At 41.4% G+C, this 250,978-nt stretch overlaps 11 protein-coding genes across 19 annotated transcripts; 1 reads left to right on the top strand and 10 right to left on the bottom strand.

Moving 5' to 3' along the window:
- Window positions 1–31,236: 31,236 nt before the first annotated feature.
- On the bottom strand, window positions 31,237–112,917 carry MYLK4 (myosin light chain kinase family member 4). 2 transcript variants are annotated; one of them, XM_058807627.1, is made up of 15 exons: window positions 112,628–112,917; window positions 98,614–98,872; window positions 52,421–52,487; window positions 51,501–51,972; window positions 50,631–50,650; window positions 47,773–47,878; window positions 46,834–46,927; window positions 45,680–45,789; window positions 44,445–44,586; window positions 42,238–42,308; window positions 41,368–41,496; window positions 40,690–40,842; window positions 40,274–40,346; window positions 38,674–38,749; window positions 31,237–36,390 (listed from the first exon to the last, which is right to left on the bottom strand). In XM_058807627.1, exons 1-14 carry the CDS (start codon window positions 112,681–112,683, stop codon window positions 38,702–38,704), a joined length of 1,800 nt encoding a protein of 599 aa, XP_058663610.1. In that variant the 5' UTR covers window positions 112,684–112,917; the 3' UTR covers window positions 31,237–36,390; window positions 38,674–38,701. The 2 variants fall into 2 exon arrangements, with proteins under 2 accessions (XP_058663610.1, XP_058663602.1); XM_058807619.1 differs by lacking the exons at window positions 98,614–98,872; window positions 112,628–112,917 and adding an exon at window positions 63,374–63,958.
- WRNIP1 (WRN helicase interacting protein 1) lies at window positions 101,929–127,113 on the top strand. Its single transcript, XM_058807634.1, has 7 exons — window positions 101,929–102,639; window positions 111,487–111,678; window positions 112,690–112,934; window positions 119,353–119,585; window positions 124,636–124,791; window positions 125,641–125,720; window positions 126,180–127,113. Exons 1-7 carry the CDS (start codon window positions 101,929–101,931, stop codon window positions 126,453–126,455), a joined length of 1,893 nt encoding a protein of 630 aa, XP_058663617.1. The 3' UTR covers window positions 126,456–127,113.
- A 4,431-nt stretch (window positions 127,114–131,544) lies between these two features.
- On the bottom strand, window positions 131,545–140,106 carry SERPINB1 (serpin family B member 1). Its single transcript, XM_058821186.1, has 7 exons — window positions 139,844–140,106; window positions 138,336–138,511; window positions 136,238–136,375; window positions 135,328–135,445; window positions 134,576–134,718; window positions 133,727–133,894; window positions 131,545–133,012 (listed from the first exon to the last, which is right to left on the bottom strand). The coding sequence occupies exons 2-7, from the start codon at window positions 138,501–138,503 to the stop codon at window positions 132,611–132,613; spliced, it is 1,137 nt and encodes a 378-aa protein (XP_058677169.1). The 5' UTR covers window positions 138,504–138,511; window positions 139,844–140,106; the 3' UTR covers window positions 131,545–132,610.
- Window positions 140,107–141,509: 1,403 nt separating this feature from the next.
- Window positions 141,510–154,283, bottom strand: LOC131556824 (serpin B6-like). 6 transcript variants are annotated; one of them, XM_058803728.1, is made up of 9 exons: window positions 153,865–153,887; window positions 153,713–153,746; window positions 153,417–153,526; window positions 152,863–153,040; window positions 151,851–151,988; window positions 151,118–151,235; window positions 150,745–150,887; window positions 149,549–149,716; window positions 147,594–148,872 (listed from the first exon to the last, which is right to left on the bottom strand). In XM_058803728.1, exons 4-9 carry the CDS (start codon window positions 153,028–153,030, stop codon window positions 148,462–148,464), a joined length of 1,146 nt encoding a protein of 381 aa, XP_058659711.1. In that variant the 5' UTR covers window positions 153,031–153,040; window positions 153,417–153,526; window positions 153,713–153,746; window positions 153,865–153,887; the 3' UTR covers window positions 147,594–148,461. The 6 variants fall into 6 exon arrangements, with proteins under 6 accessions (XP_058659736.1, XP_058659729.1, XP_058659720.1 ...); XM_058803753.1 differs by lacking the exons at window positions 147,594–148,872; window positions 149,549–149,716; window positions 150,745–150,887; ... (1 more) ...; window positions 151,851–151,988; window positions 153,713–153,746 and adding exons at window positions 141,510–141,959; window positions 142,630–142,797; window positions 143,824–143,966; window positions 144,197–144,314; window positions 144,927–145,064 and having other exon boundaries at window positions 153,865–154,082; XM_058803746.1 differs by lacking the exons at window positions 147,594–148,872; window positions 149,549–149,716; window positions 150,745–150,887; ... (4 more) ...; window positions 153,713–153,746; window positions 153,865–153,887 and adding exons at window positions 141,510–141,959; window positions 142,630–142,797; window positions 143,824–143,966; ... (3 more) ...; window positions 146,469–146,578; window positions 147,248–147,327.
- Window positions 154,284–154,545: 262 nt separating this feature from the next.
- Window positions 154,546–161,224, bottom strand: LOC131556809 (serpin B6-like). Of its 3 annotated transcripts, none has more exons than XM_058803700.1 (8): window positions 161,136–161,224; window positions 160,357–160,466; window positions 159,826–160,003; window positions 158,815–158,952; window positions 158,085–158,202; window positions 157,712–157,854; window positions 156,515–156,682; window positions 154,546–155,839 (listed from the first exon to the last, which is right to left on the bottom strand). In XM_058803700.1, exons 3-8 carry the CDS (start codon window positions 159,991–159,993, stop codon window positions 155,417–155,419), a joined length of 1,158 nt encoding a protein of 385 aa, XP_058659683.1. In that variant the 5' UTR covers window positions 159,994–160,003; window positions 160,357–160,466; window positions 161,136–161,224; the 3' UTR covers window positions 154,546–155,416. The 3 variants fall into 3 exon arrangements, with proteins under 3 accessions (XP_058659683.1, XP_058659666.1, XP_058659676.1); XM_058803683.1 differs by lacking the exon at window positions 161,136–161,224 and adding an exon at window positions 160,865–161,078; XM_058803693.1 differs by lacking the exon at window positions 161,136–161,224 and adding an exon at window positions 160,801–160,834.
- A 257-nt stretch (window positions 161,225–161,481) lies between these two features.
- On the bottom strand, window positions 161,482–168,098 carry LOC131568785 (serpin B6-like). Its single transcript, XM_058820862.1, has 7 exons — window positions 168,087–168,098; window positions 167,521–167,698; window positions 166,499–166,636; window positions 165,816–165,933; window positions 165,444–165,586; window positions 163,696–163,863; window positions 161,482–162,756 (listed from the first exon to the last, which is right to left on the bottom strand). The coding sequence occupies exons 2-7, from the start codon at window positions 167,686–167,688 to the stop codon at window positions 162,352–162,354; spliced, it is 1,140 nt and encodes a 379-aa protein (XP_058676845.1). The 5' UTR covers window positions 167,689–167,698; window positions 168,087–168,098; the 3' UTR covers window positions 161,482–162,351.
- A 2,751-nt stretch (window positions 168,099–170,849) lies between these two features.
- Window positions 170,850–182,813, bottom strand: LOC131561447 (heterochromatin-associated protein MENT-like). Its single transcript, XM_058810748.1, has 8 exons — window positions 182,768–182,813; window positions 181,062–181,237; window positions 179,922–180,008; window positions 178,164–178,301; window positions 176,114–176,231; window positions 175,206–175,348; window positions 172,714–172,881; window positions 170,850–171,855 (listed from the first exon to the last, which is right to left on the bottom strand). Exons 2-8 carry the CDS (start codon window positions 181,227–181,229, stop codon window positions 171,454–171,456), a joined length of 1,224 nt encoding a protein of 407 aa, XP_058666731.1. The 5' UTR covers window positions 181,230–181,237; window positions 182,768–182,813; the 3' UTR covers window positions 170,850–171,453.
- Window positions 182,814–191,088: 8,275 nt separating this feature from the next.
- On the bottom strand, window positions 191,089–198,724 carry LOC131561436 (heterochromatin-associated protein MENT-like). The gene is made up of 8 exons (XM_058810736.1): window positions 198,664–198,724; window positions 197,238–197,414; window positions 196,808–196,894; window positions 196,285–196,422; window positions 195,632–195,749; window positions 194,801–194,943; window positions 193,556–193,723; window positions 191,089–192,567 (listed from the first exon to the last, which is right to left on the bottom strand). The coding sequence occupies exons 2-8, from the start codon at window positions 197,403–197,405 to the stop codon at window positions 192,154–192,156; spliced, it is 1,236 nt and encodes a 411-aa protein (XP_058666719.1). The 5' UTR covers window positions 197,406–197,414; window positions 198,664–198,724; the 3' UTR covers window positions 191,089–192,153.
- A 2,359-nt stretch (window positions 198,725–201,083) lies between these two features.
- LOC131561455 (serpin B10-like) lies at window positions 201,084–208,797 on the bottom strand. Its single transcript, XM_058810761.1, has 8 exons — window positions 208,642–208,797; window positions 207,356–207,533; window positions 206,259–206,372; window positions 204,519–204,653; window positions 204,026–204,143; window positions 203,547–203,689; window positions 202,830–202,985; window positions 201,084–201,992 (listed from the first exon to the last, which is right to left on the bottom strand). The coding sequence occupies exons 2-8, from the start codon at window positions 207,521–207,523 to the stop codon at window positions 201,588–201,590; spliced, it is 1,239 nt and encodes a 412-aa protein (XP_058666744.1). The 5' UTR covers window positions 207,524–207,533; window positions 208,642–208,797; the 3' UTR covers window positions 201,084–201,587.
- A 9,261-nt stretch (window positions 208,798–218,058) lies between these two features.
- Window positions 218,059–225,215, bottom strand: LOC131559410 (ovalbumin-like). The gene is made up of 8 exons (XM_058807762.1): window positions 225,185–225,215; window positions 223,576–223,759; window positions 222,912–222,962; window positions 222,242–222,370; window positions 221,470–221,587; window positions 220,613–220,755; window positions 220,280–220,435; window positions 218,059–219,194 (listed from the first exon to the last, which is right to left on the bottom strand). Exons 2-8 carry the CDS (start codon window positions 223,741–223,743, stop codon window positions 218,799–218,801), a joined length of 1,161 nt encoding a protein of 386 aa, XP_058663745.1. The 5' UTR covers window positions 223,744–223,759; window positions 225,185–225,215; the 3' UTR covers window positions 218,059–218,798.
- A 12,677-nt stretch (window positions 225,216–237,892) lies between these two features.
- LOC131559447 (ovalbumin-related protein Y-like) lies at window positions 237,893–242,088 on the bottom strand. The gene is made up of 7 exons (XM_058807806.1): window positions 241,921–242,088; window positions 241,216–241,266; window positions 240,473–240,601; window positions 239,602–239,719; window positions 239,228–239,370; window positions 238,737–238,892; window positions 237,893–238,294 (listed from the first exon to the last, which is right to left on the bottom strand). Exons 1-7 carry the CDS (start codon window positions 242,086–242,088, stop codon window positions 237,893–237,895), a joined length of 1,167 nt encoding a protein of 388 aa, XP_058663789.1.
- Window positions 242,089–250,978: the final 8,890 nt, after the last annotated feature.

Raw genomic sequence — 250,978 nt, forward strand, 5'->3', positions numbered from 1 at the left:
TTTTCCCATTTTTGTTGTACTTCGCTTTGCCAATCATTCTTCCTTGCAGCGGCATCTCTTATGTCTCATTTTATAAGAAGTTTCATCTGCAATGAAGATTAACAAATTACATTTGTGACTCATATTTGTCATTCCATCTAAATGTAGATAGCCTTACCTTAACAAAATTAACCAATTGTCTTTGGATAAAATAATAATCCTCACAGAAATATCTTTAAATTGCATCAAAGCAACTCCCTAACCTAGATCTGAAAAAATGAATAAAAGAATGATACTGTTGGCATTTCTCATAAGTATTTCTACATATTTTCCAAAACTATAATGATATAAAAATATAAAACATCTGTATATTTTCTTGCAAAAAGGGTGTCTTACCTGAGGAAAAAAAATACTGAATTTCCCTTAGAATGTTTAATATTTTAGCATGTAGAAAAAAAAAGCTGAATGTTCCCTCTCCTAAACCTATAATACAAGGGAACTGTCTGCTTTCTGATATGAAAGGTCAAGAAAATGCTAATAGCTATGACCACCCATTTCCTCCAATATTCAATAGCTAATTTTTAACACACTAAGTCATGTGCTCTTTGGGGTTCTCAAAAGAGACACCCTATTTGCAGGCCCCATCTGTGTACTCCTGAGAGGAATTCACTTTTGAAGTGCTGTGCAATGTAGATATCACACCTTACCATTCTGACTGCTCCTGTGGAGCGAGCATTTCCCACTGTTCCCGGCTGCATGAGAGACCTCCTGACAAAGGATGCTGGCATGAACACTGGCCATAAATCAGAGCAGCTCAATGCTAAAGCCAAAGTCTTTCTGTCCATCCAAACCAATTATTTTGGGAGCTATTTCTGTGAGTGTCACATTCTCAGGCCAGGCAAGGGAGATGGAAAGCCATGGAGTATTTGTGTTTCTCCTTCAGTCACTTCTAGGGCCCTTGGGTGCTTTAGAGCATCTGAAGAACCTCTTGTCAGGGTCTGCACAGATTTATGGGGTTTCCTCTGTTTGACAAATGGAGTCTCTGACGTCTTTGTGGGATCCTCAGCCTCCTAAATGCAATTTCCTGTGGATGAGAGTAAGGCATGGGCTCCCATATGCAGGATGGCAAGAATCATGACAGCATTCTTTGTGACTGATAGTACAAAACTGATTGCTGATCTCTACACTTGCTGCTCTGAACGCCTCCTCCCAGTTGTTCCTCAGACTTCCAGTCCAACTTTCCCAAAGTCTAAGCAAATGCAGCTTCTTATCTTTCACCCACTTCTGACATCCTGCCTTGCCTTTGCACCCGACCTATCGAGATTCTCCTCATTCTTGCGGTGTTTCTCTAGGCTGCGAATCACAGAAAAGAATGGGAAAAATCAAAAAAGAAAACAGTCCTAAGTCCTACTGGTGGGATGCTCCCCTCCACCCACACTGGGCCTGTTTAGGTGGCTGTGCACACAGCAAGGCCCTTTCTAAGCTGACGAAGTTCGCACAGGGTAGCAAAGCCAGCTCACCACAAGGTCACCGTCAAATTCGCATCACCAGTGTTCCTTGGCCCCTCTGCATGATCTTTAGGGAATAGTCAGAGCAAAGAGAAAATCATCCAGTTTGGTGATTTTTGCCTTCCAAGTCATGGGTACAAGTGGCTGAAGAGCAGCAGGGGGAAGATCAGAGCATTGGTCACCATTGGCAGGCTGTGGACACAAGGAAAGGATAAAGCCCTGCAAGCAAGTCCGTGCCCCTATACTGTGGGATCTGGGGATCATGGCAGCAGAGTAACATGGAGTGGTTCATTCAGCCTTTGTGCTGCAGCTGACACAACTCCACCATCCACAGTTTGTCACCTGCCTTCTCTCATTCTAATGCTCACATTGGTTCAGAACTATTTTTCCTAACTCCCTTCTGTTTTCTCAGCTAACTTATAAGAAGGCAGAACTCATTTAAAAACCAAAATCTCAGTACTTCGCTGTTTTTTCAGTAAGCTGTTTTACAGTGATGTATGCTTTTCCTCTTTACCTTTCTCATCTTTCTTTCCACCAAATATTTTCCAACAGCCACAGTCTAAAAACAAAGGCAAAATATTTAAAGTACCAAGGAAAAATCCCCAGCTCAACTTATTTAAACTGGTTGAAATAGATCACATCCACAGGTAGGACCTGTAAGCAGTAAGAACATAAAAACTTCAGTAGAAACACACTTTAAAAACTAAAGAATTGAACAAACCAGGTTGGAATAAAGTCTTTTTTAGAGGTTCTGTTTTCTAGGGCTTCTCTCTACAAAATAGTGTGCTGTTATCTTTTGCTCTTTATATATCACACAAGTTTTTGTGTGTAATTCTGTCAATTTTGAATATATATATTATATATATATATTACTTTTTATTTTGTACACATTTTTTGTTCAATAAAATCAAAACAGGAAAAGAAAAAAAATCTGGTTTAATACATCAGAAAGATAATGGAAACGGCAGGATACATGATAAGTGCAGAAAGAGTGAAAAATATATTTGCTTATTCTATGGAGGAATCCATGTCAGTAGTATTACACAGATGTTTTTTGAGTAGTTTTAATTCCACAAAGTGGAAAAAACCTCCTTTCTTTAGAAAAATTCCTTCTCTCCCCCGCCCCCCCAAAATCCACAGAATTTAAACCTCTACAGTGATTTTACTCCATTTTTAAAACAGAACTTTAGGGTAAACACAAACATAATTACTTTTTGAAATAGGATTGGTGTTCAAGGGATTTATAATATTTAAAAGGTATGAAGTAAATCAGAAGTGAGTTTTGGGAAGAAATTACCTATTTGTACAACACTAGATTGCTAGAAAGTCAGAATATGATTGTTTGTTTACCATACATCTCTTTCTGTAGAAAAATGGCAATGAATAATTTCATATTTTTAAGTTAGACAACACTGCTACAACAAACAGCACTTATTCAAAAGGCAGAAAATTTTAAGGTATAACAGAGAAGAAAAACCTGGAAGGAAATGGATTTTAGAATGCATTTTGTTTGGTTTTTTCAAGAATGGTGCAGTCTTGTGGTCTGAGGAATTTCACGATCGGTCAGCTGATTTAATTTTCTATTTCCTTTTCTTAAACCTCAAATAACCACAGACTGTGATTCAGTATGTATTTTGTTTATGGATTATGGTAGAAAATATCATCCTATCACTTCTAGAGACTTTTGTTAGTATAGATCCCTTTTTTGTCCAAACCAGGTGATCTTCACAAAAGTTTGATTTTTGCCATTGACCTGGATAAGATGCACAGCCAATTAGCAACCTTGGTGCCCTAGTTTTGTGCTCAGAAACAGCTACCATTGCTGGAGAGCTCTATGAAAAAATTGTTAAGACTGTTCAGGTATTTGACTGATCCATATGAATACACTAAATCAGAAATGTTTGTGTGAGATACTGAGCTATTTATCACCACTTCTCATAAAGGGGAGCAGCCTTATCAACCTGAGAAGCATAGGTGAGAGTGAAACCAGGGTATCCCAATCTCTCCTATGTTCTTTGTGAAAGGCACAGAAAAGATGCACTGCAGATACACAAATGTTATCCAGTTCCTAACACTGACCCCTGCTTTAGTCCTTTCTTGCTGTTGCTTTGACTTAAAAGATATATATGTGTGTATTTTTCTCCCTACTCTGTCTTTTGCATGCCCTCTATTCTATCTGTGCTGAAGTATTCCATGAAAGCCCCAACCAAAACCAGGCTTCCTCTCTGAGGACTCACAGATTACCTGGAGTAAGCTCCTGGGTATTGGTGTGAGATTTTTTTTCCACACTTGGGAATGTGCATCATTCAGAGAAACCATCAAGGAACATCTGCATATTTACCCTGTAAGCTACATCTGAAGGTTTCACTGGTCAGCCTTGGGACTCTAATTCACGTAGGGCTGGCATGCCTGTTGCAAATGAGAAGAAAATAATCTCAGAATGTTTTTGTCATCCTATGTGCTGGGTGGGGTTTGTCTTTGCATAAGCAAACTTCCTAGAGGAGCACTGAAAGGCAAAGTGGGATTGGTGAGGGTTTACCTTAAAATACCATGCTGTAAAGTGTTCAGCATCTCCTCCATCTGCCAGGCAGAGGGTGAATGGAGGATTCAGCCTCTCCCAGTCTGAAAGCCCCATCTCCACTTTGTGAATCAGGACACAGGAAAATTTATAAATCCCAGATTTAAAGCCAGACAGAACATCGCTGCCGTTATAGCCTGACCTTATATTTATGTCACAGGACAACCTGACTCAGCAGAGTTACTACAATGAACAATTACTCTTTTTCATTATATCTAGGACGCTCCTCCCTCCCCTCCAGAAGAAAGTTAAGCACATTGAAATGGTTGGTGCTCTCACAAGTCCTTACACTGAGCGCACAGAGTAAAGTGCAGTACAGGCTGGAGAGAGTTATAGATAGAGAAGTTTCTTACCATTCATGTGTTCAAACAAAAAATATCTGCTGATGCTTTTTTTGTGGCACTCAGCTCTTTACACTGTCATTTTTGCAATCACAAAGTGCTACAAAAATCAAGCATAGAGAGACCAATAGTGAAAATAGTCAGTGACATACATACTTTGAAGCAATAAAGAGCCCCTTGAAGTTAGTGACTTGAGTAAGCCCAGAGATATAGCAACTGAAGGTTTAAAGTTGAAAACTTAGTCCTAAGAAAGTTTGGTAGATTTTAAATCCAAACCAGTTCCAACCAGATTCCAACCAACCAGTCTACAAAAACCTGACTGTCATCTGGGGGCAGCCAGAAGAGGAGTAGTGGAATAGTTTAATTTGTGCCCTATAAACCTGTCTGGGTATTTCTGGCACTATTGATAAATTAAATTTATATTAAAATGAAACACTTCACCATTTAGCTTTCTGTCTGCCTGGCAGGTTTTGCACAATAAACCCAGTTGGAGAAAATTGGCCCGTTTAAATTGGTCATTGGATATGGCATTTCTGCACCATCAAGAAAATGGCTGTACATTTTTTTAATTGTTTCCCTTGCATATAATTTTTAAGCAGTCTTGTAAAAATGTTTTCCTTGTTTCACTCTCCACTGAATTAAGAATGCAGATGAATCGCTGCCAGTTGGCCTATGTGATAGTCATTCCAGCAGGCCGCAGTGAGAAAGTATGAAGTGGTTTTTGGAAGAACTACCTTTTTTTGCAAAATGCACTAGACTGCATAGCTTGAAAGAGATGCCTCTTATTCCCTGCAGACGACTTCCTCCAGCTTGGGAAGAAGAATTTCCTAGCTGATGAGCATAAAGGACAAACAATGCGACATCTTGCATGTACTCTTGTGATCTGCTCTGCAAGTAAAAAAATTTTGCTATTTTGTTGGAATTTAAGTGACTTAAGTTCTCCAAAACCCTTAGATGTGCAGTAAGACAGAAGTCTCTTGTTGCTGCAGGCATGTATGGTATTTAATCCTCTCCCCATCCCCTCCAAATTCTGCCTGCCTCACCAGCACACACTTGCTCACACAAATACATTAAGATAATGATGATTGCCATGTCACTGCTTGGTTGTAGTATTTTCTTAGGGGACTGAGGGGAGTCACAGCTTCCTGGAAGACTTCATCATGCTGACACACACAAAAAGGTATGAGATGTATGGAAAGTAAGAACAGCAACCAAAACACTTTGTGCTGCCAGTTTATCAGATAAAATCTGCACGAAAAGGTACCAGTGCTTCTGTTCTGTCGCTGGAAGAGAAAGAAGGGAATTACATTTCCACTGGAACTGCACTCCCTGCTGATGTCTCTAGAGCTGTAGAAAGTGAACAGATAAGGAGACAGCTATTTTATTGTTTTATTAAAACTAAATAGTTTTCAAAATGCAAAGTTAAAAAAAAAAAAGTTTTGTCAGATGAAACCGAGAATTTTTAAAAAAAGGATGACCAGAAGTGAGTGGAAGCAGGACAGTGACACAGTGTGACTGAAGGCAGTGCCTTTAGAAGGGGGGATACAGGAGCCCCTGCCCTGCTCCACCCACCCCCTGCCTGTGGGGCACAGAGGCTCCCTGGGGCCCCCAGGGCCCCCAAACAATTGCTGGCTTGTTGCAGGGAATGGCTGCTCAGGCTGCCAGGCCCAGCTGGATCAACACTCCCCGCTCCCAGACTGGCCTGGGGAGCTCCTCCGCTGGGTAACACCAGGCAAACCTACAGGAAACATGAATAAATGAAGGGTTTAGCAAAAAAAAAAAAAAAAAAAAAAAAGCCTCACAACTAGCTTTCCACTGTGGTGCTCACTCAATGCTTTCAGCTCTCAGCCAGCCCAAAAGTCGCACACCTGGGAACCAAATCTCAATCCTGACCCCAGCAGAAAAGCAGGGACCTCAAACTGAGTTTTAGGAGACACTACCACATAGGAATGTCTCCCTGCTCTGCCCAGCTCCTTCCCCAGTGAAGTGGATGGATTGGTGGGCAGCACACCGGGGTGAGCACAGAGGACACCTCTGTCCCAGGGCTCTGGCTGGGCTTTGCTCAGGAACTCCCAGCCTGTGGAATAGGCACTCTCAATTTGATCCACATTTCATGAACTCTCACATTGCAGTTGCAAGAGGTTCCGCAGAAACACCAGGGAAACCTGGAAAAGACACCTTTTTATAACAAGCTTCTCTTGCTTCTGCTTTTGAGGATTAGGTTTCTTTTAGTGTGCTCTGGACTATGTCATCTGGCAAAAGCTGGCTTTATCTAGATCTAATTGTTTTCTCAATCAAGCCCAGAGAGAGAGACTTTGCCTCTTGGATTACCAGGCTCATTTTAAGAAGATAATTTAGTGGCTTAATTTGGTGACATTAAAATTAAATTTTAACTTCAGTTTTTGCCCCCATGCTGAGTCGTGTAATGAGTAAGTTGCCTCCTGGGAGGAGTAAATTTCTCTCCTGCTTTTCCTTAGTGGAAAAGACTCTAGGGAGAAGGGAAGTAAGAGGTGAGTTGAAAAAAATTAATCTTTTTATCTTTGGACTCTAATTTATAGAATTAAGACTAGGCTAAGAAAAATACAGGGTAGTCTTGACTCCCCAGCATGTAAACAAGTGCAAGATCTTCCTGCTACCACCAGGCTTCTAGTGCCCAAAGAGTGCTGTGAGGAATAAAACAAGTGGTGAAGGTATCTCTTACCAGTTTGGGAAACACAGCAGCCTGGAACCCTTCTAGGGTTAAATTAGGTAGACTGAGGCATGGGCAGCACATTCCCCTTCCCTGGCTTCACCTTTGAAGGTCCAAGAGGAGAGGCAGGTCTGCTTGCTCCCTGTCACACCAATGGCCTCCAAACACAGAATAACATCAGTTAGCTGCCTTGGGCTATTCAGCTTTACCTCATTCTTCTTTATGTCCTGTCACCTGCTCTCCTTGCAGGCTCTCCTCCCTCCCTTTCAGTGTTCTCAGAATTGCCAGCTTCCCAGCAAGCCTCCACACAGCAGAAAACAGAGAAGTCCTGCCCCCAGCATCCCTAGCACTACAGAGAAATCCCATGGGCAACTGGGCAGCCTTGCACAAATTCTGCTCCTCCAGACAGGCCTGGTCAGTGGTCATTTGAAGTTAATAATTCCACTTTGCACAATGTCCTGGAAGTTTCCAGTCTCAAGATGCTGGTAAGCATCCAAATCTTATGTTAATCTCTGCTGTGGTGGATGGGTTTTAACCTTTCTGAAGATCAGGGTCTGGGTGAGGCAGGCAGAGGTCTGGGGGAGCAAGCCAAGAGAGCAGCAGACCCATCTGCTTTTCACAGAGTGTTTTAAGGGGACTTATCCTCTTATAAGTCACTTTTCTGGATCTAATTTAGAGCCCATTCCTTGTGCTTTTCACAGAAACGTCTGTTGACAGCAGCTGAAGTCAATAATGAAATTTGTTTCACAAGAATGTTAGGAATATTGAATAGGGCCTTTTTTTCTCATATTAATTTTTATTTTTCAAGACATACAGTGATATTTTATAAACAAATGACAATTTATCTTTAGAAAAAGCTGGTGAAGGATTAAAGTGCCAAAAAAATTTGTTGAAACCTCTTAAAGAATGGCAATTACCTCAATAAAACTAACACCTGAAATTAAGTAATGTGTTTCTATTAGCACTGCTATCAAAGGATTAGTAAACATGCAAGAGATAATTACTCTATGAAGCACACATTGTTCTCCAAGTTTGTAAATAGAAGATTGGAGTAATGGTAGATTGGGGAGTGATAATTTTTTTAAAAGCAATTCAGAAAGTTTAAATTATTCACTTCTTTCCTATTCCTAGCTGAATATTTACATATATTTTTAAAATAATAAGACTACTCTCGATGCCTGCCTTACAGAACTACTAGCAATTTTGTCTTCCTAAAAAGCTTTGCCTTTAAAATATGTACCTTATCACATACTCATTTATTCCTCACTCTCAGTCATACACAAATGTTCCTTTTCACACCTCATGTCTCCTACAAGCAACCCCTCACTTGTAACTCAGACATTGATACAGAGAACAACAGAGCAATGACAAAGCAGGTTTTTCTTGATGTCAAGAGCAAAAAGCATTTTAAAAATTCCATGTGATGAATATAATAAATTTGGTCATTTATATGTTCTAATATTTTAGAAATAAAGACATATTTCTAATATTTTAGAAATATGTTTAAATGTGAATATCTGAATACTAACTGAGATTTTTAGTATTTTCTAGTTGAATAATTCAAAAATGAAATCTTTCAGGACAAAATCTATTTTTTTTACTAAGATGAAAAGGTAACTCCCTCAAGAATAATCTTTAAGACTTTCCTTCATATTTCTGCATCTCATCCTTGTCCTACTTAGGACCAATTGTACTTTTTCCCTAGGCATGCTTCTAGAAATTATACCAATAAACACAAAAGTTACCCTTTAAAACTGAGAGTCTGATGCTCTTTGCTAATTTAAGGCTTCACTGTGTAGGCTGAGCCCTTTTCATGTTGAGTGCTGCACAGAAAAAAAGCAGGCAAAAATTTCATCTCGGGTGTGAGTCTTCAAAGGAGCCCCAAAATGATTCTGTCCCCTAAGTGCGGCTGTCGAATCAGTGTTGGTGGTTGAGAGGTGCAGTGAGGCCTCTGAAATGCTTTTCAAATATTTTTACAAGAAATGGAGAGATTATGTCCTTGAGAATTCCATGTGCCTTGCGGAGGGCTCATAAATAAACAGCTTTCAGGATAATGTTTCACACTTCAGCAAACTCAAGAAAGGAGAATATGTTACTCCAATGATTTCTATGGAAAAGTGTTCCTCACAGAGTCCTTTAAAATACAGCAGTGCTTTCTGTCAAATTTTGCCTCCATATGGCTGTGTTTCCTTTGGTGTGGATTAATTATCTGTATTTTTCTGTCTCTTCGGCCACTCTAGACACATATGTACCCATGATTTTATTACTGAGTTTTCAGTGCTTGCTGGTTTCACCCTCAATCTTCTCCCAAAGTGTTTCTCAAAACTCGCAACACTTCTTTTCTGGTTTTTGCTTGGTTTGGGGATTTTTTGGCTTTTTGGATTTGTGTTTTTTAAAAACATTTACTGTTTCTCTCAAGTTTGAATTTGCAGCTCCTTCAGAGGCAAAATGTGCACCATAGACTTGCAGATATCTGTTCCCACTGGGTATGAACAGGAATATTCCAATGAAATTGGTACCTTCTCATTAACCTAGTTTAAGCAGCATTTACAGCGAACACCACAGAATCTGCCGATTGTCTGCTTAGGTTTTGTCCCAGCTATTTGATTTATCCAGTAACAAGATAAAAAGGGTTTAAGTCTCACCTTACTGTATAATTTGAGAAATTTCTGTGCTGGGCATGATGATCTCTTTCAGTGCAGTGGGGGCTCTTCTTAGGGCTCTCAGCTATGACTTCTGAGTGACTTCTATCAACTTTATCAGACTCTAAATCAGGTTGAAGTTATGAGTCCTGCTTTTCTTCACTGCATACTGCTGCTCCTAAGTGGGATTTCCTGACAGCTTCTCAGCTCCTCATTCAGGCTACCTGTGAAACACATGAAAGCATGCAGTAGGGATCAGCTGGCCTCTCTTTCCCCTTAAGATGAAAATTAGCAAAAAATATGAACATTTCCGACTGAAACCAAATGCTTCATCTATAAAGAGGAAAGTCCACAGCAAATAAATGTGACAACATGTGACAATATGCTGTTTTGTCTTAGTCTCTCTCTTCTGCGCTTCCAGTTTTACCTCCTAGAATTTCAAATCTAGTCAAACTATGCTGTCCCATTCCTGTGCCTGTGTCATAGGATGATAAATGCATATTACAAGCATCTGCTTACTTCTTTACATTAAGGTACAAATTTTTGATTCATACTTATGGTAGTGCAGATATAACAATCCTAATTAACAAGGAATGATAAAGCTATTTGGTTTTTCAGATCATTGGTAAAAATACAATACTTCTTTCATCATTTTCACTGTATCCTGAAAACAATTTTTTTCACCCTATCAAGATAAAAATTAATTGTGAAACAAATTTTTTATTCAAGACATTTTTTTCCTGGATTGCCTTGTGCCCATTGAAATTCAATTTCAGTAAAATGTATCTTGAAATAGTTTTATTTTTAAAAGAAAAACTGAGCTGTTTTAGTTCAAGAGTGCCAACTCAGTGTTGTAAAGTTCATTTATATTCTACAGAGGATTTTGGATTTTTCCCAGTCAAGATCCTTCACCAATATCAGGAAACAGACCGAACACCAAGGATGTGGAACTTGAACACAGAAGTACTTTTAAGTTGTGGTTAAACTATCCTGCAAGATTTTTTGCAGTACTCCTGCCTCTATAATTCTTAGTGCTTGTGAGTTGAAAGAAGAATATTAGAAGAAAGAAAAAATTGTTTGAAGAACAAAATTACAAAACCACTGGCATCTCAGAGGGATGGAGTGGGGCATTGCAGGGATGACAGCAATGGCAGTGAATATTAAAATTGAAATGGTGATTTTAGTAACCTGTCAGATTGCCTGGCTGTTTTCTAAACGACAGCTATATCCATAGGTCATTTTGCAGGCGTGATAAGATTGCTTGCAAGCACCAAGCCTGCAGCAGAATTTGGAAAACCTTCCTGAAGCTCTGTTTCTCCCTTAACCTGCAGGCGCAGCACTTGGGAAGGAGCTGGGGACACTGGGGACTGCGCGGTGGCAGATGTGGCCGTCGCTTGTCCCAAGGCATGGAGAAGGCCTGCTGGAGCTGCGGTGGCCTCGGCTGGCTGGCTGACCTCCCCCTGACTCGGGGCAGGCAGAAACAGAAAGATTTTGTGCTCCGGCGGAGCTGGGCCTTCCCGTGACCCGGGCGAAACCCTCCAGCCGCTTTCCCACAACACCGCGCCGAAGCCTGGCTGCAGCTCTCTGTTTATTTTTTCAGGTGAGTAGAGGCTGTATCAAGTACTGGTTTCTCAGTTGCTTTTAATTAGGCTTCTGGAAGCTGCTCTTTCATCTCAGGCGAAGCCTGCGTCACTTCGCTCCAGCTATTTTCAGTCCTAAAGCCGCGGGTTCGCTTTCATGCGGCTAATTGAAGGCACACGGGAAAGCAGAAAAGGGCTAATCCCAATGATTGGAGATATTTTATGGTTAGGGTGAAACCACACGTTTTTTAGCTGCAGAGAACCACTCTCTAAATTTTAACCTCCCAACTGCTTCCCTGAGGGCAAGGAGGTGGTTCCCAGGAGACACCGGCTGTAATGACACAAGATCCCCACCGGGTCCCCCACACTGTGACGGGAGGTTCAGCAGGTGATGGAGACCTGATGTGCCATAATAGACTGTCTTTGATTTTAGACTCCTGCCCCTCTGGTCTTCTCCTCATCTCCCAGGTACGCTGTTGAAGTCCAACAAATTGCCAACCAAACTTCCAAGGCACAGAGGAGTTCAAGGCATGTGACTGCCATTAACATTGGCTGAATTCCTACAATGGGAGTGAGTTTGAAAATGAAGCAATTAAAGGCATTTCATGGTCTCACGGGGGAAATTCATAATTACTGTCTAGGATTGTCCACTACAATGGCTGTGCCTGGGCATGCATCAGTCTGTCCTGCTCAAATCTGCTGCATGACAACATCACCTTAAGGTGGCAGAAGGACATCAGGACTCCATAGCTGCTCTGTGTCGTGGTGTGTTGCTGCATGTGTTGCTGTCTATGTTGTGTGCTGCTGGTATTCCCCCACTCCTGCCTGCCTGCTCCCTCAGGCAGACACCTGCATCCCTGCTGCAGCTGCCAGCGACTGCTCTGCTGCTGAAGTGCTGCACGCAGCCCACCTTATGGACAGCTATCAGAACAAGGTGTCTTACAATCTCTGTGTTTCTCAACACATGAAGAAATCACTGTAATGACAGCTTTGGAGCCATGCTTATAGACACATACACTTTAGAGGCAACTGGGTGAGAGCTGGTGCAAATTCAATGGAAATGACTGTACTGGTAAGTGATTTTATCTGCTGTGAACCCAGCCCACGGTGTGATATACCTGAAATACTTTCTCAACCAAAACACTGTTTGCAATAAAGGTCTTTGACCCCATGATAAAGTCACTCCTTTTCTCAGTAGTGCCACTGAAGTGTGAGAGAGTCAGGTATTTCTCATGTAATATCAGTGTCTGACACTTAACACCTTATTGAATTTTTAGGTAGATAGCCCAGAGCAATCCTCTTGTATTGATTTTTGAACACATACACCCTGTATATATATGTGTGTGTATATATATACATTTATATACATTTATACACACACACCAGTTTGCAATCATCTATTTTCCTGAATGTGTAGCAGTGTGTTTGTGCATCAGTTGAATGAATAGCACAATCAGAGTTAGGAGCAGAAATCCTTTCACCCCAAAATATGGCACTGCAATTGTCAGGCCCACAAAAGGTTGAAGAAACAACCCTTTTCTGCCCTGGCTGTTCCATGGGCCTTTGATAGCTTTTTTGTCTTTCATATTCTTGAATTTTCTTTTCCTGACTACTCAGTTCAGTGCTCAACACATCAAGCATGTGAGCAGCAGTGAAGAAACGTGATGAACCAGAGAGATCAAGAACACCACTGGTGTGCTGGGCTGTCCTAAGGACTCCAGGTCTGGCCACCTTTCCCTCTTCTGGCAGTTCAGAAACCTGTAGGGATTAATTTAAAAAGGAAAAAAGTTTTTGGTCCTTGCACCTTGATTAAGTTATCCAGGTGAATGGACAAAGCCTTGCTGCTTGTTTAATTTATCTGTGCACTCCCCACATATCATAGGACAGCTTTTCCTCCCCAGAACATGGGTGTAGCCTCTTGATTCATGGTGCTGTGTGCCAGTATCTGGTGGAAATACAGTTGTGTGCTCAGACATTGGTGCTGGGAATACCCATGGAGTGATGGTTGTGCTCTGGGCTGACATAACCAGCACAACCCCAAAGGGTGCAAATGGGTGGATGGTGCAGGGCAGAAAGACAGCAAGGAGGCAGAGGGGTCAGAGTAATAGATGGCAGCAAACACAGTGCTCTACTTTTGGTCTTTTCTTTCTTCTTCTGAAATAGAGTTTGGGGGAAAAAATGCATTTCTGGGGGAAAAAAAATAATGTGCTTATGGGAAGATTTTAAATTCATGAAGAAGTTTGCCCTGATAATGTTATAAAGCAATAAGTTTGGGAAGCCAAACTTCTCTGTTTGAAGGCTGAAGTGACACCGTGACTTTTCACTCTGAAATGATGTTTTTCATTTCACAGGCAATCTACAGCTTCTAAAGCATTTTAAAGGGATTAAGTAATTTGAAACAGAAAATAAATAATTCCTGTCTTACATTTCAAGAAAATCTGAAAAATTCTGCTTTGGTTTTAACCAAATGTTTTTCCTCTGATAATTCTGTTCAGCAACTGAACTGAAAACCCACTATTCATTCAGTCCCTACACAGGTAATTGCAGTTTGAAAATGTGAAAGGTTACATAAATTATGCTCAGCAGTCCTTCTACTTAATTATTTGCTGGCTATTTTCTCATAGCTTCAAAGCATAAGTGGTTCTCTAAGCAAGATTTGAACGATGTGAAGGTAGAGAGCTAGCTTACAGTGGTTATGGCTTCATATTTTGCATATGGAGCCATTATTCCAACTAATAGATCACCACCGAGAGAAGCCATTTAAAATATCTTTATGGCCTATATCCTGACAGGGAAGGAGTTGTAAAAAGGTCATAAACTGTGCCAAGAACCATAAAAAGAAGTTGGTGTTCTGCATTACAAGAAATGCAAGATAAGGTACTTGCACGTTCCAGGCATGGTGGGTGGGTGGGCACGGGGCCTAACAATATCCAGATGGAGCAGGGACTGCAGGAAGGCTCTGCAGGGCCGACCCTTCTCATCTGCCATTTCTTACCCACGTCACTACTGGGTTTCAGCCTTTGCCTTGTGTAGCCTGCAGGCTCTTAGCCCTGCTGGGCTCTCTGCCTCGTGTCCCTCGAGCTCCTCCTCGGGTGCCCGTGCCTCTCCTCTCCATGCCCACCTAGCCAGAAGGTTGCACCCTCCAGGGCCCTGCTCCTCTGGCTGTGCTGTGCTGAAAAAAGCATCACAATCTCAGTCAGCCTTGTCAGAGGAGGCTCCTGCTGTTCAGGGATTCCTTCAGGGGTGGGATAGGGGCGCAGGAAGATAAATGGATCGTCTGGTTCTGCTGGAGTTTCCAGTGTCCAGTCTTGTCCCCTGACAGCAGTGGGGTCAGGGATTCAGTAACTCTGTCTAAATCTTTTGCCCACATCCTCTCCCACTTTCCCCAGGGAGCCTTTTGTGAAGAATGTGGTGGCTGGGGGCTGGATGGGGCTTGTCTGCTGTCCACAGATTTCCAGTCAGGACACACTTAGGTCCCTGCAGGATTTAGCTCTTATGCATGCTGTCTTGTGCATTCCTGCTTTGAATCTTGCCCTCTCTCCTTCAAACAGAATCTCAGTTTTGAGATTCTGAGCTGACTAATATTTGGATGTTTTGAGAAAGCTTCAGTGCCCTTAAAATTATTTTTTATTTCCCTGAAGGAATATTCTTTTTCCTGTCTTCTTAACTAAATCTATGAAAAAAAAATAAACCTGCAAAGGAACAGATCCTCATTTATGCTATGCCTGTTTTATCTTATGCTGTTATATATATATATGTGTGTGTGTGTGTGTGTGTGTGTGTGTGTGTGTGTGTGTGTGAATGATATCTGTAGATCTACCATATGCAGAGTAAGTTGGGTCCCAGCTTCTTCTGAGGTATCACAACTATGGAAAAGACTATTAGTGCAAATATAAGGAACAGGCTGTAACAACCAAACGGCTGGGTACTAATTCAGTCTTTGGCAAAAGTCTCCCATTGCCTTCACTGGGAATTTCCATACATGAGAACAGAGTGGATGCTATATTCCAGTTTTCATAACCTTTGTATATGCTCATGGTCACTTATGAAGATGCTTAGTCACACTGGGATGAGTGTGATGAGGGACTGCCAACCTATCTTGCTGTTGGTGGCACAGTCCGCTGCTGAGGAAAACCCACAAAGACCTTTAACTCAGAAATAACATTTCCATGACTGGGGACACTCAGGGCTTCCCTGAGAAATTTGGTCTCCTATAGATAGCTACAGCAGACCTCTGATTATAGCTGTGTTTACATAACTTCTGCAACTAAAATTCACTGAATCCAAAGTTGTCAGCATTATGCTGGCACATCACATGTTAACCCTCTGCTGCAAACAGACTCACAAACACACTGGTGCTAAATAATCACTCCCTTTCAGTCTCTTCCCTTGCAGCACTCCTTGCCAGACTCAGAAGAGATGCCTTAGCCAGCCCTGAACTCTGCCGGAGAGCAGGAGCCTCAATACCAACATTTATGTCTGACAGACCTCAGCCAATGCACCTCTCTTTTTCCATCAGGAGGGAAAAACATACTTTACTGCTTCTGGTTCTGTTCCCTGCTATGCTGCCTTATGAGCTCTTTGTCTAGCCTGTATATTATGTAGCTATCATCCTTAGGTAATGGCTCTAATGAAACCAGGGTCAGACTAAGCTAATCCAGGGATTTAGGTTCGTTATGGTACGGGATCTCCTGGAGCCTCTCCTTTCACTTGCAGCAGAGATGGCCAGAAAATTCCCTCACTCCAGAAAAGGTGGGCATCATAGCCAGAACAACAGCCTTTCTCCAAATGCACACCAAACATTGCTAACTTCACTTGTGAAGCGGATCTTGGCCAACCCAACTGGATAGGTGCATACAGAAAACACAGCCAGGGAAGGTGATGCCCCTTCACCAACTTCCCCCAGGGGCTGAAAGGTTAAAGCACTCACGAGGAGACCTGGGAGACCCTGGTTCAGATCTTTCCTCTGTCTGCAGTAATTTGAACCTGCATAAATAGCCAGTGTGCCCGAAGGAGTGTGAGTGATAGTGTCACAGGCCACACACAAAGCCTCCCCTTGGGATGAATGATGCAGATCTCCGTATTCCCACAAAAATGCTCTGACCTCAAGATTTCACCTTCTCCAGTCTGGTGAAGAGTTATTACCAACAAAGCAAAACAACCTCACTGGTGAGAAAGTCTGGGCCTGGGACACCGTGTACAGCCTGCTCATATACACCTTCATGGGAGGTACACTCAGATCCCCTCAAACAGAAGCTGAGATTTGACATACCCCAGAGTGCTCCTCAGTGATGATATCTGTACCTCCAGACCATGGCTGGGACACTCATCACAACTTTTTTTGTCAAGGATGCCCATAGAAGCCATGTAACAAATGCCCTGGCTCACCAGCCATTGACTGCCCAACAAGCAGGCAGGTACAGCCACCCTCACAGCTGTAAGGAAATCCTGGCTTAGGTAGCTGTGGTCACACCTGCAAATCTCAAACAGGAGGAACATGCTTTTCTAGACTGCATGAAATGTAAATTTTACTGTCCTGAATGCTATGGCAAGGAAATCTTTTGGAGGATCCTTTGGATGTACCAAGAACACAAAAGGAAACACAGTTTCTGGAAGGTCCTCTTATAGAAAAGGAAGAAGTAAAAAGGTGGAGCCATTTACATTTCTGATCCTCTTCAAATTTTCCTCTTTTGTGTGTGTGATCCTAGAAATACTGTTATCCCAGTCTGAGTCTTCTGTGCATGCCTATGCCCAGCTATATCCATTTTGTGTGAGCATCCAGCACCTCCTGATGAGGGGCAGATCTCAATAAAGCCATAGACCTTCCTGATTATGAGGAAAACCCTGTAGTTCAAGAGTGTTTGTCCATAATTTTATGGATGAATACAAAATAACAAACAAATTCCCACATGAAAACAGGTAACCTGAGTGAACTTCAACAAACTGAAATCCAAAGGCTTGAGTTTTACTTCGAATTTTTCTCCTAAAAATTTTTGTTCCTTTTGTGTTTGCTGTTCCTGGTAAGCAAGGTAGCTCTCAGCAAACAGAAAAGGTTAATGGTTTCCCTGAGCTAATTACCAGCTGTGAGTTCCAACCTCAGAATCCTTAACTTTCATCCAATTTAGCTACAATACCTTCAGAGCAAGAAGACCGCACTAGCAAGTGCAGCCATTCTTTACCCTTCATCTCCTTAGGCACCCTCTAAAGAACCAAACTTAGGCCAAACTCCAAGGAGCATAGTCTCAGAGACTGCAGTCAGTGAAAAAAAGGATCAAACAAACACTGAGAACAACCTCCAGGACCAATCCATCAAGTCAGACATCACAGTTGTATCAGGGACTACATTTGTGCTCTCCAGATGGAAGCACATTCCTGTATAGCAAGATGTAGGAGCAAGCAAAGGGTCTCATTTCTGGCTTCATACCAGCACATGTTCCTTGAAGAGAGTGCCTATGGCAAATATATGGGTAAAACAGCACCCTGATGTTGCTGAGGCAGTTCAGAGCCCTGGAAATTAGATTGTGGATGAGCAGTAACAGGGTGTTAAACTTCGTGGTCATGGAGACTTAATCTAATGTCTCTTCAATAATCTGTAACTACTTTCTATTCCTGACAATATTCCTGAGACTTCATGCACCTCCAGAAGAATGACCTATGGTTGTGACCTACGGAACATCATCTGGTTCTTACATCACCAACAGAATTTCCACGTTCAGTCAAAAAGACCAAACTGCTCCTTCAGTTATCTTTGGAATTGGAGGATGTAACAGAAAACAGAGTGCAGAAGTTGATTTTCAGAATCTGTTTTATTAATAGTGTCTTAGAAACCAGCAAGAGCTTACTTTGATTTTTTTTAGATCTAAAGGTGAAGCTAAAGCAAATTAACTTCCTGTTTGTTCATCAATACACTTAATTCCACATTTATTTCAGCTTTCAGTGTGCAAAGCCACATTTTACTTTTCAGGGTATAATTGTGCTGTCCAAATCCTTTGAAACATGCCTTTTCTTTTACTGCCACCCCAGTGCATTAAGTAACAGTTTTCAGGCAGAGAACATGCCATAAAATATAGCATTCTGTTCTGCTAAATATTTTGGTGATTATCTCAGATCTAAAAGCAGCTTTGGCTTCAAGCTTTAGTTATAGACTGCTCTCTATTGCCTGTGTTGTAGAAACAACATTTGCACTGTTCCCTAGACAAATAGCAGTTTCTGTAGTTTTGTCCCACTGCATTTTAACCATTTGCAGGTTATAGAGTTAGCAGAAATGACTGAGAAAGGAACATTTCTTAAGAGCTTCTTATATGACAGACTTGGAAAATAACTCTTCACATGTTGCCAAGATTGGAAGGTAAAGAGAGAAAGGGCATGTTTTGGGCAAGCTCCTTCAGCAGGATGGGAATATTTTGTGGTAAACTGTCATTTTAATCTGAGGTATTTTAGGCCAGACAGTTACAGCTGCTGTCAAAGAGAACAGCTTCTCATTTCTGCTGGTCTTGCAACTTTGGAAAACATGCATTTTCTTCTGCCAGTAAAGCCAAGGGTTCTTCCAGAGGGCACTGCTGATCCAGAGGGCAAAGCTATATATAATGTTTTTTGGTATGTCATGATATGTTGGTCCTAAGGGAACCCAAGCATCCAGGAAAGACTGAAGTTAGAAACGTGGGTGGAAGCTTTGCAGCCCACAGATATTTGTAAGTCCAAACGACATCCTGAGGAAGTGAGTCTGGAAAGGGGTTTTCTCATGCTGTTCTCTTTCTCAGCTATTAACAGCATTATGTACTTTGCAGTACCATTCATGCACCAGAAATGCAATCACTTATCAGAGATGAAGGCTATTTAATCTACTAAGGAATGCAGCCTTTGGATTAATGCACAGCACGCTGCTGATACTCCCTCTCCAAACATAATGTATTGCTGCCATAAATGGTGAAATTGGACAAGACAGATTGAGACGTGCAGCGTAACTCCTGCCAGACAGGTTTGGGGTTTGTGTAGCCACCCACACTGAAAAGAGCATCCTTGGCCCCTCAGATGTTTTAGGTACAGTTGGAGCAGTCAAAACTTGAAAGAAATAATCTGTTTGCAAGAGGTACTGATGAAATTGGGCACTTAGAATGAGATATGCAAATGTATAAGGAATATGCTTTTGTGGTGTCCTGTGCGTGCTGTTTGTGCACTTCTCATCACAGTTTTGACCCAAGCCTACGCTACTAGAAATTGGGCTGCCCAAAATACATGTTAATAAGCTGGCTGGAGCAGCAGTCATTTGGCTGTTTGGTGGAAATTTCTTTGGGACTCTCTTTCTTTAGTCAACACCAGTCTGTCCAAACGACAACATCTCTGTCATTGTTCCAGATATCCTAGAAGTGGGACCATTTACAGTTTTTGTATGTTATTGTCTCATGTCTCTGCCCACCAGGGAGATGAATGAACAGTTGAAAGCAACAAAATGAGGGAAAAGGCAAAAATAGCATCGGCAGCAGAATGAGTGGTGAAACATACTCCTACCCTTTTTAAAGTCACTGTGTTGAGAGGGGTCTGCAGCTATGCAGTTCCAGTCTGCAGAGGAGTGGACCTGTGAGACTACGAGAAAAACATGGCTAGCACACATTCTACCTGAAAGACTTATAATTATTTCAGATTAAAAGATTCAGAGCCAGTGACCCTGGTGAACTGGGGGCAGGTTAGCATAAAAGGGCTGGGTCTGAACACCTCACCAACAACTGTGGTGAGGTACTCAGACATCTACAAAGCTGAGTCTTTTTGCAGCCCAGATAACACCTGTCCTAATTCACTGCTGACAGCTTCATTAGAAAGGGTAAGGACTTAAGAAAACTGGAAAATAAACTATCCCTTCTCCATTTTATAGACCTCCAAAACTGAGATGAAACCTCTTGGAAGGGCAGATGTATATGATGTTACATGAGTTTTATTAAGATTTTTTCAGTGCTTACATTTTTCTCAGCAGGGTTGTATCTTCAAAGAAAGGATCATCTGCAAATGACTGTAAAAAATTAGCACTTCAGAAACTCTTGTAGGAAAAGGGCAGATTTGCTGATATCACAAAGAGAAACTCTGTATCAGAACAGCATCTTGTCATTACAGATGCTTTGTGACAAGTAGCTCACTGGCTGCTGCAGATTTCAAAATGTTCTGACCATAAATTGTGTATCTTTTAAAAGGTTATCCAGCTGGTGCATTAACCCTTTACATTCCTTTAGGTGCACTATTCTCCTACCTATTGTGGTCATTCTCCATCCTCCTGTTATCCTATGGTAGCATCTGCTGGTGGGAAATTCTCTACTACAGCAAATGATTTTCAAATACCAAGCAACCACTGAGCAACATCTAGAGTCAAGTTTAGCAAGCTACTTTAAAAAATAGTTCTACTAAATGCTTTTAGGTAGTGTAGATTTCAAACAAAAAATTAGTTCAGATCATACAAATAAACAACAGGGTAGGAAGGTCAGTATGTTCCAGCAGAGGGACAGAATTTATTTCCCCAGCCTCAGAGTTACAATAATATTCAGGGTTCAAAAGATTTTTCTTATCAAATATTCAAACTCTCCTCTTTACAAAGCAAGAGGAGCATTATTTTTTTCTTTAAATAATGTACAGGAGCAAGGCTAGAGACCTGGGAAGAAAGGAGAGTGGCATGTTAGTGCTGGAGCTGGGTGGCCAGGAAATTTCTTTTGGGACACACGATTTTCTATTTCTTACAAATGTGCCGTTCTAGAAGGTGATGCTCACAGAAACAACTTTGTGGATGTAAGTGTGTCAGTATGAAATCCAGATTTCTTGCATCTGAAATTCAGACATATGTATGACTTAAGACATGAAGGGCTGTGTTCAGGTCAGGTACCTTTGCAATCATGAAAACACCAAACTGTGTAAAAACAGAGGGTCCATGAATTTCCCTTCAGCAGACCTCATGCCAAGGAGTACACTAAGGAACAAACCTGTAAGGAGGAGAAGTGATTTCTGGACATTATGCAGACCTCTCCATCAGGCAAGGTGTGGCTCGGCTGCAGACCAGTTTCTCCAGCTTGTCTTTGCTCAGGCTTTTCTGGCAGCCAAACTGAGGTGGCATCAAAGGGCTCTTTCACACATCAGCACCTGCAGCTCTGAATGCAGTGGGGATTATTTCTTTTCTTCCCCCATGCATCAGACCCTCAGTGCCTCTGGTGCATCCCAAAGTCCCCGGGGGATTATTTCCCATGCCTCCTACAAGTAGCTTTAAACGAGGTGGAAAAAGAAGGAAAGCATTTTTCTGTGTTGCAGAAATGACAAAGGGAGCAGCTCTCACACGTGCCCAAGGGCTCCTACAGTAAAAACTGATTTGGTGCTATCTCCCAGCCACAGGTGTGGGTGGGTCTTTAGCAGAGAGGTGAGGCAGGGGGAACTCAACAAACTCATCTGACTTCCTTTAGTTCAAACATTTCTCGTCAGGACTTACTGAGGGAAAAATAAGTATTAAAAGAGCAAAAGCAGGAAAGGGCCATTTGGCTTATCTTGTTCACTTCCTGAAATCCAAACAAACTTTCAAAAAAATCCATATCACACCCTATCCATTCACCCTGTTTCCCTCCACTGAGGATGGGAGAGTCTAGACAAATCTGGGCTTTGGAAAACCTTTGGAACTCTTTGGAAAATAGGTTCCAAATGTTTTGTTAAAGGCTGCGAACATGTTGGAAAACACTTGCTGGGGGGTTGAGGGAGGTTTTTTTGGATTGTTTGTTTGTTTTCACTCCGAGCACCATTGCCAAGAGCACAGGAGAGAGAGCCTGGGAGGTCTGAGCTGACAAGTGATTACTCACACGAGGCAGTCTCAGTGACCTCCCTGGGACACCATTTGTCAGCAGTGACTCAGACAGTGTCACCAAAAGCCAGGAGCCAGCCCCAGTTGTTTGTGGTAGCTCTGCTGGCTCTTCCATGTCAGGTGCTTTGCAGGAGCTCCTGCCCTTGTAACTCTCACTCCAAGGTCAGGAGCGTGGTGTTCCAGTGTTTACCCACCTGGCTGTGCCCCGTGGCTTCTTGTTTACTGTGAAGTTCATCTGTGTGGCTTCACTTTTTGGCAGGAGATGTCTGGTCCCTGGGTGAGGAGCAGCAGCTCCCATGTCTGCTTGCACTGCCTGGAAGCCAGGTCTGCAGGCACACACAGGTACTTAATTTTAAAAGAGATGCCTCAAAGCCTGTGTGAACCTGGGATTTACTCTCTGGTGACCCAGGGTGCATTTAATTAGTGGATGGCAGTTTCTAAACCAGTGAGCGTCCAATTCTTCTTTACAATTCAGATTAAACAACAACAACAACAGCAAAAACATTTTTAAAAAAAAAGGAAATAAAAAAAAGAATCCATGTCAGAGTTATCCACAGCAATACTGGAGAGGTGAATTTCCTCAGAGTGTATGCCAAGCTCCTCTCCCTGCTCACTCCTCTGGCCTTCTGCTGTGGTTGCCAGCTAATAAATATATTTTCCTCTTCTTGAATCCCGCCCTTCACAAATATTCTGTTCTTTCTCATGTCCTGAGGGAAGAAATGCTCCAGAATGAGCCTGCCTTGTTGGGTCTCCTGGAACACTTGTGGCTGCTAACTTTATGCCATAAAGTAGAAGCAATCAGGGGAGTCCCTTCAGTGCATGGAGATTTAATTGACAGTTCATGTAGGTAAGTGATGAAAGCTGGGAGCCTTCGTCACAGCTCTGACTTGTTAATGTCTTAAGCCCTTCTTGCAAGAACCAGGCAATGACCATGTTCAATCCTAGCTGGTTTAGATGCTTTATCTAATCAGTCTTTTTTGGTTAAACACAACAAAAATGAATAGGAGGATTTCAGAACACTATTACTCCTTGTAAAACTTGCAAATCCTGATGCTGTAAGTCATTTTTTGACCAGCTCCATAAATAATTCACAACTTGAGAAAAACTATCAGAAAAAACTCATGAAGCAGTATATCTGGGAGGCTGCCAGGATTTAAGGGAAAGTGTCACCAAAAGGCAACATGAAGGAAGTTTTGAGCATTTTCCAGTTAATATGAAAATCAACAATCAAAACACCACATTGTGAGACCCTGAAGAAGCCCAACTCCTTCTTCTACATTGTTTAGCCAAGGCTAGATGGTTTTGTGGAAAAGTTAGCTTACGTGTTCCCCTGGAATACAGGCTGGGCTCTGGGAAAGTGTGGGAAATGCATGTAAATGTTTTTCACACACCAGCATCTTTTACATTTAGAAGTGGAAGAAGAGAGAGTGAAACCACAGTGGGTGAATAGATTTTGCTGGATCTGTGCTTCTCAGAGATCCAAAACCAAAGCATCCTGACGAACTTGCAAGGAATCTCTTTCTCCAAAGAAACAAGGCCTAATATCTAGTTTGGCCGTACAAAGTAACAAGTTTGGCCAATTGCCCAAAAGTTTTGATTAAACTGTTAATAAATTAAGCCTAAAGAGCAGCCAAAAATCACATCTTGCTGCTGAAATTCATATTTGATTGAAAAATCCTGTGGTTTGAAAGAGAAAGGAATGCTGTGCCAATTTAACGTTGTTCTTTGGAGTGACACTTAATTGTCTCTTCAGGTGAGCGTTTTCTGTCACCTGCCCCTCACTAGGGCAGAGTGGAAGGGGACACAGAGCTCCCTGTCCTCCCCCAGCCCCTCACCTGTCTTGTGCCCTGCCACTTTTTTCATTAGCAAGCCACAACCCCGAGTAGACCATGCCTCATTTCAGACAGAGGAGGACAAATCCAAGGCTCTCAGCCAGTTTCTAGGGATTAACAGGCATAAATAGCCCTGGAAATGCCTGAAGCTCAACTGACTCCTAAAAAGGAATGAAAAAATGCAATCAAAGCCCCAACCCACCCTGTAAATTGCAGCACTAGCACAGAACTTACTTCAAGTTTCAAATTTGTGGTCCTCATGTTTAAAAAGAGGTCTTCCACTGAGCAAAAAATATAGGAGAAGTTTTTCACATCTTGTAATATATTCTTGACAGGAACAGAGATAGGATTATAAAACAGAGCAGTCCAATACAAACTGTGGTCTCCAAAAAAGCAAATCCCCAAACCTTGCACTGTGGGCCTTTCCTCTTTCCTGGCCAAAAATCCCTTTAGATGGATTAGCTTCTGAATGCCCTTCATCTGGTAACAGAGATTTGGTCAGGTAGAGCTCACGGAACACCACAGAGACAGAGGTGCCTTTTGACAGTTTAAGAAAGAGAGAGCTGGGGGAAAAGGGAAAAACCCAGTTTTTGCAAGCTGGCAGAGGCAACCTGCCCCCTTCTGTACACCACCACTTTTCACCTCTGAGCCAATCCTCTTGCATAAATATGACCATCCAAAAAAAGGTCAGGCTGGCAGAGCTTTAACAGTGGGACAAAGTGACACACTGGCGTTATGTTTTGCTGTTTTCTTTGGTTTCTTTGTTGAGAGGGTGGGTTATTTTGTTCCTCCTAGTCTGAGCTCCAGTGATTCATCCATCTCCAAATGTTGACATTTTAACCTGATACAAATCCCCCTGCCTAGCTTTCTGTCTTTTCCATTTTCAGTTCAGATTTCCCTTGTGGACTTGCAGTTCACTCTCAGATCATTAATATCCTCTGCTGGCAAATCCCTCTCTATGTACAGAGCAGGAGCATTTGCTGCCAACTGATCTTCCTTCACCTTTTACTTCCAGTAAGGAATGTAACCTCAGCTGCCTTTCAACATTTCCGGCTTCTATTTTTCTACCTATCATTCCTAGTTGCATAATGGCCACTTTACCTCAGTTATCAAGGTTCTTTATTGCTGTTCACTCATTGCTGATGCTTGTCTGTAACCTCACTTTTCTAGAGGGTTTGCAGACAGGAGGCAAGACAGACTCAGGCCGCTGAGCACAGGCTTTTCTGAGGATCCAGGATGTGGCATAAGCCAAGAAAGCTCCCCCTCCTTCTGAAGAAATACGGACGGGGGGAAAAAGGAAAAAAAATGAAGCAGCAAGCAACTCTCAAGACCAATTTAAGCAGAATGAATAGGTCTTTGTTCTCTAGGGCAGGGTTTGCATTTATATTTGCTGTGTTAGCCACGGTTGTGATTTAATTGCACATCTTAATGACTTTTGGTGTTTCCCTTAAAGACCCAGAAGCTGGAATCAAGGGACTCCATAAGGCCCTTTGCATTCATTCAGAGCAGAAGGTAAACCTTACTTTTACAACAAAGAGGAAGAAAATTCTCCCCAAAAGGCTCCAAAACCCAAAGGAAAATAAAAGGAAATTGACATTTGTTGTTTTTAAGAAGTCTCAGGATCTTTAGGCCACTCTGAGGATTTTGGAAGGCATGATGCTTTGATGCTCAAGATTGACAATGCTGCCTTTATATTGAGTGTGCCACCATGCACAAATTTGCTCAAGAAATTAGGAGTAAAGGCTCATTCCATATGCTACACCAGCCCTTTCAACTTGTTCCTTGTTCTCTTGATGCAAGTGGCAGCAAGGAGAAAAAAACACTGCCCATCTCACCTTTGCTGCCTTTGGCAACTCTTCTAGTCAGACCTGCATGACCTCTCACCACATACAAAAGAGCTGGTGTAAGCACACGCTGTGAGATGTTTTAGCATTTAAATAGGAAGACACAACACAGGGCTGGGGTTCACAGGAGAATGAGGCCAATGTCCCTGGGCGAGATCCTTCCCTGCAAACCAGTGCAGCCAAAGGCCCTGACCCTGTTGAGGCGAATCACCAGAAATGCTGCTGTAATTTCAGTGGTGATCACTGGGGCAGGAAGCAGAGTGTAAGTGGATCACCTGTGTCCCCCACCTTCTGCATCTAGTTTGGCACATTTGTAACTATCTTCATCCTTTTGCTGTCCTTTTCCCAATAATCTTCAACCAGATTCACCCCTGACCCACTGGGTTGCTGGAAAAAAGGCTCACATTCACCTTTTTCCAGGGAACTGGTCTCATTCGCTGTCCATGCCACAGATTTATGGTGGTCTCTGCCAGGATGAGCTGGGTTGGCAGTGACCTACTCCCCAAGATCAGGTTCTGCTTGGAAAAGGATGGGAAATACAGTGGTGGTGAAGCAGCACATCTGGATGGCAGGGGTGTGTGACAGTGTGGATGTTTTGTGGTCAGCATCAGGGAATGTAGCTTGTTGAGACAGGACTGGAGAGGAGATGTGTGACCAAATCTGCAAGAGGAGTGGACTCAGGTCAAGAACTTTGCGCGTCTGCTCTCCTGCTGCCTTTGGCTTGTTTGGAAGACCAGAATGAATGACAGCAGATGAATTTGATCTCAGTTCTTTTATGATCTTACTTCTAAAAATTCTGCTAAATCCTCAGGGCAAATATGATACTGGTGGGAGTCTCTGCTCATACCTCCATCAGCATTATGTGCCAAAGTCAGATGACTTTAGCTGACACTGAAGTGACAGTCCTGGTTGGCTATATTGCATTAGTGCCTGCAGAATATAAATGGTTTTGGAAAACCAGCATACACATAACATAGAGACTTATGAGAACATATTTTATGTTCTGTGATGAAGGACACAAAGAGGCAGCCCTATGTTTTGTAAAGAGAAGGTGGAGTGAGGGCTTGGACAGTCAGTCTAGAAGTACAAAGGTGAGGAGGCATTTGCTAGCAGGGATTTGTTCAGTCTGGCAAATGTAAAGCAAGAACCAATGGCTAGAAGGTGAACAAAATCAGACAAGAAGTAAGTTTTTTTTTTTTTTTAATGTGCCATAGTGCAAGAAGAAATTGATTGGGGGGGGGGGTCTTATGTCACTGAAGATCAGATGAATCCATCACAAAGATCTCTGACCATGTAATTTCTGGTTCTAATTAATGAATAATCATTCTGCTTCCATATGAATAAAAAAATGGTAACATTATGGAATTTGGGACCGCCATTCTTGCTTTTTCAAGACAGAAACAGGACTTCTGTGCACAGGCCAAAGAAGAAATGAGTATTTTAGTACACAGAGAACTAACCCTAGTAGTTGCCTAATTCTCTCACACCCCATTCAAGGCAGCAGAGAAGTATCCATGGTCTCACTTGATGTGTTCAGCTTCTTAGGAAGGATCTCTTTCAGGATCTCTTTCTCAAACAGAAATAAAATCCTATGTAAATTTCTATTTATAGCAGAAGTGTGCAAGTTTCTTCATGTTTCTCTTCTCCTGTCTGCTGATTTACAGGCAAATCCTGAACCACACCAATTTTCTGTTTGTCTTCTGGAGGCGACCTGAAGCAGTGCTATTGCCAGAGGGAGAATGATGTGAAATGGCAGCAAGGAAGGAGCACTCCCAGCTGCCCCGTGCATTTGCCCACAGTCCCCACGGCCAGCCTCACATGGTGCAAGCTCTCCAACCTTTTCCTGATACCCTACCTCAGGCACTTCCCTGTGTCCTTCTGCTTGGTGTGCTAAGGGCAGGCTGAGGATGGGGAGAGGTTAAAAGCTATGTTTAGTGCAGTTTTCCCCTGCAAATAAATAGCGGTTTATTAGTCAGAGGTGTTTTAAAGGTCACCCGCCCCCGCACGCGTTGGTTGGCACGGTGGTCCCTGAGTGGGATTTGGGAGTGCCACTGCGCTGCATGACGCAGCCGGCAGTTCGGCGTGTAACTCTCCTTCCCAAAGCATCCCCTCCCGAGACGGGGCAGGGGCCGCTGTCGCAGCTCCCGAACGGCAATGCTGGCCTCTGGTGGCCGTGCCCGCCCTGCGCAGCGCCGTGTCACCAGCCCGGCACAGCCACCGCCAGCCCCCAGCTCCCGGCCCTGGGCACGGCTGCCTGCAACAGGCGCCAGAGCCACACAGCATCCCTGCAAATGCTCCCCGTGACGGGGACATCGCCCTCCCACTGGTACCGGCTCCCCTCGGTGGTACTGGGGGCTCACTGACTGACTGACTGACTGACTGACTGACTGACGGACTGACAGCTGTGACCCCAGCTCAGGAAGGCGTCCACAATCAGGACACAACTCGCTGCTGTTGCAGCAGTCGCTATTGCTTTTTGCTCTGATCACAAATGTTAGACTAAGTCTAACATTTCAGGCCTGAATAGCTCTGGGACAGCACTTTCACTGGGGCAAAAAAGAAAAAAATCAACAAACTCCTACTATTAGAAAGCTTTTTCCAGTCCATGGAACATGGGCATCAGCAGGGATTAAGAGCAGAGTAGATGAAAGCTCCTTGCAATGGATATTTCTTAAGTCTGCACAAGTGAACCATAACAAAAAAATAAAGCTAAAAGCAAAATGAAGAAACTTAGCAAATGTCAGGGCCAGTTAAATATCTCCTTTCAGCAACCTGGTAGTTTGGCTTCCCCAGTGTTATCCATGACATGAGCTTTGTCAATGAGGGATTAAAAACCCATTATGGACTGCCTGACAAAGCAGAGGGGTACAAGCAGCAGGTGACACAGCAATACAGCAGGAATGCTCAGTTGACATAATGGGGCCACCGCATTTTTACGAGGCAAGACCCTGCCACCTGTCTCTAAATTATCCCCGACCCCTGAGACCACACAGACTGAAATGGGGTGAAGACATTCAAGGTTCAGAGCAGGGGTGTCTCAGTACCCTCTCCATGAAAGTATTCTTGGGATTCCTCTTATTATGGGAGGACTGAGGTCATCCTGAAAGTTGTTTGCCCTGATCTGTTTACAGCGGTCAGATGTCACACCTACATAAGTCACAGAGATGGGCAAGGATCAGAGCTCATGGAACAGTGACTGGGCACCTAAAACAAAGAGAGGAGAGATCAGCTGGTGAGGAATGGACAGCTCTGGAAAAGAATAACTTTCACCCTCCCTTCCTCATCTCTGCCACAGTCACAGCTCTGTGTCCCCAAGAGCTGTATGCTGAGCCCCGGGGACAGCCTGACATCTGTGCTGGCAGCGCAGGTGTTCACTGTGCAGCCACTGAAGATGGGCACAAGCTGGAAGCCTGGGGTGGACACAGCCCACCCAGCACAGGAGAGGTGCTGGCACAGGCTGGAAGCCTGGGGAAGGACACAGCCCACCCAGCACAGGAGAGGTGCTGCTGGGGCTGGTGGCCCTGCTGTTGCACCAGGAAGAGCCTGCACTCCAAATACAAGATGGCTCTGGTCCTGGATGAATTCCCACTTGCATGCAAGAGATGTGAGTCACCAGATGAAGTGATTTTCCCCCGCCCACTTCTTTTTGGATGAGGAGGCTTCAAGAGAGGAATTTTGAAATATCCAGTCCCTTTTCCAAAAGCTTTCATTAAAACAGCCCATAAAGTTTCTCTGGAAAGTTTAGGAGGCCTTTAAAGAAAAAAAAAAAATTAAAATTAAAATTCAGTTTTATGGAATGAACGGGCAGCACTGAAAATATTCAGAAAATTAAAATTAATTTGAAAATAATTAAAAATAAGAGAAGCTTAGTGTATGTTTCCAAGTTCTGGGTAATATTAAAATAGCATTAAAAAACTGCAAAGGAAATTTACTGTGAGCAGGTGTTTGAAATAATTGGGGGAGAAAAAGGGTTGACTATTAATTAATGAAGAATTATGAATGTCCCTTGTTGGATTTTTTTCCTATAGTCAACATATTTTTAACCACATGAACTTAGGGAACACATTTTTAAAGTGTGGAGCTGCTTTGCAGACACATATAGGGAGCTGAGCCCCATTTATTTTATTTTTGCCAGCGGCATGCATTTAGCAGGAGCTGTTGAGAGGACCAAGGTACAACAGCAAAGTCTTCCTCATCAGTTTTAAGGCACAGATGTTAATATTTTCTGAAGAAAAACTCCTATATCAGGGTCAAAGGCACTGAAAACTAAAACACAGCAACAGGTTTCAAGAAAGGCACATGAAGAGCAAAGGTGTAAGGCCTGGTCATGCACAGAAGCTCACCCTGGGTTGTCACCCTGAAAGACTTTCAGACACCTACTGAATTCCCCAGGGTCCTTTGTGGACAGATGCCACAGCACAGGTTGTGCCTGGGCTCACCAGCCAGCCTGAGCTCCTGTTGAAATGGCTGGGGCTCTTGGGCAGCTGTAAAGGGGCAGCAGCTTCACGTCCTGTGCTTGGCTACTGTAAAATTGTTCTCTTGTTGAGTCCTTCAGCCCCCAACGCTGCCAGCCGGATGGTGATGGCTTTGTTCCACATCACCCAGCTCTCTGGGGAACAAATGCAACCCTTTGGTTGATTTAACGCACAGCTTCATCAGGACGGTGTACACTTAAATCTTATATCTGAAAACCTCAGGTTTATCAAATACAGGCTGGTGTTAAATGAGAACCTTCCAGTGTAAGAAGCCAAAGTTGTTTCTCAAGTATGGTGCATGTCTCAAGTGCTGCAACCAGAGCTGTGGGTGAACCAGCCAGAAACATTTCTATTTACTGAATACAGGCCAGTGTTCACCAGAGGTTGCTTTCTGATTTCTTACCCTGTAACCTTTTTCTCAGTTTTTACTCTCGCTCTTTATTTTTTCATTAGCTAGCCCACTTGAAGTTTGATTTAACTCTGCAGGAAACAATAATTCTGATTCCAGACTGTTTTGGTAGTCGATGAACTCCTAGATGGAGTAAGGTTAAAGTGCAGCTCCCAGACGGCAACACTGAATAGGCCAGTGGTGCAAGTGTGACAAATTAGGGAGAAAAGTACACCAGGTCTCTGGAGTGACCAAACACAAGAAATTTCAGTAATTTCTAATTTCCTCCTTAGTAACCTGGTCTTAAGGACTTCCAGCAAGACTGCAGTCAAAGCACCTCAAGTCCCAGTTACTTCCAGAGAGCACTGAGCTTTTCTTACAAGGAGTGAGTACAAACTGTGAGCCTGAGTCAACCTTTGACGTAGGCACATTCGTTTCAATGGAAATTACTTTTCTCTTCATGTATCTAGAGGCAGCAGTTGGGAAAAAGGCCGTACTTCTTTCTGTCACTAATATAAATGACAGGCACATTAAATACAGCAAACAAAAACCCTGGAGTAAACAAAATCAGCATTTATTCCTTATTCATCTTTTTACAAGATTGCTTCATGGTTTTCACAAAAGAACACATACCAGAGATACATGAGTTAATCTACAAAACCAGATAGGCAAACCAAAGTGATAAGGTACATGAAAATCCGCATGCTTCATGATTTAGTTGCCACATGCCTGTCCTCTAAATTCAAGGAAAGTTGCTGTGGGGTACACAAACATTAGTTCTGCCACACCAAAATGAGATCGCCAACTCTACAGACGCAGCTACACAACATATTTACAAAGCACCATCTCTACCAGTCTTCATCTAAGTTTGAAACAGGTAGTTAGTTGTTCAGCTACCAACCCTTCATGGAAGGTGAAACAGTCTAGCATTCCTAAACAGATCCATGCAGTGTTTAGTTTTATTCACAGGAGACACAAGAACAAGTATGTGTCAGTGATAAAAGTAGCATGTGAAGATGCATCATCCTCCTGGAAGGAGTTTGGAGCAACAGTGCTCATTCATCCATTCATCACTACTCTGGGTGCAGAACTGCATCCATTACCACGTAGCAGAAGTCCAAATGCTAAGAATTGCCCTGCTCACTGGATCCAGAGGAATGGAATCCAATGTTTCCAGGTTTCCATTAGTGTAGGAGAGCTGACAAACACCTTTATTTCTCACAGCTCCTGGTGGGGGCCATTTTGCTGAAAGAGGCTGTCAGTGATTTATAGTGTCAGCACTAAACTGAAAATGCTAAAATAACCTGACTTTTACTGCAGCAATTTAACAACTGCAGAAAACCTGTTTCTTGATTGAGATTCCTTCACTGTTAAAAAGATTAAGATTCCTTTCATTTTTACTGATCAGGACTGGTGCAAAGTAGACACTTTTGGCAGGAAGGCGGAGTGGTTAAAACTAGGCTCTTCTACTACTCACATCACAAAAGGTGGATCTAGCACTTCCCTCATTTATTTCTGTGACCTACCCTGTCATTCCTGGTTAGAATCAAGAATTTAGCTTGGCTTTAACTTTATTCATCTCCTGATATTAGAGGTAATATAAAATATAATATAAAAACAAAATTAAAAATCAGCTGCTCTTGTAATCTCCAGAGTGGATTGTCCAGGTTTCCAACTGCTTATGCTGTGAGGATACCCAGAGGAGTGACTAGCTGCAGGTGTATACAAACATGGACATGATAGCATGGAGATCTTTCTGCATAACTTTTTACCCATTTCATAATCTTCAAGATGTACAACATATAAAAGAAGTTGGAAAACTACTGATGTCTCATCTTGTGCCAAGTATATTTGCTTCTAATCTTGATGTCAGACTACTCCAGTATATCTGGCATCCAGTTTACCTGCTGCATCTATAGGAGTGGGAATGACAGTGTCCTGATTCTTATGAGTGTCAGGTGATACCTGTCATGTTCCCAGGATTTCATTTTTTAATTTTTACATTGTCAGGAAAAATGCACAAGACAAGCACTGCATCTGGGCACTTCATCCCTCCCACTGCAACTGATGTTTCTATACCACTGAGGTACCTGCAGTCACCCCTGTCTGTCCATGAAAATACAGTGAAATGGAATAAAAGCAGCTAGAACAGTGCCTTTCACACCCAAACCTGCTCATAAGCACAGCAATTCACAGTTTCCAAATGCAGTCACATAAGCCAATATGGAGCAAAAATTATAAGCAGACTCACACAGATATAGGTGACTTATTAGACCCTAGTAGCCTTAGTATTATTATGACCTAGTAGAAAATAAATGATTGATGTGTCAAAACAATGATTTAACACAGCAGGACTTAGCTATTAGTCATTACAGAGCATACTTAAATCATAAAATCATAGAATCATAGTATAGTTTGAGTTGGACTGAACCTTTAAAGGTCACCTAGTCCAACCTTCCAGCAATGAGGTCTCCCACTTGACCAGGTTGATTACAAGCCTGTCCAACTCTCCCTAGAATGTTTCCAGAGGTAGGGCAAAGTAAAACAGAATGCAAATCAAACTTGCATATGTGAGCACACACACAAAACAGCATGCTGTTAAACATGAAATGAGACACAATTAGGAAGCCACTGAAAAGAATCTGTCTCAAGCTATTATTTACTAAAATTACAACAGCCAGGAAAGATCCCAGAATCACACAATTACATAATTTTTAGGGTTGAAAGGGACCTCTGGAGATCATCCAGTCCAACCCCCTTGCCAAGGCAGGGTCACCTAAAGCAGATGACACAGGAACACATCAAGGGGGGTTTGGAACATCTCCAGAGAGGGAGACCCCATGATCTCCCTGGGCAGCCTGTTCCAGTGCTCTGCCACCCTCAGTGTAAAGAAGCTCTTTCTCATGTTGAGGTGGATACAAGACACAAAGGAACACCTCTGAGACATTTTTCTCAGGCACATTGCTATACACAGCAGTGATGATTACACAGCAGTATAATTTTTTACCCTTGGTGACAGTGAGGCCCTAGGTAAGGCACCTCCCTTTTGACTCGGTGCTGCAGATCCAGCACCACTGGAGCAAAAAGCAGAAGTGCACTTGGGATTCTTTCCTCCTCCACTGAACACCTGCACGCCCACTTGGGGTTAACCCTGGGCACCAAATGGCACCGTCAGTCACTGCAGAGACTTGTTCAGTCCAACCTCCTCTGACTGGCCCTCCCTCAAATTCAGCCCCTACTGCAGGAGCTGTTCTAAGAATGAAACAGTGGGACAATTTACAGACAGGACTCCAGCGTGGGTCCACAACTATCAAGAAGAATGGAAGATAAATGCCTTGTGTTAGCACACTGCCCAGTAGCACAAGCCAAAGACTGCTGAGGTGTCCCCTCCTCAACTCGTGCCTAAATTCTAAAAGGAGGGGAAATATGTCCAGCTCTTCTATCCTCCCATGCGTTCCTATTTCAGACAGAGCAGTGTACAAATGAACTTGGGGGATGTGCTCAACAGAGGCCACATTTTCCTACAGCTCCTGGAGGATTTGTGGTTCATTCAGTGCAACACACTCTAACACTGGGCTAATCTTCGTGGCACTAGGCTCTTCATTAATACTCAGATGGATATATCAACAAATAATAAATCCTCTTAATTCAACTGAGCAACAAAGCAGAAAAGACTGTAGTCACACTATTATTTTAGAATAGTTAATAAGATTCTAAATTACATGCAATTTATCCATGTAAAATCTACCTACGGAAAAACAAAACCCTGATCCAATTCTACAGTGGCACTAAAGTGCATAATGAGATCCTGTCATTCCAAACGGAATTGCATTTTATTCTGATCATTGAGTTGTGTGCTGTACAAGAAGCTACAATATCTTGAAGACAGTCAGAACAGGAGTGGGAACTCCAACCCTAACAGAAAGGAAACTTTTCTATTCATTTTGACCAGACAAATATAAATGGTGACTGAAAACAAGCCCAGCTTCTACCTAGAAGTCATATGCTCATTTTCCTACTTTGAGACCACTCAGTCTTTCCCAAAGAAACTTCCATTTCTGCTTGACAAAGTTTACTTTAGTAAAGACTACAAATGAGGATTTGAAGGTGGCAGTGCTCTATATCATATAAAAGCTACATGGTGTGTCAGTGTGTGATAGCAGTATTTGCAACCTCTGGTGCAACACATCAGTATTCCTAAGATGTCCCAGTTTTAAGAAGCCCAGTTCATTTACAGGAGCAGTCTTAAGGGATGTCCTACAATAATTTTAAAACATTGGATCAAACTGGCTGCAGAGAGTGTGATTGCCATGATGTCCCATTAATGGGCCCCTTCTCATTTCAAAATTAATGCCATCCAGAAAGGACAAAGGTGTGAGAAGCAATTCATTGCGTGGTGGTGATAATATTGTTTTGTCTTTATGTTGATCCCTTTTTTAAAAAGACAGAACTTAAATATATGAACATATGAAATGCATAGATAAATATATACCTATGTTAATATGTGGTTTGATCAGAACTGGATTAAGCAAAGACAATGTAAAGACACCACAACAGCATGATTAAATAAAATACTCATTACAATTTGCATTTCTGTAGTTCTGAAACAAAGCAGTAAGAAAGCCATATACAGCAGAAAGTCTCATTATTTTAAGTTCAGAGCCTTGGCAACTTAGATTCACTCAATGCTGAGCCATAATAAAAAAAATTTAGGTGAAGAATTCAACTATTCTGAATCCTTTTTTTTTTTTTTTACCTAGTTAAGAATCAGAAAGGTTTGGGAGCAAGATAAGAAAACTAGAAATACAGAGGATTTTTACTTGAGCCTGTACTCAGAGGTTATAATGAGCAAAGCACTGACTCCCCTCTTTGCCAGTGGTCCTAATCTGTTAAATTAGCATTAAACAGATTAGCTGATATAAAATCACTCTCTGTTAAAATAACTCTGAATTATATTTGCATTTTGGAGAACAGGGTCTGCACGGGTACAAGTGAATAGTGCCTTGTTCTCTTTCTTGTTTAATTAATCCAAGTGTATTTACAGCAAGCAGTAATTCATCAGGCCAAAAAATCCTGAAATGTACTGTACCACAGTCACAGCAAATTCACCTGTACACAAGGAAAGCCTCATTTCTCCCTTCCACTGGTGTTACATTAACATGGCTTTAACATGGGCTGAGCTAATCTTTAACTCATTTTAGTGTGACAGGAAAAACAAACTTCAAATCTTCTACCAAAGGCAGTTTTCAATTTGCTGCAATTTTTTGGGGTTGGTTTTTTTTTTTTTAATTATTTGACTCTAGTGTCAAATGAACCTTGGCTAGAGATGTAACATAGTGACAGATTGCCTTCTGGGCTCAAATGAGAAACAGTTAATTTTTCATGATATTTTAAACTTCAAGGAGCCTTTCATAAGTAAATGAGGACATAAGACTAGATAGAGAAAAGTTCATTATGAAACCAAGCTAATGTAGCACTTGCAGGCATGGAGAACATGCTGATTCAGAAGAAACACGTTCCTGCAACACGGAGAAATACTTTCCTTCTTTTAACAGCTGAATAGAGAAGAAGCAGCTCCACAATGCTGGGACTTGTCCTGCAACTAAAGTGCTGTTGGTCCATTTAGTAGAAGTCTCAGTCAGGGCAGGGGGTTAAAGCACCGAGACCACTGATATTTTCAAATCTCTTAGCAGCAGTAACCACACAGCAGCTTTTCTGCAAAATAAACAAAACAAGAATCCAGTTAATTCAGCAATATATTTTTTTCATTTGGTTAAGTGTTCTGGGATGACCACAGGGTGGTTTCTTTGTGCAAAAAAGCCGCACTGAAGCCTCTTGCTTACAAAGGATTCTTGCAGTCACCTTTTCTGTTAAATGTTTTATACAATATTAAAAAGACAAGGCTTCTTTGTTAAGTGGAGAATTGATCCTGGAGGTATCTGTTTAAATGCAGCTACTCTGCTTTTTTTACCTCTCTTGTCATACAGATCATGGTATGCAAAGGCATGCTGCAAACCTCTCCATTTATTTGTGTTACCACTGCAAGCATTTATAATCCCAGGTTTAAATCAACTGGCACTTGAGTGCATTATTTTGGGTTAAATGTGGTAACCATACCACTTGCCTGATAAAAATAGCTAAAGAGATTCTTTAAAAATAAAGCACAGCTATGACTTTAGATCCACTCATTAAGTAAACTCAAATAAACTCCAAAAAGAAAAACACACTCAGAGGAAATAACACTGCAAAAGCCAAAACCAGATTTTCCTGCAAGTTAGATCATGGGTAGGTTACTATGTTACAAAGCTATTAAAAGTTTATTTAAAAATAATTTTGACTGCTGTTGGATAGTCAATTTATCTTAAAGTTGACTTTGGTTGTAACAGAGAATTGTGTAATGCAGCTCTTCCTGCATTACAGAGGGAGAATTTTCACCATTTTGTTGTTGTGTTTGTTGCTGCAAGTTAGTGGCTTGAAATGGGAAACCCAGATACAAGCACTAATCTTGCAACAGGGCTGGAAAACCTGTTTAGAAATGTACTGTGTAGAAGCACACAGGTGAGTGGACCAAAGCTCCATGAAATCTGTCTCAGCACCAGTAAAGTGAGGGTGCATACTGAGGATCACAAAAAGGTATAAATTCCCACTGGATTTCTTCTCCAGAAGCTGATGTTCAGATATTACCATATCAGGAAGCTGCATGGCTTCAGAGAGCAAGTGGGATGTGATAATGGTACCTTAGTCCTTATTGGCTTCCACTGTATGCACTGAAAGGCATCTTCATGTTTTTGAAATAGCTCATGTAAAGATCATTACCTTCTGTGTTATTCCACTACGCTGTATAAAATCCGCTCTAATCTTACTTAGAACAAAAATTTCAACCTCTCACAATACTCTGTTTTCAACATGTTCCTGGAAAAAACTTGTTGCAAAAAAAGCCAGTATATCACTTGTCCTACCAAGCAGATGATGGATGATGGCACCATTAAAAACTCGCCTTTTGGCAAGTGGTGAAATGTGGACTACTTTTATTTTGGCATCCTGTTGTTACTTATGACGCACTACTAAAAGGAAGTGGTTTTACAGTGTATGTGTGTGTTCTCAGCCTAATTCACATCTTGAACCTCCACTGAGTTTTGCCCAGAGATGGCCTCCAGAACCTTTGAGCAGTTCCCCTGGTCCCTGAACAGAAGCACCAATTTTTGTGGTAATTGGTGAAAGTGGCGGTGGGAATTGGAGTACTGGTTTATGGAGACACTGCAGCGCCTGAGGCAGCGCGATTTCAAAGCGGCCAAGTGAGTCAAAGACCAGGGACAGAAAAAGAGAGCAGACTTGAGTCTACCTCATCCCCCAGGGAGGCAACCAAGCCAGCCTGAGAACCACTAATGAACTGTTTGTTAATGAAAGGGCAAAGACAAGGATCCAGGGAGAAAGGACAGAGAGATGCTCTGTCAGACTCGTTTGGGTTGCTAAAAGGGGAGGTAAGTGCCCTGTCAGAACTGTGTCCTCAGACATGTGGAGCAGCTTCTTTTAGGGGTCACCTTGCTTTGATTTCACTGCAGTTAGTCAAGCTGCCCTGAGGGTCTGGCCCGTGCCTCTGCTAAAAAGTTATTATTTTTCATATTTCTACCCTTTTTTAAATTGTACTTATAACCACAGCATGAAAACCCGAAAGCTTTCAGCACTGAAAAATTATTGGGTGAAATCCCTGCCCCATGAGAGCCAGTGGGAGCATAACCATTCCCTCTAAAATGGCCAGGGTTTGCAACACATATGGCTCCATACCCATTAATTATTTTGCACATTGCTGTTACTTGGTATAAGTAATAGAAACAGTTTACATTTTGAATGCTTTCCAGACAGCAGCAGGGATGGTGGTGGTGAATACAGTTTGGACCACGCACTTTGTACTACCCAAGGTTTTCAGCTCTCCACTGATCCCTTCCACAGGGGCTACAGCTTTTACATTTGAGGGAACATTTGGGACCTGAAACAAACCTTCTGTTTGGCAGCTCTTTCCGAGAGGTTATTTAGCCAGGGGTGCTTGAGACATGCAGTCACCTTTAGCCTTTCTCTAAGGGGAAAAAAAAGAAAAGACACCGTTATTGGAGCACTAATTGAAGATCAATCACATCTTACTTCTACTTAAGGTAATGGCAGAAGAACACTGCAACATCAGCATGTTTAGTGAAGCTATTTTGCAAAGCACACGTATGAATAAAAAATATTGGGGAAGAAGATGCAAAGGACAACATAAGCTGTAAAGTTTGCATTAGGGTAGGGTTTCCTGAGGAAAAAAAAATGGTGATAGGAAGGACAGCAGTTTGTGTTCTTGCAGCATTTGGAAAAGACTGTCTGTTCTCCAGATTGCAGAAATCAGAGCCTCACTGGAGCCCAACTAAAGGAGTCAAATTATATCCTAAAAAACCTCTGAAGATAACCATGACAAACTCCTATTTTTACTGTGCACACTAACTTACAAATCTTCTAATAATCTCATGGGCATTGCTGTTCTGGGAAATTACAACAAAAACTAAATTTAAGTGAAAATTAGAATAATTTATTTGATTTTTTTGTATCCTATTTTATATTAATTCTGGTAATCCTTAGTCTATAATGGGAACATCTTGCAAGGACAGAGCTGACAAGATGCTGTTCAGTCCATCCCACTGCCTTACGAGTAGGGCTACCTCTGCTTGATTAGCATAATATTTTTTTATTTTAATAACATTATTTTGTTAATAACTAATATCATCTATTAATTCTTAATGATGGCTGTATATGAAAATGCATCTTGACATCCTAGGCAATACTGCAGTCATTTTATTTAACACAGAAGTGCTTTGCCTGCAAAGGAAGAAGTGAATATTGCACTTTAAATGCTGTAAAAATTCTGAAAACTGCTTAAAATTATCCCCTTGTGAACCACTGAACCACGGAGTGGAGTCACTTAGAAACAGCCAACAGAGGTGTCACCAACAGCATGAATCTCCAAAAATTACTGACACGGGAAAACCAAAATGATTTTAAATCTTGTTGCTCTTCCAACTCAGCCCAACTGAATTGTTTGCTTGAGCAAACAACTTATTTTGTGTTGGCCACTAAACTGGCTACCACTGAAGGGCAAAAAGGTGTTTAAGTACCAAGGTATGCACCAGGTGAAGTTCCAAGCTCTGTTGGGAAAGGTATCTCTTTGGAAGAGGTAGGATGAAACAGCACTCAGGGGATCTTCAGGAGAGCCTGAAAGGGTTTTCAAAGCAGGAACAAGAATCATCCCTAGCTGGAAAATTCTTTTCATATGGTGATTCAGTGCTCATTTTGTAAATACTTTCCTTTTGATGAGAAATTGATCCACCCAGAAACACACAGCATTGCAGGATCTTTTATTTCTTCCCAGACATGCAAGAACTGATGACCAAATGTGAGCATGCAAATTCTAACAGCTAAAAAAAAAGCAAAGGGACACACATGGCTCACAGTGGCAAGAAATGAATCAGCAGCAAAGACTCAAATGAAGTTAAGAAAAATGTCAAAGCAAAGTAATGTGGCAGCACAAGAGGGCAACAGTAGATGCACAAGGATATTTAAATGTAGGGACCTGGAGTCTGCAGTGGAGCCTGTGGTCTGTTAACCATGGGTGTTTTAAAGCAGCAGTTGCACTTAATCTCCAGCTAGAGGAAAACCAGAATGCTATTAAGAGTTTTTCCCAGAATCTTACAATTCAGCAATTATCTGCTACAGGTCATGTGTTCTGCCATCTTGCAACACTGTCATTTCAGAACAGTATGACAGACAGCAGACTAATTAAGTTTTGTTTCACAGCAAAAATGTATTCAGGTAATTTCAGAGCATTTGATGGATACAATGAACAACATCAACGAAGTGTCATTATAATACTGTATGTGGGTATAAAAATCTTATAAGTCATATTAGTTCTGCAGTGGAGCAGCACAAGTGACACAGATGTGTCATGATGGCATGAAATACACATTTCAAAGATACAGGATTATATACCATTTTTCCTTGATGAGAAGCTTTGATATGAAATCTTTGGCTTCATCAGAGACATCTCGAAATTCCTCATCTTCAAAATCCCAGTTACAGGCCAGGATGTTGTTGAGGGTCTCATTGTCATCATCACCCAAAAAAGGAGACAATCCAGTGAGGCTGAAATAAAAAGGAATATGTTCTGTCCTCCTGTCTTTCCCTCTTCCTGTACATGGTTCTCCAATATGCCAGCTAAGATTGTTCTGTCACTCTGGCCTAACTTACAAAATATTACTCTCTAAGAAGGTCTCCAGACCATTCCCATTTCCTCATCTATTTATGTGTTTAATCACCCCTCTTCTCTAACACACCAAGCATTATTGTCTTTCATGGCAATACTGTCTTTCATATTTTCTAGACCTCTGACCAGTCTTGTACTAACCACTGGGAATTTACCAAGCAGCTTACATTATTCTGGAAGTGTGATGCCCAAACACTCCTGAGATATGTGCAAAAAAACAAAGACAAAAAGTTCATGGCAATTGGAAAAGAGGAGAGATTTCTCAATATGGAACTTGGAAAGAAGTCTAAATTTCCTATTTTGGGTACACAGTTTTTCACTCTTCCAGTATAACACCAAACTTGGATGACTGACACAGTTCAACCCAGAAACAGCTTCCAAAGCAGACACTGAATCCTACTTACAGCATATAAGCAATGACTCCTAAACTCCACATGTCTGTAGGAAAAGAGACAAACTCATAATTCACAACTTCAGGAGCAAGAAATTCTGGAGTCCCAAAGTTAACTCGAAGTTTTTCCCTGGGTTTATATCTAGGAAATGGAAACATTTAACAAAGGACATCAATTCTAGTTCTTATTAAAGTTGCATCATCAATTGTCTAGCACTTAGAGGAATTCCAGAAGCATACAGAAAATTCAGTAGGAAAATAAGGACAGACAGAGGCACAAACTAAAAAAAAATATATACCCACATATAGAACAAAAAGTATTTTCAAGCTTTGTATCCTACTAGGACAAAATGCAATTGCTACAAAAAGGAAGAAATTTGTAATTCAAGGACTTCTCAGAGCCTGTCTTACCATCCTTTTGGGACTTCTCCATATCATAGGCATGAAATTTTTAACCAGTAAATCCTTCACTGAGGTTATAGCACCTAATTAAACTAGAAAGGGGTATAGCATTGGATATACTGTAAGAGCCCTCAATGGTATCTTACACTCTCTTTTGAAGAATCTCATAATACTGGAGACAAGAGACTAGAAAAGATGCTCCACTGGTTTTGTCCATTTTAGCTGTTCCAAGATACTTAAAAGCATTCTTAGTGAAAATCAGCCCCCTTTCAACCATCCACCTGAAAAGAAGGTTTCAGAACAAATCTTTTTCATTCAGCTCCAAACATTCCATATTATAAGATATCCCTGGTTAAAAGAAACAAATTTGTCCTAAGAACAGTAGAAGACCATTACGTATCAAATACATCATTGCAGGGATGCAACACTCTTTTCATTGTTTCCTAATTCATTTATGGTTAGTGAGAACACATGCTTGTACCTTCTTGCCAATCCAAAATCAATAATTTTTATTTGATTTGCCTCTCGATTCACACACAGGATATTCTCAGGCTGCCAAGAGAAACAAAAAAAGGAAAAAAAAAACTTGAATGAAAAACAAATATGAAAAACTGGGCTTTCAGTAACTATAGGGAGAAAAAACACTAATAACAGTGCAAATATCTCATAACCACCTTCTGCTTTTCACTTTGACATAAGGCAGCAGTTCAGACAAAGAACTCACTAGGGGGAGGGAGACAGGGAACGCAGACTTCCAAGAAGGGGTTTCAGGATGCTTTCACTGTGACTTTACAGACCTTAATAAGCTCACACTGATTTTTTTTAAAAATTAAATTTCTTGGGCTATGAAATTTATCTTGCAGCTTTACATTTCTGAGTGCTCAAATGTTCTGTCAGATTGAACATTAATATAGTAAGCCAGTCACATCAACTTTATGTTTTTTTTCAGATGTTTTAGCAAAAAATAGGATTCACAGGTTAAATCTCTCTGGATTTTCATAGGGCCAAATGTTACTCTCCACTTTCCTGGCAGGAATACATTAACTTCCAAGAATTACTCCAAATTCTTACAGAAGGAACTGAGAGAAGGATTTGGCCAATTGTCTTTGAAATGTAAATACCTAAAGCACAGTCCTATATTCACTGCCAGCACTTTTATAGCTACTCTGTCTTGTTGCTCAGTGAGTCTTCTTTGAAACAAAACAGCCCTCAACACTTAAAACATTAGTTAACCTTTGTCACCATTACTAATTCATTTTACATGTAGGACTTTTAAACACCATCTGTCCATAGTTTCTGAGGTCCTGGATGATTATGGTCAAGATGATTTTCTTTCAATTTCAAGCTTTCTTTCCCAAACTCATTTGTTACTGACAGCAATCTATGAACAAGCAAAACAGAAGGGAGAAGCCATAGCTGGCGAGCACATGAAAAGAGGTCTTTGGGATTAATTTCTTGGATTGTATATGTATCATTTTGTCAGCAGTTTGACCTCATATTAAAACTGTGCCATCTCAAGATCATAATTAATGTGTCCCAAAGAACTGTGTGAACTTCTGTTTGACAGGTTTCTAGGTAACTGGATGTTTATAGAGAAAAGTAAGTCTGGTCATTGATCGGCTACAGAAGCAGGTCCCAACAAGCATCTGCTCATTTCCTTAACCACTGCAATAATATGCATGCTAACAACATTAAAGATGTACTATATTAACTCAGTCATTACAAGCCAAAACCAGCAGCTGTTATAAAAATCTCACCGAAGAGAAAACCATCTTGTGCACTCCCTGCTTCTTTTTATTGTATTGTAAAGCTCAGGGATCACTAGGAAGATTTCTAAAACTAAAGACATCATCCCATTTTATTCCTGACCTAATTAGAGGTAAGAAACAAGTCCATTATTTAATAAAAAAATTGGGCTGAGGGAAAAGGATCCAGGTCAAGTGTACACTTTAATGAAAAACAATAACAAATGTTTTCTAAGGGGTAGCAGTTGACCATTTGCAGTTGACCAGAGTGAGAATGTGCAAGTCCATGGTAGAGAATCTGCCACCTTTCTCTGGGCTTTCAGCTACACTAGCCATATTTTTTGCATTAATCACTGATTGTTTTTATTCCTTTCATTTCAGAAAGTACTTTTTAATGTACTTTCCCTTAATCTGGCTACCTATTGATGCCTTTTCATGACAACAGCAGTTGAGTGTAGTCCTCAGAATATTGTGTGGGCTTACATTGATCTTGAATGACTCTTGAATTTAGTTCTACTCACTCATGCCTTTCTGCATAGTGAAAAACAGGGACAATTGCTACCCCTCAGCTGATGTGTAAAACATGCATCTTGTGCAGATGAATTAAATAATATTTGCACAATACCTTGGGATCTAAGTATTGAAATTAAAAATAGCAACATATTTGTAGTCAACTGCTGGCTTTCTATGAAATCACTCTGTGGAAAATTTAAGCACTATGAAGCTTGATGACATATGACCACAATTTTCATCTAATTTACTTAGTCCTGTAGTAATTTAACTGATCTCAGTGTGGTTAAAGTAAATATGCATTGAAATAAGGAAAGCAGAATAAGGCTCTTTATTGTTTCTGCCACGGGAATCTGCTAAGCTTTATGTCCTACCATTAAGAATGGAATTTCCACATCTGTCATTGCACAAAACATATATCTCAAAACTCTACCTTGAGATCCAAATGAAGAATGTACATTTGGTGCATGTACTGAATTCCCTTGCAGATCTGTTTTATGAACGAGATTGTATCCATCTCTGTCAAATTGTAGTTCTCATCAATAATTCGGTCAAATAACTCTCCTCCTTCCACGCTGAGGAGAAAAAGACAATAAAGCAGTGACAAAGTTCAAATCCCATCCCATACAGTAAGACTAATGCAGAAAATACACTATTGACTATTTTTATCATTCACAGTCAAGTTCAGTAAGATGAGCTTGTACTTTAATCTGAACTTTCTGAAATCTGAGTTCTGATGCATACTGGCCTGAACCTCTTCAAGGTCTAAGAGTCCAGTGTCTCATCCACTGAAAACCATGAACATCTTGAAATTTAATATTATGCTGTCTTGAGTTCTCATCTTGGACCAGTGAAATTAATGATGTTCCATGGAAAACCAAGACAACACGATGGAGAATCTGCATTTAAATCTGCGGTCTCTCCCCTCTGAGTTTAAGAGGGACAGGATCCAAAAGGTCTATCTCAAACAATCTAAAATCAACAAAATTTACTTAATTTCTCTTCACATTTCAGTATGCCTCTAGCTTATCTGTTCATAGGTGCACAGATACTTTTCTGATATGTTAATCATATAGACCAAATTCAGAGTACTATCTGAGAATGTCCAGAATAGTCAAATTCACCTAACATTGAACCCTTCTCCCACACATTTCAATGTTTTAGTTTTGGCCTTTTTGGCTTCCTTAAGACAACATCTGTTTAACCTGAGCTTAAGGCAGGTATTTTGTGCCTAATTAGCCTGATAACCCAGCATAAAAAGCAGGTTTATCCTTTCAGGCACCCAATAGAAGGACTAGGGACACATCTGGCTCCTCTTTGGTGCAAGATGTCTTCTTGTTTGCCTCCCAGAATAGGAGATATTCTAAGAGGTTTGTTTCTTGGCTGACACAAATTAAAGTATTAAATTAAAGATATGTAACACAGCTCTATCTTCAATTGGAGCAGCTGCTTTACAGAACCAGGAGTGTGGCAGACTACTGGAAAAAAATGCAAAAATGGCTGCATGGGAAAACTTTTCTCTTAAAATCCCTTTTTTTCTTGTTGTTCATGAGAACATATATATGCTTTCTATCTGTAAGAAGCTCTATTTCTCATTTCAGGAGAAAGCAAGGAAATTGACAATTCTAGCAAAAGTAGTAAACACAGAAAAGAAAAGAACACACTTACTATTCCATGACAAGTACAATATCATTTTTAGATTCAAAGGCATCATATAGCTGGATGAGGTTGACGTGATTCAGCTGGTTCATGACATTGATTTCATTTTTTACTTCATCCTGTAAAGAGCCATGAATATTGCTTCAGATACTTTTTTTCTGAGAACGCTACATTTGAAGCAAATCTACATTATCTTCACGTTTTCTCTTGTGGCAACCAAACTCAGGGCTCCTGCAGCAGTAGATGTCAAAGCTATAGGAACTAACAGACTGAACTCAGAGCTTGATTGGGGTGTTTCCTAAGGTATTTAGGTATCCTAAGGTATTTACTGGAAAAGGAAGAGGAGAGCCCACATGGACAAGAGGCAGGCTCCCAGAGATATAAAGGAAAAAAGAAGCAGAAGACGATTTTGTTCCAACAGCTGTAGGTGTACAAAATCAAGCTGAGAAAAGTCCAGGACAGCTCTCAAAACCTAACTTTACAGTCAGAGGACAGAGACTGGTACTTCCATTCAGCCCAACTATTTTAGACATGCTGAATGATGATGTCAGTCTCTCTCCATTCACCATAAAGGGACTCTTAGAGATCAGCTTGACCACAGCGATGCCTTAGCAACCCCAGTTACCTGAGACAAATCCCACTCTTGAATGCCCTTGATGACACCCATGTCACACAAAGGATGTCATGCATGTCTTTCCAGTGAAATCCAGTCCCAGATGGCCAAGAGGTTTGCAAAACAGCCCAGACTAATTCCTCTCATCTGTATTTGTGTTGATGTCACGTGCCCAGATCATGTCTGCTATCAGCATCGCCCCCACTGACATCAAGTCATTGCAGCAAAGGCCTCATTGTGCTTGGGAGGGAGCACACTATGTCACAGGCCTGACAAATGTTTTTACCATTAAAGAAAACACTAATAGAATTAGCAACAGAAAGGAAAAAAATAATATCATATTTAAAAGAAGCAGAAAACACTCCCAAAATAGTACTTTCATGAGCCATTGGAAGTTTTGGAGGAGAAGGGAAATAGAACTGGAATTAATGGTATTGAAGCAGGTCCTATGAGTGTGATGGCTTGTGAGATACTTGGTCATGGCCTGATGTGTAGCTGAAGAACAGTGTGTGATCCACTGGGGAACAAAAGACTATCATTCTCCACCAACCTTCTGTTTTGGACCTTGTGCTTTTATAATTTTGGCCGCCAGCTTGAGACCTGTTGCTTTCTCTTCACATTTGTGCACTTGCCCAAAACGCCCTCTAGAAAAAAAGGAGAAACAAACATCATTTAGTGGTACAGGTATCAACTCCGAGTGTAAACTTCACTATAAACAACCATAAATCATCCTCTCCCTACTGGCTTTCATTTCAATCACTCTGTTGTTGCTATTTTGTTGTGTAGATTGTACTTACTACTACTCGTTTAGGCACATCAGCATCACACAGTGTTCTATCTGGTACCACCCCACTTGTATATGATTCACTATACTCACATCATAACCTGCAATGACTAATCCCAGGAAAGTCAAGGATATACTGTAAGGATAATGGCTCACTTCTATGCACCATCTGCCCCTCTCCATCACATCATTCTCCTCCTCCATGGGAGGGTTGTGTTTTCTTGATGATACAAAGCCTTATCCAAGAATATGCTGCCATGAAAATTACAATATCCCACTCTCCTAAAAAATGACAGCACAAGAGATAAGTAACTCCTGCTAATCTATGTGAAAATAAGAATGCGTTTTCAAAGATGAGACTCACTGAGAGGAAGAAGACTACAATATGTGTCTACATACTGCTGGCTGTAATTTGAGGTAAAGTATTTCAGCATCCTGGGAGCCCTGTCATAGAGCCTGAGGGCATCTGGCTGGCCTAGAACAATGCCAAATGCAGGCCAAGACTGCTGGTGCCAAATAGCAAGCCAAAATTCACTCTCACTATAAAACCAGCCTCCTCTTTTCATCCCTCTATAAAGCACTTTAAGAGCTTAGACTTTCATGACTTCAGCTCTAGTGGGGCATGTTGACTCCATTCACCTCCCAGGGTTCTTGGCTGTAAATTTGTGCCTTGCTTTCCAAGCTGATTTACTACACCTGACTTACCCTCCCAGAATTTCATTCTCGTTGACATTATAATAATTGCTGATCCCCACCCTTTTGGCTGAGACAATCCGGTGATCAAATGGTGCTGGTGGAGTAGGAATATCATCTAAAAAACACAAAACCGACAGAGAGCATATGAGCGGTCACAGGCAGTCCTTGTCTATCCCATATTTTAGTTCCTCTTTTCCCCAGATAAGTTCATTTAAGAACTGAATACACTTACTGTAAGCTTTATAGAGAGGTCTTTCTCTGTTATTGAACAAGGGTTTTATTCCATAAGCTCTGGCTCAGAAATGAGGTGGTTGTTGGGGAGCTACATCACCGAGACAGGGACTCTTTTTTTAAGTTATCATGTTTCATACAACAGTTGGGAGAGGCAAAGTGAAGACCACTAGACTATACCAACATAGTTTCATACCCACAAGGGGCCTCTGCAATTCAGCCTAATCTCTGATTTTTAAAATATTTCCTCCTCAGGGGCTGTTAATAGATGAGTATGCACTGTAACTCTCTGGTGGAGTAGGAAGAGAAGCAATTGTCCTGCAGGCCCAGGTAAGAGAGGCTATTTCCTGGCTTTTGGTGTTGACAGTGATTCCCCTTCTCAACTGACTGACAAAACTTGTCCTTCTCCACAGTGTGGTCATCACCTTTAAAGATTACATTTAGAGCTTGTGCACATGAGGGAGTTTCACCCTGGTGGACACTTGGGGTTTCCAGTATGCCTCAGGACACAAGGAAACTCTCATATGCTGCTCTGAAGAATTTCTGCCCTTAAAAAAAGATGGCAGATAAAAGGTAAAGAGGAGCACAGAGGAGGGATGGTTCCCAACATTGCACTGCAGCAGCTATGGAGTTTTGGCAGGTCTCGGGTGTAACTTTCTGGACCTCCACATGCTGGACCTTTCTACCATCCTGATGTCAAAATCCCTGCTGGACACCGGCCCTCCATGCCTAATTTGGACTTTTTGCAGGCAGTTGTGACTTCAGTTTCATACCCAAGTTGTTTTTCATTTGATTGATACTCCTGAGAGTGACCTTTGGCTGACCAAGGTGACAAATACTTCTTCAACCATTTGGGAGGGCTACAGCCCCAGTGTTTCAATATGAGCTCTCTGGTTTGGAATGCCAGCTCCTTTTTGTGTGAGGCTTGTTGAGCAATTTTGAAACCATTCATTACTCGAGTGAAAATGATCAAAAACACAAACAAGAAACCCCATGACAGCATGTAGCTGGCAGGAACACTTTGGTCATTAATATGGCAGTAGATTGTCCTTATTCACAGTGAATGTCCATTTTTCCAGGACACCAGCTGTGTACCTAGATTTTTTCTTGACAGTGTTAATAACTTACATGGTCAGGAAGTTAGTTCATGGTCAAGGAATTGTGAAAAGCTGGGGCTTCTGGAAGTTTGCCACCTACTTGGGATTCTGCAGAGTTTGACTTGCACTACTGTAAGTATCGGTCTTTGCACATTACTGAGACCCAAAAAATGCCAAGAAAACCTCTAACTTAAGGCAAAATTTGACTCTAACAACACAAACTCCATCAGCACCAGTGTGTAAGTGACAGAAGAAAATGTAGTTCTGAAAGCTCAGCTAAAAACATTACCAAACTTTGGGCAAGGAAATATTCTTTTAAAGACTCTAGACTGCTTTTCCAAACTATGTTTGAGTTTTTGCCTTCAAGATGTTCCCTATGTCAGACCCTCTATTATTCTTTTCCTGCAAACCAAAGATGTTTCCTTGTTCAAGAACAATTTCCTATTGCAGATCAAAGATGCTCCAACAGAGATACTATAACCTTAACATAATCCATAAAAATCTCCCAGAGTTCACAACAGTTTATGGATTTTAAAGTTTTAGTGTGTTATGTCCTGTTTTCTGCTACAAAAACCTAGCACAAACCTGTAATAAATGTTTCCCTCCCACACTCTCCCCGCTTTCCCAAAGCAGATAAATTCATCTTGAGTCCTGTGTATGCACATGGACACTCATATATTTCCAAGTCTTTCAGGCCACCTCCTCACATGCCAAAATTTTATTTACAGGAATAGCCACTGAAATTCTCAAGATGGAGGTCTAATATTAGAAATCTCTGCCTCACCATGGTGAGCACTGCTTCAAAGATTGGTGCGTGAGCACCATTTATCTGACTGTTTAACTGCATAATTCAGGCTCACACACAAAAGTCTACATTTCTTTACTTTGTAGCCTGCAGTTGTTCTCACTTCACATTACAATGGTATGAAAATGAGCAAGCTGGTTTTTCAGGCTATGTCCATAGCATTGCAGATTCCCTGTTAACACACATTCTCAACACTTCCTCAGGCTGACCAAGTTTGCCACACCTGATATAATTTCTCCCTCCACTCTACACTTAGGGATTTTAGCTCTTTTGTTAGAAGAAGAGGGAGAGACAATAGTGTTAGTGGAGTAGTTGTGGCAGAAGCAAATTAATTTTGAATAATTTCTGACAGAGCAGAAGCCTCTAATATGAAAGCAAGCAGAATCGTGTTACTTCTCATCAGCTTAAGATGCAGCCCATGAAAAACTGTTTCCCATCAGAGCTATCACACACATCTTTTTCTCCTACTAATTAGAATCACAAAATCCTTCTCTTCTACAGATCTCTGTCTCTGTTCATTGCTGTAATACCAGGGGAATCAAATGCTTTGCCTTTAAGATACTTCCTTTAAGAGCTTTTTTTAGTTTTACATATGCCATCAGCGCTTTCTGCAACTACTCTGCTCTTTTTGTTGTCATCCTTGACAAGACTTTCATCATGCACTTGATGCTCACTTCTACTACTATGCTCAAACTAGCAGGTCTGCCCAGGGATTGAACTAGAATTTCCTGTACCTTTTTCGCAGCGTTTACACCTGCAAGGACAAAACATGGTATTAGTGCAGAGTACACTTAAAGCAGAGCAACTTTAGAAACATAGGTGAAAAATGCCTACACAGATATTGCATTCAAATAACATTAAGCTATTTTGTTTCATGGTGTAAAATTAACTGGTTTAATATTCATGTTGAGAAATAAAAATGGCCCTTAAATTAATCATGACAGCAAAATGTTTCTCAGCTACTGAAAACCTCACCTGAGGTCTTCTAAACTTGACATTAGGCTATCAATCTTGCCTTTAAAGGAAAGGGAGAGCACTGAAATTCCCCTTTGTTCATACAGGTTCCTGAGGGCTTAAACCTGTTTTTCCATGAAAGGCTATATATTAAACCCAGCAAAGATAGAATTGCAGTACACAAATTTATCAAGTCAATTGCCTGGGCAAATTTTAATTTTTTTGTTTTATTTAAACATTTTTATGTTGTCTTTTAAATTACTACGTATGCAGTAAGTTAATTCCCAGTTGGCACATGGCCTGATCTATTTTGCTGATGTTACATGACATTGCAGTACATAAACATAACCATGGGAGAATTCTCCTCAGAGAAAAAGAATAGCATAATGTAATTCCAGTGTTCCTAACATATTCCCCAAGCAAACAACCACAGCACAATGCTAATACCATGTGTGGTGGATTGTTTGCCTGGCTTTTTTAAGAGTATAATTTCACTTAGATCAGAGACATAAACAAATTTTTCACTTTTGTATTAGGCTAAATTTTCACCAATATTTGTATTAATTAGCCACTTTGACTTGAAACTTGAACTGCTCATTTTTCTGAAGCAAAAGTCTCTTAGAATGTGTAGTTTCAGTTTCAGGCCTTACCTTCCCTCTGATACCTCTTCATCATAAATTTGTTCTGCCTCATCTTCCTTTTGGGAAGGAGCTGGTGGTTCCTCAGCACCTTTTTCACTCTTATCAGCATTTTCCTTCCCTTCACTCTCTTTCTCCTCTTGTTGTTCCTCAAGTGCATCTTCAGGCACCTGAAGTTCCTTCTTCTCCTCAGCTGCTGGGGACTCACTCTCTATCTCCTGCACAGTTATTTTTTGACCAGCATCATCAACAGCATCTTCTTCCTGCTGCTTTTCTGGAGTGAAGGATTCCTGAAAAGAGTTTCTCCTATATTCATAATGGCTTTCTAAAGACAAACTTTCTTGTTTCTCCTCTGACTCTTCAGGATAAAATTTGGGAGGATCCACTTCAAGCAGAAGGGAACTTTCCCTCTTGGCATTTTCTTTGTTGAGTTTATCAACTTCTTCTTCCTGAGGGCAGGATTGACTCTGCTGGATGTCCCCATCTATAAGAGATTGCAAAGTAATATGTCAGTGGTTTTCTGATAGTCAGTAACAGTATTAAAGTAGGGCTGTACACTTAGCATAAAATCTGTTGAATTTTGAACTAGGTATTTGTTTTCCTCTCTGACTTTCAAGGTCAGTACAAGTGTCTCCTAAGCAAGAGAAGACTACTTATTTAAAACTGGGATTTCATGTGTCCCAAATGCTTTCTTTGAGACACAGCATTAGAAAATGTTTCTCTCACTCGAAGTTATTGTCAGCCAAGTCAAGGTTAATGAACTCCTCATGCAAAGCACCTTATTGAGCAGTTGGATACCCTGTGCTCACTCATGCTGATGAACACATGCATAACCCAAGCAACTTCACTGCAGTTGCTCAGGAAAAGTCATGGCTATTTCTGTGTTATTTCTTAGGAACTAGAAGCTGATCAGAGAAAAAAAATAGTCTAACCTGTTGAATCTGGCGGCTTCTTTTCTTTTGTTTCTGTTTCAGTGAAATGTGACTTTTCTTTGATGACCTGTGAAAAAGGCAATTGACACATTAGTCAATTTATACAGTGCACATGTTGTATTAGTCCTCATAAAATCGCAGCCTGATTTTTTTTTTTATCAAATGCAAATACTCTGTGTTCTAACTCACACATTTCCTATAAATGATTGTCCTTATTTTAATCACTACAAGCTAATTGAATTGATACCAGTGCAAAGCAAGAGAAATTATCTTGGTTGTAATCAGCATCAGTGTTGCCATAAAATAGCCTAGAAAGGATTAGGACTGAACCTCAGAGACTAAACCAAAGAAGCACCCCGGAATCAGCTGGATGCTTCAGGCATCACCCGCCCTAGCTTTTGTTGTTAAAAAACTAGGTTAAACCAAATCTCAGAAAATATAATATTCTAGGAAAATGCTCAGTAACAATCTTACTGGCACTTATCAAAAAGTTCCTTGCTGTTTAATCAACATCTGGTAATGACATCTTTAATGATGCAACGATTTATTAAGGGATGACTGAGACTAACCAGGAATATAAAAGCCGTTAACTTCAGCTTTGTGGCCTTCATTTACTTACATTTTACAATGTTGCAGTGACATCTAGAGGTGCTTCATACCAATCCAGGTCCTCATAAAACCTCTGCAATTCCTGTTACCTTTGTGGATATTAACTCCTGTTTCTGTGCTATGTGCTCCATGTGTTTTTGTCCTGGCCACTCCTAGCCTTGCCAGAAGGTGACCACAGTACAACATGGTAGCTGCTGTTGCTCGGTGCTCCTTTTTTCACCTTCTTCCTCTCACACTGCTATGAAACTGCCATCGTTATTACTATGATTAGATCCACATGGTGTGAAAAATGCTTTCACCTCAAAATATTTTCCAGAGGGGCTACCAACTAAAGCAGTATTGTGTATATTCCAACAAAATATACAAGTTCAGGCATTTAATTTTGAGTGTCAACCATGTGATCAGTCCCACAGCCCTGGGCACCAACCAGTCATATTACTAAACATTTGTTCTGGTAGGTCCTCCACATTTTTAATGCTTTATTTTTTTATTTTAATTTCATCAGGCTATATAGAAAATAGGCATGAAATCAAAGCAATGTGTAACCTCTATAAACAGAGTTAAAGGGAAAGGAAATTCCACGAGAAGCCAAAAGAGTTGAGACAAACTGTATGTAACTGCATGGAGGGATTTCAACAGGGATTGTTCAGAAAATCTTGATCCACAAGGGACAAGGAAAATGTAATATGAGCAGAAGACCTGAGACTGACAAGTATTTTGGATGCAGTTTGTCCCAGGAAGTTGCAGGCCATAAAATGAGTAAGGCCACAATACAACAAGGTAAATACCTTTGAAATATAAATCAGAGCCTTGTTCCCACAGAACTTAAATATAATGTAATGTTGCCAGATGGCACACAGGGAATCAACCAATGCTCTAAAAAGCACTAAAAAAAATAAAATAGGGAAAAGCTGCAGACTTATTTATTCTGCACTGTGTTGGCAATTAGCAATGCACTCGCATTCCTGTAAGTATGTCAGCCTCTCTGTGCCACTGAGAACATCAGCTCTGATCAAACACAGTCAGCTGAGCAAATAACCAGAGAAATGGCCTCCAAGCTCTTTGATGCATGAGGCCAGATTTCACTTCTGCATTCAGAATTAATTGCAGACACACAGCACTTCCAACTAAATATTGCTGTAGTTTGCAGGTGTGAAATACAGAAGCCAGCTTTTGAAAATCCATCTAGTGGAAGGAACACTGGACAGTGCTGAATACCTGAGACTGCCAGGGCATTACATAAATTACTGCTGTGTTTATTCAAGCACCATTTTTGATCTCCAACATTTCAAAAGCAGATGGGGACTTCATACTAATTTAAATTTTAAAAAAATAATAGAAATTAAATATTTACTGATATCCGTCAGAATCAATTTGCAATAAATATGGGGGCAAGAGTGCTCTAGAGTAAGAAATACAGATATAAGGACTAGACATTGAAATAACTGTAAATACATGAGCAGACTATACATGAACAACCCAGTTTTCTCCACATTTTGCCCTTTGTAGAAACATGTGACTTCAACTTGTCAAATCTTGACCTGGCAATAAAAACAAGACCTTTTGCCCATTATTTCTTCCCTCTAAACGGTGGGGGCTCACCAAGTTCTCTGGAGCTGCCAGAAGTCAATGTATCCTTCCTATCCCAGCCACAGGCTGTACAAAGACCTCCTTGTGGTTTGTCAGGGGCGTGTGTGACGTCCAGCCCCAGGCAGCTGAGCAGCTGCTCCGAGAGCCCACAATTCCCAAAAGCCATCACACTCTTTGAAAATCTCATCTGAAAGGTGTGGTGGCTTGTTAAAGACATCTATCCCACCTAGTTACTCTTCATACCATGCCTCTTCCCTCAGTCTGTTAGAACTTTCTTAAGGGTCTTTATAACTTCATCCCTAATAATATTGTATTTATTTATGCATTATTCTTTGCAAACTTATGTTAGATGACTGTTTTTCAGTCTGTAATTTCTAAAATTACAGTAATCAATATTTCTTAGTAGAAAACATTTTTCCCTTTCTTTAATGACTTGAATATGCAAAATCAGGTAAATGGCACTACAGTAATTTTTCCAAGTCATACAAGCCAAAAGCTTCAAGAAAAGATTTGTGAAGTACACTTTTTTTTTTTTTTGTAGGGGGGAGGAATAAGCTTTTATTTCACAAAAGCTTAAACATCAAAGTTAGTGTTGTGACCCTGTAAAGTATACCACAGCAAAAATGTGTCTGTATCTACATAATTTTGTATTGTATCTTCAAAAATATGTTTTCTAGACTTAAACATATTATTTCATAGAGTATTGCCAGACCCTTAGTAAGAGAGACAGAATAAAAGCCCAGGTGAAGATACAGAACATTGTGAGATAGTCCAGAGGCTGAAATTTCAGTACAGACCATTGGGAAAAACAAAAAAAAAGCATTTGGAAATTATTTAAATTGACTTTAGAAACCTGCAGAAATCAAGAAAAAGCAGTAATATATATAAATATAATATATTCTAATTGAAATTTCAAATGCAGCAAGAAATTAATGTCTTTTATAGACATCTGACTCCTTTTTAATGAGCCCTACATGGTTAAATTCCTTCTTTATACTGCAGCAGTCCCACCTTTGGAATGTTTTTTTAGCTAACTTTCAGATTTTTTTATTCACCTAATAAAACTCTTTGATTCTTTTTTTCCTACTGCAAAAATTTTTGTAATGAATGGCCTCATAAAGCAACCCCAGCCATTCAGTTAGAGGTCCTTTATCACCCCAAAACATTTCATTTTATACCAAGACATTATCCTCAGCTTCCATCTCCCAATACCAAGACACAAACCTTTGCATGAGCCTAAACCACATTTTAACTGTGTCACTTTCTCATATTTTGGATAGTTTGCAGAGCTGTATTATGGCTAGATAACCTGGTTTGGTGTAAGATCTGATCACCATTCATTTATCAAATGAACTTGAGGTTTGCAATTAATCAGTTTCCTTAACAGCCAGAACGCAGCCATGGGTTTTGCCTCTAAAGGTGCTCCCAGTATCTCTGAGGGTGCTCCCAGTATCTCCTCACCAGTTCCCAGGAGAGTGTAGAACACAACACAGAGACCTCGGGACAACCACGAGCGTGGTGATGCCTCCTGTGCCATCCATCAAAGCTGGAATCCATCCCCACCTGCCCTTTCATGTTCCTCTTCAATACACAGAATCTCCTCCCCCCAGCAGTGTAAAATGTTCAGTGAGAGCATTTTTGAAACAAACTTATAAATGCTAAAAACCACACACATGGGAATTCTGCTTGTATTGGCAGGTGGTGCATCTGCTTCCATGTCACTATATTTTTGGTACACAATAACAACTGCTGGCACCTGCAGGCAAAGATTTTGACTCTTACATGATTTTTATAGAGCTCCTTGAACTAGATAAAGAAATCAGTCTTCTGTAAAATCTAAACTCACTCTACAAGCATCTTCTAATCACACACACAAAAAAAAATACTCTGAACCATGAGAATCATGATTCCTTCAATATGAAATACAAGAGAAGTTTTATGTGACCTGCTGCTTTGAAAATACAAAGGTAATGAGGCAACAACCTCTGCATGGAAAAATCCCTCAGAATAACATAATCCTAGAGAGGGAAGAAACTGAAAATCAGTGAAGACAACGTGTTGCCCATTTCCCACTAAAGTTTGCTGACTTCCCACCCACTGTGCTGGAGAAGCTGTGGCTATCCTGTTTCAAATGGATACTTACTCCTGCCAGGCCATTCTTCTCAAAACGGGGGATCTTACACTGAGGAGGAGAAAAGGTTTTCATGCAACCAGGCTCCCAACAGAGCCTGCAGCCTCAGTGAAGATGCAACAGGTTGCACTAACAGTGACAGGTTGATTTCAAACTTCACTTTTGTCTTGAGGTCCAGCCACAGTCACTTAACAGAGTCATTTTCAGGCCTAAGAAGGCCCTTGGAGGTAGATTGTTTAACTCAAATTGACTGGTTTACTTTTAAAGTCTCTGGAATGCACAGAAGCCTGTAATAATCACCAACAAATCTGAGGCTACCAAGACACCCATTAGGACCAGAGCACGCAGCATTACCTGGCTATCAACCAGTCACTGCTGGTTTTGAGTTTTTCATCTGAAAATAAAAGGGGCAACATCAGGCAAGCACAAACACTGGAGAATTCAGTTGCTTTCCTCACCTGTGTGATGATTGAAAGGGTGCACATGTGCCTCATATGCACCTGTGCCATAACCCTAAAAGGCTTCCACACGCTACGCTTCACATTTTTACCGTTACCATGAAATAGGACACCCTCCTAAGTGGGTTCCACTATTGTCACAGTGTGACACAGGAGAAAAAATATCCATTTTGAAAGCCAAATCACTGGCAGATCTTTTTAACTGTGGGGATAAATCACCCACTTGTCAAACTACTCAGGCAATTTTTTAAAATTACAGTATCAGTTAAGTAGCTTCATTGTAAAAGGAGTATTTCTCAACTAACCCAGCTGATCTAAGCAGGCCTTGTATGGATGGCAAACACTTTCAGACTCCATGAACTGCCCTTCCTAAGCTTTTCTCCAAAATCACACAGCTGGGAGATTTCCATCCAAAGGGTTATAAACTTAAGAAATCATCTCCTACAGCTTTGATGACTCACTTTGGACTCAAGAAATGCAGGTTTCCTAAAAATTCATTTAACAAGAAAGGAGTTTGGGTTGTGGAGAAAGACCTGGGTGGGGCTTTTTTTCATTTTCCCTTTATAGACAGACCATGGTTCTGTGGCACCTCACCATGCAGAACCCCACTATTGGGATGTGGTGGGGCTCATTCCAGGCTCTGCTGGGGCTGCTGTCCAGCCACCCATCTCTGCTCCTTCTCACTGCTGCATGTGTATGCAAAACCCAGGGTGCTGCCAGGATGGCACCAAATTAGTTGTGTTTCAGAGCAGTCACCCTTGTAATTAACACTCAGTGTGGTGCAGACCCCACATGTATTTGCAATGGCACTCTCCTGCCAGAGGAAACAGTCAGGTGTGGTACCCCTATACCTTCTGATAGGGGCTGAGAGGAGTCATTACCAGAAAACTGCTTAAATGTCTGGGACATCTGATGACAAAAGGTGAATTTTAGATGGCTGCAGTGGACAAAGAATTCCTCCCTGAGCAACCCCTCCTACCACAGTCTCACCTCTTTGAGGAACTTTCTGCTTTTCCAGGACTGCTCTCTGATGAGATACCTTGCTTTGCTTCCCTGCACTTATCAGCTATCTCTTTATCTTCATCTGAGGTCTCTCTAGTTTTGCAAAGGAATTGTAATGGATTCCTACAATGGTCACTCTAACACTTAGGCATTCATGTCATGCCCCAAAAGCTATCCAATGTGGCATGTAGTTATCTAGAAATTAGCTGTGTCTACTTGGATTTCACACATTTTCAGGGTTGTAGAGCAAAATCCCAGCAGTGTTCAGGGAGGGATCCTACACAGGGAACATTGTACAGCAGATAGCAAGTTCTGAGGGTAAATGGAAACAAAGTTAAACAGCATTATGAATTGAAAATGCATGAAACAGCTCCTGCGGTTGTCAGCAAGGGAGAGGACAAAACAAGATGAAAACATTGTTCTAAGAAAACATGCCAGTTTTATGATGGGTACACAGACAGAGAATTTTAACTCTGATATACTGCAGTTCACTCAGAAGCTGAAAATCTTCTACCAAGAACATATTTAAGTAAAGGCATCAGTCCTGAGGGAAAGAAGAGCATTCCCAACTATAATGGCACCTGTGGGTGCTGACCAGCTGCATTGCCCAAGCGACAGACAACCCATCTGTTGAGATTCTGCAGAAATCTCTACCCTTGAAACCACCAGCCCAGCAGAAACTCTTTCAAATAGAGAAAAGAAAAGAAAAGAAAAGAAAAGAAAAGAAAAGAAAAGAAAAGAAAAGAAAAGAAAAGAAAAGAAAAGAAAAGAAAAGAAAAGAAAAGAAAAGAAAAGAAAAGAAAAACAAGAAAAGAAACATTTCCCACCTATTTGGCTGAAAGATGAAAAATACACAGAACATGGCCATTTTGGAGAGAATTTAAATAATACATAAGGGACTTGTTAGCATTTGTAGGCAAAATGAAGGAATCAGAACAGTTATAGACTGAGGCTGAATAGATCTTAAAACACATGTGGCAAACAGCAGTTTCATTGTGGGCTAAAGCAGCCAGTGACTTCAATTGCAGTGTGATACCTGTACAGGAGTTACAGAGGGTTCAAGCAGAAAACACAGCTCCCACCACTGGCATGTCTTTAGTGTGGGAAACAGCCCAAACTGCTGAAAGTTGTTATTCCTACAGCAAAGCCTGTAGAAATGTCAGGAAATCAAAGCTACAGTCACCTGCAGGCAACTGCAGGAAGTTCAACACTACTTTACAATGGCAACAAAATGGACTTTCTGACTCTCCAGATAAGTATTTACAGGTTAATAGCATAGAATCTCTAAAGTCTTTAATTTGGAGGAAATAAGTGAAGTATTATTTTACCCTCTTTCTTTATAAGTGGAAGAAGTAGGACTGAAAATGGAGTTATAGACAGGAACATTTTGCAACAGGATTATCACAGGCGATAAATGGTGAATTTGAGGAAAACCTCAAGGCCTTTAAAGGCGCTTACTGTAGAACTGCTGATTTCCCTGAGCTGCAATAGCGACAAAATAACTTGTAATTACTTGTGACAAGTAATACACACTACTCCTCTCAGCCATGTGGTGATAAGGTCACGCTGCCCTCGGTGGAAAACGGCTGGGAGACTTTTGGCAGCATTGACAAAGCATGAAGTGTCTCCAAGCTAGGCCGTATTACAACTTCAACCCAAACCAGAAATAAACTAAGCTCCTGTATGAGGCAGTGGAGGTATTTCAGGATGGCAATAAAAGGCAGGAAAGCAGAAATTTGCTTCAGAAGAGAGCAATCCCTACATTTTGCAAGAGCACAAAATGTGCCTGTGGAGCCTGTGATTAGCAAACTGTTACATCTGCTGCTGATGCTGGGAGAGCAATTACACACCCCAGCTGCTCATATCCCTTCTTTATCTCTCTCTCATTCCCCCTCTTCCCTCTCTGTTCTGCCTCTCTCACAGCTCTCTACATAATATGGTTCTGTAAAAAGAGGCAGTTAGGAAAATTTAAAAAAAAATACTACATTAGGCAAAGAGCAGCACCTCTCTAGAGAAGGAAGGATGGAAAGGCAGGTAAGCAGCACATCAACACCATTCCCTGCCTTATCCAGTTGTACCCACGGCCACCTACTGCAGCACCTCCTAGTAATTAATTCATAAGTTGTGGCTGGATTATTTTGGAGAACCAGGCTGGGGACAGACAAACATTTTGCAGACTGCTCAGCTATTAGAATCAAGAGATGGCATCTACTCATAGCTGCAGTAGGGTGGAAGACAAATAGGAACATCTTTCAAAATATCTGATCACCTCCAGCAGTGCATAGAAGTGGGTTCTGTCCTTCTGAGCTAACTGCAGTGAATGGATTGCCTTGTTCATGGCTGTACAAAAACAGAATAGGATTGTGCATGTCTAATGGGATTGAAGGGTTGCTCAGTGTTGCCACAAAAATTCCATCTATGATACAAGAGATGATGTTCTTGCTGCCTGGCAGCTTGCACTTCTACAGGGTCAGCACTGTTTAAAACTATCATCGTGTGGGACTAGAGATGGGAAAAAAGATTCTGTTGAGAGAAGCAAGGATTGGTATCTTCACATTTGAATAAATGTGTTCATTGCTATATCACCAGATATTAGTGGTGCATTTCAGGTGTAAAACTCTGCAAGGGTGAAATCCCCTCTTTTTTTATTACTTTGCTTTTCTTTTATCTTTAATCACAACTATAGAAAACAGATAGATAAATATGTAGATCTAATTCAAATATGGAGGCATAAGCAACCAATGTCACAGTGTCTCATGCACCAGTATTTTGATGAACCTGCTCAGAGATTCTGTTCCTTCCCTCTCACCCAGAGGAGAGTCTGTTTGCCCTAAATGCTGGTACACACTGTCTCCTACTAAGCTGATAGCTAAGCTCAGCAGTCTCTGCTGAATGGTATCATTCCATGTTCTGTTACTCCTAATGCAGGGCTGACTTCAAGTCTGTTTTTACTTAAACCTAAGATGACTAAGTGTTTACCATAGCCATCTGTTGTTCATAGGATAGCTTGGTAATTTTATGATGGCCCTTTTCTAATAAATCACAGAGAGAGGAGGTAATGACAAGCTAACATATGTATGCTATCTCATAAAACAAACAAAAATATAAACAACATAATAGTATCATCAGCACGATTCCAGACATGCTCATGCTGCCTTTCCTAAGCCCACATGCTAGGCAAGTTCCTACCAAGTCCACTCAACATTGCCAAGTGTCTGCCTAAATGAAAATGAATCAGTGAGGGAATTACAAATGTAGCTGCTGTTGGAAAAAAGACAGAGACTCCACTTGCTCCTCTCTTTATTGGATCCTTGTCAGTAGGCTACCTGTGTTTCCATGTTCAAGGCCCCTTGTCTCTAATTCCTGGTATTTTATAGCCCTGAACTCTCCATGGGGGGCACCTGCATCTCTGCCATCCTGTCTCCCCTCTGACCTGTCATGAGAACAAGCTCCTCCTGTTCTGCTACACCTGTTGGTTCCCAAAAACTCACTAGCAAAGCCTGCAAGGTCCTCTCCCTTCTCCAGCCCTGTGTTTCTACTGCAGAGGGCCTTGCACCTACTCCAGTCTCCAGGAGGTGCCAGTTCATTAACGTGCCAGGGCTGATTCAGTTTACATTTATAAATAGTTTAGATGAGTTTGTACTTTCACTGAGATAAGTAGGTCTCTACCACAAACTGCAGTGACAGCAGCATTCCAGAGATGACCTGTGGGTCTCCCTCCAATGGGGCTTTTACAACAGATGTTTACATTGATGTTTTGAAAAGTAAAAGAAGCCCTTAACTCAGATGCTCATAATAACTAATCTTTTCTTGTCAAAGTAATCATATAAAACAAGAAAACTTCTCTCCTGTTGAAACTCCTTTTTTTAAACCAGTCCAGCCTGATGTATAAGAAGGGCCTGTAATGACAATTTTTGTTATCAGTCTTGTCTAGCAAGGAAGGTATTTTTCTCTTCAGTTAATGATGCTCTGGAAACAAGGTTGCACAATTTATATCCTTACATAGCAACAGATCAGTCAGTTCAGCTGACTGAGCTTTACAAGATGCTCTTCTGCTGCTACTCAGCACAGACTGATATTTTTATAGTTTCCTTTGAAGGCTCAAATGCTTCTTGTCTATCTATGAAGTGGGGTTGCCTTAGGGTAACCAAGCTGAAAAGCACATGGTTTGCTGACCAGGCCATTATGAGTAATATTGGCCACAGTGCTTTTTTTCTTCAAGATATGCTGTTTTCAGTAACACCTTCACACGATGTTTTTCCTGGTCAAAACCTTTAGAAAAACAAACTCAAGAACTAGTCTTTAAGTGATCAAAGGGTAAAGCCTGCATGTGACTTTTTGGGAGAAAAAAAATCAAGCAAAATGGAACAAAATATGAAAAGCAGCCTTTTTGGTTCACTGTGGTGAATTAAACACCAACATACTTTGTCAGAAGAAATTCCTTAATTTCCTTCCCCAAAAAAGAATATTCAAACTACCTTACAAAAACTTATTAGAGTCAAGAGAGTCCTTCATGAGATTTTGGCGTCTTTTCATCTGAACTTTAAAGAACATGATGAAACTCTCATTATGGTAACAGAGGCATTTTTTACCCAGGGAAGTTTACACAAGACACAGCTCCAGTTACAGTAACCCTACCTCAGATCCCAGTTTAGAAGTCCCCTAGTCCTCACCAATGGAGAGAAATACCAGATAGGAAGAGCACACTTAAGATGTTCCTTGAAATAAAGAACAAACATATGTACATGCCCTGACCCAAGGAGGCTTTTTACCAGTTCCACTAATCTCTAGACCCTGGTGCTCATATCATGACTGATGCAACTTGATTCCCCCAGATAATTATAAATCCAGAAAAGATCATTGTAAAATTCATGGCCAGGACCCAAGACTCCTAAAGTCTGTCAATCTTTTTTATGTTCTTTGTTGTTATGTTTTACAGCTGCGAAGTAAAAATTAGGGAAAAAATGAATGTCTGTATAACAAGTAGATTTTTCTATATTTTTTCCACATAATTTGCTCAGCTTGTTCTTATACTTTTCTCTTTTAGAGCACATTGGCTCTTCTTTCTTAAATGTCAACAAAACAAAAAAGCTGAGCATGTAGCAGAACGTATCCGTAGCTTGCAATGATTCCTGCCAAGATGAAACACAAACCTGGGCTCACCTTTTCATTTTTCTTCTTAAGCAGATCACCAGCTGTTGTCTCCGAGAAAATGTGCATCCTAAAGGGATGTCCAGCTCCTGCCTTGCAAACTTTACGTTTTTTAACATGATGTTTTACACTTGAATTATGAATTATTAATGTTTTCACCCTTTCTACCAGAGGTCCTACAAGTTTCTGTAGTCCAAAAACACTTTGTTCAAGTCCATCTAGCCTTTTAACCTGCTGCTCAGCTTTCTTGTTTATATCAGAAAGAGATTTTTTCATTTTAAGGCAAAGTCTCTTCATTTCATTATTTCTCATTTTTTTGTTTCTTTCCGTCTTTGATCCAGGTTCAGATGTTTCCGCCTTTACCATCTCCATGTCTTTTTCAATGAAACAGATTTCTTGGGAAAAACTGTTAAGCTTCTTAAGGACACTGTCTTGCAGAGTCAACAGTTTATCAATTTTCTCTTCAAGGGAGGCAAACTTCACATCCATGATGTTGAAACTTTCAGATGTGCTGACATCACTTCTCTCAACGTGAAGAATTTGAGGAGGTTCCATTCCATTACCTGGCCCTTGGTTTTGCAAAGTGTTTGGATCAAATCTTTTGGCCAAGTTGTTGACCATAGACGTAGAAGAGCTCTGCCTGCTGGATGTGGTCATTTTGCTGGCTTGGGTATGGGAAGGAAATGCTCTGATGATCAGCTGCTTGAGGACAATATCAGTTGCAAAGGCTTTCCATCCAGTCTGCTCAGATATACAGCCAAGTTTGGCAACTCCAGCTCAACTAATTTATAAACTACTCTCATGTATTTGACTAAAACAGAGAGAAGAGACACCCAAATTATTTAGCAGAAAAAAGCCTTTCATCCATTCTTTTCTTTACATATATATTTAACTATCTATTTCCAAATGAAGTGAATATATAGATACATATCCTAAATGCACTCAGTTCAGTGACATCAGCCCTAGCAAGGACCAAACTATTTGCACTCCAATGGCATTTGACAGCAAAAAGGCTACACGACACATGAGAAGTCATTAAGGGTAGTGAGACTTTGGCAGTGGTGTTGCTGCTTTTCAAAAGCCTAGTATGTAATGTGATCCCTGCTCTGAAGAGAATAAGGGTTCTTACAGGGAACTTAAATGTGGCTGCTTGAAATTACTGTTTTAAGATAAACTTTTGAGATGAAAATTTCTATTCCTTGAAAAGCCTGTTATGCCAGGCAGGAAGTCAATAGAGTGGTTAAAAAACAAATACATTAAAGAAAATAAGAAGGAGATGCTGGAATGCAAATATTTTGAAAAAAAAACAGAGCCCTATCCTATGTCTCAGCTGCCACATAGCCACTATATGCACAATTAGTTCCATAGCTAATATCTTCATTTTGTTCTGTATTTAGTTCTGTACTTATCAAGACTGTTCTAATTTGTCACAAATTAAGAGGCTTATGTTTTACTATGATCTGGTATAGAACATTTGATAGAGACTCAGCTCTTTTCTTTGTTTGCCTGACAGTAAAAGTCTCATGATCAGTGATTAATATTCCTAGCTCAAATAGTACATTTAAGTTTTGCTTTTGCAAAAAAACTTTGTTTCTTTCAGAAAGACAACATTGAACAAAAAAGAAAGCTCATTACTGGGAACAGGTTTCTCCTAAGGGTAGGTCAGAATTGTTGTACATCTTTCATGCTGGTTAGAAAAATAAAAACAGAATTTAAAAGACAGTGTAAAACCAGAATTTCTCAAGTCATCTATACTCCACAGGAGCAAGAAGTAAACCAGTATGGATCAGCTTGATGGAGACAGGCTGCCTGTGAAACAAAGAAATAGCACCTTGGACAAATGACTATCATAGATTGACAACACATAGGTCAGTCTGCACTGCTGCCACATCTTTTATAGAAATAAATGTATGAAGTTGGCCAGCTGGTTGAAAAACAGCCAGACTGTTGCTCTGCTCAAAGGATCAAGAGCTTCTTTTGTGATCCCTGTGAACTATTTATTTTGCCAACCTCAGTTTCTTCATCCTTTAAACAAGGAGCATGAGGGATAATTAGGTAAGGGACATAGTGAGTTCTGAATACCTAACACACTAGATAGTCTTTCAAAATTGCATGGTCTTCTCTTCAGTTTTAGGTGGTAAACATGTCTTTTAGAGTCAGTCACAGCTGCAATTTCCAAAAGCTTCCAAAGGCATTCTCCCATAACCATTTGTGACTCAACATTTAGTCAGTGTTGATAAGGATAAGCTAATTCAGGAGCTTCTTCTCTGGTTACTGCAGGTTCATAAGCACATTTGTCACCTTCTGGGATCAGCATGTTATTGCAAGTGAAAGTGAACTGTGTTCATGCATGACCCTAAAATATGGACTGAAATCCCTTCTTTAAATAACAGACATTACCAAGAGGTGGCCATCATGTGTTGCTGTGCACAGCATATTCACTGAGAAGGTTAACTATTTTTAAAATAGGAAACAGGATTTAAAAAAAAAACCAAAAGAGTTTAAAGATCTCTATTTCATGAAAAGAATAATAATACAGGATAGTGGTTAAAAAAAGAGGAAGTAATAACAAAACAAAGAACATCACATCAGTACCAGGAAAGTAGTTATGTTTGAAGCCCTTTTTCTTACTCTGTTCATCTCTGCTAAAAACATGAACTAAACTCTCCTGACAGTTTCATATCTGCAGAAGCCCCTGCTAGACACAAACTTCCAGAGGAAGCACTTGCATGTTGGTTAACTAGCCAGGTTTGAAAAGCCATTTATCTTGGATGAAACATCCTGCAGGAGTTCATGATCAGCTTCCCCCTGTCCCCTGCCCTCCCTGCACACACAAAAAAAAATGGTTAAAGGTTTATTAGACCTTGCCACCCATTCAGCTAGGACTGCTGGTCTGGGGAATTTCATAGGCAAAGACAGGCACAAGGATCCTATTCAAATGGAACATTTTGTTAAAGCAAGAAATTATTAAAAGAAAAAAAGAAAAGGACATAGAGATAACAATGGTAAAATCATGTGTTACATTACTGTGCACAGCCACATATGTTAAACATTAAAATCTCTCCTAACAGTTGCCCAGGGAAATATTATGTGAAATACCTCAAACCAGTACTATAAACACTAATAAAAATTTTAAGCTCTGTGAGGTAAGATCCTATTATCAAGTATCATCTATAAAGTCCTACTGATTTAATCTTTTACCATGATATACACTGAAAGGGTAGAAAGCAAACTATAAAAAAATGCTTCATTAAAATCTCATCAGTATGTTAGCACTACTGTCTGAAGCTGAAGTGGAAGAGAGAACTCCTATGTAGAGGTTTGAAAATAGGAATAAATGAAAGAAAACTAACATCAGCTTGCTTTCTAGGCTCTGAAAACTCTTGCTTAGAAAGCTTCTTCACAGCTGGGAATCGGTGATACCTGCCTCTAGGACTGTAAACTGCAAATAACCTGACACATCCAGATGCTTTTCAAGAGTCCAGTAAGAATTAATTACTTAAGGGAAATTGTTCTGTAAAAAATAGTGTGATTTAAAGTATTTGAATATTTCCTTCTTAGTGCTGTGAATTATTACTGCTAGATTATGAAATTCAATAATACTATATGCAAATAATTTGAGGCATTTATAATAAATACCTGAATTTAGTTTTCCTAGTAACTAAGATAATCTCTTAGAACCTGTACCTATCATTAATGCACAAAATAAGCCCATATAAGAGCATTCTTATTTTTATCTCACAAGTTTTAGTGATGACTGATTACTGGATTTGTACAGCACCAAAGATGCTTAAAAGTCTGTTCAAAATTAAGAGTGTGAGCTGCAGGAATATTTACTTTTCTGTAATTGAAAAATTTTCTGTGAATTGAAAACAAAGAAACACAACTGATTGAAAAACATTAGAAAGAAAGCAATTCCACTAGTTTTAAAGATGACATGATTCCCCATGCCCCCAATATTGCATAATGCTACAATTCAGAATTCAGACTTAATACTAAGTCGCTTTACCATGGCAGTGACAATGTCAGCTCAAAGGCTGACACTGAACCCTGGGAATTTTTGCATACAGGTGTAACAAACACCTGCAAATCAAATGAGAAAATGTATGGTTTTATTTTACTAAATCTGCCATACAGATTAATTTCTTCTATAGAATTGCTGCCCTGTTGATGATGAATTCTTTTGAGTGGCTTTTACATAAAAGAAAATTAACCTGCAGCTCTCTTTTACTTCAAGGTCAGTTGGAAAAGGCCTTAAAGCAGCATATACAATTTTCCAAGTGTCATGGCACTGAAAATTTGAAAGAAATATCAATGAAGTACCAATGGATACATTGCTGCTACTGTGACTTTCACTTTTTTAACATGTCTGTGGACATGATACAATGAGCCTGTAAGAGATGCCATAAAACTCTGTACCTTACATAGACATAGTTAAACAGGCTATAGGTGAAGATTCGACAGACCAGAGAAGTAAATTTTTCCTTCTGATTTCTCTCTTGAACTCAAATTTCAGCCAGGGTTTTTTTCTCTGCACACACATATATGGAAAGCTGGCTACCATTAGGAGATTATCGCAGCATCAAAGCTCTATTAGCTGTCTGCTTCTGAACGGTGATCCTCTAATTCAGAGATGCCCAGACCAAGCTTTTAGCACGTTCTGCCCCAGAGCCTGTAAAAGGCAGGAGTGTAGCCACATTTCTCTTCACAGAGAAAATCAAGGCACAATTCGTCCCAAGAATATTTCTTGGTTTCACATTCTCTGAACCTCAGAGAAAGAAAAAACAATTCTTATCTTATTTACTGTGCCTTTGTGCCAAAATAGAATGCAATATGGAGATTGTTTACCCAAAGTGATGGTGTTTTGTTTCCTTGGCCTGTCAGGGCCAAGTGTGTGTGTCTGTGTCAGGACTGTCGGCTGACAGTCACGAGATGCTGTGCAGTTGTGTGCAGTTAAGTGCTTAGCAGATTCAGTTTAGATGTAATGTAATATAGTGTAATATAGTATAAAATAATACAGTATAATAAAGTAGTTAATTAGCCTTGTAACAAGATGGAGTCAGATACATCATTCCTCCTCTGTCAGGGGCAAAAATATCCACTATACAGGAGGACCTCAGTTCCACAGTGTTTGGCTCTCAGACTCATAGGCATTGGAGAATAAAACATTTGAAAAAAAATCATAGCCACAAAAAATGTAATATTTGTGGTTCTTTTAACTTCACATGACAACTTATCAGTCCAAAGAAAGCCTGCTTTCTGCCTAACAAAGTTGTTCACTAAGTTTTGATCAATTCTTGGTCCTCTGATCATACAGCCAAGCTGCTATCTACCCTGTCTTATCTTATCTTGTTCTGCTGGACCCAAGTTACCAGGAGTTACCCTCTCCCTCCATGCCTTTTTAGACTGAGTCTTCTCAATTTAGTTCAGTTCTTCATTTTTCCTAACAATTAGAGGTCCAGACAGTGCACCTCATAAATTTATGTCTGCTGGCATCAAACATTATAAACAAAAACACAAGTGGAAATGTTTTACTTGTAGACTCTGATTCCAACTTTTTTGGGCTGTAAGCCATGTATCAGGGTATGGCATATTTTGTGGAAGACTGCTACAACTGAACTTCATCTGGAGAACACGGTACACCTTCAAAAATATTGACTTGTTCTAAACAAGGTATCTCCAAAACTCCTATGTCCAGTTTAATATCTTATTGCAATGGAGGATTGGGGTGTTCTTCCCTCAGAAATAACATGGGGCCACCTGCCATGCATGAGTTTGCAGCCCGTGTGTGATGCATGCTCCACGTTCCAGCCATTCCTCACTCATGTTCTCCTCACATTTCTGTGTCTGTAGACTGGCAAGGATTGGGTTTACACAGGGAATATATTAAGGGGAGTGGGCTGCAGGTATGTGAACAATTAGCTCTGACTGACTTTTTGAGTTTTCAAAAAATATGATCTAAATTTCCCTTGGTGCAACTGAAGTTGATTTCTTCCTGTGCCTAGAATATTCTGTTCTCTTCTCTTTTACAAATACATTTAATGCATTTGAAGTTTATTATTACACCTCCTTCCCAGTGTTCTCTCAAATATATAGTTAAATTGAACACAAAAACGTATTGCCATTTCCTAGAAGTGATCTGTATTGAGAAAAAATGGGGGGATTTTTTTCTTGAGTATTTTTCTGGAGAAGTTGCCTTCCTAGATGAAAAGAAATCAAAGATATTCTGTGTTTGTGGATTTTTAATAAATTCATTTGTGAAATTTGTACAAGTTAACATTTTATGCTGTATCTCCCAGAAAACAATGTAAGATTTTGCTTTCCTTAGAAGATATGAACCTTCTTCTCTATTAAAAAAAAAAAAAAGCTTAAATCTTTAAAATAAAACCTCAAGACAGAGAAGAGAAAAACTTCATAAACATACAGCTGGATGCTCTTCAGGACCCTACATAAAAAAATTATTATCCATTGTTTTACATTTCAATGAGTTAAAATAAGATACTTGTAAGATTATCTACAATTATCTTACTTTTCTGCTGATTCCTCATTTATTTCTATTCTTTTAAACGTCTAGTTCATGCCTTATATATCCCTGCCCTACATATCTGGAATTTCCATATTCTTTTTCCCTCCTTAAAATTAATTATCTTCTGCCATCCTGAACACTGTTTCGTCTTCAGCATTTATCCTATGGTTGATCTGAATTCACATTATGAAAACCCATTCATAAATTAATCAAAGTCAGGGAATATTTGTTATCCTACTTTTATAAAGTTCTAGTTCAAATTAACTATTCTAATGATCTATCTTCTACAAATTTTAAAAACAAATACCAAACACAACCAATTAACCACTCCTTTTTCTGAAACTCTGATCAAGAGAAATGCAGACCTTGTTCTTGGATTTTCACCAGCAATGCAGCTTGTGGCTGGACTGTCTACAGCACATACCAGAGGCATTCCAATAGTATCTTTTATACCTGAATCACCAATTTTGTTTTAGAGATAAATCATATCTTTGTATTTTTCCCTATTGTGATAGTGGACATAAATTGTAGACATCCCTAGCAAAAAAGTCTGTCTCCTTTAATCATTTGTAAATAAGGTGTCTTGAACAAGACCCTTATATCATGCACAGAATATTTGTGTAGAAGTCTCAGTAAGATCCATATCTCCGTAAGTCTCAAAGAAGGAACAGCTTGAGACTTTGGGGAACAGGAAAGCCACTGTCCCAAATACTCAAAGATTTCTATGCGCTAGTGACAAAGCTGAGAATGCCTGTACACAGTAATGCACGTGAGAGCCAAAGCATGTCTGCTCTTTCTCTAGTGCACAAAAACATCTCCCTGAGAAACAGTATAAACTTACAGCTGCCCAGCTCTGAAACAGATTAGAAAGCAAGCATGAAAGCTATGAACCAGATTCAGAAAGTCATGCTGTTTACTGAAAGTTCACAGATGCCCCTGATGGTAGAACAGAAAAACCATTCTCTTCCCTCTGCCCCCATTTCTCCCACCCTTCCCAATCAAAAAAGATCCATCAAGATAGATGAGGAAATTTATCCAAGAGGATGCATTTCTACAATCAGCAGTCATGTTGGACTCCTTCACCATGGGGGCTGAAATAACTGCATGTCTAAGATAAGGTGACATACTGTATCATAAGTGATATACCTTTGTGGCTCCTCTGGGGCCTGCCCAAAACACTTGTCTGCAGCTCTGCTCAGGGTCAGAAAAGGAAACAGCTTCATACAGTGCAGGAGCATACAGCAGGAAAAGTCTGGCACTGAACTTCATGAGGTAGGACTAGGGAATTTACTGCTCCACAGGGCTCTCTGCATGCAACTGCTCTACGACCTGTTAATTAATTATGAATTCTGACTTCCTGTACTGTAATGACTCTGGTAACTAAGTACCCTGGAATATCGTAGGGATAAATGATGAGAGCAAGCCTCTGAAACAAACTACAGAGATCCCAACACAGTTCAGTGATCAATCTGCAGATGTCTGGTACTGGTCTTTCAGATACACTACCACCTTCAAATTTTGAGCTTCTCTGTAAGCATTTATGTGACCTACTTTTTCAGAAAAATAAATGTTAATTGACCACCTTCAAATTTTGAGCCTCTCTGTAAGCATTTATGTGACCTACTTTTGCAGAAAAATAAGTGTTAATTGACCTGTATATCGTTCTGTAGAAAATATCTCTGAAGATTAAAATGATAGCAGAAGGCACAATGCATGTTCTTGGGGTGAAATCTCTTGTACTCTGTAACTCTGAAGATCTCCTTCATGTGGAAAAGCATTTTCACAGGAAATATAGTGCAACTGCAAGTTGCATGGTGCAGTATGCAACATTTATCCAGGTGAAGAACAACTAACTCATACATGGCATCCCAGTGTAATGGGTTTCTTCGGATGAATAAGAACTGCACAGCAGATAAAAAAATGCCACCAAAATCAGCATCTGTCTGCTTAGCAGCAAAAGTTCAAACCACTTCACCATCAAAGTGCACAGTGTTCTTTCACTGAGGCTTGGTCTCCACTATCATCTCCTGCTGTCAAGATATCACATCAAGAGTCTCACCTTTGCTTAGCTGTCCCCAATTAACTACACTAAAAACAAAACAAACCTCAAAACCCAGAGTTTCTTAAGGCTGAAAAATACTGTGTGATAAATTACCCATTAATAGCCTAAAACTCTATTTCCAGGAAGCCTGTTTAAAGGAAAATTCCTGACTTTCTGAGGCTAAAGCAGAGGTGTCATAACTCTGAAACAGAGCAATGAAAGAAGTACTGTCTCCAGGTGCAGCAGGAGCTATACCTCATTTCATCTGCTGGGTAGACTGGTTAAAATCTTTGGTTTCAGTCCAAAACTTTCTGGCAGCTAGCATCCTGTATTAAAATTTATAAACTACAAAGGCCTTTTCTTACAAAAATTTAATTCAGGATGGATAGGCTGAAAAGACTTGAAAGGGACAGTCATCAGAAGTGGTTATATGGAAAATTGGATGTAAGTAACACCTTCTGCTTCATCAGAACATACTAAAAATACAGTGAATGCAATTTCAGTGAGAAAGGGAAAGTGTACTGATTAAAAGATCTTTAAAAGAGCTGCAGAGAAGAGTCCCATGAGTGCCTTGGGCTGTCACTCTGTGGTCAGCTGGCTTCACAAGCTAACCCTTACAATGCAGAGGCAATCATCTTCTGATTCCCTCAGAGTTAACCCATGTTCTCTGCTATAAGAACACTCCAAAAGATAACACCAGCAGCCTAGTGGAGATCCCAGTGTGGCAAAGAGGGGAACATAGTGCTCTTCTGGTGAATGACTACTGATACATTTTCACTCGTGGTGGTTTGTTCCCTGCTGCCTTCTCCTGTGAGACCTGCTATGGCAGTGCAGAAGTGGGAAGGAAATTTTATGGATTTTTGCTTGTTTGTATCTTTAACATAACACTAAACACTACCCACAACTACTATTAGCCCAAGTCTGTATCATGCACTTACTGCACCAAAAATTTTATGGATTTTTGCTTGTTTGTATCTTTAACATAACACTAAACACTACCCACAACTACTATTAGCCCAAGTCTGTATCATACACTTACTGCACCAAAAACCAGGAATTCACTCACTCTGTAAGCAAGCCAGGGCACTCATTATTTATCCAAGCAGACTCTGCTGAAGTAAACATTTTTTTACCAGTATGACTGCAGCCAGATTTTGAATTAAACTTTAGACTTTAACTAGGTAAATTAGCATAAAAAGCTGCATGCAGAAAATGCCTTGAATCATCTCCTGAAAATCTAGCATCAGAAAAGGTGAAATAAATGACACATTCATATTAGGCATGGATTTCAGAATCCAGGACTGTGTAGAAGCAAAAAGAAAAAGCACCATAAGATGCATATAGTGGTGACCAGTGTTTTCAGGAAAAGGGCAATTTGAGCTTATTTTATCTCTAGAGTTGGCTAATTCTGGTCAATGTTGATATTTTAACAGATTGTAACCTGATCCTGGCAAGTTTCCATAGCATTACTTTATGCTTTAGGGATGAAGAATTCAAAGGAAGGGTGTTACCTAAAATTTAACTTCTGATCTATATTAAAAAGCTCTAAAATCCAGGAAGCTAAGTATTAAAGTATTTCTCCCCTTTGATCTATTTATATCAATACAAATTACCCATTCTGCTCAATTTCAGGACAGACTGAATGGACATGAGGTAAATAAAGGTCACAGAAATCTTTTGCCTTGTCTCTCTGTCCTGCCCAGGGTGCACATGCTAATACCATTTTTCACAAGTGGATATTTTCAGCAACAGAAATGCCTTTTAGCAACGTCTTCTTTTTTAGCTATTTTCACCTCTAAATTGTTGATTCCAAAATGAAACATGGCAAGTTCCCAGCCTTACAGCTGAACTTTGAAAGCCATCAAAATCATCACCTATTTTTGTCTCCTTTAAACCCCACATATTTTGACTAAATGATCATTCCAGATGCCTGGCCACCTGGCTGCAAAGATTAGCCACATTCAGTGCCCAACCAAAGACATTCAGCAAATTAAGAATATCAACAGCTGTTAGAGAGACCCTGTGTGTCAATTCTTCAATTTTGCATTACTTGGTGAGTTCTAAAACGTTCTCTGGTAGCTGGTAGGACACTGATATATAAAGCAAGCTGAGATTCACCAAATATCTTATATAATAAAGCTTTTTGATTTTAATTAGTCAGGTTTTGTTCAGCTTGAGAACTTCCAAATAAGAATATCAGTCTTGGCCTTATTGTTCTGAGAAACTTCAAATTAAATTATATCCAAGGATAAAAATTTAAAAGATGTTTTGTGTGTACTAAATATACACTTATGATCATTTACACAAAATCCTAGGAGAGGACTCTCGCTGCCAAGTGTTTGCCTTTGCTAACAGAGGAGGACTTTCCTGGCAGATGCATGGAGTTTGAGTAGGATTTACCTTGCAGATGCTTCTTTCACATTCAAAACCCACAGTGGCCCTGGCAAATGCATCCCTGAGCACTGCCATTTTTTTCTTCCCATGCTTTCACTTCTGTCTGTGACACCTTTCAGGCATTCTAGGGTAAGTAAAGAACCTGTTTAAATGGAGAAAAGTGAGTATCACAGGGAAGGATGCACTAAATAAGAAGAAACAAAAGTTCTGAAAGTCAAGTTGTTGTAAACAGGTTTCTGTTTACCATCCAGAAGGTCTCCAGAAAAATAGTATGCTTCCAGATGTTAAGACAGTCCCTAAGAATTGGGGGAGAAACTCTGAGGCTTCACATTTGCCATTTTTCAACTTCAAGTGCTTTTCTTGGGAAGCAGTGTTCCCTAAGGCAGGCCAGAAATAAAGTAACAGCTGTGTCATTCAGGAAAGAAGAGCTAAGGTTTTAATTTGTGGTGATGCTGCAGGAAAACTGCTTTCAAAGGTCAGTTTGGACATCTGATGAGCACAGTGACCCAAAGCAAACAGAGCTGGATCACAGTGCCCACAACTGAAATGCTATTTCCCCACCTTTAATGTACAGGTTAAGTAAAATCATGTCATAATTAAAGTGCTTGGCCTTTGGGCCAACTACCTAAGCAAAAACAGCACTTCCTTTGGCCAGCTGTAGCTTTTCCCAGACAGAAGTTTCTTTTCACAGAAGTTTTATCATCGTGTAACACTGGATAAGTCTGCTGTTTGAGTAAATAATAAAGTACACCAGTGCTACAGAAGCTGGCTAATTAAACAGAGGGTGCTATTACTAATTTATTAATGTTCCTGAATATTAATGTGTTTCAGCCTGTAAATACTGAGGAAATACTGGTTTTTTTCTTTTTAGGAAAAAATATTTTATTAGTTCTACGCTGCCTGGTGAGAAGCCTCATCTTCGTACCACATTGTATCACTTCCACACTTGCAGTCCTACCTCTTAAATCCCTGATCTCATGCAACTATCAGAGTTTAGTCTTTTTTCTTCCAGAAAGCCCGATGCAGTCTTTCATTAACCTTTCAAGAGCTCAGTAGTCAGATTATTAAGCTAGAGTCCAAAACGAAAGCCTTGTGTTAACAGAATGGCTTAAGTTAGAGCACAAGTGCTGAGGGCCAGATATTTTCTCTCAGTGAATTCAGAAGAACCAAACCAATGAACTCACCCTGTCTACCGAAGCTCAGCGGTTGTATTGCTTCTTTGCCAAAATGCACACATTGTGCTTTCCTGTTGACACCTGCTCCAAATTAAAACTCTCTCACAGTGCACACCTGCAGGCCACCAAAGTGGAGGCTTTAAGCCATTGCTTGGTCCTTGCTGTGGGATTTACAATTAGTTTTATGAGGACAATTTTAAGCTACAGACACCAGAACTGAAGAATGAACCATTTAGGAGGGCCCATGTATGCAGGTGGTCAGAACAGGTGCAAGGTAACCTTTGCTGACAGAAGCCATGTTTCAGTGTTTCACCATCTGATGTCATCAGGTGCATCCAGAAGCATTTCTGACTGCTCTTTGAAAAGCCTTTGGGGAGAAGCTCTGCTTACTCTTCATACTTACTTGTATGAACTTCTGAATTCTAAAGCCTTCTGGAGTGTTCAGGTGGAAACAACTGTACTGCTGTGTGATAGGAGTGGGAACCCTTCAGAAGAAGAAAGGAGCATTCTGAACAATTCATGCAGGACACCAGCCACATGTACTGGTAAACAGGCCTGGCTTCTTAGTGAAGCAGATGGTCAGAGCAGTGCTCTCCTAGAAACTTGACCAGCAAAAGGAAAGCCAGGTGTGGACTTTGTACCCTTATTTTTCCCCACTTACTCCATGTAGTTGCCCAATTATTATGTGGATTTCTTATGCTATCTGAGAACATAAAAGGGGTGATGATGTTTCAACAGCAGAGTTTTCTTGCACCTGTAACTTCCCCACTTCTGCATAAGAGGGGCTATAGGCTCTCTAAATTTGAATTATTAAAATGCAAAGAAACACCAGCCAGAAAAGTTTGGGCTTTTGCTGCATTGCACAATTGACCATGGTGAACATCCTATATTATGTAGGAGTATAATAGTTAATAAACCTCACAAATAGGAAACTCTGACTTGAAAATTAGCAGGAGTAAGAAACATCATACCTATGCACTACAAGAAAACTAACTCCTAGGAGCCAGACCTATTGCATTTACTGAAGTGTTTTCAGGCTAATTTGTTACGGATTTTTGTATTGAAAAAAAGGAAACATAATATTACTTAGAATAGGTTTGTTGTATTTATGTTAATGAAAGATCAGATCTGGATTCCTGAGTGTCTAGTGACTGCTTCTGGGACAGAGAAACACGAGAAGAGCAGTCATGTTATGAAACAAACTCTCCTCTTACCTCAAAGTCACTTTCCTCTCTTCTCCTGACCTATCCTCATCTGTTCTCTGCTTCTATTTACAGAACTCCATTAATGTTACACACTCTAATTTGATCACAAGTTTTTGGGTTCGATACAGAAACCCCCTGGCCAATTTCCATGGCCTCTACACCATGGAAGAGCAGACTGAAAGATAAAAATGGTCCTTTCTAATTTCATGCAACTGATGAAAGCCTATGTTATGGGCCTTTTTACCTGTTAAACTCTGTGATATTTTTGGGATCACAGATACAAGTAGCATCCTCTTTCTCTCTCCTATTTGAAGGGAAAGCAGAGATAGATAAAGCCCTACTGATACCCTATGTGGCTTTCCTCTTCTCCTCAGCAGGATAGCCAGCTATTACACGGGTTAAAGCTGAGTATAAACACAAGGACAATGAAGTTACAGAACCTCTAAACCCTATAACTCTAGTCATTTAAAAGATGTTTAGACTATGTTTAGCATTTTGTACAGTCAAGGCAGAGAAAAAGTGAGCAATGTCTAAGGACGTAACCCCAGATTACGATGGAGGACAAATGGAAAATGTCCTAGGTGGTATTACTCTCCTTCCTGACTTAAGGGGGAGACCTGCTACTGTTTCAAGGACTAGAGGCAGAGAAAACTAATCTCTTTTGTCCTCACTTCCACAAAGCTCAGAAAAATGTCTGTCATCACAGGAACTTGAATCATGGCTTTCAGCATTGTTTAAGTTTTGTCTCTCCCTATCCTGGGCAAGAGCCAGCCTTGTAACCTTCCTTCTACTGCACTGTTGTGTTAGGCTCTAATGAGAGAGCACAAAGAAACAGAACAGTCATTCTGAGTTCTCATCTCAGAACACCAAATAGTGGGGGTTTGATTTGGTGAGAAGATGGGGCAGATGGTATTTTTATCGTGACTTCTATCATGTAACTCATGAATGTTGCTTGGAAAAATGTCATTGGCGGGAATCATGGATTAACTCTTTTCCTAAGGGTAGGAAATACATGAGAACTGATCAGAAACCAAACATTAATTCATCACTCTGCCCACACAATAAAGAGCAGCACTGCAAAAAGGACTGTTCTTCTCAAAATACCAGATTTTCACTCTTTGGAAAGGCAATTTTTACAAGCAGGAAAAAAACCCACAGTCTTTGGAAAGGTGGGGCAATTTCACAGAGCAATCTCACTTCACGGTTAGGTTATATTGTTCGGTTTTTTATTAATCTGCTTAGCTGGTTTAATAGCTTCATAAAATAGTTTGTTTTTCTCTCAGTTGCTCTTTCTTCCCCCCTTTTTATTAATAAATACATGGTTTCTAACTAATCCTTATGCCTTCACTTCAGTACTCACTGAAGAGTCATACATCCACCTGTAAGAAGTACCATAGCTCTAGAAAATCATGATTGTAGTGACAAGATGAATAGGGAATGACTGACTGCCATTTCTCCCAGTGCAAGAGGACAAAGACACTCAAAACAAGTACTGCACATCAGTTTCAAATCAGAAACAGATTCTCACACTAATTAATTGTGGAGGAGCTTACTGATGCAGGATATTAATGGGGTGGTGGAATAAGGGCAGGTAAAAAGGAATTGAACAAAATTATGGAGGACAGTTGCATTAGGGGCAATATTAAAGATTAACTTCTGGCCATGGTCTGATGTCTGACTGAAGCTCAGAAGGTCTCCCCAGGTAAGAATTTCATCTCATGTTCCCCAGTTTAGACACTGCTGCTAGTCACCAGCAGCTGGGACGCTAGCCAACCTCTAACTCAAAAATACTCACATGAAAACCCCTGCTTTATTGCTTGTAAGCCTTTCTTTCTGCCTCTAGAACATAGTGCTTGCACCTGGAAACATTTGGAAGCCTTGCCATGACCTCACTCACCTTTCTGCCTCTGGGATTCAATTTCGTGACTGCTGCATTTGTTTTTACCTAAATTTTTCATCTGACACTATGGAAAATGAACTGTGATTACCCAGAGCACAAGTCTCTATTCCCTGACCAATTCATATGATCCAACATGAGAATTAAAAATAGTTGTCACTGGAGCTAAGCAAAGAGTTTTGAAACAAAACACTGGAATGTGTTGGAAAATGATGGCTCATGAAAACAGAAGACTGATCAACACATGATGTGCTAAGTAAAATTAACTAGGGAAGAAGGCAGAGCAATACTTGGAACCCTGCTGGAATGAAGCATGTCCATTTTTCATTTCAGTGCAGTTTTTCTTTTGCAGCCTTCTCTTCAAGGGTGTGAAATTATTACAATGAAATTCAAAACCTTATGAAATGAGCCAGATTATAAATTTCTTTGCAAATTAATTTCAGTCAGCTTGCTTAGTCAAAGGCTTTTTCTATCTTCTGGAGACCCACTGAATGAACTGAAATGTACTTACTGTGAAATAGAATCAACTAGGCTTGACATAAAAAGACAATTTTACACAAACCTGAAGGAAGCTAATTTTGGTTTTAGATACTGCTAGTCTGAACACAGCATACAAAGACAGAGCATGAAGCCCTGACAACAGGTAGAAGTGCTGAGATCAGCACTGATTTTTTAATATTTCCTCTCCATTTTCTCCTTTTAACATGCATCACTATTTCCTGCTATTTTCCTTAAAAGATGGCATTTCTTGAAATCAAGTTTCATCCATAGTATCTGCAGAGCACAGCAAAATTCTTCAATTCTTTGGTTCTGCTGTACTTGCTGGTTTGAGTTTACTTTCAGTGGTAAACATGCCACAATGGGGAACATCACCATATATCAAGTAGCTGTAATTGGGCAGATCAGGTACCAGTAATTTTCCTAATAGAGACCCAGTGTCAGAGATCAAGCACGAAGGCTCAGATGTCTGCATTGCCACCATCCAGAATCAAGTGTCAGGGATCAGGACTGTAACTGCCAGGAATGAAGAGTCACGTGTGGCAGAGCAGAGAGCAGATCCCACCCCAGACCTCAGTGGGAAGGCTGTGTCTCCAAAGCTTCACCACTGGGAGTTGAGGACTAATGCAGCAAAGGCAATGGAGATTAAATGTTTGTCCTCCGAGGGGAACCCAGTGCTTCTTTGCCAAGCACTGATTCGTTCATGCAGGTGTCTCTCTGGGCATGCAGCACCTGCAATTCTGTGTGTGCAGTTAATCTTTCCAGGCACTGCTCTTTCTGTGTTCAATACTTGTATGCTTTCTTAAGGAATACACCCTGAATGCATGTACTGTCAGGGGAACATCCCAAACTAGCACAGCACTGCCCCTGAAGGGAGCTGAAGAGGCATGATTTCTTGAAAAGGTCCATTTTCAATCTCAAGGACCTGTCAGTGCCCTCTACTCCTCTTGAACATATTATCAGTATGCCCAGTGCTGTAGGACTTAGCCAAAACTGTAGTAGAACATGAAATAAATAAGAAAAATAGGAAGGAAAAAAACCTAGGATTTTTTTAAAATAAAATATTTCCTCTCATTTTTATTATGTTTCAGGTTCAGATTTTTGAGATAAAGAGAAAATAACAGGGAACTAAAATTAGTCATTACTTACTTGCTTGCATCTCCTGAAGAAAGTTGTGTAATACCTTTCTGACTCAGTTTCTCCTTTTTTTTCAAACAGAAACAATAATACAGAAATGTCATTCAGAGGACTATAACATATTGAGAGCTTTGAGATTGGAAGGAGCATCCAGCCACTAAAATGCACAGACTGTTACTCTGAAAGTTCTCCACAGGAGCAACTTCAACTGTCATAGACATAATTAGAGCTGGAGTGGAGTGGATAAGCATCACACCAACAGAAAGAATAATTATGCCTCTTTTGAGTAATAATAGTTAAAGTAAGCAACCTCTTTTAGCCTTTCCATTTTGTGAAGATGTGCTCAAATGTTTGCCTACTACTGTGGACACGAAGAAATAAGTAACAGACAAAGAGACACGATTCTTTGAAATTTCAAGACATTATTCTAACTTGAATATCAAGGACCAGTCAGCCATCTGCCCCTCTCAAACACATGATCACTGTGTTCATGTTGCTGTTTAAAAGTATTTTGTGTAAACGTGTTGACTCCTGTAACCTGGGTGTTTGGACATGACGGAACATCCACCAGCAGCATGCTCCCTGCCTCTCACTAACTCCATACACAGCAACACTTAGGTTCTCAAAGTATGCAGAAACATTCAAAGAATCATTGCCTTAATCCATGTCTTAATACTAAATATGTGAAGATTAAGTAGGGAGATCCTAGTAGGTTCTAAATCCACATCATTTCAGTGCACTAACACATGTTCATCTGCTTGAACACACTAATTCAAATCAAGGAAAAATTTCACCGTGCAGGGGCACTGAGGGAGCATGCAAGAAGCAATTTACATGAACCTTGAATACCCTACTCCACTGTGAGGTACAATAATTTATATGTCCCAAACAGAGACTTAGAGGTCTGTTTTAATATGAATAAACAATGCAATTTGTTCCTTGGGGTTTCAGAATTCATTAGAAATTGGAGAGACAGAGTTAAACCTGGTAGCAAAGTAAAAGTTTCAGATGTTTAATTAGTTCTGCAGTCCCTCCCACGGCACTGTAAGTTGGTCTGCCTAAGTTCAGGACAGACTATTTGAGTACAATTGTTTTAAAATTTAGTTTGGTTTTTTAAATACTTAGCAAAAGAATCTGAGGCAACAATGTACAAAGAAGAAAGATGGGTAGAATGAAAATTTAAATTTGAAAAAATTCCCTCTTTCATCTCTCCCCACCTCACCTCCCCCAACTAAGGGTAAATATAATTGTCATTTGAAACATGAAACCCTGCAAATGCCTTCACATTGCAAACAGCTTCAGTGGCTTGCATCCCAGCTTTCCTTTATCCAAGGTGGGATAGATACAAGTTTCTAAGGAAGACATCAGAAATTCTGTTTAGAGTGATATCGTTCATTTCTTATCTAGAAGCACAAATCTTATTTCTGCCCTGCTTCATCTTGAGCTGGGAAGTAACATTGGTGCATGCAAGCAGCTTTATCTTTTTTTTTCCTTAAGCTAATACACAAAGCCACAGATCTGTAGATTTTAAGATAGGATGGGCAGCTTATAATTGTGTATTCTAATTAGTTTGCATTAGTTCTTAAAGATTATCTTGTGATTCTCAAGAATCACTCTGAAAACAATTCATTGTCAAGATGCCTACCACTGCTGAACCAAAAGAGGAAACACCATTGTCCTCAGGAAGCACTTCTGGAAAGTACTGGCACAAGTAGGTTCATGGAGAATATCCAAAAATATGGTTTGAAGCTATGACACATTTTCATAGTGCTCGGTATTAAGTCCTGGGCATATGAGCCATCTGTAAATCCCATCTATTATTAGCAGGGATAAAGAAATATGACTGGAACCATTTAAGGAACAGAAACAATTGAGGAGAGGTGGACTCGTTATAGTTAACATTCATAGCACTGAACACCACAATTAGAAAGGCCACGGGATTCATCACCATCTGCAGTACTTCAGTTCCCAATTTGTTTGATGTAAATGACTTATAAGCCAGAAGAGCAGAGCCAGCTACAGCCATTGCAACACCACATTTCATGGCATAGGTCTGAACCTTTGTCACTACAACACCTGCTGTTCTGCTGACAACTACAGTCCTCTAACTTTTCAAGCCACTGTGACACCATCAGCATCTCTTCAGCAGTCCATGTTCTCTCAGAAAGGCATGAAACCTGATGTCTGTGTTCCACTGCCCAGAAATTACCAGTGAAACCTTACAGGGAGAGCAGCACATGCCTGCCACAGCAGAACTGTCCATTATTATGTCTATCACCAATTCTTCATCTCAACTCCAATCTGAGCCTTGCTTTTTTGCTGGCCTGGACAATAAGATGAATGGACTATTTTTATACATGTTTACTCCATAGCTATGAGAAATGTGCACTCCAATTCTAGGCATTTACAGGGCACATGAGGAGGAGGCTACAGGGAGATTCCCAGGAAGCTAGGAAGCACCTTGCCAGCATGACTACCAACCTCCTGCCCTACAGGATTTAAATATTCCCATGTACACATGGGAATATTTAAACAACATGTGCATAGTTGCCCCCTTGCAGCCCAGAGTAAGGAGTGCAGAAATGTGGTCAACACACCCTTTTCTTTTAAAATAACAACAGGATCTTTCACTGTCAGTCACTGGGGTTGTGGCAAAGGTACAGCAAACCTCTGTAAAGGAAATACAACAGCACCCAACTGATCTGTTTGGAAAGGATTTAGAAAAGACTTAGCTCAAGCACAGTTTGTAGTAGAATATTTTGTGCTCTATCTTTCAGTGACCTGCTCTGCTGTTTTATTGTTCAGTTTGTTTTCCAAATTCTATCCTATCCAGAGAAAGACAAGGAACTCCAACAACATCTCAAATACCATCTCAGAGTTCCAAAGAAAGTCCATGAGAATAAAAGATCCATAATAATCAGCAAAACTTGGTCCAGAAAATTAGCAAACAAGACTGCAAATTCTGAAACCTGATCTTCATGCCTGTTTGGGTTTTATTCTGTTTATATAGAAATTCCCAGGAAAAAGCAACTCCCAGTATAACCATATTGGCAACTCAGAATATGTCCACTCAAGTAATGCACATGTGGATTTACATTCACTGCAGCTGTCTTAGGCCAGCTGCAGTGATGCTGATTTCTGATCCCTTGCATGTCTGGTACGGAGCACATTTACTTGGCACACAAAGTGCAAAAGAATGGAAATCATCTGGGAAAGGCAAGTGATTCCTGTGTCATATTAACTCTAAAAATTTCTTCCCCACCCCTGTAAAACCACAAATTACCTGACATCTTGACTGCTCTTTGTAGAATCCAGCTCAATTTTCATTCCTGAATATAGCTGTCTATTTTCTACAGGGAAAGGTCAGTAATGCTGAGAAGCAGAAGTAAAGAATTCAGGTTATTCTGTGCTGCCCATAGTACAGAAGCCGGTGTAGGCAAAGACAAATATTCCTCTATTAAAATTGCTATGAGGGACTCTAAAGCAAAAAGGTATATTCTGCCTTGAAAAATACGGAAATATTTTCCCTTCACTCTCAATGGCACATTCCAGCATCATCAATTCCAAAAATTTATTCCTTCATACTATTTGTGGGGTCTAGGCTATCCAGATGACTAAACCTTTGCAGAATCAACTCATAACAGACCACTGAAGAAACCACCTTACGCAAAATGGAAAAAGTCCTCCATGAATAACATATGTAAATACATGGAAAAGACAGAAAGAAAGATGTAGAAGAAGCTTTAAAGAAATTAAGTGCATTGAGAAGACTATTTTAAAAATCAAGATTTCTGAAGGAAAAAAGAACACAACTGATCTCATGCCATTATACCAGGAGATACCTAATCAAGCAAAGCTTCATAGCTCATATACAATATGGCTCCAGTAGGACCATTGTCAACTATTGTCAACCCAAAAAGTAAAAAGATTCTGAAACAAGAAAGAGAAGAAGGAAGAAAATTCCAAGGTTATTTTTTTTAAAAAGCAACAACAGAAACACAGCATAAAACATGATAAATCAGAATGTATTATGCTATATAGAAGTTGCATCACCTAAAACCTCTGAAGAATGACTTTGTGACAAAATTGGGTATTAGCTCTGTTCTCCTTCCAGAAGAGGGTTTTCACCACTGGAGGTCACTGTGAACTGTAGTTGCTCTTTTTCAGCCTCTCAAAAGAAAAAAATACTGCAGGCAAGTTATCTAGAATGCAGGACCTGGGGAGAGACAGAAATGGAAGATCACTTGTAGAGTATTTTAAAAACACCCATAGCTAATTGGTGAGGAGGACTTGTCCTTGCTGGAGACAAATTAGTCTTGTTTCAGCTCATTCCAAGCAGAGCAACTGGCAGGCTGCTGAGAGTTTAGACATGAGCCTGCCTACACACAAGAGCCTCATTTTGCATGTCAGCTTTCCTCTCTTACTGGTCTTGCCGACACTCCCTGAGCACTGGCAAGCTAATAAAAGCTATGGTGATAAGCACATAATGGGAGACCTATCATTGCAACTCATGAAAATCCCAGGATTTTTTAGAAAACAAGGGTAGGATTACCTGCATTAGTATTAGGACCTGTTAAAATAGACAGAGGTTTGGCAAGGGTTCCTAATAAAAACAAAAGCCTCTAGGTCTGAAGGCTCACATCCTATGTAACCCATTAATCACATCTCATCTGAATGTAATTTTCTTCTCTCACTTCATTGCATTCAGAGAACCATTACTGGGAAAAATCTTTCAAACATTTTCTAGCCCACCACATTCAATCAGATAGCAGGGCATATATACTGTATTCATTGCTGATTTTAAACTGATGCTCAGACAGTGGAGGGATGTTTGTCTGAGTTCCTGTCTCCCATACTGTAGGAGTCCTACTGATATGAATATCAGAAGGACCAGCCAATGCTCACAAAACAGTGGTGGTGGGCCACTTTTGGGGGAAACAAGTATGAAAGCACTGGAAAAGAATAAAGATAAATGAGCTCAGCTAATTCCCAATGTATTACAAAAAAATTTACCAGCTTCATAAACTAAAGAATTTACATTTCAAGTACACATCTGAAACTCCCACTTGACCACAATTTTGACAAAGAATCAGTGACAGCTGGGCAAGTTTTATCTGAAATACACCATTTTATACACTGAAGTCATGTTTTTTTGATATGGAAGGGGAATCATCCCAGTGGAGGTTTCTGTATTTTCTGGTCAGTGAAACACAGCAGACCAATTCTTGGCTTGTGTCAACCAGAATAACACCAAAGGAGTTTGGCCTTGTTTGACTCAAATTGAGAACTGCTGCAAAAGACAAGTAATATAAGTGTCTGAGAAATTGAAAATAAATTGAAAAGGGACCAGCTTTTCTCCACTTCTCTGATTTATCTTTTACTTTTCCCTTCATTCTCATGCACTTTAACCTATTTCAAGGAATCAGCAATTGAAGGCTTATCAACACAATCCACGGTACAGCAAAATCCTAACAAAGACCAAACCCTGCAGAATGAAGATTGAAAAAATCCTCTGATATGATTAAAGCATCACCTTTGTCAAGCACAGGCCAGCTACAAAAACAAGTTCACTGAACAATAATGTACTGCTGTGTTGTGCCATTCTTTCATTTGCCTTTACACATAGAATATGAGCTCCTTGAAAATGCAACTTTTCTCTGGGTATATGCTCAGACAACCTCAATGTACATGAATACATGGTGCTGATTTAACAAATCATTTCAGCACATGCTTAACTTCAAGTATGTGAGGAGACTCACTGAAAATAATGTGTAATCTGAGACCACCCACTTAGTGAAGCATCTCTGGCTTTATCCTTCAGCATGTCATTTTAGCTTACTGGAAGGTAGAAAATCCCATCTTTCCTCTGGAACAAACAGTACTTGCTTATTTGCAATTATGATTGGCAAACATAGAACAGGACATTAAATGTCTTACATAGTTCAGAAATCTATGCTTTAATTTCAGTTAGTTCTTTCTAATACTGGAAGAATCTTCTAAGATACATGGAGTACCACAAATACCAAACAAAGCATTATTTTAAAAGTTGAGGGAAAAAGAAAACAAGGACAGATACTAAATAATGGATAAACAAATGCTCCAAGCAATGATTTTTTTAGGGTTTTTTTTGCAGAAAACATTTTTTGGCATAAACTTCAGTGCTTCCTTTGACAAATTAATTCTCATTCTAAATTTATGCTGATAAAAGTTGTAACACTATAGAATCCCATTTCTCTTCTTCTTCACTTCTCTGGCATTGACGGGTCTTTATAAATTATTATGATTTTCAAGGTAAAGGATAAAATGCAGTTTCTAAAGTCAAATGTTATCAAAAGATAATGCCAAGGGGTGGTTAATTTTGAGAGTCTATTTTTTTCTTTGGTGTCCGCTAAACATTTTGGAAAATTCATAGCTCCAGACACGGCATACATTAAAAGTATGATTCCAGATGCAGGATGATTCTGGGAACTATAGGAGGATTGGCAGACATGGAAATAGAACTTAAATCATTATTACCAACCCATATTCCTTCAATTACGCATTCCACTGATTCTGGAAGTCAGAGACAGCTAAGAAGCCAATACTCTCTACCGCAGTCACATGATGCTGAAATGGAGATGACTGGATAATTCCTGAGGAAAAAAGAATCTCCCACATACTTGGCAAATGCTAGCTGACAACAGGAAGGCTTTCATACAATGCGTCTCAAAGAATACAGCTCCAAATATAAGAAACAGGTGTGATAAACAAGACATTTCTTTTATTGCAAGGGGGTCCTGCTGCAGTAGCAGCATGACTTGGGCCGCAGTCTGGAAGTCAGAAAGTCTGACTTTTAGCCCTGCCTGTGTAACAGATCTGTTGGGTGACCTTGGATGCTTATTTCCATCCTTCTAAGCCCCTGCTTCTCCAGTCAGTTTCATAACAGCCTGTCTGCTTAGACTGTTGTGCTTCTGATGTGACAACTGTCACTCACAGTGTCCATAAATAATCTCTGATACATTTAAACTTTGTGTTGTCTGGGGACATAAGGAGCAAATTCTCATCCTGAGCTGGCTTCTGAAATATCTAACCATCCATGAAGTTACTGCTAACAAAGCAGGGGGACCTTGTAAAGCACAGTGTGAGCCAGGAACAGTGCATGGTGCAAGCTTTCCTTACAAGTCCCATGCTGGCCCTCACACACTTTGAATCAATCTGTTGGCAGTCAGTGGCAGATAGAATTCCAGGCTAAAGATTTTCATGCCAATTCTCTGGAGTAGCTGCCTGATGAAAAAATCGTAGTGCAATTTTCATACAGCCTTTAGTATACAAGGTGTTCTCCTTAACTAAGAAAAGTGGTGCAAATACTGTGTTTAACAAGCCAAATAACTAAAAACGGCAGGAGAGGCAGTAGTTGTATGTGGAATCAGTAAAAGGAAGAGAAAATGCTTTCAAAACCTTCTCAGTTTAAGCTTTTGGATAAATTCATGCCTTTCCATGTTTCTCTATTTTAACAGACAGTGAATTATTCTACAACTCAAAATAAGTGCACACACAAGGGAGATTAAAGATACAGATCTTGGATATAGTGCTGGAAAGATGCATTTTAGGGGCTAGAATATTGTCTTGAAAAAAGGGACAGCTTAAAGGATTAGAAGTGACTAAAACAGAAAATAAACTAATCATTTTAGTCAATTTTTCCTATTCATTTGTCCTAATCTTCTGAATTTTGTTCATTCTTCTGTTTTAGTAGTACCATATGAAATTATGTTTAGATCCCCAAGCCCTTTAAAAACTCTCATCATCGAGTTATATTTCTATTCTTATAGAACAGGTGTCTTATGAAAGCATTATAAAATCCTGCTAAGATATGAGTTGGAAGAAATACATAGGGTAGGTATAAATAGGAGAATATAGGATTCCTCTATTATGGTCTAAAACATGCAGGATCAAGATGCTTTAGGCAATTGCTCCAGATTTAGAATTACCAAACATGGGTCTACTACGAGTTTCAGAAAGACAGCAGAATATGTTTGAGTTGATAAAAGCAGTAATTCCTTAAGTGAACATGTCCTTTAAAATGTAGTTATGATAATGACAGCTATGGCAGCATCAAAGGTCAAGACAAAATCACCCCACAACTTGTTGTCTCCCTGCAAAATAGTTAACTTTAAAGGCTGAGATTTTCTCTATCATCTTCAACTCCAGTCCCTATTTAAGATGTGAGGTAAACTAGACAGAGTCATAACTGGGTGGGATCATAACTGAAATTAAACCTATCTGCCCTCATATCTGCTCTATCACTGTTTAGTCCAGGCATGGTGTAGGGAGATCTCATGTACCAGAATGTCTGCTTAGTTAGCCTTGAAGACAGGGAATGATGGAAAAATACTCTTTTTTTATCGTCAATAACAAAATAAATTACGTGTATTATAGCCACATCCCATGCATTTTCTTTAGCATGAAGCCATATTTTAAAGCCTCATTTTCATTTCTCTAAAGAATTTAATTTGCAAATGGCAAATAAGCACTTAAAAGTACCTGCCTACATAGCACTTGAAAAAATCCTCCCTTACATACTGTACAATGCATGTTTTCAATATAAGTAGTTCAGCAAATTCTTTAACTCGGGAGAGTTAAAAAAAACATTTTCAGCAAACACAGAAGGATCAAACAGCAGGAATTACATCTGGTTGTCCATATAAGTGGAAAAATAAAGATACTGAACCCCTTAAAATGCTCCTTACATGTGAGGTTTCCGTTCAAGGTAATAGAAATGTGCCTCTCCCACGCAAGGGCCCTTGTTTGGAATTCTCACTCCACATTCAGTGCTGGAAAGTCACTTCTACTGCACCGTGACTTCTGCTACATGTGTCCACAAGACATTGCACAAGGATGCCAGAAGAGAAAGGTCACAGGGACAGGCTGAATGCCTCTCCCCGGACCTTCGTGTATATTACAAATTGGTTGGGTGGGTAATCTGTAACATGACACCTCTGAACAATCATGGCCAAAAGAATTCTTTGCTAAGCTGTGCACCCAGAGTCAAAAAGAAGTTTTCAAGGGAAGATAGACAAGATGCAACACCTTTTACACAGAAGTAAATATGTATGCCTTTGCTGTACTGAAACTGATCTTTCAGATGTTTTAACAGTCATGTATTCCAAAGGTTCAAATAAGACTTTAACCATGATATTCATAGGATCTAAATAAAAATCAAGCAGAATTAACAGGGAAAGGACAAAGTAAATTGTACGTAAATGAACACCAGAAAAATAAAGATATCTAGAAGATGCCATAGATTTTTGAAATGTTAGATCCTGGACCAAATGATGTATAGGAGCTTTGCAAAGTAATCAGCACTCATGAAATGGCTGGGATCCAGGAGGCTGAGGGTTCAGAGGCATGCCTCCCCTCAGATCTCAGCATATAGCCACGTAAAGAGGACACCGGACACTAGACAGAGAGTCAGCAATTTCATTTCCACATTGCAGATGTCTCTGCACAGATGTCACTAACTGAGAGCATGACCTTAGCACAGTCTTCATCCATGTCTGTACCTGTTTCTCATTTCACTTCTCCCTTATCCAGCTGTTCAGACAATAAATTCTGTGGAGTAGATCCAACCTGTGCTAAGCCTCGCACAGTCCCAGTTAGGGACTCTGCTTGCTCATAATAACACACTTTGGCAATTATTACCAAAGGCCCTTCACAACCTGCTGAACAAACACAGGGTCACCAACAGTCCAGCTACCTCCCACTGGCAGTAGTGTTCTACTTTAGTATCACACACAGAAACAAAATGGATTTGCTGCTAGTTATTTGCTATAATTCTAAAATTATTTCTCAATTAGCACTTCTTTGGGGAAGGAGTATCATGATCAAAGGGTAGAACTGTTCCCTTAAAGTCTCTTAGGAAGCCAAACTCATATTTTCACCAGAACTGCAGAAAAATGAGCAAGACCCATAGAGTTCTCTTGGTCCAATTCCCATTTTTCCTCATTTTGGGAGTTCCCTCTCCACAGGTCTGAGAGCCACGGGACACATATCAGCATGCACAGGGACAAGGGAGCTCGAGGAACTGCTTTCTTGCAGTTGACAACAATGCTTATCCAGAAAGGAAGAGGGAAGGAATGGACAACACAACAGTCTTGGTTTCAGGCAGCTGTTGCCTCATTTGCTCCCAAAGCTAAGGATTCCAATTACCCAGGAATCTCTACATGAGCACAGCCCTACTGCCAGTTCCTGGAGAGGACACTCGCCCTGCCCTTGAAATACTTGTGAGTCCATGCCACCTTTCTATGTACGAGGACTTAGGAGACAGCCTGGGAAACTTGCACTTTATGAAGGACCTTTCGACTCAAAAGAACAAATGCAACATACACAGAGCAATAAAAAAAAGGGGGGGGAAGTCTGACAGATATTACCACTCTGAATTTCAAAAGTGAGTTAATTATGTGCAAGAAAACTGGCAAAGAGCTCTGACTTATGCAAAATTCAGGAAAAAACACTTTAATGCTAATAAGGACTAGAAAACAATCTCTGGTAGTCTTAATACAGGTTATTTTAAAATCTGTTTTCTTCACAGTGCAATGGATACAATTCTCTTGCTACCAAATACCATGTATTTTGTTGGCCTTAAGTCTTAAAAACTGAAAAATAGATCGACAGTAGCAAAACAGTAGAAGTGTAATACAAATGGAATGAAATTAAAAAGAACGACATTGGAATGAAACTAATTTCTTTTTAATTTCAAATTACAATTCACTCAAGAGAAAATGCAAAATTTTAATGAGCTAGGCATAAAGAAAAGAGTGGATCCTTTTCAAGCCCAGGTGCGAGTGCAGGAACAGTTTCAGACAAAATGCAAACTATGAACAACAGATTTGATTTTTTTATTTGCCAGGTGATTTCTTTGTGAATCGTATTAATCTTGCGTGCTGATATATGTAGCAATATTTCAATTGTTCTCCTTATCACTATTGTGTGAGGTCCTTATACTATGTGTGAAAAATTCTGCTATAAATTCACACAATAGGTCATGACTCTTTTGGCTGATAACACTAGAAGAACATACAAGTGTAAGGTTGCAGACTTTTCAGACCTCAAACCTTTGTCATGAAAACACTTTTGAGATTCTGGAAGTGGCTGTATTCAAGGAAAGAAAAAAAAAATTCATTTGTAGCAAACTAATCAAAATCCTGAGCATTTTGGCAACCTACATCCTTGGGAATACTTTAGGAAAAAAAGTGTCTTCCTTTTAGCCTTCCTAAACTCATCTATTTCTTTTAAGTAATGTTTTCTGTTAGGAATTCTGAAAACTCTCGAGTTACCACATGATGGGTAATCCTTGCATTACTTTCTGGGAAACCACAGGAAACACGCACATTATCTTCGCCACGTGATGTAATAACAAGTGATGCCAATTCTTTGGGGAGATAACGCCACATTCACTTGACCACAAATAAGGGGCTTACTAGGGATCTCTGAGTCCCTCAGGAAGAAGGGCTGGCAACCTTGCTCCCACCGTGGCCACAGAAAGTAACCTTGAGGCTCTCCCTTGTGCTGCACCCAGTAGAGGTCACTAGAGGATGTTTTAATGGCAAGACAAAGCTCTCCGAACGCAAGGGAAGAAGAGATGCACCTTCCTGAAAAGCACATCATCTGCCTAGGATTTACTGCCGTCCAGACCTAGACACTGCCAGTATGAAAGAGAGAAATAAACGCTGCTCCAGGAAAAAAAACAAAGAGGTTTAACCGGTTACATCCGAACACAAGCAGCATTCATCCAGTTAAACAATACTGAGACTGAGCAGTGAAATGTATCTAATTTATTAAAAGTATATCTACTACCTGTGCATTTCCAGGTGCAGGGATCCCTTTCTTTCTTCCACAGCTTAACACAGTCCACAAGGTGTGCCAGAGATATGAAGCCAAAAGGCAGAAATTATCTACAATCCAGGCAGCATTTCTTTGCAGGATTAGATCCATCCCTTTAATTTTAATCATCTGATTAACTTGGTTCTCCTACTCTAGCAGATGCAATTTGGCAGGCACCCTCAAAACCCTCCCCAGCTCTCTAAGTACCACCTAGCTAGACAAAGTTCCGACACGCTGCAGGATCCCATCTCACACTTCAACGCATTCCCTGAACCTATAAGGAAAAGAAGTGATGGATCACTGACAAGCATGAAACAGGTGCAGGCATCTACATGGGATGTGTATTGCACGCACTTGAAGGCAATTACTGTGACATTCCAAAACTACTCCAATGAAAGCAAACTCTTAGCACAATCCATTTGCAGTTAACATTTCAGGCAATTGAGAATCTTTTTTTTCCCCTTTTAATAGGCAAGAAATGGGGAAAAAATTCAAAGCAATAACCTAACACGTGTCACGGTGCGTGTGCATAGAAAGGTCAGTTTGAAATGCCATAGTTTTACTGTCTTCAGTGCCTTCTGTTCCTGTCCTTGCAGTGTATTTCCATTGCTCCTATATCCAAACCAACACTGTGCAGAAAGGGAGTCCTAGCTGTCTGCTCTTTCATATCCAGCATCTGCTCACCTGCCGACCATCAATTCCTTGATCCAAAGGATGGAAGGTGCCAAATTATTTCAGTGACATGGATGTGAAACACTCAATATTATCATAAAAGTATCTTCTTTCCCCTAAAATTCCCAGAAGCTGATAGATTGTTTGAGTTAAATTTTCCCAAGCAATTCAAGGTGATGAAAAGTCTGCATGAAAAATGTTTTCTTGAGCAGAATAAACCTAGGAAATTTCTAAACAACCAAAAAGAAGGTATTAAAACTGGAAATGGTAAGTAACTTTAACAACAACAAAAAAAAGTCCTGCTACTAGGCCCATTGTAAGCCCTGAGAGATTTATTTCTAGAGATTAAAAAATGAAAATCTGAGCAACAAAGCATGTTTTAGCTTATTGTCTAATAAATAAACATTCAAGGATATATGTAAGGATTGTGGAGAACCATTACATAAGGTCTCAGGTCTATATTTATGGAAGGAATCCTTATATATAAGGATCATACTTATTCCGTGCAATTCCTGCCCATAATGACAGTGCACTAAGAGTCATTGAAGAAGTAAGAAGAAACGGTGTAATTTCTTCTCTGCTTGGGTATTTACCTGATCAGAGGTGAATAAGCAAAAAATATTAACACCGTAAATCTCAACTGCTCAAAATTCACAAATCAACTTACAAATATCATGACATCATTTGGGAATAAAAGTCATGAGATTTAAAAAATTTAATGACTGTTGCCCTGTCCTTAGTCAGCTTCTGACTTCTGTGACTCCAGAGCGCTCTCAAGCCACTTTTGAGTTTGTACGTAGCTGTTTATGCTGGGAAGGGTCAGTGTAATGATAGAGGCTTTTTCAGTCAGGAAATGTTAATATTCCCTTCTTTCTTTCTAAGAAAGACAGGAAAATACTCTAACAAGCATGGGAGCCAGGAGCATTAGGTAAAACGAAGCTGCCTGAAGTCACAGAATCACACACACATTGCCACATGACAGGAGCGCGCCATGAACTTGGGACGTGAAGAGGGCACCACAAAAAGGATATTCCATAAAGCTGCGCCAGGCTGAGCTTGGCAGCGCAGTATCTCATGACAGCATTCCAAGCAAGCTGAAAAGGTGCTTGGTAAAACAAAATGGACCCAAACTTGGCTGAAGGCCACTTCCAATTTCCTGACCATACCAAGGCAAGCTTTAGATGTGGTGCTTCAATTTCAAGGCTAAAGAAAGCCTTGAGAGTTTAAGAAGTTTTACTCCAAATGTACTGAGTCCCTTACAGGGTTTTGTTAAAAAGCCATTCTTCACTAAAACTGTAAGATCAGAAACAGGTTTCTGTCAAAATATATAGCTCGGTATGTTGAAGAGTGTTAGGTGCCAGAGGAGAGCTATTTGGAGTTCATTATGTGACAGTGATCATTTTTTCTCTGTACAAAATATTGCCATGACTCTGGTCTCCCCTGGAAAAAGGAACTTGTAAAAGTATCGTTACCACCACAGTCATTTCCAGCACAGAACCTGCAAGGAAAGTAACTGCTAGATAAATGGTGATGGTGGTGAAGAAGGAGGTGACAGAAGGCTCAAAGGATATAGGGAATTAGAGGACAATTAGTTATCCCCAGGCCTAGTTTAACTGAACATCAAACACCAAGGGCATCCAACAGCTCTAGCTGAACTAAATACTTATAAATGAGTCCTTACACTGTTTACAGAATATCAGCAAAAGGACAGCTTTGTATAGAAAATGCTGTAAAAATATCTTCTTCAGGGTCAGTGACTTGTGTTAAACCCCAGCTCCATGATTCACGAGTGCAACTTGGTTGTTTCACAATAGCGATGTTCAGAACTATAGAAACTCCCAGGCTCTTCTTTACCCAATTAACTCACCCACACTTGATAATAATTTCATGGCCACTTTTTACAGATAACTCAAATCAATTTGAATTGCATTCTGACACCAAATATTACCCAAGTAAGAGCAGAGGGAAGAGACAGCAGGTTTGTGACCAACAGCACAAAGCTTTGGCTGGGCCATCATAGCAGTCCAGGTGTAAAACATGGAGCTCATTGGGATCTAATACAGCTGGGTCAATTGTGTGGCAGTTTCACAATCAATTTACATTTGCATAAGCTGGTGCTGTTGTCAAAAGGAATCATTTCACCTTCTCACACCTGCTTGCTGGTACCCTGCACCTTGGACCAGCACCTTCAGATATTTCCATGTGTGTTCAGTGTAATGGGTCAAGGACAGGTCTGCATTTTCAGTCTTTTTTTTAATTTGGTCCTCACACATGAAAACAAAATGTCTCTTACTTGGCAATGTTTAACCTGAAGCAAAACTTCACAAAGTTCACTGAAGACAGAACCTAGCCAAGATACAAAGACATGTGCTGCCAACAGTACAAATGGGGGACAGGAGGGCATTCTGAACAAAGCACAAGTAAAACACTGAGGGAGCAGTTTTTTCACGAACTGTTTTGCCATCCTGTCCAAGAGAAGTGGTCAATGGAGAGCTGGAGTGGCAAAGGGTGCCATCTAGGGGGCACCGACAGCAGAACTGCTCGGCAGCACCAACCGCTCATCATTGAAGGTCAACGACTGAGGGGTTCGCTTTCCATTGAAGTCTTCTAATAGCTATTATATTATTATTATTACTACTACTACTACTACTACTACTATTACTACATTGTGTTTGGGATTGAGCTTTTTTTACAAAAACATACTGTACCAAAAGACAAAAATTGTGTTTGCTTCTTTTATTAAAAAATAAAACCCAAAAGTAGAGAAATAGTTGTTTTGAGGAAGTAGATAATTTTCTTCTTTAGTTACAATTCAGTAGTTTCAGACAGAATTCTTTACTCCAGCAAGTACAGGCTTGACCACTGTCCTCTATTCAGTCTCTTGAGTTCCAACACACTCCCATTTAAGTGAATGGATGTGTTGTCATTGCTTTCACCTTCACCCACAGAAATTACATTACAAGGAAATACATCTGGGCAAGGTTTACCATGTGTCCTGCCAACACACTCTTCTTTCCATCCTTTCCTGATCAATATAATAAAACTGTTAATCAGGCCAGCAGACTACACTAAGACCTTTTATGGGAAGGTCTTGGTTTTCCTTTTATCAGTATTAACAGACAGTTAGGGCCCAGTTTTTTATCCCACTGAGAAATTAAAAAAAAAAAAAAAAAAAAAAAAACCCAAAACAAACAAACCAAAAAGCTGTGTGACAGGGAAGTTTTAAAAGCCTAGGAGAAATATAACTAATGTTTATGTATCTGGAAGGTTCATTCGGGTGAGGTATATTACCAGAGTTCATTTAGATTGTCTTTCACCTTTGAAGTCTTGTTCCCAGGAGACTGACAAGCTAAAATGGGAATACAGAGCTATTTCTCCAGCTTGCAACTAGCCACCAGCTGTTCATCTTCTAAATGTATTCCTTTCTCCTCTACTGCACCACCAAAACCTCCCCACCCTTTCTTACAGCACTCTTAGCAAAGGGCCAGTTCCAACCATCAGACTAAAGAAGCAAACACCAAGACAATGAATTAAGAGACTCTGCAGCACAAACTAGCAAAAAAATCCCACTACCTTCAGTTACTATCTGCAACTCAGCATCAAACTAAGATACATTAATACAGGGAAAGCAGCACTCAGTCCTTTTGCTGATCTTTTGGATCGCTGGAGAGTTACAGGGTAGAAACAGCAGTTTTTGCTGTCTCACTCATGCAACTTATTTTCACACTGGAAGTATACTCTCTTAAAAGAGCCAATAACATCTTCCAAACCCCAAACACCCAATTGTAGAGGATTTTTTTAGTTCTCATTTTCACTGTAAGGCTAAATGAAACTCTCTAAAATAAACACATCCTACTTATATATGATTTGTTTGTTTCAATATAAAGTCCTCTTTCTATGTCTACAAAGTAAAAAATTGCAGTACCTTCCTCAAGACTGGAATAATTTTGAACAAAAGTGACTCAACAGATTAAGGAGTTTCAAAAATTCAGTTTCTTGATTTGAAAATACAAATGGAAACTTTAATGGAAAAATACAAATGGAATTACTTTACACCAATGCTCCAGGGTATCATCTGAATACAAAAATATTCAGAACCCTTAAAAAACTGCTCTGCCATATCAGCACAATCAGCATACAAACAACCACAGCACAAATTTTTCAAGTATTTTCACAAACTGGTATGTAAAATTAATCTCTCATTCTTCTACTGCAAGTGGATTTTCTCAGTTCTTATGTAAATGATGTATGAGTAAAAATACTGCTTCCTTTAGATTCTTGCATAGGAAAAACCCATAACACAAGGAAATGTGATGTTATTTTTAAACATATTTTGGCTGATCACTGAGCCATTTTCCTACCAGAGACCCCATACCATGATGCCTAACACCATTTTTACTGGAGACAGGGGGAGAAAAGTGCCACACTGATAACACTCAGCCCTGCGAGTGTGGCACACAGCAGGTAACCACACTCTGCTCGCCAGGTAGTGGGGAGCAAAGCACAAAGCTGCCTCCGTTCCTCTGGAGAATCTGCTCTTTCCATGGGATTCATTCAGTCCCCACTAATTCCAGAGCTGTTAGACAGGACAGATGCTTCCAAAACATGAATCCAACAAAATCCATGTTTACCTTCTGATTTCGAAGGGTGTAAGAGCCACACAACCCTTTTACAATTTCTGAATATTAAGTCCAGTAGTAATTAAACCCCAGAATAACAACACATGCTTGCTTCTGTGAACACAAAAGATTAAAAGATGCTAACCTGTCTGTAAGAACCCAAAGATCACAGCTGCCTGTCCCAAATCTGTTAGGGCCACAGAAGGACTTTGCCACAAGACAAGCACAGAACGGAGCAACAGTGTGGCGCTAACTCCAGACCTAGTGGAGGCGAGATCTGGTTAGCACACACTTGGTAATTCATCCAGACAAAAACTCCCAGTGTGGCAAATTCTGTAAAGAAGCAACTGCTTGTACGTATATCACCCCAAGTCAAAGATCGCCCCAAGTTATGGGACAGATGGCATCTGCTACCACCATAGCCCTCCCCCAAATAGTTAAGCCACTGTGACAAGAACTTAAAATAAGATAACGATGTTACTCTTGTCAAGGTGTTATCTCAGACTGAGGAGGAGGTTAACAAAGCCGGAGGAGAAGAATGTATCACTGAAAATGGACACAAAGAATGCAGAATTTATGGGCCATGAGGAAAGCTTACTCAGCAACTGTGCTGAAATCAGCTCCAACTGGGTAAAAATTCGTTCCAGCAGGGGGAGATTGAAACCACCCACCACTCAAGAAACCCACGGATCCATAAGAAAAGACTCAGCATGTGCACTAATTAGTATTAAAAGTGAGCCAATCATTTAACCAGTAGAATAAGAGAACTGTGTAGCCAATGAACATTAATTCCTTTTTCTGCTAAGAAATATAAATAGTGAAAAGTCTTGAATGACCTCAGGACCTCCACCACTGAGAAGCCATGGGTGAAAAAGGACCAGCGGGACATTATTTGATCCACAGGTAGTGACTAGCTTCTTCTTAGCCTCTCTCTCCCCCTCCTCTTTTCCATTTCTATCTCTCTACCTCAAATTCATTGTTAACCAAAATCCATACTTATTGACTTTGGCATGTGGTCTCATTTGCACCTTAATTTGGGCAGAGGAATCTCTCAATAATCAGATCTTAACACAGTCAGTCTCTCACAGCTGCAATACATTTTTGCAGATGATAATGAAAAATTCGAGTTTACTGAGAAATAACACAAAGTAAACTCCTCAACTAGCTGAAAAAAAGAAAGAGGCAGTGCTTTTGGGAAAACAAAATTAATTATGCAGTTAGTTAGTTACCTTCTTCTCTTCTGTTCCAGGATCTGATTCACTGAATTTTTCTTCCTGAAAGCTTCTAGTCATCTTCATTTTCTCCACACTCTGAAAAAAGGCTGTTTTTTCTAGTCTGCTTGTGCTGAATTGTGTATTTATTTCTTCCAGCCTGTTAATCTTAAGTAGTTTCATACTATGTCCAGTTAATTTACTGTCTGTTCTCCTCTCCACCTTAGATTCATAAACCAGGGAACACTCGTAACTTCTGATTTCTCCTCTTTCTTGGCTGTACAAAAGAAAGACAAATAAGAAGTCTTAGTGTTATTCATGCATTTTAGCTTAGAAAATTACCATGTTGCAACACTTTATATTTCAACTCTCTCTCCTTATACTTGCTGAACCAAACTCAGAGTATACAGCACTGCCTGTTCAAAGAGACCGTTCTACACTGAACACCAGAGACAGTTCAAGAAGACTACAAGACCAATTATTGAATTTGTTCATAGAAACTATTTAGCTCAATGAAATCAACACCTGCTGCTGTTGCTGCACACCTTGCTTATGGAGCACTCCTCACTATTTAGGCATCTCAGTGGTTCCCTGCTGCTCAACATGTTCTCCTTTCTGTTGCAGTTCCGGCAAATTGATATGCAAGGACCCTGATATTAAGTCCAGAAAGATTTTAGATACTAAAAAAGTAGTACAGGCCTGAACACAGGCCTTTTCTCTCTCTTACCACCATCCTGTACCACAAAAATAGGTAGTTGCCAAAATGGTGGCAATTTCTGGCCCTCTGTTGAAGGCTGCAGAAGAGCATAGTCCTCAGCTGGGCTCTTCTCCTCTGCAGGCGCTTGTGATGTGCCTGGCAAGTACAGGATGTATGATCACCGAGGCTTGTTTAACAGTAGGATTGGTTGGAAGGCCACTGCAAGCCAAGCCTTCTCTCTAGAAGGCTTTTATTCCACAGCAAGGTCGTGGGTTCCCACTTCAAGTAAGCACTTGGCTACACTCAGAATATATGTCCTTCTGAACAACTAATTTTTTTTAAGAGTACTCTAAAATTTCTGTTTTTGCAACCCTTCCTTCACTGTACTGGAAACCCAGCTACAAAAGAACAATGCTAATGCCTTAGCTCTAGAAAGCTGAATCTGTTAAATCTCATTACACAGCTCATAGTTCAACTTAACTTGCATAAGCACCATAAATTATACAGTGTAATTAAGAACTTATATACAACCTTACAGTCACTGGCAGCACGGAGAAACAGCTTTCAGAGTACAATCAAAGACCCAATTAAATCAGTTATTTTTTACCCAAACACCTTCCAGCAGAAAATGTTCCTCAGTGTTTTGATCCCACATCTGTGCACATGCAGCAGATCAAATGTGTACCTATACCAAGTAACTGCTCTGCCCACAGTTAGCCCTCCAAGCTTCCCACATGGGAAAGATGCCACATGCTATCCCATGTGACACAAGAGATGGTTGGATAATGGTGACATTTAAGGATGATGGACAGCAAAGAACCATGTAAGCTTGTCGTTTTGAAAAGAGCCTTCCAAAGAGATTCCTGCTACCATGTTGTTGTAGATTATGCTGTTAATATGGGAGATGCAGGCACACCACTGTGGCCCTGCAAGGCATTTGTCATCTGAAGAAGTCATGCATCCAGTATGTAAAAATGTCCAGTCTGCTGCATCTAGCATCTCTCAACAACTTTCACAGCTCTGACATCCCTCCCTTTCCATTGCCATCAGCTGAAAGAACACTTTATGAGATTTTTTTCCTCCATTTCTCAAAAGCAGGTTTGTGGGTTTTCTGAAAGGCTCTGACAATGGTAGGTGAAATACCCAACAGCTCAGTCTGAACTTTGAGCCATTATTCCATGGATCGTCTGATCTACTCCACAGCAAGGGATGATAAGATGTAATTGAAAGCTGTCAGGAAAAAACAGGACATGTTTCCAGATGCCCTTCTGCTACCTCCATGTCTACAGCTACTCAAATTCTACAGTGATTTAGAGTGGCCTGGCTGTGAAGACCTTGTGGCCTGACAGGACTTCAACCAAGGAAAGCTGATTCAGGCTCTCCATAGAGCACATCATCCTCGAAGCTTTAATCACCAAATGTGGCCATCTATCTTATGAAAATGACATGTCCTAATTAAAGGACATGTTTCTTCAAGCTAACCAGTGAGTTAGTTATCTGGGAAAATATTAATGGGATGGCAAGCTCAAATGTCTTACTGGGCTCTGTTACCAAGCAGAGACTAGGATTGAGTCCAAACGTGATTGTGCTCTCCACCATTATTATCTTAATACATCCCTGAAATAAAAAGCTGAATAATAGAATGTGAAATTTGTTTGCAAGTGCCTCCACCAAAGTCCTAGAGAAGAAATCTCACCCTGGTCATGTGTCACTGAGCAATGGGAAACTGTGACCTTCACATGGTGTGAAGTTCCATTTTCCCCCAGAGGAGGGTGAAAACCTTCCCCCAGACATCTACATTCCCCAGCTCTGGCCTGGGAGATACTTTCTTCTACTTTCTGGGTCATCTTTGGCAAGCCAATCAGTCACTCCAAGCAAAATACCTTGCTTCATGAACCACAGCTTCACTTGCACACTCGGAGACCACACATGCCATAAAAGCACTGCTTAGCGGTAAGCACAGGCGGTGCACACCTATGGTCCTGCTGCTTTTTCTACCCTACAGTAGCAAATCAATATATTTGCATTATAAAAATATAAACAATATAGTAATTGTTTCTAATTCTGATTGGAAAAGAAATGGGCAGGCAAATAGGTATTAGCCAAAAAGTGGAACCCACAAACACCTCATTTTACTTTCAACATATGGGTTTAGATTGTAATCCCTTTAGTAAAAACTAGGTTTACATGATAGGCTGTAAAGTACTTTGCTTCAAACGCAGTCCTTTGGTTTTGCATCATCAGTTCAAATAAAAAATTTTATTTCTGACCTGCTGGCCACTTTCTAACTAGCCACTTTCAAATTTTAAGCCTGGGGGTACTGTTAGCCAGTAGCCAGACTTGTTTACCTCCTAATACAGCTGACATTAGACTGACCTGAATTTTACAAGCTGGGAACTATTATGTCACAGTGTATAATTACAACTAAACATATACTTTAAGAAAGAAAACAAGATGTAATATGGAAAGAATTACCAGTGGGTCAAGTTCGGGTCGTAATTTAGGATGCGAATGGTACCGCTTACTGTGCCCATCTTTGAAATACAACCTGCCCTACATTCTGCACAATACAAGAGTTCGTTTTTGAACCTTATTTTTTAAAAATTAGTAATTTATTGATGTTTTTTCCACAGAGAATGACGTTTTCTCATATTTCAATGAGAAACCAGGTGGATCCCAAATCCAGAGCGCTCGGCGATGTTGCTCAGCAGCCGAGGGGCAGCAAAGCCCGGCTGCTGGGGCGGGGAGCGGGCCCTGGCGGACTACAGCTCCCGAAGGGCTGCGGGCGGCTCCGCTTCCTGCCCGGGCCACGGGAACCCATGGAGCCGACGGAGGGCGCCGAGGGGGAGCGGGTGGTGCAGTGCCCGGTGTGCCTGCGGGAGCTGCCGGGCGCCGACATCAACACGCACCTGGACCGCTGTCTGCAGGCCGGCGGCGCCGAGGCCGAGCCCCCCAGCAAGCGGCCGCGCCTCGCCGCCGCCCCGCCGGGCGGCCAGGCCGAGGGGCAGCCGGAGGAGGCCCGCCCGCCCGCCGGGTCCCCCGTCTTCTCCCTCTTCCACAAGGGCCGCGGCGGCGGGCAGAGCCCGGCAGCCGCCGATGAGAGGAGCGGCGCGGGGCGGGACGAGGCCGCCGTGCCGGGGGGCCATGGATGCGCGGCCGTGCTGTGCGGGGAGAGCCTGGCGCAGAAGCTGGAGGGGAAGCCCCTGGCCGAGCGGCTGCGGCCGGACACGCTGGGGAACTACGTGGGGCAGGAGCGGGTGCTGGGGGCGCAGACCCTGCTGCGGTCCCTGCTGGAGTCCCACGAAATCCCCTCGCTCATCCTCTGGGGGCCGCCGGGCTGCGGGAAGGTGAGTGCGGGCGGCCCCCTCGCAGCCGGCGGGGTCGGGCCGCCGCTGCTTCACGTGGCTTTTGAGGCCGCTGTACCTAAAACCTGCTAGTTTTCGGACTCTCTCTTTTCTTCGCCCTTCTGTCTTCTTGGTTTCTTTTGTAGCTTCCTTACGTTGGCTGATGTCCATTAGTTTTCACTTAAGATTACAAAAAAACACAACCTGCCTCGTGAATAAAATAGAATTGGTCCATCCCCATCAGCCCTGCTCCATGCAATTTGCTCTTTGGTTACACAAGGCCTCTCTTGCTTTCAGATAATTCAGATCTCATCATTCCAAAGTCTGTACCTAAAACATAAGCTGTGGTTTAGTTAATGGCTGAGAAGCTGAAAAACAGCCACAACACAGAATCTCTAAATATGTCTAGGAAACCAGCAGGTTAATACAGCACAGTTTGCGAGTACTAGGTTTGTTTTAGCCAATGAATTCTTGCCCATTAGAGAAGGCAGCACTGGTTTGGAAGCCAGGTAGCTTATGGCTAAGCACTCATCCACCTTCAACCACTTTTAGGCTGGTGGGTCTTTGTGGGATCTGACCACTGCATCCTCATGTCCTGCCTCCTTTAGCATACCAGGGGCCATCATGAATCCCCAGAGACCGTCTAGCACAGCAGTGAAGGGATTCACAGTTGTTGTGAGGGAAGGACCAAAGGAATGCCTCAGGTGTGGTTGAGCAGTGTTTAAGATCTCGCCTGAATTTTGTCCTGTTGTTCCACGTATTTCAGATTTGTGGTGTGGCAGGGCAAACAAAATACAGTTTTCTCTGTCAGTCTAATGTGTTCACAACATTTAGTTTCATCTATTATATATTTATATAATTTGGTGTGTTGGCTGTGTGAGAGTATGTTTGAGAAATCTGGGATAGGGGAAGCAATTGATGCTTAGCAGAGAAGTTAAGGACAGAGCAGCAGCTTGCTCTTATCAGCATACTTAATTGAAAATAAAAGAGACTTGCTGTGTGGTGTTTGAATAATAATGCTAATCAATCACAGTAAATAAGGAGCAGGTGTTAGAATGAGATGAACACCATTAGCAGTGATGCAGCACGTTTCTTAGGCTAGATAACATACACCTCAAGAGAACCATCTACTGAACTTCAATAATTGCCACTTCCTTTAAAATAACAAAGTAATAGCAGAAAGTAAGAGCTCAGAATAGATGGGATGAAGAAGGGCTGTCTCTGAAAACTGATTAAAGGGGAGGTGGATTGACTGAAGTAAGATGGCCAGAGAGAGAAGTGGAATTCAGTTCTTTAATAAATAGGAATTCTTTCTGAATAACACATTCAGGGGCTTGCTTCTATATTTTTTGTGGTCTCCTGCCTTTTGTTTCTTGTTATCTCTGTCATCAGCATGTGCTTGCTTTTTCATGAAGCCCTCTTTGCTCAGGAAAAAAATGCTGTACAAGTGCAGTGGTAGCAAAGCAAAGGCTGCAGAACAGTCTCTGCAAACTGGCACTGCTTCAGTGGCCTTTGAGTTGGGATCTGATGAATGCACCTGGCTTTGACCATGGAAGTGCTTTTTCATGAGCTTGTGAGAGCCTAACAGTTGTGTTCCAGGTCTCCTTTAGGAACCTTCTGTGGTAAGTGTCTTTGAGTAAAGGGTGATCTGTTTTATGCCTGTAATGTCACAGCTTTCGTTCTCCTTTCATACGGCACATCGTCCTCACCCATATGCTTTATGCATAATTGTATTTAGTAAGCTTGCTTTTCACAGAGTTTAAATTCTGTTGTTCGTCAATTGTCTAACAGTTCCACTACTCATCTGTTACATTTTTACTCACTGAGCAAAAATACTATTGGGTAACTCTTCTGCTTTCTAGGTTATTCCTTCTCAGCAGAGTTTTGAGTCTATCTGCTTTCAGCTGGCTCCTGATGAAACACCCATTATTGGCTGAACCAGAAATTCCTTCTGCAAAAAGTTGAACTTTGCCCCTTCACCCATGTTTATCAATATTTCTAGGATGGTGCTAGAGTAGAGTTTTATCTCAGGCCTTCTTCCCCATAAATCATAATGTCTGTCTGAGTTAAATAGCTAAAAGTTCTGTTCTTTTCTTGGATATGTCCTTATAAAATTCCTCTCCTGACAGATTTAACATGCAAGCAAAGTAGTCGACCTGAAGATGAAAAAGGAGATCTGTTCTTGCCTGCCTATCCCTCTCACTGTTGGAGTTGTGTGTATATAATATGTCTAAGAAGACATTCCATGAGAAAGCAATATTTGGCTTGAAAGATCCTGTAGAGGAGAAGTAAGCTCACTGCCTCAGGACCTGGTTGGACTGATCAGGAAAAACTGCTTCCATTAAGTACAGTGCTTTTCAGCAGTAACAAGGCCATAGGCTAAGCTCTGCCCATCAAAGAGCTAAAATAGCAGCATAATTAGATATGTTGGTCTAAATTCAGAAGTGCTGTGTAAGGTGGTCATACATTTCTTAAACCTCTACAGGCTCTTGCTACCCATGGAATCTGGTTGTTGCAGCCCATCTATGCCTTCTTCCATTTCTACAGCCAAATGCCATGGTAACTGATACTTTAGAAAGGGTAGAGCAGGACTAAGTAAAAAAAACCAAACTGAACATGGAATAAATCATTAGGGCCAAATTTCAAATCAATTTACATATTTTTCAATCTGGATGTTTATGAAAAATTGTAGTTCAAGAGCCTTTTTCTAAGCAAGAAGAAAATAATCTTGCTTGTTAAAGTGCTATAAATGTAATATTTCTTATTGTAGGTCAAGAGTATTTTTGGAGAATTTTTATCATGAGACAATAAAGCTAGGTACTAGAATAAAAATATGTGTGCTATGTAACTGCTCTGCCCAAGTTGATTTTGGCCTCAGCTGCACTTGAATATTGAAGGAAACATCCTCAAAATTGAAAAGACAAAATTGGGGTATTTCCGTTGCAATCCTTTTTTCTTTTGAGTTTCCATCTGTACTGAGTCCTCTTACTTTAAGGGAACATGATCTTTGTACCTTGAATCTGTCATCCTAATTACATAGGAAGCCAAGGTTTTCTGATGAAGACTTTGACTTTTTGTTTGCACTTTTGTCACTCTGAAGTGTTGAACACAAGAGCCAGTTTTCTTCTTTTAAGAAGCTGACCAGACTCAGGCCAGAAGAAACAGTGCTTGAAAGAGATGCCGTGGTTATTAACTTAGGAACAGTTAGCTTGTTCATACTGACTATGCAAATTTTTAAAGGCCTGTATAAATCCGAGTGTAATGTGAGTAAGCTGTGCTGTGATTTATGGCATCTTAATACAGGGATTTAGATTTTTGCATGTCTGCCATTGGGGCACCAATTTTAGTAAAGAGTTAGCGGGGGGACACAGCGTAACTTGAGCACCGAATAATTTTGCTGCCACAGATGAAGTTTAAGCCTTATAAACCTGAACATTCCGTATTTAAGTACAGTAAACATTCCCTCTTATGGCTGCTGTGTAACAAGAAAAAAATAGGTGGCAAGTGGCATGAACCCACTCCTTACAGAAGATAAGACAAAGAGCGTTCATGGATGATTATTTGAGGTTCATGTGTGCACTCCTGTAATAAGATAAAATATGCAATGTTGGTATGAGTGCAAAACATTAAAAACCCCAGTAAATGGTCTTCGAAGTTTCTATCAAATCTTCTCTGACATTATATTTTATTTCTAGGACTGCCTGTGTTTCTTTTCTTTCTTTGCATTCAATAAATGACCTATTGAAACACAGACAGAAAGTCCAGCACCTGTTTTGGTGCCCACATATTTATCATCACTTCTCAGTGCTTCCTATTTTGCTGATTCAAGTGGTTACCTAATGGGCTGTTTGATTGCTTGAGTATATTTTGTCTTCTCTTATTCATGCAGCTTGGGACGTGATTTGAACCATTTGAACTAATGAGTTCCTTCGATTGATTACCATGAAATTTTAAACGGAAAATGCATCATGTTTTTTACTGTAGTGTAAACTCAAAGTCCAGGACAGCTCTGAAAAATGGGTTAGCCATTGCAGTTACCTGTGTTTGCAACACTTCCTTTGCAGGGACCAGTGTTGTAATGCAGTGTGCTTGGTTTTGCTTATGCCAATCTAAATCAGGAATAACTTGGGGTGGCTCTCTAGGAAGAGAACGCTGGAAGAGAAAATACCATTGTATCCATAAAGCAGTTGGAATTTAAGTACACGATTCAGAATACAGCAAATGGAGATACAGCTCCATTTCAGCAAACATTATGCAATGACCTTGCATCTGTTTATGCTTGGTTGGGCTTGGATTCTGGAAGTGCTGTAAAGCACATACTGTGTCTCTTGTTCAGTGACACTTACTCCTCCAGTAGTATCTCAGTGGGCTATTTGGGGTTTGAGGAACCAAACAAGATGGGTAAGAATAGCATCTGCCCTTATATAAACACCAACTGCTGCTACTTTTGATTGTGTTTATCTCTATAGACAGTGTCCCCGGGCCATGTTCACCTGCTGTGCTGCCAATTTCCTTTAGACACGGCCTGGCTTATCTCCTGTGACGCAGTGTGGCACAGAGAACATCCACAGAGCTACATCCCAGAGAGCTGCTGCCCTGTGTGGCATCCAAGGATGCTGTTGGTGTCTCCCTCAAGGCAGTGAAACAGAGCACGGCCTTTCATGATTGCTTGGCAGCCACAGTGTGGCCCTGCTGCCAGCAGAGGGAGGGTTGAAGGTGAGGGGAGACCATTGATGGCAACACCTTGTAAACAAAGATTTGGAAATCCTAGCCAGAATAAAAGAAGAGCAAAAAATAGCTGCAAAGTCATGGTCAAACAGCTGCAAAGAAAATCAGGGTGCTAGTTCAGCACTCTGATAACATGGCTTAGACCCTACAGGTCTGTAGGTGTAACTAGCCTGTTGTGTTTTGCACTGGGCTTATCAGTCTCTTTTCATCCCTGCTACAAACATAATATACATTGTGGTTTGCTCTGGAACAAACCAGCAAAGTCACTTGTTGGGGAAACCTACATGCCAACTGGATTATCCGTGCTCAGGAATAATCCATGCTGTGCTGCACTTGTGCCAGTCTGTGCCAGATCTTCTTTGGTCACCTAAACATGGCCTGGCAGAGCCTACAGCCTTCCAGACTTCCTGGGAGAACTGTGTAGGACGTTGGGTTGCACAGTATTCTTGATATGGTCTAATCCTGTGTTCTAAGCCCTTCCCAGGTTTTTCCAATTCCACTTCCTGAAGTGAGCTAGGCAGTACCACTCTTCATTCTTGTAGGGAACTTTGGTGAGCTGATGTGGTGAGCATAGTTTAATGGCCTGGTACAGGGCTGCAAAAATCAATAAGACCATCTTACTTCTGAGCAGGTAGCACTTGAACATCAGCATCAATAAGACTGGCTTAGCTTGTATGAGCTTTTAACCCTTTCTTCCAGCCGTGGATGTGAGGGAGCTTTGACTACTGGCAGTGCAGAGAGGAGAGAAATACTTCATACTTAGGAGTGTTGCCCAGTCAGGGAGACTTCTGAGTATACAGAAAATTGTTGTCTCCTAGTACAAACACCCAGCTTACCAAACAGCAAATCTGATTGACTTTTCTGCTCTGACAGTGGGAGGTGTGTGGAGCCAAGCATGCTTTGTGGGTTGCTTTTGTTTCATCCATAACTTGTATCAAAGCCTTGAAAAATGAGTAGCATAGTTGCTGTGAGTGAGCTTGCTTGTTTGGGTTGGTTTTTTTTTGGTTGGTTGGTTGCTGGCTATTTGTAAATCTGAGATAGTTTCAGCTGCTGGGAAAGGATATTCTCATTTGGGCTGACACAAAGCAATAGGTACAGGATGGTGAAGGAGAGTTTCAGTAGTTGAGTGTTTTTTCTGTGTGCAGTGAGTCTGGAAATAAATGGGTTGAAGTTAAGTGTTATTCATTGGTGAATAGCGGTTCGGAAGTTTCTTGGTAAATCTCTTTCTGTTTCAGAACAGCTTTTGATGATGTCACTGCTTTAGCTTGTCTAAACAGGTAGGTCAGTAAAGTCTCACAATATTCAGCATAAAAGTTGAGGTAATAGGTATGAGTTTGAATAGTTTGGCGTCATAGTAGAAGAGAACTAAGAATGGTTTCTAGAAGGGGCAAGGAGCTGTGAGCTCCTTGTAAGGTGTTATTTTTAGTGAAGTTAGCAAAAGATTAGTTTGCAGGATCACTGGATCACTCCTATTCTTAATTTGTGGGAAACAATATTCCTGCTCCTGCCCATAAAGAAAGAAACATGAACTAAATAAGAAACACCTGTATAATAAAAGGAGTATTACCAATTTTTTTAAATTTTCCTTTTGTGCCTGTTATGCAGGTTCTGATTCAGGGGTACTCACAGTAAATTGCAACATCAGTGTCACTATTTAAAAAGATTTGTTTTCCAGTGTAAGAATCAAACATCAAAATTTATTTTAGATTATGAAGGATAATCAGTGTATTTTCTACTGCCTTATTCCATATCAGATTTCTAATTTTCTTCTTGTTCCTTAAATACATTGCCCATGGGGGAAAACTAGGAAATTAGCATGTGAGTTATAGGTGTTTTGTGCTACTGCCTTCATACTTAAGCTACTTTGCTTACATGAATTCTCTACTAGGTTTTGTGTTCCTTTAGGTAGCTTGTTACTGACTTTTGCTTGAGATGGTGGGAAAAAAGCAGCATAAAAATCCTGAACTCGTGGGAAGTCTTTCAGAGGACCAGGGAAAGTTTTGCATCTGTGTGATAGGCAGTTTGACTTGCTGAATGATTGATTGTGCAGAACAGAAGGAAGAGGCTGTGAACATGCCTGTCCTAGTCAAGCATTGCATTTGAAAGGCAATGTATGTTATTCTTATTGCAACCTTTGGTGACCCACAAGTTGGCAGAGGGAGAGAGGTATCTGCTGGCTGGGATCCGTGCAGCAGATTTCAAGTAGATTCTTGGTCTAACAGTAACTTTCAAACAAATCTCTTTGATTTTTTTCCCTAAATTAGAGTTAAAAATATGGACTCCTGTGCATGTGTATAAAACAAAGTCTTTACTGCTTTTTTTATAAATAACAAAACTCTCTGAGTTACAGCCAGGGTACAATGTGAGCTACCAGCCCAGTTGAAGCTACAAGAAGAATAGCTGCTTTATTTTTTTTTCTTTGTTGTCTCACCACTGCCACTTTTAGAGAAGGAAAAGGTACATTTTCCTTTTTCATCCTCAAATTTGATGTATTGGATGTTTGTGTGCTTTCAGAGATTTTTAAGGCATGGATATATCCTCTGAAGTCACATTCTGATTCAAGGCCCTTTTGAAAGGAAACATGAATTTTGGTTTTAACTTGATAACTCAGTTTCAAAGATATTTTTCTTTTGGTTTTGATGGGGTGGGGGTGGAATTAGCTTGTTATTTTCTCAGATCTTGCTAATATCTGTAGGCTTTGCTGCAAACACTTTCCAAGTGTTTTTCCAGTCTTGTCCTCTGCAATGATACAGCTTGAGGATGGGCTGGTGGATTGAGCTCCAGGAAACGAGGAAGGATCTGACATGGGGTGTGAGTCTTATGGCAGGACCTGAAATGACACTGCTTCTGAAGGCAATCAGGAAGCCCTTACTAAAACTGAAGCAAGAATAAATAACAATATATCCTTCTCCTTAGCCTCCCATTTTCTAACTTGGGCTGGTTGCGGTTTCAGGGACAAGGAAATCCGTTAAATGGACAGAGCAGGGTACTGCAACACCGTTGGTAGCCAAGTGGTAGGTGCTTGTTTCTGCAGCCTCCCTGCAAGAGGATCAGGTTGACACCACCTGCTGCTTTAACCTCAGCACTTAGAATATCTTCTGAGGTGGTTTTGTTGGCACCTGTCCCTGTCCTCATCTGCTGAGGCTCTCCTGTCTTCGGTCTGCTTTGGATCCTTCTCTACTAGAACCGTGAGCTTGATGGAAGAATCACATGTTTTCTCTAGCAGTACTTTCAAATAGAGATACACACTCTTTGGGGCATACACCTGTGTTAACTAAGGATTGTGAAGGAAAGTCTCAAAACCATGTCTGTGATATGTTCTGGTGTAGTAAATCTACCCAAGTTGGTGGAGGTTGTGTCTGTGCTTAGGTAGGCTAAGTGAAATTCTAAATAAATTTAGATTTGAAGGGGTTGTTCATAAGGACAGAAAAACAACATAACTGCTTACTAAAAACAGCCAGTTTGTTCAGTCAGCTACCTTTTGCTTCTCTGGGTCAGCATTTGATTACTGTTAACTATTTAGATTTAAGAGTTATATTTTTTGAAGTACACATGTCAATTTCTAATGCTAATGTTCTCATGCTTTTGTAGAAACTGCAGTCTGATTAATTTCATTTTTATGTGTATTTGAAATATAAAAGGGTTTAGTTAAAAACATTGTAGCTTTTTATTTCTCACATGCAGTTGCACTGTAAGCTCTTAGGCAGGTGTCTTGGGGTAGTCCAGCATCTTTATCCACATGCTCCACAAAATAACTGCACAGGGAATTGCAGTCAGCCCGTCTTCTGTGACAGAAATGTATTTGGCAGAGAGTTCTTCCGTGACAAAGGAGACAGCTGTCAATGCTGTCCTTTTCAGTACTGAGGCTCACAGGGTCTGGTATGGAAAAGTGCAGGCATTGGAAGTGCAGCAGAGGAATTGGCAGCTACCTCTAGCAGGAAGTTTTTAAGTCTTCTGTGCCCTAGAATAACGTGAGCTAAAAGCTAAATATTAACTCTGTAAACTGTCAACACTGCCCCTATGTCCAAAATCTATAGCTTTGTTCTTGACATATTTCCTTTAAATTGGTACTTTCTGTGTCTGAAATGATTTTTACAAAGCTTTCTCCTATTGCTGTTTCAGACTACACTGGCACACATCATAGCCAACAGCAGCAAAAAGAATGGCATGAGGTTTGTGACACTGTCAGCCACAAGTGCCAAGACAAATGATGTTCGAGATGTCATCAGCCAAGCCCAGAATGAAAAAAGACTCTTCAAGAGAAAAACTATCCTCTTTATTGATGAGATCCATCGTTTCAATAAATCTCAGCAGGTATTGTACTACACTGATGTTTTAAAAGAGCTTTTGTCAGCGCTTCTGTAAAATCTCCCACTTTGCCTTAAGGTGATACCTTCCTCTGGGCTTTTGATTTCAGTGTTAATACTTGTAGTAGATGAATTTGGCAGAAACATAAAAGTTAAATTCCTTAGCTGACTTCCAACCAACATTTAATTATTGTGATTCAGGGATTTAAATAAAAGACTGAGTTATATATAAATATGCCAGTCTTTATATGATACTTTTATGAAATTTTATTTTTTGCAAAGTCATGTTAGTAGTGTTTGCTGCACAAATCTTCATTTTAGCCTCCATTTGGGGGGGTAGCATTCTATATTACCTTTACAAAGGTCTGGAATGTGAATGTGCCAAAGGTGGGTATTTTAATGTTGTCCTCTCTTCTGTGTAAGAAAAAAAATAAGTCGTGGCATGGTACTTCAGGATAACACTGCAGCCATCACTTGGGCTTTTTTTCTTTTTTCTTTCCTAGGTATAAGGTTTTTTCAGTTGTGCCATGGAAAGCTTGAATTCTGTATGCTTGAATACTACAGGTTGCAGTTATTAAATTGAACTGTTCTGTAATCTTCCTGTAGTTTGCTGCATACAGAATTAAGCAGGGAATTGTAGCCCTAAAGGTTGATTCAAAGTATTTAGGAGTAGCGTCACTATTTGTTATCCTTGATAAGGCAATTTCTTGATTTCTTGTGTTGCCATGCAATAAACCAAAGTCATGCAAACCCAAAATTTGCAGATTTCTTTACCCTATTTCTTTTCACCTGGTAGGGTCATTCTCAGTGCAGTCATTTATTATTAAGGTGTTGTGTGCATGAAATTAAATAATTTCAATATCTGCAGATTAACTGCCTTGCCAGTGTGGTTATTTGTTTTATCAACAGGGAACCCAAAGTCTCACAAGACGCAAAAAAAAAGGTAGCCTACTCACATGGGATGTTTCAGGTTGTCATTGATCGAGATCAGCTTTTTCTGCTTCCCTCCCATGCTCAGGACACTTTCCTTCCGCACGTCGAGTGTGGGACGGTGACCCTGATAGGAGCGACCACAGAAAACCCTTCCTTCCAAGTGAACGCCGCTCTCCTGAGCCGGTGCCGAGTGATCGTCCTGGAGAAGCTCTCGGCTGAAGCGATGGAGGCAATTCTGATGAGGGCTGTCAGGTTCTTAGGGCTCCAGGTTGTGGGCCAGAGCGACCAGCACGGCACCCCTGCCACTGGCAGCAGCAGCAAGAGCTCGGAGTGAGTACTTTATGGGCTGCGGGGTGTTAACGTGCACAGCCCGAGGAGCTGACTGCCTGCCAGGGAGAGAATGAAGCAGTTGGGGGTGGGAAGAGAAACCCTAGCCACTTCTGATAGTAAAGAAAAGAAGTGGCAGCATATGGCAGGGGCGGGGGTGACAGGAGAGAGAGAATTCAGAGCATTGGCTCTCTCCATCCAAAACATAATCTCACCGTCTGGATTAGGACAGAATTTTATACTTGGATCCATAACTCCTGACTCACCCTCTCAGGATATTTAAATCTATTCTGCTGCTGAGGATTTGCTGAGGATTTGTCCAGACAGATAAATTCATATTAAACACTTTCTAAAGTTTTGGAAAAAACAACATCCAGATTTGTCTACAAGAGATGTTATCTGCCTTCTGAAACAGGAGGCTGGCAAATAAGAGTAATGCATGGTACTGTGGTACTCACATGCAAGCTATTACACTTCCTTCGTGTTGGTTCTTGGCTGCACTCCTTGTGATTTACAGTGCATTGGTGTGGTGGTGATTGACAGACTGTATGAAATAAATTTGAGGGAACCCACTTGAACTTTGTCACAGAATGTAAGCACAAAGAATTACCAACCTGAATGCTGAGGTCAGGACAGGTAAGGAAAGGTATTCTTTTTTTATTTTTAGGTTACCCGCCTCATGGTTTATTCATTTGTAGCTTTTATGTCTTGTAGTAATGTGAATTTTAGAAGAGAAGGCAGTACTGCATGTCAGCATTAATGTAGTGGCACAGCTGTGGTTGTGGCTACACCCTGACTGGGGTTCAGAGGCTTTCCTTTCTGTACAGGATTAAAGTACAAGGCATAGTTTCAGCTGCAGTTGTTTGGGTTTGGATTTCGCTGGACTCTCCATGTCTGTAACCTTCCAATAGCTATGGATGATTTAAACAGCGCGGTGCTTCATCAAACTGAAAGAAGTCTGGCAGGCAGACTGTCAGACTAACACAGTTTCAGAAATCTCTCCCTGGGGAGAGAGGGCCACACTCCAAAGGCAGTCGTGGGAGCCAAGCCTTTAAAAATAAAAATGGGGGTTTGAATGGAGGAGGTTTTGTTGCAGTTGTGTCTTTCTTATCTTTCATTATGCAGTCTGGTGCTGAGCTACAATTCCTACACTCTGTTGCTTATAAGTTCAGATTTTTATAAGCCATCCACCCTCCCGTGGTTCTGGTTTGGATTTCTCATTGATTCCTGCTTCTTGCTTCAGTGTCCATACCATTTCCGCTTCTTCATTTCCTCTCCACTGCTCTGCAGGAGCAGCTGTCTCAGCTTTTTATGCCCTTGCCTCTATGGAACAGAACTGTCATTAGATGCAGGCAGATAACTGTTCATGCTGTCCTGAAGAATAAATGGAAATCACCAATTACAATTTATTTGATTGTTAATGGTGCTCACCTTTATACCAGAGTGAGAAAGGGAGCTGTAAGGCAGCATGTCCCCAAACTATGGGGTGTACCCACTTTGAAAATGCTGCAGGGGTCTAGCAGGAAGGCACAAGAGATGTGTACATTGAATTTTTGGTTTCATTTCCCATGTTAGTCTCGCTTTCCAAGCCACAGCAGTGTAGTATGAAGTACTACACTGCTGTGTAGTACTTGGCCACAGTTAATCAGATGGTTTTGTATCACATCAGTTGTCTGACAGGATGGCTTACCTAGGAGATTTTGAAGGAGAGGATGATTCTTTGTGGTCTCTCTTGTTACCTTGAGGAATATGGTGAGGGTGAATCTTCCTTAGCCTTTACAAGCATCTTATGTGCTTGGCAAGGATGCAGCCATCCCCTAGTGATTCAATAGATTTCATCATCTGCACTCCACAAGGAAAGTGTGCTCTATCCAAAACTGTTCCCTTAGATTTTCTTTGTGGATTTTTCTTATCTTACTTCCACCATTGGTGCAGATTTCTGATAAGGTTAGATCACCTGGATTCTCTTTCACTCCCCTGTGGCCTTTTCTTGCTCTAACGCTGGAGCAACTAGCAGTGAGTTTTACTTCTTGGATATCTTTCTGTTTGTTGTGTCATCATGGCTCACAAAGGTTCTTTGACAGTTTTTATGTTTATTACTGGATTTCTTTAGGATAATATGTGCTTTTTGTTATATTTGCATCAGCATTACTGCCATCAAACTGTGCCTCTGAAGTCTTGAGTAAATCTGAAGACTGTACTTTACTGAAGTCTTTACAATCTGAAGACTGTACTGAAGTATAGTCTTCAGTATACTGAAGATGGAGAAACGAGAAAGGAAGAAACATACTCATGATGAAGAAAAGTAAAAAGTCAATGTTAAAGATGTTTTTTATTGCTGCAACTGCTTGTGCTTTCTGCAGTTTATGCTGTGTCAGTAGTAGCACCAGCTGTTCCAGGTGTGCACTGATACATTACACTTGTACTGTGTCAGTGGTGGAAGAAACCAAATTCTTCTCTTGGCTTTTTATTTTTGCCATTCAAGTGCTGCCCTCAGAATGGTATCTCTCATTGAAGTCAGACAGTAAACTGGATGGTTGATTAATGTGTCTGAAGCTAGATAGCACAGAAGGCACACAGCTGAGGGAAATGGAAGGAACCCCAGGTTCCTGTTGGCAAGCCCAGACATCATGCAGTTCAGCTTGCTACTGGCTGTATTACAAAGTTCTGGCGTGTTTCGAATTCACTGGTTCGTAAATCACAACACTGAAGGTGGAATTCCTTTGGATCTTCAATGTTCAATACTTTCTTGAAAATTTTTCCTTAGTTGAAATATCCATTCAATTGCCTTTTAGGAAATGAGTTGCTGAGGTGAGACAATGCTGTAAGGTAGTGAGAAGTGCATAACACACTGCAGTAGTTCAGTTGAAGAACTGTATTTGCCTGTAAAAGTGTTGCAGTCTGCCAAGGAGCGAACATAGTTTGAATAATTGCACTGAGAAAGTAAGAAAGTACTGATTTATGTGGGAAAGAAGCAATGAGTGCTTTATCTCGTTTTGCTCAGTAATTTTTTAAATCTTTGATCACACAGGTTCTCCTTGCTTGGGCTTCCTTATATTTACTCTGTGATACTGCTTATTCTCTCTTGTCATTGGCTCAAGTGCCGTGGTGCTGTGTAGGTTTAATGGGTTGTTCATCAGACATTTCATGTTGGTTCTTGGCACAAACTGTCTCAAGGGAATAGTGATAAAGTGGACCTGGAAGAAGGATTTATTATCCTGTAGTGGTAGTTTTCCATTCCTTGAGCTAGTATATCACCTTCAGCCCAGTGAGTGATGGATCCCAGCACGTCCCTTTTGGCTTGTTTATGTTTTGGTCTCCGTATCATTGGTTACAAGGTACCAACATTGACCATTGGCATCCAGTGGGTGTTCGGTGTTAATTTTGGAAGTTGAATAAAATATGGGATTGCCCATCTGCAAGCATATCAGGAGCTTGGAAAGAAGTCAGAAAGCATGGCAGTTATTCTGCCTTGTGGTTCTGATGGGTGCAGAAGTTGGATAAACTGGAGGGAGTAGGGCACTTGAGCTTCTGAAGACAGGATGGGCTTAAAAATGTAAAACACAACAGTGGGTTTTGGAAGCCAAGGTATTGAAATAATTGCCATCCTGATTTTGAAATTAGACTCCTGCCTAGTGAAGTTAAATAATCGGAAAATGGAATTTAATTGCTCAGAAAAAAAAATCTCAATTCAGTTGTTCTGAGTATAATATTTTATTATTTTGAAATACCAAATGTGTATGGAGCTGAGATTATGCAACAGGAAAGCATTGTGTTATTTCCAATCAGTGATTCTCATCAATGTGCTGTGCAAGCAGCTTGTATGTGGAAGTTTTCTCCATTTATTGTTGTTCTTTATCACATCCTGCATGTCGTGCTATTGTAGGCATGGACTGCATCAGCCAATACATAATGCATTATTTAAATTGGAATTGCCATTACCCTTAGGTTACAACTGAATTTCACCATGGAAATGGACAAGGCCACTGCTTGTAACCAGCTTTTTCATACTTTCTTGTGAATATTTGTTTCACTTCCTGTAATATAAATTGCTTACATTGAGTCAACAGGGCAGTTAGAGTCCTATAGTGAAACAAGAGACATGAATTCAACTCAGCTTTAAATTAGCAGGCAAATGGCAAAAGTGCTCTTGAGGCCTCAGCTTTTTTTGGGAAAGACTGTACTTAACTTCTTCCAAGGTAGTACCTGCCTTTTACTGCTCTCAATGCTTCCCCTTTACTGGCATCACTGTCTGCAGTTGTGGTATCTGTGCGAGGAGGCCTCAAGCACAGGATGTGTTTCTCTGTAACCAGCAGGCAAAGAGCTTCGTCCTTGAAGGTGAAATCTTCTCTCAAGTATGCCCTGCTGGTGTGTGAGAAGTGTTTGCTCATCATGTTGTATATTTGGGGTTGTTTCTGCTGAAGGAGGCCTTAGCAGTAGGATGTCTGTGTGTAGTGCCTGCTGGTTTTTTAAAAAGAGCATTTGCTTTCCTTGCTGGCTTTTTTAATTTAATGCTTATGAGAGATCTGGTACGGTACCCATCTGTAGTGCTGAGGGATGAATGTTGCTTCCTGATTTTCAAGGAATTTGATGCTTGAGATAATTGACTAAGTCTCTGTGCACTTGCATTGTTCTGCTTCCTTGTTCAAAGATGGTGTTTGAAACACCCTGGCAAAAGTGCCACTCTGTGTGTGTTAATATTTTTTACTAGATTCATCAAATGCATGGGAAATAAGGAGGTGGAAAAAAGTCATGACGAGATGCATGTGATGCATCTGTTTTTGCCAGGATGTCATTCCTACTGTCTACTCTCTGCAGCATGGGGTTTGCCCCTAGAAGACATTTGTCAGCTTTCACTTGCAGTGGTTGATTAGGATTGCAGCTCTACTAGTTCTTCCTTTTTATGTGTGGCCATGAGAGGACTCAAATATGAACTGCTAAATTTTTTCCAGAACCTACAGTCTCTTTCTTTTGTGTGACAAGTGCAGAGTGGGTTTCCAAGGAGGAGGAGATGGCAAGTAAAGAAAATCAATGGACACATCTGTCTGGGAATCCTGATGCTGCCTTTTTCTACACCACTGGTAGTAATAGTAACACATCTTTTGGTAAATGAAGATGCAGGGCTGTTGTGAATCCTTAATTATTTGACACACAAGAGCTTCATAAGAAACAGCCTCTCACACCAAGCCCTATGTGCTAATCCTTACTGATACCTGTCACTCTTGATTTACAGTGCAGCTACTACAAGTGGCTCAGTTCGGGCCATTAATGTCATGTTTTAATTCCATTAGCTGCTGTCTCAAAATCAGATCAGTTACACCTTCTGCCTTAGTTGTTACCTTTTCTACATAACTGACGTTTGAGGGTTAGATCCCCAACAGGGTGCCTATGAAACATGCAGAGGTGAGCTGGTTTGGATGTGTCCCAACAGTGAGGACTGCAGCCTAGCGGGTGAAGACCTAGAGACAAAACTTGAGGACTTCATTGTTCTCACAGATTTTTCATGGACTCACTAGAAGATCTCAAGAGATCCTGCTGCTGCATTTCTCAGGTCTTCTCATCTTCATAGAATCACTGAATATTCTGAGCTGGAAGGGACCCACAAGGATCATCAAGTCCAACTCTTAACTGAATGGCCCATACAGGGATCAAACCTTTGATGTTATCAACACCGTGCTCCAATCAACTGAGCTAGTCTCAGTGATTTGTTAATTTAGAACATGATTTCACTAGAATTTGGCCTTTTTAACATTTGTGAAACACTTGGAGCAGTAGATGGCAAGAAGAGTGATGGACATGTATTGGGATGCAGCTTCTTTCTAATAAGATTTTTTTTTTTACCCCAGTGACTAAGTTGTAATATGAAAAGAGTAGGATGCACTGTGTTTTACATTGTAAACAGCCTTTCCAGTTGTTGTTTTCTAAAGAACAACTGATAGCACCTCTTGCTGTTGTTAGTAGTTAGTTCAAAACATCATGCTAATGACTTTATAACTCACTATATTCTCTTACCTGCATTTGGATAGCTTGCTGCCTTTTCACTGTTCTTCCACTAAGGAATTTGAACTGCCACCAGTGAAATGCTGATGGAGTAAAACCTTGTAAAGTTCAGCTAGCTGTATCAGAACTAGGCTGTGGTGAAAACCTAAACCTAGTTTTTGTTGAATTTATTGACGTGAGGAAAAATAAAGGGGTTAAATAGATGAGAGCTCCTGCCCTACATTTTTTGTGTGCAATTGTATTTAGCAGGCACTGGAGCAGGAGGAAGAGGATGGGCCCCTGGTTCTGCAGGACAAGTTAAGGCAGCTCTTAAACCCAGCTGTGCATCAAGAATCTTTGTAAAGAAACATCATCTCCCCAGCACAACAGGCAGGGAGAGGAGTGCCATGGGGGCTAAGGGTGTGTGGTTATTCTGTTGCAGATTCCCGGTGTACATAGAGGAGAAAGCTCTGAACACGCTTGCCTATCTTTGTGATGGGGATGCCAGGACTGGGCTGAACGGACTCCAGCTGGCAGTTCAGGCCAGAGTAGCAGCGGGAAGGAACGCTCCTTTGAACACCTCTGCCAAAGGTGGTGCTGCACATAGCATTCTGGTAACAGAAGAGCATGTAAAGGAGGGGCTCCAGCGGTCTCACATCCTGTATGACCGAGCAGGTGAGTCACAGATGCAGTTTCTGAGATGCAATGTTCTCCAAATGTGATAGCTTCTCTAATTCCTCTTTCTTCTCCCTTTTTTGTTCCAGCTGCTCTACTGAAACAGTGGTTGTACTGAAGTTTGTCCCAAAAGTTACTTTTCCTCTACAGTGCCGTTCAGCTTGAAATTACTTCTCAACCAGGAAGTGTAGATTAGCTGAAAGACCCATTTGCTGTCCTGAGAACAGTTAGTTGCACGGTGAAATTATTTGTTATTTAAGGTCTATGAGGGTTTCAGTGAAAGGGGCAGAAGAATTTCATGAGGACATTTTTCTTGAAGGGCTGGATATCTTCCATTGCACTTTTACTCCTTTGAAAGTCTTGGGAGTGCTCAGATCCACAGCAATATGTTATGTCAAAACCTGAGCAGTTTGCTTTATTTTTAGAGTTGCTTTTTAAGGTAATGAATTCTGTAGCTTGCTTAGGGCAGGCCACATAAATCGCATTGCACTTAATGCTTCCTAGAGTGATAACCACTCTTGCGAAATTTGTGACTTGGCAATCTTAGGCATCACAGTAGCTGGCCACTAAACCATTTTATGTTAGAGGGTTAAAAATCAGTGAGTGTCAGAATTAGGTGAATCCCCTTGAATGAATATGCTGGTTCTTCAGCAACACTTGAATGACTGTGCAGAATAGTATGAAATGATTATGCCAAGCAGTATTTGAAGAACTCATTTATTTTCTTTTTTTTTTTTTAGGCCATTGTTTCTGATATGCTGCATTAACTGCCACTATTCAAAATCTGTGATGAGAGCTTTCTTGAGGCTGGTTATAACATATGCCCGCCTGCAGCCTTCTTGCTACAAAGAAATAATGATGACTCACTCTCAGGGGAAAGGCAGCTGGGCAGATACTGATCTAATGGCAGCTGAGAAGTCAAGGGCAGGCAGGGGGAGGGAGAAGAAACATTTTATGGGGTCTGTGGCAGGAAGAGGTCATGACTAGAAGGAAGTGGAAAATCTGACTGGTTCGCTGGTACAAGTCTCTTGCACAGCATAGGTCCCTTGTGTGTTTGCTGTCGCCTTGTGGCCACTGTCACACAGAACTCTTGGCTATGTCACCTTCTTGCTCTGGTAGAGATGGCATCTTCCTGAGGCTTGCATCAAGTCTGGGTAGAGTGTGTCAGGCCCTTCTTTGTTTCAGTAATCTTTGTTGTGGTTTATTGCGGGGTTTTTGGTTAGAGATTTTCAGAATGGTGAAAGCAGTGAAAACTGTTTTTCTGGGTTGTATAAGTGCCAGAAAGCCTGACACCGATATTGTCACAGTAGCAGGTTGCCCAAGTACATGTCTTTTCAGAATTTCTTCTGTAGAATGGTCTGTGTTGTCCACTGACTGTTGGCTGCAGGTTGACCACTTTTGTCCATAGTAGAGGTAGCCATTTGTCCTAAATACTAAGGACTTTCAGATGGCGGCTACTGCATATATTTTATATTTTTTTTGGTAGCATGTTTTAGCTAACACCTTTTGAATCACAGCTGTGGTGGTGGGATCTACAGTCCTCTAAAATAAAATGCTTCAGTCTTTTAAAGTGGAGGGTCTAATCATGATAGAAACAACACACATGTGTTGCATGTTCATGTAGAAAACACAAAATAATTTATTAGTGTTCAAAGAGTAAATATGGACTTTTTATTTTACATTCTTTTTTGTTAACCTTCTGCAAAATTTGCCAAATACATGTAATTCGGCATTCTCTTCTGTATTTTCATCAAGTAATCTAGGAAAGAAATCATTCATAATGCAGTTGTTATGCTGTTGTTCTAATCTATGTGCAGACATGTAAAGAAAAGGTTTTTGTGCAGATAGTTTTTGCATTTTAGCTGGAAGGACAAAGAAACAACTTTAATCAAATTTCACTGCGAGCAGCTGCCTGAAACCCTTGCAGTTGGAGAGGAGACAAAAACTGTTAGTAATATTTTAGCTTTTAATTGCAGTTGGTAAAATTTTGATCCTTTTAGTAAAATGATATAGCAGCCAAATTCATTGAAGTTTACCAGCAGATGGGCAGTGACTAGATCTTTAAAATAGAGTTGTACTGTTGCCCCTTCCTTTTACAGATTGTATCACTCTGCTAGCACTGATTTAATAAGATAAATCAGTAATTTCACTGCCTCTGTGGTGACATAACTTCATGTATGGTAAACACTGGGAATGTGTTACGCTGAAGTTAATTTATTCTGCAGTCTGGAACACAGTTTTTCATTTACCTTCTCAGGAGGAGAAAAGAGAAGGTATCTCACTCTCCTGGGTTTGCTGTCAGGGCAGAGCTTAGAGCCATGTGGATGGGAATAAGTTGCTATTCCATACCATGCACATCATTGCTGGGGTAGGGGAGTGGCTTTTTTGGAGTTGGATTCCTAACTGGTGTTAAATCACCTCACTTGCACCATAATGGTTTTTTCCAGCTCATTTTTCTGCTGGATCAGAATGAGAAGTCTTCTCATCCATGCTCTTGGTCTACTCTTACTTCCAAGGCTTTATTCTTTCCTTTATCAGTGAGCAGTTTGATGTTTACCTTTGCCTAAGATAAGAAATAATTTGAGATGGGGACTGATTTTAGTTTTGCCCACTGCTTTGTGAATAGAAATGGTTTAAGAAGCTCCAATATTAATTATGGTCAGTGAACAAGACCTTTTCCCATATCTTCTACCAATATGACTTGAGTTAAATCAGCGCTTTAAACTAGCCTGAAAACTCCTCATGAGCACATAAAGCAATCTGTGGGCATATGTCAACAAGATTTATATATCGGTATATGTCAGACACTAGAAAAGCTCTCTCTTCCACAAAGCCTCTTGTGCCGTGTCTTATTTCAGAGAGGTATTTGCCTTTGTGGGAACTGCATAGAGAAAATTTATTTTGATTCCAAAAATTCTTCATAGTTTTGATTTCAAGAGGCATCTGAGATACAGCAGAGATAGATAAACTGGTATGTGAATGTCTCTCAACTGAATTGATAAGGCCCAAACCTATATGTTAGCTAACCAGCATGAGAAGGCTAATAAATAAAGGTCTACTAAAAGTTCTCGGTTTTTTTAAGCTGCTTTTGGTATCTCAGGCTATCTATAAACTGTATTTTTAGAAAGTTTAGAAATGTATTTTTAGACATTTTAGAAATGAAAAATCTCTCTCCAATGCACATCACTGTATTTTGTCTTTACTTGATAGTGCAACGTGACTATACTGAAGTATTGTCATTGTAGCTCTGTCACCAACACGAATTTTGTAAGGAAGGAAATAAGAAGCAAAAACTAATTCCCTTCTCAGCCTGAAGTCTGAAATTCCCTGCAGGTTTATATATCTAAACCAAACCTATCTGCTGGATTCCTTCTGCCTCTCCAGCTGAAATCCTCACATATGGCATTTTACAGTAGCCCAAACAGCACATAAAAGCCTCCAGCAGAAAACTCTGGATGAGTGCAACCTCTGGAGATATTTAAAGGCCATCTTCCTTACTTTTAAGAGACCAAGAGACGCCTCTTGCAAGAGGATGATGCGAGTTCAGCTGCTCGGGGTTACTGCTCCTGACTCAAGTGTTTTGGTGGAGCAGGGACGTGCTGTTTGTGTTGGCTCCAGTGAGGGCTGCATACCAGGGCTCTTTGTGTGGAATCCTGGCAAAAATAGCTGTCTGACTGCCTGTGCTCACCAGCAACCTCTTGAATTCCCCACAGAATCACACTCTAGCAGGAGCAGAGATGAGGGCAGTGGACCTGGGAGGTGGAGGTCTTGCTGACTACAAAAGGAACAACTACAGCAGCATGGTGGTGTTGGTTCCCAAACTCACTCAGGCAGCCCTTTTATTTTTCAGGGCCTACAAGTCACTGCTGTGTTCTGATTTGGCCCTCAGGCTGTAAATCCTTTTAGCCTTAGGAAGAAGAGGAATATTAACAGATGGCTCTGCATGCAGCCAGTTGCCTTTACAACACATATTTAGCTGTGAGCCAAGGAATGCTAGGCACTTGAAAAATAAAAAAAGCAGATAACATGGAAATATTGCAGCAAAATACTCTTACAAGTTTGATTAAAAGACATGCATAAGAATCAAAACCAGTTGAACAGAGGAAAATTGTAAGCAGGAAGGGTCTCATTCAGTGTTTGTAATACTGACTCCCTATTTTTAATTGTAGCCCTAGAAGATCTGTGGGATAGCTCTGTTTCTCCTTAGAGTCCAAATCTAATAATATATTAAGCTTAAATATTAAAAAAAAAAAAATCCTTGTAATTCTTTCAGTCTTCCCACTTTTTACTTAGAAACCTGGCATTTCAAGTGTTGTTGCAGTAGGGCAAGTGTCCACACTTGAACTCAGCATTTCTTAGGGGTTTCCCAGGGTTGTGCACTGCAATTCTGTTTTTTCTAAATTGTATGGTGTTCCATCATTGTATATCCATGGCATTTCCTTTTTTCTCACCCCTATAGAGCACATCAAACTCGTGTTTTACTGCGCATTTCATTTTCAAGTTTTAGATTATATGAAATGTCGCTTTTCTAAAATATCACTACTGTATTACTGTATCCAGTGCTGTCTTGTATCACTGGATTTCTCTTGATTCGTGTGTTGTCTTCTCAGATCTCTGTGTGTGTCCAAAAGCAATGATCATCTATTTCTTTGTGCTTGTACTTTTTGGCAATTACAAACTATTTATGTAGAGTTTTCTTCCTAACTGCTTAAGATATCTGGGGTTATCTTTTTTTTTTTCTTTTGAAGGGAAGGCACTTAGTTTACAAAACCCAAATTGTTTGCCTAGCAATGTTTACAAAAAAACAACTTCCTTTTCATCAGCAGTTGCTCTGATTTGCTTATGTAGTTAGGGAATGATTCACATGGGAAACCATGAAGGCACTGCAAACAGTAATGAACACTGTAACCACATATCCCTAAAAAGAGCTTGAAAAAGCACCTTATGTTTACTGATGTAATCGAGTAAAATATATTCTGTTCCCTTAAAGGCATTTCACTTAATTTCCTCCTAACAGCTTTGTGTATTGCTTCTCCCCCATCCTGAACAGGAGAAGAACATTACAACTGCATCTCTGCCCTGCACAAGTCTATGAGAGGCTCTGATGAAAACGCCTCCCTTTACTGGCTTGCTCGAATGCTTGAGGGCGGTGAGGATCCACTCTATGTGGCAAGGAGGCTGGTGAGGTTTGCAAGTGAAGATATAGGTCAGTATTTGCACTATTTCACATGGGGAAATCATGTTGAATGAAGATCTGCCAGGCTTCTCTGGTTTCTAAAAGCTGGCTTCTGAAAAACAAATGCAAAATATGCAGAATAGGTACAGAATACTGAAATGCTGCACATGGCATAAAAATTTTGTGTATGCAAGCAGAGACCTACATGAGGTATCATTGTGATGATTACCTATTTCAGAAAAGACAAATGTGTTTGAGGTCAGGGTTGGTGTGTATTAATATGGATTCTTTTAAGCCCTGCTGGTTAGTAGGTCACCAGTAAACTTGTGCCAGCACAGAGTGTGTATTTCAGGAATGTCTGATTTTTTAATAAGTCTGGCACATGAATACCTACCATGACCTGCATTCCTTAGGTTTAATAGCTGTAAGGCATGTTTATTTACTTATCCAAAGTAGTAGATCCAGCAACACTTTTAGCACATATGTGATGGGTGAAGAGTTAGGAGAGCTGTGAAGCTATGTCTGTATAGCAATGTTTCCCCATTTCTTTATTAATTTCAAAAGGTAGGAGAATCGTATGTGGTCAGCTACTGCTCAGGCTGCCACTGTGTGGCAGCAGATTCAGTCTAAATCATACACACAGCTTAGACTTTTTTTTTTTCCTTTTTTTTTCTTTTTTTTTTTTTTTTTTGTGGGAGGAGGAAAGCTTGTGGAAGGAGGGAGTGTATCTTATGTATGATTTGGTATTGTACCAGGAATTCCAGTATCTGAATAAGTAACTCTGAAATATGCAGGAAAGGGAAAAATAGTTTAAAAAAAAAAAGACATTAAGTGAAGTAAATAGACTCTAACCTGCTTTTATCTGATCCCTTTCTGTAGGACTGGCAGATCCTCTGGCTTTAACACAAGCAGTTGCTGCTTATCAAGGCTGTCACTTCATTGGAATGCCTGAGTGTGAGGTAAATGCTTCATTAATTCATTGATTTGAAAGTTCTGCAAACTGTAAAACCTATCTGTAACTATAAAAAGAAGCAGATTGCAAGGACAGGACAGACTTAGTTACTTGTTCATTGTGCATGTCCCTTCTTTGACCAGAGAACATTGTAGGTCTTAAAATAGATGCTGTAGTTTAAAAAGAAGTCACTGCATATTTATTGTTAAAATGTGATGCATGAACATATATAATTTTTCTCTGGTTTTTTTCTATGATAGATAAAGTAGCTGTTATTTTCTAGTAGTGAAAACCATGGAGCTATGGTATTGTTAAATAATTCATCTTGTTTTAAGTATTCATATTATAGTAGCAGGCAGAGGTCAGTTTTACATCCCTGCCATGCTGTACAACCAACCTGAATAACGGGCCTTTTCCCAAAGGGCTTAAAAGAGGTAATTTAACCTTTCACTCTGCTTGTTTGCAGGTGATTCTAGCACAGTGTGTAGTGTACTTTGCCAGAGCCCCAAAGTCTATAGAGGTGTACAGGGCATACGGCAAGGTCAAGGAATGCCTGAGGATGCACACAGGACCACTGCCCCCTGTTCCCCTGCACCTGAGAAACGCCCCAACAAGGCTCATGAAGAACCTGGGCTATGGAAAAGGCTACAAATACAACCCCATGTACAAGGGACCTGTGGAGCAGGACTATCTACCAGAAGAGTTGAAAGGAACAGACTTCTTCAAGGAACGAAAAACGTGACTGCTGTGCTCAGAATCGGTTTTGATTTTATGACTCATACATTTCTACTGGGATCAAAATTCCCCTTACAGTGTCAGCTGCCTGTTACCCTGGTTAAAAGGATTAAACCACCAAGCCTTATAGATACTTTTTTATCCTTCTGCTTTTATTGCTACTGTTCAGAAGATATTTTGTAAAGGATTGCAGTTAGGCAGTGTAGAGATGCAAAATGAGCTGTATCCATATAGTGCTGTCACTGGTTTAAATGAAATTAAGAAAACAATGAGACTTGTGTTTCTGACTCTTGCTGTGACACAAGAAATATTACTGTGCTGCTTTTTAAAATCAGTGGCTATTTCAGATTTTGAGAACATTATTTTCCAGAAAAATAGTAAATTGTACCTGCTCTGCTAAAATACTGTACAAAATATAATTACAGAGTAATTTTTGCTGTTATGATCTTTCAGAGACCAATTTTGTACAACAGTTATTAAACCAATAAAGCTGTTACAAATAGTGTCTATGCATTTGTTTAAATACTCCTATGACAACAGTGTGGTTTTGAAAGTTTGATCTCCCTTTAATTTTATTATCCCTTCCTTCCAGAGCAAGTTAAATTCATTTTGTAAGCAAAATAGTCATGAACATGACCACTGGAGTGATACCAAGCTCTTCGCACTTCTCTCCAGCTGTGATATGACCCAGCCACCTGCAGGTCAGCTGTCCGGACCACACCAGTTGCAGGTGAGTGTTTCTTGACACAGAGGTATTTGTGCTGTGTAGTGTTTAGATCAGAGGGGTTGCCACAGCCACATGTCTGGAGCTCATTCAGAGCAATGTTCACAAGCCAGGAGGCCTGTGGGCTGAGAACGCAGTGCCAAGTCCAGAAGCCAGCTTTATTCTGCTTATTCCTCTTAATTCTCAAGACAGATTGCTGACCTTTGGCCTTGATCAAAAGTTTTGGATATACAGCCTCCAAAGTTTTGTGATTTGTATTGGAGATTAATTTTGTTGTGAGATTGCCTTCATATGAAGTTCTGTGTGACGTAGGGGGTCAAGCCAAAGATCCTGGTGTAACTGAAATGTTTCAGAAACTGAACCTTTTGCATGACTATGTACTGTTAGAGGGTTTCACTCATATTCTTTAAACATTTCTATGTTCTGCTACCTTAAATAAGTAGTTTTTGAATGGGCAAAATGTGGTTCTAAAGACAAGCAAGTATTTCAACAAGCTTTATTTATGTACATTTGCATGCTTTTCTTTTTAACACAATTAACTTTGTTGTTGTTTGGTTGGAACTTCTTGTTGCATAAATTAAGGGGTTGATTAATTAGATTAATATTTTTATCCTGATGGTCCTCCGAAATGCTTTTGGAGGAATAAACAAGTTGTGGTCTTTTCTGTGCTGAACCAGCATGTGCTCACCTTCAGAGGGCAGCACAGGTTGGCAAAGGGTTCAGATGTGGTGCTTCATTCCTCAGCCTCCAATGGAGGCAGAAGTCGTGTCCCTCAGGGCAGATCCATCAGACAGTGCTGTTTAATTGGCTACCAAAATATTGGTAACAAGAAGTTAATGTTTCAAAGCCATTGTGTTGCATGGCTGCTCTTCAAGCCAAGGATTATTTACCTTTTCCCTTCCTCCCTGTGGTAATTAGCAGCACTGGAGAGTGGCTGCTTCCTGCTCTCTCCGTGCTGCTGATGTGCATCTCTTTTATATCCCCTTATGGAAGGTCATCTCCTCTCTTTGAAGAACTCCACACTCCATTAGAAAGTCCATCAGGACCAGATGTACTCAGAGGTGAACATTTCCCATCCCTCCAAAACAGACCCAAGGCAAAAACATCCCTTTCTGCTCTTGGCAATTTATGCAGTCTCCATATGGGATTGAAAATGCTGCTTTCATAAACCAGTCTAGTGAAACTGCTTCAAAAGCACAAGATGAAAGAATGAAATTAAAATATCACAGAACACGTTTTCTTTTTTGTTTTCTGGCTTTTGACTACCTGAAGTTTACCCTGAGAAGCTTGCTGAAGGGCAAAAATGGATATGAATTATATGCTGATATAGTGGTGTATTTATTTACTCTTCATTTAAGGAAATGCCAAACATTGCAGTGTCACTAGAAAATTTGGATTCCATCAGGCAACAGTTGCTTCTGCTGTAAGGAACACCATCAAAATCCACCATGCCATGGTCTCTTTTTCTCTCACGTAAGTTGTGCCACTAAGAAATAATGTAGGTCATGAGAAAGGCCATGCTGTAGCCATTCCGTGTTGGGGAATTCAGTACTCTGAGAAACAAATTGTACTGATATAAGTTGTTTCTTCCAGTAGTAACATGCTCATGTGAGAGATATGGATAATCGTGACAGAAATATCAATTAAATAATTCCCCAAATTAGTTCCATTGCAAGATTTTTTTAGAAAATTACCTAATGAATATTGTTTCCAGCATTTAGCTTATTTGACTCTCACAGATAAAAATTTGGATGATACAGCTGGCAAGGAGTTGTTTTATATGAAATATTTATCTGAAATTATTACTTGAATTTTATTTTTCTTGTCCTGTTTTCTCTGCACAAAAAGTCGAAACCCTCAGTTTAACCTCTGGACTGCATTTTTTTCCCTTTTCTGTGAGCATTTTCTCTCATGTTGAGAGAAAAGCACTTGACCAAAATGACTGCATACCATTCTCCATGAAATTACTTTAAAATATAAGTGTTTATACAAGCTGGTTGTTTGAATTCCCATGTATCCTGAAGATACATTTTCTGGCTGCTGTGATGAGTTCATTATCTGAATTGCCAGCAGCTACCCTGCATGTTCAGCATGTTTCCAGACAGGATGTGCTCTCCAGGATTTTGGCTGTGGTTTTTGTCTTCTTTTGTTGCTAAGTAGTCTGGGGTTGCGTAGGCCTCTTAATGAATGTTATGCTAATAGCCTGCATTTAGATGGTACCACAAGATAATGGGACAGAACTAGCGGTTCACTACAGTAAAAAAAAAAACACAAAAACAAATAAAGGAAACCCAAACCAAAAGTGAGGTTCTGATTTCAATTGTACCTTTTTATCTCAATAGGTGCAAGACAAATGAACTGGTCTTATTTGTGTACTAAACCATAGTACAGTCAAATCAACTCAACCATCTATCTCCAAGACTTGATCAGGTTTATGAACTTTACAAGGATTTTGGTCATACGTAGACGTGTACAAACATTTAACAGCAAAAGTATAGCTACACATGCTCTGAATTAACTCACCTGTGTAAATTTATCATGTAAATTTATCTGTACTATAAAGTGACATAAAATGCAGAGATAACTGTCTTCCTTATCCACGCTATGGTATGTACTTCCTAGGATGAGCAATTTTAACTGTATGAATCAGACAAAAAGCAGACAGACAATTTGTGGTGGGTGGTGGTGGTTTTTCTGTTTAAATGACAATACCAAAAAGCTTTCCTAAGAAGTCTGTTAGCAGAAGTACAAAGTCTGGATTACTCATCAAAGCACAGTGAACAAATGTTTCTCAGAGTTTTGTCTTGTTATATAAAGGCTGGTCTGCTTGGGAGAGGCCAAATTGGAGGGGAAAATCCAGCTACTGTAATCCTTTATTTCACTGGAAGAAACTCACATGTTGTCTACTCAAACCAGCAGCCTGTTGCATATTGGTTTTGAACAGGGTACCCAAGTACTCAAGAATTTGGCAATACCCTCCTACGAAGTTTAACTGCAGGCAGGCTGACTTTTAATGTTGCATTCCTAAGGGTAATATAAACCAAAGATTTTGCAAGCAGAATTTTTTTAATGTGGTGCATGTGGATTTATGAATGCTGCTTTGCTAAGACTAAGTTCCTGATTTTATATTGAGACTTCTGATGTTTCAGTCTCTCATCTTGTATCTCTTTAACTCATTAAAATTACATTTTCTACCATTTTACTCAGTTAAAACAGCTTCTCAAAATTACCCTGCTGTGAACTTAGTGAGGCCTGTGTTCAATCAGTAGTTCTACAAACAAAATCCTTCTCAAGAGGATAGTTGAAGCAGCGTATTTTTATTTAGAAATGTGAATACAGATAGCATGCCAGTTTTCTCTGTTGGAGTCAGCCCTTGTCAGTCATTTGTTCTGACAAGAGCACAGGAAAAAAAAAATGGAGTATTAAGGAAAAACACAACTGTCTTATTGTGGAACATAAATTATGGGAGGGGAATATTGGCCAGTAGGGTTGCTGGGTTTTTTGAAATGTTCCAGTGTGAAGCTGATTTTGAGATTCTTATTGCTGAGATTTTGTTTTGTGCACCCTGTCTGTAGAAAACCAAACTTGTCTCATTGTAATTGAGTTACAGTTCAGTTACTGAATGCTCATACCAACACAATAAATACAGACAGACATCAGTCTCCTCATAAAGCTGATTTGTACTATTATGTGAGGTTTTATCTTTCTTCTGAATTGCTGCCCTAAAAGCCTTCAGTCATGTATCTTGCCTTGACTGAGTTTGTGCAAATAAATATAAGAATGTAATTAAAATAGAGTTTTTGAGCCTTGCTTTGGCAAACCCCATCTACAGCAGCACCAGCTTTTTTTGCTAGAATGCTGAAACAAAGCCCAGAAACTCAGAACAAACACAATATCAAAGTGTTCCAAACTTTTGCATGGGTTTTGTGCTAGTACTTTTAGTTTGCAAGGCATTGGGTTTTCAAAGCACTGGGTGCAGGGAGTATTGCATTCACAACTGCAGACTGCAATACACACTCTCCTCCGCAAACCTACCAGAGCCTTTGCAACCAGGTATTGCAGACCAAGATCTTGTGCCATTTCATAAAACCATGACTCTCCCACTCTCCCTGTTCCCTGTGGGGGTGAGCAGCTCAGCTTACACTTCCGGGGAAAGCTGCTGGTTCATGCAATTATCTCTTCCATTGATTAAGTTGGTATTCAGTATTTTCACCTACTCTGAACGACTTCAGACAGCCAGTTGCACCTCTTGTGCCAGTGGTTTTCTGTGGCTCTACTCTTCACACAGTTATTTTGGCACTCTGAAATACTAAATTGCATGCAAAAAAATTGCCATTTTGAACAAAAGTTTAGGTTAAAGACTTTTATTTGTTGCTTAAAGACAAGATTAAAATACAGTTTGCAATTATATAAATTATTGTGCCCCATTCAGAGCTTAGGTTGTACAGGTAAATGTTACAGTACCAAAGATACAAGCAAATAACCTCCAAAAATAAACACAGAACATAACAGTATGTAACTGGCTACCAGGAATAAGGCTGTGGTACAGTAACAGAGGTTTCTGCATAAAGAGGTAGTGGAAGTCAGCTCAGTAAATGCAGAATCATTGTACATAAAGAGAAACATCAGGTATTTCTTGCAGATCCTCCTCTGGGAAACTGAAGTATCTTTTGGGAATGACAGAGGTACTGGCCGGAATCTAATGTCATATTGGCAGCTTCTCAACTTTCTAAAAGGCACCTAAAATCTCTAATCCCTGAAACATTTTAACATTTAATTGAAATTTTAAAAATTCTCTTTAACTATGTCACCTGAAGTCTTACTCATTTTTTCATTCTCATTCAAAAGCTGTGTTGCAATTTTTCTGGCTACTAGCTTCAAGGGGTTACTTTTGTTTAAATAGCTTAATCCATTCTCTATTAATAGACCTCTCTAAACAAATGTTATCTGACCTTCTATTTCATGACAGAACTGGTTATACCCAGCTGTTTGAGACATGCCTTTTGGTGCCCAGAACAATTTTATTACAGTATTTTTGTAAAGAAAGGTTTTAGTGAAGGGATAGCTCTGCAAGAACAACCTAGTATTTATGCATAAGGAGTGACTGGATTATTAAGGAGTAACTGTGCATCGCAATGGGGAGCTGTAGACACACAAAAACCCATGTGAGGATGCAAAAGGCTGATACCGTGCTTTGAGAAATATGCATTTCTTCCAAGAAAATTTATTTCTACTCCAAGATTTTCCTTTTTCAATTAAAGACGATGTGAATCTCAAGAAAGAAAAATAAATTACTCCTCGTTTTCTCTGGGGCTATTTAAATGGAAAGGCAGAATCTCAGTCAAATTACTAGGAACTCACAACAGGAGGATTAACTTGTTCAGGAACAAAACTTTCATTAACAACAGCAGGAACTGCTGCAAATGCTAAGTTTTCTTTTATGGGGAAGCATATCTGCCCAAGAAAAGTATGCTCTGTGTTGGGTTGTGGCGAATAAAGAAAAGGAAAGGATGGTCAGCGTTGAAATCCTCTTCTATGGCCATGCAGAGCATAGCAATGCCAGCAGTGGCAGCTGCAGCTTCCGTGCCTTCCTCATTCACTTCCACAAAAGCCTTGTGGACAACTGCAGAGAGGAAGAGGTCACGTGCCCCTGACATTCCCGACAGGTCAGCCTTGCCACTGTCAAATACATCCAGCAGGCCCATAGCAGCTAAATCTGATTTAAGGTCATAGCTTTCCTCCAGCTTAAACTTTGGCAAATGCACGTGAACGTCAGCGGAATACAGATGCTCTGGACGCGTCCATTCCTGGAGCTTCTCTAAGGTAAGCTGCTTTTCCATCTAGAATTAAAAGGACAGAGAGCATTACTTATCACCAGTGTAGTATTTCATTTTCAGTAACATTTATGAGGCTTTATTTATAGAACACTGTATGAGGGTAAAGCAGCTATGCAAAAATGAACATATGCATATCTTTGATAGCCAAATAGAGATTAAACAAATACTATTTAAATTAGGTGGAGTCAGTGCAGTTTTTACAAAGTAAGGCAGACATTTGCTTCTTGCTGCAGTGTACAGAAGGGAAAATCATGCACTGATAGCAAGCCAATCTTCTTACTGTTTCATCTAACTAAATGGAATTAAAAACACATGACAAAAATCATGATCAGAAAGCTCAAAGAAGCTGGTCATTTAATCGAAAACAGTCTCACTACTTTATGGTTAAGAAAAGGAAGACTTTCAAAGCTACTGAAAGACAGTCATTAAAAACAAACGAACGAGGCAAGGTAATTCTCACAGTTAACTCTGTTTTCAGTCTCCATCATAGTTCATTCAGTTCAGCAGAGGACACATGAACACAAGCTACAAAATTAGAACACAACCTCTCTTCCTGATGCATTACATCCATTTATTCTTTATTGCTGTACTAGTAGAAAGTTGTCTAAAAATACACCAGATAGATCTGGTGCCCTGAGAACATGGTTCACCAAGGCTTTCATTTTGAATGGCCAAACTTAAAAATAATGAACAACTGCATTGGCTTAGATGGGTCACCTTCTGCAGCCCAGTGGAGTCCTCTTCAGTGTCATCAGGTAACAGGATGATCATACTAAGTTCTCTTCCATCATAAGGCAGCTCTAAAACACGGATCTTCTCTTCAGGGATGTATCCAAAATTAAATTTATTTTTCTGATACATCATTTTTACTGTCCTTCTTTCATTCTGAATGGATAAAAGGCACCAAAAGTAACAGTTAAGGAAATACTCATTTAAAGAACCAACAGAAGACAAGTAAGTTAAAACTGCACTTATGTAAACACTTATCCTCCTTTATAGAACTTTCTTCAAACTTGTGACTGCCTGTTTAATAATGATTCTTCCGAAGAAATAATGAGTTTGTATTATATTGGTTCTCCTCTGGCTTCTATAGCACAGTCCTCCCAGAAAACGAAACAGTTTCTTCAGACTGTTGTATGAAAATGTTAAGCCAACAAAGATCAACTCTGTTTAGCATAAAGCAGATGACTGCATACAGTAACTTGTAAAGCTGTTAACATAAGCAGAATATAGAACAAGAAGATGGGGCTTAATCAAAATGTCCTGTCATTTTAAGACTGCTTACCTATCATCACAGACAGTTCATAGCTGCTGATCTGCTGCAGACAGAAACCCTGCTAGGTCCTAAACCACAGGTGAGAATTGTCTCTAACACCGTTCTGGTAAGTAAGACAACAAATAGCTTGCTGAATATGGAAAAATACTAAAACCCATAAAAATAATTTAAATATTAATAAATTACTTTGTATTTTTAAAGTATTTCATTTGCAAGCAATGCTTCACATTACTACCTATATTGTTAGACCTTTTCATTAGATATATCCTACCAACACGTATCTGTATTACCTTATTTAATCGAAATGGTGCATCAGTGGTGTCAGCTTCTTGAAATTTCTCTGCCCAGTTTGCTTTGAAATAAATAGCATTCACCAGTACCAGCTTGGTCATGCTATCAACTGAGCCTTCAGCCAGCAGATCAGGGATTTTGCCTTCAGAGGCAGCAGAAAAAAGGGTCACAACAGAAGCATGGAGTAGGTTGATGGCATATAAAATATACATTGAGAAACTGATGCCATAGAAATATTACAAATATAAAACCAATCCTGTAAAAATGTGTATTTCAGTACCTGTCTCACTACTTCACCATACTTTTTCTTAACACACACTACTATAGCTTTTGATATACAGTGATTTGATGAAAATGTAATATTGTTAGTCTAAACTGTCACATGCAACTCATCTACTCCTCATACAAGAGATACACAATGCCCACATTAAAGAATACTGAATTTAGAAATACATATACAATATATATATGTGGATCAAGACAGACTAAGACAAATTCTCCAGTTCATATGTACATCTCCATGTTTAGCCATCTCTCCTGCATTCATGGCCTGAACACAAAAACAGAATGGAAAACTCTCAGGACTTATGGAACTGTTAAATGTCTTGCTTAGGTAATTCCTGGTTCTGTCCATGCATCAAATGAGCGTCCCAGGGCAGAATTAAACTGTTTGAAAGACAGCACAGAATAAAGCTCATTCCTTCTCCCAGTACATCAAACCCTGCCAGTTATTAACAAAAAATGAATTTACCTTCCGTTTTCTCCTCAACCCACTGATTAATTTCTTTCCTGGCTTTATCACAAGCCTGAAGAAAATCAACTGTAGCCAAGTCAGCTCCATATAATTTCTGTGTATTAGTCAGGAAATCCTAGATTTTGGAACGATAAGAATAGCTTTCACTGCATGCAGATAAAACATCTAATTACTAGGTAGATAAGGTGTGCTCAGATTATCACCAACTCTGAGATGGGGTTCTAACAGTGTGTTGCTTGGGGGAATTCTGAAGTTAACAGGTTTTTTTCCCCACTCTTAGAACAAGCCTCATAGTACACCAGCCATGTCTAGAGCTGATGTGGTGCTTACTACAGGTGTTGCAATATTTACCTATCATTGTCCTGAAACAGGCTCAAGCACAGCTGGGATAAAACAAAACTTTCCAAAACAGCTGAAGAAGGACAAAAATATCACACAAAGTTGTAATTCACTGGCAAAGAGCCATGTTGTTAACCATATGTTAAACCTCCCAAATAAATAGTGTTTTCAAAAAGATGGAAGTTATGTGGTACTACTCCGATGAAAATCCTAAAAAGCTGATTGCAACAGGAACAGAACTGGCTGCAACCTAAAAAGCTGTTTGCAACAGAGTGGGATGTCATGATAGTTACTGTAAACTAAGAACATAGACCAGTGATTCTTCTCTTGAGGACAAGAACAGCAGAAGTGAACAGGAACAGAAAAGGGTTTGCTGTGTTACACCTTCAGGTGAGAGGCACAGAGGCTCACAGCTATGGAAATGCACACAGCAAGTATTAAGCACTTTTGTCAACTTCCCAGAAAAATTTAGAAATAGGCTTGGAAATAGTTCTACTTCATAATTACTCAAGTAGCTCACTTTCCCCCCAGATCCCAGCATGTGCCATCCTGATGTGCACCACTGTACCTGCAGAAAGCTGTAGGACTTCTCTCCAAAGAGCCGACTGGCCAGCCGTAAGAGATAGGGAGCATTGCTTCTGTTTATCTCCGCTGTCATAGCCTGGAATCCTGAATGAACATCTTCAACTTTGTCAAGGTGAAGCGTCTGAAATAAAAAGTAGTGAACTAGCTGCTGTTAATACTGTCTTAAAAGAACATACTGTGAATCTGCAGGATAGGCCTGATGCAGCAGGGTAGGACCCAGTAGGTAGGCTGAAGAAAGAGAAAGTAAAAGCTGGAAGCTGTGAAGAGACTTCTGTAAATCTCAAAGAATGAGTCAAACTGTCCCTCAGTGCTATGCTGACAATGTCAGCCACTTGTATTGTGATCCTGGTTTATACACAGTCAGAGCTCAAGCTCTTGATCACAACCCCAAGTCCTGTCTGCATTTCTGCGGGCCTCTCCTCTGTGGGCTCAAGAACTTGTTCCCAGGTGAGGAATCAAAAAGAGAGATGATGCCATGGAGACTCTTGCTTTCTTGATTCCCCCTTTGGCTCAAGGAGATGTGGGGTTGTATATTTTCATAATATACACAAGTGAGATATTAAGAAAACTTAGAGCAATTATCTTTTATAATTTTTTGAAAATGTAACTTCATAAATACATATACATCTCATATATATGGCATATATATATGGCATATATATATATATATATATATATATATATATATATATATATATGCATATCTCCTCTTCCAGAGGCAAGCTGACTGGCCAGGGCTTGAAGATATGAGAGCAGAAGCAGAAGCTGCCAGACCTCATGGACAGAGATGGCTACACCAAAGCAGGGAAATTAATATTCAAATTTAACCCATGTGTTTGTTTCCCAGGAGTGATTGTGATTGTGCTGTGAAGGAGTGATTGGAATCAAAGAAAAGCCTTCTCTCTCTCACTGGGTTTTTGGTCAGGCTTTGCCAACCACCTCAGTACAAGCTGTGCTGTACAGGTGCATGGCTGAGCAAGAACAACAGAGGCAACCTTACAATAGAATTATGATCCCGGAAATAAATATTTTTGTCCCTGCAAACATCCCTTGACAATCGCTAATCGCTCCCTCTTTAATTAGCACTGGGTTCATAAGTGAAGTATTATGGTACAGAAACATGCCCTGTTGAGGATGACTGGGCTGAAAGACATTTATATTCCCCCCAAGTTCCTTTTGCATGATTTGTGCTGTCAGTAGGTTTATCCTAGGTGGGGCTGTCAGTCTGATTACATGAAATACGTTCAAAGTCTGTTTGAACAAGTAGTGGGGAAGTAATTCTATTGAGTAAGCCCAGCAACTCAACAGTATAAAACAGTCCCTCCTAAAGTCCAGAATACAAAGGTGAAATTATTCATAGGCAAATGCATGAGGATGACTGCAATGAGGAGACTCCCACACCTTTCTGCAGGCGTAACCAGGGTGCAAAAATAACAGTGACTGAGTCCCTTCCATGACAGAGGTTTCAGGAGAAACTGGCATGTGCCTATGTGCACTATTTTTGCAATTTTTAAGGTTTTTTAAACTATCCTACCTACCCTAAAGCTATGGTAAGGATAACCAGGGAGACTTAGCTCCTTTGAGATATCTGAGTGCCTGTTAGTGAGAGATTGATGCTTAGCATCACCAAGTATCATCATAGCTTTGGATATAAAATTATAGAATGCTACTGTGTTTTTTACAAAAACACACAGAATTATTGAAATTGAACATACCATTGGTGATCTTGTGTTGTAAAGTAATAGTCTGTCAAAATGTCTCATGAAAACTCATAGATCCCTGCTGCTAGAAATTATGATAAATTTAAAAGGAGACTGACTAATGTAATTAGTCTCTTCTGTCAAGAATTAACTACTGAAATTAAATTAACAACAAGGGCAGTAGAAGATAGAGACAGAGGGCTCTGGAGCAGGGTAGGCCAAGGGTAACTAGCTGCATAGTCTGAGGAAAACTGAGTGTGCATGACAGAAATCTTGTCCTGAACAAACAAAAACACCCTCATTTCATCTTCTCTCCTCTAAAACACAATCCTTTTTAATGTAAATAAAATAAAAAATTAATGACCATTTTATTTTACTAACCTTCAACACCTGGGCTTCTGTATTACCTTTGGCCCCCAAAAGGACCATGGCCAGAGCAGCAGAGATACTGACAGGAGAAAAGAAGACATTTCCTGTTGGGTTGGCCTCACTAAATCTTCTGAGCAGGTCAAGTGCAAATCTGCTGTTGGCAATGGACAGGTTCTCCATGGTTATAGCTGAAAAATAAAACAGCTGATAAGGACCCTGGGAAACATTCTTCAAACACCTTGCCTAACCTTGTGTGACTCACAGAGTAAAGACTGGATTGAACTGGATGCAGCTGCTTACAGAAACAGCAAGAATATCGTCATCAGTGTACCTTATTCTTAAATAAAAAATCAGTCACATTGAAAAAGCAGGGGATTTTTCCCATGTTAATTGTGTGTTCCGACCTTCCTTTACATACTAACTTTATAGACATTAATTCTAAAAAATTCCTTTCATGCAGATCTGAAATTGAAAGTATATGTGCTGGTAGGGTTGCAAAAACCCCTCAGCCTCACAGACCCAGCACAGGCCAGGGCTCTCCCTCCTGCAGCATTCCCTTTGCTCCTCTATAACGCACAGAGGACATTCAAAGTATCTATTCAGGAACGTGCAGACACCTCTCAGTGACCCGCCTGCCTTCATGCCGCAAATCCATGTCCCTGCGCGGTGCCAACCCTGCCAAAGGCTTCCAGCACGCTTTCAGCAATGGAGAGCAGAGCACCGCTGTCCCCTGCGCTGCCGGGATCACGGAGCTGCCTGCCCGCCGCATCCAGTACCACCGGGGCTGGGCGGCCCCAAGGGCTCGGGCACGGAGCCCGGGTCCCGGGCTGCAGGTGACCTGAGGGGACCCGAGCGATGCACAGAACAGGCGCAGCGGCAGGGCCGGCACTGAGCAGCGATGGGAGATGCTCGGGAGCAGGCTGAAAGGCGCAAGGGCCGCGTCAGGCACCAAACCCCAGCCAAGGGCCAGCGGCGGCACCGCTGGATGCTGCTCCAGCTTCCTGCCCGCCCAGCTTAGAGCCTGGCTGCTCTGCGCTCGCTCGCAGCCCGAGTCCCGGTTTGTTTCTTCCTCTCCTCCGGACGCAACTGCGTGGAGGAGTTTACACTAAAATTTGGATGTTTCCTGCACAGACTTTCTACAGCAACTGCAAATCATCACTATCGGCTTCCTCCATGCCAGACAGATAAACATTGTCTGGCAGGCAGCTTTGCGACGTACTTACCGAGCTGTAGGATAAAGACAGACCACCGACACCCCTAAAAGCACCCAGCCCCGAGCCCCCAGGCGTACTTTCACTTTCGCTTACCCACCCCTCACTGCGCACGCCTTCCCCCAACCCAGCTGTCCGACAGTGCCCACCCCGCTGCCCGAGAGGCGCCCCCCGCCCCGCGCAGACCCCGCCCGCCGAGGCGGACAGGAAACATTTCCCCTTCTCGTCCCGCTCCCGTCCCTTTCCCGTGGCAGGGCGGAGGCAGCCCCGCGGAGCCCCAGCGCAGCCCAGGGCCGCCTGGCCGCCTACCTGCCGGGCAGCGCGGAGCGGGCTGCGATGCGACGGGACGGGCCGGGATGGGTCGGAAGGAGCCGAGCGGCGCAGTGACAGCGCAGCGGTGACAGCGCAGCGGTGACACCGCGGGGACCCCGCCGGGGCGGGGAGAGAGGGCGGGGCGGGCCGGCAGGTGTCACCCCGCGGCCGCTCCCGCCCGGGTGTCCCCGATCCTCCGGCGGAGAGAAGAGGCAGCTTCGGGAGAGGGATTGACCAACAACCCCACCCTGTCCCAGCGGTAAGAGATCCAGGTGTTTAGACCCATGGGGAAAGCGCACCCCTGCTGCCCAGGGAGGCTCCTCTCTGCCTTACCATCCCGTGTCTCTCTTTACACTCATATTTTATAAAGTTACCTCACTTTTTTCTTTTTTTTTTCAATTTCAAAGACAGTAACTGCATTGAGGAGTTTTCTGTGGTTTATCACGATCTTTGTTCTCCATCAGTATTTGGAACATCCCCAACTATACTGCCCATATTGGCTTCAGGTGCACAGCCCTTCAACTGCAGTGTATGGCATGTGTCCCGGTGACAAAAGTGTTGGGTCTCATCCCTCTCCCCTGCACATAATACTTTTGTTTGCTTCACCTGAGACAGCTGGGTTGCTGTGCACTGAATAAAGGATAGGCGCATCTAGCACCTTTTGGATAATGTCCACCAAGCCTTGACGTCAACCTATGCAAAAAAACAAGAAGAATCATTGCAGTGCTGGCCAGAAAAAAAATTGTTATCTAGGGAACCCCTTGGTATCCTTTGAAATACCTTGAAATCCTTTCAAGGCCAACCACTAATTCACGGCAAGCCAAGTAAGCACCTTGTGTTTCATTATCCAGAAAAAATCTTCTGTTTTAGAAAATAATTCCAAACAAGCTACATAGAAGTGAGTATTACAAGAAATAACTTTCAGAAAAATGGTTTAAAAATGCACTGTTAATACCAGCAAAAAGAAACAGACCTCTGCAGCACTTAGAGTTCTTTCAGTGTTTCAAAAAAAGAACGTGCAAAAAAAATCCTCGTGTCACAAATGCTGTTTCAGCTTTGTCTTTGGTATTCCACAGTTAGAGTACATTCTTGTTAAAGGACTAGAACCAGATGAACGGTAAAAAAAATCTCATGTGGTGATGGTTCTCACGATAAACACCCTCTAAGGACATCTGCTGCAAAATTGTTCTTTACTAAGTGCTGGTCCAGTTGTTAGCCAAAACCACACATCTACACAAGAAACTCAGCTAGAACCTGGAACAGGCTGCCAAAAACTCGTTTCAGCTCCAGGCAATGCACCAAGGCACTAAATTGATGAGTCTAGAAGATAAAAGGCGAGGGCAGCTACAAATGTGCTCCAGCCTTGTCACAAGCAAAAGTAACTTCACTCCCATGGGCTCTCACTGCCTGACTCTCCCTCCTGGGTATCAAAAGTGAACTCAAGCAAAGAAAAAGCCCTCACAGAGCAAGTGGGATGGTTCTTGTGTCAGCAAGAACCTGGAGACCTCAGCACACAGGGACAGGAGGGGTTGGACATGGCAGTTGTTCCGTTTGTCTAAGCAGCTCACTGATTCCTGCCAAAACCGACATAAATAGCATGAAACTTCAGGCACAGCTGAAAGATACAATTAGTGCAAAAAGGAGCTACTCTGTTCCAGGGAAATATAAATTTATTCTGCGAGGGCACCTATGCTGCCAAGATATCTCCTCCTTAGGGACAGCAAAATCTGCCACAGAACAAAATGCTGCAAGTTTTCTTGTACCGGATGAAGAAGAGGAAGGGATGATCAGCAGTAAATTCTGGAATTCTCATTGCACAGAAATTCATGACCAGCCCAGTGACAGCAGCTGCTTCAGTGCCTTCTTCATTGACTTCCACAAAGGATTTGTGAACCACTTCAGAGAGCACCAGCTCATTACCAGGTGAGATTCCTGAAAAGTCTGCCTTCCCTGACTCAAATGCATCAGGCATTCCCATGCTTCTTAAAATAGGTTTCAGATCATAATCTTCTTCCAGTTTAAATCTGGGTAAATACACCTTCACCTCTGTAGAATTCATCATTTCAGGACTGATCCAACCCATCAGCTTCTCAAGTGTAAGTTCTCTTTCCAGCTGAAGAAAAAAACGAAATTTACTTAATTACAGTGAGAACTGAGTCAATATTACATAGCCAAAGTAGTGATTTCTGTGTGTTTACACACATAGCACGTAACATGCATCTTTCTTTTCCTGTGGATTAAGCATGAAGACTCTGGAGGTTTGAATTTTTGATTCGGGAATAAAAGGCACACAAAACCTTAGTAATAAACTCCTGGACAAGACTGCCAAAGAGCCCAAACTCGTATGCTACCCTCAGCACAAGAGATCCTGCCCTTTCCTCTGAGCCTCTTGCCAGCCAGTGAGCCACACACCACCTGCCAGCTGCTCAGCACACAACACCTACAGGACAAGCCACAGCACTTCCAAAGAGCCCACCCAAAATCCCCTCTCCACATTCCATCATCACCACACTGTGCCTTCCCCACAACCACAGCTGACCTCTGCCCCTGAGCAGGGCCAGCTCTGCTTCCAGAGCCTCTGCCTAAGGGAGCAGCACACAGCCTGAGCAGCACTGACATGGCAGGGGCTGTCCCTTTGGGGACAGCGAGGAGAGGGACATTTCTGCTGGCCTGGAGCACCAGGGACACAATTGCGCTGGAACTCAACTGCAGGTCTCTGTGCAATTCAGACTTTCTTCCCTGGAAGGATTCAGCCTCTCTTTGCACTCAGCTCAACTACTTACTCTTTCCAAGCCTGTGGAGCCATCCTGGATTGCATCAGGGAGCAGGATGATCATGCTCAGCTCATTTCCCACATAGGGCAGCTCCAGGATTTTGGTCTGCAAGTCTCCAATGTAGGTCATGTTACAATTTGCCTCCTTGAACATCATCTGCACAGGTTTGGTCTTGTTCTAGAAATCAAGAGATGCCAACAGTTAGTGCTGAGCTTCTCTGCTGGTCTCACACTACAAAGCAGGCAGCAAGTCACTCATGGCCTTTTAGGATTTGACCAAAGGGAACAGATCACACACCACAGAGGGCAGCCCTATCACTGCCTTTTGGAGAGCATGAGGTGCATACAGTGCATGATATTCCACCACAACTCAAAAGCAGATTATTCATCAGCCCTACATCCTTTTGGTGATGCATCTTGAAAGCTGGTTCTAAGCTTGCAGAGCTGCAGGGAATAGAAAATGCAAGAGTGTTTCTGGATTCTCCTGCCAGCTTTTTCAACACATTCCTATAGGAAGAGACCAAGGTGGCAGGAACTGAGTCATTCCAGCAGTCTCTGAAATGCTGTTGGAGGTACTCTTGGGGGAAGCAGCAACATTCCCTTATTTAGAAGTTATATGAGCCCTTACAAATATTCCTGGATTCATTTCACCACTGCAGGGAGGGACAGTTTCCAGACAGGCAGGAGATCTTCCATTTTCCACAATGGCTGCTTCAAGCAGGTGAGTTAAGGAAGGCACATTACCAGGTCTTGTTCCTGACTCCTGGAGGCCAACCCAGGGCTGCAAGGAATCCTGAGGGGCAGCCACAGCCTGCCCATGCCATGGGCCACGTCCTCCTCAGGAGCACTGATCTACTTCTAAAACAAGGCTGCAGAGAACACAGGTCTTCAGAGGAAATTTGTTTTCCATTTCACATGGATTGGCTCAGGGGCAGGAATGCAGCAAGGATGCTCTGACTGAAGAAGACTGAAATTCACAAACTTTCACATCTGCCTTTGTGCTATATCAGAAGTTCTAGTAATGATGTGAAAGTTCAGAGAAAGTCAGCAAAGAGAGACCTCCAGGGAAAGGGAGGGGGAATAAGGAATCTCACAGAGCCTATCCAAGGGAACCCTGATTGAAAGCTCTCATTTCTTCTTAAAGGTGGTCATTTCAGATAACATCCACCTAACAGGGCATTGTCACAGTTTTAGCCCATCATACCTTATTAATGTGGAATGGCCACTCTCTGGTACTCTCTTTGTTGAACTGCTCTTCCCAGTTGCCTTTGAAATAGATGGCATTCACCAACACAAGCCTGGTCAGGGAATCAAGAGTCCCCTCTGCTAACAAGTTCTGAATTTTACCTTTATGACACAAAGAAAAAAACACACAATAATTAAAATGTTGACATGGATCTAATTATTCTCCAAGATAGTATCAAGTCACAATTTAATACACAACAGAGAAGAGAATTATGTATCAGGTACAGCAACAGCTCACTATTTGAGGTGTTTGAATTCACAATCCTCTATCCTGAACTAGGTGTTTACCCACACAATGGCATCCATTAAACACAACTTGGAAAAGCACTCACCTTCAGTCCTTTCCTCCACCCAGACATTGATTTGTTTCCTGGAATCCTCCCAAGCATGCAGGAAGTCCATCTGTTCCAGGCCAGCATGGTAGGATTTCTGACTGGACTCCATAAAAGACTAACAGGGACAGTCACAACAGATTTTCAGCAAGAGATTTACTCTCCATCAGACACAGATGATTCTTGCATTCTCCAAGGAAATCAGCCAGCTTTCCTTCCCCAGCTTCATACAGAGCCATTCAAGTTCAGGCTGACATATTCCTACTAGGATTTATTCCACTTCTTTAAACAAAGAATGAATATTGTTATGACTTATGCACTGTATTACAAACTTCTACCCTTCATTGAGAAGAATGGGGGGGGGCAGGCATTCTTGTTTTTATTTTGTGCTTCATGGACATGACATTTAATTTCATAAATTACTTTAAGAGACTTCTGCTAAGGGATACATTAACCACTTGTCCCTCAGCCAAAGAGATGAATACATCACAGAACCCTCAAGTGTAGACACTGATGGATTTTACCCTGCTTTGCCATATTCAAAGCACGTGTTATTTAAAGGAGATTCTCCACCAAATTCAGACAACAGGCTCTGGTAGAAACAATTGCACTCCTGGATCTAAGGCCTGAGTTGTTGGAAAAAAAACTCCAAAGCCTGCCTTGATCTCCAGAGGAAAGAGGGAGCAAGTGCATTGTCCTGAGAATCATCACAAATTTAATGGCTACTTACTGGAAGAAACTCAAAGGTCTTTTCTCCATAGAGCCGGTTCGCAGTTCTCAGGATGTATTTGGTGTTTGGATCATTAATTTCAGAGAGAAGGGACTGATACCCACTGTGAGCATCCTGGGCATTCTTCAGACAAAGCACCTGCACAAAGACAGCATCTGCAGGGCTTGTACAAGTCATAAATTGGGGAGCAGCAGAGTCAGCATTCCCGATTTTCCTTCCCCCAAGGCAAGCGCTACAGGATCACAGAATGGCTCAGTCTGGAAGGGACCTGTGGGGACAATCTGCTACAAAGCCCTGCCCAAGCAGGGACACCTAGAGCTGGAAGATCAGAATGTGTCCAGATGGATTTTGAGTATCTAAAACTATAGCAACAACATAGATTTCCCAGATATTTTCATAAAGTACATGGAAACATGATATGAGTTTACACTCCTCTCCTACTTTGCAATGGAAGCAAACATCCAAACCAACAGGACTGGTTCTGTACTTAATATTGTCACTTTCTACATAACACACAAGTCAAGAGATATTTGCTACCTGAAGAACTTTTTTAAAAAGAAATAAATCAAGATGCAGTTACCAGTCTGAAAGATAGACTGTGGGATATTGAAAATATTTTATTGTGCTTGGCTTCATTTTCAGAATGTGTATCACATGATAATAAGCCCAAGCAAGCAAGGAAAAAAAAAAATTTAGCCACCTATGGATCAAGTAAAAAAAACTCCAGGTACATTTTAATTACATATTAAAGAACATCAGTCTCAAACATGACAGAAAAAACTCACTCATATTAAATCCAGAAACTTCTTCATTATGTACTTAACAAAGCTCACGTTAAAAACCCAAAGAAAACAGGTCCTCTTTACACACACACCCCAGAGGAAGAGCTCTGCTCTCTCACACCACAGTGACAATCACAGTTTAGCACAAGGACATGTCACAGACTGGAAGACACATCTCTTCCTCAAATGATCCCATCAAATGCAATCCAGTGACTTTATTTTGACCTACCTTACAAATCTGGGCTTCAGTGCTACCTCTTGAACCCAGCAAAACCATAGACAAAGCAGAAGAAATACTAAATGGTGAAAAGAACACATTCTGCCCACTGTTCTTCTCACACAGCTTTCTTAACAGGTCCACAGCAAAAGTGCTGTTTGCTGCACAGAGGCTTTCCATGCTTCCAAGCCTGGGACATCAAACACAGAATGCTTCAAATTTATTTGAATACAAATCAGTTATTTATTATTTGCATACCTTCTACACTTCCCAGCATAAACTAGGCAGCAAAGGCTGGAAAATTATCGACTCACTGGAGACTGATTTTGTTCCACAAGCACCTGAGATCCCATACCACACATTTGAATTATTTTACCAGTTTAGTGTCTGCTTCTAAATTTCAATCCCATACCTACACAGTGTGACATCTTTTGACATGATCAGGCACAACAGCATTTTCTGCAGGACTTCCTGAAAGAAGTTCCTCATGACTCCCCCAGAGCCAGCGTTCGACAGCAGACCAGCAGAATTACCAACTCTTACCTTCTCTAAGTCTCCAGACCTTCTGTGGTCTCTGCAGCTTGCTTCTACGTGTGCACAGAGAGATTCAAATCTGCCAACCAGGCTGGCAGGAGTCAGCAGAAGGACTTTGCCTAAAAGCAAAAGAACGAGCAAGAATTTGTCACAAAAACATTCTTTACCGAAAAACAAGAAACAGAAGCCCCACATCAATCAGACTGAAAAGAACCAGAATAGGAACCCCAAAAAAACTAAAATCCCCCACCATACCAAGCATATCTCAATCACAATACAAAAGGATACTTCTTCCCCTACAACCGTTTTTATCACTCTATGGATATGTTAACGAACTATATATAAAATGAAAATACGTTGCATTATAACTGGATATTGGAACGATTTGTGCCGGCAAATTCACGTTTAAATTCTTCAGACTCACAGACCCGCATCCCCACACATTTCACTCACACAGCAGCTCTCCCCACACTTCTTGAAGCAGAACTGGCAGATTTGCTGCTTCCTTTCATACCCACCCAAATCTGGGGAGGAGTTTTCATCAGAATTACGGGATTTCCTTCACTGCCCTCCCACAGAAATTCCTGGTATCACTGCCAGCTCTCTCCGGCAAACACGCAATCGGCACGGCAGCTCTGCAATGGTCTTTTAGCAAGCTCTGTGCTAAGACACCACCGGCACCTCCCGAGCCAACATCTAAAGCAAGGCGCCGGTGCCGCTTTCGCTTTCCTTCCCCTTCCTTGCACCGCCCGTGCGAGTCCCGCACCCAAACCCTTCGCAGCCCGCACCCCTCGCAGCCCGAGAAGCGCCGCGCTTTCGGCAGCCCAGCAAACATTGCCGCCTTTGCCCCGACACCGCCCCATTCCCGCAGGATGCCCCGCGGGCGGGGACAGCGCGGAGCTGCCCCGGGCCCCGCCCGCCCCGCGCAGCCCCAGCGCGGCCGAGGCCGCTGGGCCGCGTCCCTGCCCCTGCCCGGCCGGCGACAGCCGCGAGAGGAGACAGCGCCCGCCGGGCCGGGCCGGGCCGGGCCGGGCACACCGAACCCCGCCGGGCCTGCCAGGAGCCGCTTCTGTCAGAGACAGCCCGACACATACGTGCGTCATGTACAACGGGAAAAGGACAAACAGACCCATGCAGAGCTCACACTTCTTTTATTATTCCAGCAACAGGACCCACAACATACATCCCGGTGTAAGGAAAGCGGTTACATCCCTGTCTTTGGTACTATACAGGTAAACTACGGGGTCTCAGAGAATATTAGTAGGATAAACATAGAACAGTAGCAGAAAAAAAATTTGAAATTAAGGCTTTCTTCTTCAAATATTCCATAGGCACCATGTGCTCTTTTTTTCACTCTTTCTTAAATAACCAAAACCAGGGGACAGGGAATAAACCCAAGTGTCCTGGGGTGATGTAAAAAAGGTATTCACCTCAAATACCACCCAGGGACAGCTCTGATTACAGCCCACTTTCATTCCCACTCTTGCCTAAGTGCGGCTCCAGCTGTTAGCCAAAAGCCACCATCTATGCAGGATGTTCAGCAATACCTGGAACAGGCTGCCAAAAACTCCTTTCAGCTCCAGGCAATGTATCAAGGCACTCAGTGCAGGAGACTGGAAGGTAAAAGGCAAGGGCAGCTGCAAATGTGCTCCAGCCTTGTCACAAGCAAAGGTAACAATCCCATGGGCTCTCACTGCCTGACTCTGCCTGCTGACACCACAAGTGAACTCAAGCACAGAAAAAGCGCTCACAGAGCAAGTGGGATGGTTCTTGTGTCAGCAAGAACCTGGAGACCTCAGCACACAGGGACAGGAGGGGTTGGACATGGCACTTGCTCTGTTTGTCTAAGCAGATCTGTTATTCCTGCCAAGCCTAAGATCCAGACTACAGAAGAAGATCAGGCACAGCTGAAAGAAACAATTAGTGCAGAATGAGTCACCTTGTTCTAGGGAAACATAAATTTATTGTCTGAAGGCACCTATGCTGCCAAGACATCTCCTCCTTAGGGACAGCAAAATCTGCCACAGAACAAAATGCTGCAAGTTTTGTTGTGCCGGATTAAAAAGAGGAAGGGATGATCAGCAATGAATTTTGGAGTGGACATTATTGCACCAGAACACGCACACATTCGAATAGCTGTGGCAGCAGCTGCTTCAGTGCCTTCTTCATTGACTTCCACAAAGGATTTGTGAACCACTTCAGAGAGCACCAGCTCATTACCAGGTGAGATTCCTGAGAAGTCTGCCTTCCCCAAATCAAATGCATCAGGCATTCCCATGCTTCTTAAAATAGGTTTCAGATCATAATTTTCTTCCAGTTTAAATCTGGGTAAATACACCTTCACCTCTGTAGAATTCATCATTTCTGGACAGATCCAACCCATCAGCTTCTCAAGTGTAAGTTCTCTTTCCAGCTGAAGAAAAATTCCAAATTTACTTATTTACAATGAGAATTGAGACCATATTACATAGCCAAAGTAGTGATTTCTGTATGTTTATTCACATAGCACATAACATTCATGGGGGTTCTCCCTTTGTTATGCATGAAGACTCTGGGGTTTTTCTTTTAGATTTTAACTGGGGAATAAATGACTCAAGAAGCCTTGGTAATAATCTCCTGGTCCAGAGTTCCGAAGAGCCCAAACTCGTATGCTACCCTCAGCACAAAAGAGATCCTGCCCTTTCCTCTGAGCCTCTTGCCAGCCAGTGAGCCACACACCACCTGCCAGCTGCTCAGCACACAACACCTACAGGACAAGCCACAGCACTTCCAAAGAGCCCACCCAAAATCCCCTCTCCACATTCCATCATCACCACACTGTGCCTTCCCCACAACCACAGCTGACCTCTGCCCCTGAGCAGGGCCAGCTCTGCTTCCAGAGCCTCTGCCTAAGGGAGCAGCACACAGCCTGAGCAGCACTGACATGGCAGGGGCTGTCCCTTTGGGGACAGCGAGGAGAGGGACATTTCTGCTGGCCTGGAGCACCAGGGACACAATTGCTCTGGAACTCAACTGCAGGTCTCTGTGCAATTCAGACTTTCTTCCCTGGAAGGATTCAGCCTCTCTTTGCACTCAGCTCAACTACTTACTCTTTCCAAGCCTGTGGAGCCATCCTGGATTGCATCAGGGAGCAGGATGATCATGCTCAGCTCATTTCCCACATAGGGCAGCTCCAGGATTTTGGTCTGCAAGTCTCCAATGTAGGTCATGTTAAAATTTGCCTGCTTGAACATCATCTGCACAGGTTTGGTCTCGTTCTAGAAATCAAAAGATGCCAACAGTTAGTGCTGAGCTTCTCTGCTGGTCTCACACTACAAAGCAGGCAGCAAGTCACTCATGGCCTTTTAGGATTTGACCAAATGGAACTGATCACACACCACAGAGGGTAGCCCTATCACTGCCATTTGGAGAGCATGAGGTGCATACAGTGCATGATATTCCACCACAACTCAAAAGCAGATTATTCATCAGCCCTACATCCTTTTGGTGATGCATCTTGAAAGTTGGTTCTAAGCTTGCACAGCTGCAGGGAATAGAAAATGCAAGAGTGTTTCTGGATTCTCCTGCCAGCTTTTTCAACACATTCCTATAGGAAGAGACCAAGGTGGCAGGAACTGAGTCATTCCAGCAGTCTCTGAAATGCTGTTGGAGGTACTCTTGGGGGAAGCAGCAACATTCCCTTATTGAGAAGTTATATCAGCCCTTTCAAATATTCCTGGATTCATTTCACCACTGCACACTGAGAGACAGTTTCCAGACAGGCAGGAGATCTTCCATTTTCCACAATGGCTGCTTCAAGCAGGTGAGTTAAGGAAGGCACATTACCAGGTCTTGTTCCTGACTCCTGGAGGCCAACCCAGGGCTGCAAGGAATCCTGAGGGGCAGCCACGGCCTGCCCATGCCAGGGGCCACGTCCTCCTCAGGAGCACTGATCTACTTCTAAAAACAAGGCTGCAGAGAACACAGGTCTTCAGAGGAAATTTGTTTTCCATTTCACATGGATTGGCTCAGGGGCAGAAAAGTTGCAGGGAAGTTCTGACTGAAGAAGATTTAAATGCACAAACTTTCACACCTCTCTTTGTGCTACATGAAAGGTTCTATAATGATGTAAAAGTTCAGAGAAACTCAGCAAAGAGAAACTTCCTGTGAAAGGGAGGGGGAATAAGGAATCTCACAGAGCCTATCCAAGGGAACCCTGATTAAAAGATCTCATTTCTTCTTAAAGGTGGTCATTTCAGACAACATCCACCTAACAGGGCATTGTCAGCATTTTAGCCCATCATACCTTATTAATTTGGAATGGCCACTCTCTGGTACTCGCTTTCCTGAAAGGCTTTCCCCAGTTGCCTTTGAAATAGATGGCATTCACCAACACAAGCCTGGTCAGGGAATCAAGAGTCCCCTCTGCCAACAGGTTCTGAATTTTACCTTTATGACACAAAGAAAAAAACACACAATAATTAAAATGTTGACACGGATCTAATTATTCTCCAAGATAGTCTCAAGTCACCATTTAATACACAACAGACAAGAGAATTATGTACCAGGCACAGCAATATCTCACTATTTGAGTTGTTTGAATTCACAATCCTATATCCTGAACTAGGTGTTTACCCAGACAATGGCATCCATTAAACACAACTTGGAAAAGCACTCACCTTCAGTCCTTTCCTCCACCCAGCCATTGATTTGTTTCCTGGAATCCTCCCAAGCATGCAGGAAGTCCATCTGTTCCAGGCCAGCATGGTAGGATTTCTGACTGGACTCTATAAATGACTAACAGGGACAGTCACAACACATTTTCAGCAAGAGATTTACTCTCCTTCAGACACAGATGATTCTTGCATCCTCCAAGGAAATCAGCCAGCTTTCCTTCCCCAGCTTCATACAGAGCCATTCAAGTTCAGGCTGACATGTTCCTACAAGGATTTATACTACTTCTTTGAGCAAGGAATCAATATTGTTACAGTTTATGCACTGTACTACAAACTTCTACCCTTCATTCACAAGGATTGGGGGGGGGGTCATGTTTTTATTTTCTACTTCATGAAGATGACATATAATTTTATGAATTACTTTATAAGACTTTTGCTAAGAAATACATCAATCACTTCTCACACATCGAAACTGATGAATGCATCACAGCACCGTCAAGATGAAAGACGGATGGATTTTACCCTGCTTAGCATCACTTGTCCACGCAGAACGCAAATTATTTAAAGGAGATTCTCCACCAATTTCAGACACTGGGCTCTGGTAGAATCTATTGCACTCCTGGCTCTCAGCACAGAAAATCTGTCAGGCAAACCCCGAAGACTGCCTTGACCTTCAGAGGATAGAGGCACTAAGTACATTATCCTAAGAAATGCCACGAATTTAATGGCTACTTACTGGAAGAAACTCAAAGGTCTTTTCTCCATAGAGCCGGTTCGCAGTTCTCAGGATGTATTTGGTGTTTGGATCATTAATTTCAGAGACAAGGAACTCATACCCATTGTGAGCATCCTGGGCATTCTTCAGACAAAGCACCTGCACAAAGACAGCATCTGCAGGGCTTGCACAAGTCATAAATTGGGGAGCAGCAGAGTCAGGAGTCCTGATTTTCCTTCCCTCAAGGCAAGCACTACAGGATCACAGAATGGCTCAGTCTGGAAGGGACCTGTGGGGACAATCTGCTACAAAGCCCTGCCCAAGCAAGGACAACTAGAGTTGGTAGCTCAGACTGTCTCCATGGATTTTGAGCATCTATAACTACAGCAACAGCACAGGTTTTGGAGAAATTTTTATAAAGTACATGGAAACAAGATCTGAGGTTATACTTCAGTCCCACTTTGCAAAGGAAGCAAACATCCAAACCAAAAGGACTGGTCCTGCGTTTAATATTGTTACATCCTGCATAAAACACAAGCCAATTGATAATTGCTACCTGAGCACATTTTTAAAAAGGAATTAATCAAATTGCAGTTTCCAGTTCAAATATAGACAGTCGGATTTTTAATATATTTTTTATATGCCTGGCTTCCTTTTCAGAACATGTATCATCTGATAATAAACCCAAGCAAGGAAGGAAAAGAAAATAATTTATGTAGCCACCTACTGATCAATAAACACAAATCCAGGAACATTCTAGTTACATATTATAGAGGATCACTCTTAAAAACCACAAAGAAAACTGCACACACTAAATCCAGAAACTTCTTCATTTGTTACTGAACAAAGCTCACACTAAAAAGTCAAAGAAAACAGGTTCTGTATACACACACCCCCCCAGAGGAAGAGCTCTGCTCTCTCACACCACAGTGACAATCACAGTTTAGCACAAGGACATGTCACAGACTGGAAGACACATCTCTTCCTCAAATGATCCCATCAAATGCAATCCAGTGACTTTATTTTGACCTACCTTACGAATCTGGGCTTCAGTACTACCTCTTGAACCCAGCAAAACCATGGACAAAGCAGAAGAAATACTAAATGGTGAAAAGAACACATTCTGCCCACTGTTCTTCTCACACAGCCTTCTTAACAGGTCCACAGCAAAAGTGCTGTTTGCTGCACAGAGGCTTTCCATGCTTCCAAGCCTGGGACATCAAACACAGAATGCTTCAAATTTATTTGAATACAAATCAGTTATTTCTACCTTCTACACTTCCCAGCATAAACTAGGCAGCAAAGACTGGAAAATTATCAGCTCACTGGAGACTGATGTGGTGCCACAAGCACCTGAAAATCCATACTACAGATTTGAGTTATTTTACTAATTTAGAGGCTACTTCTAAATTTCAATCCCATACCTACACTTTTTGTGACTTCTTTTGTGGTGATCAGGCACAATAGCATTTTCATCAGGACATACAGAAGGAAGTTTCTCGTGACTACACATAGCAAATAATTTCCATTTATTGGAGCACCAGAGCCAAAGTTAGTCATCAGAACAGCAGAATTACCAACTCTTACCTTTTCTAAGTCTGCAGACCTTCAGTGGTACCTGCAGCTGGCTCCTGTGCCTGCACGCTGGGTTTTAAACCTGCCAGCCAGGCTGGGAGAAGTCAGCAGAAGGACTTTGCCTAAAAGCAAGAAAACTTGCAAGAATTTCATTGTCACTTAAACATTCTTTACTGAAAAATAAGAAAAAAACCCCCACAAACAAACCGAAAAAAAGCACAAGAAGAAATGCCAAACAAACTGAAATCTCCAACCATACTAAGTAAATATAAATCACATTAAAACAGGATATTTGCTCTGCACATTACCAACAACTTCGCTTATCGCTCCAAGTTTGTGGCACTACATATAAAAAAAAATTCATTGCATTATAACTGGAATTTGGAAGGATTTATGCTGGCAAATCCACGTTTAAGCTCTTCTGACTGACACACCCCGCATCCCCACACATTTCACTCACACAGCAGCTCTCCCCACACTTCTTGAAGCAGAACGGGCAGATTTGCTGCTTCCTTTTATACCCGCCCAAATGGGGGGAGGAGTTTTCATCAGAATTACGGGATTTCCTGAACTGCTCTCCCACAGCAATTCCGGGTGTCACTGCCAGCTCTCTCCGGCAAACACGCAATCGGCACAGCAGCTCTGCAATGGTCTTTTAGCAAGCTCTGTGCTAAGACACCACCGGCACCTCCCGAGCCAACATCTAAAGCAAGGCGCCGGTGCCGCTTTCGCTTTCCTTCCCCTTCCTTGCTCCGCCCGTGCGAGCCCCGCACCCAAACCCTTCGCAGCCCGCACCCCTCGCAGCCCGAGAAGCGCCGCGCTTTCGGCAGCCCAGCAAACATTGCCGCCTTTGCCCCGACACCGCCCCATTCCCGCAGGATGCCCCGCGGGCGGGGACAGCGCGGAGCTGCCCCGGGCCCCGCCCGCCCCGCGCAGCCCCAGCGCGGCCGAGGCCGCTGGGCCGCGTCCCTGCCCCTGCCCGGCCGGCGACAGCCGCGAGAGGAGACAGCGCCCGCCGGGCCGGGCCGGGCCGGGCCGGGCACACCGAACCCCGCCGGGCCTGCCAGGAGCCGCTTCTGTCAGAGACAGCCCGACACATACGTGCGTCATGTACAACGGGAAAAGGACAAACAGACCCATGCAGAGCTCACACTTCTTTTATTATTCCAGCAACAGGACCCACAACATACATCCCGGTGTAAGGAAAGCGGTTACATCCCTGTCTTTGGTATTAAACTGGTAAACTATGCTGTCTCAGAGAATATTAGTAGGATAAACATAGAACAGTAGCAAAAAAAAATATTTTGCAATTAAGACTTTCTCATTCAAATACTCCATAGGCACCATCTGCCTTTTTATTTCATTCTTTTTTAAAGGACCAGAACCAGGGGACAGGGAATAAACCCAAGTGTCCTGGGGTGATGTAAAAAAGGTATTCACCTCAAATACCACCCAGGGACAGCTCCGATAATAGCCCACTTTCATTCCCACTCTTGCCTAAGTGCGGCTCCAGCTGTTAGCCAAAAGCCACCATCTATGCAGGATGTTCAGCAATACCTGGAACAGGCTGCCAAAAACTCCTTTCAGCTCCAGGCAATGTATCAAGGCACTCAATGAAGGAGACTGGAAGGTAAAAGGCAAGGGCAGCTACAAATGTGCTCCAGCCTTGTCACAAGCAAAGGTAACAATCCCATGGGCTCTCACTGCCTGACTCTGCCTGCTGACACCACAAGTGAACTCAAGCACAGAAAAAGCGCTCACAGAGCAAGTGGGATGGTTCTTGTGTCAGCAAGAACCTGGAGACCTCAGCACACAGGGACAGGAGGGGTTGGACATGGCACTTGCTCTGTTTGTCTAAGCAGATCTGTTATTCCTGCCAAGCCTAAGATGAAAACTATAGAAGAAGAGCAGGAACAGCTGAAAGAAACAATTGGTGCAGAATGAGCCACCTTGTTCTAGGGAAATATAAATTTATTTTCCGAAAGCACCTATGCTGCCAAGACATCTCCTCCTTAGGGACAGCAAAATCTGCCACAGAACAAAATGCTGCAAGTTTTGTTGTGCCGGATGAAGAAGAGGAAGGGATGATCAGCAGTAAATTCTATAATGGACATTATTATTTCAGAGCCCTCACAGAATAGCATAGCTGTGGCAGCAGCTGCTTCAGTGCTTTCTTCATTGACTTCCACAAAGGATTTGTGAACCACTTCAGAGAGCACCAGCTCATTACCAGGAGAGATGACAGGTGACATTCCTGAAAAGTCTGCCTTCCCCAAATCAAATGCATCAGGCATTCCCATGCTTCTTAAAATAGGTTTCAGATCATAATTTTCTTCCAGTTTAAATCTGGGTAAATACACCTTCACCTCTGTAGAATTCATCATTTCGGGACTGATCCAACCCATCAGCTTCTCAAGTGTAAGTTCTCTTTCCAGCTGAAGAAAAATTCCAAATTTACTTAATTATAATGAGAATTGAGACCATATTACAAAGCCAAAGTAGTGATTTCTGTGTGTTTATTCACATAGCACATAACACGCATCTTTCTTTTCCTGTGGATTAAGCATGAAGACTGGGGGTTTTCATTTCATTTTTAATTGGGGAATAAATGACTCAAGAAGCCTTGGTAATAATCTCCTGGTCCAGAGTTCCGAAGAGCCCAAACTCGTATGCTACCCTCAGCACAAAAGAGATCCTGCCCTTTCCTCTGAGCCTCTTGCCAGCCAGTGAGCCACACACCACCTGCCAGCTGCTCAGCACACAACACCTACAGGACAAGCCACAGCACTTCCAAAGAGCCCACCCAAAATCCCCTCTCCACATTCCATCATCACCACACTGTGCCTTCCCCACAACCACAGCTGACCTCTGCCCCTGAGCAGGGCCAGCTCTGCTTCCAGAGCCTCTGCCTAAGGGAGCAGCACACAGCCTGAGCAGCACTGACATGGCAGGGGCTGTCCCTTTGGGGACAGCGAGGAGAGGGACATTTCTGCTGGCCTGGAGCACCAGGGACACAATTGCTCTGGAACTCAACTGCAGGTCTCTGTGCAATTCAGACTTTCTTCCCTGGAAGGATTCAGCCTCTCTTTGCACTCAGCTCAACTACTTACTCTTTCCAAGCCTGTGGAGCCATCCTGGATTGCATCAGGGAGCAGGATGATCATGCTCAGCTCATTTCCCACATAGGGCAGCTCCAGGATTTTGGTCTGCAAGTCTCCAATGTAGGTCATGTTAAAATTTGCCTGCTTGAACATCATCTGCACAGGTTTGGTCTCGTTCTAGAAATCAAGAGATGCCAACAGTTAGTGCTGAGCTTCTCTGCTGGTCTCACACTACAAAGCAGGCAGCAAGTCACTCATGGCCTTTTAGGATTTGACCAAATGGAACTGATCACACACCACAGAGGGTAGCCCTATCACTGCCATTTGGAGAGCATGAGGTGCATACAGTGCATGATATTCCACCACAACTCAAAAGCAGATTATTCATCAGCCCTACATCCTTTTGGTGATGCATCTTGAAAGTTGGTTCTAAGCTTGCACAGCTGCAGGGAATAGAAAATGCAAGAGTGTTTCTGGATTCTCCTGCCAGCTTTTTCAACACATTCCTATAGGAAGAGACCAAGGTGGCAGGAACTGAGTCATTCCAGCAGTCTCTGAAATGCTGTTGGAGGTACTCTTGGGGGAAGCAGCAACATTCCCTTATTGAGAAGTTATATCAGCCCTTTCAAATATTCCTGGATTCATTTCACCACTGCACACTGAGAGACAGTTTCCAGACAGGCAGGAGATCTTCCATTTTCCACAATGGCTGCTTCAAGCAGGTGAGTTAAGGAAGGCACATTACCAGGTCTTGTTCCTGACTCCTGGAGGCCAACCCAGGGCTGCAAGGAATCCTGAGGGGCAGCCACAGCCTGCCCATGCCAGGGGCCACGTCCTCCTCAGGAGCACTGATCTACTTCTAAAAACAAGGCTGCAGAGAACACAGGTCTTCAGAGGAAATTTGTTTTCCATTTCACATGGATTGGCTCAGGGGCAGGAATGCAGCAAGGATGCTCTGACTGAAGAAGACTGAAATTCACAAACTTTCACATCTGCCTTTGTGCTATATCAGAAGTTCTAGTAATGATGTGAAAGTTCAGAGAAAGTCAGCAAAGAGAGACCTCCAGGGAAAGGGAGGGGGAATAAGGAATCTCACAGAGCCTATCCAAGGGAACCCTGATTGAAAGATGTCATTTCTTCTTAAAGGTGGTCATTTCAGATAACATCCACCTAACAGGGCATTGTCACAGTTTTAGCCCATCATACCTTATTAATGTGGAATGGCCTCTCTCTGGTACTCTCTTTGTTGAACTGCTCTTCCCAGTTGCCTTTGAAATAGATGGCATTCACCAACACAAGCCTGGTCAGGGAATCAAGACTCCCCTCTGCTAACAGGTTCTGAATTTTACCTTTATGACACAAAGAAAAAAACACACATAAATTTAGAGGTTGACACGGATCTAATTATTCTCCAAGATAGTATCAAGTCTCCATTTGTTACACAACAGACAAGAGAATTATGTACCACGTACAGCAACTGCTCACTATTTGAGTTGTTTGAATTCACAATCCTCTATCCTGAACTAGGTGTTTACCCACACAATGGCATCCATTAAACACAACTTGGAAAAGCACTCACCTTCAGTCCTTTCCTCCACCCAGACATTGATTTGTTTCCTGGAATCCTCCCAAGCATGCAGGAAGTCCATCTGTTCCAGGCCAGCATGGTAGGATTTCTGACTGGACTCTATAAAAGACTAACAGGGACATTCACAACACATTTTCAGCAAGATATTTACTCTCCTTCAGACACAGATGATTCTTGCATCCTCCAAGGAAATCAGCCAGCTTTCCTTCCCCAGCTTCATACAGAGCCATTCAAGTTCAGGCTGACATATTCCTACTAGGATTTATTCCACTTCTTTAAACAAAGAATGAATATTGTTATGACTTATGCACTGTATTACAAACTTCTACCCTTCATTGAGAAGAATGGGGGGGGGCAGGCATTCTTGTTTTTATTTTGTGCTTCATGGACATGACATTTAATTTCATAAATTACTTTATAAGACTTCTGCTAAGGGATACATTAACCACTTGTCCCTCAGCCAAAGAGATGAATACATCACAGAACCCTCAAGTGTAGACACTGATGGATTTTACCCTGCTTTGCCATATTCAGAGCACATGTTATTTAAAGGAGATTCTCCACCAAATTCAGACAACAGGCTCTGGTAGAAACAATTGCACTCCTGGATCTAAGGCCTGAGTTGTTGGAAAAAAAAATCCAAAGCCTGCCTTGATCTCCAGAGGAAAGAGGGAGCAAGTGCATTGTCCTGAGAATCATCACAAATTTAATGGCTACTTACTGGAAGAAACTCAAAGGTCTTTTCTCCATAGAGGCGGTTCGCAGTTCTCAGGATGTATTTGGTGTTTGGATCATTAATTTCAGAGAGAAGGGACTGATACCCACTGTGAGCATCCTGGGCATTCTTCAGACAAAGCACCTGCACAAAGACAGCATCTGCAGGGCTTGTACAAGTCATAAATTGGGGAGCAGCAGAATCAGCAGTCCTGATTTTCCTTCCCCCAAGGCAAGCGCTACAGGATCACAGAATGGCTCAGTCTGGAAGGGACCTGTGGGGACAATCTGCTACAAAGCCCTGCCCAAGCAGGGACACCTAGAGCTGGAAGATCAGAATGTGTCCAGATGGATTTTGAGTATCTAAAACTATAGCAACAACATAGATTTCCCAGATATTTTTATAAAGTACATGGAAACATGATATGAGTTTACACTCCTCTCCTACTTTGCAATGGAAGCAAACATCCAAACCAACAGGACTGGTTCTGTACTTAATATTGTCACTTTCTACATAACACACAAGTCAAGAAATATTTGCTACCTGAAGAACTTTTTAAAAAGAAATAAATCAAGATGCAGTTACCAGTCTGAAAGATAGACTGTGGGATATTGAAAATATTTTATTGTGCTTGGCTTCATTTTCAGAATGTGTATCACATGATAATAAGCCCAAGCAAGCAAGGAAAAAAAAAATATGTAGCCACCTATGGATCAAGTAAAAAAAACTCCAGGTACATTTTAATTACATATTAAAGAACATCAGTCTCAAACATGACAGAAAAAACTCACTCATATTAAATCCAGAAACTTCTTCATTATGTACTTAACAAAGCTCACATTAAAAACCCAAAGAAAACAGGTCCTCTTTACTCACACACCCCAGAGGAAGAGCTCTGCTCTCTCACACCACAGTGACAATCACAGTTTAGCACAAGGACATGTCACAGACTGGAAGACACATCTCTTCCTCAAATGATCCCATCAAATGCAATCCAGTGACTTTATTTTGACCTACCTTACGAATCTGGGCTTCAGTACTACCTCTTGAACCCAGCAAAACCATGGACAAAGCAGAAGAAATACTAAATGGTGAAAAGAACACATTCTGCCCACTGTTCTTCTCACACAGCCTTCTTAACAGGTCCACAGCAAAAGTGCTGTTTGCTGCACAGAGGCTTTCCATGCTTCCAAGCCTGGGACATCAAACACAGAATGCTTCAAATTTATTTGAATACAAATCAGTTATTTATTATTTGCATACCTTCTACACTTCCCAGCATAAACTAAGCAGCAAAGGCTGGAAAATTATCGGCTCACTGGAGACTGATTTTGTTCCACAAGCACCTGAGATCCCATACCACACATCTGAATTATTTTACCAGTTTAGTGTCTGCTTCTAAATTTCAATCCCATACCTACACAGTGTGACATCTTTTGACGTGATCAGGCACAACAGCATTTTCTGCAGGACTTCCTGAAAGAAGTTCCTCATGACTCCCCCAGAGCCAGAGTTCGACAGCAGACCAGCAGTATTACCAACTCTTACCTTCTCTAAGTCTCCAGACCTTCTGTGGTATCTGTAGCTTCCTTCTACGTGTGCACAGAGAGATTTAAATCTGCCAACCAGGCTGGCAGGAGTCAGCAGAAGGACTTTGCCTAAAAGCAACAGAACGAGCAAGAATTTGTCACAAAAACATTCTTTACCGAAAAACAAGAAACAGAAGCCCCACATCAATCAGACTGAAAAGAACCAGAATAGGAACCCCAAAAAAACTAAAATCCCCCACCATACCAAGCATATCTCAATCACAATACAAAAGGATACTTCTTCCCCTACAACCGTTTTTATCACTCTATGGATATGTTAACGAACTATATATAAAATGAAAATACGTTGCATTATAACTGGATATTGGAACGATTTGTGCCGGCAAATTCACGTTTAAATTCTTCAGACTCACAGACCCGCATCCCCACACATTTCACTCACACAGCAGCTCTCCCTACACTTCTTGAAGCAGAACGGGCAGATTTGCTGTTCCTTTCATATCCACCCAAATCTGGGGAGGAGTTTTGAACAGAATTTCGGGATTTCCTTCACTGCCCTCCCACAGAAATTCCTGGTATCACTGCCAGCTCTCTCCGGCACACACGCAATCGGCACAGCAGCTGTGCAATGGTCTTTTAGCAAGCTCTGTGCTAAAGAAAACGCCGGCACCTCCCGAGCCAACATCTAAAGCAAGGCGCCGGTGCCGCTTTCGCTTTCCTTCCCCTTCCTTGCACCGCCCGTGCGAGCCCCGCACCCAAACCCTTCGCAGCCCGCACCCCTCGCAGCCCGAGAAGCGCCGCGCTTTCGGCAGCCCAGCAAACATTGCCGCCTTTGCCCCGACACCGCCCCATTCCCGCAGGATGCCCCGCGGGCGGGGACAGCGCGGAGCTGCCCCGGGCCCCGCCCGCCCCGCGCAGCCCCAGCGCGGCCGAGGCCGCTGGGCCGCGTCCCTGCCCCTGCCCGGCCGGCGACAGCCGCGAGAGGAGACAGCGCCCGCCGGGCCGGGCCGGGCCGGGCCGGGCACACCGAACCCCGCCGGGCCTGCCAGGAGCCGCTTCTGTCAGAGACAGCCCGACACATACGTGCGTCATGTACAACGGGAAAAGGACAAACAGACCCATGCAGAGCTCACACTTCTTTTATTATTCCAGCAACAGGACCCACAACATACATCCCGGTGTAAGGAAAGCGGTTACATCCCTGTCTTTGGTACTATACAGGTAAACTACGGGGTCTCAGAGAATATTAGTAGGATAAACATAGAACAGTAGCAGAAAAAAAATTTGAAATTAAGGCTTTCTTCTTCAAATATTCCATAGGCACCATGTGCTCTTTTTTTCACTCTTTCTTAAATAACCAAAACCAGGGGACAGGGAATAAACCCAAGTGTCCTGGGTTGATGTAAAAAAGGTATTCACCTCAAATACCACCCAGGGACAGCTCTGATTACAGCCCACTTTCATTCCCACTCTTGCCTAAGTGCGGCTCCAGCTGTTAGCCAAAAGCCACCATCTATGCAGGATGTTCAGCAATACCTGGAACAGGCTGCCAAAAACTCCTTTCAGCTCCAGGCAATGTATCAAGGCACTCAGTGCAGGAGACTGGAAGGTAAAAGGCAAGGGCAGCTGCAAATGTGCTCCAGCCTTGTCACAAGCAAAGGTAACAATCCCATGGGCTCTCACTGCCTGACTCTGCCTGCTGACACCAAAAGTGAACTCAAGCACAGAAAAAGCGCTCACAGAGCAAGTGGGATGGTTCTTGTGTCAGCAAGAACCTGGAGACCTCAGCACACAGGGACAGGAGGGGTTGGACATGGCAGTTGCTCTGTTTATCTAAGCAGATCTGTTATTCCTACTAACTCAGAGACAAAGATCATGCAAGTCTGTGCAGGCATAGCTGAAACAGACAATTAGTGCAAAAAGGAGTTGCTCTGTTCCAGGGAAATATAAATTTATTCTGTGAGGGCACCTATGCTGCCAACACATCTCCTCCTTAGGGACAGCAAAATCTGCCACAGAACAAAATGCTGCAAGTTTTGTTGTGCCGGATGAAGAAGAGGAAGGGGTGATCAGCAGTAAATTCTGGAATTATCATTGCACAGCGCATCATCATCACCGCTGCTGTGGCAGCAGCTGCTTCAGTGCCTTCTTCATTGACTTCCACAAAGGATTTGTGAACCACTTCAGAGAGTACCAGCTCATTACCAGATGAGATTCCTGAGAAGTCTGCCTTCCCCAAATCAAATGCATCAGGCATTCCCATGCTGCTCAGAAGCGGTTTCAGATCATAATTTTCTTCCAGTTTAAATCGGGGTAAAGACACCCTCACTTTTGTAGAGTCCATCATTTCAGGATTGATCCAATCTATTAGCTTCTCATATGTAAGTTCTCTTTCCAGCTGAAGAAAAATTCCAAATTAACGTAATTACAATGTGAATTGAATCAGAGTTATACTTGCAAATGAACTGATTATGTGATTTGTTTACATATTGCATAAGATGCATCTTTTTCAACCTGGTTAGTGTTGAAGCCAAAACTTCAAGTTTTACCTCTCACTAGTGCATACTGCCCCTGCCAAGATAATTATCTACTGTTTTTTCTGATAGCTATAATAGAGATCAATCTCCTCCATGTAATGTTTGCTTCTACAGAACATGTTAAATTGTCCGTGGATTTTTTTTTTTAATTTTTACTTATGGGACAGAAAGGCACAGAACGGTTAACAAGAACACAAATAATCTGAACCCAGTTCTTCTATCACTTAACCAAAGGTTCATCCTGCATGTCATTCAGCAGCATCATGAAAACAGTGTGTTCACAAAGGCCCTTTGCAGTCAGTCTTAGAGAACTTTATTCATAAACTCCTGGTCCAGAGTTCCAAAGAGCCCAAACTCGTATGCTACCCTCAGCACAAAAGAGATCCTGCCCTTTCCTCTGAGCCTCTTGCCAGCCAGTGAGCCACACACCACCTGCCAGCTGCTCAGCACACAACACCTACAGGACAAGCCACAACACTTCCAAAGAGCCCACCCAAAATCCCCTCTCCACATTCCATCATCACCACACTGTGCCTTCCCCACAACCACAGCTGACCTCTGCCCCTGAGCAGGGCCAGCTCTGCTTCCAGAGCCTCTGCCTAAGGGAGCAGCACACAGCCTGAGCAGCACTGACATGGCAGGGGCTGTCCCTTTGGGGACAGCGAGGAGAGGGACATTTCTGCTGGCCTGGAGCACCAGGGACACAATTGCGCTGGAACTCAACTGCAGGTCTCTGTGCAATTCAGACTTTCTTCCCTGGAAGGATTCAGCCTCTCTTTGCACTCAGCTCAACTACTTACTCTTTCCAAGCCTGTGGAGCCATCCTGGATTGCATCAGGGAGCAGGATGATCATGCTCAGCTCATTTCCCACATAGGGCAGCTCCAGGATTTTGGTCTGCAAGTCTCCAATGTAGGTCATGTTAAAATTTGCCTGCTTGAACATCATCTGCACAGGTTTGGTCTCGTTCTAGAAATCAAGAGATGCCAACAGTTAGTGCTGAGCTTCTCTGCTGGTCTCACACTACACAGCAGGCAGCAAGTCACTCATGGCCTTTTAGGATTTGACCAAATGGAACTGATCACACACCACAGAACACAGACACCACTCTGTTCTTTGTTAATAACTAAAAATCCTGAGATTTCCTTTTTAATTATTAACGTAAAAATGTTTGGGAATATTCCTTTAAGGTAAATTGATGTTCTCACTCTTTTGTTAACTTAAGAACTAGTGACAAGTAGTAAAGTGAGCTAGTAATAAGCAGGGGCATTGTTCTTTGCAATACATGAATAAGTTATTTCAGTGTATGTATTGTTAGTCCATATGGTTCTGTGTGACCATAAAAACGACAAAATATTTTTAAATGTATCTACTTAAAACTACCCAGAAAGAGTATTATTATGAATTCCTAAAAGTCATGAGGATAGTAGTAAGGGGAGAGATTCTATTCTCATTTTCATTTCCTGCTATCTTATTCCATTTCCACATGGAGTATCAGCTACTATTGTTTACATCATTATCTTCCTTCTTCTCAGTTTCATTGCTTTCTCTCTTCCCTTTATGATATTTTCACATAAGCAGCTTTTTGCAATTAAAGTAATGTCCATTGGAATAATGCCCAGAGAGAATATGGCAGAAATTATTTTGCAACAGCAGTGACACATAAAAAGGATCAATAAGCAAAAGGAAAGCCACAAAGCAATAGAAAATCATCCAGTGACTCATAAGAAGTGCCAAAGTCACAGAAATAATTTCACAAGATGTTGCAAATGTTCCTGGGATGTCAAAGTAACTCTTTGTTACTGAACAGCATGTAAAATAACTAGCTTAATGTTTCAGCTTACACCTTGCATTTCCAAATGTTCACGGAGGACAAGGTGTCAGGAACCAAACCTGTCTCTGAATTTCTTGTACAGAGTATGGGGTGAACAGTAACACTCCCTAATTTAAAAGTGCTAGTAGCACTTAAAAGCCTTCCTGGATTTATTTCACCACTGCACACTGAGAGACAGTTTCCAGACAGGCAGGAGATCTTCCATTTTCCACAATGGCCGCTTCAAGCAGGTGAGTTAAGGAAGGCACATTACCAGGTCTTGTTCCTGACTCCTGGAGGCCAACCCAGGGCTGCAAGGAATCCTGAGGGGCAGCCACAGCCTGCCCATGCCAGGGGCCACGTCCTCCTCAGGAGCACTGATCTACTTCTAAAAACAAGGCTGCAGAGAACACAGGTCTTCAGAGGAAATTTGTTTTCCATTTCACATGGATTGGCTCAGGGGCAGAAAAGTTGCAGGGAAGTTCTGACTGAAGAAGACTTAAATGCACAAGCTTTCACACTTCTCTTTGTGCTACATGAAAGGTTCTAATAAGGATGTGAAAGTTCAGAGAAACTCAGCAAAGATGGTATTCATATGAAAGGGAGGGGACAGAAAGAAATCTTATATATCCCACCGAAGGCAACCCTGACTGAAGGATTTAATTTCTTCTTAAACGTGGTCATTTCAGGCTACTTCAGATTAACAGTCTATTGTCAGCATTTTAGCCCATCATACCTTATTAATTTGGAATGGCCTCTCTCTGGTACTCTCTTTGTTGAACTGCTCTTCCCAGTTGCCTTTGAAATAGATGGCATTCACCAACACAAGCCTGGTCAGGGAATCCAGAATCCCCTCTGCCAACAGGTTCTGAATTTTGCCTTTTAGACACAAAGAAAAAACACACAATAATTAAAATGTTGACACGGATCTAATTATTCTCCAAGATAGTATCAAGTCACCATTTAATACACAACAGACAAGAGAATTATGTACCAGGCACAGCAATATCTCACTATTTGAGTTGTTTGAATTCACAATCCTATATCCTGAACTAGGTGTTTACCCAGACAATGGCATCCATTAAACACAACTTGGAAAAGCACTCACCTTCAGTCCTTTCCTCCACCCAGCCATTGATTTGTTTCCTGGAATCCTCCCAAGCATGCAGGAAGTCCATCTGTTCCAGGCCAGCATGGTAGGATTTCTGACTGGACTCTATAAATGACTAACAGGGACAGTCACAACACATTTTCAGCAAGAGATTTACTCTCCTTCAGACACAAGTGATTCCTGCATACTCCAAGGAAATCTGCCAGCTTTCCTTCCCCAGCTTCATTTAGCTTAAACTTCTCACTGACAAGTTCCTTCTAGGATCTATACCACTTCTTTGAATTAGGAAGTTTTATTAAATGGCTTATTCACTGTAGTACGGTTATTTTTTTTCCCTGTATGTATTTTATGCTTCAGGTACATATCATTTTATAAGTTGGTTTATCAGAGCTTTGCTAGAAGATACATCAACCATTTGTCCCACAGCCAAAGAGATGAATGGATCACAGAAGCCTCAAGTGTAGACACTGATGGACTTTACCCTGCTTTGCCATATTCAGAGCACGTGTTATTTAAAGGAGATTCTCCACCAAGTTCAGACTCTGGCAGAATCTATTGCACTCCTGCATCTCAGCACAGAAACATTGGAAATCAAACCCAAAAGCCTGCCTTGACCTCCAGAGGATAGAGGCACTAACTACATTATGCTAAGACATGCCACAAATTTAATGGCTACTTACTGGAAGAAACTCAAAGGTCTTTTCTCCATAGAGCCGGTTCGCAGTTCTCAGGATGTATTTGGTGTTTGGATCATTAATTTCAGAGAGAAGGGACTGATACCCACTGTGAGCATCCTGGGCATTCTTCAGACAAAGCACCTGCACAAAGACAGCATCTGCAGGGCTTGCACAAGTCATAAATTAGGGAGCAGCAGAGTCAGGAGTCCTGATTTTCCTTCCCTCAAGGCAAGCGCTACAGGATCACAGAATGGCTCAGTCTGGAAGGGACCTGTGGGGACAATCTGCTACAAAGCCCTGCCCAAGCTGGGACATCTACTGCCCATAGTCCAGGACTGTGTCCAGATGGATTTTGAGTATTTCCAACTATGGCAACAAAAGTTTTTGAGAAACTTTTATTAATAGTAAATACTTTTTTTAAAATACAGGTTTTTACTCATCTCTCACTTTGTAAAAGAACCCAATAACAGAACCAAAAGGACTGATTCTGTACTTAACTTTGTCTGGTCATATGTAAAATACATGACAAGTACTATCTGCTACCTAAGCAAGTTTAAATCAAAAAAGCGTAAACCATGCTTACAGTTTGACATTCAGTCACTATGGATTTAATTTTTATGTGTCTGGCTATGTTTTGAAAACATATGTTGTCTGATATTAAGCCCAAAGAAAGAAGTAGAACATAATATTTTATGGAGCTGTAAATTGATCAAGCTAAACTAAAAAAAAAAAGCAAACAAAACACATATCTCTCAATTACAGATTAAAGATTATGTGTCTCAAAAAAACCACAAAATCCCCACACAACAAAACCCAGGAAACTCTTATTTCATAATGAAGGAATGTCCCCTTTCAAAATCAATGAAAACTGATTGTCCTTATACAAACACCAGAGGAAGAGCTCTGCTCTCTCACACCACAGTGACAATCACAGTTTAGCACAAGGACATGTCACAGACTGGAAGACACATCTCTTCCTCAAATGATCCCATCAAATGCAATCTACCAAGTGTATTTTGACTTACCTTACTTATTTGGGCTTCTGTGCTACCTCTTGAACCCAGCAAAACCATGGACAAAGCAGAAGAAATACTAAATGGTGAAAAGAACACATTCTGCCCACTGTTCTTCTCACACAGCCTTCTTAACAGGTCCACAGCAAAAGTGCTGTTTGCTGCACAGAGGCTTTCCATGCTTCCAAGCCTGGGACATCAAACACAGAACAACAATGATCAAATTTATTTGAATACAAATCAGTTATTTGTTATTTGTATACCTTCTACACTTCCCAGCATAAACTAGGCAGCAAAGGCTGGAAAATTATCAGCTCACTGGAGACTGATTTGGTGCCACAATCACCTGAAAATCCATACTACAGATTTAAATTATTTTACTAATTTAGAGGCTACTTCTAAATTTCCATCCCTTAACTACCCAGTGTGACTTCTTTTGAGGTGATCAGGCACAACGTCTTTTTGTTCAGGACTTCCTGAACGAACTTTCTCTTGACTTCGCACAGAAAATAATTCCCCTTCATTGGACCACCAGAGGCAAAGTTAGACATCAGACCAGCAGAATTACCAACTCTTACCTTCTCTAAGTCTGCAGACCTTCAGTGGTACCTGCACTGGCTCCTGTGCCTGCACGCTGGGTTTTAAACCTGCCAGCCAGGCTGGGAGAAATCAGCAGAATGACTTGGCCTGCTAGATAAAAGGAGGAAAAAAAAAATTATGTTGCCAGCATGACAGGTAACTGCAATCTCCTGCTGTATTACAAAGAAAAAAAAAATCAAAGTTCATTTTAGTTCCATTTTATTGCCTGCAACATGGCAACGCACACAATCATAAACTGTCACACTCTATTCATCTGCTATAGGCACTGAATCTGAGATTAAACACCACACCTATTAAATGAGCAACAGGTACTAGAACACTGAGTTAACCACAGATAAGTATCATAAATCATCATAAGATAAATGCTGATAGGTTTTACTATCTCTCTTTTCTTTTTCTCATTAGGCAGGGCCTAGTGTTGACATGTTGCTACCATATACAAAACCACCACCCAATTCATACTGCTGATTCATCATCTTAGAGAGTTGAAAAGAGCAAGTTTCCACCAGCATGCTTTTCAAACCAAGAAAATTCCTTGCTAGCAGCTTTACTATAAACAGTAGAAAATTAATCCCATTTCTCTTCTCCCATAACTTGAAAAGAGTACAACCAAAAAACAAGCATGCTTAGATGGAAACAATCCTCCAATTGTGTCTGAATGGGTAATTTATGCACTGCACAGAATAAAGAAGAGACACATAGCATTCACATTGGTTACAATGTAGACCAGAATTTTCCTACTATCTCAGTATCTGCAGATTGCTAGCAATAGGGTTTTTTAACCTCCGGGTCAAAACACAAAGGAATAGTGACACCAAGAGGCAGAAATTTACATTTCAATTTCTATTTTCTAGAAAGTGTCTGTAGGACTTCCACAAAAGGCAAGAATTTACAGACAAAAGGATGCAACTGACACTATTTGCCTGCCTGAAAATCAGGGGCATTTAAATAATAAATAATATTAATAAATATAATAAATAACATTCAACAGCTTGGACACAATGCTAGGAGTTACATCTGCACAGTCAACTATGCTTTCTCTGCAGCTCAGGAGTAGCAACATAACTACAGTCACCTTTCTCATCTGAGACAATGCACAATTTGGAATCCACAGTTTCAGAGACAATACACAATGACCGCATTTTAAGGAGCAAAAAACCTCATGCTACAAATACATATTCGTCATGATACAGGTACATATTTGTCAGTCACTTGTAAACTGCTGCAGAGCACTCAGTGCTAAAAGGGTTTGCTGACAGCAACTCATTCCTTAGTCTGCCTCTCCCCATGCTCTGCAGGTCAGCACTGAGACACTTGTGCGGAGCTTTTGTGTTCCTAACACTGAATTTGAAGCGTATATTCTCAGCAGTCAACACCTATGCTTCAGGACAGTCTTTATGGACCGAAAGGCTGTATGTAAATCAATTAGTAGACAATCACTGCAGGGCCTCGCCATGGGGAAACCACAGCAGGCTGCAGCTCTCCTCCAGCCCGCAACCCCAGAGACACTTCCCACAAAAACTACGATGTGGATCAGTGTCCGGCAAACAAGGACACTCCCCCACGGCGAGTCAGCTACATCAGAGGAGTCTCCACCTGACTCTTTCAACTCCAGAGGGAACTCGGGGCAATGAGCACCAGGCCATGTCCATCTCCACGGACAAAGCCCTGTCCGTGCCACAGACACCCCTTTTTCCCATGCACTGAACCAAAGCAGGCTTCCTTATAGGATAAAGCTTCATTTAGGATTTGGAGAGTTGGGAGCGATGTTAAAACACCTGCAGAGCCTTGGCATCGCAGCTCTCCCTGCGACGCAGGGAACGTCATGACCCCGCTAGTGCCGGGCTCCTGGCCCCCGTGCCTCTGCAGGGGCGGGGAGGGGGAGGGAGGAGCCTGGCACTGTCCCAGCAAGCAGAGGCACAAAAAGCCAAAGGTTTGGCTCTCCCTGGAGCGACGAGTTCCTCTTCCGCCCCCGCGCCGGGCTTGGCCCCGCGGGAGGCGCCTCAAGCCCGCGGTGCTCCCGGCGCTCCCACACGAAGCGCTCCAGGCGCACCGCCGCGGCTCCAGCTGGCACGAAGCAGCTGCGTTTAGGGAATGTCATGAAAGAAGGAAGAAAAAGAAACAAAATAGAAAACACAGTAAAAGCAACGCCATTCAGCTCAACTTCCTAAAAAACCCGCCAAACAAGAAAACCCTAAAAAACACAGGCACAGGCTTCCCCGTAGAGAACCTTCAGGACAACGCAGCAGCAACGCGGCCGCCGCACTCACCCCGCCGGCCGCCGCCTTCCCTGTTCCCGGAAGCGCAGCCGAGCAGAGGGAAGGGACAGGCGCCCGGCCCCTCCCGGGATTTAGCCAGAGGCTGAGGCGCTTCACCCTTGGGCGCCGGGAACAGGAGGCGCCGCAGCCCCTCCCCGAAAAATGGCGGCCCCCCGCCTCAGGGAATCCCGGCAGCCGCCTCTCCCCTCCCCTTTGAGCTCCGCCGGCCACGGCCCGTGTTTGTCCACCTCTGCCTCCCTCTCGTGGCCGAGCTGACAGAAAGCACCCCCGGTCCATGAGGCGCTAGTAATTACTCATTCCTGAAGCTGGGATCGCTTTCAGCCAAATTGATCTGTAGCCAGACACCGTACGGGTTTAACCCTTCCTCGCATTCCTGAGGGTTTGAGTGAGGTAAATAGACCTAAGAGAAGTGTAATTTTTTAAATTTTTTTCTTTTTATTTTATTACAAGGAATCTGTGGAGCAATACAGGGTTATTGGGGGCTGATGAAGACTTGCCGCTGAGATGTGGAAGGAAAGCAAGGGGATGGCCACAGGGTGAAGGTTGGGAGGATCTGCCTCCAGTGTTAACTCCAGGGCTTAGTCTAGGGCTAAAAAGCAGGAGCTGGGTCTGATTGCTGCAGGCTGGGGGTACATACCAGGACCCCATCAGGATAAGTGGCCCTCATATTAGGGTAAGGAGAAAGACTCTGGCAAAATATATTTGTGCAGTGAGTGTGAGAGATATATTGAGATATATTTGTACAGTGCTATGGGTGGGAGAGATAGAAATACCATGGTGGTATAAAGTGATAAGGACAGGGCTACCTGTGATGACCTGATCCAAATGATAGCCAGGATTGCTCTGGGGGTGCAAGGCATCGCATACTCCCCATGGCACTGCCATGGTTGTCCCTTCAGTTAGGAAGGAGACATTGGAGAAGCTGTGCCTCAGGCACCAGAGTGTGTGATCTAATGAGGAAGGGGTTCAAGTCCTGCTCCCCTGGTTGCAGAGAGCCTCAGGTTTGGGGTTTGCCTCTGTGCTAGCAAGCAAGCATCTTCTGCTCTTCAGGGCAAGGACTCACTGACTAGGGTGAGCAAAACCTGCCAAAGAAGAGGATGGTTTGTGATTTGTTGTGTCTGATAAAGAAGATAAAAGGGTGGTCCGCTTTGAAAGTCATTGTTGGGATTCTTGATCTCATCATCAAGACACCTGTGACAGCTGCTGCCTCTGTACCTTCTTCATTGACCTCCACAAAAGCTTTGTGAATAACTTCTGAGATGAAAAGATCCTTCTTCACTGACATTCCTGTGAAATCAGCCTGACCTGGGTTAAAAGCATTTCGTATCCCCATGCTGCTCAGAGGGGATTTAAGGTCATAATTTTCTTCCAACTTCAACTTGGGCAGGTATAGATCCACTTCAGCTTTCATCATATTGTCTGATTTGGTCCATTCAGACAGTTTCTCATATGTCAGCTCTCTTTCCACCTGCAATGAGTTGAGGAAGAAAGCGATTGGAATGTAAAGGACAGAGATAAGACATGCACAGACCAGTGTCTTATTGCTCATCGAGAACATGTAAAGCAAGACCCAGCTACCAGCAGTGACTACAGATGGAACATGCATCATATTTAGAGGGCATGATCTGACAAAGTGCTGAGTGACTTATACTCCTGTTTATTTTCTTAAAGGTGGGGAGGCCTCAGAGTAGTTTATAATTTTTTCCTCTGGTGTGAAGAACATTGCTTTTTTTCAATGTATTACTTATAACAATAATAATTGGTGCTTGATGTGTGTGTATATGGATATATTTTCTCTTAGTAGTGATAAATAAATGGGATGCATGGGAACTGAGGTACAAATAAAAGTATTTGCCCTGCTCTGTTTAGAATCTGAAACTGATCCTGGTGTAGTCATGAGTTGCTGTGGGCACCTTCTGGGTCAGAGTACTCAGCACTTAGTTTGAGAAAACCCACCACAAACCATCAGCTGGAAATCCAGACTGAAAATAACATAAAAATTCATTAATACAGGCCTCAGGAGAAGATAACTCTAGGGCATGATGATTCAGAGGTGATCCTTGCTTTCTTTATGCTATACTGGTGATAGGAAAGAGGATACAAAATAGTCTAAGATTGTTGTGTGGACATAGGTTTTAGATGTACTATGTTTGCAAAGTTACCGCATGTCCTGAATTCTAAGCTGAAAATTATGGTGTTACAGTTTCTGAAACAAACACATCAGAACTATTCTACTGAGATTTTGTAGCTTGTTCTTCCTCACTCTTTTCATCTGTTTCTGTTACTGTTTCATAGTGTATATGATGCAACAGTAGGTCAGCTTTACCAGCTCCAGGCCAGAAGTGTTATCATTGATGTCATCTGGAAGGAGAAGGAACATGCTGAGTTCATTTTCCACATATGGCAGCTCAATGATTTTCAATTTCATGGTGGTTTCATGGAGTATGAAAAATTTATCTTTCAAAAACATCATGTGTACAGGTTTAGTCTTGGTCTGGAAAAAAATTCAGACATAAAAAATTACCTTACACATTAAAAGGATGATAAAATTTACTTGCTTCATTGAACTGAAAACAAGTACAAGATTCAGCAGTGTCTGGATACCAGGACCCTTTTCTTTGGACAGGATCACATACACTCCCTTTTCAAAGTCTTTGAGATCTTTATAAAAAATGAGTATAAACACACAAGCTAAGTACCTATGAACTGAATCCCATGTAATGTATTTCTAAATTTAAAATAAAGATTAAGCTTTGATAATTAAGTAATTCTCTGCAGGCCTTGGTACTCACCCTGTGAATTAAACCCTTTCTGGCACCCATATATTCAGTTTGCATGGTAGTGGAGAAGCTGCAGGGATGGCTTCTGTGAGGATACCTCAGAAGATGCCTCTGTCAGGCAGAGCCAGTTTCAGCTGGCTCCAGGACAGACCTGCTACTGTCCAACTGAGCCAGTCAGTGACATTGGTAGTGCCTCTGTGATTACATGTTAAAGAAAGGCTAAAATCTGCTGCACAAAAGCAGCTGGGAGAGCTGAGAGAGATGATGTGGGAGAAACTGCCCTGAAGACACCTAGGTCAGTGAGGAAGGAGGGGGAGAAGGTGCTCCAGGCTCTGGAGCTGAGATTCCCCTGCAGCCCATGGTGAAGACAATGGTGGTGCAAATATCCACCCTGCAACCCCTGGAGATCCCATGCTGGAGCAACCACCTGGCAGGACCCGTCATGCTGTGGAGAGCAGCCCTTTTCTGGCATCACCTATAACCCTGCAGTGGACTCACACTGGAGCAGTTCTTGCAAAACTGTAGACAATGGGAAGGACCCACATTGAATGTGAAGGACTTGAATAAATAGGACCCTGTGGGGGGATAGAATGTAAGAAAATAAACATAGTGCAGAAGGTAGTCTCACACCTGAGGAGTTGCAGCTGTGCTAATCACCAAAGATTAGGAACAGGCCTGCCCTTAATAGGCCACAGCTGTGTCCAATAAGAAGAAGAGTGCCACAAAAGAGTGGGGTAGCTGGTTGAGGTGGGAGTTGGAGTTTGTTGGCTGTGCTGTGAAGAAGAAGGACTCAGTGCTGCAAGGAGCTGCCCATGAGCAATCACTGAGAAGGTATAGGACTTTTGTAATAAGATAACAACAGGACCCCACACTTGAGCAAAGGAAAAGTGTGAGGAGGAAGGAGCTGTGGAGGCAATGTACAATGAACTGACTACAACATTAGCCCGTTCCCAGTCTCCTGTACTGCTTTGGGGCACAGGTGAGTTGTAAGTAAAGTTGAGCCTGGGAGGAAGGGTGGGTGGGGGGAGGCACTTTATGCTTGGTTTACTTCACTAACTTATTTTGAGAATTGGCAGTAAATTAATTTCTTGAAGTTGAACTTGTTCCTCCTACCTGTTATGGCAATTGGTAAATTCTCTCCCTGTTCTTTCCCTGACCCATACATGACCTTTTCATCCTATTTTTTTCCCCCTATCCTGTCGACAAGGGGCAGTGATAGGGAGTCTCAGTGGGCATCTGGTGGCTGGCCAAGGTCACCCACCACAACCATCTGCTGTGACAGATCCTAAAACTGCATGTGTAGTGTAGTAGGTTTCGAGTACGCAGTCACATCAATTGCTTCACACTGCCTGGCATACAAAAGGTATTTGCACCTTTAATCTATGTCAAACAAAATTTTTGTTTCCATTGACAAATAGTTTTGCTTGCTTTTGACACAGTCCAAAAATATGTGTGCAGTCAGCTACTGGGAATTGTCAGTGCATGATCATTTAAAAACTGTTAGTTCAATGAAGAGATCATCTGAATAGATCACCCTCACACACTCAGCTAAAATGACAAACCCCATGAAAGTTCCCTGTGAGGTTTGGTGCAATACCTAGGGTACATGTGGGAAGAACAGCTGGATTAGATCCCATGATCTCAGGGTCCCAAGAGCAGAAGTGAACCCTAGGTGTGCAAACATTGCTCTCCAAAGCAACATGCTCCTGTTTGGAAATGGCACTTACAGAAATTTCTTCTTGTCCTCAAGCTACTTTTCTTAACTTACATTGCTTAGCTTACTTTTAAAAAAAATTAACTTTAACTGTTCCCAAGTATTTTGATACTGAGGAGTTATAAATTGAAAATCCGGTTTTCATGGATATGCATAAACAAGACAATGCTGAGTTCTTTTCACAGCTGGTATTCTCCCTGAGTTTATAGCACTTTGTCAGCTATATGTAATGTTGCAGTGGCATATGAAATACAGGGAAAGTATTTTCTCCTCAGTGATAGACATATTGACATAGGACAACAGGCATATTGACAAGGAATTTACCTTGCTTATTCTGAAGGGCATCTCAGAAGTATTTTTCTCCAGAAATTTCTTCTCCCACTTTCCTTTGAAATAAATGGCATTTACTAAGACCAGCACAGTGCGAGAATGGAGTGATCCTGCAGGCAGCAGACTCTGTATTTTCCCTTCAAAATTGGGCAAAGAGACTGTTATTCCAGTGTGACTGCACAACTTGCCAATTTTAATTGCTCCTTATCTGTGCCTACCTCTCTTTCAAAAATGTTTGCATTTGGGAGGGGGTTTTATATGTATTTATCTTGTACATATGCTAAAAATGATCTTTTGGAGTATCTCTGTATCCTTTGTCCAGAAAAGTTGTGGCTGCCTCATCCCTGGAAGTGTTCAAGGCCGGGTTGGATGGGACTTTGAGCAGCCTGGTCTAGTGGAAGATGTCCCTGTCCATGGCAGGGGAGTTGGAATGAGATGATCCTTAAGGTCCCTACCAACCTAAACCATTCTATGAATTCTCTGGGATATTTTTTTTAATTATATTTGTTGGAGTTTTGGTAGTAAATGGCATTTGGAAGTGGGTAAAGCAGAATATCTTGGATGTTCTGTGAAGTTGGTTGCAAGCAGCTGAAGAATGCAGAAGTAAAACCCTCACAATCATTGTGTAGCCACACAGTATGTACCTGTGCATGCCTTTGAACAGCAATGGCTCAGAGGAGGCTACAGCATAAAGAATTCAGGGAAGGACCTTGTAAGGAGCAGCAGTTAGGCTGGAAAGAGACATTCTTCAGACTATTTAGATGTACTTTGCTCATCACCTCCCTGCCCTGAGTTTCCACCTTTTATGGATTCTTGGCTGCAAGAGCAATAAATGTGGAAAGTATAAAATACAAAACATTTGAAAGTTAGACAAGGAAAAAAAAAGCCAGAGTGATACTTACTCTCAGTTTTATTTTCTACCCATGAATTGATCTGTGCTCTGACTTGTTCTGCAGATCTCTTAAAGTTTACAGCTTGTGGCTTTGCATTGTAATAGCTTGTAAGGAGTTGTAAGAACTTCTGAAAAATAGGATTAAAGAATGTGTGGTTATTTAGTTAAACTTGAGTTATAAAAATATTAGTTACAATGTTTAACAGATTATACATTCTGCTAATACATAATTTAAGAAAACTTGGTTTACATGCAGTAACCTTTATAATAAGGCCTGATACATTCTATTCTAAATATTAAGTAAGGACTGATCAAACTTCAGTCTCAAGGAAACTGATACTTCAAATTTTTGTGTTTGAAATCAAAGGTGGAAATTTTTAGTTTTGAAATATCCATGAAACCTTTACATTTTTTTTAATTTCTCAAAATGACATTTTAATATAATTTAAATACCTTTTTTCCCCTGTGTTCACTACAAGATGGAAGAATAGTCTCATATAAAGTTAAACAAACGCTTTTAGTTTGCTTCAAAGGTGGGGAATCTGCCAAAAATTTATGAGGACAATAAAAGGAATGTTTTGGTAGAATAAAGTCATGACAGAAAAGCAGGATTAATGTTTCCATTGCTGTCTGCTGTGAAATCATTAATGGAGATTCCCAGCAGGAAATTCCATTGATTCCCTGTAAAGCAAATGCACATGAGATTATGGAGAAAATGAGCAATACACATTCAGAAAGACAAATTGCTGATTACTCAGGAAACCAAACAAACGCCAAAATCAAAGAACAGTAATCTCATTTAAAACCCCTTTCCAGGGACCTGGAAGATGATTAATACAACATCAGTCTGGAAAAGATTTCAGAGATAAAGATAATTACAAACTCATGAGTTGGTGTGGGGCAAATGAGTAGAATAGGCGTAGTGGGTGTATGGCTCATGTGACTTATTGGAGACGTGTCAACAACATTTTGTAATAGGAAATCAAAAGTCACAGGTATGTTGGAGTTTTTTGAAGGTGTTAGGGAGCATATGGGTAAAAGGACTGAGCTGTTACAGTCTTTTTGGATTACCAAAATGCATTTTGTAGGGCTTGTCACCAAAGACTGAGCATCCATTGGACTACAGAGATACGTCTTATTTGTTTAAAAGACTAGAAACCAAGAGTAGGAGGAAAAACCATTCACAATGAAGGGTTATTACTGCTGGAGTGCCACAGGATATGCGTACTGGCATCTGTGTTACAGTACTTTTTTCTATAAAACCAAAGTTTAGATGTTTATATTAAAATGTATATAATAACATATTTATAGGTGATCCAGTAAAGTGTAAGATACAGGAAGTGATTGTTATGGTTTAGGAATGAGGTATTGAAGCTGTAATGGACAGGTGTATGAAAAAAAACTGCCTAATCATGGCCAAAGATGCAAATGAAAATTTAGGAACTATGAAGGAAAGAGTAGACAACAAAAGAGAAATTTCTATAATGGTAGTTTATAATACTGTAGTGTGTCCGCTGTCTGAGTTTGCAATGCAGCTGTGGCCTCCCCAGTCTCAGAAATGCTACAGTATAAGAAATACAGACATTGGGGATGAGGGTGACTAGAGATGTAGAGAAATGTTCTTCAGAACAGAGATGAACCAACAGCAATGCCAACAGGCAGCAAGCTCAGAAAGCACAGGGGCTTCCTGCAGAGTGTAGCCCAGCTGTGGAAATCCTGGTGCTGAGGGCTGAAATAGATTCAAAAGACAAGTGTGCAAAATCCTGAAACAACAGCTCATCGGGGTCACTGAAGTAGACATGCCCTCTGGTTCAAGAAGTCTCTGAGCTGCAGATCAGGTGGTGGCCACAGCAGATTCTGGAGAAGAATCACTACAGAGTTTTCTCATGCACTTGCCAAACTATTGCCCACTGCTGAAAACAGATGGACCTCTTGCCTGTCCAAGACTAGCCCTCTGTGGCTGTCCTCATGCCCAGTGTTATAATTTGGATTTTTTCATCATCTCTATTGATAATCACTCTTAATGTCAGCATATTCCCACATAAAGATGTTCAACTCACAGGCAGTAATGGGTAGGTCTTTTCCTCATACAGTCGGTTGGCACTCTTCAGCAAGTAAGTGCTTTTACGTTTGTTGATGTCAGACAGGAGCTTTTTGAAGCCAGAGTGGATGTTTTCTGCTCCCTCATGCTCAGGATCCTTGGAAAGAGACACCAATTAATATGGATTTTTAAATTTTTTTTGTCTGATGGACCTGCTTTATTTAAATTGTTCATGTTCTTTTAATTAAAAAGGAGTTTCAGGGAATTAAACTTTTTTGAGAAACTTTTTATATGTTTGCAGCACTGTGTATAACTAGAAAAATGGGATTCTACCTGCAGGGCAATGATTTATTTCTGCAGTGCTTTGTAGGCATTTGGGGGCATCATATGACGGTGCACCAAGGAAGCTGAATCTCCTCATGTTTGTCATTTTCAGGCCTGATTTTCAGTTTCACAAGACCTTTCAGTTTCACAAGGATCCATCAATGCAGCCTGACAGCCTTTGAGAAGGTGTTCTACCGACACAGAAACTAATGTCAGGGCATGGACTTGCCAACTATTCAAATTTTCTTGTTTCACATGGGTGTTTTCTGTTGCTATTTGGATTTTGGAGACAGCTTGTTCTGGATGTCCGTGCTGATGGTTTTAGGGAGGATGAGGTTGCTTGCCAGCTGTTTCCAGCTGTCGCTTTGCAAATGGAGAATGAGCTGCTACCTGCCAGCTGCTCCCCACCAGCTGCCTGGATGCAGTGTCCCCCCCATGTCCTGTACAGTGCCCTGCACGTGAGACACCGAGGGTCTCTGCCACTGACTCAGGGTGACTTGTCTGTCATTCCTTGCTGTGGTCTTTTCTCACTCATGCTGAGATGTGGGCTGCCAGGAAGCACACCTGGGAAAGACTTTAGTAGCTAGAGGACCCAGGATAGCAGAGGTTGTTTTTTTTTTTTTTCAGTGGGATGGGAACAGAACAAAGAGGCAATAGGGGGAAATATCTGAAGGAAAAGATTAGACAGACTTTGGTACAATTTATGAAGTCAGTGAGTTGCAAAAATGAATGTGAGTGCAGTGATTCATCTTGAAGAAACATCTCACACCATCAAGGGAGAGAATGATATAATCCCTTTGCCCTTTTTATTTGAAGTTAATCTAATTTAATTTTTTCAGCTTTCTCTTAGTTTCTATGCTGAAAAAACTATGACTTGATTGAGTTTAATGCATTTCATTGATTAGGGAGTTAATTTGTTGAAAAAGATCTGGGCCATTTCTCCTGCTGGCAAGTCTCTGGGGAGCTGATGAGCAAGAGTGAGTCAACAGACATTACCTTAAAGGGGAATTTTGTCTGCCTGATGTGTCTGTGCATACAAAAGGAGGAAGGGACTTTATTGGGTAGGGCTGGAGACAGGTGAGAAGGCAGTGGTTGTTTATCACTGCAGGAAAAATATCCCAACCAAGGGGATAAGAAATGGAATTGTCCAAAGCATATTAGGACCAATGTTTTTTTGTCATTTCTACAGCCCAGCTAAAATCAAGTGAGACAGTATTATGGCCAATCAAAATGCTGTTAGTGTTTCAGTTCTGCTTTTGAAAGACTGAATTAATAAGTTTTACCACCATATTACTTCCTTGTTCACTTTTTCTGTATGTAGTTCTTACTGAACTTAGACAGTAAATAATAGACTGAAAACAAGCAGATGTTAAAAGCCTAAAAGCAGTGGTTGCATTAGACTTATCCCATTCTCAGAGATTTTTATCTCAGAATATTTTGTTGTAATAAATACCATCTTTCTTTTCTTTGGTCTTGCAGGAGAAGGCCTTGTTGTCTCAGATGAACCTTCTTCTCTTGCAGTCTGGTTAAAATGAAGAACCTGTGATGATGATGATGATAAATGTTCATAAAGACAGCTTGTTTGAGATTAACATGCCCAAAGGTTGTAAATATCTTAGTTTTCTATGGTAATCCACCAGCCATGCCCAATGATAGTCTGTTGAAGTTATAGAGGACAATTATGTGTAATTGAGGGCATTGATTAAATCACTGTAACCATATCATTACTAGATAGATTTTGGCCACATGGACTCCTTAATAATGGATCAATATTGTGACTGGAACAGGCTCCCCAGGGAGGTGGCCACAGCACCAAACCTGGCAGAGTTCAAGAAGTTTTTGGACAACACTCTCAGGCACATGGTGCGACTCCTGTGCAGGGCCATGAGTTGAACTCAATGATCGTCGTGGGTGATTTACAACTCAGTATATTCTATGGCTCTCTGATATTTTCATTGCTCACATATCTCCATTATTCATTGAAGAATTACCATATTTATGGACTAACTATGTCACAAGCAAAGATTTCTGCCTCTACTGTGCAGCCAAACACATGTTCAGGCGAGCTTGCTTTACTGTCTGCAGTATGAGAAAGCAGATATACTCCTGCCAGAACCAGCTGAGATCTAGAAGCAGTGATATCTTGCTCAAGAGATTATCTCCAGATTTCCTTTCTCTAGCATACAGTAGTGCCATATTAATTTTTTTAATAAAGGTGTGTCCTCATTACTTTTTGGGCCCTATGTTAGTTTATTATTCTGTTTATAAAGCAGTTAAAATGGAACAGAGAGCTCCAGGCAAGACCAAGAGCAGCCTCTAAATGTTGATAACTGCTCTTTGGCAGATCACTTGCAATGCTCTGTGAACTGTAAGTGTAAGCTAAATGTAGGGTTGGTGCAGAGCAGAGATCATGGAAATAAAGTGGAAGTGAGCTTCCGTAATGTTGGTACAGAAAATAGCCCTACTCATGCTGACAGCATTGCAGATCACTGTCCTTCCCATGTTGTTCCTTGCTGTTCTCCATAGGCAGAATAACAGTGCAACTTATATAGGAGCACCCCAAAGGTGGTACATGGCTAATTTCAGAGCTTACCTCAGCCATCTGGCTTGCAGTGTCACCTTTTGCACCCAGGTGGACCATGGCAAGAGCAGTTGCAATACTCCAAGGAGAAAAGAAAATGTTTTGGCCTTTGGAAGTTTCATTCAGCTTTTTGTAAAGGTCCAGAGTGAAGCTGTTGGTTGACACTGAGAGAGATTCCATTGGTACACCTGAGACAAACAAGTGTCAGAGAGGGGTGGTGGCTGCTCCTTCACTTGTTTTAAAAAATACAAAGCTGACGGTATTTTAAAAAATTCAAAACTGTCAAGTGGGAGACTGCCTGCCCCTCTCAAAAACAGTGTGAAGGTTTTTACTGGGTAAAATACTGCACAGAGACCAAGTACAGTCAGCTAGCAGGTTTCTTTCTAAGACCTGTACTATTTTTTCCTTCCTCATCACTTTCAGTGTCCTTGCCAGGTTTGTTTGGTTTTCATCAGTTGAGTACGATTTTAGCTAGAAATGTTATCAGAATTTAGACTTGTTTCAAAAACTTATTTGCTATTTCCCATATTTTCATAGAGTTATTATTTGATTCTGAGAGTCTGAAAAAGAATAATTTCTCACCGTGTTACTTTGGGCTTTTTTTCTATTTGTTTAAACTTCCTGTTCAGTTATTTTCTGCTGAAAAAAAGCTGAAATCAGGTGATTCACTACAGATATATCCTGAAGACTACTAGAGAGATACAGATTATTATATGTTCTTGGTGTAGATAAACCCATATTTGGAAGCTGTGTCTGGATTTGCTAATTTATGTTTTTCAAGAAAATTATTTTATCTTACATGCAACCCCAAATAGTTCCTCTTTTAACCAACAACACATTTTCTTTAGTTTCCTGCTGGTTTATCCAGCATATTTTCCATCCCTCTTCTGCTTCTTTCCTTAGCTATGTTTTTGCAGGACAAAACCAAAGAAAACAAATAACCACAACCCCAGGATTAAATTGATTTTTCATGTGTGGTTCTGGAATAAACCTGTGCGTCCTATTAGCATTTTTTGACCCATCTAATACTTTGATAAATATTAGGACAAACTCAGACTTTTCCATTGTCTTCTTCAGAATAAAGACTAATAAAACATTTGGTGAAGTCAGTGTAAGACGGCATCAAGTAAAATTTAAGCATTAGATCAACAACAGCAACTGGGCATTTAAAACCATATTCACCCACAACTTGTGTGGTTAAATCAAAACCTGCAGTCTTCAAAGCAGGCTGCTGCCATGAAGTGTCCAAGGTGCCTGGAGCCTCTGAGGTCCTCAAGTTATGTTTTTAAAGCTTTCCTAGAGAGCTTGCTAAAGCTTCTAGCAAGAGCTTTGAAGCATTCCCAGGAGTGCTTCAGAGGTGAATGCCATGCAGCCTAGCTCACACCTAAGCATTTTTAGGTCCTTCAAATCACATATCCTACTGCTGTTCCTGGAGATGCTGATACTCCCTGGTCATTAAGGCAGCCTTCCTACAGATCAGGAAATTTTCTGCCCTCCCCAGGCTCTGAAGGTTTTGCCCAACCCTGATTTGCATTCTGCCCACTCTGCGTCAGCAGAGAGTTTTCCTAAGGGCTACACTTCATAGTAAAAAAATAAACACTCCCTTCCCCTAAATTAATTTTGTGCCATCATTTAACCACTCAGTTCCAAAGCATTTAAAGTGAAATTTTAAGACTTTCAAATAAAAGCTAGTTATTTTGATAGGAATGTCTAATTACCTGAAATCCTGAGAGAAAAGAGTTGAGATCTGTCTTCAGTCAGGGTCTGTGGCAGTCTGTGGGGCAACGAGTCCTTTTGAAAGTGTAGAAATATTTGCACCTCCCTTTTCTATCTACATCCTCTTTGGTTTTTAACAATGTGCACGTTCCCTCATTTATTCCTAGTTTTCCTCTCTGTCACTTGCTTTCCGAACTTAGAGACCTCCTCAATTTAAGGTCACTGCTAGTACATGTATATCCTGGAACATGAAGGCCAGTATTCCAGTTCCCTTCAGGTGTCCTCCACAACCGTGGAGTTTGGCCTGCAAAAAAAAGTAGGAATTGCAGAAAATAATTCAACCACTCTGCATTGCCAACAGATATGGTGAAATGATTTTACAGCTTCCTTTTCTCTATACTCTACCAGCAGGACAAATTAATATAAACTGATCTCAAAACTATGGCTAAAAGGGAATATTGAAATAGACTGTTAATTTAATTGATCCTCTTAAAATTTGAGGGGAAGCATCTAAATACTAGTAGACCTCAGGTCACATAAAGCCCTTATGTTGTACAAGGATATTTTGCACTTTTTTTTTGTTTGTTTTTTTTTTTAAGAAAACGCATTGCAAAGGAAGTTCAGATGGTATTTATGCAGTCACCTAAAATAAGTGATGAAATAAGAGTGAGTTCTGGGCTCGTTTGAACTCGTAGATGTTGTTTTGAAAGACTTCTGGTCCTAGCAAAGTCAGTGAAGGTGCTTTAAATACCTACAGGCCCTGCATTGTACTGAGCTTTTTATCCCTCTGTGGTGGACTTAGGGAGTTTGAATCATCCACCAAAAGCTGAAAAGCTACTTGGAAGCTCTGCTTGTAATGATTCCTTTTACTGAAACTGTCATATAAGAGCAGGGATCAAAAACAGGAGAATGTGTAAAACTGGATATCAGCAAAGATGTAATGTAAGATGTAATCAAATGTTTTACTTTAAACCAGTGTAATTCTGTTCTTAATCTTTGTAACTCAGATTAAATTGTATTGATGAATTTCAATTGTGATCGTGATCTGTCTATTCTGCTACATTCAACCTTGGTAAAGAACAGCCCCTGCTCACCATTATGGCACATGCAGAGTAAACAAATTAGCTGCATGCTGACAACCTGTATGGAAAAAGCATCAGCATGAAGTTCATCTTTTGAACAAGGATTATATTTTAGTCCTTCTGTACACTTAAAATCTGACTGCTACATATGCCGTGCAAGGTTTCTAGAGAAATACGTGTGCCTTGCTTTTTTCATACCTTTTGTTTTTAAGTCCAGTTTTTGTGCCTTGCATGTTCATCTTAATTTCTTGCTTCAGAAATGTATTGCTGTATTTACTTATGAGCTTAAGAAATGTTTCTGCTTGTATCTTAGTATGCTGTTGCTTGTTTTTTAGATAAATTCATAGAAGAAAAACTCCCAAGCAGTTAGTGGTACTACAAGCTCCAAAGATTGGCCAAAAATACAGGAAGATGAAGAAAGGGTTCTCCAACTGTGTAGACACACTTTGTGGTATGCACCAGCTGCTGCAAGATCCTGTTTGGTAAGAGACATCGGAGTTACAGAAGGAAACACCTTAGCCAAGTAAGTGCTCTTGGTTTTGCAGTGCCAGATGTAAACAGTGAGAACAAGTCATGAATTAATGGAGACAGAATGGTAAAAAAAAGGTTTCCCTGCATCACAATGCCTGACCTATTGACTCCAAGTGGACTGACCTTTGACAAATGGTCATAAAAAAGTTTTTCGATAAAACCAGTCGTTTTTCCCTGTCATACTGATGAAGAAATTTGGTCGTTTTTGAAGCCATCTTTCATTCCTATCTGGCTCAGCAGGAAGGTTGTATATTTCTGCCTGATTAACTAACATATTCCTATATCTGTACTTTGTAAATTATTCACTCTGAGTGGGCCTTTTGGGCATTTGTTTAAGATGAGTTCACTTGCAGTTAGTGCTAGTAATAAGCAGCAGAACTTAAAATCAGTGTTAGACTAAGTCTAATTATGGATTTTTGCTCAGCAAAAAATTCTATTCAGCTATGTTGCTTGGGAAGAAAATGATACCAAGTGTCACATCTGTCACAATAGAACTGCAAAGACAGGACTATAAATAACACCTGAAAAGCGGGGTTCTTGTGCCTGTTTCTGTTGAAAAAATAAAACCTTTAAAATATAGATGCATTTGCATTGCAGTTAGAGTGGGGTTTTATATGTCCTTGTCTTGTATACTAACAGTACACCAACACTGTAAATTTTCTTGGCTTTATTAATGCAACCTATGTCTACCATTTCTGCTTTTCATTAATTCTGTCTACTACAGAGGTGTCAGGGATTATTTTATGAATCTGACATTGATACTGGAACACAAAACCCCCATGTTTCATTGTAGGATAAACTGAAAGCATGTTAATATGCTGGGTTTTGACAAGCGTGGAATCACTAAGTGACAAGTGGTCTGTGCTCACAATGTGTTTGTGTTGAGTCTTGCTTTGCAAAGTTACTGTGGCTTTTCAAAGAGGAGTTTGTGGACCTGAAGTTGCAAATTTTGATGATACAGAACAAACCCAAGGCTTCTTGAAAACAGTTATTTGGAAATGCAGTCATGTTGCACCTGTTACTTGACTAATGTCTTACAGGGTGTAACAAAGAAGGAACTAGGCTCTTCTCAGAGGTTCCCAGAGTTTTGCATGGCCTGTTTTTTGGTAGCAAGGGGGCCACAAAGGTGGTTCCTGTGAGAAGCTGCCAGCAGCTTCCACCATGCCCAACAGAGCCATTCCCTGATCCTCTGAAGATGGACATGCTGCTGGCCAAAGCTGAGAAAGGTTGGTAATGCCTCTATGATAACAAATTTAAGAAGAAAATAAAAACACACAGTGTTTTTCTAACCAGAGAAAAGGAGGAGGTGAGAACATGTGAGGAAAACGACATGGAGACACCAAGGTCAGTGGAGAAGGAGCGAAGGAGGCGCTCCAGGTGCAGGAATTGAGATTACTCTGCAGGCCATGGTGAGGTCATGATGAAACAGCTGTGCCCCTGCAGCCCATGGGGATCCATGGGGGATGCAGAAATCCACCCACAGCCCGTGGGGGATGTGCTCATGCTGGAGTGAGTGGACGTCTGGAGGAGGGTGGGAGACTGGGTGGGGAGAGGGGGCCCTTGCTCCCAGGCTGGAGCAGCCTGGCCTTGGAGGACTGCACCTCATGAAAGAATGATCCACACCACAGCAGTTTTGGGAGGATTTCTGCTTGTGAGAATGGACCCATACAGGAGAAGTTAATGGAGAACTGTCTCCCGTGGGAGGGCCCCCATGGTCTCACAAGGGAAGGACTCCTCTCCCTGTGCTGCAGAAGGAAACCCCAGGTGATGAACTGACCGAAATCCCCATGCCCTGTTTCTGCACTGTTGATGGGAAGGAGAGAGGGGTTGGGAGAAGGAAAGGTGTTTAAGGGCTTATTTTATTTCCTATTATCCTCCTCTGATTTGGTTTGTAATAAATTCACTTCGTTCCTCTAATTCACTTTGTACCTCCACTGCCCTTGGAATGTTTTCTGCCTTCATGACATTGAGGTTCATTAACTGAGTCCTTATCTCAATTCATGAACCTTTTGTCAATTTTTTTTCTCTCCTCTGCCCACCTGTGGCAGGGGAGAGTAGATGAGCGACTTTTGTGGGTAGCTGGTGTTTGGCCAGTGTCAAACCATGACAGATGACAAGAGGCAATGGGCACAGGCTGAAAACATGAAGGTCATGTTTTGTCTGAACATTTCAAGTCTGAACATAAGAGAGGATGAAGATGGCCACTTATGAGGATGGTCACTGGCACAGGTTGCCAAGAGAGCTTGTGTATCTTCCATTGGTGGAGACAGGTATTCAAAATCCAGTGCATATGGCCCTGTGCAACCAGCATCAGTTAAGCCTGTTTGCATAGTGGGTGGGACCAGATGATCTCAAATAGCCGCTTCTACCCTGACAATTCTCTGTTTCTGCAAGGGTTACCCTGACCTGAGAGCCAGATGCTGGTTACCATGACAGTAATGCAGGGAGGCACAAATTAAGCAGCTCCAGTGTTGCTTGCAGTAGATGAGCTCTGCAGCACTAGATGGGTTCTTTTTCTTCTCTTTCACACATTTCACTTGTACTCCAAGTCATACACTGGAATGTGTACTCTTCAAGGAAAGCTGAGGCTGGGAGTGGCTTGGTAGCCAACCCAGCCTGTTTGACCTTTTGCATCTCTCGCTGTCGCAGACATTTCTTCACAGAAATCCTTTATTTTGGATTTCTGTGTCTTCTGGAGGCCAGAGGCCTCGGAAGACAAGGTAAACAATTATTATCAGCTGCTGTGGAATGTAATGGGACGCATCTTGATTGGCTCATTTTCTTTGTTTATAATTAAGGGCCAATCACAAAGTGTAAGCCAGGGACTCAGTCCTTGGACACAACTTTGTTATAGATTCTTTCGATCTATTCTTAGCCTAGCCTAGCTGCTCTGCAAACCTCTCTCTTTACTCTATTTAGTATAGTAATAATGTATTATATATGATATATTAATAAATCAAGCCTTCTGATTCAAGAAACAAGATTCACCGTCTCTCTCTCACCAGCTGTGACCCACACAGGCATGGTAATATCTGGTGACCCAACATGTCAGAGCAAAAATTAATTTGATAAGACCAGAGGAGCAAAATTGCTGCACTGGGTAAAAATCCTGTATGTGTAGCATTTGATGGTTGCTTTGAAGTGACCACAAAAGTGGATTCAAGCCAGGAGCTGAAGAACTGAAGATTTGGACAGAGTTCACAGCCAAGGCTGACCACAACAGAACCTTCTTCTGGAAAACCTTCAGGAAAGATGATGGAAAAGAGCAGCAGACCTGTGGAGCTGGCCAGAGCAAGCTGGATTCTTTCAAAAGGTACTGTTCAATTTTCTATCCCAGAGGATTCAGCCCTTCGTAGTCTGTGGCTGTTCGTATGGCAGACACATGCCTTGCCAGAAGAGGTTCCTTTTACTCCTTCAGAGGAGAAGCTTATTGTCCTCTGGAAACACTGGTGTAAGGAAGACGGTTTCTTTTTGTCAGAAACAGATATCTATAAGGTTTTAGATGGGCAAAGCTTTTTGGGTTTTTTACTGATGTCCTGTACACTTTGGATGTTTTTGTCTGGGAGTGCATGGACTCGATTATCCAGTGCGTCTACAGTCAGGGACACGTGTTGCCTTCTATCTATCCAGCATTTATAAAGCTTTTCCCAGTTTTGAGACGCAGAGCAGCTCTTTTCCAATGGATCTCTAACTGTTATGGCCAGGCGCCGTTTCCACCCCCCTTGGCAGAAGACCTGGTGGGTGATGACTTTGGGCGCTTCCCCGCCCCCTGCTTCGCGGCAGGGGGGGCTGAAACTTCGCAGGGCGAAGAAGTTTTTTTTACTCTTGCTCCGGAGCATGCTCAGATGGAGTTTTCTCCTTCCCCCTCTTCTCTCTCTCTGGGGGGATGGGAGTGGCCGCTCAAGCCACAGCCAGCCTCTCAGACTCCGCCTTTAGACATGGGGGCGGCACCTGTCTCTGAGGCTTCCTCCACACCCCTGCCAGAGCCGTCACTCCAGGAGATCCCGTCTCCACCTCTCCAGGCGGTCCCGCCCGCGGTTTCACCGGCCTCCCCGCCCCTGCCAGAGCCTGTGTCAGAGAAGGCAGAAGAGACAGCACTTCCGGCGATTGACCTGTTGCTAAGCAACAGCGATGCTCTGCCGCTTCTTCCGGCTCCGCTGCTGCCTGTTTGCGCTGCGGCGGAGACTGCGACTGCGCCTCTGCAGCGGACCCCGGAGTCAGCGGCGGGGGACGGCGCCGGCCCCGTGCTGTGCCTGCCGCCGCTTTCAGGGCCGGGGGACGCGGCGGCGGCCTGTTCCCGCGCGTCCCCGCCACCTCAAGCCGAGACAGTCCCAGAGTCAGCGGCAGAAAACAGCGTTGAACCCGCGGGCCTCCGGCCCGGCGTCCCCCATGGCCGGCCCGCCAGCCCCGGGCCCGCCCCAGGAAGCGGCCCCGGAGGCTGGTCTCTCCTTCCATGGAGCGGGAGCTGCCCGCCAGCTGACTCTTGCGGCAGTCCAGCTGCCTGTTTTTGGGATCGGCGTGCTCGGCGGTTTGGTGGGTGGTGATTCGGTTGCTGTCCCATAGAGGCTGCCATCTCTGCCACGCCTCTTGTGCCCTAGGGGCGAGGGAGAGGGGGCTCCCGAAAGTTCTGCCTTTGGTCCCCAGCCCGGTAGGGGTGGTGCCGTGTTGCTGTGGGAAACAAACATTCCCAGACCCGAGATGAAGATTCTCGGGGCAGCTTCTATTTCCTCACTGCTGGCATGCCTCAGTGGTTTAGGGGAAAGGAAGCGTCTCACTACCCGTGCTGCCATTGTGCTGGCAGCAGGGTTCAGGCCTGTGGATATGCAGAGCCTTCCTTATGGGTTTGGCCTGGGCCGTTGGGCTCAGGAGGTTCCTGGGCCAGGGCCATCACTTGGCCTCCTTGTGTTTCTGGGGGTTCTGGTTTCTCCTACTGGACCTGGTCCCCCTTTGTGAGCCAGTTTTGGGGTTCCTGGTCCAGCATGGGCCAGGGCCCCCAGGGCCTTTTCGTTCTCTGGCACTGCTCTGCTTGGCTGCTGCTCTTTTGTTTTCGATCAAAAAAAAAATAATAATTTCAAAATTAAATAAAAAAGATTGAAAATAGCGGGCAGCAGTGATGAAGCATTGAAGGGCCAGAAAAGGACATTTCAAAATTGTTTTAAATTGTTTAAAATTGTGTTATGCTGTTTCAGGACAAAAAGGACTCTCAGATGTCCAAAAGAAACAACTTCGGCTGATGGACTGTTCCTGAAACTCAGCTGCATGGACTTCAATTTTCCTTGCATTGTTTCTTGCAATTTTCTTATATTGTAGGATTGTCTTAGTGACTTATTAGTCTTCTATATGTTATAGGTGAAGAAATTTCCCGTTCATTCCACATCAGCATTTTTCTTTCATTTTATACAATTTAGAAAGGTGAGATGTCGCAGACATTTCTTCACAGAAATCCTTTCTTTCGGATTTCTGTGTCTTCTGGAGGCCAGAGGCCCCCGAAGACAAGGTAAACAATTATTATCAGCTGCTGTGGAATGTAATGAGATGCACCTTGATTGGCTCATTTTCTTTGTTTATAATTAAGGGCCAATCACAAAGTGTAAGCCAGGGACTCAGTCCTTGGACACAACTTTGTTATAGATTCTTTCGATCTATTCTTAGCCTAGCCTAGCTGCTCTGCAAACCTCTCTCCTTATTCTATTTAGTATAGTCATATATTATATATGATATATTAATAAATCAAGCCTTCTGATTCAAGAAACAAGATTCACCGTCTCTCTCTCACCAGCTGTGACCCACACAGGCGCGGTAATATCTCGCCAGATGGCAGTCACTGTGCTGTAGTGAGAGAGAGCCTCAGAGGTTCTGTTTTCACTCCTCTTATTTTTTCACAGCCTTCACTTATGTGTTCTTCCACACATAAAGAACAAACTTCTCAGTAAAACCAAGTCAATTGCACACATCTGGGCTGCACTGGGGTCAGTCCTGAGGGACAGAAAACTAAATCCTGAGCTGTGGCTTACAGGCAAGGGAGGGCACTGATTTTAGAAGCAGCACTTTGTACAGGGAAGATGTGGAAATAGTTTGTTGAAGGGAGATGTAGTTCCAAATAAAATACCTTCTGGGGAGGTGGAACAAGTTGTAATTATAGGTGGAATTTTGTTGAGAGTAAATGCTTTTCCAGTACCTCCCTCCTGCAGTAATTGGACTGCCACAATGGCTGCAAAACTTTACGCTATTCCTGATGCCACAGGGATAGCACAACTGCTGCCCTCCCAAGCTGTCAGAGGGAACTGATGCTGCCAGTACAGCATGGTTTGTTCATTATTGCACATGGGTAAGAGGGATGTGTGGAAGGTTCATTTTTTTCACGTTGCTTGTTCACTCTTGAACAAGGTCAAAAGTGATATTTGGAAGGTGCTGTTCTGGGCCATTGCCTCTGGTCAGACTCCTTATTTATATCGTGTTGTGAAAGGTATGTTTGTAAATGCCTGGATGACACACAGAATAGCAGTGTTTGGAGGCCTATTTGAAACCTGGTGAAAATAAGACACAAGTGTGTTAAAGTTTCTCAGCTTTGTCAGTTGGGGTGGTGTGGTGGTTGATTTGGAATGACAAGAATGGAAACATGCTCCAGCTGTGCAGATTGCAGGATGCTATAAGAGAACCAAGTAACTCAGTGTCTTAAACAACACAAACACAAGTTCAAGTTTATTTATTTCATTAAATGCAGCTCATGGTAAAATAGTAAGTAAAGCATCAATCAAAATCAAAATTTCCCTGGTGTTTCTGTCAATACCACAAATATCTTTGCTGAGGTGCACTCATAAGGTACAAATCAAACATTGGTCATTATTACAGGTGGCAATGAAGCTTTGCAGGTATTAACCAGGAAACAGGTATAGCTAAGTAAAATTAAAAAGAGGAAGCAGATTTAAATTCTAACAGGTTTAGATTACATATCAATAAAAAAGGTGGTAAGAAGGCTTGTTGCTAATAGTTTGCTTAGCATTTTTGCTGGTTGGAAATCTCAACAACCTTAAAATAAAAAATATAGGAAAATGAAGGAAAAAATGCAATGTGATTAGAAGTCAGCAATTTAATATTAAGGATTGGACAATTTTCTCTCACAGTCTTTTTCAGAAAGCTGAAATAGCAGGAGACAATATGTGCCTATATACATGTGGTGAGACAAGGATGGTGAGGGGCATTCTGAGATTATTCTGGATTTGTATTAAATTTTGTTGAATTCCAACAGTCATCGAAATTTGAAATTAAGGTTATGAAATAGCATTGCAGTACAAATGCAGGTTTCCCAGTGAGGGAAGGAGAGAAAAATAGAGCATACAGATTTCTACAAGTTTGGTTTTTTTCTTTTCAGGGTTCTTTATCCTCTCTGTGAGAGTCAAAAGAATGAATTGCATTTCCCTTGTAGTCAGCATTTGACATAGGGCTGTGTGCAGAGAGCTTTTATGACTCCACTTTACTTTTAAACAACAAAGCCAGAAGAGCAGATTTGATAAAAAGGAGCAAAATTCTGTGCATTTTTTTCTGTTCAGGACTGTCTCATTAGGACAATAGAAGGAAGCAGTAGAGGCCTGTTCTTTGGTGGCTCGGGATAGTTTCTGTTTGCTGCCTTCTTTGAGGGAGGTTGGTTGGAAGGAAAAGAACAAGCACTTCAGTACAGGTGGCTACATGGCTTAAGGTTGAGATTTTAGCACCACAGTTCACATTTTTTCCATTGAACAGTGAACCTTGGTTGCTGTCTGAGAGCAAGTATTTATTCATTCTAGAGGAGAGCAGAATCTACCAAAAAAAAGGATGCTCTTGGACTTGTTGTGTCTGATGAAGAAGTAGAAAGGGTGGTCAACCCTAAATTTCAGAACATGGCTATCATGTGCACTTGTTAGTTCTACAAGGACAGCAGTAGCAGCAGCTGCCTCAGTGCCCTTCTCATCAACTGCAACAAAAGACTTGTGGAAAACCTTGGAGATCATCACTCTATCCTTCTCTGTCATTCCACTGAAATCAGCATTGCTGCTGAAGGCACTGCGCATTCCCATCCTGATCAGATTATCGCTGAGGTCATATCTCTCTTCCATTTCGAATTTAGGTAGGTACAGGTCCACAAGAGTCTCGGTTATCTTCTTGGAGTCAGTCCATTTGGACAGCTTCTCATATGTCAGTTCTCTTTCCAGCTATCATTTAAGAAAGAGAAGGAATTTGGTTTTTGCAGGGAAAAACAATTCATTAACTATGAATTAATTAATTTTATGACAATGTAATGAATTAAACATTTTAAATAGTAAATGTAACATTTAGCTGAAAGCATGAAAGAAGTTGGTTTTACTAATGATCAGAGACAAGGTGTGCCACAAGTATATGAGTCTTAATGCTGCAAAGTTTTGAGCAGTGCCCTTTCCAAATTCATAGCAAAAGAGAGATAGGAAGGACATTCAACAGCTTCCATCCCCCATAGTAGTTCTTTCCTCTTTTTAAATTCAGTCCTGATGTGACTAAAATTGCTGTGTGGCACATAGTTTGGTCCAGATCTATAAAAACAGGTGTTAAAATTATTGCATATATTTCCTTGACAGCTTTGAAACAAAGTGCTTCCAGCAAAGTCTTTCACTGCCACTCTGTATCCTGGGCACTATGCCACCAGGATTCAGCTCAGATCAAATGGAGGAAAGCAATGAATGGTATAGACTCCAAGAATTTAACAATCTTGGAATTATATTAACTACAGTAGCAGATCTCGTTGTAGCAAATGCAGTCTCACTAAAATTCTAGTTTTTTATCGAGCAGGCAAATGGTGGGAGGGGAGAGGGGGAAAAAGAGTGAGAACAATATGGAAATAAACATCTAGGCCATCGAGAAAAGGAAGAACCTATGACTTTGTATGTGGTGGTGTCTCTTCTGAGCGTGCAGATCATGTATAATTGGGTGTCAGTCAAGGGGGCTGCTGAAGAGCTGAGCATCTGATTATGCAAAGTGTTGCCTGTCTTCAGTTCCTGCCAAACTAAGGGGAAGAACTTTCTTGGGATTAAAGAAGTATTAAAGAAAATTAATTCAGCTAGTGGATGAGGTCAAGCAGCATGATAGCATGTCCTCAGATAGGGAGATATTATTGTCAGCCTGCCCTACTTTTTTTAAATGACTGAGTAGTATACAAAATGGTTGTACCTGTTCGAGACCCGTAGTGTTGTCTTTGATGTCATCAGGAAGGAGGATGAACATACTGAGTTCACGTTTCACATATGGCAGCTCAATCATTTTGAAATTCATTGCTTCCATGATGAGGACTGGAAATGTTTTTCTCACGTACATCATCTTTACAGGCTTGGTCTTGTTCTGGAAAGTATTTTTTTATAAGTAAGAAATCATTGAATGGAAGGGTGATGATGTCTCAGTGCAGGGAGAGGAAATTTTATAAACTTTTAAAACAGTGATTTATTATCCATTTTCCAAAGCTTTTCTTGACTGAACAACATTGCTTATCTTGGTGTCTGTCCCAAAGCTTTTGTAGGGGCTGAAGAGATATTTTTCTCTTCTCCCCAAGAAATGCCTAAGGAGGAAGAGAGTTAGAAATTCAAGGATTAGGGATATGGAGCACGTGTGAGATATGGCCTTAAAACACTCTGGCAGAAAAGCAGCTGTGGTTTAAGAGGATGAGTGTTGTGCAGTTTATCAGTGATCTCCTCTCTCTGGTGATAAAAGGTAATTGCTTGGAAAAAAAAGCTGATTGCTTGAGAAAAGATAACTCTAGTGTGAGAGCAAATGAGCTCATGATGAGAAGAGTTCCTGGGAGACAGTCACTTTGTCAGGAGTATATAACTTCTATTAACATCTGTATCCCTTCATTCAAGGAAGCAGAACATGTGTATATGCTAACCAGAGAGAAGAAGGTAGATTTTGTGGAAGTTGCACAGAGTTCTTTAACTGTGAATTCATTAACATCCCTCCTGGGTACATGCCATTAACCTTGCTTCTAGCCTCATGCAGACATGCAGCAGTTCAGGGCACCCTGTTGCAGCTGTGTTTGAGCAGGAAGGATTGTGCTCAGCCTGGTTGCACAGCGCAGAGGCCTGGTGCTGTACTCAACCGTGACATGCCATGTAGTTCCCATCCGTGGAGCCTGGACTCTCAAAATCATGTTTTTACAATTTAGACAATTTTAGCACTGCTTTACTGAAAAGTTTTAAATGTCTGTAGTGATTTTGGAAACATTAGCTGTTACTTGGAGCTCGCTAACATTTACCTGAGCACATTTCCTAATGTTTCAGTGAGCTGAGAACTGACAGATTTTGCTGCAACCAGCTTTTCACATGATCTAGTTACCATAGGGCTACCTAAAACACTTATGAAATTGAAAGATTTCAGCAATAGATGTTGTGACCAGGTTGTTTACAGTAAGAAGGAGGAACTTACCTTGCTCAGTCGGAAGGGTTGCAGTTCTGTATCTTCTGCCCTAAATTTCACTTCCCATTCTGCCTTGAAGTAAATGGCATTTATCAGGATCAGCTTGGTGGAGTTTGTCACATCTCGCGGACCCAGCAAATTCTTGATTTTGCCTTTTGAAAGCATAAGAGTCAGGTTTCATTTCAGTATAGCACAGTGAGGACATTTTGATCAGTTTTTCTCTCAGTTCAGCTTCTTAGTAGAAAGTCCATGCCTCAATGCCCTGCTCCCTAAAATGCTCCCCTGAGGTAAATCAGTGTAATTCTTTACACTCTCCGAAGCTGTTTCCTGACCTGTCCTCCTGGCTGACAGGGCTTTACTCCTTCAAAAGCTGTCTCAGCTTCATGGCAAGCAGCTAGAAGCAGAAAGCCTCACTGACTGGTTACAGCAGGTAGAAGGAGGAGCCCCTCTGCCCAGTGCAGGGTGGTACAGCAAGGCAGGCACCCCCCCTGCCCTGGAGCACTCTGGTGGGCAGAGGTGCCTCTCCCCTCTGTCTGCTCTGCCAGTGGTGCAGCACCAGGGCACGTTTGTGCCAGCAGACCAGCTGCTTCAGAGCATTGTGGAGTCACTGGGAATCTCCTCAGGGAACTCAATGAGGTCCACATCAGGCGTTTGGAGCAGCTGAAGTGTGCTGCTCTTTGTCTGTCCTCCCACCATATCTCCGCTCACTGCCCACATCCACATTGGAAGGCATGACCCAGCTGCTGCAGTAGCACCTGGGGAAGCAAGGGCACCTGCCCAAGGGAGAGGGCAGCCTGACTTTGTGGGAGAGCAAAGATGTTGGGGTTGAGCCCAGCTTACCCTCAGTTTGTTTTTCAACCCAAGTGTTGATTTCCTTTCCTGTCTGTTCTGGTGCTGTCTTAAAGTTAACCTTCTGTGGCTCTGCTTCATAGTAGTTCTTACTGAGCTGTATGTATGTCTGAAAAATAACAAAAAAGTGAGCAAAAAAGGTCTGTGCTAGAGAAATATGCTACTTTTAGTCCCAAAAGGAAGTTGTTAGCTCTTATACTTGATTGATTCTTTGACCTGAGGACTGCAGGATCTTGCCTGTTATTTTCTGCTGGACTATGGGTTAATAAGTAAGAAATAACCAAAGAACAGAAATTTCATATCTTTTGTTCCAAGATTTATCTGGAGAAGTGAGGAAGGCTGCATGCATCCTATGGATGTGCTTATTTAATTTCTCATTTACAGTTTTATATATTGAGGGTTCCAGTACTAAAGGCACATTTCATGTAAAGGGTTATAGGGATCTACAATACAGAAAAGGGCAATGCATCCTTAAATTCTGTGAGCAGACTGACTGGTATTTTCCAGTTAAGGTTATCACTCTAGTCCAGAGCTCCTATTTGCAGTATTCAAGGTCAGCTTCCAAACTGTTCTGTTAATGGCAACTAATTTAAAAGAGAAATATTTTTGCACTTTTTCTTCCTCTTCCCTGAGATTTAACTTACAGGCAATAATAGGAAGGTTTTTTCCACGTAAATGCGGTTGGCACTTTTCAGGGAGTAGGTGCTTCTGGGTTTGTTGATGGCAGTCAGGAGCTTCTTGAAGCTAGAATGAATATCTGCAGTTTGCTTGTTCTCAGGATCCTTGGTAAAAGAAACCAAACATTCAGCAATTTAATTTTTGCATCAAGCTTTCAAAACATGCTAAGCAATGCGTATAGGAGAGGGATTTAGTTCCTCTTCCTTACTTTTTATTTTCCCAAGTTTACCATCAATGCAAATTTGCAGAGCTCTGTTCGTGACTGGATTAACTGAATTGTCATATAACAAACCTTCCAGACTATCCCAGTGACTCATCCTTTCAGCTTCTGAGAGTCTGAGTGAGTGAAAGGAACTGAACATCATCCTGTTGTGAAGTATGGCTGGGGTTTTTACTTTAAGGAGGAGTGCAGACAATAAATACTGGACTCCTAAAACTCTATCTGGACATTTTGGTTATTTATAATGGAATTTCACTTCAAACAGATACCAATTTTCTTCTCTTTGGTCTCCCCCGAGAAGGTCTGGCCACAGAAGAAGCAGCTTCAGCTCCTGCTCCCACGTTGAAATGAAGGACCTGCAAGCAGAGTTTTCAAAGATAAGAAATAGGCATGAAGGGCCTTGTGAGACTTAAAGTCAAATGGGGATCAAATGGTTGTCATGTTTCTCTCCTTGTGATAACTCACTGTGCTATCTGCTGCTTAGGGGACTAATCAAAGGGCTGCTGAAGCTGTAGTGACAATAAATCCCATGGAGTAACAATGAGTAGCACCATACCCCTCCCAGACCACCAACACTGTGATCTTATCTACATGCTGCAAGGCAGAACTCCATTCCACAGCTGTTTCTCCCAACAGCAGGAATGGGTTTGTGCAAATCCAAAAGGTTCTCCCCACAATAATAGTACAAAAGTAACCTACCTCTGCCATCTCAGTTGCTGTAGGTCCTTTTGCTCCCAGGTATGTCAGAGCCAGAGCTGCTGATATGCTCCAAGGGGAGAAGAAAATGTTTTTTCCCTTGTTGTTCTCATTCAGCTTGTTGAAAAGATCAACAGTAAAGTTGCCAACTGATGTGGAGACCACTTCCATTTTTACAACCTGGAAAGATGCAACAAACAGATTTGTACTCTTTGAATGTTTAAATTTTTGTACATAGTACACTTTAATGAGAGCTGTTGCATGTGCAAAACAATCCCTTTCAGCCACTAAAACTAATAGCATAGTTGTATGTTTATCTTCCACACAGATACTGGTTGCCACCTGTTAGGAGCACCAATTTCTTTTAGGTTTTTTCCCTCTACAGCTGCAGTTTTCTTTGTGATTCTTTCTGTCTTTGATCTCCAAAGATGTGCAGATTTATAACCTCTGTATTTCTTTCCTTTTTTGTTCTTAACTAATGATTTATGAAAGCAACATTCACAGGGGAAATTATATCCATTTTTAGTACATTGGTTCACATTTTAGTACATCCTTTGAGTTTCCCACTACTACATTTGGATCTGTATAGAATTGACAGCTGATACTGCAAAAGGATTTAGGCATAATTTTTAGGCTCATTTGCTTTTCCTGGCCAGCAACCTATTCTGAGTAGTACCATGAACAGCAAAGCTGTTGTTTCCATTTAGACTTACACGGTTTATTCATTCTGTGTACCTACCACCCCTTCTGAATGTTCCAGCAATTTTTTTTCCCCCAGAAACTGCCAGATGCCTTGAGGTTATGACTGCTCTAGGCTTTAAGATATCTACCCAGTAATAGCTGCCTCATGTAATTTACCATTTAAAAAACCAGAAATGCTTAGATTATTCTCGTTGTCTTATCTATGGAATGGAGCAACAAAAACTGTGGGGCAATCTCTGAAGTCTGCAGATATTTATGAAGTGATTTGTTTCCAGACAACTACATTCTTTCTGGTGGTCAGTATGCCCTCAGGACCATGTCTTTACCAGAGTGATTTTCTTTCCTTGGAGAACACAACCAAGAGAGCATCAGGATGGGAATTTCTGGTTTTAGCTAATGAATACTCCTCTGAGTCTCTGGCCTGATAATGTGCAGTGCTGGGCCTTCACCTGAAGTACAGAATTCTTTTATCAAAATGAAGATTTTACTTGTAATGCAGTTGCTGCCCTAAGAAAACTTTCCTGCTTGTGAATAATTCTGCCCCAAATTAGCAGTTTTCCATAGGCTTACAGCATTATTTTCTCTAATGGTTGACATTTAGAAAAACACATGGCAAAAATAATGCATTATTACACAGGGGTATTATCATTTATCCATACAGTCACACATAGAACAGATTGCATTTTAAAAAACCACAAAATATACTTAAATTGATTTAAATATTTACCTTTAATCCTGTGAGAGAGAAGACTTAGCTCTTGTCCTCAGTCAGGTTCTGCATTTGTGTGTTAAGCAATTTTTAAATTAGGGAACACAGTACTGCTTGCCCCTCCCTTTCCTTTTTATCTACATCCAGGTTGTGCCCACCTACCCAAAGTTCCTTTCTACCACATCCCCAAAAGATCTTACAAAGTTTTGGCCTTTTTGTTGACCTGGTCACTTTTCAGATTTAGAGATTTCAAAAGGACAATGGAATTAAAATCCCAAGTCTGTTGTTGCACCACAATAGCCTACTGACAGGATAGCAAAGCAAGTTGCTGATTCCGAAGGTTTTCTGGCGCTGTGGAGATAACTGCTGTGTTGTTTTAAACAAGTGCATTTTAAAAAGGTTACACAATACTTTGTTTTGGTTTCTGGATTTAAGCAGATATTGAGGGTCTGATTCTCTGCTCTGGGACTCCTGAGTTTCAAATGCAGTACCTCAGCATAAAACACCAAGTTTAATGATTGAATTGGACACTGGGAGTCCAGCTTCAGACTGAAGATTGTTAGGAACACAGAGACAAAGCTGTGAAGGAGGGCAAGGGAGGGAGACCCACTGGCTGGTGAAGAAATCTCATTGCAGTCATGGTTGGGAATCATTTGAGACAAACACTGCAAAACCCTGAGTTGCTGCACAGTAAGGAGGAGGGCAAGAATTGAAACAACTCCGCTGGGAGGGCTCAAGCAAAGACAGAGAGACACAACAGAGGTAAACATGGCACAAGAGCTGTTACTTGAAGTCCCAGAAGAGACACAGTGATGGAAGAAGAACAAGGTGGTAACAACTCAAAGACTCTAGAGGGCAGTGGAAGGAGCAGCAAAGGAAGGAAATTGTACTGTTTGCTAAGCATTGTACTGCAAGCCTGATTACAGGAATAGAGTGGGTCAAGAATTTTAAAAAATGTCAAAAATCAGTGTTGTGCAAGGCAGTGAAGAAATGCCAGAAATTAAGCAAGTGCTAGTTTTAGTATAGTGAGTACGTCCTCCACAAATTTGGATAGGAGAAAAGTCAACTGAATTGTTAAGTGGTGAGAAAGCCCAAGCCAGGAGACTGCCAAGTCCCAGAGATATATCTGTGAGCAAAATAGCTGCCTTTGCTAGTCAAGATGCAAGGAAGCCATACAGGGTGAGAAAGGGAGATTGCAAGGCAGAGTGGCTTTTGACAAGAGAGAAAAAAGAAATCACAGATATTAACTGAAAGGAGCATCCAGAGATCAACCTCCTGCTTGGAGCAGGGCCATGAGTAGATAAGGTTAGCCATAGCCCTTCCAAGGATGAAGATCCCGCAACATTTCCAGGACTGCTCTTCACTCTGGGAAAAGGTTGTTCCCTAATGTACAACTCACTTTTCATATGTTGTGGCCACTGCCGCTCAGTAATGATATGGCACTGCCAAAAGGACATCAACTGTGTCATCTTTACAACCACGCTTAAAATAGTGAAGGAGAGAGAAAAGGTGACTCATATTTCCATTGACTTTAAAGGCCTGAGTAGGTCTGTGTTCATGTTGTCATAGTTTTGTTTCTCCTTGGCCTTTCAGGTGTGACTTTTCTGTCTTTATTCCCAAGGCTTATCAGGAAGTGCTTAAGAGGCTTATCCATGGGGACATGCTGCTCTTCCATGAGGTGAAGGAGGGCATGGCAGAATTGGACTGAATGCACAGGGATCCCGTGTCATGTTTTACAGCTGAGACAGGCAGAAGGCATTTCTCTTGGGGCTCTATAGGGATAAAGCACGCACTTCATAACACTTCTCCTATGTTCTTTCCCATTTGGGAAGCAGAGCCAGAAGGGACCCTGGGAGCAGCTGACCACTTGAATGAGAAGAGAAAGGATGCAGGGACAGTCAGCAGTCTCTGCCAGGAAAAGGGAGTTCTGCTGTTTCAAGAAAATGTGTTTGTAGTAAGATAGCTGTTGGTGTGTGCAAGTCCTTAAGAAACCTGGTTCTTTGCTGTCTGTTGTGAATTCATATAGTCAGGAGCATTCCCTGCAAACATGCATGATTGATCAGGGCACTCTCTTAGGAGAAAGAGCAGTGACAGGAGTAAATATGATCTGGGAGATTCACATTCATCTTCCAGAAAGCACTTATGGCCATTAGTATTGCTTGTATTAGCTGTAGACTTGGTTCTCCCATTTTACCTTGTCTCAAACCAGTGAATAAGTGGCAAAGTAAAATGAGAGCAAAGCAGCACAGTGCTAGGCTGGACATAGTGTTGTAAGGGTGAAAGTTTACAAAGCAGAAGGTTGTGAGGCACATGTGTTTTATTTTCCTAGTTCTATAGTGCTGTTAAATATTTTCCAGTTGCTGTGGGACAGAGATTAGAAAGTACATGTGTTAACCACTTTTTGAGCAAAAAAGAAGCACCAGTATCAGGAACAAAGGTGATTTTGCAGGTTTATTTTATTGCCAGTTCTGCCAGGCTGAAGTTTTTTACCAGAGTTGGTAAAAAACTTACAAGAATGTGGGTGAGTAGCCTGCTTTGGGGATCAGCATGAGCTGAAACCAATGGAGATGAGGCAGCATTCTGCAAGATTTTCCTGGGTTTTCATCTTCTTAGGTATCAAAACTTTAAAGTTACTGGTTGAGCTCAACTCAGTCCGTTCTGAATTGTCGAAGTTCAGGTTCAGAAAGCGCTAAAAAGACAGTCATGTTCTTCTTTGCACAGTTGGGTACTTAGCGTGTGCAAGTATTTTGGGGCTTTTTTGCCAGGAAAATGAGCCAGAGGCATGAATTTGAGGTTATTTTTCATAAACACTCTCTTCAAACATTGAGAGATTTGTCAACAGTACAGGAAAATTAAGAAGTGCACGGGCTATTGAGATGTTCTTTTTGGTGTGTACTTAGTTCATTTTTGTTGTTGCAATAACCTGTTTAGTAATCAAGCTTCTAGGGGGAAGAAAACCTTCCCAAGAAGAGGATAGTCTTGGTCTTGTTGTGCCTGATAAAGAAAAGGAAAGGGTGATCTGCCAAAAAGATAATAGTAGCACCAAGACTTCGTGATGCCAGTGTTGCCGCACTGGCAGCAGCTGCCTCTGTGCCTTCTTCATTGACTTCCAGGTAACACTTGTGGAAAACTTGTGACAAAAACAGATCACCAGTCTTGGACATTGCTGTGAAATCAGCTTGATCTTCTGTGAAGGCATCTTGTATCCCCATCCTGCTCAAAGTAGATTTGAGGTCATGTTTCTCTTCTAACGTGAACCTGGGCAGATAAACTTCCATGTTCATTTTCTCCATTAGTTCTGGATTTGTCCATGCAGACAAGTTTTCAAAAGTCAGTTCTCTTTCTAGCTGCAGTAAGTAAAAAAAAAATCAGAAAATTAAAATATGTTCAGAAGTGTGTGCCCTTTGGGCTATTTCTTCTCTTAAATGGAGAACTTTTCAAGAGGTTGTAAAAGTACAAGAAAAACAGTAATGAAACAGCAGTTTGGAGATATGTTGTTCTAAATGAGAATGTTGTTCTATAATATATCAATGCAATATTTGAAATGTTCTCAGTAACTGTCAGGGAATATAGCAGAGCTATGATAGTCTGGCTGTTCTTCTGTTCCCAGGGCTGTCTTCCCTACATTTTAGAATTCACTGAAAAGAGCTTTCTCCTGCCCCTCACACAGCACCTTAAAAATTAAAATTTCTTAAGGGTTTGTTATCCAAAGGCAGAATCTGGCTTTTTACAGAAGGTGGCAGTATCCATACGTATTAATTCTGGACATCCTGGAACATAACAGAGGCTGCCCAATTTTTGGGTGGGTTTTTCCCAGAATGAAATCATATCTGTCTGAATTGGTGTGGACAGTGGATCTCAGCAGGGCTGGTTTTGTGTCCTCATTTTTGTTCTGCTGGAAAAAAGGTAATCCTATGGGGTTTGGGTTACCTGTTTCCAGGACTTATGAACTTTAGCAACCACAGACCTGCTGGCTTCCAAGACTAAGAAATCTAGTCTGAGCTTCAAGAGCTTCAAGCTCACAGTACCAGACCAGATTTGGGATTTGCTTTACCTTGAGCCTCATCAGTATCCTCCTTCCTAGAAACATGACTACAGCCTGGTCTTTTACCTCACACAAGCATTAAGTAAGTAGATAATGACACACTTACTTTTTCACAGTAATTATGTTCTCAATTTTTTACCTTTTGTAAACCGGAGATGTCACTTGGTAGCAGGATGAACATGCTGAGGTCGTTATTGACGTATGGAAGCTCAAGAACATCAGCCTGAACTGATTCTATGTAGTTTAAGTTAAATTTATCCCTCAGGTACATCATGGGCACTGGTTTAGTTGTATGCTGCAACAAATCAAATTGAATGTTTTACATTTACACTCTGAACAATAAAAGGACTAAGTTAAAGTAGCACAGTTTACTCTACAGGCTGCCCAATGTTTCTGAGACATCCTAATGGGTAGGACACAGAACACAGGATCTTCAGAGGATCCCTGCAAGGTGCTGGGAGGCATGGCATGCTATCTGAGATGTCTCAGATGACACCAGTTGTAGGAAACTGTATGCCACTCTGATTTGCTGAATGGTTAAAAGTGAAAATGGAAAGAACTAAACCATACAGTTTTGTTCACCTCTTTTTTTTCCTGCCTTTGGAGAATGGAAGATTTTTTGAAGTCAGCTTCTGATAATTTACTTGTTCTTCAGGGCCTGGTATGTGTGGGCAGTTTTAGTGTTGGAAGTGTGGTGAAATAAATATACTGAATGCACTGTATGCTTTAAATGAAATAACTATACTGCCACATGGATTTAAAGGGTGACAGGATTTCTCCCTCCCCCTCCTCTCCCCCCATCTTTTTCAGGTTTTTCCCCCTGCAGTGTAGGAAATAGGGCAATATATTGCCATACCATGTTTATTCTGAAAGGCCTTTGCCTGGTAGCTGCAGCTTCAAACTTTATTGCCCAGTTTCCTTTGAAGTAGAGTGCATTTATCAGGACTAGCCTGGTGAGCGAATCTACAGATCCAGGAGGCAGCAGATTCTGGATTTTACCTAGAGAAAACAGAGGGACATTCACACATCTGTGCAGTTTCACTGTTTCAGTCTAAGAGCTGGCACAGTTTCTGGAGATATAAACCAGGGAAATTTTAAGTGCTGCCATAGCACTCATCCAGCTTGAGACTATTTGCAAATATGTAGTTACTGGGGTAATCTTGATTTACAAAGAATAAGCCATATTCCTCACACACTGAGCTTGTTGGTAGATGAGTAATTTAAGAAAAGTCTGATCAATTTCTGAGGTGAATTGTTTACCTGCCATGGGCCCCTTGGGCACAGAGAAGCCAAAATGACTCCTTTTTCATTTGGAGAGGAGAGGCTGGAACTCACCTTCAGTCTGTTGTTCAACACTGGAATTGATGTCTCTCCTGACTGCATCTGCTGCTCCCACAAAGTTGACTGATTGTGGCTCTGCACCGTAATATCTCTTGGCTAAAAATAAGTATTCCTGCAGGGCAATAGAGACACCTGACTTAGGTTTGCTGCCTGCCAATATGAGTACTACTACAGCCAGAGATGAAAATTACATGGGCACAAGTACAGTGTTTTCTCAAAGGAACAAAGTATTTTTTAGTGGAAACACGTGATTTAAACGTTCTCATCTAACTACATCTACAAATCACTCTGAAATTAGATACACATCCCAAAAAACTAAAATTTTAGTGTCCAAAGTCTAAGGAAAAGTATCATAGAAAATATTAATGTTAAAGATAATAGCATAATTTGCAAATGTAGCAAAAATATTTAAAAGTATATAGCTTATGTTGCCATAGGTTGATCATGAAAATTAAATGATACTGCATAATCTAAATAAAAGTCTTACCTTACTGAAAGGCAATGATTTTTCTCCATATAGCTGGTTGACACTTTTAAGTAGGTAATTTCTAGTGGGTTGGTTGATTTCAAAGCTGAGTGCTTTAAATCCAGTATGGATATTATCTGATTTGCCAATCTCTGTCTTGGAGAAATAGAAATAAAAAGGACATTATTCATCTGTTGAGTAAAAAATCCTGGTTTTTTCCTTCACACTGATCCAAGTAAAGTATTTCTCTTTGGGTGATCTGTTACCTATATTACAACAGAAGAGGTGCTCTAAACTGAGCGTCAAATAAAAGAATAATTTTAAAGTATTAGAAGTTGCAGGTGTGGTATAGACACACATAGACACTCAGTGTGTGGGTATCTTGGAATGTAAGTGTTAAGAGCCTGAATTATGTAAAATATTTAAGGGTTTAGAAGTGGATATTGTGAAACTTTGGATATCCAGAAAACAAAAGTCAGAGAGTAATTCTTAAACAATGCATGAGATTTGGCTCCATCACTCCCTTAATTTATTAAAGTAGTGTTACATGGAAGGTTTGCCCCTAAATTTCTTAGTGTCTCTCTTAATATTTTATGGTTTGGGTTTTTTTAATGTTTCAGTAATTGCAGTAAATTCTCTATATTGAAGTGACAGGATTAAATGAATGTGGGTTCAAAGTCTCCAATGAGCTCAAGGAATAAGCTGTGAATTAGTAAATTAAAAATCTGCAGCTGTGCTGTATTCATCTCATCATTATATCAGAATCAGAGGCACGAACAGACCTTAAATCTCCAAAGTGTTAGAACCCATAGCACTACCCACAGCACTCTCTAATTCTTACAGTGAGGGCAAGTGTTACTCATGAGGAACAATCCCTTTCCTGTTCATGCAGTGCAAATGAGATGTTGACATAACCCCTAAAATAAATCTTCCCACCATGGGATTTGGCTGTGGGATGCAGATCCATTCATCAAAACTAGCAACAGTTGGGGTTTTGTGGGCAGACTTCAGGGAAATAGCTCAACCCCCTAGTGAATAAGGATGACGGGAAAGAGCAGGGAGAAGAGTTTGTTATCACCATCTTTGAATTGTAAACTAGGAAAAAGCCTTTACTGACTCAGAGGGATTACATTTGCTCTTCTGTATTGTTCTGCTATATTAAATTACATACCAACTGGGACAAAATGCCTGCCAGTATGGCAAAGGCTTATCTCAGGAATAAAATTATTCCCATTTCTCTTAGATTTATTGCAGGCAACTGGTCTACTTTGGAAAATCCCAACATGTAAATTTATACTGTTAACTTCTCAACTGAAATGGAGGCTAATTTCTGGAACATATCAAGAATAGGTAGCCTGGAAAAGTCAATGTTCTGATTTTCTTTGTCTTGATGCTACAATCAGATGTGTGAAAGAGCATCTCTTTTCTTGGGATTAGCTCTCTGAAGTAAGAACTGTGCTAGCTTTTGAATAGTAATAGTTTGAGAAAGAAATCTGCCCTCAGAACCAGAGGAAAAAGATCAGAAGATCTATCGATCATCAAATGTTAAATTTTGCAAATCTGAGGTTAGATTATGCAATTCTATGTAAAAGGGGGAAGCATGCAATAAGCGTTGCATTAGGTGATGGTATTACACAATACCAATTCATTTTGTACACTAAATGTGAGGAAGGCAAACATAAGCAAACACAAATGTGGAAGAAAAATACAGGAAAAAATTTGGCCATGCCCATAGCTTGAGCACCAGTTTGGGTGAGATACCTTCTGGAAACATGCACGTCGATTTGATAGACTGTCTTCTGTTCTGGCATAGACCTGCATTCTTATGGTTGTGGTGACATTTTTGGCATCTTCAGCTGTGTTGAAGTGAAGTACCTGTAGTGGAAAAAGCAATAAGAAATGCAACAGTAGAAAATTTGCTGTTTCAGTGAATTTTTTCTGTGACATCAAGGGGACTGGTAATGATGACAGTCAAGCTCAGATTTTATTCTTGTGTCCAGTCCTTACTGAATATGAAATCTTTGTCTAGGTCTCAATGCCCATGTGTACAAAATGGCTTGTGCAAACTAAGCTGAGGGCTGCAGGCCAAAACTCTTACGTACCTGGCCTTTGTTGAGGAATCTGCCTGCTTTGAGTTATGCCCTGGGATTACCTGTTAATACCTGGAAAGAGCCAATTACCCCCAAATGGAGTCTACCAAAGGAGAAGTCTTAATAGAGCTCAGCTATGTATTAAAAAGCCTGAAAAGTGTGCAGGCAGTTGCATGCCTTAAATCCCTTTCTCTGGACTTGTTCACCTTAACTAGGCTACAAAAGGGTGCAAACAACCTTGGAGCACTTTTCAGAAGAGCTGAGTCTTTTGTTTTGTTTTGTTTTCCCTTCATCCTAACAGAAGATCACTCCTTTTTTACCCTACTGGGTCTCTTTTGTCCTATAAATCAGGAGATAGATCACTGCAGGTGGGACAATTTCTGCCACAGCAGAAGCAAACTCACAAGCCTCCCTTCCTCCAACAGGAGCTGGGTACCTGTATTAGGTGTTTAACAACCATGCATTGGGACTCTTCTCACTGTCCCCTGATGACACAATGAGCTTTGAACAAGTATGACTTGGTAATTTCAGTAAGTAATTTTGCCTGTTAAATACCTACCCCAAAGAAAGGGTTGTAGTCTCAGCATAGTTTTTCTCTAACGTTGTAGATGTGAATTTATGTTAAGCAAAGTGTAAAACTTGAAATAACTGTAGAGGAGAGTCCCCAGAACTCTTTACCTCTGTTTCAACACAGCAAATTTCTGGCGTGGAGGACATTACTCCAAGAAATAACCCTTTCAGACAGCTACTTTTGAAGCCCAGACTCACCTTTGCCATCTCATCTGCAGTGTTACCTTTGGCTCCCAGATAAACAGTAGCCAGGGCAGATGAAATACTCCAAGGAGAGAACAAAATATTCTTGTCACCATCTTCCTGCAATTGCTTCTTGAAAAAGTCAAGAGCAAAGCTTGTGTTTGCTTTATTCAATGTATCCATTGTCCTGAAGCTGCACAGAAAACCAGAAAAGATGCTATTAATGAACCACTAACTGTGATTGCTATTTGTTCAGAAGCGCCTCTTCACTGTTTGAACTTTTTTGTGATTAAAAGGCTTCCTAAAAATGCTTATATAAAGAGTGAGAAGCATTAACTGTTATAAAGTCACACAAAGTTTAGCATGTCCTATTTCACTGATGGCAACACCTATCATTTTTAGGGATAAACCAGCCTCTAGCTGTGTTTCATGTTTGTTTACCAGGAAATTCATTGCACTGCCCTTTACTGCATCTTGGAGTGATAGTTGATAACAAATTTTGATTTTTTGATTGCTCAGCAAAGCCTGGGCTAGACATCACCAAAAAACTGTCTCTTAGGACAAATTTTATGCTTCAACTTGTTCAAGAGCCTTTTGATACTCATCTCTGTAGTGAACAAATACTCTGGTAACAGGAGCAGTCAAACTATTCCTTTAGGTCAAGACAAAACTCTCCTTCCTACACTTGAGCAAGCACTGGCACTGCCCCAACTATTGCATGCTAAGCATCCTGAATTACCTTTCTGACTTCTAAAAATGTCCTGAAACCCTGTCTTACAGCACTAGCCCAGATCCTATCTTCCCAGTTCTTCTGCAGTAGAAGCTTTCTATATTCAGCAGACCACAGAGGCTGCTATTTGTTATTTGCCTTGCGGGCTTAGCTGAGGGTTCTAGTCAGGGACTAGGAGTTATTTTGGTTGGTATAGGATGGCATTAGAATAAAAGATCGTTTGTGACCCTAATAGCTTGCAAACCAGGAGCTAAACTGGTACTTCTAAGCACTAAAGAGTACAAGAGCAAATTACCTGACTTAGGCAAACACAATGGTTCTAAGTGTGCTGTGATATATATGCTAGTTAGTGAGCTCTAGAAATTATAGAACTCTGAACAATAAGTTGTCTTCCTGTATATTTTTAAGACTCATCTTCTAGGCTATGCCTGTGCAATCTTAAGTTAATTACTTTCCCCAAGCATTAGTTGTTTCCAGTTCAGATACCTGCTTCCTTTTTTCCTATTTGTCAACAAAGCAACATCAGCCAAGAATAAGTAAAATAAATAGTATCTAGAAGTCATTACAGTACCTTGTTTTGCGTGGGGAGAAAGCCTGCTGCTCTGGGTGTCTCCAAGGTTTCTGCAGTTGACATGAAGGGTAGGATGAATTTATAGTGCGCCTGGCCGGTTCTGCAAAGGTTCTTATGACTCATGACTCTGAAATGAGATTTGCCCTATAGGCCACATCCCTGTGGAAGAACTGAATCACCTCAGAGTAGGATGTGAAGTGTTGGTAAGAATGATACCATAGAAGAATTTTACAAAAGTGACGGCTTAAGTATTTCTATAAACACTTTTGTGGCAGCAGGCTAGTAACAACTTGAACCCACACTACTTTGAACAATCTTTCCTTTGTGGTTTGGAGAGTTTAAAAAAAGGCAGTCACTGACCTACTTATTTTATGGTTTGTATTACAGAATTTATCTCTGAGAAACAGACAGACAAAAAAAAGAAAGGGACTTCATATCTGTGAGTTTTTCTGCCTGCTTCCTTCTGAGAAAGTATTTGTCATTCCTGGTGGGTTTCTCTTTTGGAAAAATGGGTTTTGTTAGTCTTGGAGGTTTCTAAGACTGTACAGCCAGGGAAACTCTGTTACTGTGAGACAGGGAATGCTAAGACTCAGGCACCAGACCCTGACTTGTATTAGCAGTGGGCAACATCCCTTGAACTTAGTCTGGGTGTTAGATTAGACTTCGTTTCTATTTCTCCACCCAGTCTGGAAGCTGTTTGACCCATGTAGCACGTCAGAGATCTATTCCTTATTTTCCATTCCAGAGATGAATATTCTGTCAAATCTTCTTTTTCTTCTTTCCCAGGCTACTAAAATACCTCCTTTCCCGATTTTCCTTGCAATCATTCTTCTGTAGTCCTTCCTGTATCAGTCCATCCCCACTCTGACTCCTAACTGAAAAACCCTTTAAAATCCTACCTTGCCCTTTATTTAATTTTTTCTCTCTCCACTGTTGATACCTGCACCTTGAAAACCTGAGTAGGAATTGGATATTTCCCCAACATTGAGCAGGACTCACTCACAAGCTCTGTTTCCTCAGCACAAACTGTCTTTGGAGAGCTTTCTTCTGACCTGCTGTCTGTGAGCATACAGTTAACATGGATTTATGTTGTAGGGCAGAGGTTTGCGTGAAGCATCTCCTAATGAAGAATGAACCATGGAAATACCTACAAAATTTGGTGCAGGGCATAGGAGGGTACAGCTGAAAGGGACCCCTTGATGATAGTGTAACTTCTGTATCAATGTAACTTGGGAATTGAAAGCTTTGCTAAAGTTGCTTTCCTACCTGTGAGGAGCCACATTATTTTAACTGGATGGTGTTTTCCTGCCCCTCAGATATTTTGAAATGGTAGCTATGCAAATGGTGCATGTTTCAGTGTGAGTTGTAATTAGATGTACCTGTGACGTTTTGCAGAGAGCAGCATAGTGTAGGAGAGGTGTTCACTGCAGAACTAATTGCTCCCATAGCATCTGGGAAAGTTGTAATCTGTTTACATTGGCCTTAAATGGTTTCCAAAGCAGAAATGATTTGAGTAATCTTTGCAAATTTAGCCCTGTTGTTGAAGAGAGATAGATAGATAGATAGATAGATAGATAGATAGATAGATAGATAGATAGATGAAAAGACTTCATCCCTTAAAGCAATTGGTGTGGATTTTCTGCTTATAAAGCGGGGGTGAACTTAATTTGCTAACTAGTGCTACTGCTTGCTGCCTTACAAGAGGTGATTGAGGTGTTCTATTTACACAGAAATGCTGGGTTAGGCTGAACGAGAGGTTTGTGCTTTTGCACAAGGTTTTACAGCTGCCTTTTTGGAGCACCTCTTGAATGGCATGGCTGGTGGTTAGGACATAAAAATAAGAAAAACATACTGAGTAACTAAAATTATACTCATCTCAGAAGACAAAATATGCATTATCAACGTGATGGGTTGATAATATTTTCTAATATCCATTTAAATTAGCATCACTGGAGGACACAACTCACTGTGGTGCTACTGCTGACTCAGTAACAGTGGTGCTCCCACTCCTTACTAAGTCAACACAGCAGCACACTAGGAGATTTATATTTGTGTTAGTAGTGTCCTTCCAGTGGGAAGTAAACCTGTGTTCCCTCTCACTGCAGCCATTCATGTTTCCGTGTGGTTAGGGCAAATATTGGCAGGATACCAGCACCCTGGCCAGCTACATAAAAGCATTTTGTTTCCTCCAGTTTCAGTGTAACTTTGCACACGTCATTTTGACTACACAGTGCCTGGCTCAGTTCATGCCTGGGTTCAGGAGTAGGTGATGTATTTGATGTCTGAACAGAACATTATAAAATGCCCTATGAAGTTTATTAAGGGTCTTGAGAAAAAGACTTGCTGTCACAGAAAGGTGATAGCTTCTGCTCTCACACAGTATTTTTAGGATGCAACTTTCCATGGGTGGTTTTCATGCCCATTAGTAGCTTATTTTTACTGTCAACTCTGTATAGCTCTTGGAAATCTGATTTAATTCACAACTAATGTGTTCTATAGACTAATGTGTTCAGGTAGATCAAAAGAAAAAGTGGTATTTGCAGGAAAGCTCTTCAGTTTCCCTGACATCTTCAAGTGTTTTTTACAAGTACAAGCTCTGTTTATTTACTTGGCAGGGAAGAATTTCTGATTCACCCAGCAGAGCACTCTATTCAAGTTTTTGACTCAGCCAGAGTTGGCCAGATTTTAAACATGAAAGGATTTTAAATACCTCCAAACCTTTAAAAATACTTTAGAAGATACAAGAAGCACAGGGAAGAAAAGAGTTTTGAAATCTACTAATATTTTAGTCCCTTTGTAGATGTGATTTTTTTTGTTGTTGTTGTCATTGTTTTAAATCTCTGTGTAATTTATTTAAAAACTGTAAGGAGGACAGAGACACAGGAATTGAGAAAATAGTAAGAGTGATAAGTGCTCTACTCTGCATTTGTGTGGCCTCTCCTTGAACACTGTGTGCAGTTTTGGGCACCACAATATAGAAAAGACATTGAGCTACTGGAGAGTGTCCAAAAAAAAGCCATGAGGATGGTGAAGGTCCTTGAGGGAAAGCCTTATCAGGAACAGCTGAGGTCACTTGTTCTGTTCATCCTGGAGAAGAGGAGACTCAGGGGTGACCTCATTGTGGTCTTCAGCATCCTCAGGAGGGGAAGTGGAGGGATAAGTACTGATCTCTTCACTCTCATGACCAGAGGATGATTTGGCACTGGAACAGGATCCCCAGGGAAGTACTCACAGCACCGAGCCTGTCTGAGTTCAGAGACCATTTGGACAACACTTGCAGGGAACATTGTGTGTCTCTTGAGGTGTCCTCTGCAGGTTGGACTCAATGATCCTCATGGGTTTCTTGTACCTCAGCATATGATTCTATGACTAGAAACAACATTTTCTGTGCCAGGGAGGGCTCTTTCCTGGGTGATAACTCTGTCATAGTCTAACTGAGAGCATGGCATGAGCTGTACCTAACATTGTCAACTGAAAAAAAACCTATATGGATCACCTAGACTGATTATAATGGATTTTGGTCTGTGCTGTAAAGGAATTTTGTGTGATGGTAAGTTTTTATCACCTGAAATCTCAAATAATGCTTAAGTTAAAGAGATATTAATTCTTTGAGTATCCTTTTTCCTTTTAAAGCTTTGGTCGATAGTACACGTGTCTTTATTTTGAAACAAAGTAGATAGTGATCTGTTCTGCACCTCCTACAAGTAAATTGGCAAGCCTTCCCTTGCCAAGCAATCCTTGCTGACATACTCTAACACTATGTAAAACCTTATGAGTTCCCAAAGGGTGTGGTGAGGTTCCTGTATAAATATTATTGAGGCATTTTGTTCCACACCTGCAGAGGCAAAGGTGTGGTAAAATTTGACAGTCCCAGCAGAATTCCTCTTACTTCAGTATTACTTCTACATGCTTTACCTTAGGCACTGTAATTAATAAAAGCAATGTTTGTCCTGAGAAATTCTGCTCTGGTAAGAAGCACAGCACTTCTGATAAAGGACTGGTTTGTATATCTGAAAAGGGGCAGTTTATCTGTGAATGAATATGCATACTGTTTCCACACTTGCAAGGGCGCAGTTTTCCTTTGAATGACTCAGGTGGTAAGCATTTTAAAAGTATCACAGATCATGGATGACACCAAAAATATGAAGAGTGGCCCTAATTTCTCAGCCATGATACACAGTTCTGCATTATGAGTCATGACGTATGTGTGGCTTGTGTGCACTTTGGCTGAAACTTGTCATTTTTCCAAAGAAATCTCTCAAAGGGTGGAACTGTATGTCAGCTGCACAACTACTCTATCAGAAAGCTGATCTCATCTTCCCCTTCCAGTGCTATCATGAAGGATGTGCCACATTTTGAGGTGAAGGATGTGAATATCAAGTCAGTGTATCTTCAATACACATTTCTAAACAGGTGCCCATCCTAAACAGGAGCCTTGTGCTGATGTGTCAGAGCAGAATATAGAGGAAAGACTCTCTTTTAAGAAAGCCATTTCGATATTTGCTCTGTTTTTCATACAGTTTGGTTGCAAGTATTCTTGCTTGGTGGAAAGACCTGGAGTTTCCCAAGGCAGTTGGTGTTTTCAGGAGTTTCATTAGGAGAATTTTCCCAATAATCTCTTGAGGAGGTGTACAGAAAATCTTTGCTATTCATTGATCTGCTTGGCACTTGCTGCCCCTTCATAGTTTTGTGCTTTTTAGGCTAATCTTGAAACTGGTCTAAACTACCTGCTTTAGGGCGCATACAGGGGCATTAATGCTTTGTCCCAAAAATGAGGGCTCGGAGTGGAATTTCCCCTTTGGATGGACAAGGACCTCGGCTAAGCTGTAGTGTCATAAGCATCACTTGAAAATGTCTCATCAATGCCTTTGCCATTGCATCTTTCCATCTTTCACATTCCCTGCCTGTTGCACAAAGGATCTCAATCTCTTGAGACCTGATATCCTTTGTGTGGTTGAAGTTAGCAAACTTTTCACAACCAAGGAGAAACTAACGACCTGATACACAACAAGTAATACAAGATGATCTCATGTTCGTTTCTGCTCTCAGGTAAAATAAGATGAAAAGTTGTCATTTTATTCCTCAAACTTTTGTGAGAGTGGAAAAGTGTGAACTTGCAGGGTATTGCGCTGAGGACTTTCTTTTAAACTACCCTGATGAACATCTGCTCTTTACCAAAGCATTTCCAAGCTCTTTTGATTCAACTGTAAGGAGATCTTCATGGCTCTATTATCTTTTGTACTGATATCTGTGGCTGTTTTAGCTCTTTGAAAGCCAAAAGCAGAACTCTCTCTGTGTAGTTTAAATCTAGTGCAGTAGTCTCTTTCAGTTGCTTTACACTTTTCTTTCTTCTCGGTGTACCACTCTTACTTTTCTTTGGCTTAATCTTCCTTAATATCCTTTATGTTTTTTAATATCCCTTGCTTCTGTGGTTGCTAATTCCTTATCTGGGAATATAGACCAACACATAGGTCAAGACCAATTTGAATTCAGTGGAACAGAGCCAAGATCAGGCTAGGGAAAGTTACCAGAAGATGTGTAAGGAAGGCAGAGCAATGGCTCCCTGTTTGTGGCTGGAGGAAGGAGCTCTCCCCCCACCTTATGCAGAGGCAGCTTGGCCTCTGTAGCTGACATAGCATCATTTCATAGCAGATGGTCCCTCCAAGCAGTAGGAGGGGTAAACTGTTCTCCCACTTTCTTCCTCTCCCTGATATTTTTCCTCTTAGAATCAAGACTTGGCTCCAGTTCATCCCTCACTGCCCACAGAAGTAGAGATTGCTGAAGGGCAAGGAGGAAAAAGGAGGGCATGGTAAGGGTGGGGATAGTCAGCACCTTGGGGAAAGATGGTTAATGAACCACATCCAAGGGAAATGAGGCAGAATGAAAGAGAAAAGAAGGAAGAGGAAGAGGAAGAGGAACTGCTCTTGCATACAGCCCTGTGAAGCTCAATGATTCCTCCTCTGCCCCCTTTGATCTGTAATTCCATTCCCTACAAAAACACATCTGGCACCTTGCTATTCTAGCATTCCTCCTTGGTGTCTTATCAGAGCTACTAAGTTGGAATTTTATCTGTGTGACTAAGAAGTCAGCCCTCCTTGTAAGGATTTGCTCACCTCTAGGAACCTTTTCCTGTTCTCTGAAGGTGCGGCTAATAGAAATTCATTGTTTGCTTGCTGTGGGATGCTATTGCTGGCATTTAAAAAAGTAGGAAAGTGATGAATGAGATAAGAGATAAGAGCCTAAAATCAGTTTGGACTTTTTCTTCCTGGGAGTAGAATGCAATTTGAGACTAATAATAAAATGTAGATAAATTATAAATTATGCTTCTGGACTAAAAATGCATAGCATGAAGCTATCTATTATCTCACTTCTGTTCCTGGTTAGGAACAATGGAATTTCCTAGGAATTTCCTATTCACATGGTTGACTAAACAGTCCTTGGGATTTTCAGAGGTATTCTGCATTGTTTCCAAGAGGTTTAAAAGTAAGGGAAAATAGTGAGAGCTTTGCAGACTGGACATGGGAGAATCAAAATGAAGGAACTGGTAGGGGTCATTTTCACATGTGGCCAACTCCCATTTGGTGAGAGAAAACTAAGCTGGCTAGATAGTCTACACTACTTCTACATTAGTAATATTTGGATTTATGTTTAAAATCAAATTAGTCCTAGCACTGCAGATTCCCCAAATTTAAAGATATGCAACATTTGACTGGGAAGGGTCCTGATGTGTTTTTGAAGTTAAGACCAGGTGACTGTCAGCTGCCCATTCCAACACAAATTACTCTCTAACTCTGTGAACTTCAGGACACCAATTTTTGCAAATAACTTACTTTGTTCAACCAAACAATATTACTTGCTTTTTTATATATTATAACAGTTAGTACTGGAATAAACAGTAAGGCTGCAGGGTCAAATTCTGTCATCTCTGTGGAATTACCTTCCCATTGTAAGACCACAAGAAAGCAAGCGAGTGTGGTCTTGTATCGACACAACTCACTAATCTTTTGAATGCACGCTTGAAATTACAACTATATGTGGGGTGTGGTGGTAGAGCAATAAAAGCCTCTAATGACAGATCCTAAAGCTGTGAGTATGAGCCTTCTTCCATACTTGTGCTGAAAGACATTCTGAGGGCAAAGAAGATAATAATCCGCCTGTACTTCATGACACAGCAGAAAGCTGAAGTCTCTAGGACATGATGCTAACTATTTTGCTTTGAGGATGGTGAGATGAAGCTGTAGCCTCATTTGGTGGCACAAAGGAGAGGATTTGTTCCATGCTGAGTGGTGGAGGTCTGATATCTGGCACATAGCTTGGGGTTAGATCCAGGCATGTTCCTCTAGGAGTTTGTACTTTGGATGCCTGTTATTACAGAAGCTACAGTATCTCAGATGTGGAAGGCTATCTTCAAGCATTCAAACAAATATTTCTCTATCTGGGGTCTGAGGACTCTGGCATCCATTCCTTAATGGGGATATGATTTGCCAAATTCCAAAATGATTTCTGAAAACAGGTCTGGGAACACATGGGTTTTTTTTATTTTAAGGAAGTGACTACTGAGGACAAGAATATGACTGCTTGTTGCTGTGCTGGCAGCTGAAGTCAACAGAAATCAGGAGGTAGCACTGAAAATATCTGTCTGCATACAGGAGTAGATGGACTCCTTTGTGTCTTCTGTTTGTGAAGAACTATGCTTTAATTGATAAAAACTTACACAGCCAGGAAATACTGCAGTTTAGAAAAAATTTGCTGAAATTTAAGTGTTCTTGGGAATTTAGGTCCCCTATTTCCATGACCAGATCAACAGAAACTCTAGGACCGTAGTAAACACACTATTAGCTCTCTTGCAGTAAGTTTCCCCACTGTTATCTCTTGATCAGCAATCAGCTAAGATAAAAGAAAGTGCAGGAATATATTTGAACTATTTACACACCAGTGAAGGTGGTGTCATGTTATCTTTGTTCTTTTGCAAGATCATCTTTGCTGCCAGCAAGTTGTGTCCTCGAGGTCCTGCCAAAGTATGTGTTATTTTGGAGGATGGGGCAGGGAAATCCAAAGCAAGTAGAGCAAGTAAATATTGTGTGGTAGAACTGAAAAAACATTCCACCACAGTTCTTCCAGCACTGGTGCTATGCTGTATATACTGGAATCAGGAAAGAGCATAGCCTTCTTCCACTAACTGAACCCCCAAAGTTTTTTCTGTTTCACTCTCCTGGTGCTTTTTTTGTGACAGTTCCACACAGTTCTGTTTCATTTCTTGCTTCAGTGTCAAAGAGATGAATAATTGATTCCAGAGAAAAACTATAACTCACCACAGACATTCCATCTGCTAGCATGATTGTTCTCTTTAGCTTCTGTATAAAAGCCCATAAAGCTTTGTAAACACACCATTAAGATAAGTAAAAAACTCCTTCCCATTTCCCATTCCCCTGTATTCTCTGAGGCAGTGCTTTGTCTCAGTGGCATGTAGACTCTGCACATATCCAGCTGCTTTTCAGACTGCTTATCAACTGCTGTTTCAGAGAAACTGGATGAATCGTGTTTTGTGCAGAAATTGTTGCATCTGACTAGTTTGAGTAGCATGCATGAGGGGTATGGGTCACACACATCCCTTCCTGGCAGAAAATTGCTTTGAATAATCTGTCTTAGCCCAGAGTTACAACAGACTTATTCCTCATCTCTCTGAAATCAATGAACCAACTCAGGCAGAAAAATTGCAGAAACATAGAATATTTCAAGTTGGAAGGGACTCATAAGGATCATTGAGTCCAACTCCCTGCTCCTCACAGAACTATCTATAAATAAACCATATGACTAAGAGCATTGTCCTGATGCTCTTTGAACTCTAAAAGGCATGGCACAATGACCACTTTCTTGGGAAACCCTGTTCCAGTGACCAGCCCTCTGGATGAAGAAACTTTTCCTGAAATCCTGAAACAGCCTCATTCCATTTCCTCATGCCCTTGCTGGTCACCAGACAGAGAGCAGCACCTCCCCCTCCCCTGCCCCAGTAGGATGAGATGAGGTCACTCCTCAGCCTCCTCTTCTCCAAGCTGAACAAGCCAAGTGACCTCAGACACTCCTTCTAAATTTTGCCCTTGGGAGCTTTCACCATTTTTGTCCCCCTCCTCTGCACACACTCTTAGAGTGTGATGTTCTTCTTATACAGTAGCACCCAAAACTGCCCCCAGCACTGGAGGTGAGGCTGCCCCGGTGCAGAGCAGGGACAATCCCCTCCCTTGCCTGGCTGGCCACACTGTGCCTTATTTCCCCCAGGACACCCCAGGTTGGCCCTCCTGGCTGCCAGGGTACTGCTGACTCATGTTCAACTTGCCATCCACCCAAAGCTGCAGATTTGTACACTTAGCCAGGATTACTCTGCCCCAGGTGCATTTAAAATACTCCAAATGAAAAGCATTTGCTTAAGCGAGTTTTTATTATGTTTATTATGATTAAAGGAGCAAAATGTACACCCACAAGACCCATTGTATACAGGGATAGGATACATGGAGAAAATTTGAATAGCAACCTGAAAAACCACACACTTGGTCATGATGATTGATCCAAAAAGGCTTAAGAAGAAATATTAATTACAAAATTTCTATAATGCATCCTTAGAAAGGGAGGAAAAGCCTTGCAGTATCAGGGGTAGAAATAAAAAACAATTGCTTTGTCAGAGTAGGTATGATTGATAGTAGTTTAGAATTTAATTTAGGAAATTGTGAGTGACTTATTCCAAGGGAGTCATCATGAAATTTGTCTGTAGAGGAATCTGGCTAAGTTAGAAGATTGCATTTTTTCCCTAAAAAAGGGGATGTGTTGTTTCAGTGTGATGATTCTGCACTATTGTTAAATTGCACGAGGAACATCTCTATTAATGCTCATGCTTTCTTTGGGTCAGATTTTCATTCCTTTAACTCTTCATCTATGAGTAAATAATACTCAGCACAGAGGAAAGGCAAAGGGCCTCTGCTTTCCAGGCAAAATTTCAAAATTTCTCTGCCTTAACTTCTTTTTTTTTAATATTTTTTTAAATAAAGCATTCTGGATTTAGAAAATATGGACAAAAGAGAAAGTTTGTGTTTCTTTTTACCCTTGATACTGCAGCACTTTGGGTCTTGCTGTGAGGGACAGAAACTCTTTCAGCTTTCCTCTCTTTAAGGGGAATAGTATCTGCCAAAGAACAAGATGCTGTCAGTTGGGTTGTGCTTGATCAAGAAGAGGAAAGGGTGGTCAGCTCTAATCTCTTCAGAGATACTTGTGTCATCTACCCCAGCTCCTGATGAGCGTGCCACCGTGCTGCCTGCTTCTTGGATCTCCACAAATGCCTCATGGAATGCTCCAGACACCTTCAGGCTCCGTGCTGAAGAGATGCCAGAGAGATCGGCTGAGGAGCTGAACAGGTCGGTGATACCCAAGGATTTTAAGACAGATGTGAGGTTATATTTTTCCTCAATCCTCATGCGGGGCAGATAAACTTTAATCTTCCTCTCTTCCATCTTTCTAGAACTGGTCCACTCCTTGAGATTTTCAAAGGTGATTGCAGTCTCAAGCTGCAAAGAAACAAACAAATTAGATCTCTGGGATGAGAGCCCGACACATTTTGTAGCAATGCAGTACCATTGTGGGTTTTTTCTCTTAAACTGACTGTTTTTCTTATGGCATGTTTTCTGAGTACATGTGGATTAACGTGTCTAGAAGAGGAAAGCAAACCATGACTCTCTCTTCTCTGTCCTACTTCCTATTTCTTTAATAGGCTCACTGGCAATTTATAGTCCTGACTAGATGGCTACTCAGCAAATTTCCCAAAGCTCTTGCCAATTTATCTTCTTTTCTTCAGAAATATATTCCAGAAGCCATTCTGTGCTTATGACTTGTAAGCTCTACTTACATTTAAGACCTCCAAGTAAGGAAGTGTTAAAGGTTTTACTAATACCTGAAGTATCTACAGGCATTTGAACACAGCTAAATTTCTTTAGTAATAAATGAACTATCAGTTATTACTGAAGAAATTTAGCTGTGTTCAAATGACTCTTTAATTTTATAATTTAGGTTCTTAGTGCACAATCATTTCAATGAACTCGGATTTATTGCATAACTTTTCCTATTCAAACTGCATTCCTGCTAATGACTATATTCTTTTCATACCAACAGTAATATGTCATGTATATTTTACTTTCTGAAATTGCTTTAACCATTCCAGTACTCGTATTCAATTTTTAGATAGTTTAATTTTTGAAGGCATGAAGGAAGCATGTTGACGGCTGTCAAACCATTCAATAATTACAAATACTCAAGCTAAGATGAACTTGCCAGTAAGTTCCTCAGTATGCAGAAATTGAAATATAAAAGCTTTGGAGCTCAAGGTGCTGGAGTAACAGCTGCTTATCTGAGAAGAATCTGTTCTGCAGTGACAAAAATTTAACCCTCTAAAGCAGTTGTTTAGTAATCCATCCTCACACAAACTTTTGCAGGACCACTGAGAGAGCTGTGTGTCTCTATGCAACAATCCCATGCTGCCAATATTCAGATCTGTGCTGGGGATGTACTTTAAGATAACTTAATTGTGAAGAGCTTCCTTGCACCTAGAATTTCACTGTGTTCATGGTTTTCTGAAAGCCAGCTGCCAGGGCCATACCTGCTCCAGGTCAGAGATGTCATCAGGCAACAACACCCACAGGCTCAGCCACCCACTGGCATATGGAAGCTCCAGGATCCTGCATTTCTCAGAAGGGATCTCTGCCACTTTAAATGTACCAATCTGCGACATCATCTGCACAGGTTTGCTTTCTTGCTGCAAAACCAAAGAAAACAATATAGTTTTCAGAAAGAGTATTCCTAGAGTGTAGAAATGCCTACTTATGGTTAAAGCTGATGATTGCTGTTTTTCGGCAAGATTATACAGCAACTCGTCAACTCCCTTCATAAATTCTAGAACATGACACCTTTAAAGTGATGTAGGCCCACATACCTCAGAAATTCTGAAAGGAACTGTCTGGGTATCTTCTTCCTTAAATGCTTTCTCCCACAGTCCTTTGAAGTAGATGGCACTGACCAGGATCATGTCAGTTTGTGAGCTCACAGAGCTTGGTCGAAGGATATTTTTGATAGACCCTTTCAAAATGCACAGGAAAAGAGAACATGTATAATACATCTGTGTATAACACATCTTACTTGGCAATTTCAACATTAAATGGAGGGTAAAGAATTTGTGGGAAGGAGAGTGTAGGGCAAGAACATTTAGTTCTTTAGTTTTGTAGCTGTTATCTTGTAGTTCTAAGGTTGATTTGCTTACTGCTGTAGGCAATGGTTGTTGTTTCTCTCCCTATAAAGAATTATAGTAAGAGATATAAGATCCAGAGATTTACTTGATACAAAATTAGCATATTTTGTGTCAACAGGAAGAACTCTTGGAACCTTATATCCCAGGATGGTCTCCCAACCAAACATTTAATACTTTTTGCATCAAACAAAAGTGGAAACATTGGTGTCAAACTATTTGTCAATGTGTAAAAGGCATATTTCAGTGCTGTCCCTTTTATCACAACTGGAAATATTTTAGCATATTTTAGTCCCTTTTATCTGGACTGGAAATATTACATATCCAGAAAGCCCCTACAGATAGAGAGAGTCTTCTAACAGGGATGTGTCTGAGGAAAAAGAAGTGTTAAATGATAGTTCTGTATCTGGGAACTGATCTCTTATCCAGGAAAATGAGCACAGGGAGATATTTTGATTTTTCATCACCTGACTTAAATGTTCTCACATGTTGTTCAGACTTGGTGGCAGAAGGGAAAATACTTGTGCTGACATTTGGCTTCCTCTTACCATTTGTCTGTCTTTCAACCCAGGAATTTATGAGCTCTCTGGATTTTTCTGCAGCTGCTTGAAAGCTGATCGATTCCAAGCCTCCCTTATACAGTTCCTTCACGCATTGAATGTATTCCTGCAAAGAAATAGTATGCCATTTTCAGCTCAGAATGTCAAAGCCTTTTGCAGATGTAAAAGGCAAAAATGAAATTAACAGATATGAGCAATCTGCTTATTAAGGCTCATCAGTAAGCTATGAGCTAGTTCATAAGCATCTGAAGATTTGACATGCATTGTTTCAAGCAAAAGTATATGCCCACATTTTAAAAAATATTTTCCAGAACTGAGTTTAATCTAAAACCAACATTCATTTCAGTTAAGTATAGGGTTTTTATTCTCTTTGCCCACTTTTAATTTTTTTTTTTTTTTGCAATGGTATTCTCCTTGAATTTCAATTAAATGTTCCTTTCAATGGAAAAACTTGGAATATTTTTGAGAACCTGAAGTTTTTTTCAGGTTTGTTTTCCAAGCTGAGAAAAGAGTTGGAGTTATCTCTGTTAATTATACCTTGACTTGATTGGATCTTTACTGTAGTTTGCACAAACATCTTTTTGGCTAGTCACATTTTTTTCTCAAGACTTTCTTGAGAAAAAAAAGTTAGGCCTGTGATAGACAGAATCTTTGCATATGGAAGAAAATTTCTTTAGCAGACCCTATACTTCTGACAGTGCTTTTTTCATAACAGAAAGTTACAGTTTTGATATTCAGATCAGCTCTTAGAGCAACTCACCGGCAGAATTGGGTATTTCTCTTCAGCATAAAGTCTGCTGGCGATGCTGATGGAATAATTGTCACTTGGTTTGGTGATTTGGGTGACAATGTCCTTAAGTGAAGTGTGGATGCTCACAGAGGTGCCGCACTGATTGACATGAATACAAATCAAAGTACAGATGTTACCCTACTTTTAATGATGAGTAGGTATTACATACTATATGAAAGGAGTAAAGTAGTTGATGCTTTTGCTTATAAAATTGTTCCTTCTATGCTGATGTAGTAATTTTGTAATATATATATTTCAGTGCTGGTTTTCTATTGTAATTTCCTCATGCCATTCGGGGGAACTTTTAATTTTCTGCTACAGTAATGTAGCTTCAGCAGGTCAGTTCCCAACATGTTCTGTTTAACCACTGGCACCCAGCTACTTTGCCTATTTATACAAATATCTATAATTTCCCCCTATTGGCCCAATATTATGGTGATGGGTTTCATTTTATGCTTGCTCTGAATTCTCTGTTACCCATCTTCTCTGTTCATTCTTATGAATGAAGTGTTCCCCCAAATGCTGGATGAAGGGCACTAGCTGCACATCGGAGTAGGTTTGGAACTGCTACAAGACTGCTTTATCTGATAGACTTTGAAGGAGAAACCAACATAGAGAAAGGATTAAATTGTTTCTGTACCTGAGATTCAGTACTCTCTCCAAATCCTGGGATTTTATCAAAGTGGATAGCCTGTAATTAAGAATAACAGTAGTTGAAATAACTGGTATGACAAGAAAAAGGTTATGCAACAGAGATTAACACATCATGTTTGAAGCAAACCTATTGACTAATTGAGAATGACTCAAAAAGTGCAATCTATCTGTACCATCTCTGAACAGCCATGCATACTGTTGCCTGCTTAGATGATCCTTTTTTCTACTGAGCATCTACGATTCGGCTCCAGTGTGTGCTAACAATAATGTCAACCCTCTTGTAGGTAACAAGCCAGCCACTCTGTGAAGATAGTGAGAGCTGTAGGAAACACATGAAACACTTTGCAGTCTGTGGATATGTTTTGGCTCTTTCCCTATAGATTTTATTTCCTTTCCCTATTAAGAAAAAAAGTGTTGCAAGAATGTATTTTTGTCTTTGAGAATTCTACTGCTAAACTATGATAAAATTTAAATCCAGTCTCAAGATTTTGGGCTGATGCATTTATTTAGCACTGTGGGAGTTTCAGGTGGCCACAGGTTTTGATAACTCTGGATCCACATCTTTTAGCCTCTGAGGGACATTATTATATCATTAAGGGCCGTGGCTCTGTTGAGCAGCAGGAGGGTTTAAATCCTCCATGTAGTCTCACCTTTTCTATCTGAGCCTTGGTGTTATCTTTTGCACCTATGTAGACCATGGAGAGGGTTGAAATGATAAGCAGAGGGGAGTAGCAGACATTCTCCTGGACTCTCTGGCTTCTCAGCTCCCTGAATATGTCACAGCAAACTTCTGTGCTCACTGGACCGATGGAGGCCATTGTGCAGCAGTATTGCCTAGAGCAGAGAGCAGAAGGACAATAGCAATGTAATGATGGGAATAGCATGCACACACAGCACGTGCACTTTAATAGGAATTTTCAAGCTATAAAATATAAACAAGTAATTTGGAAATCATTCTATGTTAACATGTCTGTTGCTATGCTCACCTCTCATGCACGCTAGAAACTCTGTTTTCACAAATCTGTTTCTTTCTGCATTTCTATACATTCACATTTTTTAACAGCTCCTCAGAGCTCTGGAATCTATGGTTTCTGTTTACCTTTTCAAAGAAGTCAAATAACAATTGCCTGTACTTATTTTATTCACTGAAGGCTACATTTCCTTAGTACTTTGTAGCAGCTTGATGAAAACATGAAAATATTCTCTCTTTCATATACTTGCAAAGCTGGAAATTTAAGCACAAATTATATTTCCATTTGGTTTGGAAGCTCTGGGCAGATTCAGGTAAAAGCAGAGGCTAGCTATTTTTATTTTCCAAAAATAAGTAGGTGTAATAAAGTATCTATTTGTTGCACAGTACTTTCTGTCAGTAGATCTTCAAAGGCCTGTAGCTTACCCTTGTTTTAGTAATAGAAGCATGGACAGGCAATATAATTTGTCTAAGGTCACCAAATCTAGGAGCAAGACTGATGCACAAAATTGATGTTTCATTGTATTGTGCTGTCAGATATAGTCTGCTTTACATAAATGTGCTATGTTTTCTCAGACTATAATCTGTTTGAGAAATTAAATTGCTGTTTTTCAAAATCCAGCCCCTCACATAGGAGCTAAATGTTAGGATGTCAAGTTTCTCTTTGTAGTGTTAAACTCTACCAAAGTGTTTTGTGACTGGCTTCCTGGATATACACATACAGACACACACTTTCTTCTCTCACTTTCCTTTCTGTATACATGATCCCACTTATATATAAGTTATTTAAAAATTGTACATCTATGCACCCACGTACCTTTTTATGTTGTGTTCACCAATTGTATTTTTCAGGAATGCAACACTTAGAGAAATTTCACACTAAAATAAACTTTGTAAATTACTGAACACCACAGTTCTGCTCTCAACGCACACTTTTGAATCAGAGGTCAAGCAAGGAAATTTATTGCTTGTCTGTCAAAATCAATCTTAAAAGATACGGAATGGGAAGATAAGATGCTCTGAAATAAAATAATATTTTGAGCACAAAATAACATTTTGAGCACAGAGAATAACTTTAAAAACCTCCCCAAAACTACAAACATTCAGATTTTACACATAACAAAATAGTGTAGAATGCATGTACACTGGTGAGGTTTGAAGAGAACATCACGTAAATATTCTGTCCTGAAAAATATCAAACACAAGACAATAACTTCTCTCTTTTTAAGTTTAGTCAGAACCAAGGAATAATGCAGTAAGAAGGTGAATTTTTCTAGAGAAATTCTTACCTTCAGGCTTCAGCACCAAAGACAATACAGCTTTCCAGCTGTATGTGGGTATACTGGCTGAACCCTTGGGAATTTATACAGTCTGAGTTGTGACCCACCCACTGCTGTCCCTCAGAAGTTTGGCTTTTGACACCATAAAAATAAATTAATGGTATTAGGTCAGGTTTATTTGTTTCAACAGGTTTCGGTTTGATTGAAGGGAGAACAAATATTAGTATTTTATGCTTTTTAACAGTGCTTTCCACCTGTACATCAGGACTATTTGGCTGGAGAAGAGGCTGGGAAACAATGCCTCATTTGCAATGAGATACTGGGATGGCAGTAAAAAACAAAAAATGTGAAAACCTTAGTGATGTCACACATAATTAGCAGTTATTAGTCAATACATCAATAATTAGTCAATTGGTATTAAGGTTGTAGTAATAGACCAGAACTCTCATTCAGTCCTTTCTGAATGTACAAAATGCAGCCATGCTGGACAGAAGACTTAGCCTTTTATTCTTCTAAAAAATTTTGGGAAATAAAGTAGGGTGCATGTGACAAACCAATTGAGATGAAAGTCAAAACCAGGAATATTTTCTTTGAGAAATATTTATAAAAGAGCTTTCTATGAGAGTGGTTTTATAGCAAAGTATTTTATTCTCAGGGATTAACAGCAACACATAACTCTAGATAAAGTAAAAAACAGTCAGTTCAAATGTATTTGTGTATGCATTTGCCTTGTATCTCTCAGATCTTCCATGAGTAACTTAATGGTATGACAGATGATGGAGGAGCTGTGAAATCCAGCTAGAGTCTTCATGGTCTGTGGGACAATCATAATATATAATAGCAAGTATATTTCATTTATAAAAGCTTTTGTTCTGTATTGGAATAATAGAATGGACAAACAGTTAAGAAACCATTCTGACCTCTGCAAAGCACAGTGTGATTTCTAAATGCGGGGGGAGAAGGGGGAAAGGCAGGAGGGGGATCTCAAAGTCTGTACAACATAATTCTTTAGAACATTTGGGACATAACTCTGATCTCTGTTAAGCAGAGTAGTCTACTACTGTCAAAAGTTTAGGCAGTGCAGTGTTCTTTACCTCAGTCTGCTTCCTCTTGTGGAAATAAATGTGCTATATAAATCTACATTCCCCTTGATGAGTCATTGTCTGTCAGTGTGTAGCTCAGGAGGTGAGGTGTAACACAGATATCAGGAGAGGCAGAAGTGCTTTCTAGAAGTGCTAGGTAGCCAGAAGAAAATCTGACATACGATTAAATAGTGGGAGGTGTGCCTGGACCCCAAGTCACAGGGCATGTATCACACGTTGCTTTCCTTTTAAGCTTTGCGCCCACAAAATATTGATTATTAGTGATCCTTCTAAGATGATGATGAAAAAGCTGAAGTGAACATTACCCAGTGTGGGCTAAAGCCAGCTGTGCTGAACTAGGAGAAGCTGTGGATTCCCTCAAGGGTCTTAGAAAGAGATCTGGAGAGACCGGAGAGCTCAGCAATCACCAAATGTATGAAGTTTAACAAGAACAAGTGCCAGATTCTCCATCTGCGATGGGGTGATCCTCGTTGCAAGTACAGACTGGGGGATGAGAGGTTAAAAACAGGTCTTCATAAAGAGATCTGTGGGTGTGGGTCAATGGCAAGTTGAATAGGAGTCAACAGTGTGTCCTGGTAGCCAAAAGGACCAACCACTTACTGGTGTGCATCAGGTTCAGCATCACCAGCTGGTTGAGTGAGGTGATTGACCAGGCGACATCTTTAATGTCCCTTGATACCCAAACTATTCTCTGATTCTATGATTTTCCCACTTTACTCTGCACTGATGTGGCCTCACCTCGAATCCTGTGTGCAGCTTTGGGCACCTCAATGTGAGAAGGACATCACACTATAAGAGCCTGTACAGAGGAGAGTGACAAAGATGGTGAAAGGCTTTGAGGACAAGAAGAGAAGGCTGAGGGGTGATCTCATCTCAGCCTACAACTTCCTCAGTAGGTGCAGTGGAGGGGGAGGTGTTGCTCTCCTCTCTCTGGTGACCTGTGATGAGCCACAAGGAAATGGAATGAAGCTTCATCGAGGGAAGCTCAGATTGGACACTGAGAAAAGGTTCTTCATCCAGAGAGTGGCCAGTCACACCCTGAAACAGGCTTCCCAGGGAAGTAACACAGCACCCCGTGTGTCAGAGCTCAGTGAGTATCTGGACAATGTTCTTAGTCATATGGTTTATTTGCAGGTAGTCTTGCAAGGATCAGAGAGCTGAACTCAATGGTCCTCATAGTTTCCTTCCAATTTGAGATAATTTATGATTCTTCAAGCCTGTGCGTCTTCACTTAATAAGATGTTTTATCACATTCTTTATAGTGCGCCTCAGATTTATGCCACCATTTTTCCTCCTTATCCTTTTTTTGTTCAGGGCCACTTGATGTCCACAAGGGTTTAGTTCTACTTCCACCACACTGGTCTTCAATAGCTGCATGTGAGAGTTGGTCAGTGTATTTACCTCAGTGAAATCTGCCTTTCAAATGTCCTTCAAGACTATCTGCTAAACAACCATGATTCCCATTCCCTTTGTCTGGTTGATCATACATGAATTACAGAAGTGTCCAGACCTGTATCACAAGTAGAGCTCATCTCGTATGACCTGAATTTTAGGACTTACAAACATATTCAGGAAGAAGCTGCACTTTTGGTGATCTTTTTTTTTACACACTATCACACTGCAAGAATAGAATTAAAATTATCCCAGTGGTTTTTTTTTTAATCTGGTGAGTTTAACTTCTGAGTAGTGTCCTGGTTTCCAGATCTTCAGAACAGCTTTGTATGCATTTGATGCAGAGCTTTGTTGCATGAGTTATATGAAAATCATGTTTTCTCTCCAAGAATTGGAGTTTAAGGTTCAGAACACACCCACAATAAGCAAATACACGGAGGATAAAATGCTCTGCTGTGATAATGTTTGATAAAGGGAAGCTGTGTTCTTTATGAGGGCTCTGGTGTGGTTTTCTGTGCTCAGACTGGGAGATAATGCAAGGCCCATTTTAAGCAACAGAATATAGCTATGAGCAAATGAAGAACTGGATCAGACCAGACCAGCAGCATAACATCAACCCTAAAAGGTCTTTTACAGTCTGCTTGACATGAGGTCTAAAGTAAGCAAACCTTCCTGCACTTGGAAGACTACCTGGGACAACTGACAATGGATTGTCCTGTCCAGCACAGCTGTGCAAGCAGCACAAACAGTTCAGTCACACATCCTTGTTTGACAATGCTTGTCCCAAGAAAGAGGTCAGCTAAGGCTCAGTTGCCCTTTCCTCAGCCAGGCATTTCATTGTGGAGCTGTCCCTAAACCAACAGACTCTTGAGTACCTGAGCTTTGGACAACTGACAGTGTAAAAGGAACTTTACCAAAAGGATATGAAGTTCAGGTCAGCTCACAGAACAAAGCCTCTCGTTTAATCACAAAAACCTATTCAGAACTCAGGATTCTGTCCTTGATCCTGCTCTTTTGCCAATAGAAAGGAGCATATTCATTGTTTTGTGTTTGTCTTCATTCCACATTGTGACTCTAAAAGCTGGCTTTCAAGCAGGGACGGAGGTAACCAGTCACAGAGAGATTTACTGATTGCAGCTGACTGTCTAACTTGTTACCCTTGCAGACCTGGGTGCTGCAGCTATCAATGGTTTCTCTCTTCATTGTTCTGTGGTTCTGTTTTTTCCCCAGTACTAAGCAAATTAAGTATCTGGCCAAGCTACTTCAGAGCCCATAGCCCACCTGGCACCTTTCTGCAACTGCTCCATTCCATTGGAGAGGTGCACTGTTGCCTGCAGTGCTGCCTTGATCTCTCACAGACAGTGACAGGGCATTTGTCATTGCCCTTCATTGTCATTGCAATATCCCATATGACATCTCACATCCCTTTATTCATTTGAGACTGACACAGGCTTAGATTTCATTATACAGATGATGATTTCTTACTGCTCCCCCTGACATAGGTTGATGTGACCTTCATGGCATAATTTTCAATGATCACATCCCACAGGTCAGTAATGGGTTAGATGGGAGTCTTTGACTCCCATGTTTGAAAAACATCCTCACTGTGGTTGAATGAGTTTTAGCCTCACATACATGCAAAGCCTTTGCCTTGCTTCCATACCTGCTAAATATCTTTCTGAGGAAGTAACATGTGTCTGATGATAATGGTGCCTTCATTCTGTCCAAGCTCAAATGCAAAAAGCAAGTGTACAAGAGTTGAAAGCAAGGAGAGTCCACCAGGCAGGAGTATAGAAGCTTTCACCATACACTCAGAGATGAAATCTGAAAAGCAAAAATTGTGCTGGAAGGAAAACTGACAAGGGATGTGAAGGACAGTAAGAAAAGGTTTTTAGGTGCAACAGAAAAATGAAGACTAAAGAAAAGTCAGGATGATTGGAGAAGGTTCCTGATGATTTGAAAAACTGACTAATTTTCAGAAAGGAACAGGAGGAGAATTGAGGAGACTACAGGTCTCTGCAGTCACTGAAAAGGTGTAGTGCACTGCTGCAAGGCACTAAAGGTTAGTACTCATTATGATCTGTGTCAAGAAAAACAGTCTCCAAGACACTGCCTAAAATACAATTTATTGTAGCTAACATTGAAAGGAAAAAGAGGATAATATAGATAATTTTTATTGTCACTCACTACAACTACCTGAAAGGAGATTATAGCCAGGTAAGGGTCAGCCTCTTCTCCCGGGTAACTAGCAATAGGACAAGAGGACCTACTCAAGCTCCAGCAGGGGACATTTAGTTTGGATTTTAGGAAGAAATTCTTCACAGAAGAGGAGATTGGGCATTGGAATGGGCTGTCCAGGGAGGTGATGGAGCCACCGTCCCTGGAGGTGTTTAAGAAAAGACTGGATATGGCACTCAGTGCCATGGTCTAGTTGACATGGTGGTCTTAGGTCATAGGTTGGATCTATAGCCTGCTCATTTAGGTTGATCTTCTCAAAGGTCTTTTCCAACCTAGTTGATTCTGTGATATTCCCTTAGCTGCTGGGAACCCCAAGCTGTGCAGCATTGGAAAGATCACCAGTCAAGGAATGGCATGCAATGCAAGTCCTATCCACAGAGATAGGAGTTCACCAACACTTTGGTCTTTAGAGTTCTTTAGAGGAATTTTTAAAGAAGAAAGCAGTTAATTTCTTCTGAGAAACAGAAGGATGTTCACATGAAGACCTGCTGCTTCACTTTATGATAAATGCTAGGAGGCAGGGGATGCAGTCACTCATGCCAAGTGGGAGCTACCTACGTGTTCCTCCCTTCTGACTCGCACACAGAGTTCATGCTGCAGCCCAGGGCGATGTGCAGGACAGCACAGGATGGGGAGCCAAGCTCCATGCTCGGCAAGCTCAGGCCTGCGCCTTCTCCTGTCAAATACTATGTAGGTCACTAACGCCCTGTACAACTGTATTTGAGCTCAAATCCCTGCAGAAGGCTCCCAAGCATAGCCTCCTGGGAACACTTTGAGACATGTGAAGGAATAAAAGATGATGAAGAAAACCGGCTCAGATTTACCAAGGACAAATCTCTCCTGACAAACATCATTGGTGTCTAGGATGGGACAGCTTGTTGTATAAACAAAGGGAGAGCAGAGGATATTGTACACCTGACTTTAGTAAGGCCTTCAGGATGATCTCCCATAATATCCTTGTAGTCACATTGGAGAGCTATAGCCTGAGTAAGCAGGCAATATTTTGTGTGGAAAGTCTGTACTGAGAGAAGCAGTAGGAGCAGAGCTGCTCCATGAGGACAGTGAGCTGGGCCAAGATTCAGCCCTCAGGGAGGGCAGTGCCCTCACCACAATATCTGACCATAGGGAAGCAGAACCAAATGTCAGTGACATCCATGGACACAGCAACAGGGGAGCCAGGGCCATGGTCCATTTCCAGAGCCTAGGGTTAGGGAGCAATGAGAGCTGGTTGCTGCCTGTAGAACAGGAGGCTGGCTGTCCAGGGCCCAGCCCCATAGCACCTGAGCAAGGGAAACAGGACAGACCCTGAAAGGCTGACAGCTCCAACCAAGCCTTCAGAACATGAGGCAACATAAGCTGGGAAGGCTCTCCGCAGGTGAGGGCTGCAATCAGATCCAGTGACTACGAGGCAGGTCAGCAGTGACAGAGTAGGCTCAAGTTCAAGCCAGGAAATGAGTGCACAAGTTGTTCTCAAGCAGGCCATGGCCAAGCAGGGCGGGACTGAGGGGAACAGGAGAACAGCCCCTGATGTGGTGTCACTGGGGTGGGGGCTGATGGCCTGGGGTGGGGGGTAGCATGGGATCTGGGGATTTGGGCAGGTGGGAGAGGTCCCATGGAAGATCAAGGCCACTGAGGGCTTCTAGTGCAGCCTCCCCTGTGAAGACAGCGTGCCCTTGTTCCTCAGGGAGACCTGTGCTCAGGAGGGACTCACTTCAGAATGGCTCAGTGGCTGTGGGGTGTGAGGGGGCTGTTGCAGGGGGCGCAGAGCTGGGACAAGGGCAGTGGATAGGAAATGGACATGGCGTGAGAGGTCAAGAACTGAGTGAGATGGTCAGGCCACCCCAACAGGCCCCAGAGGTTGGTCAGGAACAAGCCAGGAAGGATGGTCTGGCTGGGTGGAAGGGGACTATTCAGGAAACTGGCTCTGAGTAATGAGTGAGAGCTTTGTGGAGATTGGGAAGGTTTGTTAGGACAGGGCCCTGTGTGACCGGAGACCCAGGCTCCTCCTGCTTGGCAGAGGGCTCAGGCAGGACTGAGCTCACTGTCCAGGAACAGCAAGGGCCATCTTTTCCCAAAGAGGAACAAACCAGGAGGCAAGGGGGATGCCCCAGCTGGAGTCTCACCAGCCAGGGCTCAGCAGCTGAGCAGAGCAGGCCTGGAGACCACGGGCAGTCCAGATCCTAAGGCAACGTCATGGCTATGTGGCAGGTGCAAAGACAGCATTGACCACAAAGTCAATTCACACAGCAGAGGCAGGTCCAGGTCCAGTGATCACAAGCCAGGGCCAAGGTCACATTAGGAGTCCTTGGCCAGGAATGGGCACAGCTGTGTTTGAACTGGAGAGTGACACACCACTGGTGCAATACACATGGGAACTGAAAGTCCAGCACATAGCTTAGAGCTCCTGGGGTCACAGGTGTGGGAGAGGCTCCAGGACTCTCACAAATTCCTTAGTGCAGGACTATTACAAATTCATTAGTGCACTCAGAGCTGTGTCATACACTTACAAGCAAAAGAGATGGACCTGGAGACAAGGCTGCAAGGCTTAGGACTGAGGTCTGTCAGGAGGGAGAACTGGAGACAGAAACCTGCAGCGCACTTCAGTGCTATGTTTAGGCTGAAATAAGTTTCTGTTGTGGGCAACAGCTTTGACTTGGGGAGTTTAACTTAATTTCTTGCTGATTAACATTAATTTTTTTGTTTATCTCACAAAATTGATGTAACAAACTATGAAACAAACAGACCCTTCATCTTGCTTCCCCACATTTCACTTCAATACAAAAAGTGTCCTCTTGTGCTTACTAGTTTCAGCTTCCTTGTTATACTCAGTGCTCACCAGTCCCTTTGGTGGAGCAGCAAGCCATGCAAGAGGTTGTGATTGGTGTATAACTGTTTATATCTGCCAGATGGTGCTGCTCACTTTAATTCTGTGCTCTAGTCTGCTTCAGGAGCTGCAGTTCCACAGGGATGTCCTTGCTGCAGCATCAGTGACCAGCAGGCTGCAGTTCCTCTGGAGTATCACTGCCCTGGCATGAGCTGCCTGTGGCTGCAATGCCCCAGAGGTGACTCCCAAGAGTGTACCTTCAGCTGTGGTGCTCTTTATAACATCCCCTTCTTATTAACATCCCCATGTCTTCTCTTCTGTTTCTCCAAACGCATCTGTCACACGTCTCTGTCCACTGTTTCTTAATTACACTCAAGCAGAGGTGCTGTTTGCTCCTCTGACTGGAGATTTGGCACAGTATGAGCTCTTCTCATTCATTACAGGTCTGCTGTAAATGGCCAAGGACAGGGTTAGGGTTAGGGTTAGGATTTGTGTCCTCCTCTCACAAATGGTGCCGGTACCCAATACAAGCTCCAGACCCATGTGCAGAGGGTGCTGGGGAAATCTCTTGCTGAAGGTGGCTGTGCTTTCAGGGTCCTAACACTGGCTATTGTCAGTCCTGGAACTTAAATAGCTGATACTATTTTCTGTGCATTTATTACCTCTCAACCAATTTCTTTTCCATGGTTTTGTCCAGTTTCCCTTTAAAATCATGTGAAATTTTATCATCTTCCACATTTTTTGACTATTAATTCCATCATTCAGCTGTTTGTTGTCAGCTACCTCTGTGTGTTTGGGGTTTTTTCACTTCTTTCTGCTAACCTCTTTTAATGCCATTAAGTTCCTACTTCAGAAGATATACCAAATAGTCCACCTCTGTCACTGCCTCCATAACACTCAGCACTTCAAAAACCTCTGCTCTCAAGATCATCCCCCTCCTAAGTGTTTGACTGCGTGGAAGCAGCTTCCAAGCCTTGAATCTGGACACTGTTTGTGGCAGAGCCGTGAGATGCCTCTATGGGGGTCTATATCCCCCTCACTCAAGAGAAGAATTTAGGTGGAGTCTCTTGCTAGTTTGCTTGGCCATGAATCTCAGCAAGATGGACACTGCAAGTGTTCATTTTGGACACTAGTAAGAAAATTATTAAATTTCCATTTCCATCTTATTGGAAATGAGATGAGAAGGGGAAAGGAGAGAGCATAGTCAATTTCATGTCCCTTCCAGTGGTCAGATCCCAAAGTGGTGCAGCATTGGATAGGTCTTTATTCAGGGAACAGCACAATATGCATGTCCCATGCATGCAGAGGTTCACTGGTGGTGTGATCTTTACAATTTTATGGGTATGTTCTGTTTATCATTTCTACTGATGAATGAAAGTATACAGAAAAATGCTGTTCACTTCAAGATTAAGACGAGGATGTGCCAGCAACATCATCACAGGGTGCCAGTTCAGGACCATCTGTGAGGTTCTCCATTCCTCCATCTGTGTGGTCCTCCATTATGATTAGCAGATGAAGTTTAGCCCACAGCCACATGATATGTTCAGCACTGTATAGTCCAGGACACTAAGCAATATGTGCAGCACAACTTAACACAAACTGCACAAAGTGATCAGCCTGATCAGACCCATTTTTACATGGTCACTAACTCCTTAATGTACCATAGTGTTCTGGTTAGGAGCACTACAGACTCTGATTTGTGGATTTAACCTGCAGGCTTGATATTTGACCTGCCTCATCACCACAGGCTTGTTTGGCAATCACTGGACTGTAGCAGTAGTGAAGGGAACTGCAGCATCTAATATATTATGGGGAAAGGCCCTGCCCTTCTTGTCTTGTTGTCACCCCCGCTGTGTATCCCCTTTCCTTGCCAAGCAGCCCCACCCTTACTGCCTTTTGACAATCTCCTCTCTGCTGTCCCTTTTCTCTATTGATAAATCTCAGCTCACTAGGCAAGAAACAGAAAGCCCTGCTATGTGTCAAAACCTTTCTAGCAGACGTTGCTCTCTGTTCGATTCAGCACATCATGCTTTCTCAAATACCATTTGGGAATCCAGGACAACTCTGCCCTGGAGTCCGGGGGTTCTCTGCACTTCCTCTAGTGACTATGGTTACAGCATAATGCCTGCTAGATCTTGTGCCTTCAGCCATGGATTCAGTTTGCTTAGGAGACAGCAGGCTTCTCTCACAAGTCATATGCAGAGGGATGTGGAATGGTCTCAGAAATTTATATCCCCCAAAGGGCAGGGAAGATATGTCATCTTCAACCCTTCTCCAAATGACATAAGAAGGAAGGCCACAAATAGTTCACACAGCATTTCAAATGCTGTCCTGTGTGTGTCTGGTTTTGTTCCACACACCCTGGCAGAACAGTAAACCCAGAACAACATGGCACATAGTGAAAATGGAGAGTAGTGAATGGACAGATGGCAGTTTATTGACATACCAACTTCAATGATGCTGCCAGGGGGACAAGAAGGGCTGAAGGACAATACCCAGACTTTGTGGGAGCTGGGATTAGTGTTATTAAACTCTTACCAGACTTCAAAGCCAGGAAACAGCAAGCAGAGTTTGTTCTCCTCATGGCTGCTCTTCCCTCATCCCTTTGTAACACCCTTCATGCTGGTCTTTTCAGAATTGCTTCCCATGGGAGCTGCAGCAGCCACACTGCCCTTGGCAGAGCCTTTGCAGCAGTCCTGCCAGCCCAGACCAGCAATGCCCAAGTGCAGTACTGGGCCCAGCCTTTGATACAGGGGATCTTATTCAACCTCCCTGAAACTGCACTTCTACCTCACATTTTAGCCCCTTTAGAGGGTGGTTTCTCTTTCATAAACAAAACAGCTCCCTCCATTCTACAGTGTTTGACCATGATATTTTTTCCAGGACACAGACATTTTAAAATGCCTCTGATGTTTCACCAAATAATATTTCTGTCTTTTTCTTCAAAAATTACCGGGTTTCAAGCCCAGTGCCACTGGTTTACATTTTCAGTATATTGATCGTAATCATCTGCTTGCACAAAAATTAAGAACAAAATTGGAACCTATGTTAAGCTCCCAGATCTAGTTTTCAATAGATGTCTCTCTGTCAGAAGACGTGGGACATCATTTTGTATCCCTAGTGACACCTAATGGCCCAATGTAGAATGGGTCAAATAGTTCTGTTTCACAGTAAGGACATTAGGTGGACCTCTCTCAGATGTAGTTTTAGGAAACCATTTACCAATTCATTCATCTTCATTTCATTACCATTGATTTTCACCATTTATTTTCTTTAAAACAATCATCAAGCAAAGAAACAATTAAACAATTGTTATATATATGTATATATATATATATATATATAGAGAGAGAGAGAGAGAGAGAGAGAGAGAATAGTTATTTTTTATATCCATGTTATATAATTCCATAAATATTAATTTTATTTTCATTGCACCTAGAAAGTGCAGAGTGACAGATATGCTTGTTTCAGTTTAATAACAGATCTATAATTGTTTATAAACTTTCACCCTCTGCTTCTTAGAAAAGTACTTTATACATCCTGCCTTTTTCTTTTTTGCTTTAGTTTTAGCAAAACTCCCTTTGCTGCCTTAGGTTTTAAGTGAAGCAGAACATTATATGCATAGAAATGCTTGAAATTACATAAATAAGAATATGTTTTTACTTGAATACTTATGTTAACTGTGTCTGATCTCTTCAAGCTGTCTTGGAAAGACCAGTATTTGCAGCTCTTCCATAGGTTTCATAGCAGCCAAGATACATTTCCCCGTAGTCAGCATCATAATTTCAAGTTATATTTAATACTTACTTCTAAACTGTTTGAGGCAGCTCCAAATACTGCCAAGTATCTCCCTTTTCTAAGCACTTTTTTAGTACTGTCATTTGAAGTTCTGCATGCGTGTGCCAGCAGAGGGAAGATTGCTGAAGTCTGTGATCAACACTAATAAGTCTTTCAATTGGATAAAGTGCAACCTGAAGGACCATCCCCTGAAGACTTTGAAATAGAAAATGATACCTCTAGGGGATTATGTTATCAAAAGGCAGTAAAAAAAGATTTTCTCACACAGTTCCTGTGGGTATTAGACAGCTGAAGCAGTCCACCTTTTAAGAAAAATAGCAATCCTTTCCTCGTGTTTTTGAACTTGTATCTTTTAGGCATCACCTCAATGTATTTCCTGGGGGCAATTAGAGGAAATATTTTAAAACTATCTGGAAATACAATAGCAGATTTAAAAAACTGAGTTATTTGATACGTCATATGGACAGTGCAAGGTAAAAATAGGAGATATAGGGCTTATCTTGCTTAAATTCAGTATTTTAGGAAAAAAAATGTTAGGCTCTTGAATGGCTTCATATATGGGTACATTGTGGTTTTGAAAATAGTATCTAAATCCTAATCTAAATGCATTCTGTAAATAACCACAACCCAATATATCATATATTTTGATTGTGTGGTGCAGTAACACAAAACAATTAGAGACATGTTTAGTTTGCAATGCTTTTATTAGAATAAATAGAAGAACCAACAATTGACATTCACAAAATCAATGGCATATCATGGGAATGAAGATGGGAAATTGCATCAGTCAGGAAGGTGTTGTGTTTGGAGATGATTATTTAGGAAGAAATGTGAAACTTTCTATATGCCCACTCTGAACAAGACCTTAGCCGTACAGTATGTGCAGCACAAAGAAGCACAAATGCATTACTTAAACAAGAATGATGCTGAAATTAAGAATTTCATCTGCAAGTTGTCCAGGCATCAATTCAAGGATGATTGTGCAGCGAGATCAACAGAAAGGAACAGGATTATTTTAATAGCTGTGTTTATTTCCTGTAGAAAAACCAGACTCTCAATATCAGTGTCAGAATTTCTCACAAGAATAAAAACAGTGGTCCTGAATCCTAAGTTATTCAATCATGATGTTAAGCTACCTCTTGAAGTTCTTATTTATTCATGGATATAAGTCCTAAGTACAACTTGTGTAAGCAGAAATATCAGCACCCAAAGATCTGAAAAGTCACACACTTCTTCAGGAATATCTCCCTAGATACTGAAGGCTTCCCACTTAGTGAAGAGATAAGATTATACTACAATACTAGAGTAAAGGGGGTCTGTTTCTTAGGGGTAGGCAAGCATTATTTCCAGCCCTTTTTCTCCTTAGGGTGAACAATATCTACCAAAGAGCAGTATCATGTCACTTGGATTGTGTTTGACCAAAAAAAGGAATGGGTGGTCAGCCCTGAACTCTTCAAATTCAGAGGAATGTTGGATGTCTCCAGTTACAACCTCTGTGCCACCTGCCTCAGTGCCCTCTTCATTGACTTCCAGGTATGCCTCGTGGACAGCCTCAGACACCCTCAGGCTCTCTGCTGCAGAGATGCCAGAGAGGTTGGCAGCTGGGCTGAACAGGTCAGTCATACCCAAGGATGTCAGGACAGATGTGAGGTTATATTTCTCCACAATCTTCATGCGTGGGAGGTACACTTTCACCTTCTTCTTTTCCATCACCCTGGGACTGGTCCATTCCAGGAGTTTATCATAGCTGATTTTGTTCTCAAGCTGCAAAGAGAGGCAGGGAATTAAATGTCTGAGACAAAAGTTAAATGGAATGCTTTCTTGGAATGCTTTCTTCATCACTTTCATTTTTTATTTCCCCTAGGACAAACTTTTCTTCTTTAGTAAACATTTGAAACCACTCACAGTAATAATAGTCCTGCTACCTTGCCTGCTTCTGATACCTGATGGAGATTGGTGCATATATATACATCCTCTTCTGGAGGGCTGCAGCAGCACTACACTGCTTTACCACGATTTTATAAAACCGAGCTCAGGACTCTCCTAAGAGGCTCTGCCTCAGCACCTGGGCAGATTTTGTGCTCCCCTGCCTGCCCAGCCCAGCCATGGGGTAGGTAGCTGGGATGTCAATGGGCAGCAAAAGGTCTGACAGCAGCCAAGCCCCACTGATGCCACAGCCCTTCTGCTCACCCTGCCAGGGCCATACCTGTGCCAGGCCAGAGATGTCATCAGGCAGCAGCACCAACAGGCTCAGCTCTCCACTGGTGTACGGAAGCTCCAGGACCTTGATTTTATCTTCAGCCACTCTTCCCACTCTGAAGGTGCTGTTCTGATGCATCATTTGCACAGGTCTGCTCTCTTGCTGCAAAAACAAAAATGTGAGATGAAGTGATGTGGGAGCAATCTTTTTCTTTGGTCAGACAAATGTACAATGCCTTTGAAAGACAGGACTCAATCTTCAACCATGCTGCCTTTGGAAAAGAGCCGTGTCTCCATTTTCCTCTCTTGCTTGCTTGTGTGCCCTGGAAGCCTGTTCAGACACAAATCTTGTGAACACTACTTGGCTTTAGGCCCACTCACTTTCAATGATGGACTCAGAAAAATCACCCAACCTGTGACAGACATTTGTAGCCCCCAGACTCCTGCCTTTGTGAGCCAACAGCTGCCCTGGCCAGAGGAGTGTCCGTGCCCTCCTACCTCAGTCACGTTGAAAGGCTCTTCCCAAGTGTATTCTTCTTTAAATGCAGTTTTCCATATCCCTTTGAAGTAAATGACATTCACAAAGACCAGCGCAGTATTAAGATCAACAGAGTCTGACACCAGGAAGTCTTGGATCCGTCCTTTAAGAAAGAGACAGGGCAGAGAGAGGTAAGATCCAGCTCCTCTGCACAAATCTCTGTGATGTTGGGGTGAGGGTGGTGGCTCCTGTTTTGTGGAGTTTAATGTTCATAGCAATAAGCAACCTGCACTTGCTTGACCCACCTTTTCTAGAGGTTATGAGGAGAGGAAGACAAGGATGTAGTTTATGGTAGGTGAGCAAAAATGCCTGCTACCAATTTTTAAGTCCTTACCATTTGTCTCTTTCTCCACCCAGGAATTGATGAGCTGTCTTGCTTCCTCTGCAGCTGTTTTGAAGTCAACTTCTTCCAGCTCTGCTTTGTAGAATTTCTTTGCACACTTTATGTATTCCTATAAGCAAAAGGGTTACAGTTGTCAGACTGATGAGGACTTGGAAATGTACAGATGTCTAAAGCAAGATTGTGAAAGAAAGCAGAATGGTTTAAGGAACAGTGAATGTTTACTCCTGGGTTTGGGCATCAGACACTGCACATGTCAGTCACATCTGTCTTCCTTAACTGAATCTTAAAGCTGTAAAAGAAAGACTGCTTCACATATACAGGTCTGGCACTTTTTGATGAGACAAGGTTCCAAGTTAAAATTTTGATATATTTCCTTTGTTTTACCAAAACAGTTTCACTTTAACAAACATTTCTAAGGACAGACCAATGTTTGTCTCCTCTTTGTGTTCACTCTTTAGGGTTTTGAACACTGTGTTCTCACATTCTTAGATTTCAAAAGCAAAGCTTCCTTTCACTAGGAAAACTGACAATTTCAGTTTCCAATATTTCAAGTAATAAATTTTATTTAATTTCTCTTAAAATTTACATTTTTCATCACATGCCATTTTTCTAGTAAATTAACAGCAATCTTTATTACTCCCTGTGATTTGCAATATAGGCATATTTTATGCCATTATATCTTTTGCCTTCATCTAACAGGCACAGAAAAGTCCAAACTCATTTTGTACTGGTTCCTTTCATGGCTCTCAAGCACCTCTTCATCAACAGAGTGGGCTACTGTTGGTGGTGCATACTGTTGGTGGGCAGAGTCACAGGGCATTTACAGGAAATCTCATGGAAGTCAGTTCACAGTATAACTCACCTGAAGAATAGGGTATGTTTTTTCAATATAGAGTCTGTCAGCAATCCTGAGTGAGTAAGTAGCATTTTGCCTCCTGATGTCTGAGAGGAGATCCTTGAACGTTTTGTGGATGTACTCAGCAGTGCCACACTGAGGTGATGACATGAAAAAGAAGATAGATTGCATAAGAAAATAAGATCCTAAAGTCTGCTCCCTTTCAATTAAGAGAGATTCTACAGGGCAGTCTTCCTCCACAGACTGTCACCTTTGGGACAGCCAGTGCTGTGTTGGCAGAGCATTTAATGGGCAAGTTCATCCTTGTCAAGACAAGTCCCCTGAAATGTGCTTTTTAAAAGATGTAGTTGAGTTCCTGTCACTGAGTCTTCAGGGCTCTTCTCTGCCCAGCATCTTCCTGCCCAGCTGAAAATCTTCCTGCCCTGCTGGACCCTGGCTCTAGGTACTGAGCCCTCTTCACTCATTCCCCGGCAGCACTTGCCTGGGAAGACACCCTGGTGCCCAAAGCATTCTCCCCACAACATTACTTGTTCTGGTGCAAGATAAGCAACTTGCTGTCTTTCTATGTTTGTTTAAAAACAGATGAATCACACCCTCCTTCCCTCCCTCCCTCCACAGACCCCCTTGGTTTGAGGCCATTACTATAGTTTTCATCAGGGTCTGAAACAGCCAGGAGGAGAGGCAGAAAAGTTCTACTTTTGTTCTGAGGAGAAAATAAGACAGAAAGAAAGATTAAATTATTTCTCTACCTGGGAGTCAGAAATGTCTCTATCTCCTGTAGCATTATCAAAGTGAAGGACCTGCAAAAGAAAATACCAGTGGTAGAAATGAGAAGCATGACCAAAACCAATGCAAATTTGAGACTGTTACACATGTTGCTTGTGTAAAAAACCTGTTGGCTCAGGGAAGAAAAATATTATGAGAAAATAGATTAACTAAAAATTCACAGGTTATCTTGCAACTGGTCTATGCCCTCTGTGGCCTTCTTGGAAACTGTCAACACTACTCTTTGCTTAGATTATTTTTTTTTTCTAGTGAGTATCTAGAAATCAATTGAGTTACATATTATATGTTGCTAAAAATAGTCTGTCTTCCTGTCTTTCTGTCTTTCTGGGATTTATCTTTTTTATATATTAAAAAAGAAAATCTGATTACATTATTTGGAACTTGTCAGAGTTTAGAAATCATAAAATTGCTGACTGGTAATCTATTTTGCTATTGTCTCTGAGTCTTTTATGTTTAAGTCAACTGCCTGTTATATTGAAAATATACACTTTTATATTAGTATTTTCTATATGTAACTCCTGATTCAGTTCTCTCTTTTGTGACTTTGGCTTAGTTCTTGTACATTGAAACAGGGGAAAACCTCACCAGTGGATATTTTTCAGTGATGTTATTTAGAAGGAACAAGTAGCACAAGTAGAGGTGACTTTACACCTGTGTAAATAACTTACCTTCTGCATCTGGGATTGAGTCTTACCCCTTGCTCCCATATACACCAGGGCCAGTGTTGAAAGCATGCTCAGGGAGGAAAAGAGCACGTTGTCATTGCTGCGGTGCAATTTCACCTCTTTGAATACGTCAAAACAAAATTCTGCATTTGCTGCACTGATGGAGCCCATTGTGAAATCCCTGTTGTCTGAAGGAAACAGAAAGAGTCTGACTTACTGTGGTGAAACAGGTCAATTCTAATGCAAAAAATTCAGTTGAACCCCAAACTTAGTGCACAGAGTTTTTTCAGCAAACAGAATCCAGTGGTGTGGATTTAAAAGGCAGATATGATTTTGGATTCATGAGCAATCAAAGTGCTGGACATCTGCCAGCTGTGCATAGGCTGGTGAAAGAAGAAAACACAGACTAGAAAATACAGTGTGCAGCTGCTAGAGAACACAACCCAGGGTACTCTGCCATATGTATCACAGTCCCTATCAAATCAACATGTTCATGTGACAGTCATCTCCTAGTGTGAGATAATTTGAGCAACAATGCATCTAACTGTTCCCCTGATAGAATGGATGCTCATTCTCTCTCTAATTGATTGAACTGATTGTATAGGTGATATAAGGTAGATTTTTTATTATTTACCTATTCTACTTACTGTTATATTTTAGGCTTAAGCTCTGTTTTTGTTCCTGGAGAAGAAACAGATTCATGAAGCAAATTCTTGGGGGTTTTATTGTTGTAATTTACCTTTGAAAATGTAACTATTAAAGATAACACAGAACTGTAGAATGATGGGATCATTTGAACATTCTGCACTCCTTGATTTCATTCAGAGAATGTCTTACATAACACATAGAATTTAAACAAATTCAGTTCTGTCTTTTAATACTAAATGAAAAGTTAAAGCAATCGAGGAAGAAGGAAGAAGGTCTGTTGTAGCTTATCAGCAGCTTTTCAATGTGGAAGAATTAGTAAACAAAACTACAGTTCATAAAAACAAATACTTTGACTTTATGCATGGCAGACTGAAACAGCAAAATAATACAGATGATACACCTGAAGGCAGGTAAGATTTCTGCAGAAGGCATCCTGTGATAATTAGTTTCTTTAACTGATACTGAAAGCCACAAACATGAGGTTACATCAATACAATTATAAGTATTGTAAAAGACAATTGTTATTATCTTGCATATTAGAACTGAAACCATAATTGAAAGAAATGCTTACCTTATCAGATGCACCAGGGAAAGGTAGAGCACAGCTTCTCAGCTGTACTTGGGGCAGACTTGACGAACCCCTTGGAATATATCTTATGTTATTTTGTGACACGCCCCATGCTGTCTGTTCTGTGTTTACCCAATAAAGTGATGGATGGAGCTCAATGTCAGACAATTACTTTTACTTGGAATAAGTCCATTCTTTGAAACAAAACAAAAAAAAACAAAAAACAAACAAAAAAAAAAAAAAAAAAAAAAAAACCAAAAAAAAAAAAGCCTGAAAAAGGGATTTTAATTTAAAGTTTCCAAAAAGGAAGGTTTATTCATCAAAGCACATGAAACCTTGCAGAAAGACAGGAGAACATTAAAATGACTGAAGCAAAAATAATGATAAAAGCTATTCATTGGAACTTGAATAGTAGGTTGATTTGGCCATGGCAGCAAATAGTGTAACACAGCTTGTGAAAATAAAACAAAAAAGAGTGGTGAGGAATTCAGTCTTGTAGAATGTAAGGAATTTCATCTTATTTTCTTTAATATTCCTCTGTCTTGAATAGTGATAGGCCTGATCCATTTCAGAGTCATCATTTTGTGAACTTACAAATTTTGCTAAGATCAGCATATGCAGGGATGTATTTATTGCAACTTTTCTCCCAATGTTGGCTGGACTACCATTATCACCAGTCTTTCTTCCTGTCAGAATCCATGGCTCTTCCTAAAGAATGGAGAAAATTTGCCGCTGAGGAGCAAGGAAAGAGCATTTCCTTTCAATGTTTATTGCCAAATTTAATAAAACTGAAGTACATTTTTCTGCAAGAAGTTATATATTTGTCTGGTGTCCCTTGCTGCATTGTGAAAGACCATAGACATAGTGTTTCACAGAGCACAGTTTTTCATTCCAGAGCAATCTAGTTCCAGGAACTCAGACACAGTCACAGTCTGGGCAGCACATCAGTGGAACAAAACCCTCAGTGAGAGTATTTTGAGAAAACAAATTAATTTCAGTGCATCTATACAGGGAAGAACTACAGAACTAATGAAAAATGTGTTGGGGAAAGAGAATTTGACAAAATAAGAAAGACAAGATTTCTGTAACTTTTTAATTCAGGCATCAGGATATTTAGATCCTAGTCAGATGCTACCAGAAAAGGATTTGAAGTTGCTGCTATAATTTTGAAAGGTAGTTTAAGGTGTGCTGTTCTTTTCCACAGGTCACAGCACCAGATGCTAGGTTCAAAATGTGCCTTTTTTACATACAGAGACATTCTTACAAGACCATTCTTACATTCTTCATGGCACATCAGCTGAGCAAACCAGCTGAAGAAACATTCATGGTCTGCAAGACAGTCATAATATACAATAGCAAGCAGAAACCAGTTGCATAATTCCTTTGAAATAAAAGAATGGACGGACAATAAAAGAAAATGCTTTGACCTCTCAAATGCCACATAATTTTAAAACAGAAATCCAAAGTCAATACACAAAATGACTCCGAAATTGTCTAGAACAAATTATGCCTCAGGAGAGTAGAGGTGGACTTTTTAACCCTTTTCATTTCTGTGAAAGAGGAAAGCCTCTGGATCATCCCAACCTTTCTCTCTAGTACAGTTCTTCATAGTCCCTTTCAGCTGAAGTTGCTCATGCAATAGGAGCCATGAAGAGCTTGGTGTGGACTGGTGCATTTACATCACACTGATACTTTAGATGGTACAGTATGCAGTCCAGGCCAGTCTACTACAACCCTTGTTATTGCAGGAACAGGGCTTTTGAGGAAAGATCTTTAGACTTTGGTCTGCTTGGGTGTCTCATCACTGCAGGTCTCTTGCAAAGAGAATGAGATATTCTCTCACAGGGGCAGTGTGTAAACTGGTCACCACTGTTGTGAGTCCCATTTAGCTGAAAAGGGTCCCACCTTGCTGGAGGACAACAGGTCAAATGAGTGTATGTGCCTGTGTAGGGTGAACCTTTAACCATACAGCTGGGAGATGCTCCCTAGACTGCAAGTTATTCCTGCAGCTGCTGCCCCTTCTGCCTTTCCATCTTAAAACTGTCTTGTTTCTGTTCAAACTGCCTTCTACACGTCCATTGCAATATACTTGACAGCTCAGAAGGCAAAGGACTAGCCAGTATGTTTGTCCTTGCCACTTCTAATGTTTGAATATGCCTTGAGTCTTCTTCCTTGGCAATCAAATTATCTAGTGGTGTGCTTCAACTCACCATATGTGAGCCACCTTGGCCCTTTTGCACCATCTCCCTGAATCATATTTGTATCATCATAGACAGCCTGTAACTTGGTAGCTACGAAGGTGTCCCATGAGTTGGTACAGGTGTTTCGTAACAGCCAACTCACAGCATTGTTGTTGTTAGCAAAATATTTCTGAGTAATATATTCACTAATGAAATAATTATTTTGCTTTAAAATAGAGAAGGGACAGTCCACTGCTTGAGAAGTGTGCTAATGCACCACCCAGGTTACTGGTTTTTGTTAGCATTTCTATTTTTTATTGGTCAAATGAATGATTAATGTAAAGAAAATTGCAGAGACAACTAAATAATTTCACAAGTAAAAATCATGATTATGATCAGCTATCAGCATAGAATTGTAAGAATATGAGAGGTAGTGCCTAGTGAACTGGGCAGCTTTAGATCTGTCATGGAGTCCAGGGAGGTTAAGCAGACCTTCCTGCCTCTTAGGAAAGAAGATAATGTATTGCCCTGTCCAGCACAGCTGTGTAATGCAACGCAATCACAAAAGGATGTGTTTATCCACATATCCTTGTTTGACAATGCTTGTCCCAAGAAAGAGGTCAGCTAAGGCTCAGTTGCCCTTTCCACTGCTGGGCATTTCATTGTGGTGCTGTCCCTAAACCAACAGACTCTTGCACATTTGGACCTTTACAAAAGGATATGAAGTCCAGGTCAGCTCACAGACCAAAGCATCTCATCCAATCACAACATCCCACGCAGAGCTCAAGACTTAGTTCACATCCACTCTGCTGTTCTTTTGTCAGTGGGAAGGAGCATTTGGATTGTTTCATGTTTGTCTTGCTCAGAGTGAATGCCAGTGATTGTTCAGTTAGGTGCTACTGCAGACCTTGGTGCTGTACCTAATCAATGATGGTTTCTCTCTCACTTGTCCTGTGTTCTTCCCTCAGTCTGGAGAAACTTCAGGTATCTGGTCAGCTCCTTCAGACAGGAGCTCTTAGCCCACCTGCTGTCTTTCATTGGCAGCCCTGCGCCATCCTGAAGTGTTGGGCATCTTTGCTTGCAGTGCTGCCTTGGTCACCCACAGGCTGTTACAGGGCTGTGCGTATCTCAGTGTTGGCAAAGTGAATTTCTCCAGTGAAGACATCTTCAGAAGAGCCCTGATGGATTTGGTCACAAGTTGCTCACTCTTACTGAATCTGCTCAGCAGTGCACACAGCATCCAGGGTCTGCAGCTGCGCAGGTTCTGGACCAGCACACACAGCTGTCCCTTCATCAGCCACCACAGCACACATGAAGTCTCTTATTCATCCCTCAAGTCCATGGAATCAGCCAGCAGCCAGGGTGACACTGGGAATGGCCTTACTCACTGGCTCCTAAGGAGGCAGCAGGGTAACAGGGGCCTTACAGCCAGCACACACACAGGGCAGGAAAGATGGCAGCTGGCATTGGCACGACATTTGGCATTGGCTGTGCCACGTGGGAGCTTAGTTACCAGCATCCCTCCCCACAGAGAAGCCTGTTTGTGGCAGCCTGTGGCTAACACTGCCCATGTCACCATGCCTGCTACGTTACCTCCCATCACTCACAGTCTGCCCAGCATGTCCTTTATCTCGGCACATACTCCCAGGAAAAATAGCATTTTCCTTTTGCACAAAATAGGATAAACTAATGTTTTGGTTTGTTTCAACACAGACATCCTTCCACAAAGCCTTCCTCTCCTCTGAGTAGCAGCCTACTGAGATTGTTGGCAATACACCTGACGTGCCTCCTGCAGTAAAAGACTCTGCAGAAAAGGAGAAATGTCATTACACAAGGGTCCATGCCATCATATTGGCTTTGCAAAAAAGAACTGGGAGGCCTGGCAGACACTGAGCTGACACTGTGGGACAGCAATATGTCTTTGTGGCAAGTAAAGTCAACAGCACAAGGGAATGCCTTAGAAAAAGCACTGCCAGCAGGTAAAGGGAGGCTTTCCTGCCCCTCTACTCAGCACTGGTGGGACCACAGATGGAATGCACTGTCTGGCTCTGGGCTTTCCATTCCAAAAGAGATGGGTATGTCCTGGGGAACAGGACCAGAGAAGATGATTAAGTGCTTAAAGTATCTGTCATGAGAGGAGAGGCTCGGAGACATGGGAGTTGTTTCCCTGGAGAGGAGAAAGTGCAGGGGGTTTTATCCATGTGCATAACCTTCTTGATGGGAGGGTAAAAAGAAGGTGCAGCTAGACTTTCTCCTGTGAACAGACAAGAGAGAAAAGACACGACCTGAAATAGCAGAAATTACATTTAAACATAAGAAAATACATTTTCATTTGGATAGGGAGGTAAATCCAGGTTGCCCAAAGAGGCTGTGGAGTCTCCATCCTTGGAAATATTCAAAACCCAGAAGGACATGATCCCAAGTAACCTGCTGTAGCTGACCCTGATGGAAAGGTGGAGCTTGGAATAAAGAATCAGCAGAGCTCACTTCCAGTCTCAGCTGTTCTCTGCTTCCATATTATATCTAGAGGAAGATCTCAAGGGAGATGGAGAGAGCAGGATCATTGCACATTAATGTGCAAAGAAAGTGCAGCAGTGTGGATGAGGCACTTGAAATGGGAGCGTATCGCACATCTCACAAACAGGTATTGTTTCCATGCTGCATGGAGAGAAATGTTTCCTCACAGTGGCAGATCCTTGGATGTCTCTTCGTGCTTTCTGGAGGAGTGCAATTTATACCACTAGATGCAGAAAGTTTCAGATTTTGTCTTGTTACCTGCTAAGCCTTATTTCTGGTACTGAACAGCAGTCTGTATGAGAAAAAGAGTCTCAGTTCTTCAGAAAACCTATTTGGAAGGCTGTGACAAAAATGCCAGTCACAACAATGATGTTTTCAAGGTTTATTTATTTTTGCCTTTTTTCATTAGAAGTTTTGGAAGCATTTTAATATTGTTAAAAGCAAATATTAAAGCAAGTTACAGGTTTAGTACAGTATTTCTGAATTTGCACTTTTTACCGCCTCTTGTCTTTTCTTTTTGGAAAGGAGAAGCTTTGTATTTGTGTCTGAGTCATGGCCTCTTTGCTTTTCTCCCATTCCTTCATCTTGACCATTATTGCTGTTCAGGAAACAACATTGGTCACTGAGGCATATCTTTGTACTTTGTGCACTTTCCAGTTTAATTACCATAGGAAGGAAAGTTTTCAAACGTAACCCACTTGAAGTCTTCCTATTGTTTAAGTGTACAGGCTTTTAAATTTAACAGACTGGATCAAGTGCTTCTGGCTACAAGAGATGCAGAAAGTGATTAAACTGCTTATGACAAGCCTTGAGATGTTGAAATTTTGCATATCTTGGAACAGTTTAGACCACTGCTTTAATTTCTTAAGAAAAAGAATTAAATTTACTTGGTTAAATAGCTGTCTTTACCACTGGAGAAAACTTGAGTCTAGATCACAAACATCCTGATGATATTAAAATAACATGGATGTCAGACAGGTATCACCACCTTCTTTCCTCTCCACATCTGCTTTTATCATGCCACACTGTATGTTAATGTGGAAATAGAATAGTAGAATCATAGAATGTCCTGAGTTGGAAGGATCAGGATCATGAAGTTCAACTTCTGGCCCTGCATACAGCAGCCCCAAGAATCACAGCATGTACCAAAAATCATTGTCCAAACACGTCTTGAATTTCATCAGGCTGGTGCTATGACCACTTCCCTGGGGAGCTTGTTCCAGTGCCCAAACACCCTCTGGGTGAAAAGTCTTTTCCTAGTATCTAAGCTAAGCCTACCCTGACACAGATTCCTGATATTCCCTCAGGACCTGTTATGAGTCACCAGAGAGGGGATAAGTTCCTGGTCCTCTGCTTCCCCACCTGAGGAAGCTGCAGACTGCGATGAGATCTCTCCCTCGATCTCTTCTTCTCCAGGCTGAACAAACCAAGATCCCAGCTGCTCCTTCTATTTCTTCCCCTCAAGGCCCTTTACAATCCTCATGGCCCTCCTTTGGATGTTCCCCAATAATTTATTGTCTTTTTTATACTGCGGTTCCCAGAACTGTCCCCAGCCCTGGAGGTGAGGCTGCCCCAGCTCAGAGCAGAGCAGGACAATCCCCTCCCTTGCCTGCCTGGCCATGCTGTGCCTGATGCCCCCAGGACAGGGCTGGCCCTCCTGGCTGCCAGGGCACTGCTGGCTCATGTTCAGCTTGCCACTGACCAGGAGCCCCAGGGATCCCATAGACCAGGATCCTACAGGTCCCTTTCCTTGGGGCTTCTCTCCAGAAACCTTTTGCCCTGTCTCTCTGTACATTCAGGGTTTCCCTGTCCCTTATTATTGGAATAGCTGATATTAACGACAGAGTACCTCCTCTCAAAACTCTCAGGGGGAAAATGCTTTGCCTAAGAGTTGTTCATCTACTTATTCTTTCTTTTGCTCTTTGAGTTATATGATTTTTCAGATGATTTCATCATCTCAAATGGCCGAGTTCCCAGAACAGTTTTTCCTTGAAATATTTATCCAACTAGTAGTGCATCTTTAACACCCATTGGAATTATATCAAAGAATACATAAGAACAAGTTAATATTTCACTGGGCTATTTCTTGATAATCAGTATTACAGACAGGAATCAAACTATAGATGTGTGCATTCATTTATTTCACAAATGGGTAGGAAACTTCATATCTAAATAACTTTATTAATCCTAACAACTGGAGGATTTTGTACTACATCCCATTTTGCTCACAACAGTTACCAACGTAATAATATTTTTAAGGGTTAGCCACCCAGAAAATTAAGAAAATTCAGATAATTTCATGACCAAGATTTGTGACTTTCTTTTATTGTGTTAAGAAAGAAAGCAATCAATTATGTGCATCAAAATCAGTAATATATGATTAGAATGAAAACAGGTCATAATGTTGTGTCAATGGAACCATACTTGGACATGCTAGTGGACACATCAGAAAAAAAAGACAGAGAAAATTAGGATTCTCATGTATTTCTTGAAAACAAGAGATGTAGTCTTGAATTACCATAGGAACAAAGAATCCCAGCTACATCCATGGAATAATAATGTTCATGAGTTTTGAACAACTGAAAACTCTCCAGGAACAAATTGAAGTTTATTTGCTAAGCAAGACCAACAGAGACAGGAATTACTTTAAAAGCTGTGTTTTTTCACAAAACTCCCATGGAGAAATCAGATTCTTTAACATCGCTTTCAGGATTCTTCACAAAAATCAAAATGTTCTCAAATTTGAAGTGACTTCCAATGTTTTAAACAAGAATTCAGATAACTCTTTTGCTTGGCAGTTGAGTCCTGGATCATGCAGATATCCATGTTTCAGGCTTTGAAGCTATACTCTGTGACAAGACATACCTGCATCTAGACAAAATTAGATCTCCTTGAACATTCTGAAGTGGAAGGGAAACTCTCCATAACTTTGGAAAGCCTCTGGAAGAAATTCAGTATTACATGAGGTACTCATGGTGAGAGGACAGTTCTGGTCATAGTGGATATGTGCACCATTTCCCAACAGATAAGTAAAAAAAAAAAAAAAAAAATTACATAGGCACAAATTAATACCCTGCATTGCAAAATCTTGTCCACAAACATTTTCTCCAGACTGGGGATTTCAAAGCCAGTGTTTTGGGAACTGCAT

Source organism: Ammospiza caudacuta, chromosome 1 (assembly GCF_027887145.1).
Source record: "Ammospiza caudacuta isolate bAmmCau1 chromosome 1, bAmmCau1.pri, whole genome shotgun sequence".
NCBI classification, from domain to species: Eukaryota; Metazoa; Chordata; class Aves; order Passeriformes; family Passerellidae; genus Ammospiza; species Ammospiza caudacuta.

What these genes read in the sequence shown, in the direction of transcription:
- SERPINB1 (XM_058821186.1), bottom strand. Translation starts at nt 138,503, where the DNA reads ATGGAGAACCTGTCCATTGCCAACAGCAGATTTGCACTTGACCTGCTC. An exon ending in GGTTGAGGAGAAAACGGAAG is followed by an intron (nt 134,719 to 135,327) that starts GTAAATTCATTT and finishes CTGCCTCTGAAG; the next exon opens with GCAAAATCCCTGATCTGCTG. An exon ending in CACCATTTCGATTAAATAAG is followed by an intron (nt 133,895 to 134,575) that starts GTAATACAGATA and finishes TTATCCATTCAG; the next exon opens with AATGAAAGAAGGACAGTAAA.
- LOC131556809 (XM_058803700.1), bottom strand. Translation starts at nt 159,993, where the DNA reads ATGGAAAGCCTCTGTGCAGCAAACAGCACTTTTGCTGTGGACCTGTTA. An exon ending in AGACCTTTGAGTTTCTTCCA is followed by an intron (nt 158,203 to 158,814) that starts GTAAGTAGCCAT and finishes TGTCCCTGTTAG; the next exon opens with TCTTTTATAGAGTCCAGTCA. An exon ending in GGCCATTCCACATTAATAAG is followed by an intron (nt 156,683 to 157,711) that starts GTATGATGGGCT and finishes CTTGATTTCTAG; the next exon opens with AACGAGACCAAACCTGTGCA.
- LOC131559410 (XM_058807762.1), bottom strand. Translation starts at nt 223,743, where the DNA reads ATGGCCTCCATCGGTCCAGTGAGCACAGAAGTTTGCTGTGACATATTC. An exon ending in TTCCTTTCAGAATTTCTGAG is followed by an intron (nt 220,436 to 220,612) that starts GTATGTGGGCCT and finishes TTGGTTTTGCAG; the next exon opens with CAAGAAAGCAAACCTGTGCA. An exon ending in ACATCTCTGACCTGGAGCAG is followed by an intron (nt 219,195 to 220,279) that starts GTATGGCCCTGG and finishes GTTTCTTTGCAG; the next exon opens with CTTGAGACTGCAATCACCTT.
- LOC131561436 (XM_058810736.1), bottom strand. Translation starts at nt 197,405, where the DNA reads ATGGAAGTGGTCTCCACATCAGTTGGCAACTTTACTGTTGATCTTTTC. An exon ending in CAGCAACTGAGATGGCAGAG is followed by an intron (nt 196,895 to 197,237) that starts GTAGGTTACTTT and finishes CTCTGCTTGCAG; the next exon opens with GTCCTTCATTTCAACGTGGG. An exon ending in AACCCTTCCGACTGAGCAAG is followed by an intron (nt 193,724 to 194,800) that starts GTAAGTTCCTCC and finishes AATACTTTCCAG; the next exon opens with AACAAGACCAAGCCTGTAAA.
- MYLK4 (XM_058807619.1), bottom strand. Translation starts at nt 63,916, where the DNA reads ATGGAACCTCCTCAAATTCTTCACGTTGAGAGAAGTGATGTCAGCACA. An exon ending in TTAAGAAGAAAAATGAAAAG is followed by an intron (nt 52,488 to 63,373) that starts GTGAGCCCAGGT and finishes CCTTTTTCACAG; the next exon opens with GTCATCAAAGAAAAGTCACA. An exon ending in GGCTCCACTGCAGACTCCAG is followed by an intron (nt 38,750 to 40,273) that starts GTCCCTACATTT and finishes TTTTCCCCTTAG; the next exon opens with AGAAAGGCTAAAGGTGACTG.
- LOC131556824 (XM_058803720.1), bottom strand. Translation starts at nt 153,030, where the DNA reads ATGGAAAGCCTCTGTGCAGCAAACAGCACTTTTGCTGTGGACCTGTTA. An exon ending in GGTGGAGGAAAGGACTGAAG is followed by an intron (nt 150,888 to 151,117) that starts GTGAGTGCTTTT and finishes TGTGTCATAAAG; the next exon opens with GTAAAATTCAGAACCTGTTG. An exon ending in GCTCCACAGGCTTGGAAAGA is followed by an intron (nt 148,873 to 149,548) that starts GTAAGTAGTTGA and finishes ATTTTTCTTCAG; the next exon opens with CTGGAAAGAGAACTTACACT.
- LOC131561447 (XM_058810748.1), bottom strand. Translation starts at nt 181,229, where the DNA reads ATGGAATCTCTCTCAGTGTCAACCAACAGCTTCACTCTGGACCTTTAC. An exon ending in CTGCAAGCCAGATGGCTGAG is followed by an intron (nt 180,009 to 181,061) that starts GTAAGCTCTGAA and finishes TCATCATCACAG; the next exon opens with GTTCTTCATTTTAACCAGAC. An exon ending in GACCAAAGAAAAGAAAGATG is followed by an intron (nt 178,302 to 179,921) that starts GTATTTATTACA and finishes TCTCTTTCCAAG; the next exon opens with GATCCTGAGCATGAGGGAGC.
- LOC131559447 (XM_058807806.1), bottom strand. Translation starts at nt 242,088, where the DNA reads ATGGGCTCCATCAGTGCAGCAAATGCAGAATTTTGTTTTGACGTATTC. An exon ending in AAACATACCCTATTCTTCAG is followed by an intron (nt 239,720 to 240,472) that starts GTGAGTTATACT and finishes TTTTGCTTATAG; the next exon opens with GAATACATAAAGTGTGCAAA. An exon ending in AGCCTTTCAACGTGACTGAG is followed by an intron (nt 238,893 to 239,227) that starts GTAGGAGGGCAC and finishes TTGTTTTTGCAG; the next exon opens with CAAGAGAGCAGACCTGTGCA.
- WRNIP1 (XM_058807634.1), top strand. Translation starts at nt 101,929, where the DNA reads ATGACGTTTTCTCATATTTCAATGAGAAACCAGGTGGATCCCAAATCC. An exon ending in GTTTGCAAGTGAAGATATAG is followed by an intron (nt 124,792 to 125,640) that starts GTCAGTATTTGC and finishes CCCTTTCTGTAG; the next exon opens with GACTGGCAGATCCTCTGGCT. An exon ending in TTGGAATGCCTGAGTGTGAG is followed by an intron (nt 125,721 to 126,179) that starts GTAAATGCTTCA and finishes GCTTGTTTGCAG; the next exon opens with GTGATTCTAGCACAGTGTGT.
- LOC131561455 (XM_058810761.1), bottom strand. Translation starts at nt 207,523, where the DNA reads ATGGATACATTGAATAAAGCAAACACAAGCTTTGCTCTTGACTTTTTC. An exon ending in AATCATTGCCTTTCAGTAAG is followed by an intron (nt 204,144 to 204,518) that starts GTAAGACTTTTA and finishes ATTGCCCTGCAG; the next exon opens with GAATACTTATTTTTAGCCAA. An exon ending in TGTTGAACAACAGACTGAAG is followed by an intron (nt 203,690 to 204,025) that starts GTGAGTTCCAGC and finishes TGTTTTCTCTAG; the next exon opens with GTAAAATCCAGAATCTGCTG.
- LOC131568785 (XM_058820862.1), bottom strand. Translation starts at nt 167,688, where the DNA reads ATGGAAAGCCTCTGTGCAGCAAACAGCACTTTTGCTGTGGACCTGTTA. An exon ending in AGACCTTTGAGTTTCTTCCA is followed by an intron (nt 165,934 to 166,498) that starts GTAAGTAGCCAT and finishes TGTCCCTGTTAG; the next exon opens with TCATTTATAGAGTCCAGTCA. An exon ending in GCTCCACAGGCTTGGAAAGA is followed by an intron (nt 162,757 to 163,695) that starts GTAAGTAGTTGA and finishes ATTTTTCTTCAG; the next exon opens with CTGGAAAGAGAACTTACATA.